General features: G+C 40.8%; 1 protein-coding gene across 3 annotated transcripts; it reads right to left on the bottom strand.

Moving 5' to 3' along the window:
- Nucleotides 1-382: 382 nt before the first annotated feature.
- On the bottom strand, nucleotides 383-176293 carry ALCAM (activated leukocyte cell adhesion molecule). 3 transcript variants are annotated; one of them, XM_077821211.1, is made up of 17 exons: nucleotides 176162-176293; nucleotides 44100-44200; nucleotides 41072-41291; nucleotides 35766-35830; nucleotides 35211-35298; nucleotides 34467-34649; nucleotides 27208-27335; nucleotides 24658-24787; nucleotides 17954-18066; nucleotides 16073-16208; nucleotides 15850-15980; nucleotides 14727-14859; nucleotides 13731-13769; nucleotides 13304-13421; nucleotides 11084-11215; nucleotides 5697-5807; nucleotides 383-2575 (listed from the first exon to the last, which is right to left on the bottom strand). In XM_077821211.1, exons 1-16 carry the CDS (start codon nucleotides 176247-176249, stop codon nucleotides 5720-5722), a joined length of 1893 nt encoding a protein of 630 aa, XP_077677337.1. In that variant the 5' UTR covers nucleotides 176250-176293; the 3' UTR covers nucleotides 383-2575; nucleotides 5697-5719. The 3 variants fall into 3 exon arrangements, with proteins under 3 accessions (XP_077677337.1, XP_077677318.1, XP_077677327.1); XM_077821192.1 differs by lacking the exon at nucleotides 11084-11215; XM_077821201.1 differs by lacking the exons at nucleotides 383-2575; nucleotides 11084-11215 and adding an exon at nucleotides 2620-4102.
- Between the last annotated feature and the right edge of the window lie 112065 nt (nucleotides 176294-288358).

The following is a 288358-nucleotide window of genomic DNA, read 5'->3' on the forward strand; positions in this document are numbered from 1 at the left end:
TACCCACAGTATGAATCCAACAACTGAGATCAAATGAATTCATTTGGAGTGGTCTATCTGTGACTTTGGCCCTCATGGCCCATAATTGCAGTTCTTTCTGGAGGCCAAACCTGATTTCCTCACCCTGCCAAATGTAAACCATACAGAGACTTGTAAGGTGCCCAGATGTCTCAATGATGGGTACTAAATACATGCACCCATGTTCTGCATAATGTGATAAGATTTGATTCTTGAGTCCTGATCTGCAATGTGTGGCAGATCCCAGCTCCTGTGCTGAACCCCACTGATTTCAGAGATTACGCACGCATGTAACTTTACTGTTAAGAACTCACAGGATCAGGGTTCTTCCTTTGAACTGAAATGTCAAACAGGCAGGTGAATTCATACTTCAGTTTTATTATCTTTTAGGCATGGATTGAAACATTCATTTTTTTTTTTTGCACTGGTGGTTCCTGGAACATGCCTGAAGTGAAGGCTGAACAGGGAAAAATCTGTCTCCTGGGGTTGAAGAGTAAAACTGGATGGGAGATGCAGCAGAATTTCAAGAAGTGAGGTTTTTATTCCTTTTTCACAATTGTGGATGTAGAAATTGAGTGATTACTTTTTAAAATCTTCCTTGTTTTTTTTCAAGACATTGGTAAATATTTTTTGACCCATTCCCTCTATTTATCAGTCTTGAAGGTTTCTTCTCAAAATATAGAGAATTACAATAAACTTCTGTCATTCATCACATACTTAAAGCCATTACAACTTTTTTTTCCTAGTCACTCCCACTGCATTTCAGTTAGCAGTGGTGTTCACACCAAAATAAAAAAAAAAGGGTATATAAAGTACCTTTTTTGTGTGTTCACGTTTTATTTTGGAAAACAGGTGTCTAAAAATTTTAGAATTTTTTAACAAAATTCTAAAAAAAAAAAAGGAAAAAAATCACAGTATTTACAGAGATAACAATGGCTTAGCCATGCAAAACAAATAACTTTGGTTTTTCCCCCAACCCTTTTACTTTGGTTTAAATGTTGACCAAGATTTTTTTTCCCCTTTGCTAAATAAAACATTAACAAATCAAAGTTTGGAGGCAAATAACAGGATTTTCCCCTTAATATTTTATACAGCAGAGAGTTTATAGGACATTTTATGTATTTAATCCATGCCAATGCACTACAGGAAGCTTTTATTAAGACATCAGTCACTACCGCCCAGACATTTAACATTTTACAAATTTACAAGTAACAGTGTTTTTTCTAAATAATGTAGAAGTGGCAAAATGTTTCCTAATTTCCATTTCTTTAACTAACTTTTTTGCCTACCAGTCTATAAAAACTTACTTTCCCCCTGGATCATAGATTTAAAAATGGAAACCTGATGTTCTGCTTACTCTATGTACTTATTTTCCTCCCATGATCAGAATTGTCTAATACATTCTCCCAGAAACTACACTTCTGTTCAAGAGTAAAAACTCAGAAGTGCCATCTATCCAAAAAATGTTTCCTTTTACATAATCATTCTAAAAATTTCCTCAAGCATAAAACACATTTATAAAGTTAAACTTAAGATACATAGACATTTCATTGTTACAATTATATGCACTGTTTGATAAATTATGTACCAGGTAAAAACACTAAAATTATCTCAAGGTGCATTCAATATCTGTAGCGGAGTTAACAAAAACACACAAAAAATATATATATATTCTATTTTTGTGGAAAAATGCAGCTTTGATATGACCACTGTTTTAAAAAAAAAATCCAATTCTGAGTGTTATCTTGTTGAAACGAAGAAAAGATACAGTACTTTAAGGCAGTGGATAACCAAAAGGACTTCAAATCAATTCAAAATTACAGTGTCACTCTCTTATCTACCATGAGACGGTGAGGACAATCAATAACTTTTTTCCAAACTGCTTTCAACAATACATTTGTGATTCACTCACGGAGAAAAGGTTTAGCAGCAGCAATCTGTACACAGGCTAACAAGAATTTTGTGGTGAAGTCTGTGCTAGACTCTCAGGCTTATTCTTGGAAACTGTCTATGCCCTTTTCTGGTCAGTTAGGTGGCTGTTCTTACTTTCATGAACCCTTTAGTGAACTTTTGTCATTCCTGGCTCCATCTCGCTCTACTGTAATTTCAATAATTCCCCATAACACAACCTTACGTTTGAGATCTCTGCTCTACAAAAGCAGGGGTTTTACGGATAGCAATCAGAATTAGAAATGTACCTGCTCAAAGGGTGTCCTAAAAACAAACTGAAATAAAAATATTACACCATACATCAGATTAACAGCAACTCCCAGAACAAAGCTTTACAGTGTATAAAAATAGCTACGTAAAAAATTTACATAAAGGCAAACAAAAAAATCTTCAGTGCAGACATTTACAAAAACAAACAGAACACAACATGGTGACCTATTATCTTGGCTGATGCCAAATTAGTTTTTTTTTAAACTTGAGATAATTGCATCTAAAATCCTTTGAAAACTTGGTAGAATGATCTGTTCAATACTTGAACCATGAATAACTGTCACTTCTTTGTATATGTTTTGAATACAATCCACGTTCATGCTTCTATATGTATTCTCTGAAAATGTGAAAAACAGTCAGTTAAACTAGGTAACTGGCAAAATTATCATAATTAGACAGGAGTTTTAATAGCCTTTATTTAACTGCAAAATAAATGTTACCAGAAAATATTACAAACAAGTTATAAATTACATCACAAAAAGATATGTCCATTGCTGATGAATCAAATTCATTCTCCAAATCATGAATGTAATGATGATAAGCTCATGTTTATATAACACATCAGATTTGAAGGCACCCAAAACAATACACATATACTACCCAGGGCTAATTTAATTCATCACTAACATAGTCACCTCTGTGGATGTGGCAGCTACTACAATGTCCAACACCATTACACAAAACATTAGGGCAGGAAGTGAACCATGTCTTTCCCATGTGAAATTGCAGTGGAAATTTTAGGGATTCAAATTTCACCCTTTTACATAAGAATAGCCATAATGGGTCAAATGGCCCATCTAGCCCACAATCCTATCTTCCAACAGTGGTCAATGCCAGGTAGTTCAGAGGGAATGAACAGAAGAGGCAATCATCGAATGATCCACCCCTTGTCATCCACTCCCAGTTTCTGGCAAACAGAAGCTAGGGACACTGGGAGCATTTTCCCAGAAATTTGTAAATTAAGTTTAGGGACTAATTTTTTGACATTTTTACAAGGAATATGAAGAAACTTCCTTCTTGGACAAAATGAATTCAATTGTGCAAAATTCATTTCACCAGAGCCCTCTCCTCTCTCTTCCCACAAAGTCTAGGCCTGATGAACTTCTAACACTAAGGGTAGGTCTACACTGCAATCAGGAGGTATGACTGATCTAGCTAGATGGAAGCTAGCTCGAGATCCTGAGTGGGGTTGTACTGGGGGAGGCCACCTGTACCACTGCTGTGGCTCCAGCCGGAGCTTGATTTGATCTAGCTCAGGTAGGCCTGCAGGAGCTGCAACCGTACCTTCTGATTGCAGTGTTAGACATTCTCTAAAGCTGAGGGAAACAGGACCACTCCACCACCTCTGAAGGCCTTAAATCCCTTACACTCAGAATTCTGTGTTCTTCTAAAGCCTTCACATCCATAGCAGATTAACAAAGTACCACAGTATCTTTTGGGCTCGTGTTTGCAGCCAGCAAAATGATCACTTAAAATACAACCCCAAGCAATCACTTAATGGAGGGTGGAATGCCACCCTGTGGCATTGTGAGGAATCCATAGAGGGGCTCTCTTCCTTCCCATTTTACTTTGGGTCCAGATATCTGCAATATGAGAGGGCATCTTTCTTAAGACTGTCAGCAGGGCAAAGGTAGGTAGGAGTAATTTTGCAGCTGGGCACTCATGGGTGGGGAGGGGGAGAGAGCAGATTTTTCAAGGAAGTTCCAGGGGGGGTTGGATGTGAAGGTGCTTGCCATTTGCAGGTGAAGGCAGGAGAGACCAGTAGCTGGAAGTGGGAAGGAGAAGGTGACTGCTTGTAGTTTTCTCCCATCGCTCAACCTCCTGGTGTTGGACATTCCTTTCCTCCCACCAGTGTACTCTAGGACTGCAGAATTTCAAGGGTATGCACAATTAAAAGAGCAGAGCAAGAGTCTTCCACCACCCTCTCACCCCCAAAGTTGAAAGCAACCTCCCACCCCACACACTCCCTACCTGAATGATGAACTCTGGCACAGCAAACTCTATGGAGGACTTTTGCAACATAAACTTTAATTACAATATCAATGATTAGAACACTATTGCACAATAAATAGGGACATTCCTGACAATAGTAGTAGTAGAGGTTTATATGGACCGTCTGATCGCCCTTCCTTTGGGTCTCTCAGATCTTTGAATCGTTCGAGTATTTGTGGCAAGAAAAGTTGTCTGGTGGTTTATGCTAAATTTAGAGGCAAGACTGTATGCATAACAAACATTCAGACCCAGACTTTTTCAAGATCTTAGATTTTTCCCTTAAAGTACCCGTCTATCCCCATCTTACTGAAACAAGAAACCTGGTGTAATAAACTTACAATCTCTACACCAAATTTTCAAGTGACCAATGATTTTGTCCCCCTCCATTTTTGGCTTTGCAACTTGACACTTCAAAGAGGGCTGACAAAGGATAGGTGCACAGCACTTTCTGAACCTGGGCCTTTCTAAAGTTTCTCAAATTGAAGGCTCAAAAGTGGAGACACAAATTTAAAAAAACTAATTTAGAAACTGAGTAAATTTGATAATTTGATATGAAAGCTTATCTTTTGACTGTTTACTTCCATAATTTAAAGAACATTGGAAACTGATTTCTACCCCCTTTACCCTGGCCTTCCACAATATGTGTGTGCTAAATGACATCACTGTTCAGAAAGACGGTGTAAGACCCAGCCTGTGACATTAAAAGAAGACAGAGGCAGCAGTGGTGGCTGCATCTGACCACTGGAGGATGCTGTTGGTTTGTTGTACCACCACTGTATTCATTGCTGTTTGGATTCTGTGGGTCCTCCTGCAGCTTCTGTTTTATAAAGAAGAGGGGAAGTCTCCACTTCTCTTGCACAGTCATGGCACAATGACTACCTCCAGCACGAGGCTAGTAATAGTATGTGGTTTTACTGTTAGAACTTATCTCATCTCTTGAACGTACATTGTTTTGAGCTCACCAAAAACTTTAATTTTTATCTATAGTGAATAAAACTAAATGTTCTCCTTTGAGTATACATCATATAATTATTTATAACTAAATTTCCCTGAGTGCATGAGCTCAAATGCATGCGATCATTTATTTCTGAACGTCAGAATCCTTTTGCATTTCTTTTAATGTGTGTACACATGCTCTATTAAAAATCCATAGTTGCCATGGGTCTTGCTCCCCCAAAATCACAAGAATACAAATAATTCCTATTGTCTTTAGTAAGAGTATTTATAGTCTGAAAGGGGAGAACAAGGCGTCATAATTTCCCATAGTTCTCAACTCTGAAGTCCTAGGTTGACTAAAGATCAATATTGGATCATCTTATTCCAGTAGCACAGGCTCTCTAGCTCTTGAGCTGAAAGAGAACCTCCCTTTGCTGTACAGGATATAGGATACACAGGTAAACAGTTCTGATTCTACTTTCCAAAGGGTGGACACCCTGGTACTACGCTTTTCAGTTCACATTGCTTACCTGGAATGACTGACATTTGTCTTTTAAGCTTCAGATTTGTGATTGTTTTCTTCTAGCTTTTTATTTTCCTCTGTATTGCCAAGGTCTTTGTCTACGTGTTTTGATGGTGTCCTACAAGAAAAAAATTATCAGTGTCTCATTTGCATGTCTGTAGCATTTTGTTCATATTACTATATAGTGTGCGTGTCTCTCTCTCTCTCTCTCCCTCTCTGCAAAGAAAAAATTCTTAAGAGTTCAATTACCAACACTAGAAACATTTGCATAGGACTATGAATATACCAATAAGCATTGCAGTAGGACTACATATGCATACAGTAGTAACAATGGAACTTCTACATTGCAAAAGAGCCCAGGAGAATTCTGTTTACTGAGGCTAAGCTGGCTGTGCACATGTATCTTTTTTTTTTTTTTTGACAATTCCCTAGGTTTTCTGCATGTTTCATTAAGGGTTTTGTCCACAGGCACTTTAAATGCCGAAGTGTGGCTAAGACATCTTTATCAACACAACAATCTTTGTGTGTGTCCACATTAAAATAGCTTTTGGAGCTTGTGCTGAGCAGAAGTCGATCACTTCTTAGATTGAAAACCATTTTGGGTACCACCTAGATTCTACTTGTTTCAGTGCCCAAAGCATTTTTTCTGGATCTCTGACCATTTTTGGATAGAGAAGAGACTGTAAATGTTGTTGGGGAGAGTGGGGGGAGAGAAAGAGGTATAACTCATTTAAAATAGCAGGTCTGCTTTAATGTAAGTAGTGAAGATGAATTAGAGAGTTAAGTGCTTAGTTTAGTTTAGCAGAATAACCCCACAAGCCAAACATTTAATGTGAGAAACCTCACCATCAGCCAAGGTGAAAGATTGCTGCAATAGTGTGATAACATTTTAAAAGCCGTGAGACATTAAATCTCATGTCAAAGCAGCTTATCATATACACTTTCTCTGTGATAATTTGTTTCCTTGATAGAAGTATCTGTTGTGACAGATTTATGCATATGCTTACCACAGCTTCAGGGTAAAGGACTGAAGTGACATTGACTTGCAAAATACAATGATGGCACAAGTTAGCAGAACACTGTGACATGGCACACGGGTGCTAGTCAGCATACAGCCCTCTAAAATCAATGGTTTTATTTTTGCTAGTGGGGTGTGCCTGTGCAAAGACATTAGCTGCATCTAGCAGCGTAGGCGAACACTGCCAACAGCCTCAGTTTAAGTGACCTCAAAGTATAAAGGGCTCTGGTTTAGTCACGTCCTAATCCAAATGAGTCAGGGGGAAACATTTCCCAGGGGCTTACAACTGTATCCCAAATCTCAGACATGGCTGAAGTGCTACTACTGGAAGTACCAATTCCCCAGCATGGAAAGTGGGCAGCAGACCTGATGCATCAGGTCAAGCAAGAGTGACAAAGGCTGATGGACCTGAGGTCTAAATAGATGATTGGACATTTGAAATCGCAATAGCTGCCTCTCTGTTTTAAGGTAGATTACTACATTGGCTAGTATATTTTTAATGCTTCAAGTTACTTCAGCCTTTTTACCACTTTCTTTCAACTATGTTGTTTAATGGTATTGCTATTGTGGTCTCTCTCTGCATGAATTCGTTGCGTTAGTTCAAAGATCCAAGTCTCTGATCACTAGTTATGCTGAAACTGAACAGTTAACCAAGGTGATTAGCACCTGGATCTGAGCATTCCCACAATAAAGCCCTACCCGTGTTACTGGGTCCTCACTGTTTCGGCACAAGCCTGTGTGTATCTCAGGGCATATCCCATTGTTCTTTTTTCTCAGATGCTTTAGGGTTCTTTGCTGATCAAGTATGGAAGAACTTGTCAATCCTTGGGGGAGTGGGGGAGGAAGAGCATTAGAAGAATATTGGAGGACTATCAGTACTTGAGTGATTTTGTCTGTCCTCCAAACCCAGATCAGAGGGTTTTCTTTGTGGATGATACTGATAGGTAGAAATTAAGGCTAAAATTTAAGATCCTGGGTTAACTATGCAGCACAGATGTACCTGTAGACAACTGTCATTTAAACAGTGGGATTATATTACAAAGTAACTTGTTACACCCATTGTAAGTCTCTTCTGGGAAGTTATTTTCATTCTCTCTTTGAATATCTCAAAGCCAGAGAAGACTGATCCGCACAGAGGAAAATGAGAGAGTGAACGAAACCAAACAAGAAGAAAAATCAATACTGACAGTGGTTGAATTTCTCATGTGATCCTAAAATTTTTTTGCAAATCTCTCTAAGCCAGAGTAAGAGAAAAAAACCAATTTGCTCTCTTTGGATGGATTTTGCTTGTCATCTGAACAACTCCTCATGAGCAGGTCTCCTTTCTAAACATTAGGTTACAAAAATAGAGAGATTGAGAGTAGGGATGAGGGACAAAGAATTTGGAGTCTTGTGGGAGAAGAATGTGCTGAGCAGATAATTATAGGCGATAACCCCTGAGGGCCTTTTCAGTGATGAGACCAGGCTTTCTCAAAAGGGGTACGGGTACCAACAAATGCAGAGAAGGACAAGTTGACAGGGGATGATAGGAAAACTACTGTTTCTGCCAGGGAACGTGACTGACAGAGAGAGGCCTATTTTTCCATTGGATATTAAAATTTGAACAATTCAAGAGCTGTATTTCAAATGTGACATGTTAGACTCGAGAGAACGAACCACAGCAATGGAGAGAGAGATGCAGAATTACTATAAAATCCCAAAGCTGCTGTCCCTACTTTGGCTCTCCTGTGAGTTGCTACTTAATGTCAGATACAAAGCCTTTCAACCTTATCTGCTTAGGTTAAAGTTGTTCTATTGTAAAAATCATAGAAGTTGCTGTAATGGTCCAACTGGTGTTAGAATAATTTTGTTTAAAAATAAAACTATGTTATATGTAAGGATTGAATATCACATACCTCTTCCTCAACCCTTCAGGGCTTCTAATTTGGGTGACTATGCCACCTGTACTAGTGGCCAGATTTTCAGAGGGGCTGAGTACCCATCCCCTTCACAGAAGTTAAGATATGGCCCACATCAATGCAATGAGAACTGCACATGCTCAGCCCCTCTGAGAACCAGGCCACTTAGATGCTTACACATGGATTTAGAACACTTAAATTTGAAGACTTAACTATGTTGTTGTAGTCACGTTGGTCCCAGGATATGGTAGTCCACAGAGGTCTGTGGTGCTTGAAAGCTTCTCTTTCACCAACAGAGGTTGGTCCAATAAAAGATATTACCTCACCCACTCTGTCAAGACTTAACTATGACAATGTTGGCAGAGGCTGACTTCTCAGTGGTCTCACTACATTTGCTGAACACTAGGGACTTTAGTATAAAATTTCCATCGGTAGCCCTAAAGCAGGCAATGCTTACGTAACTGCCAGCATTTTTAACACTGTTTAAATTACCTTGTTAAAACACAGGAGCCTTGTTGCATGGCGATTCCCAGCAGTATGAGGAGGGTTGGACCTGCAGCCCTAGGAAACTTCTGCATGCTAACCCCATTAGCCTAGACACAGCATGATTTTATAACCAGTTCATGACACAGGGTACATCTACATGGCAAAAACCAACAACCCAGCAGCAGCCTGCCTGAGTCCAAGTCAACTGACTTAGGCTCATGCTTTGGCCCTGAAATTCAGAGTGTAGATGTTCCAGGTCAGCCTGGGCTCTGAAATCTGGAACAGCTACACTGCTATTTTCAGTCCTGTAGCACAAGGTAGAATCGGTTGACCCAGAATCTGAGACTCACTACCACGGGTTTTATTTTTACCCTGTGTAGTTGACATGAAACATAATTTATAATCTAGTCAATACTGTTAGTCACCATGGTAGCTAACTGCATTGCCTTTGCTAGCTTCCTTGGAGAACATAAAATTGTCATTTTTGTAGTGTAGACTGAACCCCTTATAGTATGTATGTAGAAGACTTGCTAGTCCTCTAAAGCGGAGTTTCTGGGTCTCCATTACCCTAAGTGCCACTGTCTCCCCCTCTGGGTAGTCTATCCCCTGCTGGAGCAATAGGGGACATAGATATGCACACTTTCCCAGAATTAATTCAGAACAACAACAGTTGGGGAGCATGGATGCACAAATAGAGATGGCACGTTAATATATTGTGAAAAAACAGCTGACTACTTGTCTGAACCAAACTTGTAACCAAGTCAAGAGTGTCAGAAATTGGTTATAAAAATACTGTTTTACTTAATTTTATAGATGGTGTGTCTGCCTCCTGTACTTCTCTCTTTCTCCACTCAGAATGTATGGATCCCTATATCCTTTTAATAAAGTTTAATTCCTCATTTGACATTTCAAGCTTTCCCTTCAGAAGTCCTGCCTTCAAGAAAATGATTACCATAGGGGTTCCTGACTCAAAGGCTCTCTGAAAGGTAGGTAAAATGGTGCTAAAGGGTTTACAGGTTCACTTGTTTTTTGCTGGGGGAAGATCGCTTTCAAACATTTTTTTAATTTAGAGATCACTGTGGAATAAGTAGTATCAATTAGTGAAAAAATAATTTTCCAGTGTTATTCTCTGATTTAGACTATACTCATTAAATATAGAGCACAACCAGCTCGCTCCCCGTTTGTCTCCCCCATTTACAATAACGTGACCTTTGTAACTAAGTATATGAGACACATGCACTTGTGAGGGTTCTGTAACACACTGTGCAACTTTTGGTTTTAACATACTAACCATCTACAAAATAACAAAAAAGTAAAATTTTTGTTAATTATTCAATGACAAATTTCAGTCTGGGAAGAGGTTAGCAATTAGCTCAGAATGACTGAGGATGCTGACTGGTTCCAACAATTGTGTGCGCATCTGATCACGGTAAAAACTGCTGCAGTTTGAATGTTCAGCCAAATTTCAGGTTTTTTCCTTCATTTTAAAGCTGCAATAAATCAGTGGAAACTAGTTCATAACATTACCTGGAATTTGTGTATTCCCAATCCCAGATAATGAAAGTTGGACAAAAGATTTAATTAATTTATTTAGAAATGCAAATTCTCCCTCGGGATTTCTGTTTCAGAGTGAAGGGAAACAGAGGCACTACTTGGATTTCTTTTCTAAATGATATATGTATGTAAAAACCATTCCCTAGAGAGTTAAAAATATGAGATGAAGACAAGAATATGGATAGACTTTGCCTAGCTGGGGGTTGCACTGGCAATTTACTCAGATTGCTAATTAATTTGCATTGAACTGGTGAAGAGGACGTGGCAATAATCAGCTTTTGTATTAAGTGAAGCTGAGGTGATGAATAGCTACAGAAGCGAGTTACTGTGAATACACTCCAAGGCCGTGAGTACAATTCCTACTATCCTGTATCACAAGACAATAGAAAATTCTACAAACCACAACATACATTAATGAAAAAAAAACATTTTTCTTGCCTCACGAGGGTTTGAAAGTTCTGTGCTGCTGCCTTCTCAGACTTTCCATTGACGTCACTTTGGGGGCAGAGATTAGGTGAATAACTGTTCGAGGGTGGGTTCAAAAAGTGACTAACTGTTCGAGGGAGTGGCCTGTGTGGAAACGGAGGGTTGTGATTGGACACACAGTGTCAATAAGTATTGCAATGGTGTTTTTGAGAGGACAGCATTTGAGATTTATGGGCTGTAATTTGTGCTGAAATCCTCTGTTTCATACATACTGATGCTCTGCTTGCTCTTTGGAAGTACTGCATGCAGAAAACAGGGAAACTGATTCCCAAGGGAGAGGAGACCAGGTTAATATAAATGTATACTGAAAGTGGGTGCTTGTCAGCAATATAATTCACTTAAACTAATGACTGGTTTCAGAGTAGCAGCCTTGTTAGTCTGTATTCACAAAAAAAAAAAGGAGTACTAGTGGCACCTTAGAGACTAACCAATTTATTTGAGCATAAGCTTTCGTGAGCTGCAGCTCACATAAATTGGTTAGTCTCTAAGGTGCCACTAGTACTCTCTTTTTTAAGAAACTAGTGACTGTCAGACAGACTGATTATGATTTAAACATAACTTAAAAAAATATTTGGTCCCCAATGAGCCTATCTACTCACTGCTAATTTAATTTTCTACTTTAAGTATAAATATGATATTCCCATTTCTCCTATGCCTTTTGTTTCATGTTTAATTTCTAAAGTTTGGAAAATAAAGTTTAACACCATAAAGCATAGAAACACATCACAGCAAAGGACACACTACATTCTAAGAATCATCACATTTCCCCCCCACAAATGAGTCATTACCTCATGCTTTGGACTCCCCATTGAGAGAGAGAAGAAAAATTCTGGACATTTTGTTTAGTAATAACTGAAGGTGGTGGGGAAGTTTAATTTTTTTTATTTCCTGAAGCTTTATAAATAGCACATGCTTAATATTTCTGTGCTCAGTCATATGTTTATAAAGCTTCCTTATTCAGGAAATTCCAAAAATCCCCTGCACAGCTATGTTTGTGGTATTGTATGGAAGTAAAATCTAAAGACTTCATGGGAGCACTTTATAATGCCAGAAATAGATGAGGGAAGCCCTTGTAAGTATGGCAACTGAATGAGAAACAATTCTTCATATCAAAACTCAGAATATGTATATTATATAGCTATTGCAAATCCATGTGCAAAGTTTTAGGGAAATACAAGTAAACTTTAATACTGCATGTCTGTCTATATAAATATGTACACAACATACATAACTACCTTCACTTTCAGAACACTTTATAAATGATCTTGGTGCTGTGTAGGCCAGATCCTCAGCTGCTGTAAATCAGATAGCTCCTCTGAATCTCTGAGAAGGCATGGGGGTAGCATAAGTCTGCACTTTCACACCTGACAGGGCCACAGTCTATGTATGGGGAAAAGAGTTTAAGACTACACTCAGCAGAACCAGATGCAAGCTGGATATGGTTAGGGGACCTGATAACCATGAGGATGAGGGGGAAGATATTTCAAAGACTGTCCAGTGTATTCCAGATAGTTTCATTAGTACAGAAATACAGCTAACTGAAAATGAGCAGAGCTAATAGGTATAACATAGACTCTACCTTCTGGATCTAGATTTTTAGTCAGCCCTGGCAATGTCTAGTTTTCAAGCAATACAACTTCCTTCATTAGTATCTCAAACCACTATATGAACAATTTAATTGAGCTTCACATACTCCTGTGAAGTTGGCATCTGTTTACCCTTCTATAAAATTCAGGTAATTAGAGAGAGTATGAGCTGGCCAACTTCTCCTACACTAAGAACTCACCTGACCATCCATGAGGTTGCACAGATGTGACAGCCCATCATTTGACTCAGAAACTGAAATACCACATCCCACTTAAGTCAAATAGGAAAAGCGTCACTAACTTAAATGGAAACACAATCTGGCACTAAGTGACCTGACTAAGGCCACATGGCTGAATCAGGGGCAGATTTAAGGAGTCCTAGCTCCCAGGCCTGTGCTCTAACCCCTAGATGATACACTGCCTCCATATTAAGATATTCATTTTAATTTCAGATGCAAAATAAGTTTTATAAATGAGGATAACTTCTCGCCCCTAGATTTTCAAAATGCTGTAGGGAGCTAAACAGATAGGTACACATTATTTTAATTTTAAAAAGTTAAGAGCAAGTTTCTATATTAAGTCTTACTTTGATTTCTTCATATATACCCAGTAGATGATACCAGCAACTAGAGCTGCTAGCAGAAGACCAACCACAATTCCTACTATTAGCTTTGCCTGGTCATTAACCTTTTCTCTGTTGTCACCTAAAACAAAGAAGAAAAGTTGTTAAGGTGTCTAACAATAATAATACACAGCATTAAACATTTTCTATACAAGCAATGCCCCCAGCAAGAAAGGTGGTCAAAAAGTCAAAACTATTAGAGCATTGTGATAACATGCAAAATTTCATTGCTATTAAGCAAAGTTTTTAACAGGGTCTAATTCTTATTGCCTCTGAGACTGGGCAATTTCAACTGAACTCTGAAGGCAGAGAGGACTGTGGAAATTACTCATTCAATGACACTTCATAAAGCTAGAGCAGATAGAAAGAGGGTTCTGTAGCACTTACATACCATTCCTTTCATCTGGCTCATCATATTCTGGGATACTTACTGAAATAAAAAAAACATTAAAAACAAAAACTTGATACCTGAAAGTCACCTTCACCCTGACATTATGCTGTAATATTTAACAATATAATGAGCTATTTTACAGCTAGACCCGAAATGCTCATACTTAATGCTGCATCAGCCACACAACAAAATAATTAATCTTATTTTTTTAGGCAGCAATCCTTGCTTTATATCCATAATGCATCATGTAAAAGTGTTTTATTCCAAAAAAGGACAAGTTTAATCTTATGAATACTTCTGACTAAGCATTTATATGTTAGCATTCATGATAGGGTAACTTTTTACTACTTTATCATTACTGTAGTCTGCTAAACCCTAGCACCTATGAATGGATTCTGTTCTGAAATCACATAAAAAGTTAATAAAAAACCACAAAACTAGAGGCTAAGAAAAGAAGATATCTCAATAATAAAGTAATTTTATAATGTGTATGAATGAGAAGGATAGGATATAGATAGTCTGAAGTACTATCCCCAAAGCAGATGCATCATGAGCCATGGCAGCGCATGGCCTATTTCCCCTTGCCAATATGCCATAACCCTAACCTGCAGGGTTCAAGTATGGGTGTTTGAGGGGAGGTTTCTGCTAAAAGAAGAGAGCTAGTCAGCACTGCTGTGATTTCTGTGATATGCACACTGGTCCACTTTGAACTGTACTGAAATCATACAACTCATTTTCACATACTGTAGGCCACCGAACAGCCATTCGCTAGTAACAAATTTCTTTCACTACCAACCTAGGCTGGGTTGGAGGACTAAAGTCGGTTAATACAGGAGATGTGGAACTTAAGGGAAAAAAACAACCCTCTAATACTACTGCAGCACCGATCAGCATCTCACATTATTTAGAGAGAAAAGCTGGCAAAAGGCATTTGAAACTTTAAGGAAACCACTTCTATTGCTCATTTTTGAAATGCTTCTAACTGAAGACACTTACTGGCAGAGACATTCATCGAGGTGACAGTTCTTTCTAGTTGGTTTTCAGCAATACAAGTTAATGTAACATTCTCTTCAGGAGAAATTACAATTTTACTGGAAAATCTTCCATTAACATAGTTGGTCTCCTCTGTCTGGAAAGGAAAAGAAATCAGTCGAACAAAAAATGTATACTGTAATGTCATACTAGAATTGTTCATAAGGAAAGTTCTAGAAGTAAATACCTTTTAAAAATCTTACAGTTTTGAAAAAGGGAACCATTTAAAATAATAAACTAAAACTAAAATAATAAACTAAAAGAGCACCCAAAATTAATAAATAGTCAGTTATTTATATATCTCCAAGACATGATCCACGCCCTGAAGCTGCAAGCTAAGGGCCAAATTCTGCCCTTATATACGTCTAGTGCAACCTCCTTGACTTCAGTAAGACTGTGAAGGTATAACTGAAGGTAATATTTGACCATAAGAAATTAATGCAAACTGCTCGTGCATGCTGTCCAACCTATGCTATGCAGAGGACTATCACTGCCAATCTCCATGCATGCATATTTGTTTTCTTTAATCCCTCAAAGTCAGTAAGGTTTTCCAGACCTCAAACACTAATACTTAGATTCATAAATACGAAGGTCAGAAGGGACCATCATGATCATCTAGTCTGACCTCCTGCACAACGCAGGCCATAGAATCTCACCCACCCACTCCTGCGAAAAACCTCTCACCTATGTCTGAGCTATTGAAATCCTCAAATTGTGGTTTAAAGACTTCAAAGGAGCAGAGGATCCTCCAGCAAGTGACCCGTGCCCCATGCTACAGAGGAAGGCAAAAAACCTCCAGGGCCTCTTCCAATCTGCCCTGGAGGAAAATTCCTTCCTGACCCCAATATGGTGATCAGCTAAATCCTGAGCATATGGGCAAGATTCACCAGCCAGATACCTAGGAAATTCTTTGCTGGGTAACTCAGATCCCAGCCCATCTAACATCCCATCACAGGCCGTTAGGCCTATTTACCATGAATATTTAAAGATTAATTAATTACCAACATCATGTTATCCCATCATACCATCTCCTCCATAAACTTATCAAGTTTAATCTTGTGCATAAATGAATGAGAAAAATACTTGCTTTATTTATGATGCTTCCAGTACCAGTAATTGTCCATTGCACAGCTGGTTTGGGGAAACCCTCCACGTGGCAGACTATTGTTTTAGATTTATTTGACTCTGTTTTCTTTGTCATTCTGATCTGAGGTTTTCCTAAAAGATTATTATATTTAAGCACTATGGTAAAATAATTGTGAATTGTACAATTTACAGTATTAACAAAGCATAATTAAGTGCTCCATTACCTTCCACAATAAGTGTAAGTGTTTTACTTTTCTTTAACCCTTCAACCTCCCGTAGAGTAGTTTCACAGATGTAGTTTCCAGCATCCTGGTACTGTAGACTTGAAAATGATGGATCTGTCTGCATTCTGGTATTGTCCTGATAAAGTAAGAAGTTAGTCCACATAATTTCCAATTTAGGCCCCAACCCAAATAAGCATATGCTTAAAGTTAAGTGTGTGAGTCTCTCATCAACCTCATTATAAATAAGCACTGCAATAGATTTCAGTGGAACTCCACACATGCTTTGTGGGATCAGGACCTTAATCATACAAACATAAGGCTGTAAGGGTCCTCAAGAGATCATCTAGTCTATCCTCTGCACCAAGGCAAGTAAACCTAGACTATCCATGACAGGTGTCTAACCTTTTCTTAAATCTCAAAGACCAGGGATTCCACAACCTCCTACCTCGGGAACCTATTCCAGTACTCAACTATCCTTTATAGTTACAATTTTTTTTCCTAATATTGAACCTAAATCCCCCTTGCTGCAGATTAAGCAGATTCCTATCTTCAGTGGACATGAGAACAATCACTCAGTCTTCTTTACAATGGCCCTTAACATACTTGAAGACCTATCAGGTCCCGCCCCCTTCATAATTTTTTCTCAAGATTCAGGTTTTCTAAACCTTTTATTTTTGCTGCTCTCCTCTGGACTCTCTCCAAATTTGTCCACATCTTTCCCAAAGCATGGTGCCCAAAACTAGATACTCCAGCCAAGGCCTCACCATAGAGCAGAACAGAGGGGACAATTACTTCCCTTATCTTAAATACAACACTCCTGTTAATACACCCCAGAATGTTGCTTGCCTTTTTCACAATTGCATCATATTATTGGCTTACATTCAATTTGTGATCTAGTGCAACCCTCAAATCCTTTTCTGCAGTATTACCACCTAGCCAAATAGTTATTCCCTATTTGGTATTTGTACATTTGATTTTTTTCTTCCTAATGTTTAACCGTCCATCCAATAACTAAAACCCAGCATTTGACAATGTAATTAGCAACAGCTGTGCCAAGTATGAAAAAAGAGGTTTCCAATTTCTAAACAGTGCTGTATGGAGAGCTCAGCAGGCTTTAGTGATCTACTTATATACAAAACAGGGACAGCATGGCAAGTATGCTTGCAAGCTTACCTATGCCACCTCCCCTTGCCCACCACGATAGGTCCCAGCTTTGAAGGAGAGGATCAGAAGATAGTTTGGTGTCTATAGTCTATTCTGTCCTTGGCCTCCCTAGTAAGATGGCCTACTAAGATGGCCAGAGGCTGCCAGTTTTGGTAACAGTGGTGATAAATGGACACTTTCTTTCAACACAAGCCACTGACCAGTCAAATTAGGTGGTGGTCTATCAATCAGGATCAGATTTGAACACTCTCTGACAAACTTTCTCACTTACCAATGCCCTGAAACATCCTGTCAACCCCCCCGCCAACATATGCTGTCCTTTTAGTATGTTTATGGGAAACATGACAAAAACAATTTCTGAAGATATAGGCTGTGTTTAGTGTGTCTAGCGACCTCAATATTTTCAGTGCCGAAGTGGGGCACCTTAAAAGGGAATGATTTTCAGACAGTGGCTAAAGTTTTTAAAAGCACTTTATTTTTCTGAAAGTGTCAAGTAGCACACCAAAAAGTGAGGCATCCAAAATCACTAGTCACCTTTGAAAACTTATGCAAATTGGTCCAAAAATGTACAGTATTAAATGTCCACGTTAATATTTTAGGTGGTCATTGCTTATAAAAGATCGATTTTAAAAAAAGATTCTTCCCAGAACACTGAGGGAGAAATCTTAACAGGTAACCAAATAAAGTGAGTAGGCATTAACAAGAATTATTACTAACCTTTATCCAAAACACAGTTGCGTTTCTACTGGAAGAGATGGTGCATGATACTGGCAGAGCTTCTCCAATCTGCTTAATAACTTCTCCACTAGGAATAAGTGACAAATCCAAATCTATGATAAAAGGAACATTGTTAAAAGATAAATACCAGAAGAGTGAACCATTCTGAGGGTTTACAGAAAAAAGAAATCAGTGGACTTATTGCACTGATAAAACGTAGATTGTTTGCTCAAAAAAGGAATCTAAATCAGTTCTTTAAGTGAGACAGATAAAAAGAATGATCCTGAAAGAACACAATGCAGAATATGCATATCTACTATAATTATAGTCTAACAAAGTGAAACATGACACAGATCAGCTAATAAACAGACGTTTTTCCATCTTGTGCAGCTGGAAAAATGATCCAGGAGGGTTCATGAAACTGGAGATGTTGTCCAGGTAGGGGAGAGAGGTTTTTGCAAAGAGAATAGCAGTGTGGAATGAGGAGGATTTTTGTTAGGAGTGGGGTGGAAATCTGATTAGAGGACTTGTCTTGAGGGATAGAGAAGAATTTTAGAAGCTGCTTCTAGGGATATCGGACAGAGGAGGACAAGGGAGAGAATTGTTGAAATTGGTAGAAAGGACAGGTTGATTCTCTTAAGAGGTGTGGAAGAGCTGCCCCAGTTTGGGGAGGTAGGGTGAGAGGATGGTGCAGGAAGGTTTGGCAATTTAGTGGGAGGAGTGGGTTAGGACCTTTGTCACAGAGATAGGGAGGCAGCATATGTTCTATTAGTTGATTCTTGTTTCTAAGAATTCTTCTTAACTTAAAACACACTCATTCATCAACTACTATGTAGCTTTCCAATGCACCATTTGCCTTTTTTACTTCTTATATGATTACATATGCCATAAGGTCTCAGACATTTCAAATGCTAGGCAACTCCAGATGCTACTGTTTGTTTTTTGCATACAAAATCCTATGTTGAGAGAATAGGGAAGTCGCCCAGTTAAACATCTGTTTTCATCCCCACCTCCTAGCATCTTACTATGCAAACCAAAAAGCCTAGTCATCCTAAAAATTGCATGTATGGAAATCAGTGGCTGGTGAAGCTCTGAACCACAGTAGATTATAATCCCATCATGGCACAGCATTTTCTGGAAAAGCACTGCAACATATCATATCCTACCATCTTAACAACAGCTGGGGGAAAAAAAAGCCAGGCTAGACACAAGAGGGTGAACCTCAAAAAGAAGGGTTTTTTAAATGTTTGTTTTCCTAGGGCCAGAGCCCTAAAGTCTCACTTTGTTCTTTCTAGGTCAGGACACTCACAAGACGAGAAATATTTTTGCCCAGCTCTGTAGTACTATATAATTATTCTCATGAAAATGGCGGTATTGAATTTATTGGATTTTGTTGTTGTTGCGTTAAAGGGTTTAAAATACCACTACCACATTCGGGCAACTAACGGAGTTCTAATTAAATTGTCACCTACTTTTTCTTTATCCATTTCCCTATATTTACAGGCAATCAAGAAATCTATATAAGAGATGCCCCCTTTATTATCCACTTGTTTTGCCTTCCGGATTCTAAATCCTCAGACACTACAGCAACAGTCATCTTAGACATACCTGAGACACAGCTGATGATGCAGATAGAGAATTTCTATCTGTATATTCTCAAGTACTAAAGATCTTAGAATTGCTTAAACCAGTGAATTGTGGTTCATTGCAAATTCACTCAACAGAAGAGTCAATTTTTCTGCTGCTTTCATTCACCAATTTCACTAGAAAGGGCATTATACAATAATTAAGGGATGCAGGCATCAAAGAGAGGACTGTGCCCATCTCGCAATAATAATGAATATTGTCAAATGTTAATAATATCGGCGTTATTACTAATATAGGCCTAATTTCTACTATCAGTGGTTACATGAACTCTATTGGTTCACTTGCTACTTCAGACAGCAGGCACACGTATAAAGACCTAACCAAAGAGAGACAACTGCCTGATCAGTATCATTTAGTTTCCCTCTTCCAGAGGGCATGTCCCCAAAAGCAAAACCATCAAGATTCAGTAAGATATATCAGGAGATCATCTGTTCTCCCCACAATGACTCAGACACAGAGCAACTGCATAGACTGCTGCTTCACCTCGGTAAGGGAGGATTAGTTCTCACTCAACTTGTTTCCTCCTATTCTCTGAGCACATGCTTAATACAGGGTAGAGAGGCTATGGAATTTTCTTCCTCAGGGTGATTCCCCTTCAATGTCTACTCATACCTTTATTTCTTTGAAGCAGGATATTGACTCAGACTCAAGAGATCATAGACCACCACTCAGGAAGGAATCTTGTCACAGGAAGCAAGAACTCATTACATTCTTGGCCTTCATCTCAGGCAAGACTGACACTCTGACCAGAGCAGTCTTTAAACACAGACCTCCTCATGCTAGGGTCTCTCCCTTTTCAGTGAAAGAACAGAGGCCACCACCCTTCTCACATATTGCTATGAATAATTCAAAGTTGGGGGAAAACTGCAGTGAATACGAGACTTAAGATCTTACTTCTGAACTGCAAAGCCCTGAGAGGTGTTTATAGAATGGGCTGGGAGACAAGCTCACGTTTGGCAGAGGATTCTCCCTCGGAAATCATTGTGGGCATCGGGGTAAACAGTTTCTCTGCATATACCAGTTTTCCTTATGTACCATGACACTTACTTTTCATCTGTTGGCACAGATGTTACTGAGCAGGGCAGTATGAAAAAGGTTTGCATACACTTGCCTCTCTAGAGGGGAAAAAATTACTAAAATACTCTATTTTTACACTGACTTGCTTCGGGTTTCTCTTTTCTGCCTTTAAAACTTCCTTCATTAATTTGTCATTATAAACAAACTCCACAGTAGGTGCCATATTTAATACACACCAACTTCTAATTTAGTGTAACCTGGAAGACTTGGATCAATAGCAGTACTGGCTTTGCATAGGAAGTAGCATGGTAAAGATGTGAGGATTACATCCCACACGTCATTACACCACCATACAGCACCTGAGGATGTAAGAGCCTTTTAACTAATGTGGGAAATACTAGAGAGATGTTCCACCGTCACAACAGAATGGGAAACTTCAAGTCAGAAAACTAGGAAGTGCAAGACTGGATTTGAACTCTTAACCCTCAGGAGGGTTAAGTGCAGTACGTCATGTAATTCTGGCATCCTGAATATTTTAACACTCCAGTGTGAACTCCTTCTGGTCTACTGGGAGTTGAAGGTTGTCATATCATTTGAAAAATAATTTCCCTTAGATTTTTAATAATGTTTGACTTGGCATCTCTTACAAAAAACTAATGATCTTCTTGCAGTCTAGAAGCCTAAAATTGATTATAGATTTCCTAGAATCATGTTGGTTTACAAGGATAAATTCTATTAGCAGAACTCCTTCAGAAATCAAGTTTCATTTAGCTTGAGCACACATTCCTCAGCAGAAAAGAGAATCCTTTAAGTCTGACATAAGAGGCTGGACAGAGGTAAGCAACACCAGTAGGAGTGCAGGGATACATTGTGTTCCAAGTGGGAACAGTGTCTCCTGGAACTATATAGAGCAGTGAGGACACCTGACTAGCCTGTGACAGGGTACAACATGCACTCTCCGCTGCCCCATTAAGCTGCGTTGGTCACTTGATGGGGACCATGGATCCACAAATGTCCCACCTTCCCTTGAGAAGGCAAATACCATTGTTGGTGCTAACTTCATGCAGTCCTTGTGGTCAGTGGGTGAGGAGGCTTCTTCTGGTGTTGTCCCCCACTTCCTGGCACACTTACTGTATGGACATAATATACCCCTAAATTTGGTGCATAACCAAAATTAAGGTGTTTTAATATCAATATTCAGCTCTATATGGCTCTCACAATGTACTTTCCACTTAATGTTTTTGTGTTTTCCATAGAGCATCATGATTTTCTGCAAAGTGGTAATGTAATGTATTTTAGTGTCAGCAAGAAGTTTTCCAAAACCCAACACCTGTAAGAGACCAATACAGTCAAATTGCCCAATAAAAAGTCTGTTTGGCACCCACTATTATGAATGAAATATAGATCTATTTAAAAAAAACCCAAATAATCTGGTATATATCAATTCATGGATGGAAACAAAGTATTTTCTACTAATTGTTCCTTAAGATTATAACGTCAAAAGTGAGTAAATAAATCCTTAACCTCAGTGGTAAGACTACTTAAGTATACCATAATTGAATCACTGAAAGGAATGCACACCCCTGCAATGACAGGAGAAGCAAAAAGGGGGGGGGGGGAAATATAGTTAAATGGACAGGTTGAAGAATTTGAGCCATACAAGCATTCTTTAAAAAACAAAACCAACCCCCCCCCCAAATAAGCCTACTGAAAGAAGCAAACTATGGTAGGTTAAAAAGTGAGATGGAAGTCAGGAGCGCAAAGATAGAATCTGAAGATCAAACAGGTAAAGACATGAAAACATACAAGTATATTGGAAGCAGAAAGCAATGGTAGAAGCAGCAGCTCTGCTGAACTATCAAAGTAAAGCGAGCAATTATAGAGGAGACAGCTGTGGAAGAGAAGCTACATGAATTCTCACCACAACACATGTTGTGGAGATTTCTACCTTAGGCCAATAATCTTTAAATCATAAAAGTGAAGCAACGTTAGAGATTGAGGTGTCAAAAGAATAGATACAGGAACAAACTGATTACATTAAATTAAAGAGGAACAACAGGACCTGATGCTATACATCCAAGAATTCTGCAAGAAGTGGCTCTTGACAACTATATGCACTCATTAACATCAGCTACTATATTGAAACTCAAAGGCAGTAAATGTTGCCCCTATCTTTAAAGATGATGCTCGGGTGATTCTGGGAGTTAGACAAGCAAGCCTCACTAAGTACCAGGAAATTGGATGAAATAATATCTGAACAGCAGCATTATAAAACACCAAGATGAACATTTAATGATAGTAATAAACCAAAATCAGCATGACTTCTCCCACCCATTAGAATTCTTTCAGCCTGTAAACAAAATAGTGGATAAAAAGAACTGGCTGATAAAAATGATTTGGATTTTTTTTAAAAAGCCTTTGGAAAAAAATCTCTCTTGTAAAAGACTATTGAGGAAATTAAGTAGTCACAGAATGAGAAATAATGTCATGGATCAGGAACTCACTAAAAGTCACAAAACAATTTAAATAATCTGGAAAAGGGTATGAATAGAGACATGGAAAAAACTGCTGGTGACAAGAAATTTTACAGGTTAGATGACCCTTTAATATTTTAGAACTTCAGAGGGACTTTGCAAAGCTCAGTGAATGGACAGCATAATGGCAGATGCTGGAAGTCTTCCTTAAATGTATGATAATGTTCATTAGAAGAATAGTCTGAATTACTCATACAGATAAGTAATTTCTAAATTAACTGTAATCTCTCTGGAAAAAGAGCTAGGCATCCCTGGAGATAATTAATGAAAACCTTTGCCCACTATGCATTAGCACTAAAAAGAAAAAAAAGGCAAAACATATTAAGATACGTAAATAATAGGACGGAGAAGAACAATGAAATTGTGGTGATGCCATGATATAAATTGATATTATACCATCTCCTGGAATATGGTGTTCAATTCCAGTTACATTATCTAAAAGAAGATGGAGCAGAAATGGAAGGGATGCAAAGTGTGTGTGTGTGTGGAGGGGGGGAAGAGCACAGGGATACTTTAGCATGGAGACAGTTTAGAGAAGAGACAAATAAGAGTGGTATGGCAATGGTATTTAAAATAATAAATATTGTAAAGAATGCAAACTAGGTGCTCCTCTTTATCCTTACACATAATACAAGAACAAGTGGATAGTAAATGAAATTGAAAAGCAACACATTTAAAACTAATAAATACTTAAAAAAAAAAGTCTACTTTGCCAGTAGAATTTATTGCCACAAGAATTTGAGGTCAAGAGTTTACAGGATTCAAAAAAATGGTTACACTTTTTTTTTTTATAGGTAACGACAAAATCCACAGGGATATAAACTCTCCTATGCTTTAGGTAATAAGCCAAACACTAAATGACTGCTTTAAGGAGAAATGTCCACTATGGATATAGTTAATCCTTTATTGTCCACCTACAAGGTTCCTAGCACATTCCTCTCAAGTAAGTGCTACTTGCCCTTGTCTGAGATAGGATATTGGACTAGTATGATCTAGAATGGAAATTCCTGTGAATTGTGGTTTTGATTGACATAATAATGGACCACATGATGCTTCTGTAAATTTAAATAGATTTGGAGACAGTGCCTTCATACAATAATTTTTGTATTAAAATACATAAGTTATCACGGCCAGCAAACGTATTTTTGACAAGTTGCAGAGTGTCAGCACAGTTTGCAGGTCTGTTTTAATCCACTGAATTACAGTGGTATTAAAAGGTATCAAGTTAATAAAAATGCACTTAGAAAAAAATAAGACAAAGGATCAAATAGTGTTTGCAATTATTCCATGCTCAGTTCTGCTGTAGGTGACTGAGTTCAATAAAAGATATTACTTCACCCACCTTGTTTCTTTCTAATATCTGGGGACTGAAATGGTTACAACCACACTGCATACAGTTCTAATGTAGTCATTAGAACTAATCATATGAGTAAAGCAAGGTGGGATTAGCCCAGAATTTGTAAGATGTTTGAATTGTTTCTGGAAATGAAAAATACAATGACTTACAGTGAACGGTGATGGTGGTTGAGTCCTCCATGCTTCTGTCAATCAGAGAGCATTTGTATTCTCCTGTTGCATTTCGTCTCACATCTGTCATTACAATAGTATCTGAGCTTCTTATACCTTCGGGTTCTCCCTGTGGGTGGAAGTATTACATTTATGGGTTATAGAGAGTTGCTAAAAACAGGAGAGTCACATGTTCTTTGAACAATATTTTATAAGCAACTTTCATCCTGAAGTGCTTCACAACCTACATACATTCAGCACCAGTGAAATCCAACTACATCAGAGTACAGTACAGATTTAATTTTGTTGCATGACTGCAGGCATTGCACAGTTGCAAAGTCACTAACAAAAAAGTTTTACTTTAAACATTCAACTTAAATGATGATTTTCAGAAATGTTAGAAAAATACAAAATCTGAGACATTTAACAGCAAGATTGGAAGGGAAGATTACATTGAGACAGAACAAAATGTTTTATAATCATAACTTTGCAAAGAGAAACTATGATGGGGGAACAATGTCTTTCCTGAAACTTGTAGCATTTCGGATAACATTAACTACTGAAGTGTATCACAAACATTGTTAGATCCATAACACAGACCGCCTAAGCAAACAGCACTAATTTTAGCTCCCCTCAAACAAGAGAATGCTGTAGATGTAATTAGGAGGCTGAAGTTCATGTGAAGTGAGGCCCTTAGCTCACCCATGTTCATCACAGAACAGGTGGAGTTCTGGTACACTTATGGCTCTTCCCCCCATCCCGGACCCCCTGCTACAACTGCTGCTTAGAGTGGCTTAAAAGGGGGTTGATTGGGCCATCAGTTCCACTCTCACTCAGCTTCACCTGCAGCTTGAGGTAGAGGAGTGGCTTCAGACCCTGCCTCCCCTCACAGTTCTGAAGCAATGCAAGCTGCAAAAGGAGAGGAGTCCAAAGTAGCTGCGGGTTATTAAGCAAAGCAACTGGTGGTCTGGAGCTATTTAGAAGCACACAGTCTTCCTGTCCTGAAGGTAAACTGGTTCTCATGGTGTAGTGGGAGCAGAAAACACAGGAAAAGTGCAAGAAACAAAGAAAGGAGGAAACAAAGGTCAGCCTACAGATAATCACATTTCTGTCTGAAAGTATTTCACCTACTATTGCAAGATTACTATAACTAATATATACTATAATATAAATGTTAACTTCATTTTCAATTTTTACTTTCTGCATTTGACAGCAGGTTGTTTATGATTTGTTCCCTTGTATTGTCCGTCAACCCTTGTTTGTGTTGGTATTTCACACAGCAACAGAGTAAAGATCAAATAAATACAGGAAGATGTGACTGTGAAACCATGAAAAATGGCAGGTGTAATACCTGAAATTACTTTAAACTCATGTGAAAAGAATGTTTGGCCCTTTAACATGTAGTTAATTTTCATATTCTTTATAAATCTTGTTCCCCAATTTAAAAAAAATTCTATTAATAAATTGTGTCTCTATTTTTCACCATATAATTCTAATGTTCTTCTGAAGGCTGTCACTACAGGAATTAATTACTCAATATACTTTACAGAGAAAGGTCTAAATCTTAGATAGGATTTTGCCACCTTAACTGCTACATTTATTTGATTTTTCTCGAGGGATTACTCTGTTCATATTATAGTAAATTAAACTGTTTTCCTCTGGTCCTTTTTCACCATTGCATTTCTATGAACACCACTCCATCATATATTTCTTGTAAAAAGATTGTTAATCTGTGAAGAGGGTAAAAAAAATCTTCACTAAATTTTGACAGATTCTCTGCAGGCTCCAGACTGGTATCCTCTCAGCAAATTTCCTGAACTTGCCAAGGTCAGCTTTTCACTTGGTTAATAGCATCAGATGCCTTCATTTGTTATATAAGCATTTATAAATTCCTTCCAGAGATAAACTAGTGTTGAACAGCAGCACCCACAGCCATATGCATTTTACGCATGGTGCCTACCATTGGCAGGGCTGGAATAAGGTATAGGCAACCTATGCAGATGCCTAGGGCATCATTTGTTGAGGGGAGGGGCAACCTGATTTGGGTACTGGTGCAGGAGCCATCCCAACAGCATGGGCCAGGAGGAGCAGTATTGGCCACCCTGTTCTGATTCAAGTTTGGCTGCGGCGTGCTCCTCCCCCATCACAACACAGGGGACATGGGCAGTGAGATGGATCTGCACAGCTCCTCCTGGCCACTGCCATGGGTCCAGCTCCTGAATCCGGTCTCCCCATGGGAGCGTACCCAGCCTCGCTCCACTTCCAGCATCTCATGTCTCCTCTGCTCTGCTCACAGGACTTGCTCAGCAGCAGCTTATGACCTGCTAGAAGTATGGGGCGCTCCATGAGTGCCTTCAAGGGGGAGCTGACTAGGAGAGGGGCAGAGGGGAGGGACACGAGGGGGTTTTGCCTAGTGTAAAATAAAGTATGTTTTGGTGTCATGGTAAGATAAAATTAGACTGGTTCAGCGTGGGTGCCTCTGGTGTCAAATAATAGGAAGAAATAGTACAGACTATTATTGCTAAGTAACAACAGTAAAGTAATACTTACCGGAATATAAAACAGAAACTCCTGTGGAGGGGGGTTACCATTTCCTGAGCACTTTAGAGTGATGTTATCACCTTCTTTGATGGTATTTCTTTGTGACAGCACTTTAATTGTCACCTTCTCTGTAGGATCTGTGAAAATAATGGACACAAGTTAATAGTTTTTGTCAAGTACCAAGATAACTATGCATACAGGGTAAATGTCCAAAGTATACACAATTTTCTCCAGAAGCAGGTGAAGGTAATTGCATTTTTTTTTTTTAATAGAAGGAATGAAGTTTACAGGTACTCGTCCATACTGAGTACTAATCCTATTAGAATGAACTACACAGAAACCCTGTATAAAAATCAAGTTTTCCTTAGCAAAATGCCTATAACTGAAGCAGGAGTGACCATAATTATTTTCATGTAAAAAAAGATCAGTAGGAACAATTTCACAGTATGATTTCATTACGAGAAACTTAACGGCACTATATGCAGCTTGCTGTTTGAAGGGACTACAGCAGCCACAAACATAACTAAAGCTATCAGCCCCCTGCACTAATTAGATAATAGTATCTTGTATTAAATAAAAAGAAATATTAGCTAAGCAACTATAGCAAGGCTCCTCTATATGCTGATCAGTGTAGTAGGTTGCAGAAAGAAGAATTTGGTAAAAACTTAAGACTCAACACAGTCAACCAAGCTGTAAATGTAATATTTCTGTCATGTTAAATAGGGTTGAGCGATAACATATTGTACTGTGGTAATTTTTTAAAATCTTATCTTTACTTTTTAAGAGATTCTCTATTATAGGTTACTCCTCCTATGAAGGATGTTAAATATAATTTTCAAAAGTGGAGTAAAATGGGACAGATTAATGAAAGAAAATAATGGATAGATAACTTTTTGTATTAATTTAAATAATATTTTGTATTCTAATCATGTGCTGCTTTTGCATTAGGATAGGCGGACCTCCACTGCCTTCATTAGGACTCCCTAAAGTCCATGCTGGTGGATCTCAGTTCATCACTGGGAGTGTTGCACCTAACTTTTAGTTGACAAAAATGGTTAAGTTTGTTCTAAATGACAAATCGCATGGTAGAATTGTTAGTTATAATTTAAAATTTTATATATATATATATATATATATATATATATATATATATATATATATATATATATATATATATATATATATATATATATATATATGAACAATCATTTGACAATGCTATTTATTCAGCAAAGGGGAAAACTGAATGGATCAGGAAGTACAAGGGTCGTGGGCTCTGACACAAGTGAGGGTGAAAGACTATATGTGATTGCTGCACTAGACAGTCCACCACACTGAGGGGAAGTCTCAAGACTTTTGTGGGGCTGTTCTCTTACTCGAATGCCAGGTTAAAAAAAAAGGGGGGGGGGGAGAGCCTGGGATAAATACTTCTCTGAGGCCTTGTCTGTAGGAGAAAATTAAACAAACTAGTTTAGAAATTGATTTAGATAAATGGAAGCAATTCCCTTGCAAGATCCCTTTTTAATTTAGGGGTACCTTGTATTGATTTAGCTAGTTAGGCTGGCAGCAGACAAAAAGATTACTGCTGAGTTAAAATAAGTCCACACAAGGGGATTGCACCAGTTTAACTAAATCTATTTCTCTAACTGATTTAGTTAAATCATTGTGTAGACCAAGCCTAAGATAACATGCAAAGGTGATAAGGAGGGGAGCATTTACCTACACAACAGTAAGGGTAGTTACCCAGCTTACCAAGGGGGCTGTATTGGATTCTCAGTCACTAATAATTTTTAAACCAAGAGTGTATGTTTTTACACAAGGTATGCTTTAGTTCAAATAGGAATTAATTCAGGCAAGTCCTATGTTATACAGGAGGTCAGACTAAATCAGTGGTTCTCAACCTATTCAACACCGTGGGCCGCATATGCGGCTTTCTCAGTGTTGTGTAGGCTACATCCATACAATATATGTGTTACCTATATGGCCTTGAGGATGCCATATGGGCCACAGCTGTGTGATGATTGTGCTGCAAGCGGACCGCAGACTGAGAACCAATGGATTAGATAATTGCCAATGGTCCCTTCTAAATTATGAATCCTTGGCCCTAACTTGCTGACCACACATTATCCCTCTCACTAGGTCAGGATCCCCTTCTCCCGGTCATCCTTACCTTGTGCAAGTAACACTCTGCACCTGCATTTGGAAGGTCCAACGTCTGGAAATGGATACTGATAGCCAAACATTTCACACGGCCATTCAGTAACCTATCCTGATCATTCTATCACAAAACCACCACCTTGACACGCTTTTTTGGTAGCTTTAGAAGAGGCCGAGTGAACAGATGCGGAGTCTGAACCACCCTGTCAAACCTAGAGATACAGTTCTTCCATAACAAGTCTGATGGATGCTGGTGAGGCAGTGTAGGAAAGTTTTCATGTCCAACTGGTGAGTCTTCCGTGACTCTCCACTTCTGAGTTCAAGTCAACGTCTATGAAGCCCTAAACTATTTAGTCATCTGAGCGATCACATCTCTACCACTGTTCTTTTGCGGGAGTTATCATTTAAGTCATTCTTCCTCTTGTTTTCTGGAACTTGCTCCCTACAGCACACTGGACACTGAATGTAAAGAACTTCAGAGCTCTGCATTAAATTTATCCATATGGTCAGGGCTTTGAAAGATTTTGGGTCTCATTTTAATGGAGGAGTTTTTGTTGGTGGTGGGTTTTTTGACAAAATTGGGTGTATTTTTGTTATGGAGTTGAGCTGGGAGTGGGATTCTTCTTCTGGCATATAGCTTCTGGCAGCATGAAGAATGAATCGGATGTCTGGTATATGAGGTAACCACTCTATCACAGCATCAAGTGGAGATGTTGAGCACATCCATCCCACATCAAGATGGTAAAGAGTGCAGTCCATAGCCAGATGGCATGCTGCTTGTTCTTGAGGTCTACAGAGATGGGATGGTGAAATCAAGAAACCCCAACAGTAAAGATATACGTTAAACTGCCCATGATCACAACGTATCCTGTTGTAACAAAGAAGAATCTTTCGTTTCATCTGGTTGTTCTGAGGAGTATGCAAGAGCTCCTCTAAAGAAATAAGTAGATACAGATCTGAGTTGTCTATCTGCCAAGATATCAAAAATATAGTCCCGCACTGCCTGCTGCCCCAATTCCTTAGAAATGTAATTTCTGATGTATTGTCTGAGAGGCTCAACTATTTTGGAAAAGGGGCGTCTTGACTTCAGCCAGCATTCTTGGTGCAGCTTTGAGATGAAATTGTGAAGTAAGCTGTCCTGGTGGTTGGCTGCATGGCTCATTGCTGGGGGAGCAATGCCAGCCAAGACCAGAAAATTGGAGCCTCAAGTTGTCCAGGCTGCACCAGTGATGATATGAAGGGCAGAGTAGATCACTGAGTCCAACTTGCTGAAGTGACTACTAGAGCCCCATGCTGCTGCATGGTATTCAGCAGGTGCAATAATTAGGGCATTGGTAGATATCCAGCAGGTTACAGCACTAGCGGCCAATGATAAGCCTGCGGGGGAGTGGATTTTTGCATGTCTTCTCCCTGTGTTGTTGGAAGGACACAGCAGTCAAGCTTTATCACCAAATAAATAGGGTACAATTAAAAAACAACTGGCTGATTATTCAGGAGGACCCTGCAGCTGTTGATGAGTGGGATTCATCACTGATTTTAAACTGAACAGCTGGTATTGTGTTATTTTCTGATTAAGTGTCTTTTAGAAATTTAAGGAATGATAGAGCTTGGTGATACAGCTGAATGCAAATGACTAGGTAAATAAATAGATTTCCATTTCTTGGAGCTGTAATCTGTCTTTTTTTTAACCTGCACTAAATTCAGCTAAAGAAATAATTAATAAGAAGGAGATAGAAACTAATTAGGATTACTGACACATTTGAAAAACACTTGTATCTCACCATCAACAACTTCACCTAACAGCAGTGGAGAAATCTGTTCAAAGCAATTCTGGACACCTATTCCAATGAGATTATAAGGATCTCAGTTTAGAGATGCATTTGTAAAGAACAAGGGACTGATGTTAAATGACTAAAGGTATTTTCAGAAGGAAACTAGTAATGCTTCATTCTGAGGGTGACGGAGCTTCATGCCATGTACTCCTCTTCACTAATCAAGGGTATGCCCAATTCCCACTGTTAGTTAATTAGCAATGCAACTGAATGTCTCTAGAGGAAGCTAGAGATGCGTGCACGAAGTTACCTTAATTAAATTGTCTGCGGAGAGAACAGGATAGAATAGGATCTGGGCAAACCAGATCCACAGTGAGTAGGCTGGCCTGGGGTCTATAAGTGGTCATGGCGATGGGGACAGCATAACTGCTTAACCAGCAGTAGCTATGGAGCAATTTGAAGAGACAGGAGATTCATGCAAGATAGCTCACTACCAGACTTCCTTTCAATCAGAGCCCACTGTATCCTGGATCCTCCAGTGAGCCTGTGGAGGCAGTGAGAATTACTGCTATCTTGGAGTTGCAGCAATTCCTGTGTCTTGCAGAAGAGTGGGGGGAGAGAGAATGAGATTAGATGTCTGCTCTTTAGAGACCAAAAATTAAAGCAAACTGAATTTTATAGGTATGGAGTGGATGCTTGTGGACATGGGATCTCTTAATGACTTCCAAGAGTAATGGCTGATATTCCCAATGGCCTTCTTCCTTGTCATTTTCTCTGGCTGTTTTGGAAGAGTTAGTCTGTGGAACAGAGCTCTGAATTTCTTACTCAGGTGAGAATCAGGAATAACTCCATTAAAATGCATTGATGCATCGTGAATGGACGGCAAGAATTGGGTTCCCTTTCTAAATCTCTCCACAGACTTTGCCCCAGAAGGGACTAGAAGCTAGGCAGCCAAATAAGCCATAGATGGTTGCCTCAGTCTGCGGCTTTCCTCTTCTCTGGATAATGGGTCATTGTCCCTGAAAATGTCTCTGCCCCTTTGCTAACAGAATGTTAGGAATAATTTAGGAAAGGAATAGATAAAAAGACAGAAAATATCATAATGCCTCTATATAAATCCATGGTACCCCCCACATCTTGAATATTGCATACAGATCTGGTCACCCCATCTCAAAAAAGATATACTGGAAGTGGAAACAGTACAGAAAAGGGCAACAGAAATTATTAGGGGTATGAAACAGCTTCCATATGAGGAGAGATTAATAGAACTGGGACTTTTCAGCTTAGAAAAAAGGGTGGATATGATAGAGATATATAAAATCTTGACTGGTGTGGAGAAAGTGAATAAGGAAGTGTTATTCACTCCTTCTCATAACACAAGAACTAGGGGGTCACCCAAAGAAATTAGCAGGCAGCAAGGAAGTACTTCTTCACATAATGCACAGTCAACCTGTGGAACTCTTTTCCGAGGATGTTGTGAAGGCCAAGACTATAATAGGATTCAAAAAAGAACAAGGTAAGTTCATGGAGGATAGGTCCATCAGTGGCTATTAGCGTGTCCCTAGCCTCTGGTTTCCAGAAGCTGGGAGTGAACGACAGGGTATGGATCACTCAATTACCTGTTCTGTTCATTCCCTCTGAAGATCTGGCATTGACCACTATTGGAAGACAGGATACTGGGCTAGATGGACCATTTGTCAGACCCAGTATGGCTGTTCTTATGACTGCAGAGAGCAGCTGTGCATTGCTGCTGCTCTAGGTTTCACATGGTGGAAGTTCTTGTGGCCAGGACTGGGCCCTCAGCGCATGGACAATGATTTGATCCTGGGAGGTGCTGAGCTTCAGCAACATTAAGAGCTTTTAGCACCTTGAATTTTTGGGCCCTAAAGTTGGTACAGAGTTTTAAGTTGCTATGTATATTTCGCAAATTTAGAAAGATCTTAATATGTTTCAGAAATGCCAGCTGCACAAGGCTGCTTTACCCAGTCTGAAATGGGAATCCTTATTTGTTGTAGGCCAAGCAACTGAACTTAATCTGTTTTGTATTTCATCTTTTCTTTGTTGTAGCATCTTCACTAGATGGATTTGAAGGAAAATAAGATTTTTATTTTTTCTAGTAGCAGCAAACAGCATCAATATCATACTAAATTATACAGCACCTGAAGAATTCTAGTCAATTTTTTTCTTTGGTATTCATTTTACTGGTTTCAGTGATCACTTTCTCTCAGCGGCAGTCATTGTAACTCACGAAAATAATACAAATGCATTACTTCACATAAACTTATGTAGTTAAAGCCACATAAAACAGACAGATGCCTGGACAGAAGAAGCATTCCTAAACCAGAAGGGTTTTATTTAGGACTTGAGCTTTCATTTAAGGTATACAGGAAAAGACAGTTTTGTCTGTAAATTTTCTTCAGTGTTCTTTTCTCCTCAATTCTCTACTAAGACCTGGTACCTTCTATGCTCATTGAGAAGTTTCTCTCTTCACTTCTTTGACATGGCCTGCCATGCGCTCGACAGTTGCTAACATCTTCTATTTCCTGGTCTATTGCCTGCTTTCTTTGCTCAATGAGGGTTCTATTGTACCATAAGATGCAAGTAAATTTTGTATTTCGATGAGTTGGATATTATTAGCCACATAACTTCTCCTTTATAAAAAAAGCAATAAAAATGCATTTGAAGTGTAAAACTCAATTCAGCATTAACTACAGAGCTGATTGGGCAGTGTTGTATTAGAAAAGCAATGACATTGTACTGTATTGTTTAGATACACAATGTTTTTGTGCTCAAGAAGTACTCTAAACATTTGGGTACCTTAGTATACCAATCTTGAGGTGAGCTAGTTTATATTTACTGCATATTTCACTGGGCAGAGAGAGATGAGAAGACTATCTTTAATTCTCACACAATATTTTTGAACTCTAGTCAGCTTCTATGAAAACTTCTAATTCAGCTTATTTAGTAGTAGTTTGTTATGAGGACTTGAAATTCCCATTTCATCATAAGATTCTTTTAGCTGCTACTCTTCCTCCTGAAACAGTAATCTTAATATTCAGAAATCTAATGTCACTGAAAAAAGAAAATAAAACTCATAATCCTGAAATGGATACAGTGTATGCTTGACTTAAATCTTTTCACTGCAAATCAACTTTGAAAAAGTATTAATCCTATTATCAAAAAGAGCATCATTCTTCTGATTTCTCTCACAGTTTTAGTAAGGGGTTTTGCTATCAATGGAAGTCTGTGACCCTGCAATTTTGCTGGTAGACTGATTTTTTTCCCCAGAAAGATCATATTTATGAACATAGTTCTGCAACCCAGTTTTTAACAACTTACAGTGAACATCAAAGACCATTGGTTCAGATGATATTTTTTCCTGTCCAGATGGTCCGTAATATGTCATGCTACAGGCAAACTGGGCATTTGCATCTTTCTTTGTCGGCATGTACTGGAGAGAAGATGTCGTTGTGAAGAGTCCAGTTGATTGGTCCACGACCTTTTGTAAGCTCATGACAACAACTGAAAAGGAGACCTTGTTTCAATGTCATTCTTAGTATATACAACCTTTCCTAATTTTGGGTTTTTTTCTTATTTTGTATATTAATGATTTTTATGCACCTATTGTTCAGCATCTAAGCAGAAGACATGAATTTTAAAGCAAGCAATACAATAAACCAAATTCACCCCAGACTGTATCCTCTGGTCCTGACACTTTGGCTCACAAAGAAAAAACACCCCAACAATGATTCCCGGTCAAATAATACTGTCCTAAAATCCCATAAGCATTTAAAAAAAGACAAAAACAAACCAAACACTTTCTAATTAATTTTCCAGTTACTTTAAAAAAAAATCCTTCAGAAAGATACATCTAACATTTTGGCAATAATAAGACAATATTTAAACCCACAATTTTAAGCCTCAATCTTGCAGTCCTCAATCCTGCAAGCCTCAATCCTTCCCCCATATGCATAGCTTGTGTCATGGAATAACCCTTTTAAATAGGATTACTCATATGAGTAAAGTTAATGACATGTGCAGGTTGTTATAGGATCAGGTTCACTGTTCGTTACTGAAACATACCTCCTTCAACAGGCTGCAAAATATTTCCATTTTTGTACCATGTAATGTTGCCATCTGGATAACTATCTCTTGCAATACATTCCCCGAGCTGCAGAACACAAAAAATATCAAACATTTTGTCCTCTGACATTTTGATAGAATTACTCCTTCATTTATGCTTATGGGGTTACTCTTGGTTACATGATTAGTTAAAGTCTCAGGAAAGTACAAACAATCCAAAACTTTTTGATTTTTTTTGAAGGATAAATGACAAATGATGCTTGGGTATTTCTTACGGGCAGGGGGCAGAATAGAGCTGGACCCATTCTTCTGGATATGGGGAGGGCTAGTTGTAACTTTCTAGCATGTTGCTGTTATTCCTGATTCAGCTGAAAACTGGTTTTTCAAGAAATGGTTTCAGAAATTCTATAGTCTCAGACTAGGTCCTGAGCAATCCTCCCCATATCCCACTATTGCTAGCTCAGAAAACACACACAGAATATTCCATCTTGCTGACGGCACAGCTCCAAACTCACCTCCAGGTACATGCATTTAAATTAAGAAAAATGCTCTTACCATTTTAAACTTTTCCGCTTCTAGGAAGTTTGCTGGATGTATAATTTCTGGTTGAGATGGTTGTTCTATAAACAAAAAATATGTATAAGAGAAAGGAGAGCAGGAATTTCAATTTGTTGTATAAAGGACTAACATTCTCCAACAACAAATACAGAACATTCAGCAACATGGCATCAGCAACTACATTAGAACTATTTGGTGAGCTGCAGAGTTATCATGCTTTTCATTTGAAACCTTGTCTTTTGGGGGTTTACACCCTCCTTGGCTGTTAAAAAAATTGCTCCTAACAAAATATTGACAAATGGACTTTGGAGGGGAAAAAAAAATCTCACGAGATTTAACAGGAGAGATAATCATGTTACTGGTTTCACTTTACACATGTCATTTTACATGATAATATAAAACTAGTGTAAATTTATGCTACACATATTGGCATGCTATATTTTGGCCAGGAATGCTACAACCTAGATTGAGAGAGAGCCTACTGATGAACATGATACATTTCCAGAAGAAGGAAACAGTGGTATAGAAAACATAGTGGCACAAAAGAAGTTTTAACACAATATTAGTTTAGCTTTAATATTTCAAACTGAGAAACTCAACTTAATCTCACTTCTCATTTTTCCCCCATACTATTGTTACACTTAAGTAACACCTGGGATTAGTATAACAGAAGCAAAAGTAGTATCTGAAATTACTTTATTTTTCAAAACTCACTAGATTTTGAATCGATTGCATCTCTTTAAAAGCAAACTTTCTATTCAGTAGCAATATACATCATCCTATTTATGGTAGCTGCACCCTTCCCTGTTAGAGTTGAGGCTCCATCAGCGTTTCCATTATAAAAACATGATTTTCTAGAGACTACATAACTAGTATGTTAAAATTCATTCTGGCCTAAAGCCTGGAATGCAAATTTTTATCTCCAAGAGACTGTTTTCCTATACGTTTGAAGGAAACAAAGTCTGTATATTTACACAGTCAAAGAAAGTCTCTGCACTCCAGCTGTGCTTCTAAATAAGCAGACATTTTTATACACATATACAAACTGAAACTTTCTCCAAATTTTCACATTTCAGTTTACAGAAACTTTTTCAAATCAAACCTATCAAACAATGCTAGTAATCTGGAAAGTTACCAAGTGCCCTGCTATCCTGTTCCAAGTTCTCTTCACACAATTTAAAAATATAAAATAAAGAAAAAACAGAATAAAAAGTTTATTCATTTACACTTGTCATGCCTACTACAGCAGTAGCTAAGTTTGCACAAGTTTCCATGCTAAGTCTCTTTCTTCATATATTGAGACACAATTTCCTGCATTTTAGAAGATTTGTCCAAGCAGACGATCAAAAAGAAAAAAACAAAAGCAATAAAGTAAACTATTTATTTGGAATTCTCAAACAACTTGCCAGTGGCAAATAAAATACCAAAGCCATGCACCAAAAACCCTGGGCTCAAAAAGCCTCATGTTGTTCTCAGGCAGAAAAACAGAACAGAAGTAAGTGTATTTTAGAAGCATAAACACTGTGTGTTGTTTTAAAACAAACAGATTAACCCATTTTCCAAACACACTTGCAGGGACAATAAGTTTTCATGCCCATCACCTGAACCACAATCAGCTCTCCTAACCTGCCCTCATCCCATGCAAACAGGTCCCATCAACAAAAATGGCTGTTTTTATATCATTTTGCCAGCCATCTGATAAACTGAACAAATTTGAAATTTGCTGTGTCTTTTTGTTTTTCCTTTCTTTCTATGTTTTTTCCCCCATGACTGCACTTGGTTGTTCTTTAAGGAAGGCTATCCACCCTTTACTGAGCTCTCCCCTCTCTGAGTTCAGTAAGAGACAATGAACCATCTATCCTGCTCCCTTTGGGGTTACCTGGGGGTATTTACTACCTGGAATGGGAGCAGTGAGCCAGAGCAAATGCTCTGTCCACCCACATATGAGGAGGTGGGAGGCAGCGAAAGGAGGTGCTGCTGAGCAGATGCAGTGGAGAAGGCACAGAAGAGCTGCTTAGAGCTCTCCCTGCCCACTCAGGGTACAGCTACACCACAGTTAAAAACCTACAGCTGACCCATGCCAGCTGACTTGGGCTCAGACTAAAGGGCTGTTTAATTGCAGTGCAGACGTTGAGGCTCGGGCTGGAGCCTGGGTTCTAGGATCTTGGGAGGTGGGAGGATCCCAGAACTCAGGCTACAGCCTGAGCTGGAATGTCCACACTGCAATTAAACAGCCTCACAGCATGAGTGTGCTGGCACAGACCAGTTGCAGATGTCTAATTGCAGTGTAGACCATGTTTAATTTGTGCCAGGGCTGAGTCCCGGCACCCCTAGGGTTAGCAGTTCATAGCCCCGGCACCTTTAGGCCTGACGCATCAGTTAAGTAAAAAAATTGCTTGAGCCCCAGCACCTCTCTCATTGCAAATTAAGCACTGACTGCACACAGAGGCTGTGGCAGATGAGGAGGAATAGCAACAGGCTTGAACCTGTGCAAACAGATTAATTTACTGTGCTTACACTTATTGGGTGCCAGACATCGAGAAGATCATCTGCTGAAGCAGAAGGAAATTTTAAGCTCAAGAGTTTAATAGCATCAGAGCATAGGTTGGTGGGGCTTGTAACTTCAGCAAACTGCTTATCTCTGGCTGCAGGGGCTTAGAATAGCAACTTTACAGCTCTGTAAGCACATTAACTCTGCTTGCTAGCTGTAGAGTCCAAATCGCCGTGCAAGGAGATAGGAGCTAATGTATGTGGAGCCAGTATGCTCTGGAAATTTTGGCTATCTAGATCCTGATGAAGATGCTGAAAAGATCCACCAGGAAAGCTGGCAGAGGTTCTTACTTGAACAATCCAATGAGGGCTATTAGCAGGTGTTATCTGAGCAATGAGCCAATACACCTTGTTAGCTGCACCAGCTGATTAACTCAGGACTAAGGATGTAACAAGCTCCACAGAAACTGAACTTCAGTCAAACCTCAAGGGACAGATCTGAGTTTCAGATAACCAAGAATTTTGGTTACTTGGCATTCATACAGCTGCAGTTCAGCCGTTTGAAGAATTTAGAAACTTTACTGGCTGAACCTGTGCAACTTGCCAACAAATCTTAATTTTTCCTTAAAATAAGCCAACCAGGGAAATTAAATGCTAAAACGTGTTAACAGAACTTTAAAATTGTAAAATCACTCAAAAAAAAGTCTGAAGTAAAGGTTTTTCTGGAAATGTTAACTCAGCAACATTACCCATTCAGCATTTTCTATTCTTATTTTCCTTGCCAAATGTAAGTTTAATTAATTAATGCCATAAAACAGGGGAGGGCAAACTACAGCCTGTGGGCCGAATCCGTCCCATCAGGGCTTTCAATCCAGCCTGCGGGATTGCCAGCCCTGTGATGCAGCAGGGCTAAGGCCCCATGCTGCTCCCAGAAGCGGCTGGCACCACATCCCTGCGGCCCCAGCGGGGGGGGTGGGGGTGGGCGTGGGGGATGGGGGAAAGAGGGATCCATGCAATGGGGAACCGTGGCCAATGGGAGCTTCAGGGGTGGTACCCGCAGGCGAGGACAGCACGCAGCAGAGCTGCCCGCCCCCCCAGGAGCCACTGCTGGACATGCTGGCCACTTCCAGGAGTGGCGTGGGGCCAGGAGCAGGGAGGCTGCTTTAGCCCTGCTGTGTGCCACTGCCACCCCAGAGCCGCTCGAGGTAAGTGGCATCAGGCCGGAGGCCGCACCCTGCACCCCTACCCCCTGCCCTGAGCCCCCAACCCCCTGCTGCACCCTGCACCCCTACCCCCTGCCCTGAGCCCCCAACCCCCTGCTGCACCCTGCACCTCAACCCTCTGCCCTGAGCCCCTTTTTGCACACCGCACCCCCTCCCACACCCTGCACTTCCTCCTTCACCGCCCCAGCCCTGCAATTTCCCCACCCAGATGTGGCCCTCGGGCCAAGAAGTTTGACCACCCCTGCCATAAAAGGTATAGGATGTGGAACATGGCTGAACTAACATCATGTAGTCCTTAGAAGTAGAACTATATACAGTAATTCAACCACTTGGTATTCAAACACTTGGTAACCACTCTATAATACAGTCTTATCTACATATTTACTTCATGATAAATAACCAGGATAATTCTTTATCACTTCATTTCAAGCACTCTACACACGTATCCCTGCTGTCCTTGTAGTCAAGCAACAAAATAAAACAGTGGAAGTAAATTACTGTTGACTCCCAATCCCCTTCAAACTGACTGGGACACTGACACCATTGTGCTATGAGATACCAGGACAACAACACTGAAGAATCCCTCACACCTTCTTCCTGCTTGAGTTATAAGATCATCATTAAATTTGGTGGATTATGTATTTTCTTTGAGCCAAAAAGTAATCTTTTTCATAACTTTTCAACTTTTCCTGACAACAGAGTTACTCTGTGTAAACTTTATTTAAACATGCATCTTGAGTGCACAAAGGCAAGGAAGCAAAAGAAGATTTTGAGGTTGGGTATGGAGGAGAAACCCACTGTTTTCTGTGAGTCTGTTCACAGTAGGAAATGCTAAGGACAAGATTTTCAGTAGTGATTAGTCATGCTGACTGTCAATTTTTACGTGTTTTATGTCAAAAATCCTAAAGGGGCCTTAATTTCAAAAATTACCAAGCACCTTGTCTGTGAAAATCCTGGACTCTGAAAACTTTAGCAACCCAGAATCACTAGTTACTTTTGAAAATCTTAGACAGATTTGTTCAATAGTAAGGTTTATGGTGTCAAGCCTTAAATCATAATGCTAATACACCTTTGTTGCTGACATTTCAAGAGAGGAGAAAAATATGACTTTTGGCTAATATCCTGTTTTTAAGCCTTTATTTTAAGTTTCGTTATCTGCGTGCGCCAGGCTCTTGAGGACATTTAAATATATTTCTTTAAACTCACATACTACCATCAAACATTTCCAACATATCACTTAACACTTCCCCCACTCCCAGAAAAGTTCACTAACAGAATAAGTGAAAATTTTCCCGTTAGTCTTATTTTTACATTTTTCATTTTAGGGGCAAAGAGATGTAGTTTATGCATACAATTGATTCATTATCACACCCTGAAATTCCTCTTTTTCAGAGCTGACATACTAAGACAACAGAGAATCCTGTTACATGAATGCTATAGACAGATTAGGATTTTTTATTGCAAAAAACTGGCTAATGTTAGTCATTGATTCTGCTTAACATTTTTTTTTTAACTCTGTTTGCTTTCATCTTTCAACAGCAATTCCCTAATTGGAGATCCACATTAGTAGCTATGCTAGCTGTTACTTACTGAACACCTTGACTACTGTAGGCTCTTCATACACATTGTCCACGGTCACTAGCATACACACAAATCTTTTTTCATCACTGATCCTTGCATTTTTGATGGATAAGGTATAATTTTCTGAGAGACTCAATCTGCCTTTGTATTCGGGTACGTCGTCATATTGTACACCTTTTTTTGTTGTTGACCTGAAGGCAATAAAGACTGGAGAGGTGTCTGCCATTTCCTAAAATGAAGTAAAATAAATATAAATAAATAAATGCTTCATCTTCCATGAACACAAAGACTTATTTAGAAGTGCTCCAAGATCTGCAATGGGTGCCTGCTATCCAGCCAATATGTAGTTTAAAATGATGCGAACAGACATAATTCGGAGTATTACGATGTTTGTTTTGATTTGGGGTGGCGGGGTGGGGAGAAGAGGATGGGGTATTCTCCAGTTGCTGTGCAATCAATTGATCCAGTGCTGCAGAAGTACAAAGACTGATGATAAGATCTGTCATTTGAAGGGCAGTCTGTTGTGCTACGTAGCATACTGGGTGCTGGACTGGCTGCTCTGGAATGGATTACCATGCTATGGGGTACAATACTGACATGGAATGAGGAAGGACCTTCTCTGACAAAGGCTGGTGGCTGTGGAATTAGCTGCATTTCCGCATACCAGAGGTATATGAAATATCAGAGGCATCCAAAGTTAGACTCAAGATTTCAGTTTCTTTTTGTCTCTTGTTTTTTATGTATTTTGTATTGTTCGTCGGGGATGTTCAAATATAGTTCCCAACTTGGGATTTAATCAGGCAAAAATGGCCATTTTATTCTAAATTAGTTTTTAGTTTCTTTTTATTAAAGCATCCAGAGGTCTCTAAGCATGGGAATATACCTACAATAAAAGATTATTTATGTGTTTCAGAATAACCAGCAAAATAGTTTCTAGACATCCTCCTCACTTTAATCAGTATGCAGTTGCTATCAAAAAATGGAAAATATCAAAGGAAAACTTTACATGGAGCTGCCATAGAGAAAGTTAATATTCATAAGAGGCAGAATTGCAAACTATGTTTTGCAAGATTTGTTTTCCCCTCTCCTCCTTTACATAAAAGCAAAGGGAAAGACTATTCTTCATGTTATGTTCCAGGAAACCGAGATCTCCTTAAATCAAAGCACTAAGAATTGGTAGCATAGTGCTTGTGAGCTTTGTTGTTCCTGTCCGCAATGCATGAATATTCACACATCACAAATATTCTGCCCTAGCATGCACCAAAGTCAATGTAAAATCTCCAGTAGATTCTCTGGAGACAGACTCCTCTCTGAGTGTTTCGAAGTCTATACCAGGGACTTGGAAGGGCCACCCCGAAAATATTATAGTAGAAACTGAAATCTCCTCTCAGTCTATAAAATAAGTCGTCTATGGCATGACCAGAAATTGACAAGGCTGTTCTTGCTTCCAAAGAAAGGAAATGTCTTACAAAAGATGAAAAACAAACAGAAAATTATTGGCATGTGAGGAGGCCAGGGAACAGGGGGTTACATGGAATATATTTTGGCTGTCCTTAGCATGTTAAAAATCTTAGCTGGTTATGGTTGTACAAATTATTATACACAACATATGTCACTTCCCCCTGGGCCCTTGGTGGTGGCTGTTTAGGAAAGGTGTGACAGATCTACAGCAATCAGCAATTTCTAAATTTTTTCTGCACTGTTGATTAGTAACTATCCCTGGTGCAATGGGGTTGGGTGTTGGGGGAAGAGAGCCGGATTTCTCTCTCTCAGAATAGTTTTGCAAGTTCACCAAGTGCAGCAACTGTCTTTCTAGAAAAAGGCGCAGAAGGAAGGAAGGAGTTTTCAACAAAATTCTGGCCATCTTTTGTAGGCTTATTTGAAGTGTTTTAACCCTCTCTTCTGTGGAGCATGTTTGCTTAGGACTCTGCAATTTACATCCCAAAATGCAGAGGTGGGTTTGAAAATTCTGGAGCTCTTGAGATCCCTCGCTTCTTCCTGCAAGAATTGTTAACCTCACGGAAATGATGGGATCTTGTACAGAAGATGCAATTTCACAATATTGCAGTTCACTCCAAGTCCTTTTAAATATTAAAGTGGTAGATTTGTCGCACAAGAATGGCCCATTTGGCCACCACCAAAAGGAGAGAGAATTAGATTAACGAGGAGCAGGCAAAACTTGGAAGTAGAAATTCCCTGCCAGAGCAAGAGATCTGGGAACCAAGTCAGCCCTCCACTCCTCAAAACAGGTAACATTTTGATTTTGGGGAGTGAGGGGACAGCTTTGGAAATGGAGATCATAAATCAGGGGAGATGCTTAAACAGGCTTTTCAGAAATATGAAAAATGTTAATTTTGACTTCAGTTAGAGAGAGGCGAAAGGGGATAATGCTTATCATAACTGGTCTGCCCATCCATATTCACTAATTACTGCCTACGGTTCCACTGCTGGTATGTACTCTTGTGCTGTTTATTTTTTTAAGTTTACAGTGGTGTCTGAACTACAAAGTGACATTTACTAATAATACTGAAGTTCACTGTGTATTCTGCAGTGTTTCCAATACAAATCCATGGAGTGAGTCAAGGCAGCATTCGTCTTTTTCTGCTGTGCTTCTGGCACATTTTTTGCACACCATTAGCTGCACAGGGAAACAGAACCCGGGTCTCCAGTAAGGCTCACTTTGCCTTCTGCAGCATGCAAAAATACAGTGACACATGAAACAGCATGGAGTGGTTGTCAACCTGGGGATCCTTTTCATGAGGATAAAACACTTCCTGCTTTAGGAAGATGCAAATGTGTAAAGATGGGTTTTTATAACCAATAAGAATTAGGCAATCTGGCATGTTTTTAATGTGGCTTGACAGAATGCCCTAATTAATAATTATTTATCTTGCACATTTGAAACTAATTCTACCTACCTTCAACTGTACTTGACAGCAGAACAGTGGAATTATGTACATTTGAATCTGCACTTTTATTCACCAAAAAAAATCTACTTATACTGGCAATAATTAAGTTCAAGATAAGCCATACTCACATATTTCCATTTTCCAAACATCAGATCATTAGGTACTTCCTGAGGACAAGGCATAACAATGGTATCTCCATATACTGCATTTACTGTGTACAATCCAAGGCCTATGAGAGAGGAAGGAATGGTAAGTGTTTTATTGGAATTCTAAGGTGCTAGTTACTATTTGGTTTAAGGTTAAAAGAGTATCTTACTGCATTGTGCTATTTTCTAGCATAGGGATTCATCCTTGAATGTTTTAAACAAAATAGGATTCAGTACATTAAGTATGTTTACTCAGATTTCCTACTGCAGTTAATGGAAGCCATGTGAGAACAGAACTTCACCCTTTCAGCGAGAAGACAATATAAAAAAGGCTCTGGACACTGGCTGCTACCTTGTATCAAGCCTTGCTGACTTAAAACTGAACAAACATGTTATCTTTCCCATCTGAAAATTCAGCCAGTTCTGTCTGCAGGGCATATGTTGCAACACAATATCAAAATAAGCACAGCTTAGAATCAAACTAAAGGTAATTCCTTTGGTATTAAGCAGTACAGTTGTCGCCACGTTCAACCTAGGATATTACTTGTTCTTCACTACTTATGCTAAACAATCTGTTCCACCTTGCATTTTGCTGTGACATTTTCCCAGGCCTGAAGAAGAGCTCTGTCTGGTCTCTGACACCAACATAAGTTGGTCCAATAAAAAATATTACCACACCCGCCGTGGCTCTCTAACAGATGGTTTAGACACAAAGTAACTCAAGCACAATAGTGCTAGTGCATGGGAATTTCTAAGTGAAATTGACCAGTGTAGTTTCATTGTCTAAAATGAGTGAAATGCAAAAAGAGATCCACATAGCACACATGAAGAAAAATTAAAACTGAAATAATTTTAAAAGTGTAACAACCTAAAATGTTAAGAGCAGCACTGTTGTTACTAATACGGTTTTGCTTTGCTACTATTTTTATAAATCAATTTTACGAAAAACTATACAAGCCTTCGTCACCCCCTCGTATGGAAAAACTCACAGTACAGAAGTCTAGGGAGAAAACAGTCTTAGCAAGTTTTTCCTCAATATTCTTCCCAGATTGTTCCCCTGCACTGAATGAGGATCGGGTTTGCCCACTGTGACAGGCATGGCAATTTTGTAAACCTTACAGAATTAATTTAAACCTTAGTGAATTAAGTTTAAACTCCAGGCCTACACTACACACTTACTTTGGTATTTCTATGTCGCTCAGGGATGTGGATTTTTTGTTTACCGACCTTAAGCCCCTGTGTAGACAGCATTATGTTAGTGGGAGGGCTTCTCTCACCAACATAGCTTCTGCGCTCAGGCAGGTGGCGTTATTAAGCCGACGGAAGAGCTCTCTCCCAGAGAGAGAGAGAGACTTTCCAGCTTACACAGAGCTCTTCTTCTGGTTTGGGAAGGGTATGCAGGGGATCACTGCTAAATACAAGGTGGAACAGATTGTTTAGCATAAATAGTTAACACATATTTCAAGAGACCATTCAAGGTAACACCATTCCAGTCACAGGGAGGAAAGGAGGGAGAAAGCAGCTGGGGCAGGGTTGTTATAGATTGTTGTAATAATATTACTTCACCCACCCTAGAAATCTCTAGGAGGAGGGGTATGAAAGTTCACCTACTCCAGTTATGCAAGAACTAACCTTTTGAAGCTTTGCCCTGAGGGGGTCTGCTGATCACCTGTTGTAAGAGGACAGATCTAACCCTCCCAAAAAATGTATATAGAAGGAACTCTCAGATTCATGACTGTTCTTGTTCTAAACAAAACGAGTTATGAAACTGTAGCCTCAGGAAAACCCCTGGGTGGGGTTTGATAAACTGTTCACTGGCCATAGTCCTTGTTGGCAGCAGGGAGTGTAGTTTTTTTTTTTTTTAATTGTTTAATTAGTTTTTCCCATAAGACTTTTACTTAAGAATAAATGTGATCAGTTAGAAAGAGCAGTGTGTAACTTAACTGTGGCAATTTCACTATTTAATGTCACTGAGGAGAATACTAAAGCAGGCCTGCTTAGGTGAATTCCCCAGGAAGGGAATACACATTACAGGTAGGGAGCTGTGCAGCAGGAAAATATTTTGGTCAAGATGGAGGGAGACTATAACAACTGGGGAGGAGGAAGCCTGAGCGCGGTTACCCTTGCTGGACCTCAGAGGAGTAATAGAGGTGCAGTTGCCCTGAAATGTGACATCTACCACACCTATGGATTTGGGGCTTCTGCCAGAGATCACAGCCATTGGAGAGTGGTCCTGTGCCTGCACACAGGCCTGGGGGACCCCTTGCTTCCCTTCTCCAACGCCAAGCCAGCATAGCTTCACAATACAGACTTCCCCCAACTTGCTGCTGAACCAGGAACCTTATTTAAGGAGCAAGAGAGCGCTGATGGTATATCCGGGGCTGTACAAGGAGGTCATAAGCCACCAGCTGCATTAATTTTTCAGTATATTCATCATGCCTTGCCAAGGCCAAATGATGCTCATGGTGTACCTGTCCCTTGATTTACCCTCTCCCGAAGTACAGATCTCTGGGCCAAAGGAGTACTCTCCAGGGGTCTGGAATGGTACTTGGAATTGGCGGACACTCCGCGTGCCATCTGTACATCTTGCTTAGGGATGTGCCCTCACCTCAGGAAGGTGGATAGTTAGATAAAATAAAATATAGATATTCTCAAAGGATCAAATACTGAAGTTCTTACTTAGTGTTTACTCAGGCAGATACTGACTGTTTTTATGAGGATTTTGCCTGAGTTTATTACTCCTACTGTTGCTAGTACTGAACATTTATTGTGGTAACTCCTAAAAGCCAGAGTCAGACTGAATCCCGGTTGTGACAGGTGCTTCTCACAGATGTGGTTGAGCTCTCCTTTAGGACACTCACCAGACTGCTCTGAGGGGACCCAAATGCTCAATATCCCAAATGCTTTAGCTTGCTGGGGCTGGGAAGAGTTTAGGCACTGTTCCTGGCTTTGGGCCTCTAGGCGCACACTTCAAGTTCACGCCTCATGTCTGACACCCCTCTTGGCAGCAGGGACATCCTCGATCTAATTGCCTCAGCCCGGAAACAAATGTCTCTCCCAAGGCTCCTCAGCAGCACTTGCACATTTCACCAGAAACCCACCAGAAGTGTGTGCCTTCGGGTTTATAGTGAAAGCCAACAGACACAGACAAACTTTGCACAGGATTTTAGATACAATATTCTCTTTACTTATCACACACATATGCATAGATCTAGATAAATCAACGTACACAGTGATATATGTTTTCCCTGCCTCTGTTTCCTCACCACTCTGAAAAGTTCTTCACACACAGGCCAGAATACTCCGTGCAGTCCAATATCCCATCCTCTCCCCACTGTTCACCTGCAGTCTCATCCAGGACATGGAATCTCTGCTCTCTTCTTAACCTCTCTCTGTAAAATGATTGCTGAGAGATCCTCCCTTTTATAACTTCTAGCCCTCTTATCAGGTAATTCCCTTAACAGCCTCATGAGGTGATCAAAATCCCCTACTTGGTGACCAGTTACTGAGTTACCAGCCCACCTGGGATGACTGGTTCTTCTACGCAAGGCTGAGCCTATTGTCTAGGGGGTTCCATTTCAATGGGACAGCATTTATGTTAATGACCCTTTACTGTTATCCCTATGCTGCCCCCCACTTGGAATTTCTGTCCAAGATGGAGGTAAAATGGAGAAAGCAAACTAACCCATTCAAAATGGAGTCTGCAATCTGACAAAGTGCACCCCTCGCTATCCAACAGAATTTAAAAGCTGTACATATATTCCCCAGCTCATCACAGTGCTATACAAAAATACTGTATGTGAAAATCCCTTCTCGAAAATGCTTACAATGTAAATGACAAGACATAACAGGTAGAACAGAATAGGACTGAGAGCCGGGGGGAAGTGGGGGGGAGGAAAGAAGGGTTTAAGATAAATATAATAGGCTGTTATATTTTTTCGCATCCTAAGAGTTCTAGCTTAACAATATTCCTTTTTAACCAAGCTGGTGCTAATCATCTGTTTCTGTTATATAGTCACATACTCAATTTAAATACATTGGTCATATTTTAAAATAAAAACAGTCATCTTAGAGCGTGTTGTAATCTGCTATACAGTTTGATTACACTAAAGTGCTATTTTTTAAATTAAGAGAGACAGCATTTGATCCACTAGATGGTGCTACAGAAATGTAAACTTTAAAGTTACAAAAAATATCAAACTCTGTTAATTTACAAACATGAAGACCAATATTTCATGCATTCAGAAATACTGTTGGAAATAATAATCAAAAGTAGAAAGGGGGAACCTAAATTCCCTTTATCCTGCTCGAAAGAATTGGTTTGGGGTGGGTGGAAGGATAGTGTACTTTTAATTTTATATTTACAATTCTAATCTTAGTTTCTGTTAAACAGCAAGAAAACTCCCCTTTAAGTTCTTTTCCTCATGAATAGAAAGGAACAAAAGAGCCTTGCTCTTATGTAAATAAGAAGCAAACTATATGGTATATAAACTAGTTCAAGCTCAAGTCAAACAGGCCTTTTAAATTATTAGATATGACAGCATTTTACACCAGATAGAAAAGAAGGAGATTTGCCTGTTCTGCTAATGTACACTTAGTGCCATCATGGGAAAAAAAAAATCCCTTTGGGACCTGCATAGTTGTTCCTTTTTTGTTCACTCTCAGACAATTATATCAACTTCTTTAAGTTGCTACGGTAACAAGCATATACTAGCAAAACACTCAACAAGCAGCTTCAGGGGGTGTGACTGAAAATGGTTATGGAGCCTATTTAGGTTTACAAAATTCAGAGTATGTGATCAATGAGTGGTCTGCTAAAATGAAAGTTTGGACAATTTTGTCTGAAATCAGAAGCCACATACCAGTTTCCCTTGAGATGGCTAAAATAAGAAAGTTTAAAGACTAAGGCAATCTCTTGTACAGCAAATTCAGACTAAACTCAAATTATCCAGTTTTGTAGACAATTGTGCATAACAAAAATACATTTGTGTTTAAACACAGAGAAACTGCAATTACACAACATGTAAGAGGACCTTCTGCAAAATTCTCAAACGCCCCCCCCCCTCAAAAAAAATTGCAGCAAGGAATCCAGGATGCATAAAAGAAGTCTACAATGCAAACCAGCAAAATCACTACAAACACTCATAACAGGAATTAAAGAAATCCCTGCAAAACTATTTTAGAAAACTACATATGAAAAAGACATATTTTAAAGTTTCTCTTCTGCGTTGTTATTGGATATACTTGTAAGATGCATGGGGACCGAAAAAACCCCAAACCCTAATAAATATAATCAAATGACACTTTGCAGTATAAAAATCAGCCTTACCATTTCTCCAGGGAACTTTCCAGTTTACTTAAGGAGGGAAAAAAAAAAAATCTATCCAAATATGTAGCAAATTGCTCCACAGCCTGGTATGGTATGGGGCGTGGCCAAGGCCCTGCCACCGGTTCAGCCTCGGGGTGGGGGGGAGGAAGCAAGAGCAAGCAGGAAGTAGGATTGTAAGGAGCCTTTTTACAGCCACATAAGGCACTTCTTAAACTATCATTAGAGTCATGCAAGGACTCTCAATGATAACTGGAACATGTTCTTTAAGTGAAGACTTATATAGTGGAACTAACATTTAAAAATAATGCAACTGGCATATTCTGATCTCATTTGTTGGTGCAAGTTGGGAGTATCTCCACTGAACTCATGGAGTTATACCTGTACTGTATAACAAAGATCTAAATCTAGCTTAAAGTGCTTACTTAGCCTACTTTGACTGAATCATTACAAATAGATTTAAGCAAACCTAGTTGTCTCCTAGGTCAGTTTTTTTCCTCTATGATATCGCAGTGAAGTCACCATGCTTTGGCTGGGACAATACAGTCAGGCTAGTTTGTGTCAGGCTAGTCAGCCTTTCTACAAGGGCCTCGATAAGGGAAAAAAGAGTAGCCTCAGGAAGCATTGTCAGAGGGGTGTTTCAAAGCACAATCTCTTCCCTTCTTCCTGCTTCATAAATAAAGGTAACAATCGGCTGCCAACTTAACAAGTTATAACACCTTCTGTATCAGCTCGGCTGCACCTGCTAGCATGTGAGAATGGCAGAGCTTCTATTCCTGGTCTCTCACTAACTACCTGCTCTAGTGAAAAGCAAGTGGCAACGTGGCACCCATTTATTTCTCTGTGATAGGGGCTGGGAGGTTATAACTCCCCTAGTTCCTTGCGTGGACACTAGCACTTGCATAGCTGTCAAATATAAAGGGAAGGGTAAACACCTTTAAAATCCCTCCTGGCCAGAGGGAACACCTGGTCAAAAAGGGACCCTGGTGGCTCCGGTCGGCGGTGCTGCAAATCTAAGGCAGGCTAGTCCCTAGCTGTCCTGGCACTGCACTGTGCCCAGGAAACACAGGTCTGGCTCCTAGGCAGGGGGCATGGGACTCCGCATGCTGCCCTCACCCTGAGTGCCGGCTCCACACTCCCATTGGCTGGGAGCTGGGGGGGGGAGGTGCCTGTGGGCAAGAACAGCACACAGAGCCTCCTGCTCCCCCAGACCTGCTAGCTGCTTCTGGGTGCATGCAGTGTGGTGCCAGGACAGGCAGGCTACAGCTCAGAGCCCGCACCCCCCCTCCCCAAGCCTGAGCCCCTGCCAAACCTGGATGCTCCTCTGGCACCCCAAACCCCACATTCCCTGCCCCACCCCAGAGCCAGCACCCCCTCCCACAACCAGCAGCCCCCTCCCGCACTCCGATTCCCTCGGCCTCACCTCCAGCCTGGAGCCCCCTCCTGTCCCCTAAACCCCTCATCCCCAGCCCAGAGTCCGCACCCCCTCCCACACCCCAAGCCTCTGCCCAGTGAAAGTGATGAGGGTGGGAGACAGTCAGCCACCAAGGGAGGGGGAATGTAGTGAGCAGGGCTTGGGCCCTTGGGGAAGGGGTGGGGCTAGGGAGTTTGGTTTTGTGCAATTAGAAACCTGGCAATCTTAACTGAAGCAATGGAAACTTTTGGCAGTGACAGCCTGCCTTAACAATACAAAGTTTAGAGATACTATGCTACTACTCAGATGCGCTCTCACAGATTTTTTTTTTAAATACCGTGGTACTAAATGAACAAGAAAGCCCCATGTTCTGAGCCTGAAATAAAGAGAGCACAAGTAACTGGGGGTGCAAAAAAGGAGGCCATTGCTGAAAATCTGCTCCCTTTGAGTTGGTTTTTTATTTTGTGTACACAAAGAAAACTGTTTTGTGTTTTCATGCATAATTTCTGGTTGGTGAGGTTTTGTTCCTGGGAATTTCAGTGCTGCTACTGCTGTTAATTTTCTAAAACCTAAAGAATTAAGTCTCATTAATACAGAGCAGCAGGGTTGTTGTGTTTTTATTTTTTATTTTTTGCATGACGTACTTTGTCCCTGCTACTCAGCAGAGGTAAATTAATCAGCATCTCCATATCCGAAGCATCCAGAACAAACAGCAGTCCTATATATTTTATACACACACACACGCGCGCACACACAGCATTTGGTTCCAAAATTTCTAACAGGTCTAAGAATCCCCATCTCTGCACAAGTTTTGATTGCATTTTGGGCAGTCCAGATTAATTTGTGTGTATGTGTAGTGGCCATGGTACAGGGGGAGAGGGGAAGGAGATGCTTGCTTACTGTAAATATTTTATTAAGCAGTTCAGTCTCAGCTGTGAAATAGCAACAGGTATCTTTTCATCTGTTTTTCCCTTGCTGAGCCCTAGGGAGACTGCAGGCACATATGTAGGGACAAGTATGTAGGGAAAAAAATTAGGAAGACCCAGGGGCAAAATGAGATTAAGCTAGCTAGAGACATAAAGGGTAACAACATTCTACAAATATATTAGAAGCAAGAGGAAGACCAAGGATAGGGTAGAAAATGAAAGGGGGAAAACAATAACGGAAAATGTGGAAATGGCAGAAGTGCTAAATGACTTTGTTTCACTTTTCACCAAAATGTTAGTAGCTATTGGACATCTAGCATAGTGAATGCCAGTGAAAATAAGTTAGGATCAGAGGCTAAACTGGGAAAGAACAAGTTAAAAATTACTTAGACTTAAATGTCTTCAAGTCACCAGGGCCTGATGAAATACATCCTAGAATACTCAAGGAGCTGACTGAGGAGATATTGGAGCCATTAGCGATTATCTCTGAAAAGTCACGAAGATGGGAGAGATTCCAGAGGACTGGAAAGGGCAATTATAGTGCCCATCTATATAAAGGGAAATTAGGACAACCCAGGGAATTACAGACCAGTCATCTTAACTTCAATACCTAGAAAGATAATGGAGCAGATAATTAAGCAATTTGCAAACACCTAGAAGATAACAAGGTGATAAGTGACAATCAGCATGGATTTGTCAAGAACAAATCATGTCAAACCAACCTAATAACTTTCTTTGACAGGGTGACAAGCCTTGTGGATGGAGGAAAGGGGGGAAAAGCGGTAGGTGTGGTATACCTTGACTTTCGTAAAGCTTTTGATACGGTCTCAAATGACCTTCTCAAACAAACTAGGGAAATACAACCTAGATGGAGCTACTATAAGGTAGGTGCAGAACTGGTTGGAAAGCCATTCCCAGAGAGTAATCATCAGTGGTTCACAGTCAAGCTGGAAGGGCATAATGAGTGGGGGCCTGCAGGGATCAATTCTGAGTTTGGTTCTGTTCAATATCTTCACCAGTGATTTGGATAATGGCATACAGAGTACACTTACAGAGTTTGCAGACAATACCAAGCTGGGAGGGGTTGCAAGTGCTTTGGAGGATAGGATTAAAATTAAAAATGATCTGGACAAACTGGAGAAATGGTCTGAAGTAAATACAATGAAATTCAATAAGGACAAATGCAAAGTACTCCACTTAGGAAGGAACAATCAGCTGCACACACAGAAAATGGGAAATGACTGCCTAGGAAGGATACTGCAGAAAGGGATCTGGGAGTCATAGTGAACCACAAGCTAAATATGAGTGAACAGTTGCAAAAAAAGTAAACATCATTCTGGAATGTATTAGCAGGAGTGTTGTAAGCAAGACATGAGAAGTAATTCTTCCACTCCACTGGAGTACTGTGTCTAGTTCTGGGTGCCACATTTCAGGAAAGATGTGGACAAATTGGAGAAAGTTTGGAGAACAACAACAAAAATGATTAAAGATCTAGAAAACATGACCTATGAGGGAAGATTAAAAAAATTGGGTTTGTTTTGTCTAGAAAAGACAGAGGGGACATAACAGTTTTCAAGTACATAAAAGACAGTTACAAGGAGGAGGGAGGAAAATTGTTCTCCTTAACCTCTGAGGATAGGACAAGAAGCAATGGGCTTAAATTGAGCAAGGGCAGTTTAGTTTGGGCATTAGGAAAAACTTCCTGTCAGGGTGGTTAAGCACTGGAATAAATTGCCTAGGGAGGTTGTGGAATCTCCATCACTGGATATTTTTAAGAGCAGGTTAGATAAACACCCGTCAGGGATGGTCTAGATAATACTTAGTCCTGCCATGAGTGCAGGGGACTGAACTAAATGACCTCTCAAGGTCCCTTCCAGTCCTACGATTCTATGTATATACACACATCCTCCTATGCCTTCATTTGGTGGTCAGTCTAGAAAATGTGAGTGTTTTAATAATGACAATAGCTACCTCCTGCTAAGATTGTGAACTCACTTTTTTGTATTAATAATGTATTTTTAGGGCAAAGCAGCATGAGTGACAGCTGAGTTGGGATTTCCTGATATAATACAAAAGGCATTGGCACAAATCTAAAAACTTTCAGCCTATAATGCAGAGGCCACTAAACTTAAGGGACTGGAGTCTTTTGTGGGTCACATATTAGGGACTGAGATGTCTGAGGATGATCGGCTTTCTGGTAGCGTTACTACTGAAATGTGCTTATTTAACTGCAAACTATATTCTGAAGCTACTTGAAGGGAAAAATCAGTCCGATAGAGAGAGATGGATTCTCATCTGCAAAATCTCTCTATTATGACTTAATTACTTGACTTTCAATAAGGATGAAACACAGTACAATGTGTGTCAGAGGTCCTCACAAATTTATCTAGCTCCCAATCTAAAGCTAATTGAAATCAATGGAAAGACTCCCATGTACTTCAGAGGGCTTTAAATCAGGCCCCGGTAGATCACCCTCATTTCCAAACCACACACTTTGGGGACCCAAGTGTCAACTTATGCTCCTTTATGCTCCTGGATCTGCAGGCAGAGATGTGCACCCCCTGGACTCCCTACCTTATCCCCCCAGGTCAATCAGCAAGTCTGCCATAGCTACCCATCCCACCCTGCCAAAAGCAAGCATCTCCTCATTTGAGCCACAACAAGCCACTTTCCAAGCTTTTTGGCTCTCAGACACTGTCTTTTATCATCTTCAGTGTTTGCTTTCCATAGGGTTGTTCCATTCTCTGCTTGCATTGATCTTAACCAATTCAAACAGCCAATCATCAGGCAAATCAAGGGCAATCTGATGTTTTGATGTTAATCTTCTGGCATGATACAGAAAATCCTAGATAGTTTTAAGTGTCCAAGGGACAGGCTACTATCTGCATAAAAAAAAGAAGGGGGGGGAGCTCGCAATCAAAATCCATTGACAATCTTATTTTCAATACAGTGAGCATACCTAACTCCTCCTATAAAGAGTGTTTACCTGGTTAAAAAAAAATCAAAGTTAGGAAGTGACAAAATTAAGGATGAACACACATCCTTAACTATTATCCTTTCTGTACATGCATTACAGTAGAAGGCCAAATTCTGCTCTTAGGGTATTTCTAAACAGAAAAGAAAAACCAGTGGCTGGCCTGTGCCAGCTGAATCAGGCTTGCAGGGCTGTTTCATTGCTGTGTAGTCTTCTAACCCTGGGCTGCAACCGGAGCCTGGGGACCCTCCAACCACACAGGGTCCTAGAGCCTGAGCTTCTTCTCGAGCCCGGAAGTTTACACAGCAATGGAATAGCTCTGAAACCCGAGCCCCTTAAGGCAAAGTCAGCTGGCAAGGGCCAGCTGCGGGTTTTTCTTTGCTGTGTAGACATACCCTTTGTTACTCTGCATTTAAACAGAATGCAAAATTTAGGCCACAGATTGTACTTAAAGGATCACAAGCTATTCCTCAATGCAATATGCGGACATATGTTTAATGGACTGTATAGACCTTTAAGCATTTACAACAAAAAACAAACCTTAGTTTGGCCTAATTCTGTACCACCCGGATAATCTAGTGTTCCATGTTCATGTTCATTTACACTCAGAGGTTCTTTGTTTTAATCAAAAGCATTTTTTAAAAAGACTATTTTTAATATTTATGAAGGTGGGATTCTATTAATATTTTGCATTCTATTTCACAGAGTTAAAATAATTTGCATATCTTCCTTATCTACTTAATATCAACTGACCTTCCAGTACAGTACTGTCTTTTTTTTTAAAAAAAAGTTAGACATCAAAATAGAAAAAAAAATGTGGGAATATTTTAAAACTTGAAAGGTTAAACACCTACATCCATACTTAGGAATATGAAAGTGCCAGAAAACGACTTTCTGGACAAGTGATTTGATAGAGATAGAGAGGCTATATCAAATAATTTATATCTATACCTTGTTTAAAGAAAGAAAACAGTAAATCTATAATTTGGTGATTAAGTAGGGACCGATTGTTAAATGATATCTGGGTCATTGTGAATCTATGCAATCATGCACATTTTTTCCTGTTCAACTTAACAGACAAACCAAAAAGAAATGAACTCTGAAGTTGAGGCTGACACGCTGTACTTATCTTGTCCTGCTGTGCCAACACAGATGAATATATAGCATCATGCGCTGATCACAGACATTTGTAAGATGGTCAACTCAACTTTTTTTTTTGCTCTTTGTCAGTTTGTCTGAAGCCAAACATTCCTTCAATTGCTTTTTTAAAAATGTTAATTTCCCTTGCGGTAATTTTTAATCGTAATTTTAAAAGGAATAAGAAAATACTCTTCGTATGTTTCTAAGAACTGATACAATGGACAATGATGATTCCTTTGGAATCTTTACTGATAATATGGTAACCTCTTTAAAAGGGCCAAAAGAACTGGTTCTATGTAGACAAAAGGGTCTTTTCATGTGGATTCCTTTGCAAGACCCAAACTCAAAATATAGGCTTGACCTTGCAAGGTACTACAGCAAATCCCTTAAGAAACTGCTTAACTTTTAAGCATGTAGGTAGTCTCTGTACTTGAAATTAAGTAGGTCCGTAAGTACTTAGCTCGAGTAGGAACATAGCACTCAGCACCTTCCAGGATCATGCCCCAAGTGAGTGTACTCTTTTCTAAACATTCAATAAAAATATGTAATGCAAAAAAGTTAGTTGCAAACAACAGGGCCAAAGAGAATGTGTTAAAACTCAGTAAGGGAAGAAGGCAAAGCTGTTATCTCACAAAGCAATAAGCACGAACAAATCATCACACTTTCTTCTAAATAGAAAAAATGAACCAAACACATTAACAGCTCTGAGTATGGAAACAAGTAGAATGGTATTATTATGAAAAAGGAAGTGCTAACCAATATATTGCCGTAAAGATACTATACATGGCAGGACCTGACCCTACAATGAAGCTGGCATCCTTTGCTATGCACCAGAGAGTTATTCATACAATGAGGATGTTGTATTGGGAAATAAACCAGCCCAGCATAACTTGTGTAGAAAAATGATGGGGGAGAAGGGGAAATGTAAAAAACAAAGGAAATTCACTCTCCAGGACTCTCAACTACTGCTGTCTTGCTAAAGATTGGCAACAACACATGGAAATTCCATCGTTACTATTATCTATTTACCAGCACTGGAATCCCCTGTCCCACACAGCTTAGAAAATCCCCTCTTCTGTGAAATTTAGGAGCTGTGCAGCTCCTTCCATCTTCCAACTATACAATGTGGGCAGCAGTTTCCCCTAATCCCTTTGGACCTTACAAAGTCCATGGGGACGGAGCCAAAAGCTCTTGTGGCACTCTTCATTCAGCTCCTGTGCACTTTACACAAGGTGTACCTCAGGCCCAGCCTAACCCCTTTATAAGTTATGAAGAAGGGCAGGACTGAGTCAAGGCCTCCACAGCTAGTGCACATGTCCACTAGGAATTTAATTCTGTAGCTAAGCTATCCATGCACACACATGCAGCACAGCCATCCCTAGCTGTACACTTTGGCCTAGATCCTACAAATAACTTTGCTCACCTACCTATATCCAAAGGGGAGTTCAATGCGAGTACTTTTGGGTAAAGACACTCCTGTGCATAAATGTCTTTAAAACTGGGACCTTTATGAGTTTAGGGAGAGAATTCATACAAAACCTATTGCACATAGGCAACACAATTTCAACGTCTCATAACCTGAGAAAATCAAAATTATGTTTTTTATGAGAGAACTCAAATTAAACTTATCTCAGTGAGGGCTACCTCTAATTTCAAAATTTTCAAATTTCAAAATTCTACTACTAGCCCGTTCAGCATCAAAGTCATTAAAAGTTAGTTGTAAGAAAGCTTTCATAACTGCATCCCTCACACCCCCACACTCACAGTTTGTTCTTAAAACAGCTGAACCATTTTTGTGTGAGTCTTTTAGAAAAATTCCCTGTCCTGGAAAATTTCTGCACAAAAGATGGAAGTTTTTGAAAGTTAAGAGGCACTGAAAACAGGTGGTTTAGAATGGAAACCATTATTCAAAATTAACAGCCATGGATTCTTCAGCTATAATTCCATATACATGAAAAAATATATTTCTTCCATATTAATATAGTTTTCAAATTTAGATTAAATGCTAAGAAAGTAACTTTGAGAACATATGAACAGCAAAATAGTCTTTCGGACTCTAAACTCAGTTTGAACTTTTCTAAAACTGTGAAGTTATTTCCAGACAATTATGTTTAAAGACTCATTTCAAAAGTTTTAATTGTGTGAAGTCCCAAAATGGTTATGTCCCTTGAAATTTTTGATAGAGTGCCAAAGAAGTGGAGTTTTCTTTTTTAAAATTTTGCACAGTATTACCCCTGAAGAATTCACATTTCCTCCATCAACTGAAAGTAATAGTTCATTTGGAGTGCAGCAAATTCTGTGCTTTGAATCAAATCAAACTTTCAAGTTACAAAGAAGCTGCTTTGTGTGTTAGCTTCTGCACACTAAATGAGTAGCAAATACTGTCTTAACTCAGGAGTAAATTTTCCAGATGCAATGTGCTAATGCAAAAAGAAGAATTAATACCAACATAGGGTGGGGGGAGGGAGAGTTTCTATCCCTTTTTCGTAGGGTACACCAACACAGCAGCGGGGAGCAAGCCTCCCAGCCTAGGCAGACAGACTCACACTAGCTGGGCTGAAGCTAGCATGCTAAAAATAGCAATGTGGGCATTCCGGTTTGGGTGGCAGCTCAGGTGCTCAAGCCCACCTGGGCCTCTTTGTTTGAGCTCAGGTGGCTAGCCCACATCTCTGCCACAGCCACCACATCCACACTGCTATTTTTTGCATGTTAGCTCAAGCCCTGTTAGTGAGAGTCCATCTACCCAGGCTGGGAAGCTCACTCCCAGCTGCAGTGCAGACATACCCTGAAGGCCCAACTGAAAAAAGGAAGGAAAATGCCAAGATTGGTAGTCCTGAAAACAGATCAGCAACGGATTTGTTTGTAGTTATGAGTGCATATTGGTCATTTAATCCACTCCATGTTGACCAGGAATGACAGTGAAACCTACAAAAGCACAGGTGCTGGGACTAGGGGTGCCGGGAGTGTTGCCGCACCCTCCGACTTGAAGTGGTTTCCATTAAATACAGGGGTTCCAGTTTGCTTCAGTGGCTCCCAGCACTCCCACTATATAAATTGTTCCAGCGCCCCTGTACGAAAGAGAAACCAGAAGGCAGTCGTCATGGCTATATCTACGCTACGAACTAGGGGCGTGATTCCCAGCTCGTACACACATACTTGTGCAAGCTGGATGACAGCTAGCGAAAGTGATGCCACAGCCACTTCTGTCCTATCGCAAGTATGTAAATGTGGGCAGGGAATCACAACAGTCGCTCCTAGTGTGGTGGTAGTTTGTGAAAGACTTGTGCTTGTGTGTCACATGGGCAGTGAGTTAGTTTTTTTTTTTCTTTGAAAGTTGTTAAGGGCCACAAGAAGTAAAAATGTTATTCTTAATGGGTTTTTTCCAAAGAACACTGACATCAACAGACAGACTCTCCCATGGATTTCAATGAACTTTGGATCAGATCCTACAAACAGGAAACCTAGTTTATACTCAGACTCTAAAAACCAAGCTCCTGTTCTAGGTTTGGTGGGGACTGGTTATCCAGCTTCAAATTTCTGTATTGCAGCTTTTGTTTTGGAGTTAGCTTTCCTCCTCATCAGTGGGATATTTACATCTGAGGGGACAGAAGAAAGTTTTGCATTGGAATCTTGATGGCGCCCCTTTAAGGAAAATTATAATTAAGTTTGCATTTTACACAAAGTTTCCTGGCACTATCATACAATCACACACAAAACCAAAAACACTGTTAGCACAGTCTTGTTGCTTTTTGAGCATGTAGATTTGTCTTCATGGAATGAAGCTGAAATTTTAAATTTGAAAGCTCTTCAGGATAGGAACCTTCTTATCTTACGTGTTTTGCAAAGCCCCATATATTTATAGCATTATAGGTAGCAAAGTTTAGTGTAATTCCAAATTATCTGAACTAGTTTACTAAATCAAGGTCTTGAATTCCTGGAAGTCCTGCAAAAACAATGTTCCCAGAAGAACTGGGTGGAACCATTTGAAGTGATAGCATTGGAAATTCATGGTCAGTATCATAAAAAGTACTACGTATCTTATAAGAGGTGTGAAATGGAAAAGTTCTCTTTCCCACAATTGACTTTTGAAGATCATTATCAGTAAATGTTTTCCCATCATCCATTTCTTACTTATCTACTATAATGTTTCAGAGGAAAGACCAAATTTTTGTTTTTGTTAATGGTATACATTGATGAGTAATTTTTCAGAAGCCTTTTCCAAAGAGTGTGTCTATTACTGTTGAAACTACCACAAATATCAAAGATAGTAAAGCTCTGTTAGGTCTACTATTCTATCTGCCAAAGGACATATCCTTTGTCAGATGGTTGACGGAAGTAAAAGAAAATAAACTGTACAGATATTGTATGATTTTACAAGTGTTCCATTTGTAAAATAAGTGAATTTAAATGATCAAGCAAAAGTTTGATACAAGCAATAATGGAAAAGAAAAGGTGTACTTGTGGTACCTTAGAGACTAACCAATTTATTTGATGAAGTGAGCTGTAGCTCACAAAAGCTTATGCTCAAATAAATTGGTTAGTCTCCAAGGTGCCACAAGTACTCCTTTTCTTTTTTGCGAATACAGACTAACACGGCTGTTACTCTGAAACCAAGCAATAATGGAAGTCTCCTGCCATGTGGGAAGCAATGGGGAAATGGTGGACAAAGAAAGAGAGAGACTACTGAGACAATACTGCAACAGAGTTTCAGCTTCAAAATGTATCTAATCAGGCAGAATGAAAATTTGCTTTCAAGTCTAGTGTGAAGAATTCTGAGGACTAACCTTTTAGAGTTATGCTTCTGACCACTGTAACATCACTCTTTTGCTTTTACAGGGAAGCAAAAATCTGTAAAAGCTATTTTTTCCATACACTAACAAACTGTTCCAATTACATTTTCATCTCCTTTTCTGCCTCCACCCGGCCTTGATGCACTCAGGCATCAGAGTGTGGTTGCTATTTCTGCTTTCTCCTCTTGGCTAAGATGACTCTGCAGTTCACCTCCCAGAATATATTTTATTTTTTAAGTGACTCAAAATCACTCCCAGAATGTATTTTATTTTTTAAAATGACAAACTATGAGTAACCAATATTTTAATGTTTTCAAAGGACTGAAGATTTTTTATCAAGTTAAATAAAACTTTGTATCTCAGAAGTAGTAATTGAAAATCCCTGTAGATTCTTCACTAGATTAGTTTTTGAAAAAAATATTCTGCATTACAATAAATAAGAAAAAAAATCCTGCATTTGCTTTTTCATAATTTGATACTGAGATGATGGATCAATACACCCACGATAACATTTATGCATAAATGCTATGTAAATAGCATATGTTTTTCATATTGGACTTCTGAAATTTTATTTTGAAGCCATACAGCTAATCACCCTGTCATCATAGATTTGAAGTCAATATAGAGTTGGCCAGTTTCCAAGAAAATCTAATCTCTTGAAAGAGGTGGAGACCAGACTTCTTGACAGTTTTTCCACTTTCTGCACATGTACAGAGAGAAGCTTCAGAGATGTGGATGAACCATGATCTTGCTAATGTAGGGATGAGAGGACAGATGGCAGGAGTAGGTCGGGTTTGCTCAGTGCCAGCTGGACTTCTCTTCAGATCAGGCCATTGAATGCAGCTGGGAGAGAAAGATGTCACAGTTTTCCCCAAAGTGAACATCCCTGTTTTTCTCAGGGGCGACAGAAGGCTGCAGGTTTCTTTTCGCCCAACTCTTGAGTTTTTGTCTTTACTTCATTCCTTGCTGCACTCAACTGTCAAGTCTTCAGAGCCGGTGTCCTGATTTTTGCTGCCCGTGGGGACCAAAACATTCAGAAGTGGAGCATAGGAGGAGGATTCAAGAGCATTATGAGACAAGTCTTTTCACCCCCTAACCCTTAGAGAATGTATTACTCTTAAAGTAAAAACTCCAACCATCAAACGAATGAGTGGAAAAAAAACCAAAACTTTGTTTCTTTCTTTAGTATGTACTGAAACATTTTCAGCACGTTATTAAAAGCTTTGTTTAGTTGATGATTAAAATAGACTTATGAAAATTAAATGTTGCTCCATGAAATGCGCCATTTTGTTCCATGCAAAATAGCATAGCCTCATCATAAGTCCTAATAATTTATAATGCAGTACTGCTTAGGGGCCTCACTCATACTTGGGCCCTATTATGCTAAGCATTTCACAAAAAAACCCCATACTAAATGAGAGTCCCTGCCTCAAAGAGCTGTAAGTGAAACAACAGGGAAACGTCCCCTTTCATATATGACAGTTCACACACATTTGTAACATATATAACATGTTGTCTATGTATAGGACATAGGTCCCTTCCATATGGGTCCTTTTGGATTTTGTTGATTTCTGGAGGTTTTGTGAAGGTCGTGGGGGGTGGGGGATGAGAGGTCAAAATACCACTCTGACCTAAAACATACTCTTCTCCTGGGAGCTATGCCATAATCTAGAGAATGCACATCCTGTTGGCTCCTAGGTTCCCCTCTTTTATTAAAACATATGAAAGAAAAATATACTAATTCAAAAGGGCTACAGCTTTTGAGATTGGCATCATTTTGTCTTCCAGGAAAGCAGTAAGGATAGTTGTGGGGGCTAGAATGCATACGGAGCCAGCAATTTCTATGGATCCTGGATCCCTAAATCCACATTTTCCCAGTCAAATACATGGAGGGGTTCCTTCTTCATGTTCTCCCAGCCAACAACAGAAACATAGCTATGTCCTATTTTCCCCCACTCTCTCTGCTTCTTCCATACACTACGACTGATGTGGAAGAAAAGCATGGGAATTGGATAGGTAAAAAAGGTTAATATTTATATTCACTGACCTACACGTAAGACATCTCAAATTCTTTCAATAAAGAGTGGCATATAGTAAAGGTTTCATAATCCCTTAACAAAAAAGCATTTTGAGTTTCAGTGACTGAGTGACCTATACCTTCAGAAGTGTAGATGCACAAATACTCTAGAAAGGTTAAAACATAAGTAATTGGCACCTCAAATGAGAAGAGAAGAAAAAGAGAAAAGAAGAGTATATTTTTACAATTCCTTTCCTGTAGTTTTATATCAACTGAAAATAAAATATATCAGAAAATAAGGGCAAAGGATTATTTTGCCAAACATCTGAAATCACAGAACATTCTCGTTAATGAACAAGCACCACAGTGGAGGCGAGTGAATTGTAGAAAACAAGATTAAAAAACAAAACAAAACAAAACACAAAACCCAAAACCCCCAAAAATCAATTTGTAAAGTCATATGCTGTTATAGTCTCTAATCAGAGAAGTCTCAACATAAGAATGGCCATATTGGGTCAGACCAATGGTCCATCTAGCCCAGCATCCTGTCTGGTAGCAGCTAGTGCCATATGCTTAAGAGGAAATGAACAGAACAGGGCAATTTATTGAGTGATCCATCCTCTGCCATCCAATCCCAGCTTCTCGCAGTCAGAAAGTTTAGGGACATCCAAAACATGGGGTTGTATCCCAGCCCATCTTGGCTAATAGCCATAGATGGATCTATCCTCCATGAACTTATCTAATTCTTCTTTAAACCCAGTTATACTTTTGGCCTTCACAACAACATCCCCTAGCAATGAGTTCCACAGGTTGACTGTGCACTGTGTGAAGCGACACTTCCTTATGTTTGTTTTACACCTGCTGCCTATTAATTTCATTGGGTGACCCTCATTGTACTATGTGAAGGGGTAAATAACACTTCATTATACACCTTCCCTACACCATTCATGATTTCATAGATCTCTATCATATCTCCCCTTAGTCATCTCTTGTCTAAGCTGAACAGTCCCAGTCTTTTCAATCGCTCCTCATATGGAAGCTGTTTTATACTCCTAATCACTTTTGTTGCCCTTCTATGTACTTTTTCCAGTTTTTATATATTTTTTTGAGATGGTGTAACCAGAATTGCACATGCTATTCCAGATGTGAGCGTAACATGGATTTATATAGTGGCATTATGATATTTTCTGTCTTATTACCTATCCTTTTCCTAATATTCTGCTAGCTTTTTTGATTGCTGCTGCACATTGAGCAGATGTTTTCAGACAACCATCCACGATGTCTCCAACATCTCTTTCTTGAGTGGTAACAGCTAATTTAAACCCCATCATTTTGTACGTATAGTTGGGGTTATGTTTTCCAATTTTTTCCATTACTTTGCACTTATCACCATTGAATTTCATCTACCATTTTGTTGACCAATCACCCAGCTTCATGAGATCCCTTTGTAACTCACTGTAGTAAGCTTTGGACTTAACTATCTTGAGTAATTTTGTATCAACTGTAAACTTTGCCACCTCACTATTTTGCCCCTTTTTCCAGATCATTTATGAATATGTTAAATAGCATTGTCCTAGTACAGATCCTTGGGAGACCTTGCTATTTTCCTCTCCCACTGTGAAAACTGACCATTAATTCCCATCCTTTGTTTCGTGTCTTTTAACCAGTTACTGATCCATAAGAGGACCTTCCTTCTTATCTCATGACTGAGTCCTTTGTTTAATAGCCTTTAGTGAGGGACTTCAAAGACTTTCTGAAAATCCAAGTACACTCTAGATCAACTGGATCGTCCTTGTCGACACCTAAAAGAATTTTAATAGATTGATGAGGTATGATTTCCCTTTACAAAAGCCATGTTGTCGCTTCCCCAACATATTGTGCTTATGTGTGTGTCTGTTAATTCTGTTCATTACTATAGTTTCAACCAATTTACCTGGATTTAAATTAGGCTAACTGGCCTGTAATTGCCAGGATCGCCTCTGGAGACTTCTCTCTAAAAAAAGATATCAATGTTATATTAGCTTCCCTGCAGTCATATGGTACAGATGAAACACCTGAAGTATTTTTCAATAACATTTTTAACATTTTACCACTTACTAAGCTGTGACATGATCAACTTTTTCTATGACTGACTGACTTGTTACCCCCATCAAAACACACAAATTTCTTCCATTAACCACCAATGCAGCCTTGAACCACTGAAAATTAAATGCGTGTCAAAATACAGAAGGTGTGCGATAACAAATGCCCTGTGAAAAACCATATCCCCCAAGATAAAGACGAATCTGTCAAAGCTAAATAAAAATGCTCACTAAATTACCAGACAACTGGCCAGGTGAAAAGGATGTCACTTAACGGATGGTGATACCATTAACTTTTAGCATTTTAATAATTTCATTTAGCATTTTAAATATAATATTCAGCTCCATTCTAATCTGGCAGTGCACCTCCATTAGGCCTAATCTTACCAGGAGTTTCACACAGCTGGAACTCCACATCCATGTAGAGTTTACTGTGAGATCAGAGCCTTAGTAGTTATAGAGCTGAATCAGCTATAACTCTGTAGCTTATACCACTTCTCAATCTGACTCCTTTCCATCCTGTCAAACGTTGTTTAGGGCATAATCAAGGCTCCGTCATCCCTGTCTATCCCCTGAGGTGATCTTTGTATGTCCTTTATGTTAGTCACTTAATGAACATTAATACTGTTCTGTTGTCCACCATGTCCCATTTTTTCCTAGCACTTCTCACTCTCACCTTGATCCTAGGCCTTTCTTTTTCCAGCTCTTCTATAGTCTCTCCTTAAGTCCTCCCCAGCTCTCAGCCTTTTGGCTGTCTAGGATCCTTTTCCTCATCTTCATCTTCTGGATGACTAGCAATGCTTTTCAATAGGATTATTTTATACCATGCTCATCAGACCTCAGCTACTTCAAATCAACTGAGAGACCAGCAAGTTCCCAGCGATCGGAGAATCAGGTAGGACTTTTTTCCTTCTCCATGCAACGCCACCAAAAACAAAGATGCTGCAGGACAAATTCGGCCCTCAGTAGAGCTCCACAGTTGTAAGTAATTGTCCTTAGCAAAAACAAATTGTCCTTGGAGGTATGCTCCCTTTGTGTGGCAGACATGACTACAATATGGAGAAAGGACAGATAGACTATGTAAAAATGGCACTCTTTTTAAAGAAGAACTTTGGAACCTAAAGTTTCAAAAGGGTTATTTTAATATACCATAAATGAAAAAGAGTCATCTTTGGTCAGCAACCATCAAAAATACCACCTATGGGTAGTATATCTTCTATTTTTCACAAGTGTGCTACTTCCATTAACACTCTAATGAGATTTAATCACCTAAAAGCAAAAGAACACACTCATTCCTATCTACCCTGTCAGCAAAGTGAACAAAAAACTGCTAGGTAAGAGCAAAGTGTCCTGTCAAGTACATTTCTATCATACATTCCATTTGTTCTACCTATTTCTCACATACACTCCAGTCACACTTATTTCAACTCCCATCCTTAAAAAGGTCCTTAAAGCTATAGAAAAAAATAAGAAACTTGCATCTGCTAAATAAGCAATGTGCAAAGAATATGGTCTTCCAGAAATAAATGCAATTGACTCAGTTAAAAAAGTGAAAAACATGAAATACAGAATAAATTCAAAAAAGCCTTGTAAAAAAAATCAAAACACTAAACAATGCATGAAGTGTAGTTTGATCTTTCTATCATTCTAAGCAGGCTGAATCAGCTCTATATGCTTTAAATGGAAAATGTCTATCCTCTCTGTGTCCAAGCAAATGGAAAATTTCACTTTTCTATGTCATGGGGTGGTTCTGCTAGCAATGGGGGCCCTGCTGATGCTGGCAGGCTTTTGGTTGCTATGACTGTTTTCCAACTACACTTTTTATTGATAAAGGGATACAACACAAAGATGTAGATTATATTAATATAGTCCAAGTGGAATAATCAACAGTTCTTTGCTACCTGGAGACAAACCTCATAATTATACTGAGAATATAACAACACAGGTAAAGAGAACGCAAAAAAAAAAGCTCACTGAAAGTATAATGATGTGAGTCAGGCTGGAATCCGTATGCTTTATGTTAAATAAATGACAGACTGCTCCTTTGAGGGCCTCTTTAGATTTAAGGGGCCCTCACAGACAACGTTTTTCAAATTTCACAGATGCCTGGAGCTGGCCTGGTATTGGCAACTGTCTCCAACTGAATGATGATGAACTGAAACAGATGTGTTCCATCAGTGATGGGAGAAAATAACAATTTCATCTTTTATTGCTGAAATTTCTACTTTGCCTTTCTTTTTCAGATCTGAACTAACAAGACGAACAGAGAGGTGTGCTGTGGTTCAGGGCAACTGTATCTGCATTTCCACTCAGTGGTTCCGCTGGGGTACCCACTGTCAGTTTCCAGCCTCCCAGCTGTTGCCCTTCTGGGTGGAGACCCGCATCTCGCTCTCATCTGGCCAGGGTATGTCCAGCCTGAACAGCTCCCTGCCTCAACTGTGTTATTCCCAGCAAAGGCAGACTGTCTAAACAGACCTGCTTGCTTTCTCTTCCGAGACTGATAACAGAGCGATTGCCACTGATCTAAGTTACCACCCAGTTCTTTCTAAGCAAGCCTGCTTTTATCTTAAGATAAAAGCACTACAAACATGAAACACGAAAAACAATAAAAAGAACCTACATGCATGCTAATAAGCTTACCAGGCATGTCCCCAACCTTGGGGTTTCTTTGTGATTACAAGTTGCCAGAGCTTCTCTCAGAACCACCACACAGTCTCAAGGCCTCAGTAGACCAAGACCTTTCAATCACCCCCCTGAGGACTGGGGCTCTCCAGGGACCAGGGATCCTGTCTGTTTCCTGAATCAGGAAGAAAGCCCTGAGTCAGGTTAAAACCCAGGCTTTTATCCAAAAGTCTTTTCTTTTATCTATTGGTATCTGGAGAATCCAGTTTGAACTAGTATATGCATATCGCCCCAGGAAGATGGCTTCAAAGGCTGATAATGGTTGAAGTACATTAGCATCTCCCTGCCCTACTAGAGAAGGTACATAAAAAGCCACAACATTTACAATTGCATTTTTAATACAAGGTACCCCAAATGTATTAACCCTAATTCAATAAGGTTTAATTTTATTCAATCAAGTTTATCTTAATTCCATATGGGTTTGTTCAGGATATTGTCAGTGTCAGCAGGTGCCAACAGCATATAACTATAGTACGATGATAAAATGGGTTAGGTAAATTATAAGAAGGCACACTTTTGATTGGCTGCTGACCTTTCCTGTGTGTGATAAAAAAAAGTTCATAGCAATGAAAAAGGCAAACAAACTATTGGTATTGACCAATTATCAGCATAGCAGGAAAAAATAACCAAAGTTATAGATTATAGCTTCTTATTCACGGTTACTAATGTACTATTTATAGTCTGTAATTAAAACTAATTTTATATGCAATTATACTGCCAGTATCACATTGATAACTAGTATTTTCAAAGTAGATTATAACGGAGATACATCAGTACGAAAAAATGTGATTAAGCTGTTCTAAAAGCAGTACTATAAGTTATGGGATGGAGTAGTGATACATAAAGGCATAACAGATAATTAAAAAAAAATCCAATCCTGCAAATGTTTATGCACATGCTTAAACTTTCAGCCTGAGTGGTCACATTAACTTCAAGACTGGGGCATCAGTTTTACTAGCATATGCCATCACACCTTGAAATGGCATGCTTCACAATCTATTATTACTCTTATTTGTATGGCTGTAGCCCCTAGGGACTCCAGGCATAGTTCAGGACCCCATTGCATGCCTGGATTCTGTGGATAACTGGAGGGGGCAATTCTCCAGAGTTGTCATTCTGGTATCCTTCAGAAGCACTAAACCAGTATTTTTTTTACGAAGTACAAAATACTAGCTTTTAATCTATTTTCAAATATCAATAACACATTCAAGAATATGAATTATTCTGTAACAGCACTGCAGGCCATGAGTCTTGAGGACATACATAGTTGTACTGCAATACACACCACTACCAATTTCTTATATTATATTACTTAAGGTGATATGCACAAAATGTAATTTACTTGAGAAGCGATACACACGAGGATCTCATTAATCTGCCCCTTATAACTTACTACTACACTGCTGTCTCTCCCATCAATATCTCAGCTAAATTTCATAGTAGAGCAGTTCTCATATATTACTAATATTTCAGTACTCTTGCTTTGTGGGACCCACATGTTGGCCTCCCTAAAACACCAAGGCTAGAGTATTATTCATATGGACTTTGACCATGTTTGAACAGATCTGAAAATTCTGTATATTTTTATGCCTTGATACTGACAAGCCTTTTTACAGTAATTCAGTGGGAAACCAATGCCATGAAGCCAAGATAAAAATGACTTTCCAAAGTTATACTCCTCAGTTGTCATTTTAAGAGACCAGGATCCTTGTAAAAGTTTCAGAACCAGATTGCTTGAAAGAAAAGAATAGAGGGACGGCATAAGGGGCATATGTGCTATTGAATCACATATATATTCCACTTCTGGTGGAATTCTGCGCCACTGCGCATGTGCAGAGTTCATATCCCCTGCAGATTTCTTTGCTTCCCCGCAGAAAAATGACTTTCTGACAGGGAAGCAAAGGGACACTGCAAGAGCAGTCACACACCACTCCTTAGCTGCACAGGTACAATGTTTCAGGTAGAGAGAGCATCCAGCAGAGAGGTAAATCACCACAGGGCTGGGGACACCCCAGCCAGTGGCTCCTACCCTGAGCCAGGAGCTGTTAGTTCTGGCAGGGCTGGAGGCAGGAGAGGACTGACTTCCTCTTCCCCTGCAAGGAGTGGCTGTGTCAGACCCACCCCAGAGACCTCCCCCAGCTGTAGGAAGCTCACCATCCTCCCCTGCTTCCTGCCCCCCTCACTCCTCAGCTGCAGCGGACAGGTCACTGTACAGGGAGCTGCTCCCCCATCCACCTAAACCCTGTGCATCTGGACCTGCCACATCCAGACACCCCGCCAAGCCTGACCATCACTCAGAAACCCCCTAGCTCGCCATACCCAAACCTCATTTCACTGAACCTCAACCCCTGCCCCCTTGCCTCCAGAACCCCATGCCTGCACCCAGACCACGACCCCCACTGAGATCCCTACACTCAAACCCCACCCTGACAAGCCTGAGCCCCCCACATCCAGACCCCCATGCCACTGATCCCCAACTAACTGCACTCAGACCCCCACCCCACCAAGTCCCACTCCCCCAGAACCCAGACTCCCCTGCTGAGACCCCCACACCCAGACCCCTTTGTTGAGCCCCAAGCACTTTCACCTGGAAGCCCCTGCAGAGTCCCATTGCCCCTGCACCTGGAACCTCCCCAACGAGCCCCTGTGCATCCAGATTCCCCCTCACCTACACACACCCCCACTGAGCAGCCTGCACCCAGACTGTCCCACACAGAATCCTCTCACCCCACACTGAGCCCCTCCACACTTGGATCCTGCCAGGTTGAGCCTGCCTGCCCTACACCCCTTGCGCCTGGGGCAGAGGGGCAGACCCATGCCTTATGCTGTGTCAGGGTCAGGCGCAGCCTCACCGAGTTCATGTCCCGGGGCTGGGGAGGCTGCAGGGTGATCTCCCACCTTCGTACAGCCAGTGGCCTGTGCTCCCCACTTCCATGCTGGAGCCTCTGCATTTATTTATTGACAAAAAAACTTGCAGAATTTTAAAATATTGTGCACAGAATTTTTAATTTTTTGGTGAAGAATGCACTCGGGAGTAATATTCCCAAACCTAAATATCATTTGGTACAACACATCTACTTTTTGGTCTGCCTTTAATTGGGCATCCTTTTTTAACCAATAATTCGGCTGACTCTTGTTATTTACAGCTGCAATTTAGGCCTTTTAGATATTTAAGTAGTTACAGGTTCAGTCAGGTACATAAATGTCATTGGTCTAAACTGCACCCATAAATATCTGCAGGCACTAAAAGGGAGGCCAGGTTTTGGAAATCTAGCCCCTTAAGTACCAATCTAGAAAATGTCCTGAGAAGCATCTGTGCTATGACAAGCACCCATGTTGCAGAGGTTCTTCAGTTATGCTTCACTGTTGGGTCAGTAATTTGTAGGTAGAACATAAGAATGGCTATACTGGGTCAGATCAAAGGTCCATCCAGCCCAGTATCCTGTCTACCGATAGTGGCCAATGCCAGGTGCCCTAACAGGTAATGATCAAGTGATCTCTCTCCTGCCATCCATCTCCACCCTCTGACAGACAGAGGCTGGGGACACCATTCCTTACCCATCCTGGCTAATAGCCATTAATGGCCTTAACCTCAATGAATTTATCCAGTTCTCTTTTAAACCCTGTTATAGTCCTAGCCTTCACAACCTCCTCACGCAAGGAGTTCCATAGGTTGTCTGTGCACTGAGTAAAGAACTTCTTCCTTTTATTTGTTTTAAACCTGCTGCCCATTAATTTCATTTGGTGGCCCCTAGTTCTTATATTATTGGAACAAGTAAATAACTTTTCCTTGTTCACTTTCTCCACACCACTCATGATTTTATATACCTTTATTATATCCCCCCTTAGTCTCCTCTTTTCCAAGGTATTAAAACGTATTTCATTCTCATGACTAAAATATAATCAAGGCCCAACTAAATAATTCCCTAGCCTTGATCTCTTCAGGAGAGCACCATATGGCTCACATGAATCCCTCAGCAAGAGATTTCCAGAATTTCAGGACTAATTTGATTTGGGGATTAATCTTTAGAAAAATTAAATTCCCATACATACTTTAAAATTGTATTCTGCCTAACAAATATTTTTCTAGTTATGAACACAAGTCAGGCTTTACATTTATTTAATGTGGATTTACAAATCTGTAAAATAAGCCCTTAAGCTCTCAGAACTGATATTAGTATTATTTTGAAATAGGCACCTTTGCACATTATTTACTTGGATTGAAGTAGTCTTTGGAGGCCCCAGCTGAGATCATTGAGCCCACCATATGAGGTATTGTACAGAGTAAGAAGCAGTCCTTGTCTTGAAGAGTTTACAATGCACACAGGTAAGACAGGCAAAGGGTGGGAGAAGCAGTATTACTACTTCCATCTTACTGATGAGGACACTGATGCACAGTTTAAGTGACTTGCCTGATGTCAGACAGCCTATGACAAAATGGGGAATAGGGACTCAGGAGAGCGGAGTTCAAGCCCATCTCCACAAAGACCATATTTCCTCTCTAAAAACACATTACAGTCCTAGCAGAGATAAAAACCAACAATTAAGCCTCTTCTGTGGAAAGCAAGCTGTGCATATTCCCATGAAATATGGCAAATACTCTACAGTTATTGAATTTCAATAGCAGGGATGAAATAATTTCATAACCTCTATAAGGCAGAGAGATATAAGATCTCTGACTGAAATTGCAATTTAGTTATACTGTACTACAGAGATGGTTTTTCTCTCAATGGCTAGTTGTATACCTAGACAAGGACAATGTTTCTTAAAAAACTGGTGTGAGCAGAGGGACTTTTTATTTATTTATTATTTTTTTAAAAAACCTTACTGTGTCTCTATTTCCAGTAATTTCAACTGCAAAATATATTCTTCCACAGATAATGAGAATCTGGTGCACCACACCTCTCATATTGTGGAGGTAGGGCTAGAGAGCAATATCTGCACCTGGTAATGAAAAGGTCACAAAGCAGATATTATTACATTAATATTGGTTGGAAACTTCTGACAGTCTCCAAAGCTCATGCAAAACCCTAGAAAAATGTACCCAGGCTCCTCAGATCAATATAGGGTGACCAGATGTCCCGATAAAATTGGGACTGTCCTGATTTTTAGTTCTTTGTCCTGCGTCCCGACTGATGGATGGTCGGGACGCTATTTGTCCCGATATTTCGGCTTTGGGGTTTGTTCTTGGTTTGTTTGGTTTTTTTGGTTTTGTTCTGCATGCTTTGGCAACTCGGCTCCGGCTGCCTTTTTTTTTTTTTTTTTGGTGCTTCCCCCATGTGTCCCGATATTTTGTCCGTTTCATCTGGTGATTCTAGATCAATATGCCAGAATATCACGAAGATTCATCACACAGCAGGAAGGCACTGAAAAGCAGCCATAAAAGTACTTGGCAACTGAAATTGCACACTATTTAAGGGCTAAATTGGAAGAGTGGTTTGCTAACCATGCTGAGGCGCTAAATTGGAAAACTAGTCTGCTAACCACATAGTTCAACACCAGGTATGCAGGAGTCTCACGTAATTACACTGTACCAGCCCAAATGTTACAGACAGACTGTACTTTTTCAAAATAATATATTTTATCTCTAACATCTTTTAAAAAAAATCTGTGAAATTCTAGAGGAAAAATGGAACCACGAGCAACAAACAGCATGGATTTAAGAAGAACAAACCATGCCAGAGGAACTTGATTGCTTTTTCAAAAGGATATTTTAAAATCAGTGGGTGAAGGGAATTTAGTACTTGTAATGAATTTGATATTCAGAACACTCATATAATTTTTAAAAAGGAATTCAAATTAACCAGTAGATGACCAACGTTACAATGTCTCAAACTGACTGAAAGACATCACACAGAGAGTAGTGATAAATAGTACTGTAGTAACTTCATTGACAATCAGAATTTATTGAACTTCATCTATTGGTTTCTAGATGACCACTCCAGACCTACATTTCTATGGTTCTGTGTTGTGTGGAGATGCCTAGGGCCTGAGCTTTGGATCATGTCCCTGATTAGCTCTTCTGTTCACTCCTTCTGGGCACCTGGCATTGACCACTGTCAGAAGACAGGACAGTGGGCTAGATGGACCTTTGGTCTGACCCAGTAAGGCCATTCTTACGTTCTTATGAACATCAAATTCCATTTTGTACCCTGGAACTTGCAATGTGGTACAGCATCCACATCACAAAATGAAGACAAATTAGCAGGAATTCAGGGAGAGACTCAAAATCATTAAGGAGTTGCTTAGTAGCATATATTACACACATATTCCATGAACTAACGAACATTATTACTGAGCCCCACCACTGCAGATAGACTCTTTTGTTCCATTTTGCTTACTCTTCTCTGACCTAGGGAATGGTCAGAGATCAAAGCTGTCAGCATACCAGAGAATATCCCTTTTGTTCCTATTATACCAAACTTAAGTACCTGTACAGAATCATGCAAAGCTTTTCTGCTCTGAGGCTGCCCAAGTGAAAGAGATACAGGTGCATACAATTTAAAGTTTCTTGTTTACTTTTTACTGCATATACAAGTGAACATTTTGCTGGCCCATATTAAAGTAAATATTCTTGGAAAATGTATTTCAAGAAAGAGTTACTGCTTGATTCCGTCAGGATATTTTAAAGTGTGATTCTGCTAAAAATGCCTGTAAAAATAATAACACCTTACTCACCAATCTTGCTCCCACTATGCATTTGGAGTCACAGCTGCTCACTTTAGTGATAATATTTTTAATTTCATTTCTTTACTCCTGTTAGCTCTGTAGAGCTATGAGAGAGAGAGTCGGATTCAAGAATCTGGCTCACACAAAATCAAAAGAATTTTTAACAGTATTTGATTTGCTGGGCCAAAATCTGCCTTCTTTTATACATTTGAAATCTCTGAGCTGCAGAATCTTTCACTGATGATAATCATGGAGTAAGAAAGAATCCAGCTTGATTCTCAGATCCCAGGTTAAGTTTGCAATACTAATAGTTTACAAGTAAAAAGGGAGGGGTTTTGTTAACAGAGCAAATTTGATCTGCAAGTCAAATGGTAAATAATCAGTTACCTGCACAAGACAAGTGTAATCTTTCTATTAAATAATTTTAAAGAGATGAAGAGAAAAACATTAAAAAAAATATCAATCTGAAAGCGTACAACTAATAAAATAGCAAAAGCATAAAAACATGTAGAAGAACCAATCGAGGCAGTGATACACAAGGAGGATATAATAAAAGCATTATGCTTCTGGCCTACAGCTTACATTTGTTAAATAATAGCATAGTTTATGCATTAAGGCTTAATTCCATCAATTCTGACAGAACTTCCTTTTGCTTGGCTTTGTATACTTGCTTGGAAGATAATTTCCTGGGGGCCAACTACTTAACAATCCACTCACTAGCAAAATTCTAGGCAATTAAAGATATCTACTCCCATCTCTAAAGAACTAATAAAAGATGGTTGCAATATTTATGCTTCCAGTAATGCTGAACTGGTAAGCCGGACATGGTAGAATAATGCAACAGAAAAGCTTTGCAACCCTGTGTACAGGTTCATGTGTTTTGTATAATAGGAATGCTCACTCTCTGAAATAATGAAAATCTTGATCTTCAGACAATGCTCTAGGTAAGAGCAAAAAGGAAGCAATATAGAATATAACAGGGGTCGGCAACCTTTCAGAAGTAGTGTGCCGAGTCTTCATTTATTCACTCTAATTTAAAGTTTTGCGTGCAAGTAATATATTTTAACATTTTTAGAAGGTCTCTCTCTATGTCTATATTATATAACTAAACTATTGTTGTATGTAAAGTAAACAAGATTTTTAAAATGTTTAAGAAGCTTCATTTAAAATTAAATTAAAATGCAAATCTGATCAGTTTAGTCCAGTGGTTCTTAACGTGGGGTGCAGGCATCCTGTGGGGTGCGAGACGTGAGATTTTTTTAGAAGGTAAAACATCAAAAACACAAGCACAGGCACATAAGTACAACTACTTTGTTTCATCAAACCTATGTATTTATTAACTTTACATTTTTTTTTTTAACAATTACTGTAATGTACAAAGTTTTTAAGTTTTCAAGTTTTTAAGCTAATTGTAGTGTAATTTTTGATCAGGGCTGCAGAGCCCTGGGCTGGCTGCTGGTACCCCAGGCCAGCAGGAGGGCTGAGCAGGGCCGGAGGCCCGGACCCTGGCTGGCAGGGGGCGGGTGGCTGGAACTCCAGACCAGCAGCGAGGTGAGTGGGGCCGGCAGCTGGTATCCCAGGCCGGCAGCAGGCTGAGTGGGGCCGATGGCCGGGACCCCGGCTGGCCAGGGGCCAGCAGCTGGAACCCCAGACTGGCAGCAGCTCACCTGCTGCTGCTCTGGGGTTCCACCGGCTCCTGTCAGCCGGGGTCCCGGCCGCCAGCCCTGCTCAGCCCGCTGCTGGCTGGGGGTTCTGTTCATTCAGGCCGGCAGCGGGCTGAGCGGGGCCAGCCGCTGGGACCCTGGCTGGCAAGGGGCCGGTGGCCAGAACCCCAGACCGGCAGCAGGCTGGGCGGCTCAGCCTGCTGCCGGTCTGGGATTCCGTCCGCTGGCTCCTGCCAGCTGGGGTCCCAGCTGCCAGCCCTGCTCAGCCTGCTGCCGGCCGAGGGTTCTATTCACCCAGGCTGGCAGTGGGCTGAGCGGGGCCAGCAGCCAGGACCCCTGGCTGGCAGCAGCGTGCCAGTAAAAATCCGCTTGCATGCTGCCTTTGGCAAGCGTGCCGCAGGTGGCCAATCCCTGGTGTATAAGCACTTTTGAAAATCTCACCCGTCATTAGGAATCTTCACTTATTGTACTTTCAGAGGGGGATAATATTTACTACTAATGCCTGGTTCTCACGGTATTCCTCCACGCGTTTAACATGACCCATGTGTTACCTTGACCTTCACAATTTCTATAGAATACACTGATTCTTTTACAAAAAGAAAGCAAGCAAGCAAGGGGGAAAAAAAAAAGTGTCCACTCCCTTGACAGATGTGTTTGCACACATCCTGTATGAATCTTAGTAAAGTATGTACAGATCTCCCAGCTAGAGAGATAGCAGAAGAATTATATAGTCTTAAACATCTCAAATGTACTTAATGTATTTGTTCATTGTAAAAACTACTGAGCTCTGAATCTGCAGACTATAATTTACCTGTTTCAAGCAAGCAGGGCCTTCTAGTAGCCAATATGAAAATGGGAAAGTCAAAAGATAAATAGCAGCAATTTAGTGAAGTAATAGCTATTCCAGAGTATTTTTGGCACACCTTACTTTTGGCACTTAGGTTAACTGAATGGATCATGTCAGACATGTGAAAACTATTGTATTAGGAGTTCTAAATAATATTTTCTGTTATTGATCATGGACAATTGTGCCATAAATTGTAACCTACCACAATGAGAACACATACCTAAGAATTCTGATTAAATAAAAAAAAGCATATACTTTTACATTAATTAACCAAATATTACTTTGTGGATTATAATAAAGATGACATGCATATTTATATTAAACTATTGCTTAAACCAGCTTCCGTCAGTGAAGACACCCCATCAATACAACAATATTCTTTTTGTCCCCATTAAATTTCTTTTCTTTATATTTTATTCTGTCAAGGATCCTGCCCGCTTGAAAAAGTGAGAGAAGAGGAATGCAGAGTTAAGATGGCAGAAGCCTTTCAATTCGGTCTCATATCCAAAGCAGCAGCATACCCAAAGCATTTAAATATGTTAACATTAAGTTCCTCTAGTTTTAATGAAACATTTTTGTTTTCTACCCAATAATCCTTTTGTAGTTTTACCGACTAACACGTTACAGAGGGTTCGACTGCCTGAGATTATTGAAGAGCAACAGTGCTTCCCGCTTTCCTCCCAAAAAAGAATCTGTAAATATTCAGCTGTCAAACCCAGTGTCCTGACCAAACTGCAGCTCAAAATTACATTTTTTCCCCTCACCAAGGTTTCTGCTTTAGCTTCCACTGAATGTAGAATTCTTTTCTTAACCTAATCCTGTAGTGGGGATACGTGAATATCTTAGACAGCTCCCATATTCCACTTCATCAGTGGTTGTATTTCACAGGTGGGCTGAATGATCCCTCTTTATACCTTGTTTCATAGGTAAAAAGCTTTGGGATTTTTCCAGTTGAAAGGACCTATATAAAAGTAAGATATTATTATAACAATCATGCTTACTATATTTTGAGTGGAAACTGTTTTGCATCTTCAGCTACCTGTTTTCATACATTAAGATTCGGTCTGAAATTTCCATTATTGATTTTTGCCAAAAAGGTAAATCTTTTTGTTGCAAAAAGATTAAGCATTCAGTCATTTTAGAACCGAGAAGGTAAATTCTCTCCCCGCCCCACATCTTGAAACAAATTCTAACCACTTCTTTTAATGGATAACTTTAATGTTCAGCTGTTTTTAAAATTTAAAACTGCTACACAAATGGCCTTTATGGGCCATTCATTCTTCATTAAGTTTGAATAAATTGCTTTTAAAATAAAAGTTAGAAAACATTAATGAGTGAAAATTCAAAATTGAGCATGCCCATTAGAAAATGATGCTAAGCGGTTTGCTGATGATTTAGAAATGGTGGTATTACACAGGCTATTCAAATATGCTCCTTCCTACTTGTTTACAGGAATTTACAAGCCCAGCTGCTGAAACAGGAAGGAACTGCAAGCTTGAAAGACTTAACAGTTATCAAGTAAGGGGTGGTGGATCTTGTAAGTGAAGTCACTTAGCTCCAAACTAAAAAACTTACAGCACTATTGTCTCCCCTTGAGCCCCTTAGTCACAGAAAAAGGAATTTACAAGCAGCACTAGTGATTAGCTCTGGATTTTTGTTAACCCTCCTCTCCCCTTTTTTTTTTTAAAAAAAAAAGACAAAACAGTTGGATTGGGCTCTTTGTTCCAAGAGCTCAAGTTTGACCATTTAAAATTCTGATTTATCCAGAACTCTGGTTCTTTATCCACTACATACAACTACACTTGCTCAATGCCTACATTTTTGCAGTACTAGTTCTCTAGGCACCTATGCTTCTGCCTCTGAGCATGTGAACTGCAGCCCCACGCCAGGCAACTGGACGCGTAGGCTCCAGATGATGCACAAACCAGGAAAAATAGGAGTTCCTCCACCTAATTGACCAGCAGGGTTGCTCTGGTAAGTGTGATTGGAACTCATCTACTGGACTGGGTCTGTATAGGTGAGCTTTAACAAAACAGCAGCATCTCCTGTTAAAGCTGTTCCACTGTGGATAGATAATTTAAAAACAAAAAGAACAAAAAACAAAAAAGTTATTGGAGCAGGGGGACTGGATTCTGGGTCTTCTACCTGCGAGGTGAGTGCACTGACCACCAGGCTAGAGTCATTCTCATGCTTGCTCCTCTCTGTCTCTCTGGAACCATGATTCTTTCATTATTTATTCAAAATGAGACTGCTTCAACAGGAGAGATGGAGGCAGCCCCACATCAGAATATCACATCTCTCAGTTGCTGGGCTGTGCGAGATCCCTGTTCAAACCCCTTCTCCACATCACGTGGAGGAGGGACTTGAACCGGGGGTCTCCCACATTCCAGATGAGTACCCGAACCACTGGGCTAAAAGTGAGAAGGGAGCTCAAGCTCTTCTTTCCCACAAGCTTCTTGCTAAAATGGCATCAGTGCCTAACTCCTGAGAAACCCCAGCAGAGGCAGGTGCCTCCCTGCAGCCTGGATTTAGCCACTTATCTTGGAGAGAGGAATGCAGTTTAGCACACACCCCTTGGTTTGGTATCTCCCATTGGCTAATTTAGGCGAAGAGCCACCTAAAGAGCTGGCTTTTGTCAATCTCATTTATCTCTCCTCATTCATTGTATCGGGAACGTAGGTGCCCAACTCTGGCTTTGTGAATCCCCGTGATTTTCTAGGCACCTGAAAGTTAGGTGTGGCAATGCTCAGTGTCACAATGCCTAAGTTCTGTTGTGAACCTAGCCCCTTGATGGGAAGGAAATGTATAAGTATACAGTAGTTATAAAATTACTTAACAAGACAAATAGTGGTGTTATGTTCTGTCTAATTTTAAACTCTGCTATGCAGACAGCTGCAGTTGCATATTCAAAATCAAACTATTGACTAGCAAAGTTCATTCTATTCTAATGCTCAGTTTACTGCAAAAAAGATTTGCTCTTAATTAGTAATAAAATGCAGTTAACATTTTTAGTTTGATTGAAAGCTGCAATATAAAGGATAGTGCAAATATTAATAGTATTAAATCACTTAATGTGAGTAGTCCCACTGAAACCAACATGCAAAAAGAACCACACAAGTGTTTTAGAATAATTTAGTTACTGTGATTTGCAAGGAGAGAAACATTTCAGGCAGTTTTTTGCAACTACAAAATGACTATAGCATATTTACATGACATACTACATAGCTGATCACTTTTAGTTTAATTTCTTATTTTTTAAACTGCATGTTTTATATGAAAGGTTACAGGTAACTACACAGCTACAATTTTAGATGTAGTATTTGCATACATGGATAATTCCATAAGTACTCATCTGGTGAAGACAATGTTAGGTGTATGTACTGTGCCTTTAAGAGCAGAGCATAGGTTAGAGGGAACTGGATTGGGGGAAGTTTAGTGGCAGATTCACGAAAGAGACACAGCGAGGAGCTCATGGCTCTCTTTTAGCTTTTGTAACTGTTTTAGTTCTAATAAAGCCTTACTTCTAAGAATCCAGACTGTTTCTCCTTTGTATGAATTCACAAGACAACAGGCATTTTCCTTTAAAACCTATGTACTATATCTACATAGTGTATATTACCTGCATATATTTCTATGAAAGAACAGCTTAAAAATATTAAGCAATTTAACAGAAACTGAACAAATGTAGATCATGAAGTATTTTTTTAAACCGAACCAAAAGCACCAATACCCAGCTACACTGAAAACAGTATTTGTAAAACTTAAGTGAGATTAAAAAAGACCTTTCTGTAAGACTCCATGCTATTTTATTGCCAATAATTATGTTTTCCTTTGAGATGTATATACACATTTCAGTTTTGCTCCCTATTGTTTTTGCCCTATAAAGCCCTAAGCCACTTGGAACTTGTCCTGCATGTAAGCTCTCCCATGCTGTATATCAAGGGATCCCAACAGTAATGGAATCAGGTTTTGAGCAGTGGCAGAGCTTGGAGTGGTGGGAGTGCAATGGGTCATTGGTGGTGTCACCTCAGTAAGTACTTATTGCCTTGGAAAGGCACCACACATGTGCCTAACAGCCACAGAGGGGTGGGGTAGGAGGGATTTTGCCTGCCCTCCTGTTCTCTCCATCACTGGCACCCAGAGCTTTGGATGTGCACCCTTTGTTTTGGAGTTTGTACTAGCCTGAAATCTTAAACAAAGTGCCCTGGTAATACCTACAAGCTTCATCTATAAAAGGCTATGCAACTACAACTTCTTAGACCAATATCCAAGACTAGAGCCTTATGCATTCTCCATAACCAACAGATTCTCATACTCCACTTACACATCCTGGCCTTTTTCTAAACAGAAAACCTGGAAGAGGAGATAAACTTTGCGGTGGTACTTGAAGGTAGTCATCAGATCTAGGAGTAGGATGAACAATACAGGAAGTGACTTCAAAAGTTCAGGACCTCTACTGAAAAATTCCTACCTCCAAGTCCTTCACTATTAGACTATTGTACAGTTAAGCTGAGTGCCTGGCTGATCTGAATTGCCATTGCAGTAATGTACAAGGAAAGAGATGGTCTCCAATCTATTTAACCCAACTCATATAGATATTGTAAAATAATCTTTAAACACCTTCAGCTGTTGATGTAAAATTTAGTGATTTCTGAAGAAAAATATAAACTTCTACTGCTAATACCCCATTGAAATCTTTTAAAACAAAAAAGGATCTTCATTTAATTTATGGAGAAATACCGAAAACTGAATAAATGGAGAAATGTTTGAGGAAAAAATACTTTTAATAAGCCAACTACTACATACGTTAGTTGAAATATTAAATTATAATCTGCCAAGAAATGGTGACCTCTATCTTCATCACTATCAACAAAACAAATGGCTACAATTTGCTGTTCCATTGTGAAAGGAGAGAGAGCACATAACCTTTTTCAGTTCTGGAAAATTAAAACACTTCTTTCTTTCAGCCAATATTTTTCATAAAATAGAAAAAAAAGCTTAAATCTGCAGGTTTACATTTGTCACTGAAAGCACAGCTACTTAGTAAATTAAACCCATTATACATTACATTATATATGCATGGTGCAAGTCTCCTAGGTATTAACCTCATGTTCTAAGGACAATTTAATCTGACTGGACAACCTGTCACGGAACTAAGAAAAGCAAATTTTCATAAAGTTTCCTATGTAACACATTGATCAGTTCTTCTAATGACCATCTGGTATTCCATATACAAAGTGTTTTTTTGTGAATATTAGCCGTCCTGTTTGTGACTGATTACACTTTCAGCTCAAAATTATGCGAGGGCAAACAGCAGCCAGCTTCCAAGTGTAAAAAAATACACCTAATCTACTTGATTGTATAAGGACTCCAGCATTTTTTATCCATTACAATAAATGAGAGAACACTTGCAAATGATCTTACAACTCAATTAAATGAAAGCAGTACAAACACATACTGCATTTCAAACACTGTCAGTACCCTAGCTGCTGTTGTTTTTAGAACTAATATTACAGTAGTATGAAGAGACTCCAACCAAGATTATAGCTCCACTGTGCTAGCCACTATATCGAAACACACTACATCAAGTCCCTGCCCCAAGGAACTTACAAGGTAAGCAGACAAACACAAAGGGTGGAGCAAACTATGTTCCCATTTTTATAGCCAAGGAACTGAAGCACAGCAAGAATGAATGTCTTTCTCAAGCTTACTCAGTAATTATATGGACCTGAAGAAGAATTCAGTGTACCCTGAAAGCTTGTCTTTCTCACCAACAGAAGTTGGTCCAACAAAAGATATTACCTCCCCCACTTTGATTCTACAATAATTCTGTGGCAGAATCAGAAACTGAACCCAGATCTACAGTCCCATAAGACCATCTTTCATCTCTAGGATCTAGGTCCACAGATGTGTTTTTCTGAATCATTTGTAACAAAATATTTTATTTATTTAGCTTCTGCCCAATTAAAAATGTGCTTGAGTCTCCGTAATACAGAGCAAAAGTAAATACAACTTAAAATACCCTCTAAGAAATTCAAGTGATGGGGTCCAAAGGGAAAAAAACTTATTGAAAATGAAGGTAAAAGGTCATGGTCACTGTATAAGCAGGGAGTGGAGTTTGGTTGTTTTTAGGCGAGGAGGGATGAAATGAGAGGGATTTCTGAGGGCAGGAAGGAACACATGGGAGGGACCACTACAGCAAATATGCAATTATTCCTGCCTTCAGATGCAATGGTGGAAATCCCAAATACCGGCTGATGTGCAAGTGCAGGTGGCACATGTGGCTCAAAGGGCAGGCCTCATATCCAAGGCCAACATGGTTAAAGGGTTTATAAAATCTGTAGTTCTAATATAAGTCAACCTGACATTTTAGGGAATCAGTGTAAAGAATGCACGAGAGGCATAAGAAGATTGTGTCTCCTCCTTTCCACATTCTCTCCTCTCAGAGTCCTTTCTGTTCCATGCCTCTCATTCTCTTCTCCCAAGCTGTACCCTTGCATGGAACAGCATCCTGAAATTCACCATTCCTTGTTAAAGTCTCTCTTAGAAACTCACTTCTATCACATCAACTACAAGTAGCATATTTTTTTTTTAAAAAAATACTGATTTAACAGAACTATTAAGATAGATACATGTGTTGAGATGCCATTCTTATTACACTTTGTCTTTCCTCTGACATTCTCACCACTTATTCCAGCATGCCATGTCTGAATTTAGATTTTCAAGCTCTTCAAGGGAGGAACCTTGGTTTATGTCAGGAGCTTTGCCTAATTTTGGGCACTCAAAAATTACTCTGAATAATTAAATGGTATGTCAAACAAGTGTGCCATCATGCTGCCACATCCTGAAAAAGCTGCAAGCACTGGAGCAATTTTATTCTATGCTTTACAAACAAGAATTGTAATAAAAGGGCCTTTTGGTCTCAAGGCTGTACGTTGTTATTGTATGGCATTCATGGGACAAAGGTGAAACCATCGCAGCACATGCAAAAAGAAAGAAAAACAAACACTTTCATGATACGTCCAACTCCACCCATGAGAGTTTCTATGAAAAGGTCATGGTTACAAGGGATGACAAGACATTTACAAGCTTAAGTGATGAGGACATGAAAGCAAGCAAAAACAGATGAACTCTAAAGTAGAGCTACATCTGTCTTCCCACAGCTGAGGGAAAGACCCTGTCTAATGCACACAGCTGGCAACATCAAATAAAGTATTGTTCCAGATAAGGGACTGAACTTCTAGGGTTCACAAGGCAAGAGATGACAAGGCTAATGACACACCGTTGTATATTGGTGACACTCCGTTTAGAAGTGAACACACCAAAAGGCCTTTAGACTCTAAGTTCTGATGATTGACAAGGACATTAGAGAGACAAGCTTGTCTCTCTCACCAACGGAAGCTGGTCCAATAACAGTTATTGCCTCACCTGCCTTGTCTCTCTAATACCCTGGGACCGACACAGCTACAACTACTCGGCATCTGACAAGGACATTCATCTCCATAATGGAACCTACTCCAGATATCACTGTTTAAGCATTCAGTCACCTAAACGCAGGAGGTTTGAGACATGAAGATGGGACAGACATCTGCATGTTCACAGGTATTCAAATGGAAGGAGACCAATACCATTTTTTCCAATGGAGTTCATGCAATGGGTAGTTTCCCATCTGTGCCAAGAAACAGCAGTACCCCTTTACAGGGGAAAGCCTCCTTAGAAAGGTGTCTTTGACTGAACTGTGGAAGAGGGAATACTCAAGATAATCTTTATATCCAGTGACAGCATATTTCCTAGATCAGAGAGCTCTCCCCTGAGAACACACTGTCTGCAATCCCAGAGAGCTTTAGCAAAGGAACCACCAGCCTCAGTGTGTCTGCAAATCAGACTTTCTGTGGAATTGGGGATAGATTGGTTATAACTCATTAAGGAGTTTGTGTCCTAGTTCTTATCTTTAAAATCAATCCAGAATCAGACAGGGAGTCAGTGTAAAGTGAACACATCATAACAGAGGCTGACATCAACTAGCCCTGCTTAGCCGACAGGCTTCAGTGTATTGAGTCAGGTATCGCTTTCGCGATCAGCACGTTTCAGTAATCTAGCCCGATAGCAGCATGAGTAGTGAGTACCCTGACTAGCTCCACACCTGAGCAGGGAAGGGGGTGGGCAATCCCCTTGGCGAGCTGAAGTTGAAAGATGACATTCTGGCCATTATTGCTATTAGGCTGTCCAGAGGCAGCAATATAGCTAACAGGACCTAGCATTGTACACTATCTTGACAATCTAGGAACTGATGCCCCCAACAGACTGTGAGAACATAGCTCCTACTAGTTCATCAACATGGTTTCCTTTTCCCACCATTTTCTGTCCTGTCTTACCCAGATGGAATTTGAGCCAATTTTCCAAGACATTAGGTATCCAAGAAACAGCACTGTCTGTGCTTACCAAGACTGTGTGCCGCATGTTAATGGGCACTGCAGCCCATAGAGTCACATGATTTCTCCAAGAGGTTCACCAAATGTTGAATATCATTAGCAATAGGCGTGAGCCCTGGGGGACTCCACAAGTGAGTGCTTGTTGGGAGAAGCTGCAGCTTTCCATCATGACCATCTGGTATATATCGGAGAGGAATGAGCAAAGCAATTTTTGTGTAACTTAAGGTCTCATGTTAGCAGCACCTCATGGATGACTGTGTCAGAGGTTGTTGTAAGATCTATCATCATTAGCATGGATGCCAAGCCTCTGGAATGCATCCATCAGTGCAAAAAGATCAGCCATAAGTAGATTATCTATCAGAGCAACCTGTGTCATCTCTGTTTTACATCCAGGCATGTTGACTCATCCAAAGTATCTATGGTGTTATAAAGGTCAGGTGCAACTAGAGCTGACTCACCTACCTCTTCAATCAGGAAAGCTCAGAAACAGCTTAATGGTTGGTAAGGCTGGTAGCAGTCAGTGATTATTTTTAAAAAATAGTATATATTTTTTAAAAGATAGAAACATTATAAAAGCAGTTATCCGTGATTATCGTTAGAAATGCTTCATCACCATTTAAAAAAAAGAAAACTCTCAATCAAATGTCTCATGGAAAAAGTTAATGAAAGTATTAATCCAATCATCATCGTCTCATTTTCAAAAGATCTTGTCAGAACAGTCTCTGGCCTATCTTTTCAAAAAGTGACTAGTGAGATTTTGAGCTCCTCCAGTTTTGGATGGCTGAACTGAGATACGTTAGAGTGCGGATTTCCAGAAAGTATTCAGTACCCCTCCCACCCTCTGAAAATTAGACCCATTTAAAGGTGTGTCAGATGGGGCATCCAAAAATTGAGACATCCCCCTATCACCAGTCACTTGTGATAATTTAGGCTTTTACATTTCACATGCTCATAAAAATTGGCAAAGGAAAGTAGAATTTTGCAAAACTACTCTAAACCATTTAATCCCACGGCAGCTCTTGCCTCTAAGTATACAGCAGTGGATTTACACACAGTGAAGAAGAAGAAGAATGGCACCTGCTTGTATATTTGTCACAATTCAGAAAAGTTACATGTTTTCCAAGTGTATTTTTAAGCCATGATTTTGTTACAATTAACTTTTCACTGAGGACTTCTCCTAGTGGAAAGGTTTCTCAATCTATAACACCAGCCTTTTAAGTCAAACATTTTAAACAAGGTATTCTTATAAGTTATTTACAAAGTGGCTTAATCTTAGTTGTGGCAAGGTGAAGCTCTCTGCAGCTTGCTTAGAAGATTTTCTATCTTTAGGATTGTGATCTTAGCAAGAAAACAGAGAGAGCAGCAGAGTACTGGGCACTTTAGTGCACCTGTGCAACACAATGCACTGTAAATTAATCACTTCCTCAATATTTGCAAGACTAATTCTTTTGCTATAGGTGCTACAGGACAATTGTTAATTTCAACAGTCTCTCACTTTTCCTTATTTCCTGCATTAAATTAACTGGTCAATTGCATAGAATTTTAAAACTATTTTCTCTCTTTTCCCTTATTGTTAATGGAGGCTTTAACACAGACTGCATCACCAAAATCTGCCCCCTTTCAAGAGAATGAGAAAATACTTTTAACACAAGTTTGGGCTCTGAATGGAAAACTTCAGAAGAGTTGTTTTAGACATTAGGAGAAATACATGAGACTTATAAGCCTCATCCATTTGAGTCCCAAGTCTCTGTTTTACATCGGTACTCATTTAAATCGAAGGACATAGAAGGAACACCATATAAACTTCTTTGTCCTGTAAACTACTCTGGCAGTGCTATCTAGCAACTGACACTGTGTTAAGGTCTGAGGAATGTCATGCAAACCTTAAAGGAGCAAATATGTATATGTATATATCCTACTACTCTGCTGTACTTGTTTTCTGTGGTCTACCTGTCCGCAGCATCATAATATTCCCAGTGCTCCTTTGATCTACAACTTGTTACCTTCTGGCCTCAGACAGCAGTAATGCACCCTCAAAAAGCTAGTTCCTGTCAATTACAGAAGCAGCATTCAAGGTCTTCCTACCTGTACCCATAGAAGCATGCAAAATGAAATGCTTAGGAACTTTTTGTGGAAAAATAGGAGATCCAGATTCAGAGGCACTGAGAGATAGGAAAATTCTTTTATGAAAAAGTTATTATGAACAATAGGAATAAGAAGAGGCATGGACAATTGCTCCAAGTTGCTTCCTAAAAATGAGCATTTTCTTTTAGAAATGGCTGATTTATAGCTAAATAAATTATGCTTATCCTCCTTGTTAGAGATTAAACCTAAGAAACACCTTTAAATAGCCTTCTCTGAAACACCAAATATACGGATACAAGTTGAAAATTTAGAGTAAAACAAATTTACTAGCCTTTTTTATTGCTTAAAAATCTAGTTATTTCAAGACTTGTGTTAAAAATAGTCCCTCTGCCTTGTAGATTTACAATCTCATTTTCCCATTGGTTCAAACCCCACACTTAAGATTTTGCCTATTACTTGAAGAGTAGCTGTTAATGGCATTTAGGGTATATCTATACTGCAATTGGAGGAGTGGCTGCAGCGCAGATAGGTTAAAGATTGCACTGGTATGGCTAACGAGCATGGCTAAAAATAGCTGGGAAGACAACAGCAAAGGTTTCAGTGCAAGCTGTACAAGTCTGTCCGGGACCCTAGTATATATTCGTGTTGCAAGTCTGCACCAGGGTCCATGCTCTCACATCTTCACTATCTTTAGCCATAATAGCTAGATTAAAGCTAGCCTGGGTATGTCTACACAAGCCGCAATCATCCCTCCAATTGCAGTGTAGACATACCCTAAGAAGCAAGGAAGTGCTGTCCTATTTTAGAAGCATTGCAAGTTAGTGGAATAGATTCTGTATTACGGCTTTTTGCACCTGAGTGAAGGCCTCAATAAAGCCCATTAAAATCACAGGAAGACTCCAATAGGTTTTGGACGAGGCCCCAGTCTAAGTTTTAATTAAGGGTTTGCCAGTCTCCCATTGTTCACATAGAAGTTACCCTTTTTGAAAATGGTTAGAATTGCCTTTTAAACTTGTAAACCTTTTTCCCTGAAGGACCAAAATAAACTGCTTGTCCTTAATTTCTGGGAAAGATTAAAATATGTTTTACCTTTTTCTAAAGGGCCAGTGTATACAGTGCACTGTTCTTTGTGTTCTAAGTATTGGTAACAAGGAAGGCAGAATATACATTTGATCTTTTGCTCTTCAATTAAACTTTTCAGCTGTATCCTGGGACACTAAAAAGGAAGACCTCAGGAAGAACCCCCACTCCCAAAAATGAAAAGATCTGAAACTAACTCTCTGAAAATGAATAACTACAAGAAAGACACCTGGAAAAAGAGGAATTACAACAAACCAAGAGTGGGAAGCTCAAAAAGGTGGTTCTATTAAAGAACTCAGCACCAGATTAAGACTCCAGGAAGGAAAGACTTTCTGAATGTCAGTCTTATTAAAAGAGGAACACTTTTTAAAAATTGTGATTTAAAAAGCATTAATGTTTTTCTTCCCCCCTGAACTCTGCCCCCGACTGCTGAAATAGCTGCTATTTGCACTAGTCAACTCTAGAGATTTATCAAGTCCGTTTAGAAGGGATCTAGGATCACCAGCCACTTGTTAGGAGGAATTGTGCCAATGGGTACCAGAAACATGTAGACTGGTCATGTTCGCATCATGTGAGCAATGGCTATGGGATCACTTCGTCTGCTGAGTTTGTGATTAACCACTCAGAAGCTAATGCTGGGACATAAGCAGCTGGAGGATGAGGCCTTGTAGTCAGAGGAGTGGAACTCCAAAAATCTCTATGTTCCTTAAAAAGAAAACTGTCCCCAATTCATTTGGCGTAGTGTTCCAAGAGCAGATAGAGATAAAGAAACCACAAAGATGATTCTGAAAAAGTTCTTAATTAAAATAGACATTTCTTACCCTAAAGTTTGCAATGGTGTCCATCTTGCTAAGAAGTGGCATTTCACCATGTTTGCACAGATCAATGGAAGTTCCAGAGTTTTAAAGAGTAAATCACAAATGAGAAGAATTGTACTGATTTCTATTTAAATAAGATGTTTAAATAGAACCATCAGTGAGACAGGAATGACATGTGTTACTTAGTGATGCCAGGCTCTTCTCTTAAATATCACTGGAATGAGGGGAAATATCATCAGTGGCAAGAAAAGACCAATGTGTGAGATGAAGCAGCAGCAGCAATTACATAAGCTAAGTCAGACTGCTATAATTTCCTCAAATGTAGTACATATGGCAGGATGTCAGATATTGACACACAGTGCAGACCCCATGAGAAGTGTTTCACATTATGAGAAGAATTTTTAGAATGCTGTGCTGAGCAAAATGGATTCTAGATTCTTTTGACTATATTAAGTCAATATCTAGATTTCAAGCCCCATTCTGGAGAAAGAATGACTATTTGCATAAAAAGGAACTTGAGAACTTCCTCCAGAAGTAGGCTTCTTTAACACACTTCAGTCTGGTTAGGTGTTGATACCATAACATTTGTTTTTGTGAATTCTGGTGCTTTGGGATTTGTTTTTGGGCAGTGATGGTGGTGGTTTTTTGTTTTAGACAGACCCTTTCTTTTTTTCTTTTAACATGTAGATTTTGTTTCATTTATGTAACAACATTAATAGATCTGTTTCCCCATTCAACTGCACAAGTAACTTTTGCACGTACTAACATTTGGAGTGAATGGAAGTTGAGACTTAAAATGAAGCTGGACAAATGATATCTAGTTATTCTACCTATACATTAACTCTGCCATTTAAACCATTCACTTTTCACTGAACATACACCTTCACTTTTTAAAATAACATATTCCATAATATTTGAAGAGCTTCACTGTGGGAATGTCACAGAGTTAGTTTATCAATTAGAAAATTTGCTATGAAAATAGACAGCCACCAAACGAAAACATAAGATACTTACAGTGTACAGCCATTTTCCATCCCAGTGTAATGGGAATGTTCCTTTTCCTCACCCTACAGCCAACTTTTCACTACAGTTACCCCCATGACTCCTCTACTCAGAAACCCATACAAAAACAAAAAAACCCAAAATTCCCTGCTAGAGCAACAGGTCACTTTTCCTACTGTAAACTAATGACATATGTTCTAGGAAGCCAAACATATTCTATTCATGCAGGACTCCATTTGCCACAGTAGACAACGTAACAAATCTACATTATGGACTAAAAATTCTTTTGCAGTTATAAAGCTATTTTTTATTTAAAGGAGTGTAAAAAGAGCATCTTAATCCTACTTTGTATGGACTTCTTTAAAAGCACAAACAGATTTTGTGTATTTATTCATTCATAAGAGATCACAAATACACAGATTCAGAACAGTCATTTTTTTATAGCTGAGTTATGAATATGAGCTCTTGAAAGTAGAGTTTTCAAGTGAAAATGCTGATATAAACTTGCTGCAAGTGTCACCATTACCTTATAATACTGTACAACTGGAAAAAAAACTCTTTGCCAGATTATTTAATAGATCACCGTTGCTTGTACTACTTAGCACAGATAAGGTAACTGAAAAATCATCAGACATTTCACAGGCACTGAAAGGGACAGAAAAGGCTGCACATAGCCTTTGCAATGGTATAATCTGCTGTAGTGAAACCAAATCAATGCATTTTGAAAATTTAATATGAAAGATACATGTTCCGAAAACTGAAAATCATCTAAAATAAAAAAGTAAATAGAGTCAGTGAATAACAGCTTTTCCCACTAATTTAATAACTTTAACAGCACAATTTCTGCTTCAACACGACAAAAGATTCACTGAGAACATTTTTCTTTCTACGGCACTGAAGTCCTGGTGGTAATACTCAGTAAGTAAGCTTCATTGTATATTCAACCTGGAAAATGCAGAAAATGTGCAGTCTTACTTTTAAGACAGCCAGAATTATTAATATTGGATTCCTTGAAAACAACATATATCTTTCAAAAGAAAGAGTCTGGTCTTGTGAGGCAGATGGGACTTATTCAAATAATCCTCTTTTCTGTGATCTGGCCTTCTCAGCACAGAACATGGGTGTCTTCTCCTCTCAAGTTCATAGGCAGGTTGCAGTCATTGAAGAAGACTCTATTCCCCCAGCCAGCTCCCTTCTTTCCACTTTCAAAGGAATATCCCCAGTCTTCTTCCTACCTTGCGAGGCAATGTATCTAAAAAATTATTGGCTTTAGTAGTCTGAAGTACATAGCTCAATATTTCTTTGAAGTTTTCACACAACGTCCTCATTGCTTCCATTGCAGCCTGCAGGCTTATTTGAGTTCAGCCATGGGTTAGGGATATTTCAAATTATTGCTGTCTTTCCTTTTCAGAGTTGTTCTAGATTCAAGCTGTTTGACCTCTTGGAAAAGCCCTCCCCATACTAGCAACTCAGTCCATTTGAAGGACTCCAACTCCTCCTGGTGTTCTGCCAAAAATTAGTCTTCCTTCTTTACTTGACTAGGTTCTGTCAACGATAGGACCAATTTCAAAGTGGAAGTGATTGTTTCTTTACTACATTTAATGAGTCCTCCCAGCTCTTCCACACAGTCTGAATGCATTCTCTCTTCCCCGGCAGACATGGGTCTGTGTGGAAAGTCACACTGAACTTCCATTATATCGGAGTAATATTCTCTCTAGTAAATAAAAGGATTACTTTATGGAATTCATTCTTCTTTTTCAGTCCCCTCAAATGGTAGCACGCCTGTCTAATTGCCAATAAAGGATGTCATAGCACACAAACATCTCTTCTCTTCCTAAAAAGCAGAACCAGTTTATCAAACAGTAGAAATTTGGATGGAGATGCTGTCCACTACTGAACAAGATCAGCTGATATCCACTGATCTGAAGAATGTTTACAGTTACTTTATGGTCGCAAGTGTCTGTGCTGATTCATTTGGATATGTCGGCTGTCTCTGATACTTCTGAGCACAGTTTTGTTTACAGGTCGTGTAGTCCCTCAGGGGAGAAATGAACATATCTGCTCTTTTTCTTTAGAAAGGTCAAAAGGGAGATTTAGGATGATTACTCCTCTTCCCACAGGGAATTATTTGACCAACCACCATCTTCAATCATGGGGAGGATTAGTGAGGGGACATGAGTTTTGGTGTTCTCATTATCTGTGTCTCCATCATATCTGACCCTGTCAGTACAATGGAATGAACAACAAGGTCTTTGAGGATTAGGTCTCATCCACTTTGTGTGACCCAGTCCTCAGAATCAAACTCAAAATATTGGTAGGTTGGAAGAAGCAGTCAGACTTGATCAAGATGGTATCAACACACTATATTGAGGAAGTACGCTTGCTATCCACAACAGATTCAAAATCTAGGGATCTTGTTCTCTTGTGCAGTCTTTTACACCAGTGCAGAGTGAGTGCAAACTGGCTGTAAACCACTCCCATTTTGATTTGGTAGTATTTTACGTCCATTTTGCACGTGTATAAAATGTCTGTGCAAGGTGAAAGGCCATGGAGGATTATGCCCCCTGGGTTACACTAGACCCTAGGCTGCTGCTGGTTGTTCAGGTAGCAGCTGTGGCCACCACACACCGCGGCACCTCAAAATTAAAATATTTATTACAATAAGTTCTACATGGGGCTGTTCATGGAAGCCATTTGGAATTTGAAGCTAGTGCAGAAAGTGTGGCCACCAGTTTATTAGACAGAGATTCACACAGATTATACCTTATATTTGTGCTCCATGACCTGTAGAGGCTAACAAATTTTGGAATTCAAGCTATTCTATATATCCCTCAATAGTTTGGGTCCTAGTTATGAAGTGCCTTTCTCTCCATGCAATATTTCCAGAGTTTAGATCAATGGAAGGTGGTTGAGAGCTAAGAAGGGAGGAGTTGCTACTCAGAAACTCATTTCTGTCCCTTGGCAGTCAGGGCCCAGATTGTTAACCTTCCAGCTGTGCTCAATATCAATGGATTGATAGGTCGATAGATACAATGAGGATTCAGGGCAGCTGTGGGGGAATTTTTCTCTGGTGGATTAATTGTTGTATGTACATCTACAAGTATATTGAAATTTAATAATTATACATACTTTAGATTAAGATATGTGCTACGGATTATGAAATAAATTACAACAACCTAGCACCTAAAAACTGCCCCTTCGATTATCCTCATCTGGAAAGTGCTCTGAAAAACTAGGAGAGTCTGAACACCAGTCATTCTATTCAGTCTTAAATAGCAGAGGCAAATTTGGTATGTAACACTCTTTACTCCTTTTGGGGAAATTGTTTCCTCCTCCCATACCCAGATCTCCTGGCTAATGACTCAATTTTACATTCTGATCTAAGCCCATTAAATATTTTTGGATGGTTCATGACAATCGTTGCTGAGAGAACTAGGCATCTTTGACAAAGTAGCTAAGATTACACCTTCGGCAAGAAAATGATAGTGGTTCACTGGCTTACTTTCTGAACTGGTCCACATTAATTTTCTAGTGTAAGGGACCCATTTGGGGGCTGTTCTGTGAGATCTTCCCCTCTGGACGACTGCCTTGTACAAAGCTTATCCTGGACCTTTATGGACTCTGGTTTCCAAAGAGCCTAGAGGTCAACAGGTGCTGGTGCACATGCTGATGTGTTTTAGCACACAGTGCTTTACAAATCTTAAGTCATAATCCTATGTGAACTAGGCAAGTATTATCCTCCCTGTTTTACAGATGAGAGAAACTAAGGCAAAACACATGATATGGCTTGCCCAACACCACAGAAGGGTGAGGAGTTGGGATTAGAATGCTTCAGTCCCCTAGACCACGTTGTTTCTCATACTACCCCTTTTGGCCAGAGGTTAACTGCAGACAAACGCCCCTTCAAAAGCACAAACTAATTTAGGGTGCTCCTAACTATCCAGTGGCCTGTGACTGTCATTTTCATGGACCTAAGTAGTCAGCTATCTGTGGCTATTAAGAGGAGACCATCAATAAACTGCAGTTTTATGCAAAATCAGTGACAAACTTTCAACACAAAGAGCAGATTTATGTTTTCAAGGCCATGGCTGGGAGGAAAAACAACAACAAGATGCTTAAAAAAAAAAAAAAAAAGCAGAGATTCTCCTTTAGATATCTCGGTCTCCCAAAATCAAAAGAACACAACCATGGGCTCCACCTGATCCAGGAGCTAGCTCTAGGCAGAGATTCATCTTTGATTTGTTGCATCCTGCTTTGTAACTCAGGGGAAATGACATATGATCAGTATTAGTTTCCCCATACCAAGAAAGCAAATTATTCGAGCAAAAGGAAAAATTGTCTTTTCACCACTTTTCCAGTTCAAATTAATTGCAAAATGTATACCAACGTACCATGAAAATGCCAAAATTGATAGGTTTTGCATCTGTAAGGACCCCCACACTGATATATATATATATATATATATATATATATATATATATATATATATATATATTTGAATCATTTTTGTCAAAAAAAGTTGCTTAATTTTGAAACAGGCCTATTTACAAACACTTTTCACAACATCCATGTGAGCTAGGTAGCCACAAAAGTAATACTATCCCTATTTTAGTGACTGAAAAGCCAAAACAGATCAAACAGCAAAGCAATGGTGAAGCAGAGATTAGAGCTCAAGAAATCTGGACATCCAATTCATTAGACTGAATGAGCAATAGCACATTAGCCATTTAGGGCTAGGTTGGTGCTTCAGGTAAAGCTCCCTACAGGCCAGAGTAGTCAAGGCTCGACACATTTTCCTCCCATTTGCTTGCAATAGGCAGTAGCGACTGCATTTGCTTCTTCTCACTTGGTGCTGAGGCATTGAGAAGCCACGTGGTAAGTGAAAGCATGTGTGTGTAGAAGGCAGGAGGTGCAGACTTTATTCTCCCATACAGGGCTGCATTAGAGCCAGTCATGATATAACCCTAACTTAGTCTTTTTTTTAATTAAATAGGTCATTAGTTTTTGTTCTGTAAACAGGCAAAATAGCTAGACTACAATGAAGACCAATATTGTGAGACATTTCATTTAAAAGGAGAAATAGAGCTTAAGAATAGGTTTGCAGAGTTGGAAAATGAGGAAGGGGCTCAGCAGGTAGTCACTGAAGGTGACAGGGCAAGGAAGAAGAGAAGAGAGGTTAGTCCTATAGGAAAAGGGGAAGAGTTAATGGAGATTACACCAAATATGAGCCCCAGGAGGATACAGGATGGGTTAAAAAGGATTACAAGGGAGAATGGGAATGGAAAGAACTTGCAGCCAGAGGGAACAGGGGATAGACTGGAGAATAGTACAGTCACTAGGAAAAGGCAGGTCTATGTGATTGGGGACTCTTTACTGAGAAGAATAGATAGGCCTGTAACCAGAGCTGATCCAGAAAATAGGAGGGTGTGCTGTCTTCCGGGTGCTAAGATACGGGATGTAGACCTGAGGTTGAAAAGGATTCTAAAGGGAGCGGGAAAGAATCCCCTAATTATCCTTCATGTGGGAACAAATGATACGGCTAGATTCTCGCTGGATAGTATTAAGGGAGACTATGCTAGGCTGGGGAGGACGCTTAAGGAAATTGAGGCTCAGGTGATCTTTAGTGGGATTCTGCCTGTTCCTAGAGAAGGGCAACAAAGGTGTGACAAGATTATGACTATCAATAGATGGCTTAGGCAGTGGTGCTATAAGGAGGGCTTTGGGATGTATGGCCATTGGGAGGCATTCATGGATAGAGGACAGTTCTCTCGGGATGGACTTCATCTGAGTAGGGAAGGAAATAGACTTCTAGGATGGAGGCTGGCACAACTGATTAAGAGAGCTTTAAACTAGGAATTTGGGGGAGATGGTTGGGAGATGTCCAGGTAATCTCCACGCCAGAATTAAGCATAGAGTGGAAAGAAAATGAAGTAAGAGTGGATACAGCTGTAGGTAGGAGGAAGGGCAGTGTAGATACAAGTCTAATAGGTTATACTGGTAGTAAAATAACCGTGCCTAATAGGGTACAGAATGTGAGTGAGGCTAAACAGCAAAAATTAAGATGTTTGTACACTAATGCAAGGAGCCTAGGTAACAAAATGGAGGAACTAGAGTTACTGGTGCAGGAAGTGAAACCAGATATTATAGGTATAACAGAGACCTGGTGGAATAGTAGTCATGACTGGGCTACAGGTATTGAAGGGTATGTGCTGTTTAGGAAAGACCGAAATAAAGGTAAAGGTGGTGGAGTAGCACTGTATATCAATGATGAGATAGAATGTAAAGAAATAAGAAGCGATGAAATGGATATGACTGAGTCTGTCTGGGCAAAAATTAAATTGGGGAAGAAAACTATTAGAGCCTCCCCTGGGATAGTGCTTGGGGTGTGCTATAGACCGCCGGGATCTAATTTGGATATGGATAGAGCCCTTTTTAATGTTTTTAATAAAGTAAATACTAATGGAAACTGTGTGATCATGGGAGACTTTAACTTCCCAGATATAGACTGGAGGACGAGTGCTAGTAATAATAATAGGGCTCAGATTTTCTTAGATGCGATAGCTGATGGATTCCTTCAGCAAGTAGTTGCTGAACCGACTAGAGGGGATGCTATTTTAGATTTGGTCTTGGTGAGTAATGAGGACCTCATAGAGGAAATGGTTGTAGGGGATAATCTTGGCTCAAGTGATCATGAGCTAATTCAGTTCAAACTGAATGGAAGGATTAACAAAAATAAATCTGCAACTAAGGTTTTTGATTTCAAAAGGGCTGACTTTCAAAAATTAAGGAAATTAGTTAGGGAAGTGGATTGGACTGAAGAATTTATGGGTTTAAAGGTAGAGGAGGCCTGGGATTATTTTAAATTAAAGCTGCAGAAGCTATCGGAAGCCTGCATCCCAAGAAAGGGGAAAAAATTCATAGGCAGGAGTTGTAGACCAAGCTGGATGAGCAAGCATCTTAGAGAGGTAATTAAGAAAAAGCAGAAAGCATATAGGGAGTGGAAGAAGGGAGGGATCAGTAAGGCAAGCTACCTTATTGAGGTCAGAATATGTAGGGATAAAGTGAGACAGGCTAAAAGTCAAGTAGAGTTGGACCTTGCAAAGGGAATTAAAACCAATAGTAAAAGGTTCTATAGTCATATAAATAGGAAGAAAACAAAGAAAGAAGAAGTGGGACCGCTAAAAACTGAGGATGGAGTGGAGGTCAAGGATAATCTAGGCATGGCCCAATATCTAAACAAATACTTTGCCTCAGTCTTTAATAAGACTAAAGAGGATCTTAGGGATAATGGTAGCATGATAAATGGGAATGAGGATATGGAGGTAGACATCACCATATCTGAGGTAGAAGCGAAACTCAAACAGCTTAATGGGACTAAATCGGGGGGCCCAGATAATCTTCATCCAAGAATATTAAAAGAATTGGCACAAGAAATTGCAAGCCCATTAGCAAGAATTTTTAATGAATCTGTAAACTCAGGGGTTGTACCGTATGATTGGAGGATTGCTAACATAGTTCCTATTTTTAAGAAAGGGAAAAAAAGTGATCCAAGTAATTATAGGCCTGTTAGTTTGACATCTGTAGTATGCAAGGTCTTGGAAAAAATTTTGAAGGAGAAGGTAGTTAAGGACATTGAAGTCAATGGTAAATGGGACAAAATACAACATGGTTTTACAAAAGGTAGATCGTGCCAAACCAACCTGATCTCCTTCTTTGAGAAAGTAACAGATTTTTTAGATAAAGGAAACGCAGTGGATCTAATTTACTTAGATTTTAGTAAGGCGTTTGATACGGTGCCACATGGGGAATTATTAGTTAAATTGGATAAGATGGGCATCAATAGGAATATTGAAAGGTGGATAGGGAATTGGTTAAAGGGGAGACTACAACGGGTCCTACTGAAAGGTGAACTGTCAAGTTGGAGGGAGGTTACCAGTGGAGTTCCTCAGGGATCGGTTTTGGGACCAATCTTATTTAATCTTTTTATTACTGACCTGGGCACAAAAAGTGGGAGTGTGCTACTAAAGTTTGCAGATGATACAAAGCTGGGAGGTATTGCTAATTTAGAGAAGGACAGGGATACCCTACAGGAGGATCTGGATGACCTTGTAAACTGGAGTAATAGGAATAGGATGAAATTTAATAGTGAGAAGTGTAAGGTCATGCATTTAGGGATTAATAACAAGAATTTTAGTTATAAGCTAGGGATGCATCAACTAGAAGTAACAGAGGAGGAAAAGGACCTTGGAGTATTGGTTGATCATAGGATGACTATGAGCTGCCAATGTGATATGGCTGTGAAAAAAGCTAATGTCGTCTTGGGATGCATCAGGAGAGGTATTTCCAGTAGGGATAAGGAGGTTTTAGTACCGTTATATAAGGCACTGGTGAGACCTCACCTGGAGTACTGTGTGCAGTTCTGGTCTCCCATGTTTAAGAAGGATGAATTCAAACTGGAACAGGTACAGAGAAGGGCTACTAGGATGATCCGAGGAATGGAAAACTTGTCTTATGAAAGGAGACTCAGGGAGCTTGGCTTGTTTAGCCTAACTAAAAGAAGGCTGAGGGGAGATATGATTGCCCTCTATAAATATATCAGAGGGATAAATACCAGAGAGGGAGAGGAATTATTTAAACTCAGTACCAATGTGGACACAAGAACAAATGGATATAAACTGGCCACTAGGAAATTTAGATTAGAAATTAGACGAAGGTTTCTAACCATCAGAGGAGTGAAGTTTTGGAATAGCCTTCCGAGGGAAGTAGTGGGGGCAAAAGATCTATCTTGCTTTAAGATTAAACTCGATAAGTTTATGGAGGAGATGGTATGATGGGATAACATGGTTTTGGTAATTAAATATTCACGGTAAATAGGCCCAATGGCCTGTGATGGGTTTTAGATGGGGTAAGATCCAAGTTACCTGGGAAAGAATTTTCTGTAGTATCTGGCTGATGAATCTTGCCCATATGCTCAGGGTTTAGCTGATCGCCATATTTGGGGTCGGGAAGGAATTTTCCTCCAGGGCAGACTGGAAGAGGCCCTGGAGGTTTTTCGCCTTCCTCTGTAGCATGGGGCACGGGTCACTTGCTGGAGGATTCTCTGCTCCTTGAGGTCTTTAAACTACAATTTGAGGACTTCAATAGCACAGATACAGGTGTGAGGTTTTTTTGTAGGAGTGGTGGGTGAAATTCTGTGGCCTGCGTTGTGCAGGAGGTCAGACTAGATGATCATAATGGTCCCTTCTGACCTAAATATCTATGAATCTATGAAAAGAAGAAAGGTGATTTTTGAGTCACAGAGGTACAAAAAAGCAGCATTTGTAATTCATTGTAGCTGTGGAATGTGATCTGTAGAAGCAATCCCAAGGGATTAGAGGGGCTTGACTGCGTTTACTGTCAATTCTATGTCTTTGAAGGCAAGACTGGTAGAAGGCTCTCTTTACAGTACGTGTGTGTAGTTTGTCAGCAGACCCATGCTTATTTTAGCAGGTTTGGTTTCTCCAATTTATGAGACTGACCTTGTAACTAGAACACACATATGCAGGGCGTGATGTACGATGAGAAAATGCAGCTCCAGTTCAAAAATATGCATTTTGATTATATTGGATAACTAGTAGTAATGTGACAGACTACCCTGTGACAATATCGTCCGTGTATGTCATTTGCCATAATAGGACATATTCCTGCTCCGTAGTTCCTGTGCTCTGGCAATAGGGCAAAATGCTGTGATCATATTAACAGGTCCACTGAGTTGTACTCAGTCCTTTATGGTAACATTTCAATCGCAAGTGACTGCTCATGAAAATCTCAGAAGTAACAGAAAATCTTCTAAAGTATGAACCTGGCAATTAAATTACAAAAATACTTCACAAACATTAGAAATGACTTATCAGGTTCCCTAGTCCTGAGGTTCCCAAGCTGTGATCTGTGGACCACAGCTGTCAGAAGGAAAGTTGTCCAGTCAGATGATGTTGGTTGTGCTCCTCAACTTTAGTTAGAAGAAAGAGAACTTATGGGAACGGGAAATACAATGAAGCACAAGTAGATATTGGAAAAAAAGTGAATCATACTAAGGACAAAACATAGGACCTGACTATCTAATGACTGAAACCAGGAGGACTACTTGGATGAATAACTGCTTGCCAGTGAGAGCAAGGGGTTTGCAATCTGATCTTTACCATTAAATACACTGAAAAATGCACGTATTTACCTAATATTCCTTTTCCATGTATGCAATTGGTGGAGTTGCCACAGGGATATTTTGTGACTGTGACAGGAGGCATCCACATGAGTAAATATATTTACATTAAAATGTGTCCCATGCTCTAAAAAGCTTGACAAGCCCTGATGCAGCAATGCTCCCCCTGCCAGTGATAGGATTTTATCCTACAGCATACTCAAGCACTTTGTGCAGTCTAGTTTAAAATGTTTTAAGTGATCTAGCTTCAAATCATTCCTCCTTTAAAAATCTCAGTGCTAGGAATGACTCCTGATAAACTGAAGAGATTTGAAATTAAGTTGTAGTGCTCTATGTTCTCATTCATAGTAAATAATTCCTTTCACCTTTTTATGAGAGTGGACTTGTTTGTACTGAAAATTATATATGCCAGTTATGGCACTTCTTATAGCGTGCAGTACCCTGAGGTTTGATTTCAAAAGCCAGGTACTGTACAGTATATTCATTGCTGACAAAAACATTCATTTAGAGCATATTACACCATTCTTCAAGAAGTCTGCAAGAGGGGTTAGAGTCAATGAAGGGAAACCTGAAGTGATCTCTGATGATGATTGTGTTAATCATTTTGGCACCAGTATGTCTGGTGTCTAATGCTTATGACATGCAGCTTATCAAAACAGCACAGTACTAAATTCCTGATATATTGTGTAAACAAAAGATGTATGCAGCAATACATGCCTTTGTAGTGAATTATGGGAGTAGAAAACTAGTTAAGGCAGGGGGAAAAAAACAAGACAACTCCTCCTCACCACCCCGACACACACCACTTTATAAATACATAAATAAGACAGAAGAGGGTTCCTGGTGCAATTCAGTGTCCATTCCCAACATTAGAAAGAAGATAAAAGGGTACTGTCAAGGCTGTTAGGCTTAACTATAGACCTACTGCACTATACCAGCGTCGTCTGGTGTTCAGACACAATGTACCTGTATAGACGCACATGCATTTAGGGTTGTATTCTCTTCTCAGAGAAGGGTTTTATACACATTCAATACCTGGCCTAATTATAAGAATTAAGAAAGGAAGGAGAGCAGAAAGGTAGAACGTGCAGCCAACAAACCCTATTCTCTGTGTTTGTTAAGAAGTCACACCTCTGAAAAGCTAGAATTTTATGTATAGTTCATTATCACTTCCATTTTGTGAGGGAGCTGGGGAGGAGAGAGTGGTGAAAGAAGACTTTTGGGACCAAAAGAAAAAAGTTTAAGAAACTGATGTACTTTACAAGTAATAAAACAAATGGCCCCACACCACGTGCAAGGCATCGCAACCAGCAATCCTGAATTGCAGGAAACATGGTAAGAGAGAATGGCACAGCTGTAATATACTGCCCTTCTCTCCAGAACTTGCTGAAGCACCTCTTTGCAGGTGCTTTTCGGGTTCCAGTTCTGTGGGTGGGGAGGTGGTGGACTAGGGCCCCCACCTTGTTCAGTTGTATTCTCCAACTCTCAAAATGTGAGAGGGACAAACCAGCATAAACAAGTATTAAATGGCATGGCTTCCTCACAACAAAGTAAAGCTCCTCTGGGGGAGTTTGGGGGCACCTACTGGAAGGGGAACCTTTGGGTGCAAAGGCTGGAGACAAGGTCTCAGATGATCTCCCGAGATATAAACATTATGAAGGATCAAGTCTCTCCTTCCAACAATAGGAGAGTTAAAGAGGAAACAGAGTACAAACTACCATCACTGACTAAGTGGGTTATTGTCATGAAGGGGAGCATGGAGCTAAGTGTTTGCAATCATTGTGTTGGGACTTGAGGGGGTTGGAGATGATGCCTTATAAATAATTTTGTACAATTTTAGCGAAACTAGAGGCATTAGTTCAAGGATTTATTTTAATTAACATGAATAAAAAAGGAATAAAATAATAATTGGGAGGGGAAACCCCCCAGAAAGGTTTGTATTAAAACAGGAAAGGACTCATGGTTAGCCAAGGCAGCAATCTGCCTGAGGTAAGAGCTGCAAGCCACTCTCACAGTGATGAAAGGGAAAACCATCAAAGAAAATACCTAGTCATTATAAGTCCCAAATACCACCTTCTCTCAGATCACTTTCTGCTAGGATTGTCATGAGCTAGTCATATTCCCCTCCCTTTCAATGCATATTCATGAGAGAGAGAGAGAGACTGGATTCTACCTGTCCTCTGACATGTGGATAGACAGGAAAACCTCTGCCATGCCAATCTTAGCTGACAAAGAGGCTTAAGCTTCTCAATAGGCTCTTTAACCTATTAGTATGATCAATAGCCTTATTCATCTCATATTTAAGGAAGCCTCTGAAGTGCACTCCTGAAATGACTCCTGACCAGTAAGTACTGAGGAGAGGAAATTTCTGGTAAATAGTGGTAACAGACTATGCCACAGCAAATTTTTGCTTTTGTCCACATTAAATATCCCTCTATACTATATTAGTAAAATAATTTAATTTTCAATTGACTTTAATGTATAACATTTTATAAGTAACTGTTCAAATATTAAATGTTTGCTGAATGTGAAAATATATATGACGACACTTCAAAGCCTGGAGGAATTTTAAAAAACATTCTAAAAAGATTAAAATATATATTTTAACTACCATTCTGTGAATGGTCGATATAGGCTAGAGATTATTTGTTACCCATGCAGAATCATATATACACACCTGATTCATGTACGCAACTCCTACTAATAGAAATGGCCACTGTACACGGACACAGGGTAGTAATTAGGCACTTACTGTCTCAAGATTAGACCAAATATTAATAAAATATTTTGTTTAACATTTATTTAAGGTTTAAGTAATATTTCAGTATTTGATATTCTGAAGCTCACTCCAGTGGTGGTAAAGGGAGGGGAGTTTAAAATATGCTATAGTTAATCAATATTTCAACTTCTGCGTCTTTCTTTTACTCGGTTAACTTAAGCAACCAAATATGTGCAATGAATAAAAATGCCATCTTTGCACCATGTGAATGAGTGTTTGAAAAATATATACTTGATTGCAGAATTTAATTACTGGTATAGGGAATTCCTCTTTTGAGTTTTTTAGTAGTTTTGTAAACTTTTGAATGAGCATATAAGGAGGAAAATGCTTTATGGTTGGTAAAATCATTCAATCATCCATGTTGGTGTTCGCAAAAGGTACCAGATTGTTCCCTCTAGACACAAAGGTACAGCTATGGCAATGCAAACATCTCCGCTCTACTCCACCCCATGTGCCTCAAACCCTGACCTGGAGAGACCTAGGAGTCAGGATGATCTTCAAAGCTATTCAGCCTTTTGCTTTTATGATGAGACTTCCATTTAATGTCAATTGTTATTTAATAATGTCAGTTGTATCTCAAATAGACACCTGTCCATTAGGAACTGGACAGAGGTCACTGCTTTGTGTCAGCTTGAGTTATCTGTGTTGCAGGTTATATCCATCTTACAAGCCCAACATTTCATGCTTTCAATTCAGGATCTGGCACTTACTGTTCATTTGTGTCAGCTCTATCACTTTTTTCTCATTGTTTCTTTTCAGAGTCCCATCCCCAATCCCAAAGCTATACACCACAGGAAAGCCTCACTGGGGCTTATCTCGAGTACAATAATATATAGGTTGTTTATTTAAATAAATACATATTAGTGAGCACATGTGAACCAACATGTTCTAAAATGCTAGTATAGACCAAGCAAACTGTATATTAATGCTTTCAAGCTGAGTGAATTTAAATTGAGGGAGGAGCTTTCTCAGCAAGTACCAGTGTGTGATCCTGGTGAGTTATAAAAAAGATGAAATCTGGTGACAGTTATACAATGTGCAATTTCCCCTCCACTATTACCTTACAGGATTTTTGTGTAATAATTGATGCAAAATAATCACAACTCATTTGGAAGTTAGTCCACTTTGAAGGCAGTAATAATTACACTTTTGATTCTTTGACCTTTTTGCAATTTTAATGGGCACTTGGGACCTTGAAAACCCCTAGAAACAAAGCCTGCATCTCCATTATCTTCCAGATATCCCCTAAACAGGGCTGAAAAGCTCCTTTAGAACAGAACGGAACACTGTACTTAAAGTGATCTTATATAGAGAATGTCTTAACAGCTGCATTTATGGTAATCACTTGAAGATGAAAGTCCTACATGCTTATCAGTCTTCAGGATCACTTTTCTGCATTAAAGAAAGGTTAAAATGATCTTTACCTTGTCAATGCTAATGGAACATGCAGCACTATACCCATCATAGTATAAAGGCTCAATTCATATCAATTTAGTGTTTGTACTGCATTAGCATTTCCCAAATCATTTTGTGTGATACTGAATATGCTCCAAAATGTCCTAGGGATTGAAGGAACATATTATAAACTTAAAGATGCACAACATTTCCAGCATTCACTTGATGTGAACAGTTCCCTCTCCCCCCTGGCAATATGCCTCATTAAAAACTGCCTCTAGAACTTGTATCTAAACCCTATAAGGCTGATTACTTTTTTTTCCCTTTATTAGGCCAATCAAACTAAAGTACATTTCAACCTTCACCTGATATTGACAAAGCCTTTACATGGCATGGTTCCTGGCTTTCTTAGCAGACAGTTTTCAACACAACCAGTTAATTGAACAGTGCTGAAGAGTTACACTGAAGTTTACTGATTAATTTCATTTTGGAGCCATCTAATAAAGTACCTGAGACAATAAATAAATTTCTTCAAAGAAACTATAGCCTGATTAATGCAATTTATATAGTTACATTTTTAACTCTGCTTGACACACCAGCCCTCAACATTTTACATTGAGATCGTCAGGAATTTTTATTTAAAATGTCCTTTTCATAAACAAAGTTTTTCCATGAGAAAATTTCAATTTTGCCACAAAATTCAATGTTTTGTTCACAGCTGCCCAACTCTCTGCCTGGAAGGGTTCTTTCAGGCAGAAAGTGAAACTGGCAAGAGCCTTCCAGAAGGGCTACCAAGGCTGAGCTGTCTGCCTCCTTGGCTCTCAGCCTGCCTGCCCAGCTGCCTCCCTGCTCCCTATCCCCTACCCCTTAGACTCCAGGAATGGGGAGGCAGAGATCCCAGGCACTCAACCTTCCCAGGCCCACAGCTGTGGGGGAAGTGGGGAGGCCGAGCAGCCTGGTTCTCTTCCTCACTGACAGCCAAAGCTTGCTGTAGGAGGAGGTGCGCTGTGAAACAGACGGTTTCCTGGCACTCTTTTCCTTTAAATCCCTTTCTTTAATAAGTTTCATAATTTTCACTTTTTCTCCCAGTTTGGGGAAAAAAAATTTTCCTCCAAAACTGAAATTTTTCACAGGAAGTGAGTTCCATTTTCTGGCTAGCTCCATTTTCAAGCCCATAACTGAATAAAGAAAAATAGGATCATATACAGCAAGTTTTCCTGCTTGACTATTATGGCTGCTTGTGCTCCCTAAAAAGGAAACATACAATTTTTATGTTTATAAAAATTTATTTTTATATAATATACACACACACACACACACACCACACATGGATGTCTTAAATTGAGGTGACACAAAATAAATGCATTTATCATGCACCTTTGACCATCTTATTGTGGCCACTAGTCCACCTCTAATATTTTACCTTACATTTCAAACAGATGCCTTTGTTTAAAAAAAAGCCACCTAGCAAATAAAAGTATCTCTCTCTTTATACAAATATGGAATTTTCCCACATAATACCTTGACTCGAAATGGGCAAGATTCAGACCTACAACATAGGTGTCACTGTCAAGGCTTTAAAGTCTGTTATTTCATGATCCCGTAAAGGATAGAAGTGTGAGTTATATACCATTGGAAAGAAAAAAAGATTCCCAGCCTCCTAGGGGACCCTTGCATCTAGCTTTGGAAGGGCCCAAGATACTGGGCCTTAACATCATGACAGTTTGAGAGGTTTTTATGCGTTTCCCTGATGGTGGGACTTCAAGTAACTAGCCCCTCCATCTGGAGATACAAGTGCATGGATACCAAAAATAGTCCCAATAGGTTTTATGTATTCTATGCATGCCACAGGTTACAGAGTGAGCTATTTTTATTAGCCTGAATTCAGGATAGGCTCCTTTAGATGCCATGGAGCTAACTGCCTCTTCACAAGGAAAATACTTGTGGGAGGGATTCTGGGAGAGGAAAAAAATTTGTGCCAAATCATGAGAAGAAGAACAGGAGTTTGCTGCTCAAGAGCAGCAATGCCATCCCTAAAATCGCTTTCTCAGGAGGCCAAGGCTGTTCATGTGGAAGCCCTATGCCTCTGGCCTAGCTGAAACCTCCTCTGCCTCAGCTCTAATGGAGCCATGTTGCCAGGTGTTCTCCTCATTGTTGTCTGTGGGAGCTCCCAGCCTCTCCTCAAAAGGTGTTTCACCAACATAAAGAATCATGGAACAGTTAATGCGCCCGTTAGGTTACATTATTATACCAGGGGCTTTACCTGCTAGCATCTAGGAGAACAGAGGTAACAGGAGAAGGAAGAAGAGGAGGAAAGGGGTCTGCTAGAATATGTTGACACCCCATTCCACCCTCTTTCTGTCAGTCTTCCACCTTCTCATCCCTTACAGACACTGTACTTCATGAAGAGACAGCAGTTACTGACTGTGACTGGTGGGAAAGCTACTTTGGAATGACTGACTCCAGAGTGCAACTGTACAACTGTCTAATGGAGAAGAAAAAAAATAAAACTAATGACTTTTCGAACTGCATTTTGGTTTCGCTTAATCTCTCTTGTTGGAGCTGCCCCACTTTGTATTAATAATTAAGTATTCATTGGGCCAGAGATATTGAGAAAGACTTGGTAGTCTGGTGATTAGGGCAGTCACTTGGGAGACCCAGGTTCATAGAATCATAGACATGTATGGCCAGAAAGGATCTCAAGAGGTCATAGTTCAGCCTCTGAGCTAAAGCAGCAATAATTATCCCCAGACCATCCCGGATATGTGTTTGTTAAAACTGTTTAAAAACCTGCAAAGATGGGGATTCCGTAACCTCCGTTGGAAGCCTATTTCAGTGCTTAACAATCCTTAACGTTAGACAGTTTTCCCTAATATCTAACCTAAATCTCCCTTGCTGCAAAATAAGCTCATCACTTATTCTACTTCCAGTGGATACAGAACAATTGATCACAAGCTCTCTTTATAATAGCCCTTAACATCACTGAAGACTTATCAGGTGCCCCCCCTCCCCAATTTCTTTTCTCAAAAATTTTAACTTTTTTCCTCATAGGTCAGGTTTTCTAAACCTCTTATCAGGAAAATGCTGCCTCTATGGAACTGTTCACACACCCTTCCCCCACCCTCTGATACACATTTGCGAAGCGTGAGGGTCAATGCTTGGGGAACCCTTTTAAAGTTTTGATTCTGCTCTTTTTCTACATTATCTTTTTCCACACCCATATTTTTCCAGTCTGGAATGACCTAAGGCGTTTGAGAGTATATCTAGTATTATCATTCAACTGTTTCCCAAGTGGTAAACACAATGCTATGCTATCTGGTTAGCTATTGAGCCAGCCCTTGGCTTTTGGAGATCCAGGAACACACCTGCAAGTTATCTCAACACTATTCTGTCATCTGTTCTATGAAACAGTTAAGATATTACTTGAAAGTGATGTTTTTGTTCCAACAGAATTATGTGGGATTCACTCACACAGACCCTATACCAGGGGTGGGAAACTCCCACTGGCGAGTGTAGGAGCCGAAGTGGGGGCCATGCTGCAGCTTCTGGGAGCCACATGGCGCAGCCCTGACCCTGTGCCCCAGCCAGAGCACTCAACCCAGTGCTCCGGCCGGAGTGGGACCAAGCTGCATGGTGCGGCTTGCGGGCTGGCTTAAAAAACAGCCCGCAAGCTGTAGTTTGCCCAGCCCTGCCCTATACACCGGTCTGGAGCCCAGATACAGTCAGTTGGACTCCTGGGCTGTTTACTTTGCAATATTGATCAGGGCCTTAAATTAGTAAATCTGATTGCAGAATACTGGACAAGTTACTTCATGTTTACCTCCTAAACCAGCACAGATTCTTTTCCCAAAGAACTACTGACAATGATAATTATCAGCATGAAATCTGTGATAAGTAGAAAGTCTTAAATTAAATCCTTGAGAGCTGCATATATCCAATGAAATAGCAGCAGCATCTAGATCTGAATACATTTTATTCATAAGGAAAAAAACCCTCCATTGTAGACATGGATTCAAAGTTTTATAGCAAGAATGATCAATACTCACCCTTGTTATGACAACACAGGATGATGTAGCAATTTATGAAGAAGAAAAATGGTCAGTAACCGTTTACCTCCCCCCCCCCACTCATCCCTTCCCGGAGTGGCACTGATTGTCTGACAGAAGGGCACTGCAATCAACATTGCCTTTCTAAGGAGAAGCATGGAACTACAAAGGTTGCACCCGAAGTGTTTTGTCAGTTTTGAAAAAAAAATACTATAATGGCATATCAGTTTTTCAGTCTTTTTTAATCTTCATCGTTCAGGTCAAGAATACAATTAATAGTACTAAATGTACTTATGTTTACACAAGGCTCTAGTTTCCTCACCTACTTTATTTGGGCTAATATTTTAGAAGATAGTGAAGAAATAATTTTGTATTGTAAAGGCTAACTGACCCATCTCCATTTCAATTCAGTACATGAAGATAAACCAATCAAAATACTTACTGCTTATTTTTCATGACCACTTTTAAGAACCATATTCAAGCTGACTGTGCTCCAAAACAAGGTTTCATTGTGCCCTCAAATCACCATTGCAAATTTCCATGGTTAGGAATAATTTTTCATAAAAAAGGCTGCCAGAAGCCTCTGTTTTTCTGCTGCACCAGCCTGATTCTTTCATCCTTTGATCCATTGAGTTTGAGGCGGCAGATCTCCAGAAAGGGTTGAAGGGTGACTAAGAGTAAGTAGATTTAGATAATCACACAAATTGCTTGAAGGACCTGAATATCACGGATTTGAATCCAATATTAATATAAATTGCAGTGGATTTAACTTCATAACCATCTACAACTGTCTAGCATTACTGTTATAACTTCATAACTGTCTAGCAAACAGGCAACTGTTTGGATACAGTTGGTCAAGTCCCCATTCAAGGCATTAACAAATGAAGTAGACAAAGCATGTCACCAAAATACCAAGTGTTGTACAGGTATTGGCAGAAATTCACACCCGATTTACTTCCTCTATACCTATCATTGCAAATTTAAAAGCTTGAGACAATGGCTCATCTCAATTTCAAAGTCCTGATGACATTCAAAACTTTCTTTTAGCCATCAATATAGTTCATGAAAATAATCTGTAAGCTGTAAGACAATGCCAGTTTTGTGCAAGAGTTAAGTTGTGTGCCACCCCTTAACCACGTATTTATAGAGATGATCCTGTCAAGTAACAAATTACAGGAACATGAATAAACTTCAAAGAATGCAACTGCTTGCTGATGTATTCTTTTCAAAAATAGGTAGAGAACTGATTTGGTGTTTAGAAATCAAAATGCAGCACAAAGCATAAACACACATGCACATGCACCATTAAGGCTGTTTAAATTTGATATTTGTCTGTCCGCAAAGTCAATGCAATTAAGAGTCCTGAATCCTTTTCTGAATAGCACTTCATTTTAAAATAGCCTTAGTGTTAAGGATGCATTTTGCTTAAACATCCATCTTGTTTGGAAATACTACATTTGATAAGCCCACACAATAATGAAATTCACAAGACTCTAGCAGCAGAATCTCGTATAAGATCTGCTCCCCAGATTGTGTTAAAAAACACACACACTTGTTTTTGAGGTTGCCATGTAGTAACTTCTAAACAGCAGAACTGAGGATGTTCGTGATGGATTTGTAATACAACCAGCTGGCAGAAGTTAAGTTATAAATGAGTTCAAGCACTGTTCTTTTAACTGATTAAAAAAAAAAGAGCAGAAACTTCATATGAATTGTGAGATACTGCACTGTAAGCAAGCTGTCAATATCCATTTAAGCTTTCTTCTTGTACATTAGACTAGATCTGCTTATATACCTTGCTCTGAAATTTAGTTTTTTAAAAGATTCTGAACATAAAATTAGCTCCACTGTTACTACTACTGTATCATCGTTCAAGGCCACCTGTATATATATGTTTAAATGCACGAACTTTAGGATGATGTGATGAATGCCTCAGTAAGCAAGCTAAACTGTATAGAGGTAATTAGGTTGTTTAGGCAGATGAAGGAAATTCAGCACAACCTTAAAACCACACTTCCACCGCCTATTTGTTTGGTACTAGGTTCCTTAAGTTGCCTACCACTGGCTGCCATTCTGATTTGAGATCATGTAAATCTTACAGCTCCCATTAAATCTTGTTACTGGAGCACAAAGCCTGCCTAACAGTCAGATAAATGGCATTATTGTCCCATATAAAAATGTTAAGAAAAAAATAGCAAAGTATATTTTATAATAGACAGATCATTGAGATTGTATATTATACATTTATATTTTAGTGGCACGTGGGCAGCCAACTCTCTGAAGACCACCACTGGTCCACAAGTCCACAAATTGAAAACCTCTCTATCATACAACAGCACATTTTGGGGCCTTGCTCTGCAGCCAAAGATTGTTATCCATGGCTTCTAAAACAAGAAAAAAAAAATGACACTAAGTGGCTCTTTAAGCTTGCTATTTGAAGCATTCAGAAAATCATCTTACAATTTAGCTTAAAAAGCCCAAACATTTCTAAAGGTGACAAGTAAGCTGTAAAAAGTTCAAATGTATTCTTTCCTCACTTGTAATACATAGTAAGCTAAAATGCTGCACTCTTACAAGGCAACAACATCCTCACAAATTATCAGCTAGTACCAAGTCTCCTACTTGCTTTTAAAAAATCAGTGGGAGTCCTTCCACTGGCTACACTGGGCATTGCATTAGACACTAACAGAAAATGAAAGAGGAGGGGACACATCTAACTGGACATATTAAGAATAAAGTGATATTATTTTTAGCAACCACACAAAAAAGTTTTCAGGTACTTTTATATTTGTATTTTATTAAGACTAAGCTTTACTGGAACAATTTCAAAATCATTTGCAAAGAAAATTCTCTTTACTGTTGAATCATAACCAATGAATGTGTTTTAGATATTTAGTTCCATTGGTACAAATCTGAAGAAACAAATTTAAAAGAAAAAAAAAATCTATTGGCTTCATTTGTAAGCTTCTCAAAGACAAAAAATAAGGAGACAAAAGATGGTTACCTACCTTTTCGTAACTGTTGTTCTTCGAAATGTGTTGCTCATGTCCATTCCATTCTAGGTGTGCATGTGCCCATGTGCACAATTGTTGGAGATTTTTGTGTTAGCACTATCCAGAGGGTCAGCTGTCACACCCCCCTGAGTGCCAAGCTCATGTGTTGGTATACTGGTGCTGTCGACCACGCATCCTCTCAGTTCCTTCTTGCTGGCAACTCCAACAGAGGGGTAGGAGGGCAGGTAATGGAACGTACATGAGCAACACATCTCAAAGAACAACAGTTATGAAAGGTAGGTAACAGCTTTTTTTTCCTTTGGGCGCTTGCTCATGTTGATTCCTTTCTAGGTGACTCACAAGCAGTATACTCAGAGGTGGGATCAGAATTCACAGTCTAGTGGCTTGAAGTATTGCTCTATCGAAGCCAGCATCGTCCAGGGGCAGGCCTGCTGGATAAGTGCGTAAAGGGACATGAATGTGTGGACGGATGACCAGGTGGCCACCCTACAGATTTCCTTGATAGGCACCTGGGCTAGGAAAGCTGCCGAAGAGGCTTGTGGGGGGAGGGTCACAATCGCCGGAGGTGGCACCTTCACCTGATCGCAGCAGCAGCAGCGAATGCAGGCAGTGATCCAAGAATAAATTCTTTGAGCAGACACTGGATGACCTTTCATCCTGTCTGTCGGCCACCACAAAGAACAACTGCAGAATGGCTTGGTCCTTTCAACGTAGAAGACTAGTAACCTCCTGATATCTAGGAAATGCAATCTAAGCTTCTCCTCCGACTTATGCGGCTTTGGAAAAAAGATGGGCAAGTATGTATCCTGGCCTGTATGAAACTGAGAGACTACCTTGGGCAGAAAAGCTGGGTGTGACCACAGCTAGACCTTGTCTTTGTAGACCGTATAGTGTGGGTCTGAGGTAAGCGCTCTAATCTCAGAGACCTGGCGGGCAGATGTTATCGCAGCTAGGAACATGACCTTTCAGGACAGGAGGAGAGAGCAGGAATCACAGAATCATAGGACTGGAAGGGACCGTGAAAGAGCATCTATTCCAGTCCACTGCACTTGTTGCAGGACTAAGTATTATCTAGATCATCCTTGACAAGTGTTTGTCTGACCTGCTTTTAAAAATCTCCAATGATGGAGAGTCCACAACCTCCCCCTACGCAATTTATTCCAGTGCTTAACCACTCAGAGTTAGGAAGTTTTTCCTAATGTCCAACCTAAACCTCCCTTGCTGCAATTTAAGCCCATTGCTTCTTGTCCTATCGTCACAGGTTAAGAAAAAAAAATTTCTCCCTCCTCCGTGTAACAATCTATGTCATGTCGCCTCTGAGTCTTCTCTTTTCCAGACTAAACAAACATTTTTCAATCTTTCCTCAGAGAGGTCATATGTTTTCTAGACCTTTAATCATTTTTGTTGCTCTTCTCTGGACTTTCTCCAATTTGTCCACATCTTTCCTGACATGTGGCACCCAGAACTGGACACAATACTCCAGTTGAGGCTTAATCAGTGCAGAATGGAGTGGAAGAATTACTTCTCATGTCTTGCTTACAACACTCCTGCTAATACATCCCAGAATGATATTTGCTTTTTTTTGCAACAGCATTACACTGTTGACTCATATTTAGCTCGGGGAAGCCAGAGGCTCGAAGGGGGATCCCTGACATTGATGTGTAGGGAGTGATCGTGACTCAACCAATGACCTTGTGTGCGGAGATTGCCCAGGTGGTCTCCCACCCCACGAACTGCAGGGGGTAGCCCTAAGGTATTATGTCGAGCACCCAATGGTCTAAGGTTAGCCACAACCAGGCCGATCAGAAAGGGCACAGGCGATTGAGGAAAGAGCAGGGGAAGTAGATCCTGGGAAGTGACTGGGGTGCCGTCCTTGGGGGCATCCTCAAAATGCCTGCTTCCAGCTTCCTTGGACTCCGGAAGAACAGGCTGGGCGGAGGATCGGGAAGACAAAGTGTGACACCGTTTAAATCAGTTGTCTTTGTCCTTCCTGCAGGAGCTGGACTGGGGACATCCCAGGGCCCTGTGAACTTCAACCGCTTTTTAGGCGCCGGGGAGGGGGTACTGTGCCGGGTGGATTCTGGTGCCAGTGGTGCACCGCGTGCCGATGCTGAGATGCCAGGCATGGAATGCGATCGGGAGGGCTACACGGTGGACGACATGCAGGCTCCATGAGGAGGGCCTTCAAGCGGATATCCTGCTCCTTCCGAGCTTGAGGGTGAACGTTTTTGCAGATCCTGCACTTGTCCTCTCTGTGGGACTCCCCCAAACACTTTAAACAGCTCTCGTGTGGGTCACTAGTGGGCATTGGCCGGCTGCACAATGAACATGGCTTAAAGCTTTGGGAATGGGGCATGCCCTGCTCCGAGGCCAAGTCCCTCTAACTCCTGAACTACTATTCTAACACTTAAAGGTCTAACTACCTATCAGCTAGCAACAAAGGAGACAGAAGAATGGACTGTAAAAACTGCTAACGCTCTTGCGATGCAAGACAAGACACTCTGACCAACCGTCACAGGTGGTAAGAAGGAACTGAGAGGACAGCACTTAACATACCAATGCATGAAAGTGGCACTCCTGGGGGCACTACAGCCAACCCTATGGATACCGCGAAGATAAAAATCTCTGATGACTATGCACATGGGTGCACACACACTCGAAGATGATCAATTGTTTCTAGAACTATTAACACTGGTTAATAGTGCAATGGTGTAGTTATGTCTTCCTAGTCAAAATGTCAATTAGTAGCATCATAAAGGCTTGTTTCAATGCAAAAATAACCTGGTAATGGGAGCTATAGAAAACACCCACAATAGGGTAGATAACCTACTTTACTGAGGACAAAAATATCATTACCTTTGATTAAGCCTGTGCTTAACTCCAATTAAAGTCAATGGCACGTAAACACATGCTTTAAATGGGACTGAATCACATGCTCATGCATTCCTGCTGTCCTGAATTGTGGCCTTGCTGCTTTACTAAATGTAAATAAAATAAAGTAAAAATATTTTGTATTTAACGTCATTCCAATATTTTAACACACATTTTTATGATGGAATATAATACTAGCTGACAAAACTATCTGACTGGAGCACTGTCCTGGATGGGTATAAACTGTTCAGGAAGGACAGGCAGAGGAGAAAAGGTGGAGGAGTTGCACTGTATGTAAGAGAGCAGTAGGATTGCTCAGAGCTCCGGTATGGAACTGGAGAAAAGCCCATTGAGAGTCTTTGGGTCAAGTTTAGAGGCGAGAGCAACAAGGGTGATGTTGTGGTGGGTGTCTGCTATAGACCACCAGACAAGGAGGATGAGGTAGATGAGGCTTTCTTTGGACAACTAAAAAGTTTCCAGATCACAGGCCCTGGTTCTCATGGGGGACTTCAATCACGCTGACATCTGCTGGGAGAGCAAGACAGCAATGCACAGACAATCCAGGAAGTTTTTGGAGAGTGTTGGGGACAATCTCCTGGTGCAAGTCCTGGAGGAACCAACCAGGGGCCTTGCTCCTCTTGACCTGCTACTCACAAGAATTGCTTGGAGAAGTAGAAGTGGGTGGCAACCTGAGCAGCAGTGACCATGAGATGGTCAAGTTCAGGATCCTGACAAAAGGAAGAAAGGAGAGCAGCAGAATATGGACCCTAGACTTCAGAAAAGTAGACTGACTCCCTGGGGAATGGGTGGGAAGGATCCCCTGGGAGGCTAATATGAGGGGGAAAGAAGTCCAGGAGAGCTGGCTGTATTTTAAAAACGTCTTATTGAGGGCACAGGAACAAACCATCCTGACGTGCAGAAAGAATAGCAAATATGGCAGGCGACCAGCTTGGCTTAACAGAGAAATCTTCGGTGAGCCTGAACACAAAAAGGAAATTTACAGAAAGTGGAAACTTGGACAGATGACTAGGGAGGAGTATAAAAATATTGCTCGAGCATGCAGGGGTGTAATCAGGAAGGCCAAAGCACAATCAGAGTTGCAACTAGCAAGGGATGTGAAGGGTAACAAGAAGATATGTTAGCAACAAGAAGGTGGTCAGGGAAAGTGTGTGACCCTTACTGAATGGGGAGGTAATCAAGTGACAGATAATGTGGAAAAAAACCTGAAGTACTCAGTGCTTTTTTTGCCTCGGTCTTCACAGACAAGGTCAGCTCCCAGAATGCTGCACTGGGAAGCACTGTATGGGGAGGAGGTGAGTAGCCCTTAGGGGTAAAAGAACAAGTTAAGGACTATTTAGAAAAGCTGGACATTCACAAGTCCATGGGTCTGGATCTAATGCATCCGAGGGTGCTGAGGGAGGTGGCTGATGTGATTGCAGAGCCATTGGCCATTATCTTAGAAAACACGTGGCAATCCGGGGACGTCCCGGATGACTAGAAAAGGGCAAATATAGTGCCCATCTTTTAAAAAGGGAAGAAAGAGAATCCTGGGAACTACAGACCGGTCAGCCTCACCTCAGCCTCTGGAAAAATCATGGAGCAGGTCCTCAAGGAATCCATTTTGAAGCACTTGGAGGAGAGAAAAGTGATCACGAACAGTTGACAGGGATTCAACAAGGACAAGTCATGCCTGACCAACCTGATGACCTTCTATGATGAGATAACTGGCTCTGTGGATATGGGGAAAGTAGTGCACATGATACACCTTGACTTTAGCAAAGCTTTTGATACTGTCTCCCACAGTATTCTTGCAAGCAAGTTAAAAAAGTATGGTTTGGATGAAAGGACTAAGGTGGACAGAAAGGTGGCTAGGTCGTTGGGCTCAACAGGTAGTGATCAATGGTTCAATGTCTAGTTGAGGTATCAAGCGGAATGCCCCAGGGGTCGGTACTGGGGCCAGTTTTGGTTCAACATCTTCATTAATGATCTGGATGATGGGATAGATTGCATCCTCAGCAAGTTCGCAGATGATTCTCAGCTGCGGGGGGGGGTGGGAGAGGTAGATATGCTGGCGGGTAGGGATAGGGTCCAGAATGACCTAGGCAAATTGGAGGATTGGGCCAAAAGAAATATGATGAAGTTCAAAAAGGACAGGTGCAGCACCCTGTACTTAGGACGGAAGACTCCCATGCACTGCTACGGGCTGGGGACCTACTGGCTAAATGGCAGTTCTGCAGAAAAGGACCTGGGGATTACAGTATATGAGTCAGCAGTGTGCCCTTGTTGCCAAGAAGACTAATGGCATATTGGGCTGCATTAGTAGGAGCATTGCCAGCAGATCCAGGGAAGTGATTATTCCCAGCTATTTGGCACTGGTGAGGCCACATCTGGAGTACTGCGTCCAGAAAGGATGGGGACAAATTGGAGACAGTCCAGCAGAGGTAACAGAAATGATTAGGGGGCTGGGACACATGACTTATGAGGAGAGACTGAGGGAACTGGGCTTATTTATTCTTCAGAAGAGAAGAGTGAGAGGGGATTTGATAGCAGCCTTCAACTACCTGAAGGGGGGTTCCAAAGAGGATGGAGCTAGGCTGTTCTCAGTGGTGGCAGATGACAGAACAAGAAACAATGGTCTCAAGTTGCGGTGGGGGAGGTCTATGTAGGATATTAGGAACAACAGGGTGGTGAAGCACTAGAATGTGTTACCTAGGGAGATGGCGGAATCTCCATCCTTAGAGGTTTTTAAGGCCCGGCTTGTCAAAGTCCTGGCTAGGATGATTTAGTTGGGGTTGTTCCTGCTTTGAGCAGGGGGTTGGACTAGATGACCTCCTGAGGTCTCTTCCAACCCTAATCTTCTATGCTTCTTTGAAAACATTTTGATTTTTTTAATCTAGTCCTTTGCATCATGCAACCCTTACAATGAAGTTTCCCTGCTAAGAATCAAGAGACTTTTCAAACTGTAATATGGTCCATCGTAAAATAATGCCAAGTTATCATGCCATGACAAGCAATATGTATGAAATGACTTTTTTTTGTACAACAGAGTAAGAGACAGATCTTGCCAATACACACAGGAGTAACTTTACATATGGGAGCCGTCACACTGAAGCCAGTGGGATTAATCATGTAAATGAAATTACTCACACGTGTAAGAATTTGCAGGATGCCACTGTAAACCTCTTTACAACTGAAAAGGTTAATTAATATTTGTTGGGGGAAAAAGGAGATTGTTTTTTAAACAGACAAAAGAATTCTTCTGGTTGTGTTGCTAGATTTTTAAGTATATTGTACATTTTCAGATCTCAAGCTCTGCAGGGTGTTATGCTTTCCTGGATTCCAGTAAAATATATTTTGTATGGCAGCTGTACCAAATTATGTGGTTTATACCAGTCTATATGGCAAAAGTAAAAACTCCAACTCCCTTTCACCCCACTCTGCCAAACAGAAGGCCATATAACTCCTGCTCTCCTGCTAAATTTACTGCTTCGCAAACTCATTAGTAAAGGGAATTTACCTTCCCCCGCACTGCTCCTTTTTAGTTGAGATAGATTAAGTCTGTAATATGAACCCTACTCTGTTCTTCCAATATTTCACAATAAACTTGATCTTAATTCTCTACTTGCTCACAGTACCAAAATTTACACTAGTGTAATGTTACAGAATTAAATTAAATTTCTCCAGATTTAACACAAATTCAGAAATCATTTAAGTGGTGGTTAACTTTAAACATATACTTAAGTCACTGAAGTCAGAGAGAAAGAGCAGGATTTCACCTTTTTAGAAAAGAAACTGACTTTCTTTTTTAAAAAAGTTCCTTTAACCTATAAAATAAAAAGATGCATCTTAGAATGTGGAAACTGACATCTTCCTGTCTCTTGAGAAGTTCTCACAGGACAGAACTCACTCTGCATTAGGGTACTCTATATAGAAAAAAGTTTAAACTTAGACAGTATTCAGAGTTTTTCTTTAGCTTTATCTTTTTTCCCATAGGCAGATGATGAGCAGAAGCTTTTTTAAAAAACAAACAAACAGAATAGACCTGATATTCTTTAAATCACTCTTCCTAGTACTCTCCCTCTCCCAGTGCCAGGTTCTCTACCCAAGTCCTCCCAAGCCCCACCCACCATGCATTCACAGGAATTCACCAGCTTCTTCTCCTTTTCATCAGCCATCCATTCAGAAATTAATGCTACCCCATTCTAACCACGGGCAAGAGCTATACCTTAAGCCTCTCTCTCTCTCTCCAGCCCTCTTATTACCAGTCATGGACCCCCTCCCTGATATGAAAGAAATGCCTAGGGGAGATCTGATAGTGTTAGAAGTGTTATTTCTAGGGGAATTCTGCACCAAAAAATTAGAAATTCTGCACACAATACTTTAAAATTCTGTAAAATTCTGCATATTTTATTTCTCAAAATAACACAAAATAAACATGCCAGTTTCAATTATTCTAGTAATTTATTTCAAACTGTCAGCAAGCGTGTCTGTAACAATACAGACAAAAAAAGTTTTTTGTAAACTAATAGATTCCTTACTAGGCATATTAGTACAGAACGCTGAGTAATACATTTAAATTACAGTACAGAACTGTATTTTCTGCACTCATCAGAAGCAGTGCAATGGCTTGGCGGTGTCAGAAATAACGGAGGAACTGAGGGAGAGGGAAGGAACCTGGAGTGAACCTGGAGGGCTGCTGGGTGTGGGCAGGAGAAGTATGGAATAGGCTTTTTAGGAGAGGGGCAGGATTGTTAGGGAGTTGGGGAGCCTCCCACATGCAGATCCTGGCTGACCCCAAACCTCTCCCATTCAGTCAGACACATCTGCCCCTGTCCCTGCACCCCCACACTGATGGGTCTCTGCAGCCTCCTCCAACATTGCCATGTGTCCCTGCAGCCCCCCTTCCTGGTCCCCATGTGGCCTTGCACCTCTCCTCCCATTCAGCCCCTGCCTCAATGCTATCACCCCATTAGCTCCTGAGCCCACCCACCCCGTCTGTCCCTCCCACTAGCCATTTTGAACCCCCAGAAGCTCTATGTGCCCCACTCTGTCTGTCCTAACCTGGCTCTGCAGGCAGGGTGCTGTGATGAACTTCTATTCCTAGGGGAATTCCGTGCCACTGCACGCACAGAGAACTCTTCCCACGCCCACCCCCCCAGAAAATACATTCTACCCTAGAAGTGCTGCAGTTCTGCCTTTTGCCCATCACAGGCTACTGTGGCACCAGAACAGCCTGCTGCATTCATGCTGTTGGCTGTTCTATCACCAGCACTTCTTGGGCAGAATGTATTTTCTGCTGGAAAAAAAAATTTGGTGGGACACATGAATCCTGTTTCCATTTTTGAAATTTTGATGAAAACATCATTAAAAATTCACACACACACACACACACACACACACACACTCAATATTCAATAAGCTCCAGAGTGTGGTATGTCAGATTCAGACAGGTCAGAATCATGTTGAAAACACTTAAAAAGAAAGCACAGTGACTCTCAATGCATTGTATTGCAGTGAGTGGAACATTAACAAAAGACATGAAAGTGAAGAGTCAGAGCAACTTCGTAAAAAGAAAATGAATGGTTCCGAAAGCCTCATTAGTTGAGGGTTATTATGTATTCTTGTTGGTCTGAAAAATTAAAAAAGATTTCACAATGACTGTCCTTCATTTGAAGGATAGCAGTGGAATCTGGTATACATAACCTTAGGAAAGACAAAATATGAATGGCTGGCAGTTTAAAAACTATTTCCAACCACTCCCCAAAATAACAAATCTAAGAACTCTGAAGTTGTTAAACAAGACCTCTGTTATTTAGTTTGCAGACTCAGATTGATTAGCAAATTATAGACATAGTGTAAAATATAGATAGTCTCTGTCCCATCTCTTTATGATGATGTCAGCATGTCTGAACAGCTTCCAACAAACAACTGGAGGGGAGAGGAATATCACAGTTCATCTAGAAAGTCAAATGCCCTTCTCCATCCTGTCTCATTTGAGAAGGAATCAGGGTATCTTAGTGGTTTAAAGCTTATGGAATCAGAGATATCTAGACTCACTGGAATAAAAGGTTCAAATTCCAGTAGGGTTTCATCCTTCCATGGTAGACTAGTTGAGTTCCAAGTGAAAATTAAGGACCTGTTTGCTCAATATTGACATTGAGGATCCAAGGGTATTTTAGTTGAGGTAGATATTTAACTCCAGTGTCCTTGGACAAAATTTCTCATGTTTTGCATGGGAAGTTTGCCAAGTATAGCTGTTCTCTCCCACTTCAATAAAGAGAGTGAAGAAATTCCTAAATGATTTTTTTTTAAATGTTTTATGAATCTTGAGGATGAAAGATGCTATATAAAATGTGAGGCATCATCATGGCAGCCATCCACTTTCAGATGAACATGAAAGAACTGTTGGTTTGGTTCAGATTTTTTTAAATAGAAGAATGAGAATCTGAAATGCAAGAGTTGTTAAACTACAGTTTTGTTTTTCTTTTGTTTGCAAAACAAAACTGCATATTTTGCTATTACAAATTACTATTTCACACAGTATAACTGTGAAGGCTTCTTTAACAGGACTGGTTTATCCTTCGAGTATTCACTTAAGCAGGTTTTAAGAAGATTCTAAATTGGGCATAAATTAATGTGGAGAAGATTCAGGAGCTTTAGAGATGTTTCTGCTTTACGGACTTGATAATTATTGTACTTCACCTTTAGTACATTTTCATTCACTTAGTTTCTTACAAAGAACTTCAAAAATATTGAAAGACAACACACTATCAGCTGAATTGTACTTGGCAACCTCAGAAAAGAGATGCCATTGAGCATATCCATCAGAAACGCCAAAATGTTAACAAGTATGGAAGTTACAAGTAAGGTCACATATGGAACTTGACATCAACCATAATAACCAATTCATGCATTCATACTATTAAAATTAAATGTTTTAAGGTTAAGAAAGAAGGTTGTTTGGGTAAAAGTCAAAGATTTTTAGTACTTTAGTATTTTTGTTAGAGGCAGTTAACTACTAAGTCTAAATGATTGAACCAAATGATACATTGACAACGTAGCTTTCTCTTAGAGCAGGGATGGGGAACCTATGGCCACAGGCCGGATCCAGCCTGCTGCTCAATTTCATCTGGCCCGCAGCAAGTCTCCATGCTGTGACCCAGAAGCCCCGAGCCTTGGCTCGCCCTGCTGTGGGCAGTAGCTAGGGTTGCCAAGCTGTTAAAGTTCGGTCAACTCTGCACAGTTCCCAGAAGCAGCCAACATGTCCCTGTGGCCCTTAGGTGCAGGGGTAATCAGGGAAACTCTGCATGCTGCCCCCACCCCCCAACGCCAGCTCTACAGCTCCCACTGGCCACACCGGCTGTCTCTGGGAGCAGCGCAGATCCAGCATTAGCCCTGCTGCGCTGCCAACTAGGAGCCGCCTGAAGAAAGTGCCACTGGGCCAGAGCTCACACCTCAAACCCCCTGCCCCAGGTTGGAACCCCCTCCCACACCCTAACTTCCTCCCAAACTCTGCACCCCCATCTGCAACCTCTTGCCCCATCCCTGAGCACCCTCCCTCACCCAAACTCCCTACTGGAGCCCACACCCTAAACCTTTTCCTGCACCCCAACCCCCTACCCCAGCCCTGAGACTGCTCCTGCACTCCAAGCCCCTTGGCCCCAGCCCCACCCCAGAGGCCATACCCTCCTCTCACACCCCAACCTGGAGCCCCCTCCCAAACCATGAACCCCTCATTTCTGGCCCTACCCCAGAGCCTAGGGGAAGACCCAAGCCTCCATGCCCCCACCCTCCTCACAGGGCTGTGTGTGGCCTGCAATGGATTTTTTTTGTGGGTCAATGGCCCCGATAGAAAAAAGTCTCCCCAACCCTGTCTTCGAACTATATGTAAAAACATCCATACCTACTGTTATTTAAACCATACACAAACCACAAAATTAACTGAAATAAAAAACCCAAACCACACACAACCATCAGTTCAGCACGAGTTGACTCTCTTTTCACAAAATAATTTCACATACCTACAGCTAAGCAAGCATCGTTACAGAAAGAACTATGATCTGACTAAACTAGAGATTTATTTACAGATGTAGGGCTGAAACATTTTTCTTTACTTTGGTTTCATTATTAGGCAATGTTATAATGAAATATTCCTTGTCTTTAGATAGTCTTTGTAAAGATACTTTGAATCCTTCTGGCATGAGCACATTATAAATATGTAATAAAATTATAAGAAATTACCTTTACTATACTATTTATGTAAAGCTGTATATTAAGGAGCATAAGCAGTACTGTCATGCGCAAAATAAAATTTGGACTGTACCTTATATTATAAAATGTAATCCCAAACATTTTTTGCTCTGTCCAGCACATAAATGTTTTTATTATGATGGTAAACATAAAAGGTTCAGCAGAACACAGTTAATCTTCCAGGTTTTGCCTGCATCTTATAAAATGTGTGTTAACAGTTCTTTAGAGTGTCTGACATCACAGCCAAAGAGTAGATCAATATTAAAAACGGACACCAGCTGTTTAAATATTTTTTTTTATTTACAGTGGTTTCTACCTAGTTTAATAAAACATCAGTCTCTCAGCAGAAAGTCTTCCAGAATATCACCTGCATGTGGAGCATTTTAAAATGTTATTTTTTAAAATGTGAAGTACAGTTCCTTAATAGTTCAATAAAAATACTTTAAACATTGAACAGCAGAGTTTCAGGATGTAAAGACAGTATTCTAACACTTTGAAACCTGGGTTACAGTCTGACACTGGACTTCCATACTTCAAGTGTCACAAATGATATCCCTTTTCAATGAAAGCTTGTTCAAGTTCAATTGACTTAGTGATAGTAAGAGATCTATGAATGGTTAGGGCTTCGCAACAGAGAAGCTACTCCTTATTCCAAGAGGGGATAACCTCGTTGGCTATGTCCACATAATGCCAGCCTCACGATATGAGGCCATCTGGTCATGCCCTGAATTTAGGAGCAGAATGACCCACTGCTCTTTCACTTCCCCATATCTCCCCCTTTCGCTCACCACACTTCTCACTCTCCTTCTCCCTCCTATATTGGAAATCATCCTTCTAACAGCTGACTGTTGTTCTACACGGTACACATCAGGACAATAAAATGAAACTTTGTGAAGAAAAGAATGGAGCAATATAGAACTACTGATGGAAGGAGTGGATTAGAGTGTGAAATTAGTAGGAAAGGGAACTAATTAGATCAAACATCTATCCATATAGTTGGTTTAAAAAACCTGATCTTTTAATCATTCACTCTGTGAATAAACATGGTTTATTCTTAGGGGTTCTCTTTGGGTTGGGAGGTGGTGGGGAAGATGGCATTTGCATAGTCTTAGAGCAATGAAGCTATGAGCAGTTCTCTATAAGTTTCAATTGTTCTTCCTTTTACCATTAAATGTCTTCAAGTTGTTAATAGCTACTACTGCACATGCTGTTTTTTTCTAGGGTTTTGAGGGTTTTCGATGCATTTGCTTCTGAATAATTGATGTCAGTTTCTTTATTTCTCTCTCTTTATCTGCTCCGGATTTGTAAAAAAATTCAAAAATATTAAATAAAGGAATACTGATAGTTGTCAAATGCCTAGCATCAGCTGAGTTTTTTTTTTTAAATGTATATCCCAGATGTTTAGGGCGTAATAGAAAAATCTAGCCATGTTCAAAGTTGTTTGCTTTGTAAAATAGGAGCTAAGATTATGCCAGTCAGAACTCCTTTACTGTATCCAAGGTCACAACTAGATCCCCAAGGAAACTTCTCTGCAAGAACATACAATGACACATCTCACAAGCAGAATGAACAAGAAACTGCTGAGATATGTGAATGTCTTCTTTGAAACCTTGCTTGCCAGCTGTTATATGCCTTCCCTCATCTCCTGCTAATTCTAAAAGTAATTCAGAAGATACAACAGCGCAATGCAATCACCGTGCAGTCTGATACAGATGTCAAGGGATCAGCTCCATATCCTTTGAAAGGCTTCAAGCATATTAAACAACCTTACTGTTTTCTCTCCTTGCTATTGTTCAATCTCTGGATTTTATTAAGACTCCAGGTGTTTTCAGTTACAAAGTAGAAAATGTTTTGTCCATTTCTACAAGAAATCCATTTTATGTATTCAAAATACATATTTGTTTTTTATACTATAAAACCTAGAAAGCTCTGGTTGTTGGAGGAATGTATTTCAAGCCTTTCAATTAAGGATGGCTCAGACAAAGGCCTAAATCCAATATTGTTTAAAACATCAATGTTTGAGAGATGCTGAGTTAGGGCTCAAAATATGTTTTGTTACATGACTAACATTACACTCTTCCTCCAAGGCTGCTCAATTTAATCTTTTATGGTATATAAAGCATTTTCACACACAAAAAAAATGTTTAAAACTAGCTGTAAAAAGTTCACATTTAAGATTCAAGATCCTAACACTCTGGCTCTGACATTTTATTTCATGACTGGATTATTCCTCAATCTCCATTTTGGGTACAAAAATGGTTGAATTATTATTTTTTTAAAAAAAGAGGGGGCGGGGAATTCCTTTGACTTTTTACAGCGAGCTGAGAGATTGACAAAAAGCCCTAGAAGCTGAAACACCTCACACAACTGGAACCAGGCCAACACACACACTGCCAGTGCAAGCTTTCCGATCCATCATGTCAATGTGCCTTTACTTGGACAAAGAGGAAGTAACTAAGTATTGTATTATGTTAAACAGATCATATCCGATCATTGTTTGGACAGCCCCAAGTTACACTGGCACAATGTGGTGGGGAGAATTAGCTTTATTTTGGATTTTTGTTTTATGATGTGATATGCAAGTATACAAAAGTAAAAAGGAAAGGAGTACTTGTGGCACCTTAGAGACTAACAAATTTATTTGAGCATAAGCTTTCGTAAGCTACAGCTCACTTATACAGAAGTGTAATTCACTTTCTCGCCAGATAGTGGCAAAAGAGGGGGAAAATGTGCCACTGCCATATAATTTGAGACCTGAGGTTTCTGTAAACCTACTATCTAAACAGTAGTTCTGTGTAGTCAATTATTTGTCTTATTCTCTCATGCATTCCACCCCTACTATAACAACTTCAAAGTAACCACTGTAATATTTTATTACAAGTATATACAAGAATACAAATATCAGGACAAAATAGGTAGCCATAATCCTTTTAAAAATTTATCTTTGCACATGGATGAACATGTTGTCCTCTTAGTCTTCACTGGCTAGATAGAATTCTAATATTCATAGTGATGATTGTGATCTACATCACAAACTGTACCAACAAGTTTTGGTACACTCCCTGATGACTAAAGTGTCATTTTCAGATGATTTCTCCACTCCACAGTTCCAGATATTTTTTACATCTGCAGAATTTCAAGACTTTAACCGCTTGAGTTTGTACAAAAGGGTCTAACTTTAAAGATCTAAAATAAGAGAAATCACTGCAAGATGACTTTACATAAAAAAATTGAGACAATATTTTGCACAAGACTTCTAGCCAAAGCTACCTTAAAATTAGCCTTTGATGTTAAAAGAAAATTAAGTGTAAAGCAAGCGGTCACAATACAATGTTTGGGTCCAGGATTTAAAGCCAATGATGGTTATTCCGCAGGTTCTTGTGTTGTGTATCAGAGTACAAGACACTGTATGTTTAAATCCACAGTTAAAAGCATATGAATGAAGTTACTTTATATTCAGATTTCCTAACAAAAAATGTGGAGCTATTCATTTACAAATAGAATGTGAGGGAACCACTCCTACTGACAAGCTGCCCTAGCTGCCATTGACTAAATACAGACCTTTGTTCTGAAATGAAAGACACACTCTCCTGGCAGAGAACACAACACAAACACATTGTAATAAGTCTTCAGGTATACCCGATTAAGATTTTTTGCTGGCAACACTGTAGATAGCATGAATACAAATATAAAAACAATCCTACATATGTGATTTGCTATAGTGTACAGTTAAAAAGTCATTCAAGACAGACAGGTTCTTGGGTCCCCTAACATCATTATCGTACCACTGGCTAGGTTTGTCCTTCCACTGTAAAGAAATGAGTACACAAACCAGACTTTATATACAAGACTTACAGTGATTTGCCATACTGCTTTGGTTTTTTTTCCTGGCTTAGAGAAAATTAGGAGCTTTATTGCTCACTTCATTCCTCACTTCAAAGTCAAAGAGATCAGATTCTGAGGAATGAAGTGCTGCAATTACTATAATTGTTACTTTAAAAATATGGTAAGAATTCTATTTTTCCATGAGTTTTCAAACCCCGCTGGTCAACTAACCTTTCTAATCATCTGTAACAGAAGGAGCACACAAAACAAACATTTTATAATGTTATTTTTTAAATGGTAAAACCTTATAAAATAAGCTAGCATGAATCTTTTACTTCTGAACAATGGCAACCTACAATAGTCCAGCTGTGTGTTACCTCCCAAGATAAGTTAGCACATTCACTCTTTAAATCTATTAGTGTTTTTTTCCACCTGATCATTCTGTTCCCACTAACTATGAGGGAAGTGGTGAGAACAGATGCCCATAAACAAAGGAAAGCCATTAGGCATCATTTTATAATTATAAGAGGGCTTGTCCCAGGCTGTTTGAGAATCAGCTCCTCATATTGGTACATGAGAGCACAAAATGAACAAGCTTTTTTCCAATGAAATGAAATGAAAAAAATAGCAGGGTGTTGCTTTTTTGGCACTCAGAAAATTAACTGACTGCTTATTTTCAGTAATGCTGGGTACAAAGTAGTAGATGAGCAGACAATATTTAGAAACAAAATTTATATATAAGGTCACTCTGCTCATAGGATGCTGTTTTGGAAGTTATTTTCATTGACTTCCTTTTATACGCAATTTTTGAAATTTATTTAGGAAAATAAAAAGCCACATATTGCAGCTGATATTGTAGCTTCTAACTGATGAAGAAAGAAGTTAGGAAATCACACATCCTTCAATCCTGCCACGACAGTTTTCGTGTGGACAAGCATCTAACCCTCACATTACCCTTGTCAAAGTCTGTCTCCTGTGAGTGATGAGAATTACCCCATCTTATGAAGCTTCACAGCTATTACATTTCCCAAAAGCTTAGCTGTGTATGACGTTCCAGGGTGCAATCCATACTAGTGAGGGGCTGTGTCACTCCAACCCAGCAAGCTTGGTGTCTCACAATGCTTTGCTGTTGCTGCTTCTAACCTGGGTTGCTCATAAACAGCCTACCAGAATGCAGGTCACACCCTGAGTGTCTGTGTACAGCTACAATCCTGGTCCAGAAGCTCTGACCTCAGCCATATGTCAGCACACATCAGCCACACTCTGGCTTCCACCAGCTTGGGTTACCAAACAAACATACTCCCAGTCCTGGATTCTCTCCAAAAATGTGTGTTCTGCACTGTCCAGCCCTCTCCTGGACAGTCCAGATATATTAGGTCTGTTCCCCTTCTTGGGGGATCAGTATACAACAATTTGCCATTTTAAATAGAATTAGCCACTCAGTTCAAAACTAATCCAGTTGTGATTAAAGAATACAACATGTTTATTTAACTATAGAGCAACAGGTTTTAAAGTGAGTACAAGTACTAAGGCATTAAAATCAGAAATGCATGCAAGCTAAATAAAGAGAAAATGCTTCCTAGTACTAAACTTAAGCTACACTTGGTTCAAGGTGAATTCTTATCACAGATTTTCAGCAGCTTTGCAGACCAAGTTTCAGGTCAGGATCTGCCCCCAAGGTCTAACGGCTACTTCTTTTGTCTTCTTAGGTGAAAAAGAGAAGGATGGACAGGAAGAGAACCTGGGTTGGTTTTGCCAGTCACTTTTATAGTTCAGCCACCCTTTGAAAACGTATTGTCCTGAGAGTCACTGCCCAAGAAAGTTCTTTCCAGCTGGGAACAAGGAGACAGAGTCTGTTAAGGAAGAGGTATTATACCGTTGTTTGCTAAAATGAAGATCCGTTTATTCCTATCCCCTTTTCTTGACAAAGGAATGCCCACTTGACAAGTGATGGCCCATCAGCTTTGATGACACCTGGCTAGAGTGCCCTTTGTCTTTGAGAAGCAGGTTTATATGCACTTCCCAGACTTGTCTGGTAAACACGCAACAGTCAGCATTTATAAAGTTCTTAACTTATGATGTTGTTACTTACATTTCACCATGATGCTACTGACTAGCAAGTTATTGGTTTTCAAATGATACTCCACAAGGCATATTTTGTACAAGGATTATTACAATAGTGTGTTGGGTGTGAATACAGGGATGCATTCCATCATACAGACACTGGAAAGAACATCCACCAATCTTAAAATGCAAATAAAAGTTACTCTACTTTCACTGGGGGGCAACGGAAAAGTGGCCTAGACCTTTTCTTGTAGTCCTGGAAGATGCTGCAAGACATCGCCATGCCATAACACATTTATTGTAGCACCATCGGACATACGCTAGTGGATCCTCACTTGATACTACCCTCCACCTCTATAATTTCCTTTCCTTGCGTGTCTCAATCTCTTCTCCAGTTCCATCTTATTCTTCCTTCTCCTCCCCAATTTACATTACATAACATCAGTAAGTTTAACTGTTTATCACTATCCAACACAGACTGACCTAAAATTTTCTGTTTTTTTGTTGTTGTTTTTTGGTTTTGGCCTGAACAATGGATCTATTTCCCCTACTTTTGAATTGCAGTTCTGCTGTGTAAAGTGACTGAGTGTCAACATTTTTTTTTAATTGTTCTTTAACCCAGGTTCTCTTCCTGTCCATCCCTCTCTTTTTCACCTAAGACGACAAAAGAAGTAGCCATTAGACCTTGTGGGCAGATCCTGACCTGAAACTTGGTCAGCAAAGCTACTGAAAATCTGTGATAAGAATTCACCTTGAACCAAGTCTAGCTCAAGTTTGGTACTAGGAAGCATTTTCTCTTTATTTTGCTTGTATGCATTTCTGATTTTAATGCCTTAGTACTTGTACTCCATATCAATTATGGTCTGTTTAACAGGTAATTTCCCCACCCTTCTAACTAGCAGGCCTGGAAACGCAGCTCTAATTCTGAGTGCCAAGATTGGTTCCTTTAATTATTATAGACATCAGCAATAATTTAGGCTGAAAGCCAAACTGTGCCCTCAGGTGTCATGTGTGCAATCTTCATGGTCTTCAATTGGTTTGCATACACATAACTGATTCAAATTCCAATTTGGTGATGATACACAAAGAAAATAAATCTAACTTAATCCCTATTAGTTGGGTTGATTCTGCAGAGGAAAGAAGGAAAAAGCAGTAACATAAAGTTATTCTGTCACTAAGGTAAGCTGATATGACTGAACACAGAAACAGGAATAAATCTGTTGAGTAGGAATGGTGCCATTTTCACTCACTTTACAAAAGACCTGCATCTTGAAATTTCTTGATTGTTACATATGCATATATTGATTTATACTGACTATCCAATTTGCTCTCTCTGTATATTGTTGTAATGTTTTGGGAAAAAGATAAAGTCGATTTAATTTAAAAAGAAGGATGGTCTGATATCCTGAAAGGGATTACTCGTGCTATAAAGTTAAGTGCGGACTACAGGATTTGTGGCATTCACAAAAACAATAGGCCAGATTCTCAGCTCCTGTAAAGCATTGGAATTACGCCAATATTCATCAGCTAAAGTACTAGCTATTAAGTGAAGTCTTTAAAAACTCAAACTTGTACAAGTGCTTATCTGTGATAAGCAAAGGATGGTAAACACTGGTTGTGTTTGTTTTGCTTTTAAGACCAACTCTAAATGAATGACAAGACAAAGCAAGGAAAATCTTATCACTCAAAAGCTAAGAGTCTTCTTATTCACTTTCCTCATTTTCCTTATTGCTAGGCAGGGTCTCTTTGCATGGTATAGTAAGGTACACACCAGTACATACTGCTAGTGTAGTTCAGCAGGATTTGGTAAAATAAAAACTGCACCACTAGAATTCTACTAAATTAAGATTTTTTTAAGAGCAGGGGTTTTTATAGTGTATTTTTAAACACATTTTTATTCTAAATCTACTTTTGTCACACACAGAAGAGCACATCTCCTCAAAAACACGTGGTTTTCTTTTTCATTAGTGTCACTAAAATTCTTCCCAAGGGAAATTCAATTTATTTATAACCACTTGCTTATGCTGACCACAATATCCTATCTAGTCTCAGATTATCAGTGGATACTTAAACTGGAAAAATAAGACTCAGGTGAGACCACTTCCATTTTCTAGCCTACAACAATTTTTAAGAAATTCCCTTTTGGCGACGTTTTATTTTTAATGCCTTCCACCTTATCCTCTACGACAGATTTAACAAAAATTGGTTTTTGCAGGTCACTGTTCTCTCCTTGTCACTAATTTTTTCCTTGCTTAAAATGCCTGTTGGTACTCTCTAAATTGATTAGTCTACCACAACATGCTCTAGTCTAATGCTACAGGTAGAACCACTAGAGACCACCAGGAGCACACTTATGAAATGGCAGGTAGAAGACATGCACTTGGTGTTGTGGATTTGCTATCATTCTGAGGAGATGTGGATTTATTTTAGGCTACCTTTCCGTACTTTTCCCTTTTACCCCCTCCACCTCCAATCACTGTTGTGCTTAAAAAGTTTTCCTTTCAGAGACTTCCTGCAAACGACTGGCTTAGTGGTCAGATCTTTTTCTAGCTCCACCATCTGAAATTGGATATTTTAGTGCCACTGCTACTTTTAGACAGTGAGGTATCTTTCTAAAATCATCACTGACAATGGCAAAATACTTACAGAGCCCAGATCTATGCTTAGATTCCACATTTAAAAAATATTTTAGCTGTGTATTTTTCTTCTAAACCTCACTAAAATGTAGATTAATGTCCTCTGTTTCTGCTTGGTTGACAATACAATGAATTACATTTATTTTTCCTACATGGATCAGTGCAAATCACTGTCAGCTTCACTTTCAACCTTCACCTGTCCCTACTGTTTTTAATAGATTTTTTCCCAATGAGAATTCATCACATCATCATATTACAAAATCCAGCATTATGCAGCTTTTTTTTTTTTTTGCACCTAACATGTTCACATATAAGCCTACTGCTTTCCGTAGCAATTTTAGAACAAAAAATAATGCACTCTAACTAGAAGAAATCTAACTCCACAATAGTGGAAATTCCAGATCTGAGAGACTGAGGATTTTAATATAAAATTCTTTTGTTCACCATGCAAACTTTAATAAAATCTGCTGATCCTACTATTGGTTGCATAGGTGCCAATCTTTGCTCTTGATGCTGCACACAGGTGGAAAGAAAGTGCAGTGCCTTAACTGAATATCAACTTAAATGACTATCAACTTCGAAGTTTCTTCTGGTGCATTTAAGTGCTAACAGAACTAACTAAAGCACAAATGTCCAGCTTGACAAACAAATTTAATTACAAAACAGGACAGCTGGTGAAGTTTTAATTTGGACTTGTTCTTTAACTACATTCAAATGTTAAAATAATAATTTAACAAGATAAAACTAGACTAGTTGTTGCTGACATAAATTGTAGATTAAAACAGCCAATCAAAAAGGAAGGTAGGGGAGTGTGTTTGTGTGGGGGAGGTGAGGGAGCGGCAGCAGCAGGGGAAGTTGGGGGCTTTTTTTGTATTTTAAGATTGAAAATAGTCCTAATACCTTTTATGTTTATAAAAAGATAAAAGCTGGCTGTCTTTAAATGTTCATTACCTAGTACAGTTGAGCCCATCAATTTCAAAGGCTCACTGCCAGCACAAAATTCAGCTGCCCTGGCAATGGCCCTTTGAAGAGAAAACGCCACCAGCAGGACGACAGACAATACGACTGTGCTCAAACAGCCCCTAGCGTGATAGCAAGCAGCTGAGCAAACATAATGGAAAAGGTGAAAGATTATTATTTACCAAAATGAAGCACATACCACCTGAAAAAGTTTCTTATTTAAAATAATAATTTATCATCAGTATTTCATTTCAAATAGCCTTCCTCTCAGCACCACTCCTCTTTCTTGGATGATCCCAAGCAGGTGCTTCCACAGCTGGTGTCACTGCCACTCTTCCATTGGTCAGCAGGAGGCACCTGCGCCTTCCGTTTCAATGGGCAGATGATATACCTGTTTGTATTTTACTTGTTCTCTGCTCGTCTGTTTGGAAGCCTAGGTGAGTGACAGACTACATATATCTTTCACAAGTCAATGTCATGTGCTGACAGTCTTGTGATGGGCTTTTATTTCTGAGGTTATTACAGGTCCTTGCTTTTTAGATTTTTAAGGCCAGAAGGAGCCATTGGATCATTTAGTCTGATACCAAGAGCTGATAAATTTCACCTGGTTACCCCAGGACAGAGCACAATAATTTGTGTTTGGCTAAAGCACACCTTCCAGAAAGGCATCCCATCTTGATTTGAAGACATCAAGAGATGGAGAATGCCCCTCTTTTCTAGGTGTGTCCTAGAGGACAGAAGCCCAGAGACACCCCCCCCCACCCCCTGCAGGGCACAAGCCCTGAGCTGCCCCCACAGTGTGCTAGATGGAAATGGGCGGCGTGGGGCTCCATGAGTTGTTCTTTAAACTGTTAAAAAGAAAAAAGAAAAAAAGAGCCCCATGCGGCTCATGGGACATGGTTTGGCTACCCCTGTTCTACACTGTTCATGTGCTGACAAGGGCAAATAGAATTCACATTTTTTAACTTAGTAACAAACCTGCTGATTGTGTTGTAAAATGAATATTGCTTGAAATACTACGATACTCTTTTCCTCTCCATATTTTACTTACATACACACATGTACAGTATTGAATTGGATAATAAAGACAAATATCTAAATCTCATGTCATCCTCCCTATTTGTGAGGATTTCACAAGTCTTCACACAAATATTGTTGCTACAAGTTATCTACCCAAACAACTCATTTTCCTTTTGAAGACGACCCACAACTTGCTCCCACCACCTTTTAAAAGAAAATTAAAAATAGCAGAAAGGTCTCAGATGCCCTGGTATATGTAAATTTAAAGAGAAAACAACACAAAGATGAAGTAATGTTCAAGAGTTCAATGCATTATATCTTCTGCTTTGGGTGTTATTTGATAAATTAAGATGCATAAGCTAACTTGTACATAACATTTCTGAAAGGATACAATTTACGAGATTTCTAGCTGTAACATTATTTGAAGTTTTTTTCTAATTATGCCTACCATAGCTTGTAAACATCAATAAAGAATGTGCATTAATAAAACACAGCATTTAGGGCTGGAAATCATGCCCTCCATGAGTGGCAATACAGCATTTTAAGAATTAGCATGGTAGAATTTATCAAACACAAAACTAGAACAAATTCACAGGAATGCACAAGTGCCAGCTGATAAAAGTATGGCGATCAGTCTTGTGAAAATATACGGTCGCTGAAACATTTATCATAAAGGTATTAGAGCAAGTTGTTTTTAACTCTCAGCACTAAAACGTAAGTGCTCAGATACAATGGGGACAGGTGCTACATAAAACCTCAGAAAGGACAAATTATAGTGCATTTCACACTTTGAAAATGGTGGTTAAACAGCTGTACCGATATAAACCAAGGATATGGATCATGTATGTAAACAACATTTGACAAAAAGTTTCAGTAATTTGCTGGTTTAATAATTTTGGTAGAATAGCCACACACGACATGCAGGATACCATTTTATCATAGTAATTTCATGGCAATAAAGTGTTGACAGTTAGTCCTCCACCACATTAGCTCACTGGGCTTCCCTGTTTCTTTATCACATCAGCTCACTGGGCTTCCCTGTTTCTTTATCACATCAGCTCACTGGGCTTCCCTGTTTCTTTATCACATCAGATCCTAAACAAGGTTTTTGTTTTTTTAAAAAGAAGCATTTCTAAAAGGTGAAACTTAATTCACTGTATGTCAGCATCAATGTAAAGCAGATTTTCAATGAACTGAAGATGATTCAATTAGAAATCAGAACATTTCAAAATTTAGCTCCTCAAGCCAGGGTAGAAAATGTATTTATATATTTAACACTGCAGATAGGCACTTCTTATAAATCCCATTGGGTGCCTAAGTAGGTTAGGTACTTAACTTCCATTGCAGCCAATGGACATTAAGAGCTGTACAGTTTTAACAGTATTATTTAAAGTGCCACAAACAAAACCTGCAATTTTATTTCGGTGAATATTTATGAAGAAAATTATATTAAGGAAACTTACTATTTCTATTCTATTTCTTTGAATTTTAGAAAGTTCAGGATGACTCAGATTATAAACAGATAACCTAAAACTAGAATACTTTCTTCCTAAAAATCAGAAAAATCGTTTTTATTAAATATACACACTGAAAAGATCCCACATTTCCCATTTTATTGAGAGCAGACAGCTGTTAATTGGAAGGGGCTGATGAGTCAAAAATATCTCCCAACACTTGTTGGGACTTCTTCCCTTCGAATGTGGTGTTTTACAGGGGGCCATTTTTATAAACTTAATGGGGAACGTTTAAAAAACACAGCAACAAAATATTACTCCTAAAAGTCAAAACATAATTTACCTAAAAATAAGTGAAAGTTAGAACCAACACCTAAAACTATGCACCTTGCACCGTTTTACACAATTCACCATATACCACTTTGAGTACCCAGGCTCGTTCTGTGTAGCGGTTGCAAGAAATACTGTAGCAGTTGTGTACTGCAAGACACTAAATATTCTAGGTACCCTCTAGGTGACTAGATGTGAGCATTACAGACTTTGCCATTGCTATATGTGGGATAAGGCAAGTAAAGAGTATATTATATACTAGTTAGTGGTACTTGATGAAACTTTCAAAAGTATAAATGACCTAGAAGTTTACAGCTCTTTTGAAAATGGAACTTAGGATCTTCTGAAAAGTTTCCTCCATTATCACTAACATTGTATATTAGTTAACAGCACATATTTCATTTTTGAGCTCCAATTTTTAAAAGCTTATCTAATTTTGTTATTTTAAACTGGAGAGAGCAGAGACAGTGATAAGTAAATGGATACTTTTATCTTATTCATTCAAATGGAGAGAAGACTCCTGGTGACACTGATTATGATTCTTTTTCCTAAGCAATACCAATTGTAACTCAGTGCTGTAAAAGTGATAGATTACATTAACACGGCAAGGGCATATTGCCTATGCCCCATTAAAGCTTGTGGAAGTATTAGATTGTCAATATGGGGGAAAGGTCACCCACTTTATGTTGATGTTTTGTGACTAAGCTCAAAGAGCAGCCCATAATCAAATACTTTCCAGAGTAACATGAAACGATCCATTAGATGGCAATATTGAACAGCAAATTTAATATATTTTTAACTGCCCACCCGATATACATATATGGAAAATTTCTTAGCTAAAATCCAATAATTACAACTGTTGTCTTCATTTTCTTCACCCCAAGTGAGAGAAGTGTGAGAGTGAAAGATTACCTCTGCTATGCACGTAAAGGTACATGCACAGGTAAAATCTGAAATACAGCTGAGGCCTTTTTGTTGGCTTCTGATGGAAAGATTCAAACTGGGATGTTTTTCTGTACTCAACAGCCCACGATAAATGAGTACCAAAGTTCAAGATTCCAGCTCAATGGGAAAACTGGGTCCGCCAGTCATTTGTTACAAGTGTCTGCAATATTCAGATGCAAAGAGATGATCAAGATGACAAATAACTTGAGATGCTTAAAAAGCTCTCCAAACCTAATCTATCAAATGAATTTCTGTATCCAGAAGGTTAAAGTTCCCATGAAATACTGTAACTCCAGTAGCTGCACAAGGCTTCTCCCTCATCCCCCGTCAAAAAAAATGAAACCCAAGAATTAGAAATCTAATAGGACTTTCTTCAAACAAAATATCCTTGAAAGAGTGTACATCTCTGGGTTTTGCTTTAGCCCAGAAATGTGTAGAATTCTTTAACTACCAATTAAAAATGTTCATACTTGCATAAATTAAACAAGACCCCATAAGTATAGCATCTAAAATGTAGAGAAAGTATTTTCTGCATTGTTGACATGGCATTAAGAACTATTTGAGGTCTATACTGAATGTCTTCTCAGCAGACACTGGATAGCCTTCAACGGCAGTGAAAACAGGAGTTTGGTCTTCCTTTGCCTTAAGTCTGCTTAGGGTCTCAGATGAGATTGTACTTGGGGCTAGTCTGTCCTGCCACTTGTGCCACCGTAGCTATACTTCTATTTTTACACCTTCCAGCTCCAATGTAGACATACCCTCAGTCAAAGAGACATTAACTTTTATCCAGTCAAGGGTCAGTTACCACTTCACTCACCACACCACCACCACAAACATGGAAGACTCCACAACTTTGGCTGAGAGTGCGGTGTCTGTGTGAAGGAAAGGACATAAAACCACACAGTCTCCTACTTTTCCATATCAAGGTGTAGGGTGACCTGACTGATTGGATTCCAGTCAGCCAATCACTAGATAATGCCAAGCATTACTGAGTTGCTCATTTTGTCCAAAGATGACCAGTAAACCACTGAGATCTTCCAAGAGCACAGCTTCATTCCACGGACCTGCCACCTACTTTTGACCAACTTGTTAGACAACAAATGGCTGTCCTACTTAACTACTGTGAAGAGTCCATTTATGTAAGAATCATTTTACTTTTTGTGAGCTACCCTGACACAAGCTATTAGAAAATAAGGACTATGAGAAAGCTAGAGTGAGACTGGACCTAAAGAAACCTAAGGTGAGTTCTAAACTACAGACTTTAAAGTGGCACAGCTGTAAGGTCTCTCATGTAGCCACTCTGTGCCAATAGGAGAGAGCTCTCCTGCCGGCATAATTAAACCACCCCCACAGAGCGGTGTTTGCTATTTTACCCGAGAGCCTCTCCTGCTGATATATAGCTGTCCACACCAGCACTTTTGTAGGTGAAACTTATGTCAGTCAGGGTTTTCTTCCCCCCACACCCTTGACCAACAAAAGTGCTAGTGTAGACAAAACTTAAAAATCAAATAAGAAAAGATATGTTGCCAGATATGTCACATCCAATCTATGGTCTTGTCCATACAAGGAAGAGGTTATAGATATAACTAAACCAGCAAACCCTCCTAGTGGTTTGTACAAGTTCCCCCAACAAAATAAACTACACTGGCAAAGGGGCTTTTTTGATGGTGTACCGGCAGCTACGCTAGGGCTTTTACCAGCACAGCTATGTCTGGTAAGGGTGTAATTTTTCCTACCGTCCTAATCGATACAGCTCTGCTGGCAAAACTTTAATGTACAAACCAGGCCTACAAGTAGAACACAGCGAGTGTGACCAGAACACTCAGGAGTGCTGAATAAAGGGTAAAGTTTTGTGTTGTAACATGTTAATATCTACAATCAACCCCACCTACCAAGCACACCTTGTCCCTTGCTGTAACTTGAGAGCTATTTCAGCACAAATTACAATGGAAATTTACACTGAAACATTTAAAAAAAAAATTTACATAAATAAATAAATAAATCACTTATATTGCAGTAATGCCCAAAAAGCCCAGTCAGGATCAGGGCTGCAACATGCTAGGAAACTTGAGGAACACAGCTAGCTGCGAGAAAATGAGAACTGCAGGACACATTGATCATCGACACTTCGAACGCCTGTCTGAGTGTCACTTGAAGGTCAATCGTTCCCGCGGATGCAGCCCTCCTCCCGTAGTGGTGGAGGGCCATGAGCAATCCCGCCACCGCCATCAGCCGGAGGCGCAGCTGGGGTGTCACAGGCACTGGGATCAGTCTGTCACCCCCCTTCCCGTCCTCGGGAAGGGGAGCCCATGGCTCTCCCCAACACCTTCGTCCCCCTAAGGTCAGACCTAATGCCCCGGAGCTTTGGGGAGCTTTTCCCTTTCGTGGAGGAGTGGTGTCACAGCAGGTGGTCCCAGGCATCCCATCCACTCATACAGTCCCTGCCCAGTGAATTCCTACCACTACTTATTCGCACGTTCTTTCTGTAATTGTTGTAGCTTTCACTGCAGTGTGGTTTAGAAAGAAACAAATGAACAAAAGTGTTAGCTTGATCATTGCTGCCAGACCACAAGCTTACTACTCTTGTCAAGAGAGAGTGGATGTTTTCCTAGTAATCTGAAACGGTTATACTTCAGAAGTCCGTCTCATAAACGCATAAAAAAATTATATGAGAAATTATTGTAAGGAAAAAATGTGGACCCCAAATGGTATTGTTAAAGTAAATTCAGTAACAATTCATGTCCTCCTATGTATGAGGGCAAAGAAAGGCCAGAATTAGCTGGAAAACTCTGTACTAATGGCCAGAGTTTCTACTGAATCATCCCAATAGGAGTGGATGAGTTTGTCTCCCCCTGTAGCAGGATTGGCCCTCCAAATGCATGGACATCATGAAAATGGGATCTCAGAGCATCCATCAGGAGATATGCTTCAATGGATTCCCCAGATACAACCAGGCTAAACCTATTCCCAAAGAGGGCTGGGGTTAACATTTCATGTTGATGTCTGGATAAACTCACAGTTAGCATTAACTTATGCAAACTCCCAGCAAATCTGGAGGAGGAATAATTCCATCGAAAGTGGTTCTGACTCATCTCTACTTTTTCCTGGCCCTATTTTACCCTTCAAAAGCTGTGGAGCCCCAAATGCACATTCATCCTGCTCAACCCAACTTTTAAGTAAAGAACTGTGGTTTTTCCCTCTTTTTACCTAACTGCTGCAAATGTAGAGGGAAAGATATAGGATTTGGGAACATCATCATATACATTACATTATTCTCTCATAATTTGTATTCTGAATAAATTGAACCGCCTACAAAATATTTTATGGCATCGATTTTAAATTAAAAATAGCTTTCACAACTGATCAGCAGCAGAAATTCATAAAGAAAAAAATGAATCTAATAATATTGACTACACATTGAATCACATAAGGTTTACTAGTAATAAAACACCTAATTATCACTGGACATAACAAAAAATGAGGTAGTTATTTTTGTAAGCAGTGCAAAACAAACTGGAAAGCGAAGAAAGCACTGACATTTTTCACTTCCTCTAGAGATTGCCTCTGGAACCCCCCCCCCCCCCAAAAAAGAGAAACTGACTTCTAATTTAAAACCCCAAGTTTCAGACATAAGCCTAGAACAATATGCTTTTGCTACTTTACTGGCCTTGGACACCTCACTGTTATCGGTTATCTTATTTCATGAAGATTCTCTCAAAGCATTATTTTTATGTACATTTCTAGATCTTTCATTTTGAATTTGTTATTCAGTGTCCCCGTCACACTCTCTCAAACAGACAGATCAAGACTGTTGTGGTTATATTAATACTAAATATTTACAGAACGATTTTTATCAAAGTGATTTGAGAATAAGTAATCCAAAACTCTGTGAGGGACTCATCCCCATTTCACAGATGGGGAAACAGAGGCAAAGACGTGCCTGTGGCCAAAGAGATACATTGGGTAGGAGATCAGAACTTGTGAGCTACCAGTCCTGTGCTAAATCATTGGACTAATAATTCTTATGAATTATGCTGGACTAACCAAAAATTCTTACTTTTACAAACTTACATGAGAGTAATGGGTGCTTTTATGAATTATTTAAGCCAGTGATTTTCAACCTTTTTCATTTGAGGACCTCCAAAAATTTTTGAATGGAGGTGCAGACCCCTTTGGAAATCTTAGGCATACAAAAAGAAAAGGAGTACTTGTGGCACCTTACAGACTAAGGTGCCACAAGTACTCCTTTTCTTTTTGCGAATACAGACTAACACGGCTGGTACTCTGCAACTTAGACATACAGCTGAACCTCAGAGTTATGAACACCAGAGTTACGAATTGACCAGTCAACCACACACCTCATTTGGAATGGGAAGTATGCAATCAGGCAGCAGCAGAGACCGAAAAAAAGGGGGGGGGGGCGCAAATACAGTATAGAACTGTGTTAAATGTAAACTATTGAAAAAATAAAGGGAAAGCTTGTTTAAAAAAGATCTGACAAGGTAAGGAAACCGTTTCAGGGCTTATTTCATTTAAATTAAGCCAGCTAAAAGCATTTTTTTCTGCACAGTAAAGTTTCAAATCTGTTTTAAGTCAATGTTCAGTCGTGAACTTTTGAAAGAACATACATAACGTTTTGTTCAGAGTTATGAACAACTCTTATTCCCGAGGTGTTCGTAACTGAGGTTCTACTGCAGTCTGCAGACACCCAGCTTGAAAACCACTAATTAAGCTAATGAGCTATCCAGATTCATTTTTCTTGGTGCTAAACTGAGCTTGTCTAACACAACTTGGAGACTGTGCTACATACAAGTAGTGAGAATATTCAAGACTTTTAATATAGGTTATTGGAAAGAGACAGAAAGTAGATCCAATATATCAATTTGTTCCCCTGCCCCAGCTGGTATCCCCTCTTCCACTCTACCTCTTTCCTCCCCCATTTGACATATCATGTCCTCCATTTCTTCACGCTCATGCATCCAACAGTTATCAACATAGTTACTGCTACATTTTTTCCCCACTGAGTAACAAGTTCCTTGGCCTTTCCCCCATTCCTTCCAGTTAATCAGCAACACCTACTTCAGTCTTATCTTGTGTCAGAAGTTGGGGGGAACAGAAAATCTTGCCCTTTCCAAGAAGTATGTTCCCTTCCCTGCAAGGCCTTTTTCTCCTCTGCTAAAAACTACCCAGCTATTCAAATAACTCCCTCTCATAACACTGCTGACGTAGTAATAGTGAGAGGCAGCTCTGAGCAGTGACTGCAGAGGCACTGAACAGAAGATTGGCTAAGCTGGTAGGAGAGGGAGTTTACTCCCTGTAAAGGCCAGAGGGCCTCCCGCAGAATGCAAAAAATTCAAGCGGGCCACTTCATCAAGAGATTCTCTCTATCTACATGGACTCTCTGAAGGAGGGAGAATCTCAAAAGACTCTCCCCAGGCCTCAAAGGGGCCACCAGCGGAAGTGAAGATTTTTTTTTCCCTCCTCCCCACACACACTAATGACTTTGCCAATGCAGCAATACAGAACAGAATTTCCCCACACGTGGTTTGAAGAACACATGGTGACAACCTGAGAAGTGCCTGACCCCTGAGAGTGAATAAAAATAGTTGTCTAAATACCCTTCAGATAGTTTGGCTGAAGCTAATTTTGAATCCTGAATGAGATTCAAGCCAGACTGTTATAAAGTAAAGTAACTAACTATTTTTCATTGTTAAATTAAGATATCAAACGTACCTAGAAAAATACTTTCATTTTCACTTCTGTTACAGTCTGCTGCAGTGTGATTTAAGAATAACCACAAACTTGAAATGAATGACTAATCATTGCTGTACAGGTCAAAATACAAGCCTGCACCAGAAAATGAAGTTCTGTTTAGGAAACCAAATGAGAATGTCATTTAAGGCTTGTGAGAGAATAAGGTCAGCAAAAGAGAAGAATAACAATGGTAGTCAAAGTGGCTCAGGTGAATGAGAAGGGCTTTTACAAAAATATCAAGGGGTATAATAACAGGAAGTAGGCCAATTTATAAAATGGCTAAACTTGCCTTTTAAAAATCAGTCATTAACAAGAAAAAAAAATTATGTTTATAATTATGGAATAATGTAAAAGGTGATAATATAACTGTTGATCAAAAGCATATAATAGCAAAAAAATCTTGGAAGAGATTAACACTAAATTATCAGGCCTGAATAAAATTCACCCTAGGATCTTAGGGTAATGAGCTAATAAACTTTACTGAATCACTATTTATCAAGTCATGGTAAAAGAACTGGGGAAAAAAAAGCACAAATGTAATCACTTTCTTTTTAGTGGAGATCAATATCCTGCCATATCACCATCTGGCAAGTAACGTAGCTGAATATATATAAAAAAAATATGATACAGGATCCTGGAGAAATAAGCAGCATGGGCTTATAAAGCACAAATATGCAGACTTTTCAGAATGTAAATACAAAAATCACTGGATGATGGAATGCATTAGATGCAATACTTGGAACTTTTGCAATTTTACACAAAGTATTACTTGAAAAGTTAATTCAAAATAGAACAGATAATATGAAATGTCACATGAAACAGAGACTGGAGCACTGCAAACATACTCATTTAAGATAGCGGTCAACATGATGCATCAGGGATCAACTTTCATCTGGTTTTATGTGGCATCTTTATTTAAAGACCACACTAAAGAATGATACAGAAGATACTAACCTTGGCATAAGACTGCAATCATTAACAAGGACAGAAGCAATGTAAAAGAGCCTAAAAATGTCAGAAGTTTCATCAAGAAATAAAGACTCAACTAGAGGAAAATTATGCTAAGATACCCGAACAAAAATAAACAGAGATTCTATAGGAAGGAGATACTTCAAAAACAAGGCTGATAAAGACTATGACTGACAGTGAATAGAAAATTAGATATGATCCTACAGTGTGATAGTCAGGGTAGAAAGACCTACATTTTTCTGATGCAGACACATCATCCTAGTCCATGGAGGCAACTGTCACCAGCAATACAGAAACAAGACCTCCCACCTAGAGTCACGAATGAATTCCAGGACCCCAATGAGAAAAACTGTGGTAATAGGAGGATGACTTTTTCCTCTCTTCCTTGTCAAACCTGCTATGCCTATGCGGCTGTGGATGAAGGAATTTTGGGGAGGCAGGGTGAGCAGCAAGATCATGCAGCTGAAAGGGAGCTATTGTGGTGAGCAAACAAGTACTTAATTCATGAAAAATAAGCCCAGAATGAACATGATTAGTGTAACTAAAGAGCGTACTGGAAATTAAGGGCTCAATCCTGACCCCATGAAAGCCAGTTTTGACAGACTTTAATGACTCAGACTCATAGATTTTAAGGCCAGAAGGAACCATCATGATCTAGTTTGACCTGCACATTCCAGGCCACAGAGCCTCACCCACCCACTCCTGTAATAGATCCCTAACCTCTGACTGAGTTACTGAAGTTCTCAAATCATGATTTAAAGACTTCAAGTTACAGAGAATCCATCATTTACACTAGTTTAAATCTGCAAAGTGACCTCTGTCCCATGCTGCAGAGGAAGGTGAAAACCCACCAGGGTCTCTGCCAATCTGATTCAGGGGAAAATTCCTTCCCAACCCCAAATATGGCGATCAGTTAGAGCCTGAGCATGAGGGCAAGACCCAGACATCTGGGAAAGAACTGTCCCATCATCAGCCATTGGAGATATAAAGAGAGCAGGATAATGCCCCAACAGAGAATCGTAAAGCGCTACACTAAATCACTGCAGGTATTTACTGAGAATTATAATAGTTTATACTCTGTGGTAATAAACTGTAGGATTGGACATTTGATTAGAAAAAGTAAATTCAATTTGCCATTTGCTAACTTCTGATAATAGATGGCTATAATTGATTCATGCTATTACCATGCATCCAATTGCATTGTTATTAAAGGCTATATATGAAACAAGATATTTTATCTGTTGTTGTATCTGTTTCACTGGCTACTTTCTTTTTGAATGAAAAATGGACTAAACATTGAAAGATAACCTTATTGCTATTTACTTTTTATGGTCTCTTTCCTTCACCCACTTATTCCCTAAAAGTCTCTCAATCTCCTACTTCTTTTTTCTAGTTATCTTTAATATCCTCACACATTTCCCCCCACCCCCAAAAAAACCCCAAAGCCCGACCTCTCTCAATTTTAACTCTCCTTTTCCCCTCTAGTTTAAAAAAAAAAAAAAAAAAAAAAACAGGGGAAGCAGTTCCAGCCACTCTGTTCCTCCCCTCCAGTAAAGAGCATTGCCTAGACTCCTGTGCTCTCTGGTTTCCCTTTTCTTCCTGTGTGAAGAAATACAGCTCTGAGGCCTAATCTACAGGCCTCAGTGCTTTTGCCAGTATAGTTTATACCAGTTCCCTGAAAGAAATAAGCTACAGCAACAAAAGCACATTCTTGCCATTATAACTGTGCTTACACTAAAGCTTTCGGCAGCATAGAAATGTCATAATAAAATCACTCCAACCAACATTACTATACTGGCAAAAGTTTCTAGAATAGACCTGATCTAAGTTACTCTAACTACTTTGCAGATGCATGAAGGAGCCCTACCAGTTTTGCATATTCAGCAGAAAGAAAACAAGGTTTCTGTTTCTTTCTGGGCTTATCTACACTATAGAATTAGGTCAACTAAAGTTAGGTTGACCTACAGCCACCAAACTGTTTGTGTCTATACTGTCCTCTTTCTGCCAGTGGTGCATTTCCTCACTAGGAGTACTTGAACTCACTGAAGTGGGGCCTTATGAGACTCTGACAGCCCGAGTGCAGGGTATTGACAGCCACGCAGGCTCACAGCAGGTGCCACTCTCCCTCTCTCTCCCCCCCTGTCCCCAGCCTCACTGGGGCTCATAGCCACAGCACCCAGCCCTGAGGTTGACAGAGAGCCAAAAATGTGAAATAGCAGCAGGCATGAAACTGACAAGAATGTCAATTTTACTGCTGGTAGGCTCCCTGCTGTGAAACTGAGCGCTGTGCCAGGCTGAGAGCTCCTGCTGTTAGTCCTGGGAAAGGTGTGTGTGTGTAGGGGTGTCCAGCTGTGAGCCCCTTGTGGGGCTGACAGCCAAGAGACATGTAAGTAATGCAGTGTTTACATGAATACTGCATCGCCCTAATCACGTTGACCTAAGCACTGTACCTCTCACAGAGGTGGACTTATTAAGTTGATGTAGTGGGCAACTTACATCGGCGGAAGCACCATTGTAGTGTAGATAATGACAGTCAGGTCAACATAAGGCAGCTTATGCAGCATAGACCAGGCCTCTGTGATGTTATACGTGGTATAATACATGTAAGCAGTGTCAGGATGAGCTCCACCCTGACATCTGGTGGTGAGGTGTGGCAAGTTGTGGAAAAGAACTTCAGGGGCTGATCTCATTTGCACAGGCACACCCACCCTGCCTAGAATGAGGCCATAGCTGCCCAAATGGTCACTTTGGCTGCTGTGGGATCCCCAGTGTCTCTGTTATTGGGGCAGGAAGAATAAATGGTTATTACCCTGATTATGGGAACTGTGCTTGGAACTGTACGTGGCCTTTTGTTATGATGGAGGGATTCACCATCAACTAAATAGCACTCGCTAGGCAAGGGTCATGGGTTCCAAAACTCTGTGAATTGAGAGAGGCTGGGGACAAGTATTAATACTTGGTGGCATGGGCCCCTTGGTGAGGGCCTTACATGCTAATTGCACTTCCTCCTCTCTCCACTGTGGAATATCAGAGCTAATTTTGATTTCATTAGAAGTCTAGTTAGAGGCTGCTGAGCTCACTTTGGGCTAACAGTGCACCAGCACTGGGGCTCCCCTACTACAAGCTGAATTCACTTAAGAGCTGAAATCACTGAGCGGTGTGTTAAGTAGTGGGGAAGCCTGAAGATATATTGTGGAGCAGTTTGCGGGACAGCTGGAGTGCCCTGTGGACAGGCTGGTGAAGCAGTTCGACGTGGAGCAGTTTGTGGATGGCGGGAGCTGCTTGTGGGCCGCGGAGCGGAGCTGAGCAAAGGAGTTCGTGGGGCGGCTGGCGGAGTGGAGCGAAGCTATGGGGCAGTCAGCTTCAGATCATGTAAGGTGCCTCTTATCCCCGTCCCATCTCCACCTAGGTTGGGAGGTAAAGCTCCGCAGATAAACTTTCGAACTCTGGGCCTGCCCTGACCAGGGACAGAGACTTTTGGGTCATTGGGTGATTTGGGGTTCCTGGACTCAAGAACCAAAGGGAAAAGGGCATGCCCCAATTTGCTTGGGGTGGGTTTTTTTTTGCTCATGGGTTGTGTTATGAATCCTGTTGGTGGTGTTTCCCCAACATAATGCCACATTGTTTCTCTCTGTTATTAAAAGGCTTTTTGCTACACTCAGACTATGTGCTTGCGAGAGGGGAAGTATTGCCTCTTGGAGGCGCCCAGCGGGGGTGGTATATATTTGTCCCAGGTCACTGCGTGGGGGCTCGAGCCAGTTTGCATTGTGTTATTGGAATGGATCCCTTAGATATTGAACCTGGCACTTGTTGCTGCCAACTCTGACGGGCAGAAGGGTTACATTTTTGGGGGCTTGTCCGGGATCGCCTGGGTCAGTACCCCTCGCAAGCACCTGTTGAGTGATCCACTACATTGGGAAACAATTTATATTTTGTTTGTGCTTATATTTTGAGGAAATTACTGTTTGTATAATGGCTAATATGTCAGGTTTGTTGGGCCCTGGCTCAGCAGCTTCTAGCTCAGAGGCTGCAGCCTCGGCTGATGATTGGACAAAAGCTCTGGGGCAAACATTGGAAAAGGTTGTGCTGTCCCATGCTGAGTCAGACTCTTGTCGTAAGTTAAGATTATTTGCTGGGGAGGAGGAGTTTGAACCCTGGTTAGAGCATACCACTGAAATGCTGCAAGAGTGGGCCGTACCAGATGCAGAAAAGCGAAGATGGCTTATAGAGAGCCTTGGCGGCCCAGCATTAGATGTGATTCACACCCTGAAGCTCATTGACCCTGGGGTCAGTGTGAAGGACTGCCTAGAGGCCCTTGAACACAACTGGCTCAAATTGTAAGAGGAACTCAGTATCAGAACCCGATTCTACTTCATCTCCAGCTAAGAGAATGACGGGAACATCCCCCAAGTTACTCCCAGCTGATAAAAGAGGTCAGAGAGGAGGAAGAAAGGCAGGCTGCCAGTGAGTTTTGGGAAGCCCAAACATCGGAGCCAGCCAGCACAACACCACTGCAAACGGCCATTGTACTGACGGTGAGCACCAGAGAGGAACTTGCCCAACAAATGCAGGTCCTGACGGAACGGATAGCTGAGCTGCAAAGTACTGTTGACCAAGTTAAGACTTCCAGGAATAAGAAGCCTCAAACTGTGGCGATTGAGAAGCCCGCACTTAGAGTCACCATCCCCCCCAGGCGAAGGGGGAAAGGTCAATTTTTCTGCTACCGATGTGGTCAGGATGGACACAGTGCTGCCAAGTGCCGTAATGAAGAAAACCCCTCCTTAGTGTATGGAAAGCTGAGGATCAGTTGGGAGAGATCCGGTAGCTGCCAGAGGGTCTGGGGACGGGGACCCCCCAGGTCTGCAAGATTTGAAGATTCCCCCAGAAAAGACTGTCCAGCTGGGATCCCTGCAGGACTGATGGGGCCTCGAGCAGAGGTCACGGTGAGGATCGAAGGGGTGGAGTGTAAAGCAGTGCTTGACACTGAATCTCAAGTGACTATTATATTTCAGTCATTCTACCAACAGATGCTTAGGCACCTGCCTATACAGCCACTGACTGGCCTTGGCCTGTGTGGCCTCAGCATGGATGAATACCCCTATCAAGGGTATGTCATAGTGCACCTGGAATTCCCAGAGGAGGTTGCTGGGGTAAGAGAAGAGGTAGACACAGCTGCCTTAATATGCCCTGACCCTAAAGGGACTTCTGATGTGTCTGTGCTGATAGGGACCAACTCCAGTCTCTTCAAGGTACTCACGGATTACTGCAGAAGGGGGGCTGGGGACCAATACCTGAATACCCTGATGATCCATACGCTTTGTGCTGAAGCCTATAGGAAAACTGAGAGCGCTAAAAGGGACACATCTGAGCTACCGCTTGGGGCACTGAAGTACGCGGGCACGACCCCCTTAGTAGTGCCTGCAAGGACGGAGCAAGAAGTGCTTGTCATGAGTACCTGTCTGAAAGGCAATAAATGGACGTTAGCAATGATAGAGCAGCCGATGGGAGGAGAGCTCCCTGAAGGAGTGCTGGTCCCCAGTGGAGTCATAACCCTACCTGCTGAAGCCCAGGAAAGGGTGACTATACTGATTGCTAATGAAACGAGTCGTGATGATGTTGTGAAGCAAGGACAAAAGATAGCAGACCTCTTTGAGCCTGAGTCGATTGTAAAACCCCAGTGTGAAACTCAAGTTCCGACAATACACCCAGCAAAGTTTGACTTTGGAGATTCACCAGTGTCCGAGGACTGGAAAGATCGCCTGAGGAAGAAACTTTGTGAAAGATCCAAGGTGTTCTCACTGCATGAGTGGGATGTGCAAAAGGAGTAGAGCACAATATCAGACTACATGACTCTCGACCTTTCAGGGAGAGATCTAGGAAGATTGCTCTCTCTGAGATGGAAGATGTGCGACATCATCTTCAGGAGCTGGCTGCGAATGGCATCATTACAGAGTCCCGCAGCCCATACGCCTCACCCATTGTGGTAGTCCGTAAAAAGAATGGGAAAATCCGGATGTGTATTGACTACCGCACCCTAAACAACCATACTGTGGTCGACCAGTACACTATGCCTCGAGTGCAAGATGCCTTAGACTGTTTGCTGGGAAGCCAGTGGTTCTCTGTGTTGGATCTTCGAAGTGGATACCACCAGATCCCTCTGGGAAAAGAAGATAAGGAGAAGACAGCCTTCATCTGCCCATTAGGGTTTTATCAGTTCGAACGCATGCCCCAAGGGATTTCTGGAGCACCTGCCACCTTTCAACGTCTCATGGAGAAAGTTGTGGGAGACATGAATTTACTGCAAGTGTTAGTTTATTTGGATGACCTGATTGTGTTTGGAAGAACCTTAGAGGAGCATGAAGAAAGACTTCTTAAAGTGCTTGATAGGTTGGAGGATTATGATCTGAAGCTTTCAATTGACAAATTCCAGTTCTGCAGAACCTCAGTGAAGTATGTGGGTCACATTGTGTCCCAAGAGGGTGTGAGTACTGATCCTGATAAAATAGAAGCACTCACTACATGGCCACGTCCAAGTAACTACAGACAACTCAAGACCTTTCTTGGATTTAGTGGCTACTACCACAGATTTGTGAAAAACTATGCTACGATTGTAAAGCCTCTGAACGATCTTACCAGGGGACATCAGTCCAGCAAGAACAAATCTAAGTCCAAGAATAAGGGGAGGTCCCCAAAGCCTCCTGTGCAGAGACACTATGGCCCCTTTGAACCATTTGGGCCACGGTGGAATGAGAGATGTGAAAGGGCTTTTCGAGAAATCATTACTTGCCTAACTCATGCTCCAGTCCTACTTTTTGCTGACCCAAGCAAACCATTTATCCTGCATACTGATGCCAGTTTGGAGGGTCTGGGAGCAGTCCTGTACCAGGAAGTGGAAGGCAAATGTAAACCTGTAGCCTTTGCCAGCCGAGGACTGTCTGATAGTGAAACTCGCTATCCCACCCACAAGCTGGAATATTTGGCCTTGAAATGGGCCATCACTGAGAAATTTCGAGACTACTTGTACGGTGCTCAGTTCCAGGTGTGGACAGACAACAATCCACTGACTTATGTGTTAACAAGTGCTAAGCTGGATGCTACAGGGCAGAGATGGGTGGCTGCCTTGGCTAGCTATGAGTTCAGCATTCAGTACCGATCAGGGAGAAGCAATGTAGATGCAGATGCATTGTCCAGGTGTCCGCAGGCTCCAGAAGTTGCTGTGATACCCACAGATGGAATGAGAGCTATTTGCAGTGTGAGTCACTGTCATAAATATAAAGGGAAGGGTAAACCCCTTTGAAATCCCTCCTGGCCAGGGGAAAGCTCCTCTCACCTGTAAAGGGTTAAGAAGCTAAAGGTAACCTCGCTGGCACCTGACCAAAATGACCAATGAGGAGACAAGATACTTTCAAAAGCTGGGAGGAGGGAGAGAAACAAAGGGTCTGGGTGTCTGTCTATATGCTGGTTTCTGCGGGGATAGACCAGGAATGGAGTCTTAGAACTTTTAGTAAGTAATCTAGCTAGGTATGTGTTAGATTATGATTTCTTTAAATGGCTAAGAAAAGAATTGTGCTGAATAGAATAACTATTTCTGTCTGTGTATCTTTTTTGTAACTTAAGGTTTTGCCTAGAGGGGTTCTCTATGTTTTGAATCTAAATTACCCTGTAAGATATCTACCATTCTGATTTTACAGGGGGGATTTCTTTATTTCTATTTACTTCTATTTTTATTAAAAGTCTTCTTGTAAGAAACTGAATGCTTTTTCATTGTTCTCAGATCCAAGGGTTTGGATCTGTGGTCACCTATGCAAATTGGTGAGGCTTTTTATCCAACATTTCTCAGGAAAGGGGGGGTGCAAGTGTTGGGAGGATTGTTCATTGTTCTTAAGATCCAAGGGTCTGGGTCTGTAGTCACCTAGGCAAATTGGTGAGGCTTTTTACCAAACCTTGTCCAGGAAGTGGGGTGCAAGGTTTTGGGAAGTATTTTGGGGGGAAAGACGCGTCCAAACAGCTCTTCCCCAGTAACCAGTATTAGTTTGGTGGTGGTAGCGGCCAGTCCAAGGACAACGGGTGAAATATTTTGTACCTTGGGGAAGTTTTGACCTAAGCTGGTAAAGATAAGCTTAGGAGGTTTTTCATGCAGGTCCCCACATCTGTACCCTAGAGTTCAGAGTGGGGGAGGAACCTTGACAGTCACCGAGAGCCAGAGGCCAGTGAGAGCCTTCAGGGATGTGTTGCAGAAGCTTTGGGCCTGCCCCCTGAATGCATGCCTTCTGCTTCAGTGAACTGTATTGCATTAGACCAATCTCCTTTGCCCATGCTCAATGCGGCTGACTGGCAAGAAGCCCAGCAGCAAGATATTGACATTCGTGATACACTACTTGCCAAAAGGGAGGGGTGAAGCCCAGCTGCGGTTGTCCCACCTAACCCGGAGGGTAAACTACTACTGAGAGAATGGACCAAACTAAAACTGATTCAGGGAGTGTTACACCGAATGACCACTGACCCTTTACAAAAACAACGAGCACAACTAGTACTGCCAAAAAAGTACAGAGCCCTGGCCATGAGGGCCCTGCATGACGACTTTGGGCATTTAGGGATGGAGAGGACCCTGGAACTTATTCGTAGTAGGTTCTATTGGCCCCAAATGGCTGAAGATGTTCGCAGGAAATGTGAGACTTGTGCTCGATGTGTTCAAAGGAAAACTCTGCCCACGAGGGCTGCATATCTCAAGAACATCACCAGCAACAAACCTTTGGAGTTGGTATGCATTGATTTCTTGTCTGTAGAGGTAGACAAGAGGAATGTTGGGAACATTCTAGTAGTGACTGACCATTTTACACAGTATGCACAGGCATATCCCACACGTGATCAGAGGGCCACCACCGTCGCTCGAGTATTGTGGGACAAATATTTCTCAGTCTATGGATTCCCGGCTCGGATACACTCTGATCAGGGGTGGGATTTTGAGAGTCATCTTCTAAAGGAGGTGCTGAAGATAGCAGGAATTAAAAAGTCTAGGACAATGCCTTATCACCCCCAAGGTGATCCTCAGCCAGAGAGGTTCAATCGAACCCTATTAGATATGTTGGGAACTTTGCGACCAGAGCAGAAGGCAACTTGGAGCCAGCATGTCGCATTTCTGGTGCATGCCTACAATGCCACAAAGAACGATGCTACGGGAGTCACCCCATATCTCTAGATGTTTGGGAGAGAACCAAGATTACCCATAGACTTGTGCTTTGGTGTATCAGAGGATGGAGATAGCTATGAAACTCATCAGCAATATGTATCCCAACTAAGAGAAAAGCTGCGGGATACTTATTGCTTAGCTACCGCTGCGGCTCGGAAGAACGCAGACCGCAACAAACATCAATATGATGCTAGAGTGCGTTTGCAGGAGCTCCATCCGGGGGACAGAGTCCTGCTGCGAAATTTGGGTATTGCTGGCAAACACAAGATAGCTGACAGATGGAAGGCAATACCTTACCTGGTGATGGAAAAGCTGGTAGACCTGCCGGTCTACAAGATCAAACCTGAAGACAGTCCAGGGCAAATAAAGACGGTGCATAGAAACCTTTTGCTCCTTGTGGGGGAATTGGTAAGCACCCCTTATGAGATGGGCCACAACAGGGCAGCCGAGCAGAACAGAGGTGCTAGACCAAAGCCGCCATCCAACACAGACAGTGGGCCCCCTGCAGCTAACTTACCCCTATTCTGCACATCTGAGAGTGAGTCTGAGGAGGAAGACACAACCCTGGTGTATCCTGGGATGGAGACAAGATTTCAGTCTCGATCAGCTGAACCAAACGAGAGTTTTCCCTCTTCTACCCTAAACCCAATGGTGGAATTATTTAGGCCCCTTTCTGACACCCCGGTGCTGCTGATGAGACCCCCCCGTGCGATGACACACACAGGTTATTGGACAATGGAGACACACAGGTAGAGGATGTCCTGGGCACCTTGGACCCTCCAGCGCTAGAACTAGGAGTGCAGGGGCCTATGCCAGTAGCTGAGGGACCCTCGAAGGAAACCTGTCCATCCGTCAATCAAGAGGATGTTCCCCCTACCTCGGCAACAGAGATTCTCAATAGACGAGACAGGCTGATAAGACCAGTGAAACGGTTAACTTATTATGCACCTGGGGTGCTTAGTGAGGAGCCAATACATTTAGCACACAGGCTTGTGGAAGCTAAAGTGGGCCTCCTGAGGCCCTTTGGAGGAAACCAATGAGTTGGTATAAAGGGAGTGTGATTTGTCGGGACGACAAATTCTCGGCTGGAGGAAGGATGTAAGCAGTGTCAGGATGAGCTCCACCCTGACATCTGGTGGTGAGGTGTGGCAAGTTGTGGAAAAGAACTTCAGGGGCTGATCTCATTTGCATAGGCACACCCACCCCGCCTAGAATGAGACCATAGCTGCCCAAATGGTCACTTTGGCTGCTGTGGGATCCCCAGTGTCTCTGTTATTGGGGCAGGAAGAATAAATGGTTATTACCCTGATTATGGGAACTGTGCTTGGAACTGTACGTGGCCTTTTGTTATGATGGAGGGATTCACCATCAACTAAAGTAGCACTCGCTAGGCAAGGGTCATGGGTTCCAAAACTCTGTGAATTGAGAGAGGCTGGGGACAAGTATTAATACTTGGTGGCATGGGCCCTTTGGTGAGGGCCTTACATGCTAATTGCACTTCCTCCTCTCTCCACTGTGGAATATCAGAGCTAATTTTGATTTCATTAGAAGTCTAGTTATAGGCTGCTGAGCTCACTTTGGGCTAACAGTGCACCAGCACTGAGGCTCCCCTACTACAAGCTGAATTCACTTAAGAGCTGAAATCACTGAGCGGTGTGTTAAGTAGTGGGGGAGCCTGAAGATATATTGTGGAGCAGTTTGCGGGACAGCTGGAGTGCCTTGTGAACAGGCTGGTGAAGCAGTTCGACACGGAGCAGTTTGTGGATGGCGGGAGCTGCTTGTGGGCCGCGGAGCTGAGCGAAGGAGTTCGTGCGGCGGCTGGCGGAGCGGTGTGCAGCTGAGCAAAGGAGTTCGTGGGGCGGCTGGCGGAGCGGAGCGCAGCTATGGGGCGGTCAGCTTCAGATCATGTAAGGTGCCTCTTACCCCCGTCCCATCTCCACCTAGGTTGGGAGGTAAAGCTCCGCAGATAAACTTTCGAACTCTGACCAGGGACAGAGACTTTTGGGTCATTGGGTGATTTGGGGTTGCTGGACTCAAGAACCAAAGGGAAAAGGGCATGCCCCAATTTGCTTGGGGTGGGGTTTTTTTTTGCTCATGGGTTGTGTTATGAATCCTGTTGGTGGTGTTTCCCCAACATAATGCCACATTGTTTCTCTCTGTTATTAAAAGGCTTTTTGCTACACTCAGACTATGTGCTTGCGAGAGGGGAAGTATTGCCTCTTGGAGGCGCCCAGCGGGGGTGGTATATATTTGTCCCAGGTCACTGGGTGGGGGCTTGAGCCAGTTTGCATTGTGTTATTGGAATGGATCCCCTAGATATTGAACCTGGCCCTTGTTGCTGCCAACTCTGACGGGCAGAAGGGTTACATACACGCATAGAAGATCTTGTTTTACACGATCAAGATGCTACCATGGCACAGAGAAGAATGATGGTCTTGTATTAAAGGTCAGAACTGAGTCAGAAACACACCTCACTTCTTAACAGCCACACACCTCCTTTTTGATATAAAGCAGGTCACTTAACCTCTTTAGGTATGCCTACACTGCAGCTGGGAGCGAGCCACCCAGCTCACCCTAGCACACTAAAAGTAGTGGTGCGGACACTGCAGCTCAGACAAGCTCACTCAATCCCCATGGCTTGAGAGTCTAAGCCTCAGCCTGAGCCGCAACGTCCACACTGCTATTTCTTGCACAGCAGCTTGAGCGCCACTGTCATGAGTCCTTCTGCACAGGCTGGGAGCTGCAGTGTAGATATACCCTTTGGTGTCCCGGTTTTTATGGAACTAGAAAACCTGCAAACAGTATTGTTTGAGGTGACCAACCACATCCTATCACTATTATCAAGAGTTTAACACAACATATTGGTGGTTAGAACAAGCACAAAATCAACTATTTGCTTCAAGTAAAAAAAAAAAGTTTAACCTAGTATGGATCTTTGCTTTCATTCTTCCATTCCAACTGAGCAAGACCTCACAAGTAAAAACGTACCACATCTAACTCTAGCCAAGTCTTGAATCTTTTCTTGGCCAAATGTAAACACCCTTTTAATGTCCAAGACCATTACACCAAGAATAGAGGGCTTTCATTGACACTTGCAACAATGCATCATTTTTAGTTAGTTCCATTTTCCCTAGTAAATTTTGCAAAGATCATGCTTCCTATCACAATTTCACTCCATGTGAGCCAAGATTTTATAGTTTTCCCCAGATAAATTTGTGATTTAAATCTCCTTTAGCTACTCATGGTGATCTCTCATTAGCTTACGTTCTGTAGATTTACCGTCTCTGTGTCTGAAAAGGACTCCCAAAAAAAGGTGGAATATACATGATAGTTACTCACAGCGATCTAACAAAAAATATGCTTCACTGAAAATTACTCACCAAGAATAAATTTCAATGAAAATAAAGTCCCAAGATAGGTTTTAGTGCTTAGTCTTTAGTACACAAAAGAAACACAACTACCTCACTTCAGGTGGAAAACAGGCATGCAGCACACATGAATGGGACCATAACTGTGTTAATTATAACTGCAGCCACAAATGGACAAGTAAACATTTCTGGATTCAATAGCCATGCATTTAAATATATCCTGATCTCAAAACTAAGAAGAATATCTATAAAGATACATCTTTCACATTAAGTCTCATTAAAATAGTTACAAGAGCAAAAATCTGTTTTAAACGATTTCCTTGCATTTTAGTCAGCAACCAGAAAAACTGTGATAGATAACTGAAGGGTGTGGTATTTTAGTACCTACATGGTATTTTCGTTCTCACTAGAGGGATGTAAATTTCAGTGCACACTAGTGTGTCACACTAACTGACACATGTGGGCCCTGGCTGGAGCACACTAAAAGTTTCCTAGTGAACATTAATGTAATTCCATTTCAAACAGTACTACATGAACACACACTAGGGAACTTTCAGTGTGTCCATCTAGCTGATTATTGCATGGCATGCTAGCATGCACTAGAATTTACACCCCTCTGGTGAAGACCAATGAACCATGTAGACAAACCCTTAGAAGTTTGTATAGATCCATTTTCTCTTTTAGTTACGTTCACAGTCAAAACCCTAATAAGCTCTCCCTACTCCTGGCTGACAGATTCAAAGCGCGATTGTCCCTGTACCTTGCGTATTATATTGCCACATGTGCAAGTGTGAATGTAATATAAAAAATACTCTGAAGACCTCAACTGATGGAATGAACGACTGCTTGCAACATGCATTGAGAATATGTCAGAGTCAGAATGGAAACTGATGAGAATCTATGCCTGAAAATCTTTAAAGCAAGTTTCAGCCCTCTGCCATCTTATTAAAGGCACCCACAAAGGGAGCAGAGGGAATAGTACAACTCATTACACAACATGCTCATGATCCCAACAGCAACCTGAATTTTTATTTCCTACACAGGTCATCAGCTGCAAGCCTACTTCAGCCCTCACTGATACAGCCCTCACGATCACTGGGAGAGGAGATAAGCATTAAACAAATAAGTGTTAGGTGGTGATCAAATGTGAGATCCAATATCGATCATTAAAATTATAAACCAAGACACCAATTAAGCAATGTACATAAGCACCTGGAGTAGTCCTGTTGAAGTCACATGCCTAAGTACCTGCTGGAACAGGGCCAAAAATTGTTACAAGTTAAAAACTGACACCAAAATGTAAGTACGTCATATGATCTCTCTCCTACAATTACATTTTATTTTAAAATAAACTTGTGTGTCAAATCAAGCTAATATAGCCAAAGGGGTTTGTAATGTTCATTTTTGCAGTGATTTGACAAGGTGCAAGTTAAGGAAGGAAGACTAGTTAACCCTGATAAGTGAATTACTTTTGCATTAGTGGGATAGACAATTATATATTTACACTAATGTTTGTATTAAACTACTCCTCCAAAAAAATCTATTTGAAAGTTACTATAAAATCATGGGTTTATTTACCCAAGAGACTAAAATGCTTGAAACTCATGTTGCTAATTAAGAAAAAATGAAGATGTATGTTGCTTCAGAGAAAGTTTGACGCTCGGATAAATATTTAATTACATATTTTTGTTAAAATGAGCAATTACGCTCAGCGTATTGTCTTTCCCACTGCTGCCTCACCTCATACACACATGCACACTTACATAAATGAAGTAAATGAAACCATTATAGGTCTCTGGAAAAGTGCATAGAATAGTATATAGGCAATTTTTAAGCTATCTGTAATGGTGACCCAACAACAAGAAAGAAAGAAGTTTCTTCAGATGCATTATTCTGAGTAAATGGTTACACAAATTGAAAACCAATGATGAAAGACAATATAGTTGAAACACAGGAGGAGTACAGCCTTGAGGCACCACTTCAGGAAGGTGGGTGACTTGCTGTGGCAGCCAAGAAAACTGACATTTGATGTGGTGGACGAGAGTAAAAAAAAACTGAAGCTGCTGTAGTGTGGCGGTAAATAGAGCAGAGACAAAATCAGGTAGTTATTGTAACTCTTAGAATGGGGACACCTAGATAGATAGAGAGAGTGGTAGCCTGATTATCCAGTGAGATTGAGAATGCATGTGATCACATGGGAAGATATAAATAGTGCCCTCTACTTTATCTCTTGACTTTCAGTACTCCCTTCTCTGTTCTCCTCCAGTGCCTCTCACTGCTTCATCAGCATGTCCTTTGAAGGGTCCTTCTCATTCTCTCCCCACCTCCCCTTCTGCAGGGATTCCAGAGAGCTATGTCCTTGGTCACTTCTCTTCTCCCACTATACCATCATTTCATGCTCAATCTCTCCCCAAAGTCCCCTCTCCTTTCTTGATCACTGTGGACAACACCACAATCCTGTCTTGTCACTCAAGCCTGTAACCTGGGAGTCATCGTGTACTCGGATCTCTCTCTAGACCCTCACGTCCAGGAGTGTCTACATCTTGCAGATCATTTCTGCATAACACCTTTAAGATGAGCCTTTCCTATGCATTCACACAGCTAAAAAACTCTTGTCAAACTCTTATGTCAACATCCTCCTTCCTAGCTTGACAAATACAGTCCAGCCCACTCATGTCTCATGCCGCTGCAAAGATCATTTTCCTACTCCATTGCTTTGACCACATCACCCCTCTTCTTATATGCATCCATTGGCTTCCCTTTCTCTATTGCATCAAACATAAACTGCTTGTCTTTGCTGATTTCAAGGCCCTCCACAGCTTAACATCTCTCAATCACCATGGAGATGTTAGGTTTCAGAGTAACAGTCGTGTTAGTCTGTATTCGCAAAATGAAAAGGAGTACTTGTGGCACCTTAGAGACTAACCAATTTATTTGAGCATGAGCTTTCGTGAGCTACAGCTCACTTCATCAGATGTTGATTCCTGCCTTTGACTGGTTCATGATGCCAACCTTCAACATACACTTGTTAAATTTCCAAACAAACAATTATCCTCCTTCAGAGCCCTCCTTCAAAAAAAAAAAATCACTTTTTATATATATTTTATATATATATATACACACATATATATATATATATACACACACACACACACACTACATAGCAGCAGCACATTATAAATAAAAAGAGAGAGAGAGAGAATGGTTAGACTGCTGGTGTGCTGAGACTGCTATCTATCATGCTGACTCACCAATACTGCCACATCGTTTCTCTGAGCTCCCCCCATCTCTCTGTATTCATTTGTCTTTTACTCAGATTGCGAGCCCTTTTAGGTAAGGACTCTCTTTGTTCTGTTTGTCCTGGTCCATAACTAGGAATCCTACACACTACAGCAGGGGTGGGCCAGATCCAGCCCGCCAGCCATTTTAAGCCAGCCCTCGAGCTCCCACGGGGGAGCAGGGTCTGGGGCTTGCCCTGCTCTGGTGCTTCAGCCAGGGAGCAGGGTTGGGGGCTGCTCCACGCAGCTCCAGGAAACCGCAGCATGGCCCCACTCTGGCTCCTACGCTCTCTAATGGCCTCCCTCCAATTGCCCCCTCTGGTACTCCAATGGGAGCTGCAGGGGCAGTGCCTGCAGACGGGGCAGCATGCAGAGCTGCCTGGCTGCACCTCCATGTAGGACCTGGAGAAGGGACATGCTGCTGCTTCTGGGAGCCTCTTGAGGTAAGCACCGCCTGGGGCCTGCACCCCTGAAATGCTCCCCACACCCCAACCCTCTGCCCCAGCCCTGATCCTACTCCTGCGCTTTGAGCCCCTCAGTCCCAGCCCAGAGCACTCTCCTACACCCCAAACTCCTCATCCCCAGCCCCACGCCAAAGCCTGCACCCCTAGCTGAAGCCCTCACCCTGCCCCACCCCAGCCCGGAGCCCCCTCCTGCACCCTGAACTCATTTCTGGCCCCACCCTCTAGCCCACTCCCCCAACCAGAGCCCTCACCCCCTCCCGCACCCCAATCCCGATTTTGTGAGCATTCATGGCCCACCATACAATTTCTATTCCCAGATGTGACCCTCGGGCCAAGAAGTTTGCCCACCCCTGTGCTACAGTAATACAAGCAAGTTGAGCACTGCATTCCCATATTAATGGAAAGGATTAACTAGTGGATTTTTGCTAGTGCATGTAAATTTTCTTAATAATTTTGCAAGGCTGATTTAAAGAAAATTATCTGTATGTGCACCATAAACTATTTCAGGGTCTTAAATAGTTATTTCTCCTTGTGCATGTATTTCTTTGGTTTTGTCATACCTCTAAGAGATATTTGGCCAAATTCTTACCTCAAATGCACAAGTAACAAAACAGGATCTCTCTACCCCCGTCTTAGGTGTTTCACAACAAAACAGATATACTAAACGCTGGGGCAAAAGCCACTTTTGTCCCTTGTGCTGACGAAGAATTACTCTGAGTGGTTATGCTACTGTAAATTGTACTTTGAGATATTTACACTTCCTTTCCTAATCTTGCCTCCTTTCCACAGTCCAATACCTCTACATAGCAGCAGCACATTTCAATACGTAGAGATTTCCCAAAGGGTGAATAGTTTGCATATTCTGAGTGAGCAGCAATGGTTTTAAGTGTCTGTCTCATTTAAATTACATGAATGCCACAGATACATGGCGTGAGGTTGGGAGAAGAGAATGCATAATCTTTAGCCAGGATTAACCAAAGCTTTCGGTCCTAAAAAGGGGTCAATTGAGTCAGAGTAGCTGCAATTCCAAGTTTCCAGAGCACAGTAAAGTGGATGCTAGCCAACTTTGTAGACTACCTAGTTTTAGAGAAAGGTTAACAGGCCCTTTTTTATTCCAGCTAGTCTACAAAGCCAACCACTGTCCACTTCAGTATGTTTTGAGCTTTGCAGAACCCAGAGGGCCCCTTAACTCCTCCAATTTTCCAAACCTCCATTTAACCAAATGTTTTGAATGTCTTCATCCCTAAAACAAAGGTATCTTTTTTCCTTATACTTAGGTGTCTAGAAAAGTTATTCATATTTTGAACTTGCCATTGAACATAATTCACTGAAGTACCACCCAAAAAGTGATACTACTGAGAAAACCTAGGAAACCACATCTAACTTTTAAACACAAAGAAAGCCATCTTTCCCTATTTTGTTTAAATGTGTCTTGTCACAAAAGAAAACAGAAAAACATTCAAGACACTGGAGTGTACACAACACAGATATTTTTGTAGTTTCTAAGTTCCTCGGTTTTGCTTAATCATTTAATACCCTACATGCTACTTTTGCCTCTATTGTTCTTTAAGATTACAAAAAAAAATGGATACAGATTATGACATTGCACATTTGTTAAATTTCACTAGTTAATCAGGAATATTTCCTCTTCTATCTCCTACCCTAAAAGGAAATGTTGAGGATGGGGTTTAACCCACATCTTACAAGTTAAACTACAGTACATAGGTAGCTTGAAAAAAAAGCCTATTTTACGATTTCTCAGTTGCCAACTCTTGCAATATTTGGTGTATTTTTCTTAACACACAAGCTCCTGAACTCAAGTAATGAGGTGAAAATTTCAGCTTTCATTTAAAAATTTAAAAAAAATGTTTTGTCCTTATGATTGTGATTGAAAATGTGATCCAAGTGTACCCTAAATACTCAAAAAAAACAAATCACAGAATCACAGAATATCAGGGTTGGAAGGGACCCCTGAAGGTCATCTAGTCCAACCCCCTGCTCGAAGCAGGACCAATTCCCAGTTAAATCATCCCAGCCAGGGCTTTGTCAAGCCTGACCTTAAAAACCTCTAAGGAAGGAGATTCTACCACCTCCCTAGGTAACGCATTCCAGTGTTTCACCACCCTCCTAGTGAAAAAGTTTTTCCTAATATCCAAACTAAACCTCCCCCACTGCAACTTGAGACCATTACTCCTCGTTCTGTCATCTGCTACCATTGAGAACAGTCTAGAGCCATCCTCTTTGGAACCCCCTTTCAGGTAGTTGAAAGCAGCTATTAAATCCCCCCTCATTCTTCTCTTCTGCAGGCTAAACAATCCCAGCTCCCTCAGCCTCTCCTCATAAGTCATGTGTTCTAGACCCCTAATCATTTTTGTTGCCCTTCGCTGGACTCTCTCCAATTTATCCACATCCTTCTTGTAGTGTGGGGACGAAAACTGGACACAGTACTCCAGATGAGGCCTCACCAATGTCGAATAGAGGGGAACAATCACGTCCCTCGATCTGCTCGCTATGCCCCTACTTATACATCCCAAAATGCCATTGGCCTTCTTGGCAACAAGGGCACACTGCTGACTCATATCCAGCTTCTCGTCCACTGTCACCCCTAGGTCCTTTTCCGCAGAACTGCTGTCTAGCCATTCGGTCCCTAGTCTGTAGCGGTGCATTGGATTCTTCCATCCTAAGTGCAGGACCCTGCACTTATCCTTATTGAACCTCATCAGATTTCTTTTGGCCCAATCCTCCAATTTGTCTAGGTCCTTCTGTATCCTATCCCTCCCCTCCAGCGTATCTACCACTCCTCCCAGTTTAGTATCATCCGCAAATTTGCTGAGAGTGCAATCCACACCATCCTCCAGATCATTTATGAAGATATTGAACAAAACCGGCCCCAGGACCGACCCTTGGGGCACTCCACTTGATACCGGCTGCCAACTAGACATGGAGCCATTGATCACTACCCGTTGAGCCCGACAATCTAGCCAGCTTTCTACCCACCTTATAGTGCATTCATCCAGCCCATACTTCCTTAACTTGCTGACAAGAATACTGTGGGAGACCGTGTCAAAAGCTTTGCTAAAGTCAAGAAACAATACATCCACTGCTTTCCCTTCATCCACAGAACCAGTAATCTCATCATAAAAGGCGATTAGATTAGTCAGGCATGACCTTCCCTTGGTGAATCCATGCTGGCTGTTCCTGATCACTTTCCTCTCATGCAAGTGCATCAGGATTGATTCTTTGAGGACCTGCTCCATGATTTTTCCAGGGACTGAGGTGAGGCTGACTGGCCTGTAGTTCCCAGGATCCTCCTCCTTCCCTTTTTTAAAGATTGGCACTACATTAGCCTTTTTCCAGTCATCCGGGACTTCCCCGGTTCGCCACGAGTTTTCAAAGATAACGGCCAATGGCTCTGCAATCACAGCCGCCAATTCCTTCAGCACTCTCGGATGCAACTCGTCCGGCCCCATGGACTTGTGCACGTCCAGCTTTTCTAAATAGTCCCTAACCACCTCTTTCTCCACAGAGGGCTGGCCATCTCTTCCCCATTTTGTGATGCCCAGCGCAGCAGTCTGGGAGCTGACCTTGTTAGTGAAAACAGAGGCAAAAAAAGCATTGAGTACATTAGCTTTTTCCACGTCCTCTGTCACTAGGTTGCCTCCCTCATTCAGTAAGGGGTCCACACTTTCCTTGGCTTTCTTTTTGTTGCCAACATACCTGAAAAAACCCTTCTTGTTACTCTTGACATCTCTCGCTAGCTGCAGCTCCAGGTGCGATTTGGCCCTCCTGATTTCATTCCTACATGCCCGAGCAATATTTTTATACTCTTCCCTGGTCATATGTCCAACCTTCCACTTCTTGTAAGCTTCTTTTTTATGTTTAAGATCCGCTAGGATTTCACCATTAAGCCAAGCTGGTCGCCCGCCATATTTACTATTCTTTCGACTCATTGGGATGGTTTGTCCCTGTAACCTCAACAGGGATTCCTTGAAATACAGCCAGCTCTCCTGGACTCCTTTCCCCTTCAAGTTAGTCCCCCAGGGGATCCTGGCCATCCGTTCCCTGAGGGAGTCGAAGTCTGCTTTCCTGAAGTCCAGGGTCCGTATCCTGCTGCTTACCTTTCTTCCCTGCGTCAGGATCCTGAACTCAACCAACTCATGGTCACTGCCTCCCAGATTCCCATCCACTTTTGCTTCCCCCACTAATTCTACCCGGTTTGTGAGCAGCAGGTCAAGAAAAGCGCACCCCCTAGTTGGCTCCTCTAGCACTTGCGCCAGGAAATTGTCCCCTACGCTTTCCAAAAACTTCCTGGATTGTCTATGCACCGCAGTATTGCTCTCCCAGCAGATATCAGGAAAATTAAAGTCACCCATGAGAATCAGGGCATGCGATCTAGTAGCTTCCATGAGCTGCCGGAAGAAAGCCTCATCTACCTCATCCCCCTGGTCCGGTGGTCTATAGCAGACTCCCACCACTACATCACTCTTGTTGCACACACTTCTAAGCTTAATCCAGAGACACTCAGGTTTTTCTACCGTTTCGTACCGGAGCTCTGAGCAGTCATACTGCTCCCTTACATACAGTGCTACTCCCCCACCTTTTCTGCCCTGCCTGTCCTTCCTGAACCTGAAATTCTTTTTAAGGTCTCATGATATTGGGGGACCCAACTCATTTTTAAATACTTGTGGTTGGTAAATACTGTGTTTTGAAGCTCGTTACCAAGCTTGCTGGAATAATATGGACAAGCCCTAGTGGCAGCAGCAAAGAGCACACAGACTACTCATTAGGACTTAATGCAACTAAAGTTATCTGCATTTTCAGATAGTCTGCCTCCAATGGCAATTACCAGAGAGACAGGTACTCTGATGCAGAAGCAGCACACCTAGTCCTTTGCCATTTGCATGGCTTGAAAGGTTGCAAGCATTTTTAGCGGCACTGGGGCCTGAAGAGTTCTCTGTAAGCTGTCTCTCACTCTATACCAGGAATGTTCCATTCTGTATTCTAACAAGTTTGATGAAATGAGAAGCCTGATTATTTTTTTAGTTACCTGGTACTGCAGTTTGCAATTTAGACTGTTCAAATATACTCAGTAGATGCTTATGGCTCTTGAGGAAATCTCCATCCTCACCCCAGCCTCATGGTTGGGAGTTTCTGATCTGCCAGAGGGAAAAACAAATGACCTTCCCATCCCTGCATCAGTCTTGATTCTCAAGAGTTTCCTATCTATGAACAGCCACTTATGGGAAATGGGATTGGCTCTGGGACTGGCCTCCGAATAAAAGGATTACAAATATGCTACTCTTACTTCACAGATAGACATAGCCTTTTACTCTTCCTTCTCCCTTCAAGCAACATCCAGCCGCCAGTCTTCCCTGAGCAGAGGCGAGTAAATGAACTCAGACATCTCAGAATCTGCCATGTTGCTAGGACATTGGGGAACTCACTTGGGGACCAAACTGCTGAAGGTTTAAAGTGTTTCATTGGGAATTGGAAGACATGGGTTCTAGTCCCATTTCTACAAATGATGTGCTGTGCATCTTTGGACAAATCTTTTAACCTCCCTGTGCCTCACTGACCCCCTCTATAAAGTAGTTTATGCCTACCTCACTGAGGGTGGAGGAGGATTAGTATGTGTGTGTTAAGTATTATGGAGTTTTTTCATTTTATCTGGTGTTTATCCAGAGTTTTAAGCATCTCTAAAAATTTAGCATAATTAGAAAATCTGATGTTTACAATGCAGTCGTCTTGATTATTAATTGGAAAACTTTTAAATGGACACTTGGAGACTATCACAAAAACAGAAGGCAAAACCCACGTCACAAAACACGCTCCAAATCCTCCTTCAAATGCCAGGCCTCATTCGATGAATCCCTGACATCCCTCAAGGTCTTAAGAAAAGTTGGGTTGTGTGGTATGTCCTGAAGGTTAACAAATGCAGATTCTGGCAGATCAAGGAGGGAACAGAATTCTAGAGAACAGGAACCCTCATGGAGAGCATCCTGCCCCCTTGCCTCTAACTGAAAGAACATCCACCTTGAGCATCTCTGCTATTCAAACTGGCAGCATCTCACAGGAGGAGAAGCAACCATTCAGGTGAGCACCTCAAACTATTTAGGGCTTTATAAGATAAAACAAACACCTTAAATTTCACTCAAAGCCATAAACAACCTGCATAGCGGCAGGAGCGCTGGTGTTATCTGCTCTTTTGTAACCACAGAATATTAGGGTTAGAAGAGACCTCAGGAGGTCATCTAATCCAACCCCCTGCTCAAAGCAGGACCAATCCCCAACTAAATCATCCCAGCCAGGGCTTTGTCAAGCCTGACCTTAAAAATCATTTTTGTTGCCTCCGCTGGACTCTTTCCAATTTTTCCACATCCTCCTTGTAGTATGGGGCCCAAAACTGGACACAGTACTCCAGATGAGGCCTCACCAATGTCGAATAGAGGGGAACGATCACGTCCCTCGATCTGTTGGCAACGCCCCTATATATACATCCCAAAATGCCATTGGCCTTCTTGGCAACAAGGGCACACTGTTGACTCAGATACCTTGGTCAGGGGTGTTTTTTGCCAACATAGCTATGCCACCAAAAGCCCTAGTGTAGATTCAGTTATACTGGCAAAAAGACTAGCTTATGTTGCCGAGGAAACTTTGTACAAGCTATACAGGCAATATGACTTTTTTTCAGGTATAAACTCCATCCACACTAGGAAGCTATACCAGCAGCCTTTTAATTGTCGGTAAAGACACATGTACTGCTCAATAATCAGGTGATCACTTTCTGCACAAACTTTACCTTGTATGTAGTCTTAATGTGCAGCCCATACAAAACATATTACAAAAGTATAGTCTCAACAACCAAATGTACACATCATGGTAGCAAGAATCACTTCTAACCAGATTGAAAAACAAGCCTTCTGGTTACACTTAAAGCAGCCCTGAATCTAATAAAACAAGATTGTGAAGCGGTGTTGCAAATGATGGATGCTCTTCATCTACTAGGGGTGCAAATATCACCCTTGATAGCACTCCTGGATACTTCCCCCAACAAACCAACCAACCAACCCACCCTTCAGTCCTGACTGAATTAAGACTCCGCCAGATCACCCATTTCATGGGGAATAATAATAAAAAAAAAAATCACAGTGGGTTATTCTTTCCACTGCAACAGCCGGCTCTGATGTAATGGAAACAGGGAGCTGTGTATCATCAGCATACTACTATGCTGCAACCCATGCTAACTAACTCTAGCAACCTCATGTACACAAACAGGAAGGGTGACAAGAGGACCCCTGCAGTACTCCATGTAACGCCCTTCGGACAGAAGGGCAATTGCTCAGAAATCACCTTTGGAAACTTCCAGAGAAGGATGTACGCTGCTCAAAAAAGCCCTCCAATAGTCCCAGGAGCTGTACAGCAAGAAAACTTCAGAGAATCACGAACTCCCTCCACTAGAAAGGGTGAATTGGTCAAAATGCAACATTCCATGGAGACTAGCGATGGAAAATTTCCTTCCACAATCCTCTCTATGGCAGCACAGGACTCTCTAGGACTCACAGGACTGTCGGGGGAAGAGGCAATCATGATATGGAGACCATTTTCTTTTAGAGCAGATAGATATTATTTATTAGTTTTTGAAGTTTGTTCTCCCTCTTTTAAGTGGACTAAAATTTTAAATAATCATAGGATTCAGTGCTTCTCAGCACTGAAAGGAACACAGAAGGATTTCACGAATAAATCTATATAAACACTAACATTTTTACTTTGTTACCTAAACTTCAATCCTGCATACACAAAAGCTCCAATTAAGTCCAACCAGCTCTGCATGGGCATGGAGTCTGCCAGTGCAGAGTACTGTACACTGTCTGACTGGGGGCTAGATGTCTATAGGAAAGCAAGGACTGTCATTTCCTGTCATTCAAGGCTACCAGAGTGACTGAAGTTAAGGTAAATCAGCTGGCAGTTATCCTAAAGAAAATAATGGCCTCTGTAACAGGGGTCATTATGAGAACTTGGTAAGTAATTCCTACTGAATCTTTAAGCCACTTGAAAGAAAAAGGAAGGGAGAAAAAAAGGCAACCTATATAACATTAGTGTGTTAGGTAACCTATATATCCATAATGGAAGAATGTATTTCTGCTAATTTAATGCTCAAATAATAAACTAGTATATATTCTGTGCTTAGATAATGTATATTTAAACTGTAAAGAGTACCTGCAGAATAAACTTTATATTCCAGAAAATTTCTTCTATTATTTGTGCAACAAAACTACGGTTTGGAATGTGGCTAGGTGGTACAAACTGGTACTGTCATGAGTCAATATTATGGTAGCTACTGTATCACCCCAGACAGTCTAAGATTAAAAACAATTATGCAATAGTCTGAGAACTGAACATTTCAGTCAAATAGAAAAAACCTCAGCATTGCACACAAATTTGAGAGATTATTCCCCTTGTAGGATTTGCAAGCTATCACCTGGGAGTGGCAAATGTTTTTCATTCTCTCTTCCAGCCTGCCTGTTCTTTTGTCCTCACCAACAAAGTGGGACAATGTTAGCAGGGACTGAATGAAGTCTCCAGTTTAGTAATGGGGAAGCAAGTCACATAATATTGTATTCAGATTCATTTGAACTTTAACAGTAGATAAGCTAACTGTTTTACCTTACCACTTTTCTTCATATATGCATGCATACATGCAGTTATTCAACTTAAAAAGCTGGCATTCAGCATCAAGACTGAGGAATCCAAGGATTTAAAGTTGCTCATTTGGGATCCACCTCATGGATTCAACTGTAAAAACGCTGGCGTAAATAGTCAGTGCTTTTTCTCCAATTATAAAATGACAGACTGTACATCCATTGGTAAAGGCCATTAAGATTATCTCTAGTCTCTAAATCAATTAGAATTTACCAATAGAAAATTGTGTCTTCATTTGGAATAAATGATATAGAGCCCAGAAGAAGAAGAAAAAAAAATGCTGTTTCTGGCTACCATGAAAGTCTGTAAAAAGCTTTCTGACACGGCAAGGCATTTTGTTCATTGGGAATAATGTAGAAAAAAAAAAAGAAAGTCACACAGAAAGACAATCCTCGCTGCACAATCAACCAAAACCAAAACACTGGGGTGGGGAGCGGAGCAACCCACCACCCAACCCCACAGTGCTCCTAGCCAACTGTCCAACACTTTGATCTCAATTTTGGATACTCAGATATCAGAATGAGACATCTTTTCTAAACAAAACAAAAATCCCAAATGCTTTTTCTAATATGAATTGTTACCTAACCATTAGTTTTTACTAGGCTGAACTGCACCACCTAACCTTTGTCATTTCTCAACATCTCAAGCTTCATGCAGTCCTGGAGCCTTAGAATTTCACCTGCCCTGCAGGATGAATTCTAACACTGCCTTCCTGGAAAATAATAAATCACTTGTTGCCTATGGGATAAATGGAATTTTAAGGCTCCACACCCACATATTTCCAGTTTTATAACTCTGGAGTCTTGGAAGCAATGGTGCTTTACACTTTCCCATCCTTATTTAAGCATTCCAAGCACTGAAAGGAATAAGTATTTACTATGATATGGTTATATACTTGAAAAAGGATTTAATTCTAGTTGTCTATAAGTTACAGAAAATTATAATATTTTAAAAACAAATACAGTTACTTCCATTTTTGTTCAACTGAAAACAAATTAAAAAACACAGCAAATTATTATTGATTAACTGGAAAAGACACTTGGCCAGCATTCACTGATTGCATGCTATTCTTAGAATGAAAACAGAGAAACATTGAGTTCATTAGTGAATTTACTCCAAGTACACAATTTAATAAGACACCCTGAATTAAAAGAAAATTTTATTAAAGAGGGGTGATCCCTAACAACTCTCCATAATTAGCCCAAAGATACTATGGTGATGAACACTATAAAAATCTCTTATACAGAAGTTCTTCCTAGCTCCCATATCTGGATTTGCAGAGTAATTACCTGTTTCTTGTATTTAATACAACTCTCTAGAATACGTATTTCCAAATTAAACAGGCAGATCTTACTAGCATGCAAAAAAATAAAGTAAAATTTTGCCTAATCATCTCTTAAACAGAATTGGGATTCTCAATAGCATAACCATTTGAATTTCCCTTTGTAATATAAAAGAAGTAACTGCAAAATTGTTATTTAAAGTTAAAACTTTGTTTGATAAAGCAAAACAAAAGCTTATTTCTAACCTCTTCATGCCCCAACAAAAAAATCTTGTGTAATCACTCCCATGTTATCCTTCAACCACCAATACCTCTTTATACCTTACTTCTTGCAACAACCTGCACCTGGTGTTCCATTTCCATTCTAGTGTAGAGGTAACCACCGCTTCTTCAATGAAATCCCTCCTTAAAACTCTTTTCATCCATAAAGTCCACTCAGGCAGATCCAATTCAGTAAAAAGGGCCACTTCCTAACCATCAAGAAAAAGAACCATTCTCTGCATCTCTCAGAGCACTGGGTTTGTTTCTCAGTTTAGACTGCACTGGTAAACTCCTTGACGTGGAGATTATCGTCTTCCTCTGTGTCTTGTACAGCACCAGGCACACTGTTGATGCCTACCAATACTGCTGGCTGTCCAAAGCAGTATCTTGAAGCATGAATTTGCTCCCATAAAACTTTTCACTCTTAAAAAAAAATTGTGGATGCTTAATGTAATTTTCACATGGAAACCAGAGGTCTGATGCAGAAGTACAAACATACAAATAACGCTGCTTTTAACAATAAGGTAGTGGAGTTCCCTCTATTGAATTAACTGGCAAAATCTCATGTTTAAAGTCATGCTGTTGTCAGAACCACTGTATATACGTTTTTATAAAACTTTCTAATCAATATTTTCAGGTTATACCTGATTATTAGAGGTATGAGCACCCACAGCATCTGCTGAGACTAATGGAAGCAGCAGGTGTTCAGAGCCATCATGCTCTCTAGAATTCCTGTGATAATTCTTTAAAGACCTGATTCAGGAAAGGTTCTGTACTCAGGAAAGTTTTCAAGTCACTGGGAGCTAAATACATGTTTAAGTGCTTTTCATAGTAAGGGCCAAACTTAAGTAACATCCTCATTTAGCTAGCAAAAACTGCTAAATTGAATTAAAACAATGCATTTTACAAACCTCATTTGTAGTTAGTAAGGGTTTTCCTTGTGCAAAAATATTTACTGTATTAGTATGAACAAACTGAGAATAGTTAACATGGATATATAGATTACTTCATTTCACTAAACAGTCAAGGACTGCTGAAACAAACTACATGTTTTTGCTTGTTAACATGCTCAGTTTACTATTCTTTTAGCTAAATTTACTGAAGACATTTCAAATACTTATAAACTATGATAACCCCCAAATCAGACCCTGCAGCTCCACCAGTCTCTTCACCAATATATCACTTCCTTTACAAAAGAGGCACGTTTCTTATCAGTGAAGGAAATACCAGCTGAACAGATGTGGGGCTTGTTTAAATAAATAGATACCGATGTGCTGTTCTGGAGACTTATATGTATGATAAGAAAAGCAACTTAATCTCGGACTAGGCAGACGTTCCTCAAAGAACCATCACATCAGAGTACTAGATTAACATCCAACCAAGGTAGAGTTGAGTGCAGATTAAGCCACTCTCAGTGAAATTAACATTATTATCTGGTTGTTGGTATGTGTGCTAATAGCACGGATATATATTCAGGATAGCCAATTTACTACCATCCCTTGCCCCAGGGAAGCAACAAACTCATTTGCAAGTTTGTACTATACATTTCAGAAAGATTTTACCATTAAAATACATATTTAAATACAAGTAGTGTGACAAGTTAGAATATTTAAAAAGTTAAAGCCTGATTTTCAGAGGCACTAAGTGCCCAATAATTCACCTGGAGTTAATAGGAGGCACAGGTGCTCGCTCAGCTCCTTGGGGGAGATGGGGGGGAGGGAGGAGGAGGAGAGAAGGGTACTAGTCAAATCTCTAGTAGTTCTAATCACAATCTACAGTACTTGCTATTTTTGAAAAAGCTTTCACTTGATTATGGTTACGTACAAGCTTTTTTGTTTGAGTGAAAGAGAGGTAAGGACACTTGGCAACTCACTTGTGATGCTCGGTTCTCTCACAGGATTGGGCTCATGGTTTACATATACACTACAACTTGTTAAAAACAGTCCTATCACCACAATAAATACCCCCTGTGTTAACCCTGATGATGAAGATTCTTGAGTAGGGCTGAACACAGTTTCAAAACAATATGTTTCTAGAAACAATGTTGGTACCTTTCTAATCCCACTAAAGACAGGAGCTAACCATTCAATAAAATGGCTGCAATATGATTTATAAAACTATAAAAGATGTAAGATACCACATACATAAAAAAGGCTATATGTTAGGGAATCCAGTCACAACATTTTAGCTTCTGACACAATTAACACTATTCAGTCTGGTAATGTTGATGGGACTTAAGTGCTGTTTAACTGTGTGCCTGGATTGCGCGCTAGTATGATTGGTGAGCAAAATTATCACTTTTTTCAGTGCTGTCTACACTACAAGAACAAGATTCATTTTAACCATGTTGGAAACTTCTGTTCTATATTGTAACCAGATCTGGCAACATGGTCAGTTCTTGCAGCATCTAACACAGGTGAGCTGGAAAAATCATTCAACCCATATTAAGACATTGTTTTTCAAAAAGTTTCATCTTCATGATAAAATAGAAAGGATATAAATCACTCTTGCCTATGTAAGGTGCAAAATATTTAATTGTTTTTCCTTTCATGTATATCATGTTAAAGTGTTCAGAGGTTTCTCCCAAATTTTAGAATGAGAGAAGCCAATCAATACTCTTGATGCAAACCAGACAGCTTATGGTATTACTGTGGACCAAGTTTAAATGTGAGGGAAGGCTTTTGGGCAAAAAGAATATGAGGTGTTAAAAAATAAAAGCTGCTATTCTTTAGGGGTTTTGGGGGGAGGGGGGGGAAATGATGTACCCTTGAAGTAGCTGAGATGTGTCAAGAAAATATTTATTAATATGGATATAATGGAGTTTTTCCTCCAATAGAACAAAAGCAAAAGTTGGGTCTGAAATGCCATATACACTGGAAAGAGGTACTTTGTTTTCCCCTCAATCACAAAGTTCACAGATTGTTCTGATTACATGAGTGATTTCTAGGGTCATCTCCTATCCTGTCAAACAAAAACCCTCAAAAGGAGAATCCCCAAAGTTACTGCCAAACTCTTCTAAAAAGAGCCTCCCAAGAGATTTTCTAGCTTGCTCTTCTGGTCATCCCAAAGCATAAAAATAATTATGAGTTTTTAAACCAGACAAACAGTTTCCAAATGTAATGAGTGACTGTTAATTTTTTATGAGCTAGTTAGATGTGTGTATTCAGCTAAAAAAATAAATAAATACACCCCCCCCCACACACACACACACACAGTGCATACAACTGAATCTCTACTCCACTGGGAGTTTGTGACTTCAGTCCTAAAATCTGAAGTTCATACTGGCCTAGTAAAAGAAAAGGGAAAGACACTGTAGAAGAATAAGATCAGAAATTAATTTTGGAATAATCATATGAGCAGGAACTCATACAGTGTATCATCAAATGCATTTTGTTAACAGACCATAATTTCTACAGAATCCAGCCTCAAACAAACAAACCACATTATCATCTGCCAGAAAAAAAAAAGAAACGACCGTGAAGACTGAAGTGAACTCAAAATTATTATGGGACCTATGTCACTTTAAAAAAAATCCCAATATTTTCATTTAAATTACAACACAAAAATGCCATTTCAGATTAGAAAACTTACTCTAACAAACATCAGGTAGACAGGACCAAGCAGAAATATTAAATAATTAGTCTTTGGTAAAGAAGGAAGCAGTCTGTCCCATAACACAGTTTATTCCATAAAGAATAAAGTTTAAATACTGATAAGGATCAGCATTAATTTAAATATTCATGGAAGGTTTATAAACACCACATAAAAAACCGGATAGGGTTTTTTAATCTTACACATCCGCATATTTACACTAATGCATGTGCCAACTTGATTTGGGCGCTTCCAAGAGTCAGATTACTTTGATGGTGCAGTACACAATAACTGGACCATGCAGGGTAATTTATTGTTGGGAACAGTAAAACAATAAAGTGGTTGAGGATAACAAATAGAAATACCAAAATGCTAGCAAAAATGGCAAAACAATTTTACAGCTATAAAAGCTTTTTAAAAAGTGTTCAAACTAAGTTACTGTTTTAAAAATAAACTAGAAATTAAGTAGATTTAGTATTTCAATCCTGAAAGAAGGGGAGCTAAGCTTTTTCCTACCAATTTTGATCCCATCTTCCCCCAACCACAAACCCACATGTATCTACTTGTGTTTCAAACTGAGTTAAAGTGAACTGGGGGGGAGGGGGAGGAAGGAAGAGAGGCAGAAAAGCACAGCAAACTAGAGAAGTGGATAACAACTTTAACCTGTTTAGACAGCACTTGGTCATTTTCCATGCAGCATTACCAGCATCAGTATAATTCTGCAGGTAGAGTATCTGCAGGTTAATGGATGCTATGAGACAACAGAAGAGGGAATAAGAATAGCATAAAATATTATTAGGGCAATTAAAAAAAATTCTTGCTGATGGCATGATGTACTTTTTCTTAAAACACCAGAAAAGACCATTCTGAATCAAAAATTTTCCAAGTAGGATGATATGAGGCACCTCAATGTTAGGGACAAACACCTGTCTCTGTCCCTTTCAGAGTTTTAGCCTACTCTCCAATAAAGCACAAGAGACAAGGTGAGCATCATTCTCAATCATGCCTGGAGAGTCTCTCTTAGTCAAAGAGCAATTGGTTTCCCAATAAGCTTTATACCATTGCTACTTAAAGACTGGCAATCATTAAATACAGTGTTTAATGATTTACTAAGGCAGAAAACTGCAATATAGTTCAACATTTTGTTTTCGAAGGATAGCTTGCTACACTCATTTAAAAACAGAACTTCTATTAAGATTATACATTGCTGCCTTTGTTTAGCTACTTGTTTCACCTTAGGAAATTAACAGTAGACAAATATGAAAATAATGCAAGAAAAATAATATTATACTGAAGTGTATTATTCTTGTTTTCCATTTCCTCTATGGAGTATTAGGCATAAATAGGTAACTGGAGAGCAAACCAGAGTGTAGAGTCTAGTCCTGAAAACACAGTGACTCCACGGCAACGCTTCCCTAACCTCTTGACTGCTGTAAATGCAAGTACACAAAAGAAAGGCTGTTTCTTAAAGCAATACAAAATGTCACCACAGGCTGACGCTCTTTCTACAAGAATAATGAGACACTCTCTACCTTTCAGGTTTCAGAGTAGCAGCCGTGTTAGTTTGTATCCGCAAAAAGAAAAGGAGTACTCACGAAAGCTTATGCTCAAATAAATTGGTTACTCTCCTAGGTGCCACAAGTACTCCTTTTCTTTTTACTCTCTACCTTGAATGCAGAACACACACTTTACAGCTTTTCCTTAGACTTCAGTTTTCATGTTTAATATTGACAAAATGAGAATAAGCACCTCCCAGCCAAGACAGTTAAAGAGAATGTTAACGTTTCCCATGTGTTCCTACTTCCCTAATGCCTTAAAAAAAGCTCAGAAGGGATATTTACACACATGAAACTGATTTGTCATCTCAATCTAATCAAACACCTGTTAAACACTAACCAGGCGGAATACCCAGACTCTGAACTGACTAATGTGGCAATCCCTCAACCTCATTCACACAGCCAAGTCCGATCAAAGTATTTAGCTGCTATGGAAGTTTCGATCAGGACTCTGACACTGGACTATCCCCCGGGTTTCGATCACACCCTTGAAAAAGAGATGCAAAGAACAGACCGCATACAATGTATCCCCATGAATAATCGCGTCCCTTGTTTCCCTATTTCAAGCCGGCAACATTTCAAGAGAAGCCATCCAAAGGCAACAGCGGGTTACTCGCTGGTGGCATATTTGTTAATGTTGATATTACTAATCAGTGGCATCCGTTCAGAGTTGCATATTCTGCTACTAATACAACCCCTAGGAGGGGGTGCCTTTATTAGTCCGTATCGAAAATAAGGTGTCACATACACAGCGTGGGGGAAACTTGAGACGAATTTCAACGGCGGAACCACTGTCTAAGAGGAAGACCGACTTCGGTACTAGCGCGGGGGAAAAGCCGAGAGAGACCGCAGCAATCCAGCCGTTTGTGTACAAAAGGAGGAAACAGACCCAATGACACGTTGTTTTTAAGGGGCGAGCTACCGCTGTTGGAAAGTTTAAGGCTGTCGCTCAGACAGACGTGCAATGAAAACAGAAAGCGTAACTAGCTACATACAAAACCCGGTGGTTTTTGTTTTGCATTCTTTCCCATCCGATTGCATTTCTCATTTTTAGGAAGACGTAATGGTCTGGACAGAATGGCACCAACCTCCTCCCCCCAAGAAACCGGCTCGTCGCAGTTTACTCTCACCTCTTTAGCCTCCCTTATAACTGCCGGTGAGGTCACCTCCTCCCACTAGCTCAGGCGCAACCAGAAAAGCAACTTTGCAAGGAAGGTGGAAGCCCACCCCGATCACCGTGTCCCTTCTCCCCCGGGAGTCTTTCAGTCCAGCTAAATCTGGCGGAGGGCTCGCTCTGGAGGGAAGCGGTGAGTGGCACAGACGGAAAGCAGCAGGCTGTGCGGGTTCTCACAGCACAACCAGCCAGACAATACTCCCCGATAGCCCAGCGTCAGAGAAGCCGGGGGAAGTGGGACCCGCTCTTTGTCATCGCTTTGCTTCCCTGGGCACAGACACGCGCGGCTCTCACCGCGAAGGGGCAGATGTAATGCTCGCAAGCAAAGAGACCCGACGTGACCAGAGCCAGGGGCACACGTACGCGGGGGGGGGGGGAAGCCATTTCGTAAAGAGGGGACAACACCCCCCTCCCCAACAGACACTGAAAAAGCGCCACTGATCGCCCCCCAAAGCGGGAGAGGGGGAGGACACACCGACACCTCCCTCACCCCCCCTCCCTACGCCAGAAGGAGGAAGCACCCCACGCCCTCCCCCAAGGGGGGGGGGTGGTTGGAAAAGAGGAAGAGGCAGCGGGACAGAGCCGCAGGGGGCGGCTCACCCCTCCCCCGGCTGCTCCCTAAAGTTGCGCGCGACGAGGGCAGCGCTGCACCCGGGGAGAGGCGGGCAGGTGACAGCCGCCTGCCGCCCAGCCCCAGCCCCAGCCCCAGCGCGCCGCGCTCACCTGGCCGCAGGCAGAGGGCAGCGAGCAGCAGCAGGCAGAGCAGCGGGAGGCCGGAGCAGGAGGCGGCGGCCGCCGGGGTCTCCATCATCCCGCCTGGCCGCGGGGCTCTGCTCCTCCTCCTCCTCCCGGGGCGGCGGCGGCTTCCCCTCTCGGCTCCTGGCTTCCCCGCGCGGGCGGCTCGGTAACTTTCCAGGCAGGCGCGCGGCGGCTCTGCCAGCAGCTCAGCACAGAGCAGGTGGCTGCGTCCCTCTGGCAGCCTAGCGGCGCTCCAGGACTGAGAGCGGAGGGAGGGGGCGGGGCCAGGCCAGAAGACACGCCCCCCTCGTTTACTCCCGCCCCCTCCCACTTCTACCCCCTTCCGCTTCGCGCGCTGCCGCCTGGGGTCCGCTTTAGAGCCCGGCGGCGGCGCGTGGGTGCGGTGGGCCTCGTTTAGAACCTGCGCCCGGCAGGGGCTCGTCCTGCGGGGGCTTTAGACCCTGAGCGCGAGAGGGGCGCGTGCTCCGGCGGGGGTGTAAATCCCGTAGAAGCTGAGCGGGGGTGGGAGCTGTCTGTGCATGAGAATACAGATCCAAAATAGGCCCCTGCAACTGAGCACCTGCTGTCGAACTTGTGTTGGGGAACCTTACACCAAATATCTGTCTAAACATGAAGAAAAGGAGTACTTGTGGCACCTCATTGGATGAAGTGAGCTGTAGCTCACGAAAGCTCATGCTCAAATAAATTGGTTAGTCTCTAAGGTGCCACAAGTACTCCTTTTTGCGAATACAGACTAACACGGCTGTTACTCTGAAACCTGTCTAAACATGGACTCCCAAAGCAAAGGCCCTGAAACTAATTAAAATCATAGATTTTATTTTTTTTTTTTGTTAAAGGGAAGAAAATGACAGGTACCTAAAACCACCTTCGTGGCTACTTCACAATACCAGTGGCAGACCTATTCCAGCTAGCCTCTTGCAAACGCTAGTAGTTACTTACAGCTTCCCTTTGCGTCAGTTTGTTTAGAAGTGAAAATTTTAATGTAAATACTTCTCAAAGTAAATAAAACAATCCCCAGATGATGAATTGCCTGTTCTGTCAACCATCTGTTTTCAAACAGTAATAGGTCAACGTTAACCCTCTCCCCTCAAACAAAATTAAAGCAAAAAAGTATACAAAATCACTCAAAATAATGTAGGGGTGACTCTGCAAGGGACTCCACACATTTTCATTGCAAAAAGTGGCAAAGAAAGTATTACCATCACTTCTGGTGAGTCAGCTGACCTGAATCTAAAGTAAAAAAAAAGACTCCTGATCAAAGTTATGAAATGCAAGAAGAGTGATTTCTGCTGTCCTTTTTACTGGACTAAGCAAGCAGTGGTGCTGTTTCACAATGGGAAACATAAGCCTAAATTATTATTGCAGGACTCATGATAAACATGATCATCCTGCAGACCACATCATAGTTCAAAACAAGCCTCTTTGATTCCTTCAAAATAAAAGTTTGCATAATTCACAACATGTGCTTACTCCAGTGGGACTTTCTAATAGTGAAACATAAACCAGCAATGGTCATATATATCTTTTCATCATGAGGAAGTGATCAGCAAAAACTGAACTCTACAAAAACTCCCACAACCAATATACACAGACTCATCCAATTTATTCCATAAATGCTTTCAGTATCCACAGAACAATTTTCACAGTGACAAAATAAGGTAGACATATTTAAAATATAGTTACCACATACAGAGACTCCTTGAATTTCAAGTAGGATAAAATTGATGCCTCTTGTTTTTTTCTTTTAGGACTGTACTTTTCCCAAGAAATAAAATTAAATATTTTTAATCTTCATAATTCTGTATCTGTTGTATTGTCTTCAAATCAAACCTTCTATCTCTTGTTCACATAGTGCAATCAGTTTAAAATATGTTTTATTTTCTGTTTACTGCTAATCAGAGCCCTGAGATCTTTTTTCCAAACACTTTCCCCAGTAATCTACTTGAATTGAATTGAATCCACTAAGTCCATTTTAGAAGTGCACAGAATTCAAGACAATGGATCCTACCCTGCTCTTATTGAAGTCAATAGGTATTTTCCACTGACGCCAATAGCAAGACTGGACCCCATCACTGAGGAAAATAAGAGATTCAGAAGGACCATTTTCTTGTACATTTACAGGTATTGAAAAATAGTTGATGATAAGTATATTACTGTAGAACCTAGAGGCTCCAATCAGATGCTCCTTGTGCCAGGTACTGTAGAAAAAAGACAGTTCCTGCCTCTAGGGCATATATTCTTGTTAAAATCCCCTCACTTCTAATGGTATTAGGAATGTGTGTTTCTTTGGTGATATCTCCAGCTCCATTACAGCATTAAGGGCCTGATCCTTCATCCTTTAATCATATGAGCAATGAGATTGATGCTAGTGGAACTATGTGTGAGAGAAAGAGTTGCAAGATCACGCCCTAGAATTGGTCTGAAATGCTAATAAACCCAGAAGTGGAGGCTTATAGATTCCAATCCAGGAATTCACTTAAGCATATGCCTAACTTTAAGCGCATGAGTAGCCACACTGAAATCAATTTGGGTAAGTGATTTGCTGGATGAAGGCCTTATTTCTTAAACAGCTTCCTGTTAAAGCATGTGATGAATTATATACCTCAATTACATCAAATTAATGAACAATGGACATTTTTGGAGGGCATGGGGTAACCTCTTGAAACTAATCATTCCAAACTGCAGGACGCTGAGACACTCTAGATTGTGAAAAAGAAATGTATAACCAGTGATTTCAGTCAAACCACAGAAACACAGGTTGAGGAACTTTACATCTTGTCCTTGAGGTATTCTGTAGCTATTTTATCCTGAAGTCTATGTAACTTGTATCATAGAATCATAGAATATCAGGGTTGGAAGGGACCTCAGGAGGTCATCTAGTCCAACCCCCTGCTCAAAGCAGGGCCAATCCCCATCTAAATCATCCCAGCCAGGGCTTTGTCAAGCCTGACCTTAAAAACTTCTAAGGAAGGAGATTCCACCACCTCCCTAGGTAACGCATTCCAGTGTTTCACCACCCTCCTAGTGAAAAAGTTTTTCCTAATATCCAACCTAAACCTCCCCCACTGCAACTTGAGACCATTCATTACTCCTCGTTTTGTCATCTGCTACCACTGACAACAGTCTAGATCCATCCTCTTTGGAACCCCCTTTCAGGTAGTTGAAAGCAGCTTTCAAATCCCCCCTCATTCTTCTCTTCCGTAGACTAAACAATCCCAGTTCCCTCAGCCTCTTCTCATAAGTCATGTGTCCCCAGTCCCCTAATCATTTTTGTTGCCCTCCGCTGGACGTTTTCCAATTTTGCCACATCCTTCTTGTAGCGTGGGGCCGAAAACTGGACACAGTACTCCAGATGAGGCCTCGCTAATGTCGAATAGAGGGGCACGATCCCATCTCTCGATGTGCTGGCAATGCTCCTACTTATATACATCCCAAAATGCCATTGGCCTTCTTGGCAACAACGGCACACTGTTGACTCATATCCAGCTTCTCGTCCACTGTAACCCCTAGGTCCTTTTCTGAAGAACTGCTGCCTAGCCACTCAGTCCCTAGTCTGTAGCAGTGCATGGGATTCTTCCATCCTAAGTGCAGGACTCTGCACTTGTCCAACCTCATCAGATTTCTTTTGGCCCAATCCTCTAACTTGTCTAGGTCCTTTTGTATTTTATCCCTACCCTCCAGCGTATCTACCACTCCTCCCAGTTTAGTGTCATCTGCAAACTTGCTGAAGGTGCAGTCCACGCCATCCTCCAGATCATTAATGAAGATATTGAACAAAACTGGCCCCAGGACCGACCCTTGGGGCACTCCGCTTGATACCAGCTGCCAACCAGTCAAGGAGCCATTGATCACTACCCGTCAAAAATACTCAAGATATGTAATCACTTATGGTTATGATTTTTATTAAGGGCCTAAAATTTAATACAGAAGCATGGTTTGTTCTGGATTTCCCTCACTATTTGGGCTTTTCTCTTCAAAGGTCATTGTGTGTTTTTAACTTTCATTTGAAATAGGTTGTTATAGGTTTGAATAAATAGAAAATGACTCAAAGTGGGATTACACAAATGTTTTTATACCTTAAAAGGAATTTAAATGTGATTAAATGTTAAGATTATGCTTAGAAATATCTTTATTTGGTATGATATTCCAAATATTCTTGATTTTTGTGGTTGATAATGAATTCCTATATTGAATAGAGGGGTGGCAGATAATAGACTTGTGAAAAAAATAAGTTATATACTTGGGGCATACTCCTGTTCCCATTGAAGTTAATGGATGCAGAACTGAGTCCTTGATCTAGTGAAAAAATAGCAAACTGCATGTTTTAAAGTTCTCAAATAACATCTGTACAGAACCAGACTAATTAGTATCTTAAAATTTTTCTGTTGTGAGAAATAGTTATATATAGAACAAACAGAGAAAATTCTTTGATAGATATTTAATCTGATCAAACCATGCCTTTTGCAGTTATCTGACAAAATGGATTAATGATGTAATCCACTAATGATGAATTATGCAACATAAAATAGTTTGTTAATCTGAAATATCACTTTCAGTTTACAAGTGAATAAAACACTGACTTTTGACAAGCAAATTTCTAGTAATAATAATAGAGAATATTGTTGGGTAGAGCACCACAAACACTATTAATCCATTAAATTCTAATCAAGTCCATTGTCTATACTGTTTTTAGTGGGAATAAATTTTAGGACTCTATAACAAATGTAATGTCAGTTAAACAGTGCATGTCATTACGGTTCAGTATTCCAAAAGGTGGTATGCAGAATATGTTTTCCATTGCTAACACTGTAAGTAGATTATAGGGCAAATATTTAATGTTCAGCACTGTAGAACATTGTTATGTTTATTTTTCACTATGCATTGAGTAATCATGTTGGATTTTACTTTTACCAGTTAAGAATTTAATTGCTTCTAGATGCCTTTTTGTCCATCTGCCTCAGCTACTTTATCTACCTATTATGGTAAAGGTGATAATTCAGGAGGTTCATGAAATATTATCATAAGTACTCAGTATGTAATTCTCCATAGCAAGGGTTAACATAAATGGGATCCATGATGGCTGGTTATAGCAGCTGCACTCACAAGGCCCTTAGGGGGATTGTGTGGGTTAAGTACTTTCTTTTGTTGGGATAAGGACGAGGGGGCAGATTTTAAAAGGTATTGGGAGTTAGGCACCCAGGCTGTCTTGAAAATCCCACTAGGCACCTGCCTGAATCTTTAGGTGCCGATATACCTTTAAAAAATTGGCCTTAGGAGCCTGACCCACAGCACACTGTAATCAATGGAAGTCTTTCCATTCACTTCAGTGGGTTTTGGATCACACCCAGGCAGAAGGGAGCCAGCTGCACTGAACACTGAGTATATAGTCAGATTCATCTGAGATTGCTTTGCACTGAATAGCAGCTGCACAAACAGCGGCGTTAATGCCCAGGTCTGCCTGAATTAGTCCATTACATATAGGAATACAGGTTTTGTGTGACCAAGGGAGAGTGACTGTGGGTTAAAGGATATCTCAGGTGAAAAGTACTGAACTCAAGCAGGAGAGAGATGAACAGACAACTTGCTAAAAACAGAGACTGGGCCAAGTGTGAGAGAGAATGGAGCGGTTTCTTGGCAACAGGACTGACTCACTGGTGTCTTAGCTGGAGTTTCTACAAGTGCCTGCGGTTCTGGCTACCCCTGTTCAAAGTAAATGGGACACTTACATACGTTTGGCAAATAATTAAATCACACTAGAAAATACCCTGAGCCTCTATTACCAATTTCTCCTCCAGTGAAGAAAGTGACCTACTAAAAAGCCTCAGCAGAAGGATGACGGTATTTATACTAAACTCATCAATATGGTATCTGAGCTCCTAAAACAAATTTATTTTCTTGTCAGTCATGTCCAACACACCTTTTTTTGATGAGTTAAATGAAGGACCTATGCTTTACAACTGTCTCTTGAAAATGACATGACATTTGCATTATATTCAAAATATGCAGAATGCCTCCAGATGAGAGTAAGTTTACACAAAGCATGAGAGGGAGGAAGGAGGATACCCAAAGATAAATTGCGGATATTGACTAAAAGAGTTTGCAACTTACCTCAGAAAAGGAAGATACAAAAATACAAGTACATACTGTAACAGAAAATAACCCAATGGGGCCTGGTGTGGATAAGCATCTTAACAAAGAAGTATGAAAAAAGCAAAGGCCAAGCCTAGCAAACTCTTCTTTTAGGCTCTGCTGCGAATTTGCCTGTCTTGTTAGCCACCTGTCAATCATTTGTCAAATCTCAAATGTAATTTCCCTGCATTTCTGTAAAGCAATTGCCAAAGAGGTAAAACATAAGCAGAGTTTCTAGAGCTGGTACATATCACTTTGTCTAAATGTCTTCTTCCATTATCTAGGGGGTACACAAGAAAGGGGGTAGCTATTTTTTTTTTTCATATAAAAGCCTATGTGATGCAAGAGGGCAGAGATGAAAGAAGGAATTGGCTATATATTGCTTTCCCACATCAAAGATTTTTGGGATACAAAGGATGAGATACCTTGCTTAGTAATGTTAGTATAATGCATCCTATGAAGTGAGCTGTAGCTCACGAAAGCTTATGCTCAAATAAATTGGTTAGTCTCTAAGGTGCCACAAGTACTCCTTTTCTTTTTGCGAATACAGACTAACACGGCTGCTACTCTGAAACCTGTCTAAAACCATTGTGATTTTACATCTAAATAATACCATTTTTCCCCCTCAATCAATCTGACCTTGTCCTGCATTGCTAAGTGTGATTCATAACTAATGAATTATATTTGGATAGATTTTTAAATAACTGTTTCCTTTTTAAATCACTCTATTTAAACTTATTTTAAAGAAATTTTTGACAGAGGCTACTCCACATTTTGGTCTAAAGGTTGACTTATATCTCTGATTTCTCTTCTGGTGAGGAAAAACATGTTGGTTGTCACGCTTTAAAGGTAACAGTGTGGTACACATACCTTCAGTGATGACCACTGTGATTTTAAAAATCTCCTTCATCAACTCTAATCAGAATACTTATACAGCAACTGACCCAGAGTGACTGGCCCCTGTAATTAAAGTCGGTCCAGTGCCCCTGTGCAGGGCTGGTGCTCACAGTTGGGCCATTAAGGGGGCAGGGCTGCACCTGGGCTATAAAGGCTTCAAAGGCATTTCAGGGAGGGACAGAATTGACTGAGGGAAGGCTAGGAAGCTGTAGGAGTAGTAGAATTGCTGAAGTCCTCTAGGAGGGGAGATAGTGGGAGCCTAAAATGTAAAGGGTGAGCTGAGGAACATTTTTGTTTGCATGCTTGCTTTATGTTTGGACAAAAACCTTGCCTAGAAGACAGGTTTCAGAGTCTCTAAGGTGCCATTAGTACTCCTTTTCTTTTTGCCTAGAAGAAATACTGCATGTAGCAGTGGATCATTTTCAAGTTTGGGAGAAGCCCTGCCTTGTGACAGCAAACTTTTGTCTAACAGAATCCAGAGTTCCTGACTCTGTCTTCTGCTCTAATGACTTAATATGCTGCTTGATAATGTGTCTAAACTTTATTGGCAAGACAGAGGTAATGAAGAATGGGAATATTATAGACTGAGGTGGCATGGGGGGAGGTGTATATGGGGTCAGGTCCCCCCCACCCCTAGATTTGCTGCTTGGCTTATACTGCTGAAGCCAGCAGCCCACACTCAGCCCTCTCCCCACTATTAGCAGGCATGGGTCATCTGTGATTCTAGAGTAAGCGTACGTCTGTACTATGAGGAATATGTAGGCAGAGCTAGGTCAATGTACCTATGCCACCATAACCCTCTCTTATAGCTGTAGCCTATGCTGATGGAAGGGGCTTTTCTGTCAGTGTAGGGACACTGCCTCCCCAAGCAATGGTAGCAACATCGACGGAAGCATTCTTCTGTTTGTACAGCTGTGTCTACAATGGGTGTTAGGCTGGTATAGCTAAGGCACTCAGAGTGTGTAGACTAGATCTAAGTTGTATACAGGGGTTAGTATAAAATCACTGGTACTTAGTGCCCTCATTATTAATTTTAGAAACTATTCAGGGGTTCATGCAGAAAAAGCCATGTATTGGTGTGATTTAGACATTGCATTTAGCATTGTGAAAAGAGACAGGGAATGAGAGAGAGGATGGATTGAGGGTGGGGGACTGTAAAGTACAGGACATGGAGAGTAAGGCTACGGAATAGGATCTGGTTCATAGCCCACAGAAGTCAATAGAAAGACTCTCACCAAGTCCATAGAGGAAAGCAGGAGAAGCACTAAAACAAAGACTACATGAAAGGACAGGAAATGTGAATTGTGAATAAAGAGGAAACTGAATATAGAAGATAAAATTGAAAGATTAGGATTAGAAGTACAAAATGGAAACCAGGAAAATGAAGTGGAGACCAGAAGAGGGAAAGGGCAGGTTGTAAAAAGGAAATAAAAATGTTCAGGGCAATATTCTGTCACCTTTTCTCATGTTGTTCCCTTGCTTTACTTAAACCAATGGGACTACTTATGGAATAAGGGATTATGCCATGAAAGGGTGGCAGAAGCCACTTGGGCCAAATCCTTGTGTGCACCTAGCTCATACTTTGGATTGCTGAGGAGAGGAGTTGGTGGCTTTAAGCCTGGGACTGCTGAAGGCTGAAGTGCCCTTCTGTTTAATTTAGAGCATCTTAAGGGCTGCAAAAACCAAAGATCAGGTGAAACTGTGGGTCCTGCTCTCCTTCCACTTTTCATGCCAATGCACCCTATGTGGAGTGTGGCACACATACCTTAACTGATGACCACTGTAATTGTAATAATGTCCTTCATCAGCTCTAATCAGAATACTTATAGCAACCGACATAGGGTGGCTGGTCCCTGTAATTAAAGTAGATCCTGTGCCAGAGCACCTATTTGGAGGAGGTGGAGCCAATTATACCTATTGTACACCACTTGAGGCTTCCCCTGTGTTAGAGGGAGTCCGTGGTGGCACCGTTAGAACAGATTTCCGACCTTTGCATTGCCTGAGTGACACAAAGTAGTTGGGCCAGAGCTCCAAGATTGAGCCCTTAGTGTTTAATACCACTGGTATCTTGGCTATACCACAGTGCAGAGTACAGCTTCTTTGAAGAGAAGAGTTTCCTATCAGTGATTGAAAGAAGGTCCTTCTTCTGATGCAGCACAGTAAGAACTAATGGACTGAGGCTTAGTCTACACGTAGAACTTAAATTGGCATAGCTACGTTGGTCAGGGGTGTGAAAAAATCCACACGCCTGACAGATGTGGTTATGCTGAAAATCTCTCCAGTGTAAATGCACCTATGCTGAGAGCTATGTTGGCATAAGCTAATGTCCTCCACCAGGCCAGCCCTAGACCAAATGGCGCCCCAAGCAAGGAGCGTGTTGAGTGCCCCCTCCATTTGTTGAACTTTTGAATAACGCTTTTTATTGCATTTGTAGCCCATTTCACAACTTTGATGCACAATTTGCATGCATGCACTATCTCTGTCATATAAGATAAATTTGCATGCTAGGATCTGTAAATCTGTATTTATTCATACCATATATAAACAAATAAAATTCATTTCCTCTAAGCTTATAGAAACTTTTTAATATTAAGAATAACTGAAACATACTAACATCAAGAAATTGAACTGTGCACCAACATTGGGTGGACCCAGTATTAAATGGTGTTACAGCAAGAGACAGCCTTCAAATGTTAGCCATAGTCCTTTAGATCAAAAGGTCGCTTTTCTCACCTTTGCTCTCATGAACAGAAGCACAGCATCGGAGAGATCCAAAGACTGGCCAGTGGCATTTTCAAGTGATAAAATAGCAAGTGATGTCAGTCTCTCATCAGCCATCGTTGATGGAAGATGAGCCTGAGCTTCAAAAAGCTGCACTCACCACTCGCAACAGTGACTGGCAGCATGAGCTATCCACACATTAGGAAAAGTGTCCTTAAGCTCTGCATCATGAATGAATTGGAGAATTTGGAGTTAAGAGTGCTTCCTGTGTAGCAAAATGTGATGAATGTTGTCCAATTCAACATAGAGGTCTTTATCATTGATGTCCAAACATTCCCCAGGGTGTAAGTGTCCGGTGAAGGTCCGTATAATTGTTCAAGAATGTTTTCCTGTCTGATGGCAGCTTATTAAGGTCATGTAAAAGCCCCCACGTCTTTTGTCTGAACATTTCTTCGATGGACACTCAAGCAGTAACAGCAAGCGAGCAAAAAAAACCTCCCTCTTGAATTTTTCTTCCGAGCTGCCCATCTCCTCATCTCTGCCCTTGTAACCAAACTATCTCTTCTCCTGATGAATACGAGTTTCCTTGAAGACAGACTCAACTCCTAAGTTTTCCCCCATTTCTTTGGCAGCAGTGATGGCATCTTCAAATCTGTTGTTTCTGTGGGCCACAAAGAAATCAAGGCAGCTTCTCATCAAAGTAGTAGCGGTAGCGATGATTGAGTTTGTAATGCCTTGCTTACAACGTTTACTTGGAACAGGATATTGTGCCAAACCACAAATGAGACGAGAAATTTGAAGTCAGTGATCTGGTTTGCAAGTCTTTGCACCTTGTATTGTATTCCAGCCTAGTTATACTTGATTGCGCCAGTTCCATCAGAGTGTTGTAAACCTCAGTCACTTGGAACCTCACTGGCCTTATGCTGTGAATGCAGCTCTCCCAGCAAGTGTCACTTAGCAAATTCGTGTTCAGATTTGTAACATTGTCCATGAGGCTTTTCCAACTGATACTTGATGCTGAAAACGGGATGTACCTCCTTTGCAGCGCTCCAAAGAGAGATACTGAATCTAAAGAAGATGATGCTGCGTCTGACACAACCAGGTTGAGGCAATGGGAGCCACAAGGCATGAAAGAAGCTCTTAGATTCAGCACAAGAATCCTTGCCTGGACACCACTGTTTCTGCTCTTCATGTTTGTGCCATTTTCGTAGCTTTGGCCACAGCAATCTTGAAGCTTTATTTTATTCTCATTCAAAACTTCCATAAACAGTTCTGTTTGGCCTTTTCCAGTAGAGTCATCCACAGACCAGAAACAAATAAAGTGTTCCTTTACTTGGATACAGCCATCCTCGTTGTCAACAAATCTTACTGTAAATGTCCTCTTTTCACTGTGACTAATGTCAGGAGTGCAGCCCATTATTATGGCATAGTACTTCGCTTTGCCAGGTTGCATCAATATGTTGTCATATTGGTCAGTCAATTTGTTTTGAATTGTTTTGTGTTTTCCTTGCCATAAAGTCAATCAATTTGTTTTGAATTGTTTTGTGCAGTAATGGTCCATAGCTTCTTTACGAACTACTTGACTTCATCATGTTTCCCAAGGAGTTCTACCAAACTGAGGAAATTACTGTTAGGTTCAGTGAACAACTTAATGAATGACCCCAGAAAGCCAAATTATTCTTTGCAAGGAAGGGTGTAATTGAGATCAGATGCTTGAGCACCTTCCTCCAATACTAGGTTTCTACATTAATAATGAGTTGTTTTTATGCATCTATGCATTTATTGAGCTTAAGCGTTGACTCGACCTCCATCCATTTGGAATAGGCCATAAAATGGCTGGGTGACTTTTCATGTTGCTTCTGAGCATCAACTAAGTTTTGCCAGTAATTGTACCCAGAAAGCACAAGCAATGATTTGGCATTCTTGTCAAATATTTTGCAACAAAAACAGAACATTTTTTCAGTTGATTTTGAGTAAACTAGCCAATATCAATTCAGTTTCTCACCATTATTAAGCACTCTTTCACAGTATGACTTTGAGAAGTGTCATGTTTTTGCTCATTTATTGGAAATGTCACATCCTCGACTTTGCGTGGTCCATTCAAAATTGTATGATCAATATCGGCAGAGTTTAGGATTGCTGGCCATAAAGCAGCATCTGATGTATCAATCTGTTGTGTGCAATTTTTCTCACTGCTGTTTCTGTCATCATGCAAGGCTGATTCCTCTTTATCGTTTCTCTCTCTTTCATATAAACCAGATTTTTTTTCTTTATCATTACTCTCCTTTACTCCACCATGAAAACTGGATGATTCTCTATCACTTTCCTCACATTTCCATTCCTTGTCTTCAGGTAAATCTGCTAATTCCTTAGTAATAAGACTACCATAATTTACGCTTGGCTCCTCAGTTTCTTCTACACTGTAACAGTTGCTACTGCCTACAGCCCGGTCTATGTTGCTCTGTTTCAGATATTTTTCCATCAAATTCACCTCTTGCTGTAAACTAGATTGCAACTGAGCCTTTTGCTTTCTATACTGAGCTTCTGAAGGCTTCTTCGTTGGTATCTTTTATTTTCTACAGGGAAAACAGACAGTATGAGAGAGAGAGCAAAAGTCTATGTTCCGCAATCTTAGAAAGTCATCAAACATTACGTGTTAAGCATGGCAAAAGAAGTAACTATTTCTTTTATATTGTTGGGTAGGTAGGGGTAAATATCTCTGCTGTCTCATTAAATATGTCCTTTATTAGTCACTAATTACACACTTCAAGTCTTAAAACACAAGTACACTTTCACAATTACACAATAAAACAAGGCTCACAATATCGCAGCTGGGCTCTCACTTCACTTCACTTTGTTCTTATATGTCACTGACTGGCATCACCCCACCCCTTATACCCGCAAGGGCATGGCTAACAACATTCTAGGAGGTTTGAGGAAAATGTAGTTCTCAGAAAGTCTGGAAAATTCCACAAGATTCTACAAAAGTCCAGAACATTCTAGGAGGTTAGTGAAAAATGAATCCACATGCGGAATACCTGAAACACTACAAACATTCTGTTTTCCCTTTTGTCGCTAACAACAAAAACAGCACCTTGAAATCAATGCCTCCCAAGCCCGGTTCCCCAGGTGGCCATCTGCCCCTGAATCCAGCCGTGATCATCCACCTACTGGCATAGGCTCTGTAGTGTAGACATATCTTAAGTAGTGTCATCAAAGCTAATAGGGAGCATTAAGAAAAAGGTATGGCACCAGATTTCCGCTAGTATGTAGTGCTACCAGCATAAATTTGAAACTATACATCCTAAATCAGCATGGTTGGCAATTATGATTGGAGTCACCTGAAATCCTACCATTTGTCCTGCTTAGCAGTTTCTTCCCTGCTACATTGATGATAATAGCAGAACTTTTGATGCAGCCATTTTTTTTAACATGAGGAGATTTAATTTGTTAACCTGGGGGGAGGGGAATCAGCAGGAAAGCAATGTTGCTTTTTCAATCTAGCCTCATGCAGAACTATGTAAATGAATCCAATGACTCATGTTCCAGCACTGCAATTTCTGCCTTACAAACTTTGTTGTAGATCTGTCTACCCCTGACTCTGCTACATCAGCACTTTCAGATTAGAAAGAGCTGCTGCTATCTACGTAAAAGGAGCTGCTTCTTTCCAATGTGTCCATTATATCCAAGGTGAGAGGAGGCCTGCTAGAAGGGGCCAGCAGGACGCATGAACAGTTGGGGCATCAGATAGATAGAGGCACCTTCCTAAACAACAACCATACTCCTCATTGAAAAATGTACAAGATCTTTCATTGTTTAACTGGTTTTTTGTGCCCATGCTGAAGTTATAACCCAAATCTAATTTCGGAATGCTTGGAAACTGAAAGGTTTCTAAGGGAAAGTATTGGAACATACCTCTTGTTTATCTGGAGTGGACTTCTCTGAAGCTACAACTAGGCCTTGATAAGAAGGATGTATTTATTAGAAATGTTGAAAATGTAGGTTTTATTATTAAATAAATGGCAATGTGCCAATAGGATTGAAGGCAAAGTGGGATAAAGTTAAGGATTTTGAGAGAGCAATTATATTGTATTACAGCAGCACATTAGTTACTCTGAAACCAGTAGCACGTTAGCAACCACAAAAGTGATTGCGATCCCACTGTGCAAGGCTCTGTGGGAATGTACAGTGAGAGAAACACCCTGCCTTGAAGAGTTTACAATCTAAATAGACAAGGCAGACAAAGGATGGTTGAAATAATTATCCTAATTTTAGAGATGGGTAACTGAAGCAGAGAGAGATTGATGTGGCTTAGGTAGAGATGGGAATTCTTGACCTTAAACTGCCTTACACTGTGTTTTTACCTATGTCAAAAATCATAGGGATGATACTTTATAAATAAGAATTTGCTGAATAATTCTGTGAATTAAATAAGATAAACAAAATCTTTAGGATACATCTGAAAGGATTATTTAAATCTGTGCCATTCCAGTAATGGTAATATTTCAATATATTATTTTTAAAATGTATCTACATTAAAGAATCAGCCAATAAAATAGAATCCCAGTTCATATTGTTATGTTACAGCATTCCGGAGCTGAGATTTCAGGTGTGTTTAAAGTAAATACAATACTGTAGGAGGAGTAAAATCAAACTTGCTGAAACTTTGATTTGCAATATTAAAAGTAGGTTTGGAGGAGATGAATTCCAGTGAAAATGGCCCTTTCATTACATTCAGGCAGCTATCACAACTCCTGTGGAAAGTACTGGAAAGGAGGTTTCACCTGCTAGATATATTGGCAGAACATGTTGACATGACCTCTTGGTTGGTGGACTAGTGACAGTCTGAGAGAGAATGTCATAGAGGATGATCCATGGGTGGCTCATCTTTACTGAGTAGGTAGGCAGACTGGCTTGGTAGCAGTGTCATATGTTCGCAATGGTCAAAATGTTCATCCCAATAAAAGGAGCAGTGCTGAAGCAGAATTCATCTCACAGAGGACTGAGACTGACACAATTGATGAATACAGAGATAAAGGAATAACTGACTTCACTGCATGGTATCATCATAAGTGCTGTGATACCCAGTCCCTTCTGGTAGCGCTCTGTATACCAGAGGCAAGTGCTGTAAACTCTCCAAGGCCTAGGTTCTATGGTCTGTAGCCAGCTGCAGTTAACATTCGTGACTGACATACAGATTTATCTCATTTACATCCAGCCCATATAGGGTGTATCTACACTGCACAGATCTTATGCCAGGATGTAAAGAAAATATACTGCACACCCACCAGCAGTGTAGATAGGGAGGCACTGCTTAGGCAAGTTAAGATGCACTAGAAACTTATGATATATATCCTACAGGGATCTCTACACATCCAAGCCAGGTATACCTGATCTATGCTATTTTTAGTAGCATAGTGTCCTGCTTCCTTCCCACTGATGGAGTCTTTCCCTACCACAGAAAAGGCTCTGACAACAAGGAAGCAGAGGGGAAAGGATCTTGCAGCAGAGAGCCACCAGAGCCTTTCCATGCTGCTTTTCTCCTGCCAGAGCCTTTCACTGACACATGTAGCTATGCACCACCGTGTGGAGATAGCCTGCCTTTTACTGTGGCGTCTAGCTATGCATATAGGGCTTGTACCCTGTATGCAACCACAGGTGTAGACAAGGCTTAAATGTGGTCATTCTCCTATCCAGTGCCTACCAAAGAGGTGGGATCTGAATGATGGTGAACTGTCTGAAGCTCATTCCAGTTAAGACAGCGATAATGTGAATATGTTTGAAGAAGCACCTCTAGTGTGGATGGTTCATTACTCCATCATTAAGGATGTCTTACCCCTCGTCCTTCTTTGTCAAAATGGTACACAATTCGGAGAAGCAATTTAGTGTCTTAGGTAGTACTGGTGGTTAAATATAACTTTTTAATTTGAGTCTGGTTAAAATTTATTGTTTCTTTAAGATAAGGACCTTATCACAATTATACATGTCTTTGTTACCTCCAGAGTGGATTATTGCAATACACATAAGCAAGGCTAAGTGGAAGTCACAGGTAGGGCAGAATGACACAGCTAATTTATTTGATAGTTTCACCATCATATTCAGATATTAGCTAACGGAATAATAAGTGGTATGCATTATAATTATATTATCTAGCACGTCTCGTCAGTAGATCTCAGAGTGCCTTTCAAATGAGGTCAAGATCATTATGCACATTTTACAGATGGGAAAATTGTGCTGGTTTCTCAGTACAATTAAAGTTGCTTACATTGTTCCATAATTAAGTTTGGGTTCTAGCTATGTGAAAGACTACTTCTTTCTCCAAGCAGAGCAATTGCTATTGTTGAGGTCAGCTCGACTTTGAATGTATGGGACTGTAGTGGCAAAATTTATAATGGCAGGGTGTGGGAGAGAGGAAACTTAACTTGGAACCCCCTCTCCTACTGGTTGATGGAAGAAGAACTATGAACTTCAATACAAAAATGATCAGTTATTAATAAAAACAATGATTTATTTAGAATTGATATCATCCCATTTATTGCCTTCACCTCTAATGAGTTTTAAGAGGAGCACACATTCATATATTCTTACATCTTATGCTCATGTGTTTTGTTCGCTGATGTTCTTTTTGGGGGGGAAGGGAGTATATTTAATTAAATAAAATTACATTTAAAAAGGGCAGATCCTGCTATTAAACATCAAGCTTCAATTGGTGAGATAAAGTTTAGCATAAACTCTGTTAGGAGTTAGGTTAATTGAAATAGACTCAAATGGTATATTGAAATGTTATTGTAATTTAAGGCTTATTAACATTCCTGGAGAGCAAATGGAAACAGATTATGGTGAAACAGAGATATAGTGGGATATACTTTGAAATTAAGATTTTTAATTTTCATTAATCTGCCTATATCACAACTCTCTTTAAGGGAATTTGGTGCTCAGAGGCAAGCTGCAATTGTATACAAATAGACCCTGATTCAGCAAAGCACTTAATCACACTCTTAATTTAAGAACTGTGCTTAAATCCATCCCATTCATCTTAAATTTAACATATGCTTAAATGCTCAGCTGAATCCAGGGACATTTTCTTTGAGAGTCTTCTTTAAGTAATCAAATTAAAGCTCTTCTCCTTTTACTGAATTTTATAAGGCTTACAAGATCACTTACATTTGTTCATTTATAAACGATTTTTAGTTTATTTATAATAGGAAAACCAGGATTCACCTACCTTAAATAAACTTCCCTTTACCATTAGTAAGTGTCTGCAGTGGCCATGAAGTTATTCAGCAGGTTCCTACCTCAGATCTAGATTACATGGTTACCAAGGTGTTATATAAATAATACATAGTGGGACAAATTCTTTGATCCTTAACCAAGCAAAACTCCCATTAAATGGGATTATTGCTCAATTAAGGATCACAACATTTGGCCCAATATTTATTTTCATAGCATTGTTGCTTTCCTTTCTTGTCCACTTTTGTGACATGTTTGAAATAAGGTAATACAAAGAAAGTAAAGCAAAAGTAAAGACTAAGATTCTCTAATAATGTACATCTCTGTAATTGGATAAAATCTTAAATTTCCATTCAGACTGAAACTTTATTTGAACTCTTCACTGTCTCTAAATCCATAGTTATCAAACTGCCACTTTACTGTGGGTGTGGATGAGGCAACTATGTTTTTGAGATATTGCTTGTATTACTGGAAGATATATGAATATTAGTACCAACATTCATATTATTTGTAGCTCCTTGCTAGTGCATGGTGAAGAAAGTGCCGAGAGTTCTCTGTTATGAGGTCTATGAATTAATATAGTCATCCATAATTTATTATTCTTTCCTATGCTTCTACTCTACATTTAGGGCATGTTTACACTACTGCACTACATCGGCACAGTTGCACCGGTTCAGCTGCACTGCTTTAGTGTGTCTGGTGAAGACACGCTATGTCAATGGGAGAATGTCTCCTGCCGACCTAGCATGGTGTGAATAGCACTTTAAGTGGATGTAATTTATGTTGCTTGGGGGGGTGTTGTTTTCACACCCATGAGTGACGTAAGTGATATCTACTTAGGCAGTAGTGCAGACAAGCCCTAAGTTGATAAAAAGTTGAGAGGTGTAGAGACAAAGAGGAAGATGGAGTAACAGTGAAATTATAAGACTTGATTCATATAATTATAATCCTCTCTACACCAACTGAAAACAAATACTAGGTTCTATTGTTATTTAAATGCTATTTTGCTGTCTTGTTTTAAAAACTGACCACTCATTAGCTAAAATATAAAAATTCCAATAGCTCTATCTTACATTTCTCCTGCACCCAAAGTGGGACTCCAGTGGGAGATAGTTCAAAAGGCTGGATACAATTGTTAGTTTAAGGTGGTTACTTTCCCATCTTTTTACCATGTGTTTACATGCATTTTTCAGGAAAAACAATCTTCAGATCCACTGCATTTGCTAGCATTTGGTTCTATATGCATCCATTAACCATTACTTTAAATACAATATTCACACTTATTTAAAATCTATTAGATATGATCAGCTGTTAAAAATTGAGGCAGATATTATTGGTTTACTAAATATAATTTTTTCAGCAAAGCAGTAGCATATTTGACTTATTAATTTACATTTTTTAAAAAGCTGTTGCAGAACTTTGAAGATGTAAATCCACTCACACCCACATACAAAGTATTATTACTGTATTCTAGCTTGGGCCTGGGGAAAAGAACCTTAAAAAAACCCTAAACTGAGTTCATGTGAAGTTTGTGAACTTGACTAGCAGATGATTAACTGAAGTTCACCCCACTTGGGGCTCGATCCTGTAGATATTATTCTAGGCAAACTCCAACTGAATGCAAATACCCCTCTTATTTCCCCAAATTTTGCATCTGAGGAGTGATTTTTCTGACCGAGTGAAGTTTCTTTCCTATGTCTGTCTTTTCATTCATGTTCCCAAATCAGTTTCTGAGCACCTATAAATATAACCTAAGGGTCTTATCCTGCAAATACTTATACACATGAGTAATTTTATTCACATGCATATGTGTTTAACAGATCAGGCCTTAATTTTGTTGGTGATCAAGATTTCAGTAGATTATGAAGTTTCATTAGAGTCCCCCTGTTCCAAATGAGCCTGGACATTTTTATAAATACTCATAAAATAATCATGATGTGATATTTTATGAGTGGGAAATATTTTGATTGATATGTGTTTCTTATTTATTCATTCTTTAGATTTATAAAATAACAACAAGAGGCGCCTGTCTGAACAAGAGGTACCTGCCTTAGACAAACACCTAAAAATGCAATAAATGTGAGAAAGAAACAGCAGCCCCATAATATGTAACACTAAAAACCAGGCAGTCCCCCAAATAAACCAAATGAATCATTTTTCTTTAAGTATTATTCCCTGCAATGTCTGGTTCAGCAACTCTTCTAACAAGATGTGTTTTGCAACATGCCCTGAAGAACAGCAGATAGGGGCTGTTTCAAGGATGGTGGTGGTGATCTCTTTTCAAAGCAGAGCCTGCCAACTGCCCACTCTCTTGTATACCAAGGGTTGTCCAACTATAAATATAATTACCTGGGTAAATCTCAGCTGTCTCGCAGTATGCCATAGGAAGAGAAGCGGTCTCTCAGATAGAAATACCTTACGCCATTTAGGACTTTATAGATCAATGCCAACACTTTAAACTCCATCCAGAAACCCACCTGCAGTTAGGTAGATCACAGAGCACTGGCTGGATATGCTTACGGTGAAACATTTCATTGACCAAGTGGCCTGCCACATTCTGCCCTAACTTTGGGTTCCAAATAAATTTTAAGGTGTAACCCTAATTAAATGCAATCAGTGTAATCTCAAGGTGACAAAGGATCATAATAGTGATAACCACATCAGGTCCACCCTCCAAGCCAGGTACAAATAATAAAAAGTATTTCTGTTACTGCTGACACATAATCATCCAGCAACAGCTGGGAATTATATATCATACTGATCATATATCTCCATAAAAGAAGGACAAACTGCTCCAGGACACTATGCATTGTCTTTGTTGTCATATGTGACTTTTTCCAACCTGCCAGATCTGACAACTCTCAGGTCTGAGGATATGTCTGATGCAGAGGAGGACTTTCAGGGTTGAAACAATAATCTCTCTGAAAACATCAGTCCTCTTTAAAATGAATGCGTAAAACAAGAGGTGCTACAATAGATTATTTTTTTCAGTCTTTCTGGTTGCAGAGAAAAGCAAGACAGCAGTGCTCATCACAAACACTAAGAGAAGAAAAACTGGGTTATGAGGGCTTTTATCTAATTAATAATTGTTTAGATTTGGAAGAACATAACAAAACCTGTGGAAAGGCAGGATGTTTCTGTAAGATAATATCTTGATATATTATTTGAAAACAGGGCTTCTAATTTATAAGACATTACATACTGGTGTCTTTTTGACATCTTGAGATTTTTATAGATATTAAAAAAAGCATTCCTCATAGTGAAGGCCAGAAAAATAAATTGTATTAATTAGTACAATATGATGTATGATTATATTACACCTTCTGCTTCCACTTTGCAACCCAAAAAATGAACCAAACCCCACAAACCTACATGTTTTTGATCAAGATTTTAAAATGAGAATAGATACATAGTTTTTTGAATTTGAACAGAAGCCAATTCTACAGCTGTAGAGAATAATTATTATAAAGACGTTAGCCCCAATTGTTTTTGAGTTGATATTGAAATGATACTGGAACAGATATTCAACAGATGCAGTCCTAAGTGAGTGACTAGGAACATATGGTGAGACCGAATCTGAAAGCTATGCTAGATAGCTATCATTAAAGCATTTGTAAGTGAGGGGAAAAAACCTTTAAATCAGCATGGACTTTTAAAGGAAGACAGCAAAGAGATTATGGAATAGAGAAGATAGAGTGATACTATTTGGAATTACTGAAAATATGAGCTGTTGCATTTTGTCCTAATTGAAGGATGTTGATGGTGAACTTTGCTAGACTTTCAAATAAGACTATACAATAGTGGAGCCTTAAGATTGTTACGCTCTGACGAAAGATTCCATGTCTTTCTCACGATAGCAATATTTCCAAGAAGGCAGAATGAAGCTTCAAATGGTGGAACTCCAAAAAAGATATATTATTAACCCAGCATGCCATGACACAGTTTCTGACTTTTGAAAATTAATTAACTGCATTCCATTTCAGGAATACAAATTATTCTTTGGGGGAAATAACTCACCCTTTGCCACCTTGTCTGATGGGAATTGTCAATATCTCATTTCTAGGAATATATTATTGAAATATAATCATCCATCTATTTTATTGTAAACATCACAGTGCAAAAGTTGCAAAGACTATCATATGGATCTTCGAAATGCTGTAAGGAATTATACTTTTAAAAATAAAATGATAAACCACCTTCTATATGCCTTAGTTTAAACTGATAACATTTTTATATGACTGAAACAAGTGTTTAGATCTCCAACGATAAGATACATCCCAATCAAAGACATTTCACATTGAAAAAATAATTTGGTGTCAGATGGGGAACTATTAGATATTAGGGATGACAAAAATGGCTCTATCTATCTTCTAACTGAGCAGAGGAAAAGAACAGAACACAGTAGAGAATGTTAATTTGGAATGCCAGAAATGATTACAACATTCTGTGAATGCATGTAATTGAAGTGAAAGGCACATCACACCTGCCATTCAGTTGAGGGATATGCCACCAGATAGCAATGACATGGCAGAGCTTGATGGCACACCACAGCTGAAAAGCAGTCATTGTGACATGCTTTTACTTCAGAATGCTGCAGTCCCTACTGCTCTCTCTGTAACCTCTTGGTGACAGAAAACACAAGCTGATACAGGAATTACATAACCTTTAACGTGCTTGAGATATGTGACATTTTCTGGAGGATCTTGGAGGAATCACTCAGATATCCTGTTAAGATCCTGTGTTTTTCAGCTGAAATATAAATGTACTTCAGCAAATTCTGTTTCAGTTAGGAAGAGATGATCATTACAATTTTAGGTAATAAAATGATTAAGGACCTGTTCTGTGTTTAATGGAATCAAGACAAGACAGTTTGGGCTAAGTAAAAATGCTTAAATACTTATAATCCATTTATTTAAAGCCCCCTTCATGTGTATCTGGGTGATGTACAATCTCAATATCAAAATGAAACACACAGTATGGAATGAAAAGCAGCCAAAGAAAAGAAACTGGTGTGCCCTAAAAAGAAAAGGAGTATTTGTGGCACCTTAGAGACTAACACATTTATTTGAGCATAAGCTTTCGTGAGCTACAGCTCACTCCACTGAATGCATCCGATGAAGTGAGCTGTAGCTCACGAAAGCTTATTCTCAAATAAATTTGTTAGTCTCTAAAGTGCCACAAGTACTCCTTTTCTTTTTGCGAATACAGACTAACACGGCAGCTACTCTGAAACCTGGTTTCCCGTAGTTTGAGACAGGTCAGAGGAAATCCTGGACATGGAAGCTCCACAGTATACAGATGCCACGTCCAGAGAAGAGTCAAGTCCAGTGCACAAACTTACACATGAAACTGGATCAAGTCAGACTGGAAATTGTTGCTCTAGACATTGCACTTGCTGTGATTAAAAACTGACTAGATATGGGCTAACGGCAAAAACCTGAATAGAAGCGTTTCTCAATGTTGGGCCTTTGAAATCTACATCTGGAGCTGAATTTGTGCTATGAGCGCACCTCCAGCCTTGGTGATGTGTTTCTGAAGTGCTGATTTGTATCCTTCTTCTGCATTCCATTTACAGATACATCATCAGTAGAAAGAAGATGCTTTCCGATAGTCCTAAGGCCCCAATCCTGCAAACGCTCATTAATTTTATGTACATCTGGGCCTGATCCATGGACCATTTAAGTACATGGAAAGACTCCCATTGACTTCAGTGGGTTTTTGGGTCATGCCCAGGAGTAGTCCCACTGAAGTAATATTAAGCACTTATATAAATGTTTGAAGGATTAGGGACGAAACCTGTTAGGTGCTGTGCTCATGTAGATATTATATGAAAATTCAGAGTTAAGAGTGGAGTCAACTTTTCTCTGAAAACTCTGCATTCAGACTGGCTTAGAGAGCAATTGTCTTCTGGATGTCAGCCAATCATAAATGAAGTTATTATTTGATATTGAATAAATAAACTGTTATATTATAAATACATGAAACAATACATTTCAGCCAATCTTTTTTCAAGTGAACAGGATCTTTTTCATTTACATACAAGTTATTTACTTGTTAACTGTGCTATTGACCTCATTCGTATCAAGAAGATATAGCCTGGTAGCCTAGGCCTCATTCACACTGAAAAAGTTCTGACATTGTCTGTAACGTTATGCTTCAAGTAAACAACATACCTTGCAATATTACTAGTTCAGGGATTGTGAAGTTCATAAATCATCCAAAGATGGTGGTAAAAAGTCTTGAATTTTCTAAAGGGAAACATTGTTTAGAAGAATAATGATTAAGTGAGATGAAAATGTTATTCTTAACAAAACAATTTACTGAACCACTTGGTAAATGAAAATGCCAGCAGGCAATTTGTTTTGTTTTGAAGAGTTTCAATATTGCTTTCCACCAGCTTGATGGGGATAAATATATATATATATATATGTGTGAGAGAGAGTAATGTTTTAGTTTGTAGTATGGAATAATTGCTTTAATTTCATAAATTTCACACTCCTATTATTATTAATTATATTATTAATGTTTTATTATTTTGTTTCTTTGTTTCTGTATTAATGTTTCTTGCTAACTGATTAATGGAAGTAAATAAGTTACCTGTTAGAAAAATGGTAAAAAGTAAAAATATACATGAAGAGTCTTCAGTATTAATGAGAGAAGGTCATTGTCTCCTTGCAAAAAAAAAAAAGTAACATTTTTACTACATACAGAGAAGATCAAGCAAATAGCAACAACAAACAAAAAACTTTTTAGCACAGATTGCATTGTAGTAGTGACTATTCTGGATTTGAGTAAAAAAAATCTAATGAATTTCATTAATGGTTGGGGGGACAGGACAGGGAGAGGGAATGAAGACCATACTGCATTTTCATGGAATACTTGGAGTTTCAGATGGAAAATACCAGTTATGTAGTCTGTATCACCGTTAGGGTGGGATTATTCTCTACAGTTTTTTGACTCAGTTAATTTATTATAGAGAACTAGTAGTAGGGTATTCTCATGCTTCTAATGTCTTCCTAGCCTGACAGATTATATACAATATGGCAGTTGGGCTCTTGAGAAACACAGCATGAATGATATATACCCCACACTTTTTAAATTCTAAAGGGTTCTCCATGGGACGAGGTCTTCTGTCCTCTTCCGGAAAAGTTGGTAAAAATATGTTCACTGGTAAGTCTAACTATCATCTAGATAAGGTACTTACATGGTCTCCATTACCATAGTATCTGAGTACTTCCCTGTGTGACGGGTTGGATCACAGAAACCCCCTTGGGGTTGTACCTGATGTGCCAAGACTACTTCTGCCCTGCTTTTCCTGCCAGCCTGGGACTCCAGCACCTTGTCTTGTTGAGCCAGACACACCCGTCTGCTCCAACACAGATCCAGAGTCTGAACCACGTGCCACAAAGTTGCAGACTTAACTGAAAGCAATTTACAGAAGTGTCCCTGTCTTTAACACTCAGATGCCCAACTCCCAATGGGGTCCAAACCCCAAATAAATCTGTTTTACTCTGTATAAAGCTTATACAGAGTAAACTCATAAATTGTTCACCCTCTATAACACTGATAGAGAGGTATGCACAGCTGATTGCCCCCTCCCAGGTATTAATACATACTCTGGGTTAATTAATAAGTAGAAAGTGATTTTATTAAATACGGAAAGTAGGATTTAAGTGGTTCCAAGTAGTAATAGACAGAACAAAGTGAATTACCAAGCAAGATAAAATAAAACACCCAAGTCTATGTCTAATCAAAATGAATACAGATAAAACCTCACCCTTAGAGATGTTTCAATAAGTTTCTTTCACAGACTGGACACCTTCCTAGTCTGGGCACAATTCTTTCCACTGGTACAGCCCTTGTTCCAGCTCTGATGGTAGCTAGGGGAATTCTCATGATGGCTCCCATCTTTGGTCTGTTCCACCCACTTATATATCTTTTGCATAAGGTGTGAATCTTTTGTTCCTCTGGGTTCCCATCCCTCCTTCTCAACAGAAAAACACTAGGTTAAAGATGGATTCCAGTTCAGGTGACATGATCACATGTCCTGTGAGACCCCAAGCCTTTATTCATCCCAGCCTGACTCACAGGAAGGCCTGCCTGCAAACAGAGCCATCCACAGTCAATAGTCCTGGTTGATGGGAGCCATCAAGATTCCAAACTACCATTAATGACCCACACTTTGCATAATTACAATAGGCCCTCAGAGTTATATTTCATATTTCTAGTTTCAGATACAAGAGTGATACATTTATACAAATAGGATGACCACACTCAGTAGATTATAAGCTTTGTAATGATACCTTACAAGAGACCTTTTTCATGAAAGCATATTTTAGTTACATTATATTCACACTCATCAGCATACTTTCATAAAATCATATTAAGTGCAACATCACACCCTGCCTCACAGGGACTTCATTCCACTGAGGCACAGATAGGAAATCATTTGAGCAAGGCTGCACAGGAAGACTGTGGTAGAGCATAGACTTGAACCCATATCTCCCCAGTCCTTGGCTGCTGGCTTAACTCCTGAACTATCAGTCTCTATAACAAAGAGTTATAATGAAGTCACTTCTTCAGTAGGGGTAATTGTTACCAATCAGGAAGTTTACCTAAAAGGACATGAGAAAGATGGCAGAGAAAAATGTATACTCTGGGCTAGAGAGAAAGCAAAATTGTGTGCACAGAGCCTTAACTACATCTGAAGAAGTGAGCTTTTTACCCACGAAAGCTTATGCCCAAATAAATCTGTTAGTCTTCAAGGTGCCACCAGACTCCTCGTTGTTTTTGTGGTACAGACTAACATGGCTACCCCTCTGATACTTAACTATTAATAACATTTCAAAAACCATTTCTATCAACTAAATAATCCTCAGATACTTTTATCACCAGAAAAATCAATAAAATTTATATTTGTCTACTCTTTGTAAATAAATATTGCAGAATACTTGGTGTCTAATAATTTAAGATTTGGTTCTCATTTACACTATGGCTCCTTATACTGGTCTTGTAGTGCAAAAAGGGCCTTTAAAAGGATGTACATTATGTCTACTCTCATTTTAAGGCCACTTTACATTGCCAGAGTGGTAATGTAAATGAGAATCAGGCCCCTATGGACATATCACACAAAATCTATACTGGACAATGATATGTCCTCAGATGTAATAATAAATTTTACCATATTGGAATACATGGTGAGCACTGCCTTCTGTAAGTGGAAAAAATATATTAAAAACTTCATTGCTTATTCAGAAAAGAAGACCCATTTTGTTTCTAGATTAGTGGAAGCTCTGACGGCTTGATCCAAAGCCCATGGAAGTCCTTGGAAAGACTTTCATTGACATTCATGTGCTTTGTATTAGGCCTTTTGACTATCCTTATCCATAGGCGCCGACTTTCAAAAGTGCCAGGAGTGCTTGACCCCCGGCTCTGCCCAGACCCCACCCCCACTCCACCCCTTCCCCTAAGACCCCACCCTGCCTCTTCCTGCCCCCACTCCACCCTTGCCCTGCCTATTCTTTCCCAGTTCCGCCCCTCTCCTGAGCATGCCGCATCCTCACCCTTCCCCCGCCATCCTCCTGTACTCCGTGAAACAGCTCTTCGCAGCGGGCAGGAGGCATGGGGAGGGAGGAGGAGGCACTGATCCTTGGGGCCCGCTGTTAGGCAGGAGGCACTGGGGGGAAGGGGAGGTTCTGATGGGGGGCTGCCCCAGAGCACCTACGGAGTCGGCGCCTATGTCCTTATCCTAATCGGTGTGAACACTGAGGCCAAGATAGTGAATGCCCCAATCTTTGGGTGCCTGATTTTCAGAAAATGCAGCTCAGTTTGGTGACCAAAAAATTGAAACAAAACCTCCATAAATCCATTGTGAAAATATTGGCCGAAACTCTTGTTTACACTAGCACTTTTGGGGATATCACCTCATTTACTGCTTAATCAGGGCAGCTCCACTGGCAGTAGCAACGGTGGGAGCACTAGCATGAACAGGACACAAATATTTTACTCGGTCTATGCTAATGTTCCCACTGTTTGTATAACTGGTTGAGAAGCCCCAGGTACCATGCAATAGCTGGTGATTCCCTCACAAATTTAGGATAGACAAGAATTTAATATACCCATTGATTAAGATAAAAGGTTACATCCACTGCACTAAAGCAAGGAACTACAATTGTCTGAGCCATTTACTAAATATCTGTGGAGACTCCGTTACTTACAGGAGAGTTAAAGCAAGTTATGAATAATACTTGCTATCTAGGTAGCTCTTTACATCTTCAAAGGATTTGAAAAAAAATCATTAAATTTCACTGCACCTCTGGGAGGTGGATAGGTAAATGTTATCCTTACTTTACAGAGGGAAAGACTGGGGCAGAGAAATTAAGGGCCAGGCTGCCCCCAGCCCCCAGCCCTCCCATAGTCGAGTTGAATATTGCCTTACTCTGCAGCTGTGCCTGGTAAAATCAGTAGAACTACTTGTGGAATAAGAAACTACTCAACATGAGTCCAGGTGGCAGTGGTGGATTAATGCATGGGCCCTGCCCAGGAGCCCCAGCCAATTTGAGGGCCCCCAGAAAAAAAATCTCATGACGCTAGGACAGGATGATTTAGCCATTGCACTCTCTGCTTTGCTGGCTGTGTTGGCCATGCTTGGGTCAAGGTGTTTTTGATGACCCGGTGGAGGGATCAGCCGGTGAGTGCAGCTGGAGGGAGCAGCAGCCGCTGCCACCTCTTCCTCTCCTGCTTGTTGTTTTCTTTGCTGCTGCCCAGGGCTTCTCACCACTGCCAGTGTCAAGCTCCCCCCCCTGCATCCTCCCATGCCTTCCATGGGCAGCCAGGGCAGGGCTGTGAAGGAAGATGGGGAACACCACCCCCTTCTGCGTCTCTTCCAGTGCTAAGCTGCACAGGAATGCCCACTCCCAGCTGGAGTCCTACCGCCCCAAGCCCGAGATGAGCCACAAGGACATGGGGTGCAACCTGCAGCATATCAGCCCCCAGGGAAATGCAACCCCCACAAGCACACAGGAGCCAAGGTGGGGGAACTCTTTGCTATCCTGCTCAAGGAGGGAAACAGGGAAAACCACAACCCCTCTCCCCACACACAGCATGGGAGCCCCCATTGCCTCTTCCTTGCCTCCCAATGTTCAATCATTTTTCTCCCCCAGGCATGACCTATTCTCTCCCCATCTCTTCCAGTTTTTTTCCTGTGCCTTTTGGTGAGGATAAAATATATGCTGAGACAAAATCTCTGTTTGGGTTTTTATGCCTCCATTCACATTTTCAAAGCTTTTGGATGCCCCTATCCCTGGGTCTCACAATGCATTATACCCCATCCTAATATGTCATGATTTCCCCCCACCTGCGCTCCTGAGACTTTTGTGTATGCCACCTCCCCATGCATGTGGTTCACAGCCTTGGGATCTTAGTGTGGACTCTTGCCATATACATTGTGATATATGGCATCAGTTACCCATCTGCTCAGCTGATATGAGGCCTTCCATAGTATAGTTCTCTCACCTTAGCATTGGTTGAAAGACTAGAGTGCTATTTACCCCAGACCATACTTTTAAGATCTTTGTGTGTATTTCCCTCTCACCCAGCATGGACTGACGTGACACTGCTTATATGGTCCACAGCTTCCAGACCCAGCTCACTCAACTATGAATTTCACAAATGAATTGTGGCCTACCCAAATTTACTTAACAAAGATGATCAGTGGAATCAACTGTTGTCATGGGCTAATGGTCATTTGTTGCTATGTGAATGTCAAAGCCAAGACTGGTTGGGGGATAAAACATAAAGAATAAACCCAGGTAGTTATAGAAGTGGAAGACATTTATCTTGTGAGATCTTCAGTTCCAGTGACTTTTTTCCCTCCATTACACTGGTGATGAGGCATTGGTATAACGAAGTGATGAATATTCTCTCTCTGCAGTGTTACTGGAAAAACTATATTCTCATTGGCTTACTAATGACCAAACAGCCTGTTGTGTGCTCTGGCTAATCAGAATCTGGCCTATTCTGAAAAGTGAGATTTAATATAAACATATAAACTAGTTTCTGATTAGCTGAAATAGTTCTAAAACTTAATAGGTAAAATGTCGACTTTCTCCTGGTTTGACATGAATTGCCTTTGGCAGAAAGCCAAAAGAATCACTTTGGCACACATCAGATTCTTGCAACATTTTTTCATAGCATATGTGATCAATTGCAAACTTTGTTTTAAACCAGTTCTCACCATCGGTTGAAACTTAAAGTTCTTAATAATAGAGTAATTTTACCACAGGTTGGGATTATTTCGTTTAATTAAGTTACTTTCTGGAATTGTGACTGTTGTCTTTCAGATATTTTTGCTTCCATAGTAGAAAAACTGGACTGAAACAAGGTCAGTGGGGCGGGGGTGGGGGGTGGGGAGGGAGCATAAGGGTCAGGTTTAAGAAAATTGAGGGAGATGAAAGAACCACTTGTTGACCTGTGAATGACTGATTCTTGTAACACCAGTGTTGTCCAGATTAGCAGTGAAAACATTTGTGTAATATTCATTTTCCATGTGGAAAAATTGAGCAGTTAATTTAGGCATAATGTACTGGGATATGATTTGCTTTATTATTATCGCAGTGTGTAAACACTGAATGGAGTTTTTGTATGAATGCATTTTGATACATTTGTGTTTTTAATACGTTGTGGGAGCTCCAACAAATCTTAATCCATCTCTGCCAGGTGGCACAAGCCACTGGTATTGGTTGATTTACCAAATGGCACAGAGGGAGTCAGAGTCAGGACTGGAATTCAGGCATTTCTGTTTCCCACTGAAGTATTTATTCTTGAGCTTTGAAGCAAGACTGATCAGTAACTTCCTGATCTAAATCCACCTATCTTGGAAGAGAGTTGAAGGGGACAGACCTGAGAAAATAGAACTTTTTTCCTGTCAAAAATGTCACGGGGATATTCAACTGCACTCTATGATATTTCCAGAAGCATTAACAAGAAGTTCTTTCATTATTTTTAGCTTGCCTTTCTGAAGATTTTACAAAAGCTCATTAGAGAGAGAATGTAATATCTATATCTGCAAACACTCACTACTGGACATAATGCTTACTTCTGTGGGTGGTCCCACTTACCTCCTCTAAAGTTTTGTTCTCTCTAATTCAGACAAAGCCAACAGAATGTGCAATTCACGCCAGCACTGACCAAGAATTCACTTTGTTTCTCTGACATGCACTGTCACATTTCATCCTTTATTAGCAATAACTTGGAGATGCAGTTCTGTCTAATTATGGCAGTTAGTGGCCAGTAAAGATAAGAATATCTGATATGTTTCAGAGTAGCAGCCGTGTTAGTCTGTATTCGCAAAAAGAAAAGGAGTACTTGTGGCACCTTAGAGACTAACCAATTTATTTGAGCATAAGATTTTGTGAGCTACAGCTCACTTCATCGGATGCATACTGTGGAAAGTGTAGAAGATCTTTTTATACACACAAAGCATGAAAAAATACCTCCCCCCACCCAACTCTCCTGCTGGTAATAGCTTATCTAAAGTGATCACTCTCCTTACAATGTGTATGATAATCAAGGTGGGCCATTTCCAGCACAAATCCAGGGTTTAACAAGAACGTCTGGGGTGGGGGGGTAGGAAAAACAAAGGGGAAATAGGTTACCTTGCATAATGACTTAGCCACTCCCAGTCTCTATTCAAGTCTAAGTTAATTGTATCCAATTTGCAAATGAATTCCAATTCAACAGTTTCTCGCTGGAGTCTGGATTTGAAGTTTTTTTGTTGTAATATCGCAACTTTCATGTCTGTAATCGCGTGACCAGAGAGATTGAAGTGTTCTCTGACTGGTTTATGAATGTTATAATTCTTGACATCTGATTTGTGTCCATTTATTCTTTTACATAGAGACAGAGTTGTTTCTGAGGCTGTGGATGGCATTGTGTTCTGCACGGCTGAGGTTATGGGGCAAGTGATGCTGCTTTTCCACAATTTCAGCCCGTGCACGTCGGCGGAAGCACTCTATGTAGAAGTCCAGTCTGCTGTTTCGACCTTCAGGAGGAGTCCACCTAGAATCCTTCTTTTTGTAGTTTTGGTAGGGAGGTCTCTGCGGATTAGTATGTTGTTCAGAGGTATGTTGGGAATATTCCTTGAATCGGAGACGTCGAAAATAGGATTCTAGGTCACCACAGAACTGTATCATGTTCGTGGGGGTGGAGGGGCAGAAGGAGAGGCCCCGAGATAGGACAGCTGCTTCTGCTGGGCTGAGAGTATAGTTGGATAGGTTAACAATATTGCTGGGTGGATTGAGGGAACCATTGCTGTGGCCCCTTATGGCATGTAGTAGTTTAGAAAGTTTAGTGTCCTTTTTCTTTTGTAGAGAAGCAAAGTGTGTGTTGTAAATGGCTTGTCTAGTTTTAGTAAAGTCCAGCCATGAGGAAGTTTGTGTGGAAGGTTGGTTTTTTATGAGAGTATCCAGTTCTGAGAGCTCATTCTTAATCTTTCCCTGTTTGCTGTAGAGGATGTTGATCAGGTGATTCCGCAGTTTCTTTGAGAGTGTGTGGCACGAGCTGTCAGCATAGTCTGTGTGGTATGGAGATTGTAATGGATTTTTTACCTTCAGTCCTTTTGGTACGATGTCCATCTGTTTGCATTTGGAAAGGAAGATGATGTCTGTCTGTATCTGTACAAGTTTTTTCATGCAGTTGATAGATTTCCGCTTCAAATGGCTAAATGCAGTGCCTTGCATAATGGCAGATTTCAGAGTAACAGCCATGTTAGTCTGTATTCGCAAAAAGAAAAGGAGTCCTTGTGGCACCTTAGACACTAACCAATTTATTTGATCATAAGCTTTCGTGAGCTACAGCTCACTTCATCTGACATCATAATCAAAAAGGCTGACAAAGGAGGTGCTGTTGTCATCATGAATAGGTCGGAATATGAACAAGAGGCTGCTCGGCAGCTCTCCAACGCCACTTTCTACAAACCATTACCCTCTCATCCCACTGAGAGTTACCAAAAGAAACTACAGCATTTGCTCAAGAAACTCCCTGAAAAAGCACAAGATCAAATCCGCACAGACACACCCCTGGAACCCCGACCTGGGATATTCTATCTACTACCCAAGATCCATAAACCTGGAAATCCTGGGTGCCCCATCATCTCAGGCATTAGCACCCTGACAGCAGGATTGTCTGGCTATGTAGACTCCCTCCTCAGGCCCTACGCTACCAGCACTCCCAGCTACCTTCGAGACACCACTGACTTCCTGAGGAAACTTCAATCCATCGGTGATCTTCCTGATAACACCATCCTGGCCACTATGGATGTAGAAGCCCTCTACACCAACATTCCACACAAAGATGGACTACAAGCCGTTAAGAACACTATCCCCGATAATGTCACAGCTAACCTGGTGGCTGAACTTTGTGACTTTGTCCTTACTCATAACTATTTTACATTTGGGGACAATGTATACCTTCAGATCAGTGGCACTGCTATGGGTACCCGCATGGCCCCACAGTATGCCAACATTTTTATGGCTGACTTAGAACAACGCTTCCTCAGCTCTCGTCTCCTAATGCTCCTACTCTACTTGCGCTATATTGATGACATCTTCATCATCTGGACCCATGGAAAAGAAGCCCTTGAGGAATTCCACCATGATTTCAACAATTTCCATCCCACCATCAACCTCAGCCTGGTCCAGTCCACACAAGAGATCCACTTCCTGGACACTACAGTGCTAATAAACGATGGTCACCTAAACACCACCCTATACCGGAAACCTACTGACCGCTATTCCTACCTACCTGCCTCCAGCTTTCACCCTGACCACACCACACGATCCATCGTCTACAGCCAAGCTCTGCGATACAACCGCATTTGCTCCAACCCCTCAAACAGAGACAAACACCTACAAGATCTCTATCAAGCATTCTTACAGCTACAATACCCACCTGCGGAAGTGAAGAAACAGACTGATAGAGCCAGAAGAGTTCCCAGAAGTCACCTACTACAGGACAAGCCTAACAAAGAAAATAACAGAACGCCACTAGCCGTCACCTTCAGCCCCCAACTAAAACCCCTCCAACGCATTATTAAGGATCTACAACCTATCCTGAAGGATGACCCAACTTGGGAGACAGGCCAGTCCTTGCCTACAGACAGCCCCCCAACCTGAAGCAAATACTCACCAGCAACCACATACCACACAACAGAACCACTAACCCAGAAACCTATCCTTGCAACAAAGCCCGTTGCCAACTGTGCCCGCATATCTATTCAGGGGACACCATCACAGGGCCTAATAACATCAGCCACACTATCAGAGGCTCGTTCACCTGCACATCCACCAATGTGATATATGCCATCATGTGCCAGCAATGCCCCTCTGCCATGTACATTGGTCAAACTGGACAGTCTCTATGTAAAAGAATAAATGGACACAAATCAGATGTCAAGAATTATAACATTCATAAACCAGTCAGAGAACACTTCAATCTCTCTGGTCACGCGATTACAGACATGAAAGTTGCGATATTACAACAAAAAGACTTCAAATCCAGACTCCAGCAAGAAACTGTTGAATTGGAATTCATTTGCAAATTGGATACAATTAACTTAGGCTTGAATAGAGACTGGGAGTGGCTAAGTCATTATGCAAGGTAACTTATTTCCCCTTTGTTTTTCCTACCCCCCCCCCGCAGACGTTCTTGTTGAACCCTGGATTTGTGCTGGAAATGGCCCACCTTGATTATCATACACATTGTAAGGAGAGTGATCACTTTAGATAAGCTATTACCAGCAGGAGAGTGGGGTGAGGGGAGGTATTTTTTCATGCTTTGTGTGTATAAAAAGATCTTCTACACTTTCCACAGTATGCATCCGATGAAGTGAGCTGTAGCTCACGAAATCTTATGCTCAAATAAATTGGTTAGTCTCTAAGGTGCCACAAGTACTCCTTTTCTTTTTGCGAATATCTGATATGTAATCATTATACTAGGAAAGGTTTCTTCTATGCCACAGTCTCTGATCTTTTCTTAGATATAGTCTCCATGCACACTGCCTGTTTGGACTCACCCCAAAATTCAGCAATTGAGCAAGCTCCTAAACTAAAGCAATTTCCAGATTCAGATTTGGGGAGGGAAGGGACTGCTTATGGTACAGTGTCCCTGAAATTAGAACACTGATGCTTCTTGGGAACCCAGAAGGTTTCTCACTGGGTTTCTCACTGACAGTGCTGTAAGTAGCTTTGAGAATTTTACCCACAGCTTCTTAATAATAGGAAAAAATGTACCTCACCAAAACATGACTACTGGGACCACAAGGATCTGTCTGAATCTCATATCTGCAGCTGCTTCTGATAGAGATGATATATTCTGCTTCAGAGAGTGATGTTCTTGTCAGTGCACAGACAACTTGTTCCAGCTTTTTGAATTTATGGAAAATTCAGAAACTCATACAAAGAAGTGAGCAGTATTGATGCTCTACTCAAGGCAATAATTGGGCTCTGCAGCTGCGTGTTCATTATATGGTATTGAAACAATGAAACATCCTATGTGATAGACTTAAAAGCTATTTCTGGATTTTTTCCTACTGCTTTGTTAACGCCTTGACATGAATTTCTGTTGAAGTGTGGGATGAATTATCATCTTCCTCTTCTTTCCAAAGAGTCATAATTGTTGTCTCCCAGTTAGATTTGGAAGCTCTGCATGTCATGAGCACAGGAAGAACACACAATATGTGAGAGTCTTTTGGCAGTTCCATCACCAGTGACATCCAGAGTAGAACAGACATCAAAAAGAAGGTGAAGAGTATCTGTTTGAACCAAAAATATGATATCTTTTCCATATAACATGCTTTCACATCACAGTGAAGGTTTAATTTGCATGTAGACTGCTTTGCCATTAAGTTACAAGATGCTTGCATGAACATCACTGTAGCACTTAGATATATTGCTTGTACTCTTATTATATATTTCCCCTCTGATATCTCAAAGGGTAGCATCTAATTCTTCCAAAATAACGAGACAATGTGACTGAGAGACTAATGTGAGCATACAGACACCAGACTGGCTCCATTAAGTCAATGAGAGTTCTGCCATTGATTTCAATTGAATCACAATTTCATCCCATATGCTTTGGTAGAGATCTAAAGGATAATCTCACATCCAGAAGTCCCTCATTTTATTAAGTCCCTCCTACAACTTATCCTGGTCCATTGTGGTATCTCAAGGATTAAGAACTCTCTATAAGATTACCTTTTCCCACACAAACTGACATCAGGTATCAATTTTTTGTCAGTTCTCAAGATTTTATAGCTTTGGGGTTTTTTGGTGCTATTTAATGTTTTACTTGAAGAACCAGTTCCTGGAGTTGTGGTTAAGTGAGAATTTCAGTTTTTGTTTAAATAAAATGTCTAGTTCTTGTAGTTGTCGGAAAAAGCTTGAAAAGTGACCCCAATGCACCCTAAAGCTAGTAAACTCAAATAAATAAAAGAGGTAAATAAAAAAGAGCCCAATATTTATTATTTTGTTTAAATATCAAGGTTTTTAAGCCACTCTCATGATTTTTTGGTGACTCACATTTTTAAACATTTGGAGTTAGTAACATGGAGTAACATTAGGAGAGACGGAGGCAGGGTGTCGTTGTCTGAGCATAGAGCTGAGAAACAGAAATTTGGAGTCTTAATTCAGTCTTATACTTCTCCAATTTTTGGACTTTGGGAAGTTTTCATTTCTTTCTCTGGTTTCCCTATCTGTAGAAAAGAGATAACATCACTTGCCTGCCTTACAGCAGATCTTCTGGGAAATAATTGATTTAGATGTGTAAACTGCTTTTTGAGGATTGAAAGTACTATATGAAGTTATTAATATGAACCTATCTCTACCCACCATTATGGTTATACAAGAGCAACTGCCTCCCACCCACAAATGCCCCAAGAAATGCGAAAGTACTTTACACGACCATCATAAGCAGCTGCAACATTCAAGGGATGACGTAGTTTTTGTTCATTTTTAAATAAAATACCATTTGCTGGTTTACCCTGAAACTGCCTCCTTTGCCTCAGAGATGATTTGATTAGATAAAAGGCATATGGCTAGATTGTACCTGGGATCTGCGTGGCTGCTCCCTACCAACTCAGTTTAAGGAGCTGGCACAGTTGTGGTCCTTATACTCCACTGAATGCAAGGACTACTTAAGTCCAATGTTGATATTTATGCTAGACTTTCCAAGGGTGCCTGGAGGAGGTGAGTCATTGCCTTGTCCCCTTACACTGGCCATCAGAGCAGGAGTGCAAATTGCTATTTTTAAGGGTGGTGCAGCAGCTGTGCTTCCTTGTGGTTCCTAGGGGCACTGTGTCTATCTAAAGGCCTCCGTTCACACACCACTATTCAACCAGCCCTTTGGAAATAGCAATTCCTCTTGGTAGTTCTGATTCACTGTGCTTTAGCTGGGGTTGTTACTACTTGATCATGTGGCTGCACTTCATACTCATACCTCTCTGACTTCTAACTCACATTAGCACAGGAAGAATATATTTCTGTGCCTTGTTCATCTTCCACTGTGTCCAGATATAGTGCATGGGATTAGAACCATGTTTTCTATCACCTCAAGCAGTTTTAGTTGTGTTTGGTTTTTGTTGTTGTTGTTCTCTTTCCTTTTGCTTCAAAGCTCCACAGCTCTACTTTGCTGGACAATTCGTATTCTATGAAAAGTTAAAGAAAGAAATAAGATATTGAGAAAAGGTGTGTCTTTTATACAAAGCCCATTGACTACTGTATCTCGATAGCATATTGCTTTGGCTCTCTGAGAACTTTCTGGATAGGTTGAGCTGGTCAAGAATTTTCTAATGGAACATTTTCCAATCAAAAAATGATTATTTGAATAAATTGAAATGTTTTGTGGGGATTTATCAAATTCATCACAAATTTGGGCAAAAAATATTGAAATATTTAATTTTGATAAGGTTGAAGAGCTTTGTTTTGACTATATCTTTTTGAGATTTTTATTATTTTAAAGTCAAAACGAAATGCTGAGATAAGCTTAAAATTAGATATTTTGACCACAGGCACTGACTTTCTGATTTTCCCGGGGCTGCTCTGCCCAGGGTCCTGCTCCCACTCCACCCTTTTCCCCAAGAACCCATCTCCACCCTGCCTGTTCCCGCTCTGTTCCCACCCCGCCCCAGAGTGCGCCCCTCCCTGCTCCCCCAGCCAGGGACTGCAGTTGAGCAAGATGGAAATGTGCTGGGGGAGAAAGGGGAGGGCTCTGGCTCACTTGCCCCAGGTCCCTGGCACCCGAGTCGGAGCAGGGAGCAGAAGCCGCCTCCTCCCCAACCAAGCTCTCTCAGGCAGCCACCAGACCGCCATGCTGCAGAGCAGCATCCCAGTGGCTGGAAGAGGTGGCTCCCAGGTAGATCCTGCCTCTTCCACCCCTAGCCCTGCCCCTTCCACTCCCCGCCAGTGGGTGCTGAGCACCCACTATTTTTTTCCATGGGTGCTCCAGCCCTGGAGCACTCACGGAGTCGGCACCCTCTGATTTTGACCTTATCCAAACAAAATGTTTCAATAAAGTCATTTTGATAGTCTCGCAATGATTTTTTAAATTTCATTTTGTGGGAATAAAGTTTGACCTTGATGAGAGATGAAAGGAAATGTTGAAATGTCAGAATTTCCCACATTTTGAGTGGCACAATTTAAAGTGTCCAGCCTTTGCTGGTAGCACAAGTAGCACAATTTAAAGTGTCCAGTCATAGTTTTTGTCAGACATTGCTAGGGGGATGTTCTAGATTGCAATGTTACATGACTTGAAAATGTCATGAAATTTCAGACCTATTTTCCCATTAACTGACGGTTTATATACAACTTCAGAACACTACAGAAAATGCTAGAAAAGACTGTGGTACAGTATAATATTTAATATAAACACGTTACACATTGTTTAATAATGTACTGGCTTGGGGAAAAATAGATTACCTAATACATCTTGGCCATCTTTAGTCTGATGTTCTGACAGTCTATTAAATTAAAATGCAGATAATATTGTGTATATTTCAGTGTATAGTCCACTGTCCAAATTGAGAGCTCCTTTATGGAATCCCCTTATGCTGTAAACCCAAAGATCCAGATTAAGATTTATGATTTAATCTGTAGCATTTTATCTATACTTGTTGAGGGCAAAAAAAAAAAAAAAAACAACCCATGGGATGAAAAAAATCTCACTTATTAGCAGATTTCCCTGGGAGAAAAAATCACTCATCATTTTACTCTTGCAATATATGACTATAAAACTGATCCCAAAATCAGAGGGGATAGACACAGGAAACCTTTTAAAAACATTTTTGTGTTTGCAATTATAACCTCTAAAATCTAAAGGGAAATGAATCCCAGTGAGGAACTTAATTTTTGACCTTTTCTCGAGAAGGACAATCTCTGGCTTGGTCCACACATACAGCTATGTCAGTTTAACCAATGTAAATTTTGCACTAGTTTAGTTAAATGGGTTGAACTTTGTATATGGACACTCTTACATTAGTTTAAACCTGATTGACATCAGTTTAACTTGCCTCTGTTATATAATTGAATAATCAGATATATTTTCACCCCTTCCTTTATATATTATCTTCCATCCTGCCTACTTTGGCACTTAAAGATTAACCTCTTGGCTAAGAAAATCCAGGGAATTCTTGAATACTTATGAACTCTAGGATGAATCATCTGATGGGGGACAATGTGATTGAGGGATGAAAATACTCATTGTGACATCTTGATTGCACCTCAGAATCCCATGGAGTTTGAAGACAGAGATCTGTAGAATCTCACAATGATATTGACGTAGTGTTGCACTTGCTATTTTTGTTAACTAACACGCACATTTTTATCACATGTATTGGAGGTTCATCTGATCTTGACTTCCACTTTAATGAATGACCATATTGCTTTCTGGGTGATTTTAATAAGGACCTGAGAAATTTGTTTTATTCTTCTGTTATGTTAGTTTTTTTCATCTGAGATTTCTTGAAACCCATTTGTACACATAATAAACACTGTATTCTATTGACCTTTGACTATTAACTCAGAAATATAGGGAAAAGAGAAGGATGGTATTCTCAAACTGAGTCTCTTACGTTTTTGTTATAACTATTATCTGTGTACCACATGTAGGTCTTAGTACTCAGCAGCAATTTTTACTCCCATCTGATTTAAACAGGTCCATGTTTACTATGGCACCAATGGTGTGCTGTTGCGCTGAGCCCACACTGGGAAGGGGCCCATAGTGACTACTTGGCGGGGAGGGAGGCACTAGCTGAGGTGGGACTTGACAATGTCTGGTCAGGTGCAGTAACCCAATCTGCCACTGCAGGGTGGGAAGAGGAGAGGAGAGAAGAGGCAGTGGCTTGGTTCCAGAGGAGAGGTAGGGATCCTGACCCTGCCATGCCCCATTGCCTCCAGCCAGCCCCTCGCTCTGGGGAACAACCTCCCTCACTCCCTGCCTCAATACCCCTGGCCAACCCCTCGCTCCAGCAACCCGCACCCCCATGCCAATGGAGGCTCACAAATTTGTTTGGCGCTATGCCCACAAAAGGTTAATCTAGCTCTGGATTAAATACTCACTCAGGTTGCATGTTGGGTGTCTGCAAGGTTAATGATGCAACATATATTGTTTCCAGCACAGATGAAAATGAAGATGAGATCGGAATTACACATTTTTGATGTAAGATATTAAGTGTTGATAATTTGTATAACTATGGTTTGTTTTAAAAGAAAATGGCCCAGCACCTTTTGTCTGGGAATCTAAAAATGCTTTAAACATATTAATTAATTTTATTCAAACTACTAAAAAGTTATTATTATCTCTATCTTATACATGGAGGAATGGAACCACAAAGGAATGGAACCACAAAGCCCATCACCTGTAAGGCAAGGGAAAGAAGCTAGTTAGTCATGCTCTGCACCTGGGAGGAGAGTCACTAATTGCCTCCTGGACAGAGGCAGTGGAGCTAGGCTGTAAAAGGAGCTGAGGGAGGGGCACTGATGGGTTGAGACCTAGGAGAGGGGAGCTAGTGACAGTTTTCTCTCCCTAGGAAGGACCTGGAAGAAATTTGGGATTGGCTGTAGCCAGAAAGCAGACTACAGGTGTAGCATTAAGTCCTGCGGTGGGACCGTCAAGTGGAGAGGAGCCCTGAGTTAGGGTCGATGTGCACCAGGGAATGAGATAGAAGCCCATGAGAGGTGAAAGGCTAGTTTTAGTCATACTTTGACTTGCTTGAGGGAAAAACCTTGGGGGACAATTGAAGTTGAGTCTAAGGAGGGGCAAAGGACCTTTGGTTTAAAACTGAATCCCTGAAAGGGACTGAAATGTGTTTGACTTGGATAGAGGGCTAAGCCACAGAAGACCAGGACTGGTCAGTGTGGTCAAGAAAGTGGCCCCCAAAGGGGTGTAAGAGGCAAATGCTGTGTCTGGGCAGGAGGGGGTGCCCTAAAGGTAAGGACACACTTTGACAGACCCTAAATTCAGGAATATAGTTAAGCACATGCTTAACTTGAATCATGTCCCATTGAAATCAAATTAAGCTATGCACATGGTGTCGCATGTCCCTGAATAGGGATGTGTGGATGTGCTTTCCTAAAGTAGGGCCTAAGGGCAGGATTTTCAAGGTATTCAGACACCTAAAGATGCAGGTAGGTACCTAGTGGGATTTTCAGAACACCTAAACAGGTTAGGTTCCTAAATTGTATTAATTTCAGAGGGAGTTAAGCACCTAGGGCCTCTTGAAAATCCCACGAGCTGTCTACTGCGTCTTTAGGTATCTAAATACCTTTGGCCATATGTGACTTACCTAAGGGTGTGCATTGAGTCAGGAGCAGAGCCGGAAAGAGATTTTAAGTTTCCAAGTCCACTGCTGTAAGCACGAGATAACACTGTCTCTATTCTTTCTTTTTGTAATCTTGGTCTATGGCCCAGTCCTAGACATGCTTTGTTCTCATAATTAGTCCCATTAGTCCCATGGAACTGCTCACATGAGTAAAGTTATTCATATATATAAAGCTTTGCAGGATCAGGCCTATTAATTACAGGCCTTCCTTTCTCTGTTTTGCTAAAGTTCTCATTTTTGGGGGTTAGCAGCAGGCAGGTGTTCTTACATTGATAACAGAACCCTTGAGAAAGAAATTACCTGACCACTGATGGGATAATCAGAGGAGGTGAAATCACTGTAAAGCTGAGCTTCAGCTTTGCATCTAGGACAAAACGAATGTATATTTTTTGCCAGATAACTGTGTTTGTCCTGAGGAAAGCCTTAGGAATGAAGCTCTGGCATTTTTCCACATGGAATGACTGCATCTATGGAAAAAGCATGAGTACTCAGCTTGCTTTCTGCTTATGTGCATTGTTTTGTGTCCCAGGTTACTGTGAACATCTTTTTAAAATCAAAGCACTGAGGCTTCACTCATAGCTACGAGCTTTTTTAAGCATATGGGCACCGTTGAGTTCACCAAGTACTGTCCCCAGCTTTTAACATTGATCTCAGTGCATGCTGGAAATTCTCAGTCTTTTCCTTGGTTGTTTTCCAACTACTGGCTGGGAAGCTAGAGGGTATGCCCCATGGCGTTAGACACTAAAACATTTACACTCCAATGCAGTTATAATGGGGAAGACTGTCCAAGTTTTCAGTGAATTGTATAATTCTTTAAAATGCTACTACAGTTTGATGTGATATTGTTTATACAAATTTATTTGTAATTGGGCATTTTTGCTTCTAATCCTCCAGCACTATCATCATTCTGTTAAAGGTTACCTGACAAAGAATGGACTTGTGCCCCTTTTTTAAAAATTAGAAATCCAAGTCATATCAAATACTTTATGGATGATTAAAGACCCAATAAAACTATGACAACAAAGATAATGAGGGGAAGGGATTCTTTTTGGAGGGCGCTTTTATTTGTTTTTTCTAGCACCTATTTAACTTAAAATGTGGGAGAAAAGTTCTCTTTGCTCCTTCTGTTAACAGCTGGGGGAGCTCCCAATCCACATCTCTGTATTATCGAAGTGAAAATGTTAGTAAAAAGGGCACAAACTCATTTTTTTCTTTTTGTAGGTCACCTTTAATTTCCTACTTATATCAATGGAATCTTGAGCCCTAGCTGATGCAATGTGTCTGGACACACCTGGAATAAATATTTTAGACATCTATCAAAGAATATCTATGCTCTGTAGAGTAACCAAAGTAAAAAATGTTAAACATGCCAAACCTAGACTGAACTCATGCCCACACAGAACCAAAGATCTGGAAGAGAAAAAAACAAATGACTCAGTGAAAACTATCCCCAAGGACAAAAGGGACCAATTCCCACAGTATACAAAAGGATAGTGGGGAAAGGGCAGAGGAAGACAAAGTGGTTAAGATTAAGTTAACCTAAATAGATGGGACTTGTGGCAAGTCCTAAAAGCAGCTGGCAAGGGACTTCAATAAATCTTGTGGGGGGAAGCAGCACAACAGGTGTGTTCTTATCTGGATTCATTTGAAATGCTAAACAGCAGTCAAGGGGTTACTTTACCCTCAAGAATTTCTATTCAAGATGAACTCTGAGCAATCAGATCTGCTTGTATCATCAGGGTCTAATTCCCTTCTCTTTCTTATATGTTCTCTGCCAGTCACTTTATTTTCAATCTGTTTTGGAGACTGTTTCATGTTATGTTAATGGATCAACCTCCTGTCTAGGTGCTATCAGTGTAAAGATATTGCCCCGAATTGTGAGCACTTGCTGCAGCGGGACTTCAGGGATATAAACAGGCTGTATTTTAGGTCTGAGTTTATGAAACATTACAGAGTGCAACTGGTTGAAAGGTGAGGCAGAGGATTTTCAGAGTCCCAGTCATGGAATCCCATTAAACAGGGATTCCAATACAGCCGCGATTCCCAGACTTGTTCCACTGCTTGTGCAGGGAAAGCCCCTGGCGGGCCGGGCCAGTTTGTTTACCTGCCGCGTCTGCAGGTTCGGCCGATCGCGGCTCCCAGTGGCCGCGGTTCGCTGCTCCAGGCCAATGGGGGCTGCAGGAAGTGGCGGCCAGTACATCCCTTGGCCCACGCCGCTTCGAGCAGGCCCCATTGGCCTGGAGCAGCGAACCGCGGTCAGTGGGAGCCGCGATCGGCTGAACCTGAGCACGCGGCAGGTAAACAAACTGGCCCAGCCCGCCAGGGGCTTTCCCTGCACAAGCGGCGGAACAAGTTTGGGAACCACTGCAATACAGCTATCTGAATACCTTTTTAAGTGCACCCATTGTCCCAGTGGGAAGTGCCGAGGACCTTTAGAATTGCTGATGTCTCAAGATTTCTCAACTTCTTTTCTGTAAGTTCTCAGTCTAACCACACATCTAAAGTGAGAGAACTATAGGATTCAATTTTTAAAGTGCATTGGTACAATTTAATAGCCAGTGTGCCGGATTATTAAATTGATAGTAAAGGAGAGTTGCAAAACCAACCTGTTGGCAATGTAAACAGTTGTAACTGTTTATTTCATATTCTCCAGTTATAAAGTATCATGCCCAAAACCTATTAGTTTATTTTATAAAATGTCCTTTAATAAAAAGAGGGATTGGAATGGAATATTATATTTCAGAAATAATTACCGACACCTTAATCCTGCAAAGACTCGTTGACTCTTAGGGTCCCTTCGAAACCAATGATTCTATGTGCGCAACTTCACATAAAGTGAGTAGACCCACTGAAGTCCCTTTCTACCCTGAACTCAGTAGGACTACCCACGGCACACAAAGTTAAGCATATGCACAAGTCTTCTCAGGACTGGAGTGAGGGTAGATGCTCAGGATCCCAGTGGGCAGCAGAATTGTTTGCGTGGGTGATAGGTAGATCTATCACAAATTTTAAGAATCTGGGCTCACTTGTGCTGATTTCTATGTTTGTTACACAACACAAGACCACGAGAGCTGCCTGGTGTTCATCACAACAGTTTTGCTCAGCTGTGTTGGCAGGGACGTGGAGGGAAGGTGTGTTGCAATGTTGCTGTTGGAGAATTTAGTATCAGGATAGGTAGATCAGCTGGATAGGTAGGAAGGAAGAGAAATGAATGTGAAGGCAAGAGACTCTAGGAAGAGCTTAGCGGGGAGTGGGGAAGGAAGGAAATGGATGACAGTGAATATAAATGCAGAAAGATAGTTGGCTAGATTCTCAGGCTGGTGTAAATCTGCAAAGCTTCACTGACTTCAGTGGAGCTATGTCAATTTACACCACCTAAGAACCTGGCCCTGAGCATCATCCAGTTCCCACTAACATCAATGGGATTCTTTCCAGTGACTTTAGTGGGAGTTGGATCAGGATTAAACTGCTAAAGATCACCCTCAACAACAGCGAAGATTGAGAAATGTAAAGAATATTTAGGATTGAACTTGCGCATCTCCTGAATCTGAACTCAGTGAGTGGGTTTGGTCAACCTCTAAGCATGATAAAATAGGGAACTGCACACCTACCTAAGTTTTGTAGTCCTAAATGTGGCTTTTACTTACCTAAGTGCAAGATTTTGGCCAAGTTCTTTTCTCAGTTGCATCAGTGTAAACCTGGACTAATTTTTCTGTCTTCAGTGTAGGATTCGATCCAATGCAAAATGTATGGCTGCTACTTGGGTGCCACTTCTGAAAAGGTGACCCTTAAATTTTATTGTTAAAATATTTAATTAAACTAAAGCTATTAACAGGAAAACCATTTTTCCTGACCCTTTTTAGAAAATTGATGAGATTGAATCTTGTAAGAAATTTATGATTAGAAACAATTCTGCCTAAAATATGAACTTTGCCTGATGAGACAATTTACACACATCATTAAAATATACATATCTTGAAAAAAACATATTTTTGTAGTAGTTATGGAGGGTTGCATGATGTGGACTTATTTCATTATTAAATAACGTTAATAATTTATTAGGCTGGAATAAAAATACCAAGCCACTTACAATGGAAGCAGAAATTTTGGACTATGAAATATTGTCCAAGTCAGCATTAGAAACCAATTAAAAGTACAGAGGTAGGAGAATGCAAAAAAAAGTGGGGGGAAGTTAGGATGAGACTCATGTGAAGACAAATGATGAGAAGAGATGGACAAAGAACATTGATTAAAAAGTATTATTGTGTTGTTTCTTTTGATCTATTAAAGATGCCCAGCCAATCTATCAGCACCTGTTCTGTGCTGAAAATACAACATAGAGAACCAGAGTGAGCTTGTGGCTAGCGCAGTAGACTGGGACTCAGGGGGCCTGAATTCTGTTCTTGTCTCTACCATTGATTTGGGTGAATCACTTAATCTCTCTGTGCCTCTGTTTACCCCAGACCTTAGTCTGTCAATTAGACTGTAAGTTCTTCAAACCAAGGAGTGGTTCTAACTGTGTGCCAGTAGAGTGCATAACACAGTGGGGTCTAATCTTGACTTGGATTACAGTAGCACTTAGATGCCCCAGTCTTGATCTTGAGGCACTTTTTCAATATTACTAATAATGCAACTGAGAATAAAAATCATGAATTTTAAAAACTTTACCGGCCAAAACTGTTTCCTGGCAGAGCCCATTATTAACTATTCCACAACCAGTTGCCCCAAATTGCTCAAGCTCCAGCTCCCCGAGAAAGTAGATTAACTAGGACCTGATTTGCAGAGGTTCTGAACATTCCACACTCCAACTAATGTCTAGAAGGCAATGCTCCTTAAAAGCAAGTGGCACGCCTTGCAGCATGTCCTGCAGGTCAACAAAACCAGGCTTTGTTGGACAGGGAAAGGAAATGAATTCCAAAGTCAGGGCCCCGCCCTGAAAACCCCCGACTAGCAGCCAAGAGCCTCCACTGATTGAAAGGGCTGTGGTATCAAATGGCATTCTCTCAAGTAGCCAGATTAGAGACACTACTATGACAATATGTATGAGAGCTGGAGACCATTTATTCTATTAAAGCAAAGGAAATTAACTTAGCTGCTTTGCTCAGATGACAGCTCTGTGGCTGAAACCCAATGCAATGCTTTGAAAATGGCAGAGTTTGTTGTCTTATTGAAAACTCCCCGAAGCCAGACATTTAGAATTAAGACTGAAAATCTGACTAAAACTCTGTGTTATCTATGTGTTTGCACATCAAATACGTTGTGCAAAACAGAGTTTTTGTTTACCTTTGAATGTCCTTGCATTTTTAAAAAAATATAATAATATACTACATTTCAGTACAACCTCTTTATTAATCTGTTTTGATAAGCCATGCTAATCTCCTGTTTTATGGAGTACTTGTAACTAAATACATAGGCTTATTATCAGAACTACTTTAGCATCCCAGCAGAAAACTATTAAAAACCCATTCACACATATTACCTAAAGTCACAATCGTGCAGTAAGGCAGATGTTATTGGTTGGGCCAGTGGTCAGCAAATGAATCATTGAAAAAACAGGTTGTTATTTGAAGTCACACACAGTGGTTTTTTAATAAGATCCTACTATTTATAGGTCAGGTCACAATTATAGTAAAAAAGCTTAATCTGTTTATTCACTTTTCACTGGACAAAGCACTACTTTAATGCCAATCTGCTGAATTTGGCAGAAGCACAATTACATCATTAGAGCAGAAGTGCCAAAAGCAACGTTCAGTTCTTTCAGATCCCTGGCTCTTCAATCCCTTTTATGTCAGCAGGCTATACTAATTAAATACTCTAAGACTTAACTTGCTCAGTTTAAATTATACCAGCAGTGTTACAAGTGTGGTGATAGTAATGAGGGAACTACTGGTCTGAGCACAGGACTGGGTGCATGGAAATCATGAAGTCTAACACTGACTCCTTTATGGTCTCAGCAAGGCCCTTAACATGCTTGACTCCACTTTCCCATCTATAAAATGGGGATAGTAATACTTACCTATTTCATGACAGGGGTGTTCTGAGGCATATTTGTGGGGAAGAGGACAGCTTCCCCCATGCACCTCTATACAGGGACTGGCCAGCATTCTGTTGTGGAGTGCAGAAGGGTTCATGCTGATCTCTCTCCAAGAGTGGGGACGGGGGAAGGGGAAGATAGTAATGCATGTTGTACATGCTACTTGGGGCTCGAGCTGCCATGTGGCCCCTCTGTTACACACGGCAGAAACTTGCCCTTAATCTTTGCAAAGTGCCTTGAAGAGGAGTAGTGCTAGGTGTTAATATTATATTTTAAAACTCATTGCTCTTCACTCTTCAGGATGATGGCACAGTTTGCTGCTGGTCTTGAGGATGAGTGAGTGCTCACTGGTTTAGTAGATTTGTCTGTCCGCTGTCACTGTAACATCTGATGTGCTGTTACATGTATTACATAGCAGTGGTTGCAAGCCTAGGAGGATATACATGCAAGGCTCATCATCCCTTTGATATATCACCTCTTCACCCACAGACAAGGTACTGGTTTTACCTGGCCAAGCTAGGGAGTCTGAGTTGGCTTGAGGAGTAAAAAAATTATTGGTAGTATTAGAATGGCATCTGGAGGCTCCAACTGAGACCAGGGCCCAGTTGTGCAAGGCGCTCTACAAACACAGTTAAAGACTAAGAAAGGTTGGAAGGAGAAACAGAAGCACACAGAGGTGAAGTGACTTGTCTAAGATCACCCAGCAGATAGGTGGTAGAGTAGGGAACAAAACCCAGGCCTTTTGATTCCCAGTTCAGTGCTCTATCCCTTAGATTGCATTGCTTGTTTAATACCTAGATATCGTAACATTAGAATTAGGGGACAGATCCTCAGGATATGTAAATTGGCATAGCTCCATTGAAGCCAATGAGATTATGTTGGTTTATTTTAGCTGAGAATCTGGATATAAGTCTATGGTAACATAAGTATTTTTACAGTCCTTTGAAGATAGAGATGCTATAGAGATGCCAACGCCAATATTTTCAAACTTTTCTGCCTAAAATTAGGCAGAAAAGTCAGTATTTAGGCCCAGAAATACGTGGCCTGATTTTGAAGAGTGACTTCAGTGGCAGTGGTGGTTGTCTACACCCTCTGAAAGTCAGATCACTTATCTAAGTGCCTGAATATGGATTCACGTGCTTAACTTTGGGCAGCGTAGTTTGAGAAAAATTGGCCTAAGAATTGCTGTTAGCTTTTTTGTCTAACAGAACATTTTCATTTACTTTGGACCATCCATCCATTTCACTGATCTCCGTTTTTAAGTACAAATGGCCTGGAGTTTTGGGTAAACGACACCTGTGCTAATTCAACCCTAGTGTAAGTGATGCAGTTCATTGGACTCTCACTTGTTTACAATAGGGCTGAACTGGGTTCTGCATTGAGGGCTCAATCCTATTCCCATGTAAATCAATGACCAAACTGTCATGGCTTCAAAATGGGGCAGGATCAGGCCCCAATAAAGGTAACATCCTTATTGAACTATGGTAGAATAATGACCTGAGCCTAGTTTAAACTCTCCAGTTCACTGACCTGCCCACTTCTGAAGCAGGTGTATTTCTTGCACTGCTAGGGACAGTTATTTCTAGTGCCATAGAAAACACATTTTACTCTTTAACAGGTGTTTTAAAATGAGCTCACAAGGTGATATACAGCTTTTTTTCCAAGGAGATCTAGAGACTGTAGGAACATGTTGGATTGATATTTCATTTACATCTCGATATACTGTATAACGTATTAATGCCGCAGACACATCTGCTATTCCTAAGGGGCTGAGCAAACTTCAGAATCTTGGGCACATTCAGTACCTTGGGCTGACAGAGAACACATGGAAATATCACAATTTAGTAAAGCAGGTGAAAGATGGATGCAGGGGAATTGAACAGGGCTTATGATGGTGCAGTGTGTAGTGCAAGGTAACATAAATCACATGGTTACATTTTGTGACTTAGTCTAAAGGGCATTAGGTGTTATTTCTATCAAGCGATACATAACGTGCTAGGAAATCATGGATGTAAAGCTGTAACTGTTAACGATTTAATTGCTTGCTAGCCAGGGAGTCTCTTTGTAGCTAATAAGGGTATGTCTACACTACAAAATTAGGTCGATTTTATAGAAGTCGATCTTTAGAAAGAGATTTTATACAGTCGATTGTGTATGTCCCCACTAAGCGCATTAAGTTGGCAGAGTGCGTCCTCAGTACCGTGGCTAGCATTGACTCATGGAGCAGTGCACTGTGGGTAGCTATCCCACAGTCCCTGCAGTCTCTGCTGCCCACTGGAATTCTGGGTTAAGCGCCTGATGCCTGATGGGGCAAAAACATTGTTGCGGATGGTTTTTTGGGTACATGTTGTAAGTCTCCCCTCCCTCCATCCCTCCTTGAAAGCAACGGCAGACAATGGTTTTGTGCCTTTTTTCCTGTGTTGCCTGTGCAGACGCCATAGCACGGCAAGCATGGAGCCCACTTAGCTCACCTCTGCTGTTGTGAGCATTGTAAACACCTCGCGCATTATCCTGCAGTATGTGCAGAACCTGACTAATAGACACCGGCACGAGGATGATTGTGAGGAGGACATGGACACAGACATTCCTGAAAGCACAGGATATGGCAATTGGGACATCATGGCCGCCTTGGGGCAGGTTGATACAGTGGAACGCCGATTCTGGGCCCGGCAAACAAGCACAGACTGGTGGGACCGCATAGTGTTGCAGGTATGGGATGATTCCCAGTGGCTGCAAAATTTTCGCATGTGTATGGCCACTTTCCTGGAACTTTGTGAGTTGCTTTCCCCTATCCTGAAGCACAGGAATACCAAGATGAGAGCTGCCCTGACAGTTGAGAAGCGAGTGGTGATAGCCCTGTGGAAGCTTGCAACGCCTGATTGCTACCACTCAGTTGGGAATCAATTTGGAGTGGGCAAATCTACTGTTGGAGCTGCTATAATCCAAGTAGCCAATACAATCACTGACCTTCTGCTATCAAGGGTAGTGACTCTGGGAAATGTGCAGGTCATAGTAGATGGCTTTGCTGCAGTTAGGTTCCCTAACTGTGGTGGGGCGATAGATGGAATGCATATTCCTATCTTGGCACCAGACCACCTTGCCAACCAGTACATAAACTGCAAGGGGTACTTTTCAATGGTGCTGCAAGCACTGGTGGATCACAAGGGATATTTCACTGACATCGATGTGGGATGGCCGGGAAAGGTGCATGATGCTCGCATCTTTAGGAACTCTGGACTGTTTGAACAGCTGCAAAAAGCGTCTTAATTCCCAGACCAGAAAAGTAACGTTGGGGATGTTGAAATGCCTATCGTTATCCTTGGGGTCCCAGCCTACCCCTTGCTCCCATGGCTCAAGAAGCTGTACACAGGCATCCTGGACAGTAGTAAGGAGCAGTTCAACTATAGGCTGAGCAAGTGCAGAATGGTGGTAGAATGTGCCTTTGGATGTTTAAAAGCTCGCTGCAGCTGTTTGCTGACTAGGTTAGACCTCAGTGCAACCAATATTCCTATTGTTATTGCTGCTTGCTGTGTGCTCCATAATAGCTGTGTGAGTAAGGGGGAGACATTTATGGCAGGGTGGGAGGTTGAGGCAAATCGCCTGACAGCAAATTTTGAGCAGCCAGACACCAGGGCGATTAGAAGAGCACAGCAAGGCACGCTGCGCATCAGAGAGGCTTTGAAAACCAATTTCATGAGTGGCCAGGCTACGGTGTGACAGTTGTGTGTGTTTCTCCTTGCTGCAAACCCGCCCTCTTTGTTGATTTTAAGTCCCTGTAAGCCAATCACCCTCCTCCCTTTGATCACAGCTGGCAAAGGAAATAAAGTCACTATTGTTTTGAAACCATGCATTCTTTCTTTATTAATTAAAAAAAAAGTGAGATAACTGACAAGGTAGCCCAGGTAGGGTGGGGGAGAAGGGAAGAACAAGGCCACATTGCTTATTGCAGCCACACTACAAATCAAAGCTGTTTGAATGACAGCCTTCTGTTGTTTGGGCCATCCTTTGGAGTGGAGAGGCTGGGAGCCTGAAGCCTCCCCCGCCCCGCATTCTTGGGCGTCTGGGTGAGGAGGATATGGAACTTGGGGAGCAGGGCAGGTGGTTATACAGTGCATGCAGCGGTGGTCTGTGCTCTTGTTGCCTTTCTTGCAGCTCCACCAGATGCCTGAGCATGTCCGTTTGCTCCCTCATTAGCCTCAGCATTGCCTCCTGCCTCTTCTCATCGCGCTCACCTAATGCTTTCCTGGCATCTGACACTGAATGCCTCCATGCCTCCAAGCTGTGCCCTATCAGTGTGGGAGGACTGCAAGAGCTTGGAAAACATGTCATCGCGAGTGTGGTTTTTTTGCCTTCTAATCTGCGATAACCTCACGGACGGAGATGATAGGAGAAGCATAGAAACATTTGCACCTCCAGGAGGGATAAAAAGGGAGAGTAGAATTTAAGAAGATACATTTCTGAGAACAAAAGGGAGACTCTTTCACAGTGAATCAAGCAATTCACAGCAGACAGCACATGTGCTTTAGGTACAAGGTCGCATTTTGCCTTTTATATTGAGCGCCTGCTGGTATGGTGACACATCACACATGGCTGGGCAACAGAATTCGGTTTCCAGGCAGCCATGGTAAGCTAAAGGGTACGTGGGGTTGGCTTCTTCCGCCTTCATAACGTGGGAATGGTTTCAAACTGCAGCGCCCTCCTTTCCTATAGCAAGCAGTGCTGGTTGGTTTGCCATTTAAAAGGATGGGCTGCGGTTTTCAGGTGGAAGTGCAGCACACCCCTGTCCCCACCCCACTGCGTGGCTATTCTCTGGGATGATCCCTTTTAGCCAAGTGCAAACAGCTCAGCATGAACGGGATCCTTTTACTGTTCCCTTACAAAAATTTGTTTATTTCAACCAGGTGACCATGAACGATATCACTTTCCTGAGGCTACCACAGAAAGATAAAGACCAAATGTTTCTTGAATATGACGAAAACCCAGGACCATTCACTGTCATGCTTTGTGCTGCAATGATTCCAGACTACTTGCTACTGGCTTGGTGTGGTAAAGTGTCCTACTGTGGAGGACGAAATAAGGCACCTTCCCAGAAACCTTCTGCATAAGCTTTAAGAGTATCTCCAGGAGAGGTTCATGGAGATGTCCCTGGAGGATTCCCGCTCCATCCCCAGACACGTTAACAGACTTTTCCAGTAGCTGTACTGGCTGCGAATGCATCCCAGTTCTTCAGGGGGAAAATCAAACATTAAACACAATTGCTTTTAAACCCTGTACTGTAATTACAAATGTGCACTCACCAGAGGTGCCTTCTCCTGCTTTAGGGTCGGGGATCCCACCTTGGGAGGGTATTGGCTCCAGCGTGATGAAAAGATCCTGGCTGCTGGGGAAAAAGGATTCTCCACTTGCCTGCTGCACATTCTCCTCTTTCTCTTCCTCATCCACAAAATCCTCCTCCCTGTTGCATGAGACTTCCCCCTTGCAGGTGTCCACGAACAGTGGGGGGTAGTGGTAGGGTCCCCCACTAAAATGCCATGCAGCTGATCATAGAAGCGGCATGTCTGGGGCTCTGACCTGGAGTGACCATTTGCCTCCTTTGTCTTTTGCTAGGCTTGCCTGAGCTTCTTAACTTTCACGCAGCACTGCTGTGTGTCCCTGTTGTAGCCTCTGTCCACCGTGCCCTGTGTGATTTTGGCATATATATTAGCATTTCTTCTTTTTGATCGGAGTTTGGTCTGCACAGATTCTTCTCCCCATACAGCAATCAGATCCAGTGTCTCCCTTTTGCTCCATGCTGGAGCTCGTTTGCAATCCTGGGGGGACTGCATGGTCACCTGTGCTGCTGAGCCCACCACGCTGACCAAACAGGAAATGAAATTCAAAATTTCCCAGGGCTTTTCCTGTGTACCTGGCTAGTACATTGGAGTTGAAAGTGCTGTCCAGAGTGGTCACATTGGAGCACTCTGGGATAGCTCCCAGAGGCCAATACTGTTGAATTGCATCTGCACTACCCCAGATTCGACACAGCAAGGTCGATTTTAGTGCTACTCCTCTCGTTGTGGAGGAGTATAGCAGTCAATTTTAAGAGCCCTTTAGGTTGACAGAATGGGGTTGGTTGTGTAGACACATTGCTTATAAAATCGACCTAATGCGCCTAAATTCGACCTAAACTCGTTGTGTAGACCAGGGCTAAGGTACTTATATGGCCCCATTACTGTAGTATCTGAGCACCTCACAGACTTTAATGCACTTGTTGTCTTAACACTTATGAGGTAGGGAAATTCTACTATTAGAACTGAAGCACAGAAAGACTTCATGCCCCAGATCACATAAGAAGTGTATGGCAGAACAGGTAACTGAACCCAGATCTGCCACATTCTGGGGTAGCGCCCTATCCACTGGGCCATCTTTTATGCTGTACCTTAGTACTCTTACCTTCCCACAAAATCTCTTCCCTCCCCCCCCTCCAAAAAAAATTGGTTCTCAAAACCTTCAATCCTGCAGACCACCAGAAGGAAATGCATGGACCACTGTGACAGCCTATTGACCAACCACCAAACTGCTTCTGAAGGGGTTCAGAATGAGATCTCCAACACTTCATTTTCACAAGAGATCAAGATAAAACAATTTAACATAAAGCATTTCCTATAATGATGATGCACTGGGGAATTCACAAAAACTGATTGCCATCACACTCTAATTTCTATCTGTTGAGATGATGGCTGAGAGCTCACTATTGATCTAAGATATATACAACAGCAAAGATTGTAAAACAGGCTTGTAAGCAGTATTTGGATTTGTATGGTGGATGTGTGTGCAAACCCTTATTTCACATTTAAGGCCAATGTTAGTACCTCCATGTATGAATACCATGAGCTGCCTTAAAGAATTCGCAAGAACGTGGTCAGGTTCTAGTTCTGTGAAAGATTTTGTTTCTCATATCATTTGTGTTTATTTGATGGACAGTAGTAGGTATGTTTCCATGCTCTGGAATTATAGGAAGGCACATAACCATCCAGGACTGGGACTCATTCATATACTAAAACCTTATCTCAGAGATGGAGGAATTGTCAATAGAACGTGATATGTAATCTGGAGATTTCACTGTATATCTGTAAATGGAATATTTGTGTGTAGAAGGGAGGGAATGGGGGAGTATATGAGTGGTGATGGTAGGACGTGGCCTTCTAGAAAGGAATTCTTTTTTGCCCAGAAGGATCAATTAATGTGCTCAACCCAGGTTTAATTCTGGCTCTTTGGAGTTGCACAGGTATACTTACTCTGAAGTCAGTCCTGTAAATGAAATCAAAGGAGTTTCATGGCTGCAAACAAGGACAGAATTTGGCTCACTGATTGAGTTTGATAGGAACAGAGTCAGGTCAATCCTGTTCAATTTTGAAAATATTACCCTAAATATATACAAAGGATCCAAGACCCTAAGGGCTAAATTACTCCTTCTTTGAGCTGGTAGGCCTCAGAGGGGAAGAAGATACAGGGAGCCCTTTTTTCTCCCAACAGTCCCATGAATTGTGGGTTTCCCAACACTTGGCAGTGCAAGAGAGTGGGGGCTGCCTGCAGCACTAATGTGACCCAGAGGGGTCATTTCTGGCAGGGCATGTGTGAGATCAAGGTCCAGCCCCTCACCTGTGCCAACAGAGCAGTGCTGGGGGAAGTGCTTGCTACAGGTATCGTAAGATCTGTTCTGCTCTGAGTCATTCCACACCAGCGTCCCTCCTCATGTTGGTATTTGGGCAGTCTTCTGTCCCCTAATAAGGCTTAGCCTCAGACTGTCCAAGGGATCTGGGTGGCTCAGAGAACTGATAATACACTATGGAGCGTTTCACTGTTAGGGTTGCTATCAAACTCAGGCTGGTAGTGACCCAAACTTTTATCACCTGGACGGCTGGTGGCCTATGTGAAATTAAATTAGTGGTCTCATTTTAGCTCCTGATAAATAGGTGTACCCGTTGCCACAATCACCACTACAGCTGGATGGAGGCAGACACCAAAATACTCTCTCAGACATAAAGGTACTCCATGCAGGTTAGAATTGGGGAACATTGGCAGAGCAGCATAGGAAAGCTTGCACTACCATTGCCCATGCTGCATCAGTTTTATCTAGGGATAAGGACTTCATTCTCCAGGGCTGTCAGTCTGGCGCATTTTAAAAGTAGTAAATTCACACACAAAAGTGAAAAAGAACTAAGAGTTTTCACTGGAACCCATTTTTTGAAAGGCAGTTTTTCTTTTTCTTTGTGCAATGTTTTAAATGATCTCTAATAAGGTGTATCAATGTGAACTGTAGAGTGTATGGGACAGTAGTTAATTGTACATGGCTTTTCAGATATACTGTGTGTTACAATTTTGATAAAGAAAAGTGAGTAGCAAGGGAATAGTAGGTGAAATTAGGCTCTAGTGAATACAGGCAACAATGTGGCATTTAATATCCAAAACTGTAAAGGACTTGAGTCAGCTCACTTTAAAAAAAAAAAAAAGACAGGAAGGGAATAATTTTCACTTTTCATATAAATTAGAGATAAGGTTGGTCAATTAGTTTCTTGGCACTCAGGTAACTTTTAATTATGCTAGACAGAGAGAAGGTGTCATCTCTCTCAATAAGAAAAGGAGTACTTGTGGCACCTTAGAGACTAACCAATTTATTTGAGCATAAGCTTTCGTGAGCTACAGCTCGCTTCATCAGATGCATAAAAGTGGAAAATGCAGTGAGGATGTTTTCATACACACAGACCATGAAAAAATGGGTGTTTATCACTTCTAAAGGTTCTGCCCCCCCCCACCCCACTCTCCAGCAGGGAGAGAAAACCTGGATTTGTGCTGGAAATGGCCCACCTTGATTATCATACACATTGTAAGGAGAGTGATCACTTTAGATAAGCTATTACCAGCAGGAGAGTTGGGTGGGGGTAGAAAACCTTTAGAAGTGATAAACACCCATTTTTTTCATGGTCTGTGTGTATAAAAACATCCTCACTGCATTTTCCACTTTTATGCATCCGATGAAGTGAGCTGTAGCTCACGAAAGCTTATCCTCAAATAAATTGGTTAGTCTCTAAGGTGCCACAAGTACTCCTTTTCTTTTTGCAAATACAGACTAACATGGCTGCTACTCTGAAATCTCTCTCAATACAACTCCCTGGGGAGTGTTGTCCAGTAACAGATTCAAAACATCTTTAAATCTTAGGCTCTGGAGACTGATTTTGCTCCATGACCATTTATAATCCAATTAAAATGAAATAAATAAATAATCCCCCTAAGCCCCTTTAAATTGTCAACATGAGCAAAACAAAAGCACATTAAAGTTTACAGTGCTCTTTAATGAAGGGGAGGCAGAGAAATAAATGTCAAAATTAGCTTGTTTTGGCAAATATGAGTTCTAGGATTTTTAGGGGGTTGTATTTTATTTATTTATTTCAGATAAACGGTTTCAATAGCACCCAACCTGTTTCTTTAATCAGCTCTCTGTTATTACCTTCCTGCTTCCTTGGCAAAGCAAAAATAATGAAATGAAAAGCTTTCCCATATTTATAACAGTTCATCACAAGCAGCAGGGCATGAAGCCACTGGGAAGGAATTACAACTCATTACACCTTGGAATAAAGCCATCTTCCCTGAAAAAGCTCCAACTGATAGAGTGCAGCATCCTGCCTACTTACCAACACCAGCACCATGAGCAATCTCCCCTGCTGCTCAATTATTCATTGGCTCCCTGTTGTATCCAGAGTCAAAGTAAAGATTTCTGCCTTATACTCAAAGTCTTACAAGGGACTAGTTTTTCATTCTTAGGCAATGTCTACACTACAGACCTTAAAGCGGCACAGCTAAACCACTGTAGCTTCACCGCTGTAAGATCTCCTCTGTAGCCGCTCTATGCTGGCGGGAGAGAGCTCTCCCGTCAGCATAATTAACCCCCCCCCCAGTGAGCAGTGGTAGCCATGTTGGCAGGACAGTAATCCCTCCGACATAGCGCTGTCCATACCAGTGCTTCTGTCTGTGAAACTTATGTCCGTCAAGGGGGGTGTTTTTTTCCTTACACCTGACCGACAAAAATTTTACAGACAAAAGTGCTAGTGTAGACATAGCCCAAGTTGTATCAGGGACCCACTGTAGTAGGCACTATACAAATGCATAGTATAAGGACAGCCTTCCTGCTCCAAATGGTTCACAATCTAAACAAAGACAAGATTGACAAAGAGTGGGAGGTGGAACAGAGGCACAGAGAGATGATGTGACTTGCCAAAAGTCACCCAGCAGGCCAGTAGCAGAGCCAGTAATAGGACGCACATCTCCTGAATCCCATATCAGTGGCCTGTTGAATAGACCATGCTGTCTGGACAAAGCTACTTGAGACCACCTGTTGCTTCATAAACATAGCCTCCCTTACCAGCTACATTCTACAGGAACAATGGAACCATTTACCAAAAGAGTGAGTCTTCAAAGAGCAGGAGACAGAATTGTCTCAGAAGCTGTACCCAGACCGTGGAACTCATTTCAGCAAGGGATTACGATGATAACCTCAGACATGCTCAAAACAAAACTCATTCCTTTGATTTAGCCTTCCCACAGTCCATATGATTTTTTTAAAATAATCCATCGAACCTGGAGGAGGGAGAGAGATGGACTAAAACAATCTTGCCCTTTTACTTAAAAATCAGAAAATGCCCAGATACCACAGCATTGGAGGGCCTAGAGATACCTATGCAAAGAGGAATAAAACTTTAGTTCATGTGGTTGGTCACACTTGGGATCAAATATTTAACACTGTCACTCCTAAAATATGGAGTTAGTTTCTCTTGAACATTTATCTCACCCCATTCTTCCCCATTTAAAAATGAAATCTGAAAACCTCTTCATTGTCCCTGTACAGATGTCTCTCACCCCTTTGGTTTGGGGTTTATATGTTTTTGACATTTAGATGTTTTTCAACAGGTGTGCAGCAGACCTAGTCTGGGCATGCATCCCCCCGCATGTAAACACGGAGGACCAGATCCTTACCTGATGTAAATAGGCATAGTTCCATTGACATTAATAGAACTATGCTGATTTACAGTAGCTGAGACTCTGGCCCGACAAGTTTTACAGGAGCCCGCAAGTATGTGAACAAGGGTGCCCTTATATGCACCCTTGTATGAAAATTTCATCCTAATTATTATTTCTCATTATTTTTTTTAAATTTTAATTATCTGCACAGCAGCCCAGGTGCCTTGGCTGGCTAGTGCTCTAAAAATAAAATGACTAGATTATTTATATTGTTATTAACAATAAACATGTAGGCCTTCAGACTTGGTTTACGTGAATGCAACTTAAATGTAATAGATCTGCCAAATGGTTTAGATTAAAGGATTATAAACAGGAAATGAAAGGATTCATTAAAGGATTACATACACGAGCTGAAAATTGCCCAAAGGATTCAAGCAACTAGTTGCTACAGGGCAAGGACCCAATACTGCTAATGCTTCTGTATCCACGTAACTTTATGCACACTGAGTAATCAATGGGAAATCAGTTGTGCTGTTCATATGTGTACAGTTACTCTGATACATAAGTGTGTGCAGGTCTCTGGACCAAAATTTCTGTGAAAAAACCTGATACCAGTAAAGACTTATGGCCTGATCCTGCAGAATGACACGCATGAGGCTGCTTGCGTGAATGTTTATAGTATACATATGTAAATAAGGACTACTCATGTGAGTAGGAGTTGCATAATAGGACCCTCAGTTTGCAAAGCATTGGGGTAATCCTTAGCCCAGTGTGAGATGAGCCTGAGCCAGTTTAATATGGTTTAGAGTGCAAACCATGGAAAACTTTATGGGTTAAATTGGAGATTTTGGCTAAGTTTGGCATCAGAGTAAAATTCCAGGGCCTGCCAGCCACTGTAAAATGAACCCACCAAGTTTAGTACAGTTTTCAGCAAGAGTGCATTTCTTCAGGCAGGAGTTGAGAAAGATTGTGTAGTTTTGTCAGGAACAATTATAGCTTATCTGTTAGTCAGTATATAAGTGCAGCCAGGTACTGAGAATCCTTTTAGAGCTCGATTATGATAAGCAGCCTCTCAGTAGCTATGAAAAGGCCACTCACAGTGGCAGTCCCTATGTTCCCTGCACTCTTGGGAGCACAACTCTGAACAGAAAACAAGGAGCAGCTGGTCTCCATTTTCACTGGCCCATGGAGCATGGCTGGTGCACCAGGGAAAGTGATCAGCTTCAGTCTGTTAAACACAGTGGACTGCTGACTCCCATGTCCAATAAGCAGCCACAACAAACTGTGCAGCTTGACACTGCTCCCTACCACAGTTTTTACCTTAAAAGTTACAATCAAGCCCTTAGTAGATATAACTGTGACAAAGTATTTAAATATAAGCATAAATGAAAAACACAGGCATGATTCTCCGTTGCTCTACACATTGTGTTGTCTTCTCCACCTACTTTGCCATGGTGTAAATGATTACATAGAAGGCCTGTTTCTCTTTTACACTAAGGCCCCTTTACACTCCTAGGATGCTGTATCTGAGAATCAGGCCCAAGGTGTTCAGGACAATGGAGAACCTGTTCCAAAGAACCTGTTCTGTACCTTTTCAGACGTGCACACAGTAAACATGTATCATAATTCACTGAGTTTTACAAAGATTACTTTGGTTCTGTGTGGTGCTTTCTATTTTACAGGTAAAGATCTGACCCAAGGAGAGAGCTAACAAGCTATTACTTTAAAATGCTACTACCATCTCTTCAGTTTAGTTACCGTAAAATATACTACCTGCACGTCTATATGGTTAACTCAATAGGATTAGAACATTTACAAATAAATTGGGTAAAAAATGCCACATAGAAATTACCATTGAAAGAAACATACTATACTTCTGTTCTAATGCAGCTAATAAAGCTCACAAGCTGGGAGTTCGGGGGCGGTGGTAATGGTGGGGAAGCATTAAAGAGCATCCCTGTAGACTAAAGAAGAGCTTTTATTCTTGTCAGTCACTAACTGATGTTTTACAATGTATATTTACATATTTGAAACCTTGCTATAGCCCCTAATATGTTTTGTGAAGCACTTGCCACGTTCTGAAGAAAGATCTACATTTTTGGTTTAAGATCCGACTCCTCTGTGTATTAGAAGGAGAAGGGAGGATTTGTTTTTATTTCTTCTTTTTCTGAAGACATAGACTTCTGATAACTTGGTAACCATCCCATTACATTCGTCATTTGACTTCCTAATTTATTTTCATAGTATTTTACACCTTTTTTTCTCACCAAATTAGTAATGTTTCACATTTGTCTTCCTGCCTCCCATCAGTAATAGTGATCTGCATTCCATTCTAGATAGTGAGCAGGTTGAGAGGTACATTTTAAGAGGATTTTGTACAATCAATTTATATATTAAACAAACAAACAAAAACAATTAAAGGGAAGGTAGAACAATTTCCTGTTTTCCTTTAACTACATGTAGGAACGCAGATGTATGTATCCATTTTATTTATTACCTTTTGCATATTTCAGCAGAATTTCCTATTTGTTTCCTATTTCCTCCCTGTTACTGGGATAGGAAAACAACAACAACAACAAAGCAATAGGTGCAACCTATACATAGTAGATTTGAGACCAATCATTAATGTCTAAACATCCCACCACTAGAAAGACAACAGTACATAAATAATTGTGATCCTTATCTGTATCTATATTGGAAAACTTTATATGTTTTAATGTGTTTTTCCAACTCATAGACCCATTGCAGCAGTGAGCACGTTGGAATATTTTCTGGACTGTGATCAATAGTAAACTAAGATGGAATGTTTCGATGGCAAGACTGTTTAATCAGGAAAAGAGAGGGTCATGTGACTTCTTTTTAAGCCTCCATCCAGAGCTGAGTGAATGTTGTTATTGTTGTTTGTGGTTGATAATCATTTACGTTTTTGTCTGGCTGTAGCACCCATGTGTCCCAGTCAGGGTGGGAGTTTATGCTAGGCTGTACAACACACAGAAAGACACAGGCCCTGTTCCAAATTTCTTAAGCTTGAGGAACTATAATCAGATAGCAGGAACATTTTGTCAACTCTAAAGTGAAGTTTGATGCAAACATTTTCACACCCTTTCCTACTCATTCTTCTGTGAACTGTCATACCAACAAATTTTGTTCATGGCCTTGTGTTTGTCTTGGAGTGGGCCACTGAAAGCACATCACCCCTCTCCTACAATACTTCCAGTGGCTCCCAGTCCACTTCTGTTAATCATGTCAAGGCCTTGGTTGCAATCTGTAACGCAATCAATCGGTCAAAACCCAGCTACTTCAGTGAGTTCAGACATTTTTCTTGCTGACAATGGCTAGGTCTTCCAATCAGGAAAGAGAAAGAGTAGCATGTGACTTAGGTGACCAGTTCCACAGCTCATATAGCAAATTCTGAATATTAAATATCAAAACCAAAACTTACAGCAAACAATTTAGTAGCAGTCCTTATGCCGAAATATGTTTGGGCTAAACAGCCTGTAAGGTTCCTTCCCCACTCTGAACTCTAGGGTACAGATGTGGGGACCTGCATGAAAGACCCCCTAAGCTTATTCTTACCAGCTTAGGTTAAAAACTTCCCCAAGGTACAAACTTTGCCTTGTCCTTGAACCGTATCCTGCCACCACCAAGCGTTTTAAACAAAGAACAGGGAAAGAGCCCACTTGGAGACTTCTTCCCCCCAAAATATCCCCCCAAGCCCTACACCCCCTTTCCCAGGGAAGACTTGATAAGAATCCTCACCATTTGGTACAGGTGAACACAGACCCAAACCCTTGGATCTTAAGAACAATGAAAAATCAATCAGGTTCTTAAAAGAAGAATTTTAATTAAAGAAAAGGTAACAGAATCACCTCTGTAAAATCAGGATGGTAAATACCTTACAGGGTAATCACATTCAAAACATAAAGAATCCCTCTAGGCAAAACCTTAAGTTACAAAAAGACACAAAAACAGGAATATACATTCCCTCCAGCACAGCTTATTTTACCAGCCATTAAACAAAAGAAAATCTAACGCATTTTCTAGTTAGACTTACTAACTTAACAGGAGTTGGGAGGCTTGCATTTCTGATCTGTTCCCGGCAAAAGCATCACACAGACAGAACCCTTTGTCCCCTCCCTCCAAATTTGAAAGTATCTTGTCCCCTCATTGGTCATTTTGAGTCAGGTGCCAGCAAGGTTACCTTAGCTTCTTAACCTTTACAGGTGAAAGGGTTTTGCCTCTGGCCAGGAGGGATTTTATAGCACTGTATACAGAAAGGTGGTTACCCTTCCCTTTATATTTATGACAGAGCCATTGAACAATTTAATATAACAAACAGATCATCAAAATTGTCAGCAGCTAGTGGACAACACACCTGCAGAAAAAAATGTCATAATTAATTTGATTAAATACTCTGTGTTACTACAAGCTCTACATCAATCAATGAAGTTTTGACGGATAGTCTTGGTAATCTTTAATACGCGCTCAGAGCCAGCTCATCATTTTTGCAAGGTGCACCTATGCAGTCCAGCAAGGCATACATCAAAGGCTGCTTCCACACTGGTGGTTGTCATTTTCCAGTACAATGCTATATAGGTATGTCATGAAACTAATGAACTGAATTTTCATCAGTTAAACTCCTATCCTTTCCCAGCATCTATTCTCTATTTGTGGAGCCTCCTGATTTTCTTCACAGTATTTCCCTTAGGGACCTCTCTTCTGTTGTGAATAAAGATCCTCGAGAAAGTTTGGGAGATCACCCATCTTCTGAGAGACCAAGCAAGTTTTTTCTTTGACATAGTGGTCTGCATTGCACAAACTTAGGCACTATAAGTCCCAAGGCCTCTTCAAACCCAGGGCACTTACAGGTAAGTTTGAGGTGCTGCCTCCTAACATAGTGTGTCTCTTGAAGCATTCCAAAGCCAAAGACACTGTGAATCGTCTGGGAGCCTGTAAACATGCAGTGTTTATGACGGGATGTGTTGTATCATCATTGATGTCCTTTCACAGAGCTGTGGCTCATGCCTCAGGATGCACAAGGGGTTAAAGAACAGAAAGTTTTATGCCAGTGGTACTATTAAAAAAACAAACAAACGGCCTACTGTATTTATAGGGAAAATATTTTATTATGCATTACATGACCCAAATGCATATCCTGCCCATACACAGAAGACCTGCCATGATTCCATTGTGTAGGTGTGAACATAAGTCAGGACCTCTCTGCGATGCTTCCTTTGGGTGCCAAGAACTGTGAGTCACCTTGTTACCCCTCTGCTGCCAACTAGAGGAAGAATTGCTTGTGCTTAACTGACAGGTTTCAGAGTAGCAGCCGTGTTAGTCTCTATTCACAAAAAGAAAAGGAGGACTTGTGGCACCTTAGAGACTAACCAATTTATTTGAGCATAAGCTTTCGTGAGCTACAGCTCCCTTCATCGGATCTGATGAAAGGAGATCGTTCGTAACGCTGAAATGTTCATAACTCTGAACAAATGTTATGGTGGTTCTTTTAAAAGTTTACAACTGAACAGTGACTTCATACAGCTTTGAAACTTTGCTATGCAGAACTAAAAATGCTGCTTTTAGCCATCTTACTTTAAATGAAACAAGCACAGAAACAGTTTCCTTATCTTGTCATATCTTTTTTAAACTTGCCCCCCTTTTTTTCCCCACTAGTTTACATTTAACACCATACTGTACTATACTGTATTTGTCTTTTTTTTTTTTGTCTCTGCTGCCTGATTGCATACTTTGGGTTCCAAATGAGGTGGGTGCTTGACCAGTCGGTTCTTAACTCTGGTGTTCATCAAAGATTAAGATTTAAGAGATAGTGAATAAGGATAATGGAAACAGAAAGATTACACACAAAACAAAATACATGCATGCTAGAGGCTAACCATCTGTCTAAAGCAGTCTATTCTCACCCAAGGCCTTCTTGCAGCATTTCCAACAAAGGTTGGCTGTGATCCTTTTATGATGAATTTAATGGCACATCCTGATTACTTCCTTGGCTACAAGAACAAGAGGTTCCTTTTTCCTTCTCCTTATATCCCCCAAATCCATTGTTTGTCCCCAAAGTCAGGGTGATTCCCTGGGTTTATTCCCTGATGTGGTGATTTCATATTGACTTTACATCCTCATGTTGACTGTGTGTGCAAATGGAGCTTCAGTTAGGGTCCCTTACAATGCTCAATTTACATGAGAAAAGAGGCAGACGGGAATGCACATCCTTTGTCTGGCAGACACCTGCTGTTTGTGAACCATGCCTTGATTTAGACTTTTTTAGGAACATATACACGGAACTTCTTACTTTGGTATTTGTACATACATTTCACCATAATATTAGTGACCAGTCTGGCCCAGGCTTTTATTGAAGACCTCACATGACTTTCTCCATGGATAAATACTATGAAAGTGGTGTGCTAGGTGAGGTGAGTTTGTCAGGCCTGTCAGAAGTTACTGTTACAGAACAATGAACCCTCTGCCAGTTGGCATGGAGGAATCCTCAGGATCACACCCCTACAAGATGTCTGTTCTCTTTGCATGCCATGGAACCCAATCTGAAAGGGTTTCCAGCACTGCTGACAAAGCAGTCCTTTGGACATTGTGGTATATTGAAAGGCATTAAATTTACAAGCTGTCACTTTAAGTGGTAAGGGATTTCCTAGTTCTGCTTACAGGCTAGGGAGCTCTGCAGGGAAGTGTATAGTTTAGGTCTCATACAGTCAGTCTGCAAAGAGCCAGCCTAGACCAAGTTGGGGTGAGTTGTGCCTCCTTGCCTTATGGAGCAGCCTGCTTTGTTTTTCTTTGTTTTAGGTTCTTGTGTGTTAGGGTTCTGGATTCTAAGAAATAAAGTAGTGTTATTTTGCAGCCTCCCAGAAGGAGCATTATATGTTTTTATATCACTTCTCTGTAAGTATTCAATGAACATAACAGACATGTGAGGGGTAAGAGAAGGGGCTGGAAAACCTGACACTAAATGGTACCTTTGGTCTCATTCCACACAGAAATGTCGCACAAGAGCCATGGAGGCTGCTCAGCCCCTTAGATTGGAGTACCAGCTGCTGAATGGCTCTGTGGCTACTCCACAGATGATGAGTCCTTCCCACTTGCCCCCATGGCGCTCCTCCATGCCCAGCTGGTTCCTGAGGCTATGGGCAGGATTTGGACCTAAGAGCACCAAAGGTCTTTGTGCAGTGTGCATACTTCAGGAGAAGCAATGTGTGTCCTTGATTCCTGTTTATCTTGCAGTAATAATTTTGGATACACATAAATATCTGCAAGAAGTATTTATGGGATGTAGAAAGCTCTGCCCCTGGCTTTCATGCTCACTCATCCTTAACCCCACTAGAATTAAGAGATATACATAATAAATGATTCATTATGAGCGATTATCTCTGGAGGTTTTTTTTTAATCTTATCAAAGCGTAGTCTATGTCAATCATATGCTAAATCCCAAATGGAATTACTTCTTATAATCAACCCCTCTTAAGTTGTGTATCTCATTCCTACCACATAGTTTTAAAAGAAGATCTCTGATTCTCAGTGCTTCCATTTCAAATTAAAGGTGGAAAATTATATATATTTTTATATATATATATATATCTCCGTCTTCAGCACTTCTAGCTATCAACAGAATAACTACTTGAGTATTAGGCTTTCTAATAAAGTTTCATCAAGAGAAGATCAATCACCTCTGAAAAAAGATAGCTGGATCCCAGTGGTTGTATACAAACATTAGAGGGGTGACATGTATTAAATGAGATGTCTGATCATGTGGCAGAATGGCCATGGTGTTAATATACATGTCCCATTGAAACAGTGGCTTGTGGCAAAGCAAGTCAAAGAATTAATATTGGAAGATAAAATAATATATATTTTTAATGTATAGGGTACTACATGTTTAATGGCCTTTGACAAAATATAACTAAAAACCTGTCTTATGAAAGAGAAAAGGAATCCAATAAATATCCGTGCTTTTGCAGATATGGTCTGAAATGACCTATTATGAATTCATAACATACATGTAGCCACTCTACCATTCAAAACTCAAAGAAAATTAAACAAAAAGGGTATTCTAAAGAAACATTAGGAGGTAACTGTTCAGCATGAATTGTGCAGCTTCCATTAAGGTTAATGGGTGTTTCAAGGCAAATTCCCTGCATTGAAAATGTATCCTTAATCGTCTCACATAAATCTTCCCAAAAGCAAGGAAACTTAAATTTCAAGCAGAAATGTACTAAATATCCTCCAGTCCCTAAAAACAACTGGACATAATTTTAATTTTCTTAATCTGCTCAATTTTACCTTTATAACTAAAGCTTGAGTTTTCATGCTTTTCCTGTGACTTAAGAAATATGCACAGCTTTTGACATTTTGGGATTTGCGTGTCAATGGATAGCTGAGCAAATGGACTGGTGCATATTGTGAAGAATTTGGGTGCTATTATTATTCATTTTTATGGATATTGTGGGAGCCTCCATTTGTTTGATTAAAAGTGGGTAATGTCATAAGGAAGCCTAAGGGTTAACTCAGTCCTCTGAGGTTCTGTAGAACTATAGGCTGATGGACAATGGGTGTAATTAGCCCCAGTCTCTGATACTTGACACACAATACAGGTGTCATTTCCTTTGCAAGTTCAACCCCCTTTATGTTCTGATCAGCAGGCTGGCTGATGGCTCCACACTGGAACTGCCAAGTGAATAAAAGGCAGCCAACCTGAGCAGGTCTCTGATGGGGGGGATCGGACTGTCGGATAGGCAGCAGACGCAGAAGTGCAACTTGTTTTGCCCAGCCCTAAAGCTTGAAGGGCTAGGGGAACACCTGGGTTAAGCAGAACTTACTTAAACTGTCAAGGAAAGGCTAAGTTTAGCTAAGACAATATGCATTTAGGCTTTTGTTGTTTTCAACCCTCTTCTCTCTGCTTGTTATGTTCCTATGGATAAGTAAATTGAACACTGTTTAGAACAAGCTGCTTTCTGTCACTGCTTTTACCAGTTGGTCGCAGCTCCCTGGGAAGATTCCATATCAGGGGCCAAATCCAGCTGGACCAGCTGAAGGTAAATATGGTTGGTAAATAGGGAAGCTATAAGCTAGCGGTACAGTCAGTAGTGGGGTGAACACTGAGATTCCACCCGGAGAACGTATAGGTGTAGGCCTGTCCCTTGGAAGAACTACCCACAGAAAGTCTGAGGGAGAGACATCACAGCTGCAAAACTATACAAATAGTAATGAGTTTAACACAATTCCCTCTAAGAGATGTAAAGTTAGGTCCTGTGAAAACAATGGGAAAACTCCTATTGACTTCAATGGTGTAAGATTAATCTGATAGAGATGTTTGAAAGGCCGAAGGACATTTTATAGGATCCACTAAGGGTTTAGCCCTTTTGAAAACCTAGCCATTTTTAAGGCACTTAGGAGACCAACGTTAGGCACTCGTTTTTTTAGAAGCTTAGCCTTATGGTTTCAGCGAACATCAGGATTTATTGTCCTTTAAGATTCTGTCTCTGTCTGACTAATAAAATTTTATTCTCATTAGGGTATAAATCAATATATTTATTGTACCCAGTTTAGAGGAGAGTAAACTGATTTGCTCAAGGTCACACAGGAAAATCAGTAACACAGCCAGAAACCACAAACCCAGAGCCCTGACTCTGAGACCCATAAGAACTCCTGAAGCTCAGCACTTTTGAGAATCAGGCTACTTAATTAGATGCCTCAATATGGTCTGAGCAGCCTAAATTTAAGTGCTCATTTTTTAAAATCTTAGCCTGTCAACATATGCAAACCTTAGGTACTTGCAGTTTTTGCCTTATACTTTCGGTCTGATCCATAGCCCCTTAAATCAATAGAAATTCTCCCATTGATTTTAATGGGCTTTGGATCAGGCCCTTTAAGAGCATAGCAAGAAAACGCCATGCAAATTATAGGGGGCATACACAGCACTCCATTTCCAACAGTTCCTAACCAAATCAAGATAAATTTTCATTGGAACATGCAAAGGCTCTTCTCCTCAATGAGAACTTGTGCCAAATGTCAGCATTATACCCTCAGCGGCTTTGGTGGAACTGGTGAAAAAACATGGCAAGAATATTTTTTTACAATGGGGAAAATTTGTTCCCCTCACCACATCCCACTCCAGTGAAAAATGGTTGAAGTATTTTTGTCTATACTTTCCAAAAGAATCATCTGTGGGTGGAGACCAAACTTGGAAAATTCCAGCCCAAAACACACTCGTTTCAGAAAGTTATGAGTGAATCAAAACAGTGTCAGAATGAAAATGTCTATGTGACCTTAATTTTCAGTATAGCAATTGCTGTTCCACCTAGTATAATATCTCATTTTTCAGTAGTTCATTTAAAGCCTTTAAAACTTGGCATGGGGCACCTTAAATAATTAAACCACTGCAGTGGTTGTGACTTTGACCTATATTTTAAAAATCCAATTTGTTTTACAGTGCACAGGTACGCCCATGATCAATGAGATATACACTATACAATCTATTCTCCCCTCAATGCACAGAGGATGTTCAGACCTGCAGCAGGAACAAACTAGAACTCTGCATCTCATTAGCAGATATGGTTGGGAGCCAAAATACCGAGTAATTCAAATGCGGCCAATGTATCTGATGATGTGGCCACATGCATATTGGTTATCAGAACCCAATACCAGCAAGAGAAAAAAGAGAAGTTGGAATTCCTTTTTAAACGTGCTAACACACTTGCATCCAGCATGTGTGATGGGTGGAGCTCCTCTACGGATTGACGATTACAAGTGCAGCGTCAGTTTAATATCTGATATGTCTTTTGTTTGCAGACTTCACACTGTTCTTGCAGAAGGATGGAATCCTTGAACCTTTCCCTCCATCTGTTCCAACCCCTAACTCCATGCGGGCAAAGAGAGAACACAAGGGAATGGGAGGCACAGAAAGCTGTTACAACAAACTGGTTTCAGAGTAGCAGCCGTGTTAGTCTGTATTCGCAAAAAGAAAAGGAGTACTAATGGCACCTTAGAGACTAACCAATTTATTTGAGCATAAGCTTTCATGAGCTACATGCATCTGATGAAGTGAGCTGTAGCTCACGAAAGCTTACACTCAAATAAATTGGTTAGTCTCTAAGGTGCCACTAGTACTTCTTTTCTTTCTGTTACAACTAAGTTCTTAGGTCCCAATCCTGCAAACACTTAGGCATGTGCTTAACTTCATGCACCCCTGAAGTGACCATGCACATCCCTACAGATAGCATATGCATGAGTGTTTGCAGGATCAGGGCCACAATTTGGTAAATGGCACAGTTATCCCAAAAGATTAGAAGCCAATATTTCAAGGTGTCCTGAAGCACTTTTTCATAGTAGCAGCATGTAACTGATAGCACTGGGTATTGGAGCAAGTGAAAGATTGGACATTTGCTAAACTGAATAACATAAAAACCAAGGTCCTGATGATTTGAACTCATTAAGGACCAGATTGTGTAGGGAAGGAGAGGGTGCATACAAGGATTTGTTTTCATGCTGGATCATATATAATCAAAATGATTAGATGTTTTGTAGTTTATTTTTCAGAATTTCCATCTGTGAATTTTTTTTAAAATTTCAATTGCTCTCTCTCTCTCTCTCTCTAAAAAATTGAAATTTCAAAAAAATTTGCAGAATGGAAATTCTGAAAAGAATTAAATTCAAAAACATCTAATCATTTCATTTGGGTAATGTTGAAACATCAGAATATAAAATATCATATATAAAAATGTAATATAATACACATATATAAAATTTAAAATTATATACATTAAAATTAAGCAAAGTGGTAACACTGAAACAAACATTTCAACCTTATCATAATGAAATGTTTCAGCATTATTGAAACAAAAGGAATAAGTAAAAATGACCACCCCCCACCTTTAACCGGGGTGGGGTGGGGGTGGGGGAAGGAGATTTGGCTGGCTGGCCAAATGAAGGGCACTGTTCTTTATGGCAGGGGTGGGTGGGGGGGGGGGAGAAAACTGCTGCAAACGGGTCAACATAGTTGCTGACTCATCCCCTGGGAATTAAGGGTTTAAAAGGGGCAGCCCTGTGCCTACAGCACCCCTTTTACACAGAGCATATTTTTCCTGTGCCCACGAGCCCTCTACTTATAATCTGCACATGAATTACCGCTCTGCTTTGCTTATTGTGTGTATTTTAACATTTTCTGTCTTTGTGTAAAATGATTGCATTAACAGACTGCACTCCCATCTCCCGCACCATGGGTGCCAATACTGTTAATGTATTTCACAGTCGTATTCAGCATGACTGTCAGAAGGGTGGGACACTTCATTTAGTTCCACATATTAAAGTGATAGTATTTTTAAACCAACAAAGTGAGCCTCTAATGGTCAAATGCTACAAAACAGCGTGTGTAATTGTTTATTTGAACATTGCAGAGTGAGCATTGGTTCACTCTGAATAGCTGTCTGGTTGCCTGCCTGTCCGCCATGCAAGTCCTCTCTCCTAGACCTCACTCCTCCAGCTTACCCTTCCCTTCCTGTTCTGCTCAGTGAGAGAGAGCTGCTCAGAGCAGACCTGGTTCTCTTATAATTTCCTGTCCCCTCTACCATCTGACTAGGCTTGGCAGAATCTGATTTTTTAAAATATAATTTCAGTGGATAATATTGTTTTTAAAGCAGTTTTTATTTTTGTATCAGTTTAAATGTTCACACTTGCAGGAAATTATGAGATGTGCAGGGGTCAGACAATAATTATTTAATGACAGTAGACACTGAGATTTAAAAAGTTAAAGCTTTATAACTTAAAACACAAATTGTCAACATTACATGTCAAAATATACAAAGTAAACAGCCTTAAATCAAACTCTAAAAAGTTCTCAAGCAGTATTTTTCTTACTTTGCCTATCTGTAAATGTCTACTGTAAATGAAAATATTTTTTTGTCCGTTTGCATGTGTACAATGAAATCAACATTTCCCAACGTTTACTGACATAAATCTGATCCTTCCAAGCCTACATATGACCCTTCTGATTAGCCTCAAAATCCTCCCCCTCAGCAGGTGGTTTGTTGCTTGGTTACCACCCACCTGGAGTCTAGACTTGAAAAATTGTTTTACTTCAACAATTTTACTCTACAAACTTTGGTTGTTGCAAGTTACATCAGCATTCAGCCATGAGATTTGTATATTGCTTGTACATATGTATACTTGGCTGCTTTCATCCGTGCTGTATGTACTTACCAGGAGTGCTTGTGTCAGTGAAAAGTGTGTTGCACCATGGGTAGTGATCCCAATGTCCTGTGTGCAATGGCTTTTTGCTATATATTGTGGGATAAAAATGACTAGCTGTGACCTAATGCATCCCTGTATTCACAGACTTCACACTATTGTCATAATCTTTGTACAAAATATGCTTTGTGAGGTATCATTTGAAAACTATTAACTCATTGGTCAAGAATATCATAATGAAATGAGTGTAGTAACATTATATGTAAAGTTATGAATATAAGATGAACCCATGACTGACATGTTATCCAGACAAATCTGGGGGCTGGATAAATCTATTTCTCAAAAACAAAGGACAAGCTGATGCCTCTAGACAGGTGTCATCAAACCTAATAGGCCATCACCAATCAAGAGGCCATTTTTTGGCAAGGAAGGGGGACAGGAAAAAACAGATCTGCATCTTAGCAAACAGCAGCACGAAACCTCTTTTACCACCAAACTCCTTGTGTCCGTCCTCTCAAGAGGAATGAATTTTACCTAAGGGTAACTCTTAGGACAATGCATTTCAACGGGTGACTGAACTATAAAAGTGAGGGGCAAAACACCCCAAGATGTTTCTCCCTATCCGTCTATCACTCTTTCACTTAAGAAGAGAAAAGAAACCAGCCCATTTGACTTTAGAAGAGATCCTGACCTGAATATTTATCAACTCTGTTGCTAGGAGCATAGGGTAAGAATTTCACCTTTGAACCAAAAGTCTAATTGGTTAAGCTTTAGTCCTAGGAAGCATTTTATCTTTATTTCTCTTGTAACCTTTTCTAACCTTAATGCCTTATACTTGTACTCACTTAAAACCTCTCTCCTTTTAAATACGTGAACCTGGTGTATTCTTTAATCAAAGCAAATCCAGTATTGTGAACTGTGTAGGTAACTCCATTTTGTGTAGCAAACTGTTGTCTATTGATCCCCTGAGAGGGGCAAAGGACCTAATAAATCTGGAATGTCCAGGAAAGGGCTGGACAGTGCAAAACACAGGTTTTGGGGAAAAATCAGGGACTGGGAGTGTTTTGGGGTCATCCCAAAAATGGTAACCAAGGCTGATGGAAGCCAGAGTGTGACTGACATGTGGCTGGTAGGCTGCAGCTATACAGACACTCAGGGTCTGATCTGCATACTTCTGGCTGTTTGTGAGCAGCCCAGGTGGGAGCTACAGCAGCAAAGTATTGTGAGGCACCCAAGGTTGCAGGGCAGGGGTAATGCAGCCTCTCACCAGTGTGAGACGTCATAGTAGCTCAGGGATCTCTGAGAGCTAGGGGTCATGTTCCAAGCATACAACTTTCTCATTCCATAATACCTTCCATATCCCACACTTTTTGCATTTTTATTCTAATCCCACAAACCTGTACAGCACTTTTCAGTGTCAGCCATCTCTGACAGAAGCATGGAGCCTGCAGAGCTTGGAACTGTTCTCATGAACTTTGCAAATACACGATGCATAATTATCCGGTATTTGCAGACCCGCAGGAAGTACCGCAACAACAGATACATGAGGATTTCTTTGAGGGCAGTTTTCTGAGGGACATAGTGAAAAACAATTCAATGTTGCTGGTGGCATTCAAGGAACAGCTGCAGGCAGTGGAGTGCCACACCCAAGGAATGAGCACTGAGTGGTGGGATCGCATCGCAATGCAGGTTTGGGACGATGAGCAGTGGCTGCAGAACTTTTGGATGTGAAAGGCCACATTCCTGGATCTGTGTGTGTTGAGCTTTCCTTAACATTCCAGGGCATGGACCACAGAATGAGAACTACCCTGACAGTGTAGAGGTGAATGGTAGTCACACTCTAGAAGCTTGCATTGCTGGATTGTTATCAGTTGGTGGGAAATCATTTTGGAGTTGGAAAATCCACAATGGGGGCTATTGTCATGCAAGTGTGCAGGGCATTAATCATTGCCTGGTATGCAGGACTGTGACTCTTGGTAAAGTGCAGGACATTGCTGCAAATCCATTATGGGGTTACTGAAATGTAGTGAGGCGATAGATGACACATACACAACCACCCCTGTTGTGGCACCAACCCATCATACCACAGAGTACATCAACAGAAAGGACTTCTTTTCTATATTTTGGAAAGCACTGGTGGATTACTGGAGATTCTGCATGATGCTCGCATCTTTAAGAACACAGGACAGTTCAGCAACTGAAAATAGGGACATTCTTTCCCAACTGGCAGATTGCCACTGGTGATCTCAAAATGCCAGCAGCGATTCTGGGGGACCAAGCCTATACCTTGCTCTCCCAGGTCATAAAGCCATCCTCTGTCCACCTCAAAGCACCAAGGAAAAATTCACCTCAGCAGGTGCAGAATGACTTTTGAATGTGCTTTTGGTGGATGGAAAAGATGCTCAAGGAGTTTACTCACTAGGTTGGAGCTCAGTGAGAAAAATATCCCCATGGTTATAGCTGCTTGTTGTGTCCTGCATATAATATCTGTGAGGAAGAAGGAAAAGCTGATGTGTGGGACAAGGGTGGAGATGGAGCAGCTTTCTGCTGACTTTGAATAGCCAGACACAGGGGCCGCTACAAGAGCCCAGTGTGGAACTGTGCAGTTGAGGGAGGCTTTGAAAGAGCACTTTAATGGCCAGACAGAGTAATGTTCTATGCTGGAGTGTCCTCTGAGCCTGGAGCTTTGGGTGATGCTAGGAATTGTGTAATGCTTGCTGTACATTTATAAATATGGCTGTTTTCTTTAAGCTCTGAATTCTGTGCTGCTTGGTGTACATTTACAAGCACTGTGTGGTTTGACTACTACTGTGCATTCTGCAATATGCGATGTGAACAAATAAAGATCATTTTATGTTTCAAAAATAGATATTTGAATTGCAAAGACAGTGCAGGGAAAAAAAGTGAAAAAACCCACAGGCTTATATTATACAGTCTTTTAACATAAATTAACAGAGTGGGACTTTAAAAGTGGAAAGGGAGCAAACATTTCTGTCCATTTCAGAGTACAAATGTGGCTACAGCTATAGCAACCAGGGCTCTCGTAGATCAATGTATGTGAAACTGTGGTTTTCCTTCTTCTCCCGCTGTGTGGAGTGGTAGGGGTAAAGAGGTGGCCAGTGGTACCATATTATATGTTGGCCCTGGGGCAGAGTCCATGGAGTTTTCCAAGGATGGCAAAGAGCAGGGAGTTTGGGATTTTTGAATCTCTAGGTTAACCAGGGTCTGCAGCATTTGGGTTTGCTGCCTGAGAACACCCATTATGTCCTGGTGTATCTCCCTCTCCTTGTCCTGCTCGGACTTACTTCTGTCTGCCCTTTCCTTCTCCATACTGTGAGTCATATTGACCCTCCATGTCCTTTGTTCAGAGTCCAATGCAGCACTGGCTTGCAAGATCTCACTGAACAAGTCCTCCCTGGTCCTCTTCTTTCTCCTCATCAGTGTGAGGCGTTCTGTGGGTGTGGAGGCAGCACCCTTCAAGGCCGCCATGCCAGAAACGATGACAAAACCAGACAGATGTCACTGGATTTAGTCACAAAGTTTTGAAACGCCCTTCCCTTATTTCCATAAACACTTTAAATAAGAAATGCTTATTGACACGTCAGCTTTGAAGAGCTATCGCACAGCGCGGCTCTCCAGCCCCAGCCATGTTGAGCACGGCCCACTGGAACAGACAGGAGGAGGGGGAAAGGGTTTTCTGTTGCATGAAGCAATAGCATTTCCCCCTATGCCATTGGAACAAGCAAGGGCAATGGCGGTGAATATTGGCACTATTTTCTACATCAGTGGCGGTTGTAGCTGATATCTTATTCCTGAAGGTCACAGAGTCACAGAGAACACAACTGCGAGTAGTGTCCTGTAGCCACTCTGACTTGTATGACACTAGCTCATTTACTGCCATGGTGCCAGCCGAACTCATTACAGAATGGTGTGGGAAAGTGTCCTATGGCAGAGGAAGAAAGAAGGCAGCCATCCCTAAACACCTTTGGGAGAGGACTGTAGAGTACCTCCATGAAAGTTTCCTCCAGGTCTCTCAGGAGAATAAAAGGGATGTCCCTATTCACCTAAATAAAGTGTTCCACATGCCCCCCACAGCTAACCCAACAGGGGAATGAAAAGCAGATGCCAACTCTACCGCTGCTTGTTGTACCTCTGCCTCTTCTCGTGTGAGTAAAACAATGCAAAGTCTATTTCTGTGGCTTGTTAACTTGGGGATGGGCTGAGGGCCTTCTTTCAATATAAAGATGGTAAGGAAAAATGCATGCACACACTTCCCGGAGATCCCTTCCCCTTCATCAGGCTCATCCGTGCTTGGCTGACGGGACAGACTAAACTGTGGTGGAGTCTGGACAGATCTTGGCTCATGGCATGGCTGGAGCCCTGCAGAAGTGTCCTCCTCCCTCTCCTCTTCCGCTTTACTGTTCAAAGCAGGGGGCTCTGTCTTGGGCTCCTCTGAGGTATCCAGGATGGTCTGCAGGGTGCTGGTGGGGTCTCCGCCACTTATGGCATGCAGCTCCTTGTAATGTGGCAGGTCTGTGGTAAAGCAGCAGATCTATTGTTGGCCTCCCTAGACTTGTGGCATGCCTGGCAGAGTTCCTTTGCTTTCATAATGCACTGCCATTGATCCCTGTCATGTGCCTTTGCCTGCATCCCCCAGGCACTCTGTTTACAGATGCCCACGTTTCTTTGGCTGGTCAGAGTTGTGCTTGCACAGCCTCTTCTCCCCACAGTCCCAGGAGATCCAATACCTCCTGCCTACTCCAGGCAGGAGCGCGTCCGCTGCATGGAGATGGCATGGTTGGTTGGGCAGTTGCACATGACAAGGCTGAGCAGCTAGGTGTGCTCACCCAGATGGGCAATCAGGTAAAGGCATTTCAAAAAAACACACTCAGAGTTTTAAAGTGGGATTGCTTCCAGTATCTGTGACCCCTGGGCAATGGAGTTCACAACTGTGACCAGAGCAGTCACTGTCACAGGGCATGGGGTATCGTGGGACAGCTGCTGGAGGACTGTTGGGGTTGACACAGGTCACACTTGTGTCTACACTCACACTGGGCGGATCTCAGTAGGTTGACCATGGCTCCATGCCAGTCAGAGACGAGGTTTTACTTGTCTCTGTCACAGGGCACTTATATTGACCAGAGACAAATTTGCGTGTAGACACATGTACAAATAGGTCAATGCAAGTTGATCTACAGTGACCTAACTTTGTAATGTAGACCAGGCCTTAGGTTGCAGCTGTCTCATTGTTCTTCTAAGAAATGATTTATTCAGTTATTAATAGTCCTTAACTGTCCCATCAGAGGCAGACAGCCAGGTACCAGTCCCCAACTCCATAATACAAGAAGTATAATGCAAAACTGCAGCAAAAGACAAACATACAGCAAGTTCATCATAGCAGGCAGAATTCATAAGTTGCATGAAGGGAGATCCCTCAAATTGTCACAACATAATTTATTTGTTGAATAATTAGGAATAGATTCAAAATCTGTCCATGAATGATTCACAAAGAGTTAAAACATGCCAAGTTTGCAAGAAGTATATCATGTGCAACAAATAATTCAAACTCCTGTACAGTTGACATGATCATGCTTGGCTGAGCCATATCCTCAGATGGCATAAATCAGTATGACTCCAGTGATGATCCATCTCTTTAGTCCTGGTGCGCAGCCCCAGATGTAGGTAGACTGCAATGGAGTGACTCTGATTTACAACAGTTGAGGATTTGGCCTGTTACATTTAATTAAGTGATTCACCACTTCTTTTTAAAGAGCAATATGCAATCTAACAGGTTTACTGCTCTACAGAGTTTAGAGCTACACCGAATACACAAATTCCATCCATTTCCTATAATCATAGATATTTTTTACCTGGGTCTTGTTTCTTAAAGTTTTAGGAGCTGATGCCATTATGCGTGTGTGGTCCTCATAAAGTAGGTCCATGCTGCAAGGAGAAGGTTAGCTATTCATGTGAATAGGCAGGCATAACAGCCATAATGGACTTAAGTCTCATCATAACTTTTACAGACTATACCATGATGTTTTATCAGTAATGCTTTATTTTAGGTGAACAATGATGACCACACTATCACATTGCATTTACGTATTTGCTGTGATTTTATTTGATAATAGAGGATGGGTGGAATTTTCAAAAGCACTCAGCACTGATGTTACTCTGCACCCATTGAAGTCAATGGCAGAACTCCCATTGACTTAAAATGAGAGCTGAGACCCTGAGGATTTTTGAAAACCCCCACCACTATATCACTTAGGTAGGAGGAGAAGAGGGATGGGCCAATCCAAAGTAATAAAGAAAAGGGTTGAGAGACTGCTTAGACAGTCCTTGTGGGCACTACCAATATGCTGCAAACCCAGGATGAAACATGGATACTGTCTAGCCTAACATCTTCTGAACTTTTCTGATGCATTTCCAACATATGGTGTAATATCTGTTCTTTAGTCTTAATGGACAGTATACACCTTATAAAAGGAAACTCAACAGGGTAGAAAGCTAATTAATGTGGAGCGTGGTGTGTGGATTTGTTAGTCCAATGCCATGTGTCTGATTCACATGGTCATCCTGGTTGCAAGGATTTTTAGCTCCATTGCTGTGTACCTGGAAATTGAACATTTGTTTAATACTAACAGCAACAAAAATTTCCGCCAGCAGCTACAGAGACAAATGGACAGTTTAGACTGAAACATCAAGGTTTGAGAGAAGCCATTTCCTCCCTTTTGCTGGGTTATTCTGATCTTGGTATCATTTGTGTTTACAGGAAAGAAACCTAGATTTCGCAACAAGCATTAGAACAAAATGCATTACCAATCCACAGTGAAAGGGAAACACGAGTCTGGCTGGGCTGCTGCTGCTGATTTTAATAAAGTGTGTATTTTCATGACAGATCAACAGAACATAATTTGTACAATGCATCACACAAGTACATATATAATGCTAAGTGCAGTCCCTCCAGATAGACTTTCCTGCTTAGAAAACCTTTACAGAAGGTCCACTTTTCAATAGCTTCTAGTTGCTTATATTGTATTTCCCAGTCCTTTAGCACATAAAGAACAAGAGTGAATTTTTCAGCAGAGAGGATCTCAGTACCAGTTGCTTTTCCCCCAGAGGCCTATTTCTCCCCAGGATACAAATAATTCTTATTTAAACAAACAGAAGTTACTTATCCCTCTGAAGGGAAAAATCAGGCCTTGTATTAATTAGGGAAAGTTAGGTGGTCTCCAAAAGCCATCAGATCTTGAAGGACTTCTTAACCATGCTGTGGTAACAGCCACCATGAATTGGCATGGTTGTTAACAAATTTCTAGTATGTTTTCCTTGAGCATTATGCAGAGAAGTTACTCTTAACAGCTGGTTGAAAAACAGGTTACCATTACAGTGAAAATTTCCCACACAAATTTCATCGCTTTTTGTTGTTGCTGAAATTTCAACAAAAAATACATTCCAATTTAGAATTTTGAGGATCTTTGACCAAATCCATAGCTGGCGGTGGTTTTGTGCCCTGTTGCGGTGGGTTCAGTCTGATTACCTATGGCTATCAGAAAGTGAGAAGTGTTAAAAGATTTGTGCTAGTGTCACTGGGGCAAAGGACTTCTTGTCATTTTGTGGACTCATTGCAGGGGGGAAATGAGGGGAACAACCACAGCAAAATAACTGTGCTCGCTATGTCGACTCTGCGGTCTTAAATACCAAGAATATGCTCAAAGTATCAGACAATGCAATAGAGCTGTGCCAAACGGTCTGACAATAATTTGACTAGTCAGCAAGCTATAGTATGTTCTGCTCCGTTTGTCAAATGTGTGAAGTGAGGGGACTTTTCCGCATTCCCTCTGCCTCTATCCATTATCATAAATTTAGATTGCATGTCAATTATCCGAATTTATTACTATCCGCCTTTCAATTCTAAATGTATGTGATTTGTAATTTAAGTCTTTTATATTGTACATTTATTATCACTTTTCCATTTTAACCAGCATTGAGATAACCACTACTTTCCACTCTTCAAATGTCTTCTCTTTTCAAGGTCAGCAGTTTCACAACATAGCTGGAAATGAAGTGGGACGTATGGTTCTGTTTAATCAAATTTCATGCTCTGTTGCCTCCTTCTTATGGCCTCTCTGCTAATTGATCAAGTTTTCAATTAAAGTCCTCCATCTTTGTTTTAATTCTTTGTTAAGGCTTTTATTCCATTAAATGGTTTCATGAGATCTAAGTTGCTACAAGTGCAAACTGTCTCTGCCTATTCTATCCACTGTCTAGTTATGATGATGTGGCTGTGTAGCACACCACTTCCCTCCCCCGCCCTCCTTGTTAAAGCCCTCGGTAGACTAGTTTCATCTATTGGATTTAGGCTTAAATTCTAAAAATCTGATCTATCAGTCAAGGAGGAATTCGTTTACCTCATGAGATAGCATAAATAAAAATCTCTCTGTGTTTCAGCACTTTTCAGTCATCTTGTCCAACAAAAAGTTAAGCTCATTACAGTTTCTAGAGAAATGTTAAAAATAACTGTCATTAAGAAATGGGGGCATGTCAAGTGTGCACCCAATGCACTGCTTCTTTGAGAGGTTTTCCTAACAAGCTGTAACAATGGTTATGAGACACGTTTTATCATGTTTATATGGATCTAGGTAAGTATTCATACAGCAATATGTGTCAATGAACAATGCTGATTATTCACTTCTCTACTGTATCACTTCGTGTTTTTCATTCCCAGAGTGTCAGTATATCAAGTTTGCTTTGAAATCCAAGTTAATGGACATGTTAGTTTATTAAAATCAAATAGTTATTAAAATCAATATTTTTGAAAGGACCTACGAGGCTGTAAATATATAGCAATGTAAATATATTGTATACAGGGTGCCTTTGTTGGTGTAATTCTTAATTTTAAAGTGGAAATGTCACTTTGATGCTGATACTTTCAACTCAATGGAAAATACAGACCAGATAATTCCTTGAAAATATTGCGATGAATGTCAGGCAGCCTTAAAGGTTTACTGTTTAGAGCCTTTGCAATATGAAAATTCTCACTTTATGCTAATCTTCAAATAAACCATGAAAGCCTATAAAACACTTTCCATTTCCCTGCTTGAAAGCAGGTTTACTTTCTAACCTCAGTTATCTGAATGTTAAAACAGAACTGATGCATTGATCAGAATGATTGCAGTACAGTACAATTCCACCGTGGTTCTGCTTATGCATTTTGGTATGCTGCTAAAGTATAAAGTTCCTGCAGCTTTTAACAATTCTATATTTATATATCTAAGAATATGCTACAAGTTGCTGATTTCAAATGATCTCTTTTATATTTTCATAACGTTTTATATTTGTCCACCATAGCCAATCGCTCATTTAGAAGAATCCTGACATAACAGAGGACATAGATCTGGGAGTCAGGGCACACTGGGTGAAAACTGGGTGAAAACATGGCCTCATTGAAATGAGTGGCAGCTTTGTTTGTATATTGTACCCAGCTCTGACACTGAGTTTCTATGTGACTTTGTACAAGTCACTTAGGGTATGTCTACACTACAAAATTAGGTCGAATTTATAGAAGTCGTTTTTTTAGAAATCGGTTTTCTGTGTCCCCACAGAAAATGCTCTAAGTGCATTAAGTGCATTAACTCGGCGGAGTGCTTCCACAGTACCGAGGCTAGAGTCGACTTCCAGAGTGTTGCACTGTGGGTAGCTATCCCACAGTTCCCGCAGTCTCCGCTGCCTATTGGAATTCTGGGTTGAGATCCCAATGCCTGATGGGGCTAAAACATTGTTGCGGGTGGTTCTGGGTACATATTGTCAGGCCCCCGTTCCCTCCCTCCCCCCGTGAAAGCAAGGGCAGACAATCATTTCGCTCCTTTTTTCCTGAGTTACCTGTGCAGACGCCATAGCACGGCAAGCATGGAGCCCGCTCAGCTCACTGTCACCGTATGTCTCCTGGGTGCTGGCAGACGTGGTACTGCATTGCTACACAGTAGCAGCAACCCATTGCCTTGTGGCAGCAGACGGTACAGTACGACTGGTAGCCATCATCGTCATGTCCGAGGTGCTCCTGGCCACGTTGGCAAGGAGCACCTGGGCAGACATGTGCGCAGGGACTAAATTTGGAGTGACTTGACCAGGTCATTCTCTTTAGTCCTGCAGTCAGTCCTATTGAACCATCTTATGGTGAGCAGGCAGGTGATACGGATTGCTAGCAGTCCTACTATACCATCTTCTGCCAGGCAGGCAAGAGATGAGGATGGCTAGCAGTCCTACTGCACTGTCTTCTGCCGAGCAGCCATGAGATGTGGATGGCTTGCAGTCCTTCTGCACCGTCTGCTGCCAGCCAAAGATGTAAAAGATAGATGGAGTGGATCAAAACAAGAAATAGACCAGATTTGTTTTGTACTCATTTGCAACCTCCCACCCCCGTCACCCGTCTAGGGGACTCATTCCTCAAGGTCACACTGCAGTCACTCACAGGGAAGGTGCAGCGAGGTAAATCTAGCCATGTATCAATCAGAGTCCAGACTAACCTCCTTGTTCCAATAAGAACAATAACTTAGGTGCACCATTTCTTATTGGAACCCTCCGTTAAGTCCTGCCTGAAATACTCCTTGATGTAAAGCCACCCCCTTTGTTGATTTTAGCTCCCTGTAAGCCAACCCTGTAAGCCGTGTCGTCAGTCGCCCCTCCCTGTGTCAGAGCAATGGCAAACCATCGTGCATCTGAGTTGAGAGTGCTGTCCAGAGCAGTCACAATGGAGCACTCTGGGATAGCTCCCGGAGGCCAATACCATCGAATTGTGTCCATAGTACCCCAAATTCGACCCGGCAAGGCCGATTTAAGCACTAATCCACTTGTCAGGGGTGGAGTAAGGAAATCGATTTTAAGAGCCCTTTAAGTCGAAATAAAGGGCTTCATCGTGTGGACAGGTGCAGGTTTACATCAATTTAACGCTGCTAAATTCGACCTAAAGTCCTAGTGTAGACCAGGGCTTAAGCTCATATGTTCAAGAGTGTCCTTTTATTTTTGGGTGTCCAATCTGAGGTATCTACGGCCTCATTTTCTGAGTTGCTGAGCACCCACAATTGGATTTGAAATTTATGGTGCGATAAGACTGGCTTCCTCAGCAGCCTGCAGAATTATCAGTCACACCAAAATTAGATTTTAGCCCTTGGTTCTGGCCTGAATTTATTATCGAAATGACCACAAACTTTACAAAAAGAAAAGAAAATTTCCAGTTGGGATTTCCTACACAACCACAATGCCAGGAGCTCACCGCCCTTTCTTTCGTTTTCTTTTTCTTTTTCTTTTTCTTTCTTTTTCTACTGCAAGAAACTCCCCCTTCCTGCAACTTCAGGACTTGTCTACTTTACAAAGTTTTGTCGGCAAAAGTTATGCTGCTTTAATTAAAGCGCTTTAATTAAAACTGCTGTTGCATGTCCACACTAGCTCCTTGTGTTGGCATCCACACTCTTGCAGCTCTTGCATTGACACAGAGAGCAGTGCGCTGTGGGTAGCTATCCCACGGTGCAACTGGCCGCAGGGTGCTTTAGGAAGGGTTTTCAATGCCTCATGGGGCAGGTGCAGCGTCACATGGTGCAGGTTTCTCAATCCCAATGTTCCAAGGGCATCCTAGTAGATTGTCAGCCCCTTTTCAACTGAAGTGTGTGTGGGGGGGAGGGAGAGGAGAGTGGTGTGTTTGGAACGGGGGAGACAGCAGACTGACCAAGCTATCCTGAGGCAAGGGGATGGGGATGCCACCCCCTGACGTTAGCCCCTGGCTCTGCTCAGCACAGCAGTCTCTCCTGGACAGGGCCGGTGCTTGGGGCGGCAATGAGAATGGGGCGGCAGTCCGTGTCCCGCGGCAGCAATTCGGCAGCAGCTCCGCCACTCTTCCCGCTGCGGCGGCTTTTGTGTGGCACCTCTGCTGCTCTTCTGGGGGTGGCTTGCAATTTGGCGGCGACTGCTTGGGGTGGCGAAATTGGTAGAGCCGCCCCTGCTCCCCGAGCAGCCGGCTCTGCCTGCCTGCCCATGGTTCTGTGATTCCCTCCGAGTTCTCCCACAGCCTCCTCAGCTGCCTGGAGCAGCTCTGTGAACAATCTGTGCTGAGGAATGTCAAAGCAGCGCAGCAGTCCCATTTCCCCACTTTCACCCCCCCCATCCCCCACACCCATCCCCCACACCCGTTCCCTGCAGCAGCAGTCTGCCTGCAGCTGTGTTCCTAGTGCAGGGCAGCGCAGGAGCATTCCACCTTAATGATTGGCTCTTTGTTCCCCATGCTCAGCTGTCAGATACTTCCTGGAGCCTTGAAAGGGGAGGGGCGCATGTCTGTCAGGCAGCAGAGATGAAAATAGTGAGCAGAGCAGAGTTTTGCCACCAAAAGTAGCTTTGTAGCATGTACACCTCCCCTGTTTTGTTGGCAACAGGCAGCTTTTGCCAACAAAACTTTGTAGTGTAGACAAGGCGTCACTCTGCAGTCCCCCACCCACCTTGCTGGCTTTTATAATCACATACTCCTTTTCCAGATGAGTCTGATAATTGACCAGGGTGGCTGGACCTGGGCCTCTGGCCCTTAAAGGGGCCCTGTTACAAATGGGAATTACATGTACTCAAACGTCGGAAAAGCAGGCTTTAGCTGACACTAAGGCTTTGTCTACACTGGCAAGTGAACAACAAAACTTTTGTCATTCAGAGGTGTTAAAAAAACACACATACCCTCGAAAGACAAATGTTTTGTCAAGGAAAAGCGCCGGTGTGAACAGTGCTCCTGCCAACAAAGCTACCGCTGCTCATTTTAGCGTGTTGCTAAGAGCTGTGTAGACATAGCCTGTAGTGTAGACATAGCCTGAGTTGGGCACCTAAAATTAGTGGATGCTTTTGATGCTATTGGCCTTCAATTCTCTGTGCCTAAGTTTTCCCTTCTGGGGGTGATGATATTTACTCTCCTTTGTAAATTACTTTGAGATCTTTTGATGCAAAGAACTATATAAGTGGTAGGTATCATTTTGAACCAGTGTCTCGCTATGAAGATGTCTATTTCATTCCTTAGTTCAGCAAAGACGCTATGGGGTAAATGTTTAAATGGGTGCATAGACAGGGCACAAGCTGTTGTTTATCTAAGTGTGACCAGTAGTGATAATAATTAATAAAAAGCATACAGTGTAGGTTTGAAACATTACGCTAGTGCAGTGGAAGAACTCTTGGATATGCGGGTGCAGTTTTTAAAATAAATATTCTTCCTCTTTTTCTAAAGGTATGCTTTGGTATATATAATTGCATGAGTGGCCAAGTCAAGAACAGCAAAAAAGCATATGCTGTAGTTAGTATGTTTGAGATTTAAATAAAATAGCTGCATAAGTATATAATTTTTTAAAAAAGGTACAGCAAACTCTGATATTCTTCTCATGAGCATTCCCACCGCCTGCCAAAACAAAACAAAACAAAACAAAACAAAACAAAACACCCTTTTGGTCCAGTGGTTGATTATCTCCAAAAATCCTTTTTGTTTTTAAAATTTATGATGTGTTCTGTCTTGTCACAGTGAGCCATAACGTGTAATAAATTTAAAACCAATGTTGCCTGCAAATGCATGCTATCGATTTAAATGGCACTTCTTTGTTTTAAAGGGACCACAGCTCAGCAAATGGGGAAGTGTTTGAGAATTTGCTTGTTAACAAGTAAACGGCAGATCATTAAAAGCTGGACTGGTGCCTTGCAATCCAGCCTGAATAAGGGGCACTGTGTCGCTGCACTTTCCCAGGGGCAAGACAGCAGCCAGACTGATCTGAGAGTCACAGTCTGGACCCTGCTTCCCATTCACTCCCTGCCCACCTGCCTGGGCACAGCAACAGCAGCTGAGCAGCAGTGCAAGGTGTAACATGTAGGGAGCTCAAGCAGGGCACACAAGTGAGCAGAAAAGTTGCTTCTTCTATTTTCGTCCATCTGTCTTACAAACTTTGTGCCGTTTTCTTCCCTTGAACTTTTTGCCAAACTCCCATTGACATCAGTGACAGTTCTGTTCCAGAATCTTACCTTTTTGTCTTCATTCCGAACTCTGCCACACCTCTATATTCTCTATAATCTAAATTCTTCTAGATTCAGCATTCTGCTGGGTGTTGGCTTTAATGTTGGGAAATGTCTAATTGTGTACCCCCCCCTTCCAAGATTAGTAGCGTAAGCTCATCCCAGCATCAACAGATTTTTATCACCCAATCAACTCATTGATCAACGGTGGAGATAAATTCATTCATCCAGCAGTTCATGCATCAGTTTCTTTAGAGTCACTTTTCCAGAAAGTTTTTAATAAGCAGCTCAATTCACTATGGGCCAGATTGTACCTCCAGGGTAACGAGCCTTGTACAGAGCTGCACTGTCCCCACAGGGAGCTGAGGAAAGCACAATCTCTCTCCATGCTGCCTACTTCATGAGGAGTATGCAAGTTTTACATCCTCCAGGGCAATGCTTCCTGCTCCCCTTTCCACATCCAGTCAGCTCAGGTCTGGGGCCCCCCTTCCTCTTTTGGGTGATTCATGATGCCACAAGTACACAGAGGGAAAGTTCCTATACTCTGAAAGGGGAGAATCTCATTCCTTCCCTCCCCTGCCATACCCCATACACTCACACTGGGCCAATGACACTCTGGCCTTTCGCTGAATTTCACACCCTTTTGTGAAAGGATTATTGATATACAGCCATTGCCTTTTTTTCTTTCCCTTATCCTCTTTGTCTTAAGTTTTGGGATGAACATAAAGTAATAGCTTTTATTTCCCATTGGAGAATCTCTATCCTTATGTCAAGAGTAAACCTTCCCTGCAGGTGAACTGGGGACAAGCCAGTATTTAATGCTTCTGGCCTAGAAGTGGAGCTCTGTCTCCCCTATGGAAGTTTTATAGGGCTTAATCAATTAACTTAGTACCTGTGAAGGGAACTAGCTGATTTAAATCTCACCCACGTCATGGAAGGCTGCTGCCTCAGATGCTTGAAGGGCCATGGGACCAGAATTTAATTAAATACAGGGACAAAAAAAAGAACAAATAGGGATAGGGTGAAAGTCACAGGGTGAAAGTGAGGGAAGCAGAAGGCGACACTGAGCAGAGAAACCTGGACAGTGCCCACTGCTCCCAGAAGGAGTGTGAGTATCAGGGGATGACACCTAAGGGAACTCTGCTCAGATGTGTGCACAGTGAATGGAGCAGGTAAATTTACCCACAGTTGCAGAGCACTGTCTCTACCTTCCCACACTCAGCTTCCTCTTTCTGGATTGATGGGTGGCCATCTTGGCCAGTGCCGGGAAGAATTTCACAAGGAGGTCTTATTACTTTTGTGGGGGTTGTGCGCACGGATGTGGAGTACATAGAGGAACAGATGCAGGGAGAAGTGCAGTCAGAACCTCAACAAGAGGTTTTGGAGGAGGCAAAAGAGGGGCTGCCACCTCGCACACTGATGAAGGGAACCAGCCTGTCTGAAATTCTGGAAGGGTGGGCAGAGCACACAGAACAAAAGACCCGTTCACTCAAATAGGGGAGGAGCTACAGAGCAGGGAAGCAACCAAACATAGAGGACAACAAATGTTAAAAGGGGAATGGGAGCGGGGGGGGTCAAAGATGGAAAACAAGACGACACTGAGCAGAGAACCATGGACCATCACCCACTGCTCCCCAGAGGAATCCAAGGAGTCAGTCGATGGAGCCCAGGGTAACTCTGCCCATAATCATGAAACGATCATGGAAACCAGCCTATTTGAATCCTGGGGGAGGTGGATCTAAGGTCACCCTAAAATAGAGCCCCATCTTCTCAACTGAGAGTTGGAGTCACTGAGACCAGAATGCAACTGAGTCCTTGGGACAAATAATGAAAAAAAAATACCCAACTGGGATGGAGGAGAGGGAAGGGAACAGGTTAAAAACAAGGGAACTGGATGGGAACACCAAGTGGACACTACCCACTACTCCATGAAGGAGTCCAAGGAGTCAGTGGATGCCTCCTAGAGGAACTATGAACCAGATTGACAGACCTGAAAACGGAAGTTCTCTATCCACAGAACAGGTACAATGTCAGTACAAGCCTCTCAATACAGCTCTACCAGTGTGCTTCACTTCCTACCCATCTATAAGGACAGTTCATTTGGCACACATTGTGCCAGATCCTCGGTGTGGGTTCTGGGATTCTGTCCCCTTCCATTGTAAGAGTGACAATGCCATCTGTGACGCGGTTTTGTTGTAATGTGGACAACAATACTTTATTAACTTGTCTTGAACCACTACAGGCCATGAAACTGATCCTTCATTTGGGACTGATCCTGTAATCCTGACTCCAACAAAACTCATTTCAAAATTGCACCCAATGTCCTCCATTTGAGATTGAGCCTGTAGTCCATATTGTAGCAAAACTTCCATTGTGTTCAACAGAATTTAGGATTATAGGCCTTGATTTAAGACTCTTCCAACCTACACCAGATTCTAACCAATGAACTAAAACCGAACGGCTCAGAATCTCATTATCAATCCACTGAACCATGTAGTTTACGGCCTAATTTTCTGAAAGCTGCTGTCTGAAGCAGCCCAATGGTTTGCTTTTTCTTCAGCCAGTCAGCTGATATGTGCTAAACTTTTGGCTGCTGTAGTAAAAGATCTAGAATTGTTTTTCTTAACTATAGGTTTTATTGAGTTTAATTACTTTATTTTAAAAACCATACCGCAGTTAATGCTCCAAAAAGATCCATATTCATGTCCAAACTAAATACATGTTAAAAATAAAATAGATACTGCTATTTTCACATAAAGCTTAGTGAATCTGTGGTGAATTTTAGGTAGTTTCAATTGGAATATCAGCTAAAGAAAAACACATTCCCTGTTCCTGTAATAAAGGGGAATGCTGATTATGTCAGGGGAATAACGACACAACACACCTATTCTGGTTTTATTTTCTCTTCACAAGTGTAAATCAAGAGTAACCTCCATTGATGTCAATGGAATAACAGACTAGTTTAAAGTCAGTATGAGATCAGAAGCAGATTCACCATTTCCCCATGTTTTTGTATATCAACCTTCCCCATTAAGATATGTCAGATGAAGGCTCACGCCAAGATGTTGTGCTGCTCCTTTATATAGAGAGCTTACCTCCCATAAGTGATCGATTTTAGAACCAGGTGCAACCACAAAAGACTTGGATGCCTGGGATACACATTTTTAAACATACAGAGAAATCTTCAGGTGCACTGGAGAAATACTCGGCAGGTTAGTGGAGCGGAAGGCAAAATTTACTTTTTCTCACCTTTTCATGCCCTTTCGCCCCTGTAATCCTGGTCCCTAGAGCAAGTTGGAGTAGTCTGAGGGCTGCTTTATTTTGTGCTGGTTGCAGTAATGGTCCCCAAAGAGATGTAGGGTTGGTCTCAGATCTATTTATCAGGGAATCAGGGGCAGGTGGCATAGAGCTATCTACACTGGCTTATGGCAGCTGGGCATTCTCCCATGCCACAGGAATTGCCATCCAGCTGTGTAAGCCCCCTTTCATTTAAAAGAGTACGAAGTAGGGCTGAGGATCAGGCCCATAAATGGGCTGGGAATAAAATATCTTTATTCCCTTTAACAGAATTACGTAAGATCAAAGTTCATCCATTTGTATATGATATTATTCCTACCTTGGGATTGTAACACTGAGTACCTGTGCAGCTGCCAAGTTTGGAGGTGAGTGAAATTTATTGTACAACCCCCCGCTTTTTTTTGGCAAAAAATGCAGTTTTGGGCTGACCAAAATATTTCACAAGTTTGGTTCAAATTCACTGAATTGTTTCCGTTTAAAAAAAAATCAGGAAAAAAGTTCTGAAAATATCAAAAGACTTTGTTTTGACACTTTAAAAAAGGAATGTTTTGACTTTTCAATTCAAAATGCATTTTCAATTTGAATTTTACTGAAGTTTTATTAAAAATGGAAAGTTAACCCCCTCCACCCAAACAAAACAAAACAAAAACCCAACAAAATACAACCATAAAATGTCTAATTTTGGGTTCATACAAAATGGTTTTTTGCAATTTGCAAAAAGCACTTTTTTGCTTCCCAATTATGTTTTTTAAGGGTTTTTTTTTTGTTTCAGGTTGATCCAAACTGAATTTATTTTTTATTTAATTCAGACTCCAAACCAAAATCAATTATTTGCATAGTTCTGTGTACTTGTCTGCAGAAGAAAGTCTCCAGTAGTGTTTAGCTAAGGCTGTTTTTGGATGCAGGTATCAATGTGGAGGTGTCTTATTATTTCTTACCTGCCATAGATGCAGCTAGAGCCTAATTGGACTGCAGCTATACTAGGGAACTGATCAATTGTGAGTGACAGATCCCTCCAAATTAGTGTTGAAAACTATTTAATTTCTAATTAGACTTTTATAAGAATATACACTTGTCATGGAGGATGTTAGCTAAAGGCTTTCATGGTGGACCTAATGAGTATGGAGAAATTTGCTGCTGTAAAAAGAAGGTATCCATACTAAGCTTCTTGTCTGCAGATGCATTAATATATTTTTCCAGCAAGAACAAATGCAGACTTCTGTATCTTGCCTGCCTGCAACAATAATGTGGTGTAAAGTTACCATCTAATTAAGCTCTAGACTTCCCAGAATGGAGAAATTCAGACCTTTTTAGGTGCTTTCTTTTCCAACCCTGATTCGGTTTTGGAAGAGCCAGTTCTTAAATCCTGCTGGACCAGCATAAAGGTATAGAACATGCCAGTTTAGCAAGTGTTGCACCTGGAGTTATCCATTCAATGTAGATTATTTAACAATACGCTAGGGTCTCAAGTGGAGTCATGTTGCTGTTCAGTAGGTTTGGCAAGGGTGGTAGTTCTGAGCAGAGCTCCAAACTCCCTGTTTCTGCTTATTCCTGGGAAAGATTGGCTAGAACAGAAGTTTGAACAGCGGCATTGGATTTCCCGTCTATTACCTTATATACTCGATAATTAATGATTACTAACTTAACTCTTGAAAAGGAATTTTTATTCCCTGAATCTGGTTTTGCTTACAGGACAAAAAGCCTACGAACGCTGTTGTATGATGCAAATTGGAGCTGAACAGTTTGTTCCTTAAATCTTGCATTTTTCAAAGATTCTCTTTCAGCAAACATTCGCCAGTCAGGGAGTCTTTGACTGCAGAACAGTCCCTTTGCTGCATTTCTCTCTTGGTCACTTCCACTTTCCACAGGACCACAGGGATCTCTGTGAGGAATTGTAGATTTGTGTGGAACCATGATCAACAGGAAAGGATCAGAAGCTATCTCTATGCTTTTCCCTTCTCAACATTGCCAGTACCTTCTGTAGTTCCTGAAAAACAGGAACAAGTCCAGTGACTGAGCGGATGTTCACAGGATAAAGTATCCCTGCTCTGTGCAGACTTACATAGGAAGCTCATGACAAATTTCTGACTGGTTCCACTGTATGCATGGCTTCATGTTTTCTGGGATTCTGCAATTGCTGCAGAATTGGCTTTAGAATCAACAACTGTTGCAAAATTTAGCTTCAGAATCTAAGCTTCCATTGACATGACTAGAGAAACTTCACGCTGCTCTTAAAGCTGTCAGTTTGTAGACTCAGGAGGATAATACTACATTGGGTTACACCAGGGTCAGAGACTGAGTAACGATCAGGGCTGGAAATGTGTTTCAAATAAGAAGCTTAGATTCTGAAGCTAAATTTTGCAACAGTTGTTGATTCTAAAGCCAATTCTGCAGCAATTGCTGCATGTAAAGCTCAACATTATTAACTCTTTCACTCCCACTATTCTTAGCAGATGTATCCAGCTAATGTAATTCTCCATTGTTGTTAGATCCAGTGACTGACCTTGAGAGGTTGGAAGAAGGACAGCAGGTTGCTACCAATGGCTGCTGGGGCATAGGATAGGAAATTAAGCCTGTTTAATAATATAAAAGACACCTCTGCCTCTGCTCATAAGAGGAGGAGATGCAATAACTCAGCAGCTTGCACTGGGCATGAAAAGGCCCAGGCCACCTCCCATCTTTTCCTGGGTACAAAGAACTTCAGCCCAAACCTTTCAGCTTTCCTCAAATGGCTTCTACGATGGCATTCTCTGTGACCACCCAAAATTCTGCAACACTGTGACAACTGAAAACGTAAGGGGGGCATGGAATATGTTGCCAACCAGAAATGTTTGGAGAATAGTAGTCTATTTAACATCAAAATAAACAAGAGAAGGAATGCTCTACTTAGTGCTGTATTTAGTTAAACTCTCTTTAAAAATGTACTGGAAGATGCCATAGGATTCAGCATTGCAATCAGTGAGTTGTGTCATGGAATTTATGTCCAGTGTGCTACAGGATGCATGAGGTCTGACTGTATTTTCTGCTGTAACATAACTTGTAGATTTTTAAGGCCAAATTGGGCATCATCTTGGTTTCTCCAACTCTGATGAGAGAGGGTCTATGATACTGTTTTCTGGCTGATCCCCAACATGAGTATATTCTGTTAGCTATAATCTGATGAAAGCCTCCAAGAAGCTCTAATCTGTTTATGTTTGGTGCTGCCGATGACAAGACACATAAGGCCATTCACTCTTTTATAAGTGAAGGAAGAAACTAATTTTGATGTTTCCATCTCTAGACTTTCTGGAGTAGGCAAATACAGGAAGGGTTGTAATTTTAAGTCCATTAGGAACATGACAACATAAGAACGGCCATATTGGGCCAAACCAAAGATTCATCTAGCCCAGTATCCTGTCTTCTGATAGTGGCCAATACCAGGTGCCCCAGAGGGAATGAACAGAACACGTAATGATCAGGTGATCCATCCCCCATCCCCAATTCCCAGCTTCTGGAAAATAGAAGCTACGGACACCACCCCTGCCCATCCTGGCTAATAGCCATTAATGGAGCTATCCTCCATGAACTTTTCTAGTTCTTTTTTGAACCCTGTTATAGTCTTGGCCTTCACAACATCTTCTGGATAAGAGTTCTAAGACTGACTGTGCATTGTGTGAAAAAATACTTCCTTTGTTTGTTTTAAACCTGTTGCCTGTTAATTTCATTTGGTGACCCCTAGTTCTTATGCTATGAGATGGAGTAAATAACACTTCCTTATTTACCTTTTTCACACCAGTCAAGATTTTACAGACCTCAATCATATCCCTCCTTAGTTATCTCTTTGCAAAGCTGAAAAGTCCCATTCTTATTAATCTCTCCTCATAAGGAAGCTTTTCCATACCCCAAATCATTTTTGTTGCCCTTTTCTGAACTTTTTCCAGTTCCAATATATCTTTTTTGAGATGGGGCAACCACATCTGCACGCAGTATTCAAGATGTGGGTGTACCATGGATTTATATAGAAGCAATATGATATTTTCTATCTTATTATCTATCCCTTTCTTCATGATGCCCAACATTCTGTTTGCTTTTTGACTGCCACTGCACATTGTGTAGATGTTTTCAGAGAACTATCCACAATGACTCCAAGATCTCTTTCTTGAGTGGTAACAGCTAATTTAGACCCCATCATTTTAAATGTATAGTTGGAATTATGTTTTCCAGTGTGCATTACTTTGCATTTATCAACATTGAATTTCATTTGCCATTTTGTTGCTCAGTCACCCAGTTTTATGAGATTCTTTTGTAGCTCTTCTCAGTCTGCCTGGGACTTAACTATCTTGAGTAGTTTTGTATCACCTGCAAATGTTGCCAGCTCACTGTTTATCCCTTTTACCAGTTCATTTATGAATATGTTGAATAGGACTGGTCCCAGTACAGACCCCCGGGGGACACCACTATTTTCCTCTCTCCATTCTGAAATTGACCATTTATTCCTACCATTTATTTCCTATCTTTTAACCAGTTACCGATCCATGAGAGGACCTTCTCTCTTATCCTGTGACAGCTTATTTTGCATAAGAACCTTTAGTGAGGGACCTTGTCAAAGGCTTTCTGAAAATCTAAGTACACTATATCCACTGGATCCTCCTTGTCCGCATGTTTGTTGAGCCCCTCAAAGAATACTAATAGATTGGTGGGGCATGATTTCCCTTTGCAAAAACCATGTTGACTCTTCCCCAACAAATTATGTTCATCTATATGTCTGAAAATTTTGTTCTTTACTATAGTTTCAACCAGTTTTCCTGGCTTACCAGCCAGGATCACCTCTGGAGCCCTCTTTAAAAATTGCCTTCATATTAGCTATCCTCCAGTCATTTGGTACAGAAGCTGATTTAAATGATAGGTTACAGACTACAGTTAATAGTTCTGAAATTTCACATCTGAGTTTCTTCAGAGGTCCCAACTTCATCATATGGGTAGCAGCCAAGTGCGCTGAGACATGAACATACTCGTTTTTTAGTTGGATTCTGTTTCTTTGTATTCATTAAATATTTCTGGATGCCCCTATAATTGAGAGTAGATATATGAAAAATAGGAAGAAGATCTATTGGAGACCACAGCTTCCTTGCTAAATGCTTCTGGGTGATGGAAGAAATAGATATCATGACCTGACATACTTTTGTTTATGGATTCCCTTTTAAACTAGGGAATATTTAGGTTTACTATTTATTATTTACATAGCACCAACAGCTTGCTATGCATTTATAGAGTGGTATGACGACAAAGGCCCTGTCTTGCGGTCTAGACAGATGACATAAATAGACCATGTACCAATACAGAAGGGGAGATGAGAAGCGTCAAAAGCATTATGACTGCAGTTGAATTGAACATGTATTTTAGTGGGCTCATATTTTTGTTTAGATTTTTTTCTTTGTTTTAAGAGTTGAGTCATTTACAGTAAATTCCCAAATGTCCAAACTGGAAGAAAGGCTTAAAATAGACTTTTTTTTTTTGCTTACCAGAAACCTGAAGGCTTTTAGCCAGTCCATTCTCTCTGAACTATGTAGTCTTCAGAGATCATCTGACTCTACTGAAATCAAAATGTTGTCTAAGTAAATACAGTAATTTTTATTCCTGAAGACCTTAGGAGATGAATTTGATCTCATCACCACTGTAAATACCTTACAGGCAATGTGCAAGGCTATTATATTGCTTCTTCCACTGAGACAATGCTCCTTTTGAAGAGAATGTGAAGAATATATATTTTACTGCGTGTTATTTATATTGTGATTTGGATGAATGGGAATGCTGAGCACACCTTTGCTTAGGTCTATTCTTGCTGGGAAATGCCTTTGTAATCAGTGACTCACTTTCATTGACTGCAATGGGAGCAAAACAAGCCCAAGAAGCAGCAGCTGAGACTTTTGAAGGTCAAGTAAACAAATGATTATTGGAGAAACAGGAGAGAATAAGGATGGGCTGATGCAAGCTATAGAGGCAGGGCCAGGAGAGTATCCTATATGGGAGGTTGCATCAGCCTGGAGCAGCTCCTCCATGCTATCTGCATTTATGGGGATGAAGGGAAAAAGTCAGGAAGCTCTGCTGATAGAGAAGGGGCTTCAAGCCCTTTGGCCCAAAGATCTGAGGGAACCTTATGCCCTCCAAAAGGGAAAGGAAAATACCCAAAGCAGGAACAATAATCTGGCTTCATATTGCAGTTCATGCAGATATTTTCAGATTCTGAAAATACTTTCAAGCATTTTATAACCAGCTAGAATGTCCTTGTAAAGAACTGATACAGCCAGGCATCAGGTTAGTGTATCTATCTATATATGATATCGACACAATAGCAACTGTGGGCATGAAACCAGACAATCACTACGCTCTTGAATGAACTCACACAGAAAAAGACGAAATCACCAGATCACCTGTGAACTTTTCACAAAGTGATGACTCTATATCTGACCAAACAGCATGGGCTGTGGGTATCATAGGCCAGGGAAGGCTAAGCCTCCCCTAACCCAAGCCATGGCCTGGCCCATGCTGCATCCCAAGGCCCTACCCTCGCTCCCCCTCTTCTCCAAGGGCAGCGGGGGCTCAGCGTGGACCAGCGGCTGGAGCTCAGGGTTCAGGGCAGCCTGGGGCGGCTCGAGCCAGCAGGCAGCTCAGGCCAATCAGCGCCCAGGGGCGGCTTGGGCTGACCCAAGGGTTGGGCCAATGATTGCAGCCAGCTGGCAGCCCAAAGATCAGGCTGCTACATGGGATCAGGCTGGTACATAGGGCAGACTGTCCAATGGTCCGGGACTGGGGCAGTTTGGCTGGCACTACTCTGGCTGCAGTGTGGGGTGGGGGGTCGGGGCTCTGGCAGGCAAGGGGGTGTGTGGAAGGGGCAGGGTAAGGGCAGGGCCTCAGGTGGAAGGGGTGGGGCCTGGGGATAGCCTCCCTGAGGGAGAGGGAGTTTCACATGCCTCCCATGCCAATCAATCCTCATCCTCAAAGGAAACCTGCACCACACCTTCAGAAGATGAGCCAGGGTCCTTATATTTGTAACTTTGTTAGACTCTAAAAATAGAGACACTGGATGTATGGCTTATTACAACAATTTGTAATCCCTGGCAGTGCTGCCTCCCGTTGCTTTCCCCCCCATTTCTCCCCTATGACTGGAAGGGTGTTAATGGGCCACTTTACCTTGAATGGTCCCTTGAAATATATGTTAACTAAGTATGATAAATAAAATCTTCAAACCTTGCAGTTAGCACGTAACACTTTTTGTGTTTGGGCTTGTACACGCTCCCACTTACGCTGGAATAATTTATGCCGCTCGGGGTGCGAATAAGTTACACAGACCTAAGTGCCAAGGTGGACCGCGCTCTGTCGACGGAAGAGCTTCTCCTGCTGACATAGCTACCGCCTGTCCCGTCGGCATAAAGCTTCTTCACCAGATGTGCCAGGGCAGCACAGCTTCACCAGTGCAGCTGTAGCACTTCTCTCGTAGACTAGTCTTTAGTTTCTCAGACCTGAAGGAGCGTGCCAGGTAAGCTCGAAAGCTTGTCTCTCTCTCACCAACAAAAATTGGTCCAATAAAAGATATTACCTCACCCCCCCTTGTCTCTCACAGATACACACAGACACGCATATGTTAGCAGGCATTCTTTCGTTGTGCTAGAAATGGCCAAACAAATATATCATTATTATTGGTGTTATTTTTATTGTTTTTTTATTTTAGGTCATTATTGGATGACCATGAATTTTTCAAAGGAAATAAGTGGCACTAGAAATTAAATGATCTAACAATTTATAGTAATGAGTACTACATTTGTAAATACTGTACTTTTTATAGTCTGGCATTTGGGACTATCTACATCAGTGGTTCCCAAACTTGTTCCACCGCTTGTGCGGGGAAAGCCCCCGGTGGGCCGGGCCGGTTTGTTTACCTGCCGCGTCCGCAGGTTCGGCTGATCGCGGCTCCCACTGGCCGCGGTTCGCTGCTCCAGGCCAATGGGAGTTGCTGGAAGCAGCGCGGGCTGAGGGACGTACTGGCCGCCACTTCTCGCAGCTCCCATTGGCCTGGAGCAGCGAACCGCGGCCACTGGGAGCTGCGATCGGCCAAACCTGCGGATGCGGCAGGTAAACAAACCGGCCTGGCCCGCCAGGAGCTTTCCCTGCACAAGCGGCAGAACAAGTTTGGGAACCACTGATCTACATGTTTTATAGGAAAATAAATAACCATCTGTGATTTCAAAATGAAACAATTTACTGGGGATGGGGGAAATGAAAGCTGTTTCACAAGGGAGATCCTGTACCAACTTGCTATAATTTTAGCAAGAAGAAATCTGTTGAAAGTGTGCACTGTATGCATAATAGGCACTTCAACATGAATACTGATTTTTTTTAAATTTGATTTTGAGTCATCTATAGAGCTAATGGGAAATTAGTGAAAGTTTTGCAAAATTGCAGGGATTTTTAAAATTCCGTTTGTCAGGCAATTAGAAAGATCTTTAATTTTTTATAAAGTTTATCCCTTGCTTCAGTTTTTAAAACATAGTGCTGGATGTACTTTCACATAGCTCACTTCTGAAATGCACAATCTGACATATTGTTATAAAGTATGGGCCAGATTGGGATTGATTTTTTTCATGTTGAATAGTACCCATCATGAGTTTTTCCGAATGAAGTTAACAGAACTACTTGTCGAACAAGGTACCACCACTGAATATGAGTGAAGGTATCAAAATTAGAGCTAGGTGAATAACAGATCTTTTGGTTCAGTGACAGTTTTGAAAAATTGGAGGGAAAAATCATCTTGGATTTAATCAAAATCATTTTTAAATTTTGGGGGGGAGGAAATTGAAAAGTTGAAAAAAATGGTGTCAACAGAACATTCTGTTTTGATTTTGAACAATAATTTTAATTAACATTATTTTAATTTTTAAAATAAAATTAAAGGAAATTTCAATACAAAAAGTCATTTCAAACTGAAAATGGTTTTGTTTAGAAAATTGCAAAATAAAATATTTTGATTTTTTTCAGGTTTTTTTACCTCAATAATTTCGCCAATGAAATCTGAATTTAGAAAATGTTGCACTGTCGCCAAATCTGCCCCTCCTCGCCATTTTCTGCTTGGTTTGTACTGAGCATGCTCACATGGACTGAGCATGCTCAGTAACACTACCGAAGCCAGCTGCCCTCATTCTGCCCCCCCACTATCGGCAGGCATGGGTTGGCTCTGATTCTACCAGTATTCCCCATTTTGTGTTGAGGGAAATTGACTCAAACTGTAGCATATTTCAGAATGGAAGAAATGGTTTCAGTGAGATCCCTGTAGATATATATATAATATTTGGCTGGATTTGTAAGTGTTCCTATTAGCTTTAGTTAGGACCAGACTGTGAGGACCCTACCTGAATTGACGAGGGTTAATGTGCATGAATAGGCAGTGGGATGCCTTGTTGAGTAACTGCTCATGAAAGGGATCAAGAGGTTTTACCTTAATTATGGGCTATATCATACAATTGAATTTTAAGCAGAATTTCTCATTGACTTCAGTGAAGAGTTCTGCTTAAAGATTGATGGCATGATATACAGCTATTGAATCAATGCAACTACTTCTACATGATATGGTTACAAATATAGTGGGCTACAAATAGGTTATTCTGATTAGTCTTGGGGCTGCAAAGTCCCACCTGTTTTGGTGAAGATATCTCGCCCTGCAGGGTGAGCTCCACACTGACGGTTTGATTTGCTGAGCTCCTAAGGTCAGCTTGTGCTGTGTAAAAAGTGGCTTTAAAAACTGGCCATAGGTTCATAGCAGTAAATTCCTGCCCTGTTGTTGGATTCTCTGCTCGTGTATGGCTGGTCCAGTGTGAGGAGGAGGAAGGCGCAGGGTAGGGCTGGGGTGGGGGGAGCCCCAAGGTGGTGAGGCTGACCTCCACTGGTACTCCAGTCATGAAAGTTAGAGTGATCCCCTGCTGTTTTAAATTTTGCCGGGGCTGAGCTGCTGAGGACCGGGGAGCTACAACCAATTCCCTGTAACTGCTGTTCTCCCCTATGTCTGAGCTGCATTTGGATGTAGTGGAGAACTGAGGCCCGAGTTCCTGAAAAAGACAAACTTCCTAGCAGGATATGAGGAATATTCAAGCTCCAGGACTGTGTATGTGGATATCACAATAATATTTCTGCCACAAGGCCCTGTAGTTGGGTAATATATGCCCCAGGTAAAAGCGGAACTGTAAATGCCAGCATAGATCTCTCTCGCTCTCTCTGAAGGGTAATAATTCAGAAGCAGGAAACTGGGAATCATCTTTTTCTGCTCTAGTAATTTTCCCATCTGCACTGACCACATTCAGAAAGGTGTTCTGGATGAGATCCACATTTGGAGCAAGGTTAGAACTGATGGCACTTCAAGCAATATTACATTATAGCGCTCCAGATGGGAGAATATTTTAGCAAGGATTCTCAAACACCATGTGAGTTTTAGGATTTCGGTTCACTGGAGAAAAACTGCAGACAAAAGCATGTTGTTTCCTTGTCACACTGGTACACAGAGGCCTCATTAACAACTGACAAGTGGATGAGAGAATCCACTATCTTATAACCCTGCCTCTGTGTGGTTTAATTGTAGGTGTTTTGCCAGTGCCAGTGGGCAGGAGCTATTCTCTATTTAAGAGGAGACTAATATAATGACATTGTGGGGGAGACTGACAAATCCACTGCTTAGTGCCCTTGTGAATGTCCTCCCCACTTTGGAATTTCTTGCAGGTGGTTAGTTCCCATATTCCTGAGTGTTATGTCACTATTTGAAACACTAGGCCTAACAGAAACTGGAGGATGCAGTTTAGTGATGATGTTTTTATGATTCTAGGCTGTGAAGAGAGAGAGAGTGTGCAACATTTGCTGTCCGTCTATCTTACAAGCTGTTGAGTGGAAAGGCAGCAATGGAAATTCTGAAGGGAACAGTGTACCTATGCTACGCTGGAGGTAAAGTGATGCTGCAGCAGCCTCTGACAGAAGTGAAATAGTCCCTTCCCTTAAGTTATATTAGAGCCTTTGACTCACTCCAGATGTCCAGAGGACAAGGGAATTATTGAAGCTGCATATCACAAGGCAAGAGACAATGGGCTAAATTCACCTACTTAAATCCAGAGTAATTCCATTGTCTCCAACATAGAATTATTGCATATTTTTATCGGTGTAACTAATAGCAGTTTAGCCCATGGCTAATTCTGTGTGTAGTGTTTTGTGATACTCAGTGTGATTATTTTCTTCGTATTTAGAAGCGGCATTCCTTATGTTTCTTTTCCCCTTCCCTCAAAAACATGGCCAGGAAACCAAGAGGAATGAATATAAAAGTGATTTTTAGTGGTTTACATTAGTTATCCATACATATCTATCACAGACCCATCCAGAAACTCTTGCCAGGACCCTGAAATGCACTTCCTAGATGAGTGGCTTCTTGCAGCTAAATCAATTTGTGGTCACATTGCAACATAAGGATGAATTCCTACAAACCCTTACTTATTTAAGCTGTCCCACTGAAGCCAAAGTTAAGAAGGAGAGTAAAACTGAAATGACAACGTTCCTTTCCAGTACAAAGTATCCTCAAAAGTTAATGGGTTAAGGCATCATGAGGATGTACTTTTCCCTATACATTTTCCATCTTCTGTATCAAATATGAAATGAAGAGAATTAATTTAATAGCTGCTAATGCCTGTAAGCAAAAATAAGTCCTGAAAACCTCACCCTGCCTGTGCCGCTGACTCACTCGGCAGTTCATGGCGGAGAGAGAGAAGATATTCCAGCAAGCTCAGTAATTTTGAGAGACTTGTAAACAGTCCCTTAACGAATAGTGGTTTATATAGATGAATAATTTACAAAGTACTCACCTGAAGCCTTTACTTGGGTACACTGCATATTTTATTGTTTCATTTTTAATTTACAATGAAGTGTACTTGTAATTAGTCCTTATCTCCATCATTATTCCTAGTTCAGCATAATGGAATGTAAGCAAAAAATAATGCACCAAAATACATAGTACTGGACAAATGACAAAATGCATGTAGGAATAGTTGCAGTGAAGTCAGCAATCCATTTCCAGAATTGCTTGTTCCATGAATTCAGCAAAGCACTTAAGAATTTCTGCTTAACTTAAAGTATCTGCTTAAGTCCATCCCTATTCTGCAAAGTGCTTAAACATGTGCTTAACTTTAAGCATGTGGTTAAGTCTCATCAAAGTCATTGATTAAGGCTAAGCACATGGGACTTGATCCAATGCTCATTGAACTGAACACTGAAGTGGAAGAAGACTTTGATTTCAATGAGCTGTGGATCAGGTCGACGCCTAAATGCTTTGGTGAACTGGAAACATCCTTTATTCTACAATGAGGGCTAAGATGTACCATTTAGACACTGCCCATAGTAATGAGTGGTGTGCAGCTATACAACAGGGGAGCACTGGCTGGCATTCTTCATTCTGTCCATCCATACAAAGACAGTAGAACCCTGTGAAGGAGATACCAGAAGGTTACCTGCAGACATCCTCACAGATGGTTGCTTGCACAATTTCCCCAAAATAGTTCACTTGTGGATGGCAGCGTTTGTCTCCCTGCAGAATGGGCATGGCACCACCCCAAAATCCCACTGATATCTGGGATCCACAGGAGGGTCAATGCTCTCTGCTGCTTTTCACGGCTCCTTGAGAGCACAACTCCTTTGAAGCCATGCCCCTGGAGCTCTTCCCAGATGCTGTCGCCCTGAGATCATCCCTTGAATGGGGGTTCTCCAGTGCAGAGAGAACTGCAGAGGAGTTGTGGTCCCTTGGAATGCAAAGGCATGTCAGAAATCTTGAGGCATTTGAAAAATATTGTGCAATTAAATTTGTGGGTTTTAAGATTGATTCCTTCACTGGTAAATAATTTACATGCAAGCTTACGAAGATTTGATTTCAATCCTTAAGAGCCAGATCCAGACCCTAATGGGGTTGAAAGGAATTTTGCCATTGACTTCAGTGCAAGCAAGATTTGGTCCTAACTTCTGGTCACTATCTCTTCATCCTGGAAACTGAACAGGAGTAATTCCCATTGGTAACAAACATGGAGAGTGGGTGGGCCAAGAGAGGGGCGAGCATGTCTGGAGGCCTGCATCATCTCACTGCTGGCTCAGGATGGAAAGATAACACAGCCCCACAGTAGATTATCCTTCTGTTATCCCACTCTCTCTGTACTGGGGGAAGGGGTTCTCTTTAAAGAGAGATGCCACTGGCTGTGGTAGCCTTTTCAGCATGGATGCACTGGAGCCCTGTTGTCAGGAGTAAGGGGGACTGCAAGAGACTCAGAGGTGTGGAGCCTCTGCATGAATGGTTTCCCACTGGTGTGAGTACAAAGAGTTAAACCTCAGCAGTCCATTTAAAGTGACCACACATCCTGCAGGAGCCTTGGAGTGCGCCATTACCTGGTGACTCTCTCAGAACTTCTCACACACACACACAGGCAAGTACCAGGCACAGAGACTGAGAGAGAGAGAGCACACAGCTGGGCTAGATTACAGCAGTATCAGCACTGGGTTTATACATATTTTCTCATTTCTGTGAAATAGGTTATCCTAAAGCTTCAGGAATCACTGAAATGCTACAATCCCCTGAGAACCCCACCCACTGATGGAAAGAAAGGAGAGAAAATTCAATGGTGAAAACGTCACAGTAATATACTCTTCCTTATGCCTGTGCAATTTTCCGTCATTGCCCGACAAACATGCTGTTGGAAAGCTCAAGCAGAGATTATTCAGTGCTGAGTTCAATCAAATATAGTAGTCTTGACCCAGGAAATTCATTCAGCTGTTTATAATGGAAAGCCGTGAATCCATGGCACTTTCGCATTAGCAGAGAGGTTTTGTCTTCTGTCTCGCAATTCGTACTTTTTCATTGCTCAGGCCTGAATAGCAATGTAGACAAATGGTTATTGTCATAGCACCCAGACTTTATATGCTCAGCACAGTGATGGCTTCGGGAAATTAATACAGAGGAAACAACCTGATGAAGCAGCCGTAACAATATCTTTATTTGCGATCTGCTGTATTCCAAAATGTTTTTCATGAAATAATTAGAATCCTGCACATCTATAGCAAAATGCGAGAGAGATTCTCTTTATCTTTTTGCCTTGAATTTCTTGTTTACTGTATAGTTTTAGCTATTTTACAGCCTTGAAACATTTTAAAGCATTGGAAAGTGCTCTGTGCTTTAACAAGCAGAAGTTAATGTATTCTCAGTTTAGAGAAGTAAAAACCATCACAGCCTTCTACAGTTTCTAATTTCCCACCTTGTTTTCACCTCTGAAAAAAAAATATGCAGATGAAAATTAAGCAAGTGGGGCAGAGAAAAAATAGGTTCCTGAAATGTTTTGAGGGAGATGGAAATTGTCAGCCTTTTGTGAGAAGTCCGCCCAGACTGAATTTTGGCATTAGTTATCCAAATTATCTCCTGCTTTTATCTCACGTAAAAAATACTGCCAAGCTGTTAACTAATGTTCCAATATGTTTTGTGGGTGCAGTATCAGATGCTTAATTTGGTCAATATTTATTTATGTATTCATATGAACTTCCTGATGGGCACTGGTGAGTCATTAATTACAGTGTATAATTATCACTGATATTAACATTTTTTGTGCATCAGCGATCCACCTGAAAAAAATTAAATTCACATAAATTTCCAGGGGAATTTAACACTTGTTCTGTATTTTCTCTTCAATATTATCTGTCACAGCACTTCACATATATAACAAAGCTTGAGTTAATATTGAAAGACAAGAGAAGTACCCAATCCTGCAGTTCTTCCTCAGGCAAAACTCCGATTACATTCCAGTCTTGAGTAAGGATGACGTGATTGGGTTCTACATTTCTAAAATACCGGTATCTGAAATTTGCTAATTTCATGCCCTTCTGTTTGATTTGCAACAGGGAAATCCAGTGCATACAGTACACCTTTTGTGTTTTTGTTATAAAAACCTACACGTTCTCTTAGAGACAAAAACTAATTTTATGTGAGATCATTGCCTTTTGCTTTAGAAATTAAAATAGATAGCATTGGATTCCGCAACTGAAATTCTGTTTTTGTTAGGAAGTTTATTTTTAAAGTTTGTAAGTGAGATGCAAATTTTATATTTCACTTTAGAAATTCAAAACACAAAATGTTTCATCAAGCTTCAGAATAAAACGTTTGTTCCTTCTAGGTGTTTTGGAAATAGCTTTCTTGACTAACCCTCTCATTTTGCATATGTGTGTAAATAATGCAATATGCATATATATATATATATATATATATATATATATATAATGTATAATGCATAATGCATTATTCACACTCATTCATTTTGTGTCTCTGTATATATATCTATAGATACAGTATAATAGAAAACTAAATGAAGGAACTACGTTAATGCAATGTTGGCTTCACAGTTACACACTCAGAAGTTAGAAAATTCCAGTTAAAACTGAACATGTAATTATAAATTTGCTCCGATGCATTACTATACTCCCTTTAATTAAATGATTACATACTATTTCTCAAGTAATACAACATCATGCAGCTTTATCTATGTTCCTAGAGCATGAGTAATGTAGAGGTAGAAGTCTCTAAAGCCTCTCTCCCAGGCATGATCCCACATACACTGAAGTCCATGGCTAAGCTCCTATAATGCAAGATTAGGGTCTCAGTTCCCTGAAGCAGCCAGATACCTACAATAGTACAAACTAATAATTGTATTTAAGACAGCCAAATTCTCAAGCTTTCCTTACTTTGTTTCACAGGTAAAATAGCATCTACATCAATATTTTTTGCAATAAGTATCCTTTTTTTAGAATTAAAATTGAATAAGACAGTTTTCAAGGAAGATTATAAAAAAACATATAATTAACCTGGGCTGAACAAGTAATTTCTTTGTTTTGATCCTACAAAGACTTAGGCACTTATTGAACTTTATGCACTGTGAGTAGTCCTGTTGGCTGGTGCTGGTCGAAAATTTTCCATTGACACTATTTTGGGGGTTTGGGGACTAAAGATTTTTCACTAAAAGTTATCGCTTTCTGAGGAAAATTTTGATTTTTTGACTGAAAAACCAAATGCCCCAGAATTGAAATATTTCAATTAGGATTTTGCACCGCAGTGCCTCATGGTTTCTTTTCATGTTCCCATTTTCCTCTATGGGCTGGACATTCTAGCCAGACTACATCTTGAATGATTCATCATAGCCACCTGTGTTTCACCAAGAGGTGAGACCATGGGGCATCATGAGTGATGAAGTCCCACCACCAAGTCTGACCTACAGAGGAGAATGGGAACGAGGCATCTGACCAACAACTCCCATTTTTTAAAAATTGTCATTGAAATTTTCCACAGGAGGGGGGGGAGCCCATTTTCCAACCATCTCTGCTACTTCAATGGGATTACTCAGAATTCCGATGATTACGTACCCACTTAAATCTTTGAAGGATTGAAACAAGAGATAGTAAGAGTCACATCCTGGCCACCTTTTCATCTTACATATTCCTGAGATAAGAGGGGGCCAAAGGGAACAGAGGTGGCACCACTGTCTGCTGCAAAGAACTAGGAGCAAAAATCTATTCTCAGTGACATATATTTAGATCAGGATTTCAGGGATTCAACCAGTTTTTAATTTGTAATGAAATAGGTGCTGGGGCTCAAGCAATTAGCTGCCAGGGCTCAAGCAATTTTTTCGCTTTCATAACTGATGCAGCAAGCCCAGAAGTGCTGGGGCAAGCCTAGAGGTGCCAGGGCTCAGCCCTGGCAAGCCCTGGCATGAATTAAGCATGGGGTTCAGTGTAATTTCAATTAATTTGAGGGAAAGGAACAGCCAGACACAGAAGGAAAGAGAGAGAGAGTTTCAAATTGCAAAATGAAGATCTGATTTACAAAGATTCCAATGTCTGACACTGTCTAGGTCCTTGGTTATGGTTTGGGCCATTAGGAAAAAAGCCATTTGAAAATGTGGGTCTAGACTCTAATTTGGATTCCTAACACCCAGGTAGGATCCAGATGTTTTGCTTCAGGCTGACCACTGACAAGGAATAAAAAAGGAGTGAACCAAGAGAGTGTGTGAGAGAGAGCAAGAGAGAGCAGGAAGAAGAAACAAGTAAAAACTAGACAAAGCCAAACTATGATTATTTAATATTTAAATTAGGTTAGTACTTAGAGGCCACAATCTGGATCAAGGCCTCATTATGCTAGGCTATGTATATACTGTACCTAATAATAGAGATAGTGAGCTTTGTAAACTAGTTCTGTTAGTTCTATACAAAGTTGGCTGCTGAAATATCATGGTACCAATCCTGCAACACTTAGGCACATGCTTAACTTTACAGCCATGTGTAGTTCCATAGCAGTCCAAATTAAAAGGATTAGTTACATGAGTAAAATTAAGCATGTGCATAAGAATCTAGACCCACATTTTCAAATGGCTTTTCTCCTAATGTCCCAAACCATAACCATGGATCTAGACAGTGTCAAACATTGGAATCTTTGTAAACCAGATCTTAATTTTGCAATCCGGGCTAAACTGGTGCCTCTCAAGATGTGATAAGTCATCGGGAGAGCCCTCTCCTGTCAACTTAATTAAAAAACCTCACAGAGAGGTGGAAGATATGTCAATGGGAAAGCGTTTCCCATTGACATAGCGCAGTGCAGACGCCGCTTTAAGTCAATGGAAGTTATGTTGACTTAAGTTACATAACTTACATAACTTAACCAGCATAACTTAGATCGACTTACAGCATTAGTGTAGACGAGGCCTAAGTGTTTGCAGGAAGGGGGCCTATATAAGAAAATGTACACACTACAGATTATGTATCCATCCTCTATAGACACACAAAATACATGGCATGAAATCCTGGTCCCAGTGAAGTCCATGGCCAAACTCTCATTGACTTCAGTGGGGCCAGGATTTCACCCATAGAGAACATATTAATTGTATAATGGGTGATGGAAAATACCACAGCACCTGTTTGTAACAAGATATACTAATTTGTCCTTTTTGGGGGGGAGGGTGTTTTAAAGACATCGGAAATCTGGAAGAAGAACAGCAAAGAATTTGTTCTGTTTGACCCACTGTGAAAGAGCAGAGCGAGCGAGGGAGTAACCTGCAGGAGGCTTGAAGCCTGGAGCAGGTTTGCTAAATGAACTAACCAGAGATATGTGGCACAGAGAGGGACCCTCAAGCATTTGGTTCCTTATAAGAGAGCTGAATAATTTGTTTGAGGGGGATTACTTTCGGGGGTCTACAAGGGAGTCAGCTCTGAGCAGAACAGCTGTAAGCCAAACCCCAGGGTGGGTCTCTCTCTAAGAACTCATAAAAAATGACTCTACAAAGGAATCTGGGATCTGAGGGTCTCTATGAAGGAACCTAGGCTCTGCCTTAGGACAGATTTTTGGGACTTTGAGTTTTACTTTTGAGTCATTTGTCTGAATAAACTCACACCCCAAGAAGAGTGGTGATTGGAAGAGCAAGGGTGTGGAGTCTCTGTAAAAGGGCCTGTCAGAAGAAGAATAAAGGGCAAGGCAGAGGCACCCCAGGCATGCGAGGGTGCAAGAACAGCCAACTCATGTACACACACACACACACACACACACACACGTACACACACACATGGAATTTTGTTCTCTAACTTTTATAAACAATAAGATTGTACCATTTCTTTTGCCTTTATTGCCAGCCTTCTCATAAATAATGTGCCAGGCCTGTTAGTTGAGCAGATAAATTCTTTCTGGGTTATTTCAGAATGTGAGCTGACAGTGAGTTAAAGTCTATTAAACCTTAAAGTTGTCATTAAAGGAATATCAAGTTAAGGGAGTTGTCGAGGTTCCCTCACCACTCTGAACTCTAGGGTACAGACATGGGGACCCGCATGAAAGACCCCTTAAGCTTATTTCTACCATCTTAGGTTAAAAAATCCCCAAGGCACAAATTCTCCCTTGTACCTTGGATTAGGTAATGCTGCCACCACCAAGTGATTTAGACAAACTCAGGGAAGGACCATTTGGAGTTCCTACTCCTCCCTAATATCCCCCCAAATGCCCACACCCCCTTTCCTGGGGAGGCTTGAGAATAAACAAGATGAGCACAGACCAACGTTCGGTTTTTTTAGGACACTAAAAAAACCCCAATCATATTCTAAAAGAAACAGAACGTTATCAGAAAGGAAAAAGGTAAAAGAAGCACCTCTGTAAAATTAGAAAGGAAGATAATCTTACAGGGCAATCAGATTCAAAAACACAGAGGGTTTCCCTCTGGGCCAAACTTTAAAGTTACAAAAAGAAAACCAGGAATACACCTTCCTCTCACAACAGAGAAAATCCCAAGCCAAAACAAAAATAAGCTAACACATTCCCTTGCTAGTACTTACTAATTCTAATGGAGTTGGATTGCTTGCTTGCTTGCTTGCTTGCTTCCTTGATCTGTGTCCGGCAAGCACACAGAACAGACAGACCAAAACCTTCCCCTCACCCCCCGAGATTTGAAAGTATCTTGTCCCCTTATTGGTCCTTTTGGTCAGGTGACAGTCAGGTTACCTGAGCTTCTTAACCCTTTACAGGTAAAAGTATTTTGTGCCTCTGGCCAGGAGGGATTTTATAGTACTGTATATAGGAAAGTGTTACACTTTCCTTTATATGTATGACAGGAGTTGTTACAGTTAAGGCATGCCAATGTCTTTTAATGGACTGAGCATAAGACTATTAGGAAATCCTGAATTCTAATCCCAGCTCTTCCACCAGTTCCCTTCCTGGACTTGTATTAATCACTTAGGTCTGGATGCAGCAATGTAGTTAAGGTTGTGCCTAACTTAAAGCTCATGACATCAATGGAAGCACTCAGGTGCTTAAAGTTACATGTGTTAGATGCTTTACTGAATTGGGGACATCATAACAATCTGTCTCTGCCTTGGTTTTCTCATCTGTAAAACTGGAATAATACTTAGCTGCCTCATAGTTGTTGTGATTAGAAGATGAATAGGACTGCATAATTGCTAAGTACTTCAGGCACACACAGGATTTTAATAGTGACAGCCATGCCAGTCCATTAAAGTGGCATAGGAAATTTAGGGCACAGCATGTACATGCTTCACTTCAATCAAGACTGTGTTTCTTCCTTGCATATTTTCCCCTACCCCATTTTCCTTTCCATGAGAGGACTCTTCTGGCCAGAAGAAAACCTTTATCTTCTCCATCTACATTTCCTCCTCCTCTCCTACCTAATCCAGCCACAGACATCCTTTAAAAGCAACGATGGGCCAGAACCACAAAGTCCAGATCCAGATCTAATCTTTCTCAAAGTTCAGGATTATTTGGTTATGGAGTTTTGATGTGAGATCCTTGCTAATTATAGATAACATGTTCTCTATTTTTAAGAGACTTGAATACCATTGTCAATATACACTTATATTTAAGTTGCAGTTAAACTGAAACTCATTTCACAAGTTTTGATCAAAAACATTTTAAAAATGCCTCAGTGGGCACACGAGTAAAATTTTTGATCTTTTCTGAGAATGGTTCCTGCCTGGCTACCCACTTTCACATGTTGCGTGCCTCTTCTATATATTGGCCAGGTCGCCAGCTGTTTAATATTGGTGTAGCTGCATTGAAGCTGATTTGACAGAATCTGTCTGTGTTCCTGTTGTGGAGTGGTCACCCTGCTCTGGCCCTGAAGGGGTTAAAACAGCCCTGGGCGAGGGCTGCCCTGGGGAGCCAATAGTAAAAGCAGCCCTGGAGAGGGCTGTGGCTGGGGGAAGAGGAGTGAGAACAGCTAGGGGAAGCTGAAAATGTAGGTGACCACAGGTGTGGGGGCCCAGCTGGCCCTTATAAAAGGGCTGTGGGCCAGAAGCTATAGGAGTCTCTCTCCAGTACTGGAGGAAGCTCAGCTCAGCAGCTCCAGCCTGGTAAATCCCCAGGCTGCAGGCCTTGGTGAAGACCAAAAGGTACTGGGGCTGCAGAGGGGCAACCTGAGGATAGGCAAAGGCAGCAGGTCCTAACCTCCTTGCCAATGATGAGTGGCCTTTACAGACTGTAGTCTGCCCCAGTGAGTGGGAGCCAGATGATGACTGGCAGTAGCCACTGAGGCAAGGTGGGTTTAGAGGGCTGGGGGTTCCCCTGGGAGGGGAGACCCAGAGTGTGGGGGCACTGCCAGGGGGCAGAACCCCAGGGTAAAGGGCACTGGGGTCTGGGAGGGACACGGGGCCAGCAGCAGGGTGCTCTGTAGGCTGGAGAGCTAATTCCCAGGACTGGTGAGTCGTCGCCTTGCTACAGTTCTCTAGGAGGGATTGTACCTTAGGATACACAACTTCCACTGAAGGGAGTGCAGCTTGAGTTGGCACTGCATGACACGTGCTCAGTTGATGTGACTTGACACCACCCCTAAATGGCTAAATACCTCAACTCTGACCCTTACTGGGGTCAGTCTGACTGACTTGTTGACCAATACTACAGAATGTTGTAGGAAGACAAGGAAATCTGTGTTAAAATACTTTTCTTTTAGAGCAGAACACAAAGAAAAACAATGTTTCATCAGTTACTTCTTTCTAACTCCAGGAAAGGATGTGAAAGGAGCCACGACAACAAAAAAAAAAAACCCCTCTGAATAAATAATATAAATAGCCATCGTTGCTGTAAAACTGAATCAATAATATATTTTGATGTGAATTCAAAATGATGTAATCTTTTAATTTCTTGCAATTATCCCTTCTTTTCTTTAAAGATGATGATATCCACTGAAGTCTGCCATAAAGTTGCTAATCTGTCTGTCTGGCTCATGGTAAATTCCCAGTCAAGCCTGGATAAGTGTAAAAGTGTTAAGTGTAACATTATTCAAAAAATTTAACATACCAGAAAAGCTAAACTGTTCCATATGATGAAAATCCTTCTTATTACATCTCTTGTCATATTCAGAGTATCCTCCTAAAGTGCAGCTACTTAGCTACCCATCAATGACCACGCACCGGAGATTAATTTGATATTCATCCCCTATTGTTGCAAATTATTTTAATTACTTGTGCAGAGGGTAATTGACACAATCAGCAGAAGGTTAGTGGATCATCTGAAAGCATTTATTTTGCAATTTATTCATTCTGAAGTGTGTACATTTAATATGTTTTGTGAATACTGTACATATATGAGAAGGGTAAATTTGAGTATTTGCCTGAAGACCTTGTGACCTCAAGGTTCATGAATTAATACATTCATTCTGGCAACCAAAGCTAAGCTGAATGTTAATGCAACATTTCAAGTGATGCCATTTGATGTCTTTCGTGAATACAAGATGTTTGTGTTATAGCGTAATACGTATTCGGGTAATGAGAGAATATAACGTGCTCAATAAATATTGAAGTTCTTGGCCTCCCACTGAGCATTTGATATTGAAGCGTACCAAGTTATAGACTTTGAAATTGATGCCACTTTTCTTTCTGAGTTGCATTTGCACCTTTGCTGCCGCAATGTCACTTTTCATCTCTAATTCCTGTGAGGCTGATTCAATACAGGAAAAATAAAGAGAGAGAGACACACACACACGTATGAGAGCTCTGCATGAACTGTAGGTAAGGCTTTTATTTTTCTAGGGGGGAAAAATCAAAACTTTCCAAAAAAAACCCCATAAAGCTAAAAACTCGTGCAGTTTATTTCTGTTTCCCTCTTGTCCTCACTCACCTGGGCCCAGATTCTCATTAAGTAAATGAGTTACTCCCAATATATCTCACTATAAATGGGATCAGAATATGGGCTGATCAGTCCTAAGGTATTTAAGGGTATGTCTACACTGCAATTAAAAACCCATGGCTGGCCCAGGCCATCTGACTCTGGCTTGTGAGGCTCGGGCTAAGGGGCTGTTTATTTGCGGTGTAGAAGTTTTGTGCTCAGACTGGAGCCCGAGCTCAGCATAGTTCTATTAACTTGAAGATCTACTGAAAAAAGAAATCAAAATGAAGGCAGAGAGAGAGACCCATCATTAAGTATGGCCACTCCAAAGTATATGGCCAGATCTTCAACTTGTATAAATTGGCATAGCTCCATTGAAGTTAACAGAACTACATCAGTCACCAGCTGAGGATCTAGTCCTTTGGGTCACTGGTGTCAGATGTAAAATGAAATGCCAATCAGTGAAGTTTTTAAGGGCATGGCCATTCTAATTCTAGTCTGTTCTCTTTGAGTGACATACATCTTAAAAATTAATGTCAGTTGAGTTTCTTGAGATGAGATCAGCCAAAACATATAATGTCATATTAGAGATTTTTGCAGTCAATGTCCATTCAGGTTACCTGCAGGTCTCTCTCCCACCACTCCAGATATTTAGTTTTTCTCTCTAAATATATATTATATTTTTCTGGGATTTATATACCAGGGTGGCCATACTGTGGCTCATGAGCAATATGCAGCTCTTTTACTGTTAAAATGTGGCTCGCAGAGACCCCCATGTCCCCCACATTCTTCACTTACCTGACTGGAGGGGTCGGGGGGGGAATCTTGGGACCTTTGCCTTGCAGTGGAGTGGTGGGGAGGGGCTTCTGCCCAGTAGGGAGCGGCAGTCTCATAGCTTCTGCCTAATGGAGGGGGGGCGGTCTCGGGCCTTCAGTCCTGTAGGGCACACCTGCTGGGGCTTGGGGCTTCAGTCCCACTCCTGCTGAAGCCCCAAGCTCCATCTGGTGCCTCCCATGGGGCTGAAGCCCTGAGCCCTAGCAAGTGCACCCTAGTTCTCAAACTTCTGAAGATTATCGTAGGCAGCTCAGAGGGTCA

The sequence above is a fragment of the Eretmochelys imbricata genome, chromosome 1 (assembly GCF_965152235.1).
Source record: "Eretmochelys imbricata isolate rEreImb1 chromosome 1, rEreImb1.hap1, whole genome shotgun sequence".
In the NCBI taxonomy this organism is placed as follows: domain Eukaryota; kingdom Metazoa; phylum Chordata; order Testudines; family Cheloniidae; genus Eretmochelys; species Eretmochelys imbricata.

What these genes read in the sequence shown, in the direction of transcription:
- ALCAM (XM_077821211.1), bottom strand. Translation starts at nt 176,249, where the DNA reads ATGATGGAGACCCCGGCGGCCGCCGCCTCCTGCTCCGGCCTCCCGCTG. An exon ending in TGTTTGGAAAATGGAAATAT is followed by an intron (nt 41,292 to 44,099) that starts GTGAGTATGGCT and finishes ACTTCATTTTAG; the next exon opens with GAAATGGCAGACACCTCTCC. An exon ending in CTGGAAGCATCATAAATAAA is followed by an intron (nt 14,860 to 15,849) that starts GCAAGTATTTTT and finishes TTTCCTTTCCAG; the next exon opens with ACAGAGGAGACCAACTATGT.